The 201917-nt window shown below is 38.7% G+C and overlaps 5 protein-coding genes across 7 annotated transcripts in view; 2 read left to right on the top strand and 3 right to left on the bottom strand.

Moving 5' to 3' along the window:
- plekha3.L (pleckstrin homology domain containing A3 L homeolog) overlaps positions 1–9093 on the bottom strand; it is a 16036-nt gene extending 6943 nt beyond the window's left edge. Inside the window, exons 1-3 of one of the 2 annotated variants that reach the window (XM_018235948.2) lie at positions 8751–9093; positions 1150–1266; positions 797–952 (exon numbers count right to left, since the gene is read on the bottom strand). In XM_018235948.2, coding sequence (XP_018091437.1) covers positions 797–952; positions 1150–1266; positions 8751–8790 — 313 coding nt within the window. In that variant the 5' untranslated portion in view covers positions 8791–9093. The remainder of the gene's footprint in view (positions 1–796; positions 953–1149; positions 1267–8750) is intronic. The other variant, XM_018235949.2, reaches the window with a different exon arrangement.
- A 6089-nt stretch (positions 9094–15182) lies between these two features.
- Positions 15183–23557, top strand: fkbp7.L (FKBP prolyl isomerase 7 L homeolog). Its single transcript, NM_001142951.1, is given in 4 exon segments — positions 15183–15486; positions 19028–19179; positions 21161–21288; positions 22435–23557. Coding segments are annotated over 4 exon segments (657 nt in total). The 5' UTR covers positions 15183–15271; the 3' UTR covers positions 22597–23557.
- A 4275-nt stretch (positions 23558–27832) lies between these two features.
- Positions 27833–42195, bottom strand: pjvk.L (pejvakin L homeolog). Its single transcript, XM_018235947.2, has 6 exons — positions 40890–42195; positions 35047–35242; positions 31855–31996; positions 31617–31734; positions 30631–30741; positions 27833–29802 (listed from the first exon to the last, which is right to left on the bottom strand). Exons 1-6 carry the CDS (start codon positions 41098–41100, stop codon positions 29501–29503), a joined length of 1080 nt encoding a protein of 359 aa, XP_018091436.1. The 5' UTR covers positions 41101–42195; the 3' UTR covers positions 27833–29500.
- Positions 42196–45260: 3065 nt separating this feature from the next.
- On the top strand, positions 45261–55419 carry prkra.L (protein activator of interferon induced protein kinase EIF2AK2 L homeolog; the record flags this gene model as incomplete). Its single annotated transcript, NM_001086031.1, is given in 8 exon segments — positions 45261–45353; positions 47695–47864; positions 48121–48202; positions 49141–49219; positions 49847–49964; positions 50311–50402; positions 53533–53707; positions 54859–55419. Coding segments are annotated over 8 exon segments (930 nt in total). The 3' UTR covers positions 55017–55419.
- An 11954-nt stretch (positions 55420–67373) lies between these two features.
- On the bottom strand, positions 67374–190114 carry osbpl6.L (oxysterol binding protein like 6 L homeolog). Of its 2 annotated transcripts, XM_018235945.2 has the most exons (23): positions 189514–190114; positions 136694–136923; positions 119740–119862; positions 119426–119479; positions 118383–118496; positions 117025–117195; positions 110092–110224; positions 108968–109071; positions 106534–106626; positions 104294–104459; positions 103502–103632; positions 102000–102107; positions 101375–101512; positions 98187–98274; positions 95184–95437; positions 86237–86374; positions 85746–85809; positions 85137–85215; positions 83512–83656; positions 78578–78722; positions 77049–77175; positions 74333–74455; positions 67374–69309 (listed from the first exon to the last, which is right to left on the bottom strand). In XM_018235945.2, exons 2-23 carry the CDS (start codon positions 136793–136795, stop codon positions 69201–69203), a joined length of 2709 nt encoding a protein of 902 aa, XP_018091434.1. In that variant the 5' UTR covers positions 136796–136923; positions 189514–190114; the 3' UTR covers positions 67374–69200. The 2 variants fall into 2 exon arrangements, with proteins under 2 accessions (XP_018091434.1, XP_018091435.1); XM_018235946.2 differs by lacking the exon at positions 106534–106626 and having other exon boundaries at positions 189514–190112.
- Between the last annotated feature and the right edge of the window lie 11803 nt (positions 190115–201917).

Genomic DNA, 201917 nt, shown 5'->3' with positions numbered 1-201917 from the left:
TTCTTTACACGAAAAGGTGATACGCCCTGTTTCCATTTTTTACATTTATATTTTGTGGATGTTCTAGGTATGAGAAACGCTAAAACATATGTTAGCTTTTGTAATAATAAAAAAAAAAAAACCAACAAGATAGGTTATATCAGCTGTTTGCCGAAGGTCAAGCAGAGCTGTTTCAGAACCACAGCCAAGACCTCTGGAAAAATAGAAACACTTTCTACAATATCCACCCATGGAGCTCTTGATTTTAGGACAGGTGGCACTGGCAGGTTTATGCTCCTTTGTCAGATACAGAACACTACAGATGAGAGACAAATGGAACTCCAAGGGTCAGACCACACTGGGCGTTTCTGGGAGATTTGGTCGCCTGGCGACTAATCGACTCGTTTTTGAGCGACCAATCTCCCCAAACACCTTCCCTGACTTTGCACCAGCTGAAATAAAAATAACGCCGGCAATAATCACATGTGGCAGTTCGCTTTACGAAGTCGCCCTAAGCTGCGGTGATTAACGGCTGCGTTTTTTAGTTTTAGACTGCGCAGAGTTAGGGAAGGCATTTGGGGAGATTGGTCGCCTCAAAAACGAGGCGATTAGTCGACAGGCGACCAAATCTCCCCAAAACGCCCAGTGTGGACTTAGCCTTATGTGAACTCTTCTGTTTTTTTTTTTAAACTGATATATTTAAAACACACCTTTACACTATTGTGAGTTTTCTAGAACTAAAAGCCTAAGCCACACCTAAAGTTTATTTTTAAAAGAATATGCTCATCTGAGGCACAACAGGATAGTAACATATTACCTTTTTCTTTCCTTGTTCTGTTATCTGCCAGGCAAGCTTTGGAACTACCCAAGGCAACCAGCCATCTCTGCCTTTCAGCTGCATTAACTGCTTTCACATAGAAATGCTGCTCCCCTGGGATTATCAGCTCCATTCTTGTGCTGTCTGTCGAGTGAACTGTAAAGACAAATTGTTATGGGACAGCAAATAGTACTGGTAAAACGTAAGGTTGAGTTGCTCCCTTTTGTCACTTGCCAACAACAAGAAAAGGAAAGATAAATAAATCTAGTGCGTTCAACCCATGGATGTGGATATTTCAAAAATTTAAAAAAAAAAAAAACATGTTCTTGAGGCTTTCAATCATATAACCTTACCTTTAATTTCACAAACAGCCATTTTAATGCTGCCTTTGCTGCCCTTGCACACATCATCCTGTGAATCGTAGTAAGAGAGAATCCCATTGTCTAAAACAAACCAGCGAGGCTGCCAACCTGTCACACACACAGGAATTAGTTAGTATTCTATCAAACTTCATATTATTTATTTCATTTACAAAAGTATAACTCATTCTAGAGATTTAATACTCATAACAGGGGTTATAATCTAACAAAACAAAACTCAATGAAAGCACTGGTGCCACTGATTTGCACAACCTGGTTTGCTTAGTTATTAATTTTGTATGTTGTGGTTATTGTTTGACATTTTCTTTATGTTAGAACAGGAAAAATCAGGTTAAAAAGAAATCACAAATCCTTGTAGGTTTCAGTGCCTTGAAATGAATAAGAAGGTAAATATGCACGGCAGCTGTCATTCATTACTTACAGACATGCAGGGAGCTTAGTTACGTGGGAAATAGCACACACAGCAAATATTCTACTAAGCCTAGTTATCCTGTTATAGCAATAGCAAGGAATATAAAGCTTAGAATAGACAAATCAGTGCTAAATAGGTTAGTTCTTAAAACACATGACGTTTGCCATAAAATTATGCGATATTGACAGAGGTATTGTAACACAATTTTAAATTGGTCTCATTCTTTCTTTTTGTTATAGAAGTATTTTCCCTTCTGCTCTCCAGACTGGAATTAAAATGATGTAATTGCTAGTATCCCACTTTTGGCTATACTCATCTTGCTGGTGTGCAGGTGTATATGGTAGCGGCTTTTATTTAGTTCTTCCTGGACAAAAGATATGCGATACCTTACCTGGTATTGTGATCAGGGTTACCTTCCATTTGTTATTTGTTTCTATTATAGTCCCTTTTGTATTTTTGCACAGAAATGTTCCCACCCAGTACAGTTTTCCTATCCTAATTTAACAGAAACCTTATTTTATAGGCCAGTGATGCCCATAATGTGCCAACATAAGTTCAATATTTAGTGAAGTTATAGCATTGGGGTAGCTACCACCTTAAAATTGAACTGAAAAAAAAAAAAATCTTGTATTTAACTGAACAAAACCCATTGAGCCAATCAGGGCCGGAACTAGGGGTAGGCAGAGTAGGCACGTGCCTAGGGCGCAAAGCTGGGGGGGCGCCAGGCACGTACCTGCTCTGTCGCCTACCCCATGTCCGGTCCTCTCATTCCCCGTCTTCTTGCACGCGATTGATGCTTCTGCGCATGTGCGCACGCCGATTACCGCTTCTGCGCATGCACGCTGGCTTTAACACGCGCATGCGCGCCAGCGTCAATTTGCGCATGCGCACATTCAGCAGGCGCAGCGTCGGCCCAGGTTGCCTAGGGCGCCTGCGGAAGTGTGGCCCGGCTCTGGAGCCAATGTTTTTAAAAGTGAAAAGCAAGCATATGGTTGACCTAAAGGAGAACTAAACCCTAAAAATAAATATGGCTAAAAATGGAATGTTTTATATAGTGAACTTATTGCACCAGCCTAAAGTTTCAGCTTGTCAATAGGAGCAATGATCCAGGACTTCAAACTTGTCACAGGGGGTCACCATCTTGGAAAGTGTCTGGGACACTGACATGCTCAGTGGGCTCTGAGCAGCTGTTAAGCTAAATTATGCTAAATTTAGGGGTTGTCACAAATTATCAAGCAGAAAATGAGTTTGGTCTGTAATATAAGCTGATGCTACAAGGCTGGTTATTAAATTCTGATGCTAGTTGCACTGGTTTATGTGTTGCCATCTAGTAATCTCTATTAATTACTAATCCGTTTTATATTGTGACATTTATACTCTATGTGTACTGTATATTTTGGGTCAGCCCCTGAGCTTAGTAAGTGACAGCAGAATAGAACATGTGCAGTGAATAAGCAGAAAAGAAGATGGAGAGCTACTAGGGCATCTTTAGAGACACAAATCATTACTGCTGTGGTTGCCTTGGGCTGGTATAGAAGCAATGTACAACATTTCTAGCTACTTCTTTAGTTAAGCTTTGGTTTTCCATTAATGGGGTCATTTGTAGGCAATGTCAGGCTGCTGGGCACCACTGGTACCAACGCTAGTAGGCCTAGACATATATGAGCATTCATGGAGACCAGAATGTGGGGTCTTATGACTTGTGATTTAAATCAGGATAAGACAACTAGTTTAATCGTGCTTGGTCTTACTGGAATGGATAAAGGACAACTAAAGCCTTGAATAAATGGGCTACGTATATCTGTCAGTCTTAGGGCTACTGTGCAAAAAGGATTAATATTTCCAGATACTATGGGCTGGCTCAGTTACAAAGTTCCCAGGTACAATACAGGAGACCCAGGATGCTTGTTTACTGTGTGTATTTTACACCTTCTCATAGTAAATAAGCAGGCTAAAAGCAAATCATTGTTGCAGCGAATGCAGGCAATCTAACTAAGTAGTAATAAGCACTTAAAACATTTACTCATCTCATCAGAATGCAATATGCTTTTACATGCCATGTTTAATATACTGGTCATCTGCATAATAATGGCCTGATGCTTACGGACACTATTAAATGTGGATGTGCACTAATGCACTAGTTGTATGCTTCTAATCCAGGGCCTTCCTCATGAGTGAAGTTAGAGAGAGAGATGATGCAAAACGCATAGTCAAGGGCATTTAAAAATCAAATCCATATAATAACAGAATTCAGAATTGTATTTTTATGAACAGGACTGGTCAATGTAATTCAATTCTTACAACAGTATCATATTCCATATGCAGCTGTGGAAACACTAAGAGTGTATTAATTAACACAAGGTATTTATTAGCACTGGAGACAAACATCAACGATGATGTTGCTTATGGCAACCAATAAGATTTGGGCTTTTGTTTTTTTAACTTGTAGGTGACTGTTCATATCGAATTGCTGATTGGTTGATATGGGCTAAATCAGCAGTGATGTTAATAAATACACCCCCAAGTGTATAACAGACAGTGAGCCAAATAGGTAATAGGCCCAAGGCACTTGTGCTTACAGCCAAAGAGCAAGTTTTGTTAAATGACAAGTAAAGCCTTTAAAGTATCACCCATCCTAGCAGGAGAGAAGAATTTTCTGTCCATGTCACCATAACAACCATTTGAATCGGTTGCTATTGGTGCAAGATGAAGAGAGGCTTGGCATATGCTGGTTCGTTGAAGTACCTAGTAAGCATGCTCCTGGTCTTGGTCTTAGCACAGGAGCGCTTAATTATGGGAATCTTTTTTCATTAACTCTAAACACTAAAGGTATGACTGTCCAGTGAATTTAAGTGTATATGGCCCAATAAGCTGCCAATTTAGTCTGTCGGCAGCTTATATCAGCCTGTGTAAATGTATATAGGCGCTTTTAACCATAGAACAGGATTCATGGATATTTCAGTCATTCGATGGATTACTGCAGCAAACACAATTTCCTTGATCTATGTTTGTTTTAAGGTCAGCAAAGGCCAGCAATTCAGATTGGCTGGCAGCTGCTCAGTCTTACATACAAGCTCTAGTTTGCATATGCACAAATGTATATTGCACTATGCACACGCCGATACCTTAAAGGACAAGCGAGAGCTGCTGTTGAAGTTTGCCATTAAAATATGGTGTTCATGGAAGTTGATAACGTCTGCCTCTCTAATGCCATCAGTGATTTTGAAACCTTTCTACATTTCTTTACACAGTGAAAATAGAGTTTGCAAAACACTCAAAGGTAATAGTATATGGAGCAGTTTACAAATGTTCTAGTAGCTAAAACCCACTATCAATTGGAGCTACAGTGGGCAACAAATATCCCCAAAAAAGCTTCTCTACCAGCAATAATATAATATATCACCTGTAGCAAAACCTACACATTGCTTTGTTTTTCCAAAGTCGCCTGCAAGAAAACTTTGGGCAATGCGTAGGTTTTACTACCAGTAATTTCAATTATTGCCGATGGAGAAGCATTTTCAGGAGATATGTCGTAGTAGCACCAATTTATTGTGGGCAACAAATGACCCCATTGGCTATTACAGGTATGGGACCTGTTATCCAGAATGCTCGGGACCAGGGGGTTTCCGGATAACGGATCTCTCTAATTTGAATCTCCATACCTTAAGTCTACTAGAAAATCCTGTAAACATTAAATAAACCCAATAGGCTAGCTTTGCTTCCAATAAGGATTAAATATATCTTAGTTTGTATCAGGTACAAGGTATTGTTTTATTACTACAGAGAAAAAGGAAATCAATTTTAACAATTTGGATTGTTTGGATAAAATAGAGTCTATGGGAGACAGGCATTCCGTAATTCAGATCTTTCTGGATAACAGGTTTCCAGATAACAGATCCCATACTTTTACCCGTAATCATAGCTAAATAATAATAATAATAATAATTAAATAAACTGTTGTGTAGAACCATTCACCATGAAATTGGGTAAGAGGGCTCATTTTTACATAGAAGATAAGCTGTACGGAGCACAATTGGAACAGAACAAGAGCCAAGTGTTTTTCATAGTGTCACATAGGAATATGTGACAAATATTCCAGCCACTGAATGTAAAGTTTAATGGCACTGAATGACTAAACAGGGAACTCTATCCACTCTACTACATATTTTAAACTCTGAACCTTTTAAGTACTACAGTGTTTCACAATTTTTCTTAAAGGACTACACATGCAAGGGGTTAATATGTACAACAGGAAATTGAAGGCTGAAAATCTAAATTCCCTGAATGAAAAAAAAACATTTTGTTGCTTAAAGAGCTGTCACGTGCAACAACAACATTTAGCACTGTGAAGGTACAGAAACACTTTTTAAAAAAAAAGATAAATGCCCATATCAGCAGCTTTTATTATGGCTGCTCCTTTTAAGTCAGCTCTGCTTAAGGCTATACATGTCTAGCATAGGTAAGCGAATGAGCAAACCCTTAATATTGTATGTCCTTTGTAAACATTATAAAAGTCTCCAGTCATTTGCATTCTTTAGTTCTAAAACCACTTTTATAGTAGAGTAACATCAGAGTCGCGTCTCATTTTTATCAGTTGTATTTTACTGCAACTATACAGCAATATATGAAGGCCAGCTCGGAACTTTCTTTGCATCTGCAATTGTGCATGTAGTTCAGTGCTGGCATATTAAAAAAAACACATACAGGTATGGGACCTGATATCCAGAATGCTCAGATCTGCATAATGGATCTTTCCATAATTTGGATCTTCATACCTTAAGTCTACTAGAAAAACATTAAATAAACACAATAGGCTGGTTTTACTTCCAATGAGGATTAATTATATCTTAGTTTGGATCAAGTAAAAGGTACTGTTTTATTATTACATTGAAAGGGGAAATCAAAGTTTGGATTATTTGGATAAAATGGAGTCTACGGGAGACGGTCTTCTTGTAATTCTGAGCTTTCTGGATAATGGATTTCCGGATAAGGAATCTCATCTATTTATTCTTCATAGACATCAATTAAAGTGTGCATAATTTTTTGACCTCTAGATGGCAATAACCCATTGGGGTCAATAAAGAATGACTCACAGTTTGAAGTATAATACTTTTCACCCATATCTACAGGCAGTAGAAATACAAAGAAATGGTTTTCAAGCATAGTAATATGTTCTGTTGTGTTCATAGAAGGAAAAAATATAAATTTCAGTTAATGCATACCTGGCAAAATACAAAATCTCTCACTGGAGACATGGAGGGTGGTGCGCTCTCACAGCTGAGCCCATTATAAGAAGAAGAGATCACATTTAATCTCTTTATGCAACACTGAATTAGAGTCACTAACACCAATCTACAGTATTCACTTTCCATTCAAACAGAAGAAAGAAGCAGTAATCAGTAAACGTGACCCTGCTCAGCTGGAACTGATTCGGAGCAATAATAAATCATCTGTATATTTAATAGGCTAATGGAGTTACATAACTAAAGGACAGGTCGGGCCGTACAACTTATTATCTTATTATACATTAGTTGAAATTTGCAGGTCAGGTTTGCTGGAGGGCCACAGGTATGGCACTACTGGGTAGGAGCATTTGTAGAGTTTGAAGGGGTTCTAATAAAGGTTCATTTTAGCCTGTAAATTTGGAACAAGGTACAAGTGTCATCTTGGCCTACATAATTCTAAAAGGTATTTAAAAGACAATCCACAATGATAATTACAGGGCTGCACCTTGATGAGTACTTAATGTTTCTATGCATTTACTGCTGTATGGGTGGCACAGGATTGGAATAGACAGAATTCTGGGTCACTGACTCACAGAACTTTGCCAGCCTAAAATTCTGCAGCAGCTTTTTAGAGGGTCATTAAGTTTTAGTGTAAGAGAGAGTTTCAACTGAGGTGTAGTTTAGTAGAAGTGTCCATCATTTTCCCAAGGTAGCGGGAGCCTAAAAGGTTTGCAATGAACTCTATCATAGAATTACCCATTATTTAGTAGTCCTGTATATAGAACTCCGGACGTTGCTTTACCACCATTTTTTTACTGCATGCCTAAGCTAGGGGACACTGAAACTTGTAGTTCCACAGCAGATGGAGCCATATTCATAGCCCTGCTAAAGGCTTCAGTTACAAAGAAAGGGCAGCTTTGTTCCCAACAGACAGATGTGAAAAGGAACCAACGTAATCCAATGCACACACACTAAGGTAAGCCACATGGCTGAACAAGCTGCAACCGAATACAGTATTAAGCAATTTCATGTAAACTGAATCTATGTTACTGTGCTGGTACCAAATTAAGTGCTTATCAATAAGTCCCTTAGTTGGCTATCCCCAAGTTCATCTGCAATGATAGTGAAGTCTGCAGTCTGAACAAGCGTTAGGGCAGGACTCCACGTACGATTCCGGCGTGATCTGATTTGCTGCGCAAAAACACAGGCGTCATGTCTGATGCAATGGAAATAAGGTAAGTAATGCTATTGTCGGATTTTGTCGCATTGTTGAAGCGACACGATTGTCGGATGCAAACGCAGTGTGCAGCATTGCGCAGGGCCTCGGATTGCGACGGAATTGTCCGTGGAGTCCTGCCCTTATAGGGAAAGGGAAATCAGACTCTCGGGTGTGATGTCACACATTCCCATTTTGTGTCAGATATGACACTGTGCTGCTGATCAGAGAGCCGACAATCAGTGCAGCAGAGGCAGTACAGAACAGGGCATTTCTATCCTGTGCCCCTCCAGTTTAGATTATACAGCAACACCCAAAGAATCGGGCAAGTGATTCTGTTAGATGTAGTTCAGAGGCCATGGCTGGAAGAATACAGAACACATAGTGTGACATCACTAATAGAACTTGATGATGAACCAATTGATGGAGGATGCTGGGAGAGGTATTTGCCAATAACCTAACATTGGAGAAAAGGGGCCCCTGGCAATGCATCAAGAAGTCCACCCTCAATCAGAGGAGACATTCTATGAAACAGGGATGCCAAAACTCCAGTGCCTTCAGTAGTTGTTGCACTACACAATAGCTGGAAGGCAGACATCACTGGTGTATTTACTGACAATATCAAACAACTGCAAAACATTATGTTCTAGTCACTGAATGTACCGCCACTACAGGCTGGACCCTGGTGAAATGCCCCCTGCGCCCCATGGTGTGAATATACCTGTGATGTAGTTGGTCCATTTGTACAGAACCCCTTCCATAGCTCAGATCCGCCTCCGTCAGGAGGACGTGCATCCCCGGCTGGTGCTGTACTACACCTCGCTGCCAGACAATGGGCAGGATGGGACGCTCATGGCTCTACCGAGATGGGATGCTCCTGCTTTGCAGTGCCCGGACACAACTCTCCCTTCCCCATCCAGCCAACCGAGTTGAGAGTACACTGCCTCCGCCTCCCCCTGTCTACGTCTCCTGTAAGTTGTTCCCTGCCTGACGTGATGCCGTCTCATTCACTTCCGGGACAACATGGAGGTCACTTGTCTCCGTCACCGGCTACTGCTGGTCTCAGGGATTAGTGCCTCAGCGGCTGCTTAATATAGACACACTGCTAAACTGCAGCCTGAATGCATGGCAGCCATAACATGAGAGCTGCCAATTAACTACATCTCCTTAGGGTCTCAAATTCGCAATCATCACCTCTGTTCTGGTAGTTTGTCAGACCTTATATAGAGCAAAGAGAAGTAGTGGTGTCAAAAAAAGCCCAGGACAGGATCATTTTTTATTTTTCAAGTTTGAGTTATTTACATTTTCTGTACATCTCAGGCTTGGCCATTGGCCATAACATCGAAACAATAGGAATGTAAAAATCGTCATCACTATCAATATTTAGCCCAGTGCGTCACTGCTCTAAAATGGATTGGGTTGTAATTAGGTATTGTAAATGTAGAATCTCTAAGAATCATCCTATGAACATAAACACTGTAATTAAAATGTTGTAAATCAGCAATCCGGAAGGCAAAGAAAGGAAATGAAGAGTTAATTGCAGTGGAGGTGAAAACTAATCCTAAAAAGTTTTTTAAATATATTAATAATAAAAAGATGCAGGTTGAGAGTGTTGCTCCATTAAATAATGGTACCAGTATGGTTGTAATAGATACAGAAAAGGCAAATGTGCTAAATCAGTTCTTTTCTTCAGTGTATACAATAGAGAAGTCTGAATTCCTTTATAGCTGCACTAATAGCTCCGCTAAATCTAGTCAGTGGCTGACTCAGGATATGATTGATAAAGCTTTAATAAAAATTAATGTAAACAAGGCTCCAGGGCCTGATGGCATACACCCCCGGGTTCTAAGAGAGCTTAGTTTAGTTTTAGACCAGCCCCTTTTTCTGATTTTCTCAGATTCACTTTCATCTGGTATGGTGCCTATGGATTGGAGAAAAGCTGATATTTAAAAGGGATTACGATCTCAGCCTGGCAATTATTACTAAATGAACTTTAATGTAAAAAATGATTGAAGAGCATTACCTTGTGAAGATACTATTTGTGGTCTCTGATCATACATTTTGGGGGATGTATTAGGGGTTTGCACTTGTGGTGACCAAAAGACAGCCATACATGTATAAAGATACATTTTTATGTTAACGAATATCTGTGGAAAGTGCGCTGAAAGATTGTTCATATAGAGATATTATATAGCTGAATGACACCTTACACCTGATTCCACATTGGTTATTAAGCCTTAACTATATAAGGTTCCACTATTTAAATGAAGCAGTTTAGAAGACACACAGCTAGCAGGGTCGGACTGGGAGGCCCTGGGCCCACCGGGACTGCTGTCAAGGGGCCCTCCCCCGCCGGCCCCCGCCCCCCTACTAAAACCTGTTGGCCCAGCCGTGCGGCGCACATGCGCAACAACGCCGTGCGGCGCGCATGCGCAACAACGCCACACGGCGCGCATGCGCAACAACGCCACACGGCGCGCATGTGCAGGCGGCGCTGCGCATCGCCGGAAATAAAAAAAAAATTCGTGATTGGAAATATCGGGAGAAGGGTTCTGGCCCGGCGGGGGCCCACAAGGGTCGGGGCCCACCGGGTTTTTTCCCGGTATCCCGCCGGGCCAGTCCGACACTGACAGCTAGTATTTTTTTATTTTAGCAATGGAATTTAGGGAATTGTGGAATGAATACAAATACTTGTCAAGAGTGCTTGCAGTGCATCATCAGGTCTGGAACTAGGGATTGGCAAAAGAGGCAGCTGCCTAGGGAGCAACAGGGTTGGGGTGCAGCCTGGGGGTGATCAGTGTGGGGAAGGGAGGAGTTAAGCAAACAATCCGCAGCTTTGAGTTATGAGAGGATTGTGACAGAGTCACTGGCAGGGGCAGCAGAGGCAACGGGGAGGGAGCAGCATGGCTGAAATCATCCCTTTGGCTGGCACTGTACGAATTTTATTTAAATGACATCTTGGCAAACCGTTCTTCAAGTGCACTTTGAGAACAGTTACTTGATAGAAAGGTTGAGAGTGTTGCTCCATTAAATAATGGTACCAGTATGGTTGTAACAGATACAGAAAAAGGCAAATGTGCTAAATCAGTTCTATTCTTCAGTGTATACAATAGAGAAGTCTGAATTCCTTTATAGCTGCACTAATAGCTCCGCTCAATCTAGTCAGTGGCTGACTCAGGATATGATTGATAAAGCTTTAATAAAAATTAATGTAAACAAGGCTCCAGGGCCTGATGGCATACACCCCCGGGTTCTAAGAGAGCTTAGTTTAGTTTTAGACCAGCCCCTTTTTCTGATTTTCTCAGATTCACTTTCATCTGGTATGGTGCCTATGGATTGGAGAAAAGATGATATTTAAAAGGGATTACGATCTCAGCCTGGCAATTATAGGCCAGTAAATTTGACATCTGTGGTGGGCAAATTATTTGATCACATTCAAAATCTTGTCCTAGTCAATGGCATTATGAGCAGCAATCAGCATGGCTTTATGAAGGATAGGTCATGTCAGACAAATTTGATTGCTTTTTATGATGAGGTAAGTAAGATGCTGGACAGTGGGGGGGGGGCAGTAGATGTGATCTATTTGGATTTTGCCAAAGCGTTTGATACTGTGCCCCACAAACGACTGCTTTCTAAACTGAGGTCTGTTGGGCTTAATGAAGTCGTTTGCACATGGATAGGAAACTTGCTACAGGATCGGGTACAGAGGGTGGTTGTTAATGGTACATTCTCTTCTTGGAGTAAGGTTCTTAGTGGGGTCCCTCAGGGCTCGGTATTGGGCCCACTTTTATTTAACTTGTTCATTAATGACTTAGGGGAGGATATTGTAAGTAATGTATCAGTGTTTGCGGATGACACAAAACTATCCAGCCCAATTAATTCCATCCAGGATGTGGCATCCTTGCAACACGATCTTGACAAACTGGCATTCTGGGCAGCTAAGTGGCAAATGAGATTCAATGTTGATAAATGTAAAGTCATGCACCTGGGATGTAAGAATATCTAAGCCACTTATACCAATAATGGGACTGCACTAGGCAAATCCATTAAGGAAAAGCACCTTGGAGTCCTTGTAGATGATAAACTTGGCTGTAGCAAGCAATGCCAGTCAGCAGCATCAAGGGCAAATAAGGTCTTGAGCTAAATTAAAAGGGGCATAGAGTCACGGGAGGAAGGGGTCATTCTTCCACTTTATAGAGCACTTGTAAGGCCCCATCTAGAATATGCCATACAGTTTTGGTCTCCATCACTCAAACAGGACATTATTGTATTAGAGAGGGTACAGAGAAGGGCAACTAAGCTGGTAAAAGGTATGGAAAATCTTAGCTATGAGGAAAGACTGGCCAAATTGGGGATGTTCACACTGGAGAAGAGGCGCTTAAGGGGTGATATGATAACGATGTATAAATATATAAGGGGATCATATAATAATCTCTCTAATGCTTTATTTACCAGTAGGTCTTTCCAGCTGACACAAGGTCACCCATTCCGATTAGAAGAAAAGAGATTCCACCTAAATATTCGGAAGGGTTTTTTTTATAGTAAGAGCTGTGAAGATGTGGAATTCTCTCCCTGAATCAGTGGTACAGGCTGATACATTAGATAGCTTTAAGAAGGGGTTGGATAGCTTTTTAGCAAGTGAGGGAATACAGGGTTATGATAGCTCATAGTACAAGTCGATCCAGGGACTAGTCCGATTGCCATTTTGGAGTCAGGAAGGAATTTTTCCCCCTCTGAGGCAAATTAAAGAGGCTTCAGATGGGTTTTTTGCCTTCCTCTGGATCAACTAGCAGTTAGGCAGACTAAAAAAAAAAAAACTAAAAGGTTGAACTTGATGGACATGTGTCTTTTTTCAACCTTACTTACTATGTTACTATGTATTTGAAGATGGCAAGTACTAATGTATTTACTAAAGTAACAGGTGAAGGGGAAATGGAGTGACACCCAGTGGTGAGATCACATATCATTTCACTTATAGATTTATGTGAGTAGGACCTGTGCTGAGAATACAATGTTATGGTTGCCTTTCTATTGAGGAGCCTCTTTATGACTTGGCCACTACATACATGTAGCAATAATCATAGTAAACTATGTAACAGCACTTATTGCTGTTAGTGATGCCATTTCCTTGCACATTGACTAAGAAAATGTGATAACGCAAACTGTGCACAAATCACAAACATGGGTGCTTCATTACTCCTACATTGCTAAATTGCGCACAAGTTGTGTGTCCGTGATTGTAATGGAATTCTTGACAAACCATCACATTTTAGGTAAAAGCAATTTTGATGTATATTTGCACCTAGAGCCGTGCTTTTATTACTAAATGAACTTTAATGTAAAAAATGATTGAAGAGCATTACCTTGTGAAGATACTATTTGTGGTCTCTGATCATACATTTTGGGGGATATATTAGGGGTTTGCACTTGTGGTGACCAAAAGACAGCCATACATGTATAAAGATTAATTTTTATGATAACGAATATCTGTGGAAAGTGCGCTGAAAGATTGTTCATATAGAGATATTATATAGCTGAATGACACCTTACACCTGATTCCACATTGGTTATTAAGCCTTAACTATATAAGGTTCCACTATTTAAATGAAGCAGTTTAGAAGACACACAGCTAGTATTTTTTTATTTTAGCAATGGAATTTAGGGAATTGTGGAATGAATACAAATACTTGTCAAGAGTGCTTGCAGTGCAACATCAGGTCTGGAACTAGGGATTGGCAAAAGAGGCAGCTGCCTAGGGAGCAACAGGGTTGGGGTGCAACCTGGGGGTGATCAGTGTGGGGAAGGGAGGAGTTAAGCAAACAATCCGCAGCTTTGAGTTATGAGAGGATTGTGACAGAGTCACTGGCAGGGGCAGCAGAGGCAACGGGGAGGGAGCAGCATGGCTGAAATCATCCCTTTGGCTGGCACTGTACGAATTTTATTTTAATGACATCTTGGCAAACCGTTCTTCAAGTGCACTTTGAGAACAGTTACTTGATAGAAAGTGCATCTATATGCTTGGTCTTGCTATATTTCATTGATTCAAGTCCCTATAAGCTGCAGGGAATCCAGTGCAAGCACCTACCTTGAAGACATTCGTACACAGGTAACTATATAAAGGATGGAACAGCATAGTGGCACAGGGTACAGGCACTGGAGCCTTAGCTTCTGTTACAGCTAGGCTTGCCAACTGGCCGGTAAAAAAAATGCTTGATCCCAATGTTATTAATAGGAAAAAATGGCAAGAATATAGGAAGGCCGGTATTTCTTTCCAGAAAAGGTGGCACCCCTAGTTACAGCCAAGGCAGGTACATGTAGGCAGATTTAATTACTTAATAAAGCAGACCTTTAATGTTTTTGAGTAAGAAAGTCAATGTGACTTAGATTGCAAGTTCTACTCGGAATGATGTATCATCACTGTAACATGCTATAGGGTATATTAGTGCTATATAAATAAAGGTAATAATAGGGTGCCTCTATTTACAGGCTAATAAAGCTGGTCATACACAGGCTGATAAAAGCTGTCTACTTTGCCCCTCAAACAATGCAGATGTCCATGTGTATGGCCAGCTTTAGTTAGCAATCTAGAATAGCTAATACACATAAGTACAAAGCTACTATTGTTCTGCACCCAGAAGAAGAAGCAACTAATTAAAGTTATTTGTAAATGTAATTACTGTTGTCTGCACTGCTGATTCTGTCCACTGAAATAAAAAAGCAAAACCCAGCCAGTGTACAAGCCATTGTGGGAACTGAAGTCTTTCTGCTACAGAGAATAGCAGAGAATGGGCAGAGAATAGCTAAAGACAGAGACAGACAGAAAACAATACATTTTATGCCCATGGTAGTCATACTGTAGTATAATTGCAAGAACCTGGCCACTAGGATTAGCACTGCATTCCACCTAAGAAAGAAAAAATGCTGCCCCAGGCTTGTAATATGATCTAAAGTAAGGAAAGAATCTAGAGCCAGGTTTCTCAGAGAGTCTGCCTTTCCCATCACACTGTTTCTAACTGGAGGCAATGCATAACTGGAGGAGTAACTGAATGACATTATTCTGACAGCCAATCAGGCAGCTCCTTACATGATTCCCAGATTCAGCATTCTTGCGGCTGAAGTTAGAAGACAAAACTATTTTGGGTTTTTTTTGTCAAGACTGCCACGTGTATAGTGACTGTAGTCAGGGGATCAAGGAGTTTAGGCACATTCTGTTGTTTAGCTAGGAAAAACAAACCAGGAGCTATGCGTTTCTTCATAACATTCCTTTGCTTTATTCAAGCGTTTATCCTCCTTACTGTTTTCAGTGAAGAACAAAAGACAGAAAATGAAGAGGAACAAGTTAAAATCGAAGTGCTGCACCTACCCAGTGAATGCAGTCAAAAGAGCAAGAGAGGAGACCTTGTCAATGCGCATTATGATGCTTACCTAGCACAAAATATGACCAAATTATCCTGCAGGTAAGTGATTTGACACTATTTAATCAGCACTAGTTGCAATAATATTAGCATGTATATGTGTGTGCAGTGGCGTAACTAGTTGTTACTGGGCCCCATAGCAAATTCAATTTAGGGCCCCAAAATATTTATAAGTTGGCCTATTTTACCAAGATATATTAAAATTGCTAATTAATTAGGGTCTCACTGGGCCCCCTACACTCCTGGGCCCCCCTGCAACCGCAGGGTCTGCTTCCTCTATAGTTACGCCCCTGTGTGTGTGAGCACAATTAAATAAGTAGCCATATATATGGGAAGCTCTGTGTTTGCAGCCCTGAGTTTGATTCTGCACGTGAGTTAAGCTGGCCGTAGACGCAAGTTTACCTGCCATATCGGACGAACGAATGGACATTTCCCAACCTGCCACTAACCTTCTGATCAAATAAAGTAGTAACAGATCAGACTATGTTCTGCCTCTGACAGCAATCCTATGAAAGTTATGTCCGACAAAAGCTGGTGACAGTATCCCACTGATATCGTCAGATCGGCAATACATGCAGAGACAGAAATTTTCTAACCTGTTCAAACGTCTGAATGACCGATCGCCATGGCACGAAAAATGTCGGGACGCTTTACATACGGTCCGAAAATCGTATGAACCGAGGATTCGTATGATTATATCTGTACGTATATGGCCAGCTTAAGGACTGCGCAGACCCCGTATATTTTCCTAGAGTTTTCATGGGTTTCTGCCATACTCCAAAGTGGGTTCCCTGCTGAGCCAGATGCCTTTGTATACAGAGAGAAAGAAAAGGAATTCTTTTGAAATATTTTCTCTTTGAGATAGTGTGGATTGTAAGGCAAGAGCCTGCAGCTGGCAGCTGTTACTTAAAGGGACAGTTCACATTTAAAGCTGGCCATAGAGGTGCAGGCTATATTGGACGAACGAACATCCGTTCCAATCTTTCGACCTGCCACTAACCATTCAGATTAAAATAAAGTAGTAAACAGAACAAATCACACAATGCTTGGGCTATTAATTGACAGACAGCATTCTTACGAAAATTATCCAAGACAAATTGTAGTGACAGTCTCCTATTCAGGGCCGGAACAAGGGGTAGGCAGAAGAACCACCTGCCTAGAGTGCAACAACAGAGGGGTGCCAGGCACCTACCTCTAAAACCACCTTCTGCCTACCTCTAGTCCCTGTTCACTGCCCTGTGTAGCACTCTCCACTCTCCTCTCTGCGGGTCTCCCCGCCCATCAGATGCTCCCTTCCCATCAGACAATCTCCCCTCATTCCCCTCTGCTAATGCGCATGCACGTGCAGGTTGTAGTCAAGTGGGATCACGTTCAGACGAGCTCACATTTACGTGTGCGGAAGGGGAGCGTGCTTGCTGGCCAGTTGCCTAGGGCGCCCGGTTGGTCGGCCCGGCACTGCTCCAATTGATATCGTCAGATAGGCAATACATGAAGAGATCTTATCGGTAGCCGATGTAAATCTTTTAACCTGTCCGATCGACTGAACGACTGATCGCCATGGCACGAAAAATGTTGGGACAATCCACACACGGTCTGAAAATCATACGAATCCTCATTTCATACGATAGTATCTTTGCATCTATCGCCAGCTTTAACTCTTAGGGGCAGATTTATCAAAGGTTGAGTTGTGTTTTTCTGAAAAATTTTAGTTTTTCGAAGGTAGTTTCAGTAAAAACTCGAATTTTTCGAGTTGTGACTTTATTTGAGGTACAAAAAAACTCACAAACTCGACCTTTGATAAATAACCCCCTAAGTATATTATACGTAAATGTCCTATTCTTAACAATGTAAAATGCTGTCTGGTTTTTGAGGATTTCTGTGCCTGTCAGCAAAGAAAAGCTAATGATCTGTGAGGCTACAAAGTTATTTTGCTTTTTATTACTTACCTAATTATCTTTCAATCTCTCATTCAAACCAGTGACTGCCTGCAAGGGTAACTGGGACCCTAGCAACTAGATATCTACTAAAATTCTAGCCTAGGTTAATGAATAGGACACATGCTGAACATACGTCATGCCTGTACATGTATCTCTCAGTGGATACCCATTAACCCACCCCCATTCATACTTTTCCAGAAAAAACTATTTCACTAATTCCTAATGGAATATAGATTGGATAGAGGCATCCTTACATAAGGAAACATATACCAATGCATTTTTCTTCACTTGGGAATGTTATATTGACACATTACTGCTGGAACTTAAAACACAAATTCACAAGTGCTTCTGTGCCACTATATGGTGCTACATAACCCAACAATTTACCTGCAGACCAAAGGGGTGTGTGAGAAAAGGATATGTTAGATCCACAGTTTTCACTCTATATTTAGTTTAAAACATATATATCATATGGTACACTGTAAGAGAACCTATATCTCTGTGAATAACAAATAAGAGATCATAAGTGATGCACGCATTTACCATTGCCTATGACACTTCACAATGCTGCATGGACTATGTATGTTCCTTACTGTACTTAAAATAAAAAGAATTAAAAAAAAATCATTGGATTCTGTTATTTCTGGCACTAAACAAAAATATGAAGCCAGGTTCAATTTAGTACCTTCTGTCACTTCTGGTCCCAAAGAACTTCAAAGTCTCTGAAAACGAATTACCAGTCCACCAAAAATACCCTAATGTTAAAAGACTGCTACTTTCATAAGGGATAGGTTTGTTTGCCGGGTCGGACTGGGGGGGCCAGGGGCCCACCGGGGCTGCTGTCCTGCTCCACGCACTGCACCGCAGAGTGCTTGTTTTTCGGGAGGTTGCGGCAAGAAGCAGCCTGAAAGTCGCAGATTTGGGCCCACCGGCCCAGTCTGACCCTGTTTGTTTGTATAAAAGTAGATAGGGAGCTCTGAACAAAATTGTCTGTTTATAATGGAAGAAGAGGTGAGTTCAGTGAACAGAGCCCAACTTTTAAATTAGTGCTTTTTAATGGTAATAATGTTATTTTAAATTTTAATTAGTTATTTTTTTTAATTAAAATAGTAATGTAATTTCAATACAAGTCCTATAAGTGTGTCTGTATTTAGCAAATGTGTTTTAGGTGTATACTGTCCCTTTAAGCATCCAGTGTGTTTAACAATAAGTGGAGTGCAGAAGGTTGGTAGGTTATTTATTTTCCTTGATTCTATATCACCAACATACATTTATGCAGCTTTGAATTATATAACAGGGCCTTGCAGCAGCTCCATTCCTCAATGCCCCCACCAATATGCAATACCCTGGTGACTCTGTACTCTTGATACAGTAAATATTTTACATTTTTATTTATTTTGGCCTCTGTATGCAGTGCTAGTCTATAACTCAGGGCTGGGCAACCCTCGGCCTGCCAGATGTTGATCCACAACTTCCATTATCCCATTGAAAGCCAAAGCCTGTTGAGTTAGTGCTGACCCCTTTAGTTCAACAGTATCTGGAGACTGCAGGTCTCTTTTCCTTGTTCTGTCAAGGGTCATTTTTTACATCCTGCTTCTATGTCCTTCCAGTTTCTGCATCTGCATCATGTTTTGGTTTTTTTTTAGTCGTGCAACAAAAGATGGTCACCCAAAATGGTTTGTTCTTGGCGTTGGACAAGTTATTAAAGGCCTTGATATAGCGCTAATGGGCATGTGCAGTGGAGAAAAAAGAAAAGCAATCATACCCCCTTCACTGGCATATGGAGAAGCAGGACATGGTAAATAATTACTTCTACACTGCTAATATGTTAAAGCTAATATACAGTTTCATGTGTGTCATCTGCATGGTTGCCAGTGTTCTTATAACTAACTCCCACAATTCAATACTTTAGACTTATACACTATTGTATGCCTGACCTATATCTGGGTCTTCTTTCTGTATGGTTCAGGGTGGTCGGACTAGTTAATTAAACCTTTTGACATATAAGTAATGTAAGGTCCACAGCACATTTTATCGTCATGACCCTCTTCTAGAGAACCAAAATAATGAATACACTATGACTGAAGTCAGTCTCAGCCAAATGATTCCTGCCTTGCTGGCAAATTGTCTTCTGTGGATCGCATGTTTCCAATTTAAGTGGCTGCTGGTAGAGAAGGATGTTTAGCTGAAAAAAATCTGAGAGAATTATGGGGCACTTTTACTTAGGGTCGAATATCGAGGGTTAATTAATATCGAAGTCGAAGGATTTACCGCATTTCCTACGATCGTACGATTAAATACTTCGAATCGAACGATTCAAAGGATTAAAATTGTTAGGAAGCCTGTGGGGACCTTCCCCCTAGGCTAACATTGGTGCTCGGTAGGTTTTAGGTGGCGAAGTAGGGGGTCGAAGGTTTTTTTAAAGAGACAGTACTTCGACGGTCGAATAGTCGACTGATTTTTAGTTTGAATCGTTCGATTCAAAGTCGTAGTCGAATGTCGAAGTAGCCAATTCGATGGTCGAAGTAGCCAAAAAAATCATTCGAAATTCGAAGTTTTTTTTATTCTATTCCTTCACTCGAGCTAAGTAAATGTACCCCTATCTGTTTGCTATGAAGTGTAAATTTAGTTTTACCAATAAAAACATATACATTTTTCCCATAGGCTCCAAGGTCTTGAAAACAATATTTTTAGAATGAATACTTAACCAACAGATAATTTACATTATAATAAGAGAATTATTAAACAATCTTACAAATTCACATAAAAATATAATTAAATATTGCCCTTTTACACTATATTTTAATATTCTTGTTGTCACTCACTGATCACCTGAAAGTAAATAATGCAGGAAACAAATCTGTTTTTTTCTCTTTGCAGTATTTCCTTTTAACCATCTGTCACAGAATCTTTTCTGCATGGCTGGCTAGTGTTGCATGTGAATTAAAATGACTTTCTATCACCCTGGTATGAACCATACCGTATACCTGCATTTTTCATTTGTGAGACCCCAGTGTGTATTTGCTAATTGTTACACTGTTGAGGCCATGTAGGAATGCATGATGGCACAGTGCTTGACACGTCTAGTTTGCAGCATTGGGGCTCTGAGTGCTTTTCCCTCTGGGTCTGGCTGGCTGTAAGTTTGTATGTTCTCCTTGTGTCTGTGTTTGTTTAGGGTACTCCGGCTTCCACGGAACCCCACATGCATTTAGGTCCCAGAATTTCTAGGTAAGATGACTATGTGAGAGCTTAAATTAGGTTCCCACGAAAGTTGGGCAGTGCCTGCATTGTCGGACTGGCCCACCAGGATACCAGGAAAACTCCAGGTGGGCCCAGGTGTCAGTGGCCCTCATGCTGCTAAACATTTGGCCTATTTCATGGCCATTCCCTGTTTCTATGAGAACAAAGAGGCTAAATAGATGAAATAATAGGTTACAGTATTTATAACTAAAGAGACTAGGAGAATAGAGGTTGAGTGAGGAGAGTAAGAATAATATTACTGAGAGTAGGCCCTGGTCTAAATTCTTGGTGGGCCCCTGGTCTAAGGTTTTTGGGTGGGCCCTTGGTGTCCCAGTCCGGCAATGAGTGCCTGTGTCACTGGAGTAATAGCTTAGCTGGGATTTCAGGTACAGCTAGTGAAGGTGGAAACAGTAAATTTATTATGATTTGGTATTTAAAAAAGTGTGACTTCTGAAGATCACAATTTGTTTATAAAGTTCAAATAAGTGTGCAGTAACCTTCAAATCTAAACTCTTTTTTTTTCTCTTTCTGCATTCCAGATAAAATCCCACCTAATGCAACACTGATGTTTGAAATTGAACTTTATGGGATTAACAGAGGCCCACGAAGCGCGGAGGCATTTTATCAAATAGATCTGAACAATGACAAGCAGCTATCGAAAGACGAGGTATTTCGGAATTTCACTATAATGTTACTCATATGAGCTGATGAGTATAAACAATTTACTCTGTTGTCCCTAATACCAGGTTTAACCCTCTAAATGTGAAAGTAGTGCCATCCACTGTCTTTTTTTTACACCCACCTCAAATTCAGTATCTTTTCCTTTATTGTGCCTCTGACAAACTTGCCTTATTTCCCCTCCCTGCATAAATATTAGCTTTATTATTTAAATAGCAGCTACCAATGCTATACACCAAGCTCTCTCTGTGTCATTCTCTGCCTTCCATTTTTATATCTACAGTTTTAACATGCCATAACAGCCATTCCATTTATTTTATCACCTGTACATCACCACAACATTGTTGACACCTTAGTACACAGCTTGGAAATGAGCCATAAATGTAGATTCAGGGCAAATGCCAGAGGTGCTGCTGTAAGATGTCATAGACAGTCACTATTGATTGGCCATATGAGGGCTGTTTGGGCCTCTGTATACATGAAATGCCAGGGCCTTTTTTGAATCCCATATTATTGCATGAAACAAAGTTTCATACAATATTTGTTGCGTGTATAGTGAGAGATTAGGTGAACGATATCGGCAAAAGACATGGATACTGGTCGTTTTGTTAATCTACCAAGATAGTGCCTGAAAATCAGCAAGGGGATACTGCTGAATTGTCAAAATAAGGTAGAATGCTAGTGTTTCTACCTTTTAATCTGAAGATTCATCTCATAATGTTTGTAGTGAAAACAAATGACCAATGATCGCAGGAAAGATTGTAATTGCAATGTGAATGGCTGCTTTTAGCCTCGCTGTGCATGATTCAAAGTTGAAATTTGGATGCACATTATGATGCATTACCCACAATGCAACATTTTTTCCCTAAAACTTCAAGATAATTTCAGGTACACGTTAAATTGCATCAATTACAATATAGTAGGTTAGCGGTAATTCCAGGGTTCCCTAGTGTCAAGTACACTTGAACACTATTCATCAGAATAAAATTGGACTCCATTATTATTATTATTATTATTATATATGTAGGCTTAATAATCATATTCTTCAAATAACACACTATTGCATGCAATGCTTAATGTTTACTTTCAGCCTTGACAAATTAAAAATTCATTCAAATTTATTTTCCCAATGCAGATTAGCCACTATTTAACAGAAGAATTTAAGAAAGATGGGAAACAAAGAGACCCATCTGTCCATGGCACAATCTTAACAGATATATTCCACAAGAATGACCGTGATGAGGACGGCTTCATATCTGCAAAAGAATACAATGTGTACGGACATGATGAGCTATAGTGAATTGTTCTTTTATTTTTTGAAGCCCTACATGTCAGCATTTCTGAACCTGTGCACATTGTAGAAAGTATTTATCAGCAAGTGCCTTATGCCATGCTGGAAAATTATTATCTGCTACTTATACTGGGCTAGAAATAGCTTTCATTGTTTTCTTTGGAGCAGGTAGTTCACAGAAATCAGTGAGCCCCCTAGCTCTCCAGCCACAAATAGAAGTTACTTATCTCCATGTTTTAACATAAGGCTTAAAGGAGAAACATCAATAAGAATTAGGAATGATCCCAGTCAATTGAATTGGGAAATTTTTCACATTTTGTCTTGTGACCTCTGGTCATCAGTGGGTTTCAGAGAAGTGTATCAGTAACTTCATAGCAACCAAACTATAATTTCGGGAAAACTGACTTGCATTGCAAATGTTGCCATGGGAACTGCTGACATATCCAAGGCAAAGGTTTCTTTGTCATCATAGCAACCATCACAACACTCATCATTCTGATTTCTTATAGACTGTGTGCAGAAAAATTATATGTGGTTACCAGATGCACAGATGTCAAATGCTGAAATACAAAAAAACTGCATACAGAATGTTATGTAATCTACAATATTTGTTGTACCTTAATTGCCATCCAACTTCAAATAAAAAAAAAAGTTAACCAATAGTAACTAACCAATAGGATGTATGCTTCTAAACAGGTATCCCAGCACATGCTACCTGCTGATTGGTTGCTATAGGTTACGACCTGTAGCAAACTTTGCACCCTCTATTACATATCCCCCATAGGAATCTGTTTTTATGTCTTGCACTAAACAGGAAAAGAATTAAACTCAAACAAGCAATTATGGCAGGAGCAAGATTACCTATAGTCATGATGGGGTTATCACAAAAATAACTGACATACGTTTCCAGTCTGTGTGCTGCTGTGAAAAATAGAAAACCTAATAAAATTCATTTCCTTAACAAAAATAGTGGTAAAGAGCTGTTTTTACATGTATCATACTTACTGCAAATAAGCTGATATTGGATCACAGATTTTGGCATGGGACATTGTTTTAGATAATATTAAGGTTCTGCAAATTTTGCTGAAATACAAGCATCATCATTCTTAGCCCACCAGAGCTCTCTTTTTGTAAACAATTCCTCGTGTGATAACAACAGACTCATGATCTTCCCTGACTCCTCTGACACTGTCTGTTACATGAGTTACAAACCACACTGTAATAATATATTTAGTGTTGGTCTGGGACACCGGGGGCCCATCCTAAAACTTTAGACCAGGGGCCCACCAAGAACCATAGACCAGGGGCCCACTCTCAGTACTATTATTATTCTTCTCCTCACTCAACCTCTATTCTCCTAGTCTCTATTCTTTACATACTATAATCTATTATTCCATACATTTAGCCTCTTTGTTCTCAAAGAAATAGGAAATAGCCATGAAATAGGCCAAATCTTTAGCCGCTCAAGGGCCCACCGGGAGTTTTCCTGGTATCACGGTGGGCCAGTCCGACACTGAAAATATATAAGAACATGACAGCCTGTAAGTTTCCCCTATGCAAGCTGGAAATGTATCAGTTTATTGTAATTAATCTGTGAATGGTGACCTCACAATGATGCATCAAACCAAAAATATATGCCCTGTGGTATATATATATCAGGGGGGCTCTTCTATGCAGCAAACATCCAGTGAGGCTTCTCGGTGCCAAACTGCTGTAATAAAGGCACTTCACTATTCTTTGGCATGTTGTCACATGAATTATACTGATACTATAAGGGGGCCATTCACTAAGTTCGAGTGAAGGAATAGAGGAAAAAAAACTTCGAATTTCGAAGTGTTTTTTTGGCTACTTCGACCATCGAATGGGCTACTTCGACCTTCGAATCGAACGATTCGAACTAAAAATCGTTTGACTATTCGATAGTCGAAGTACTGTCTCTTTAAGAAAAAACTTCGACCCCCTAGTTCGCCACCTAAAAGCTACCGAAGTCCATGTCAGCCTATGGGGAAGGTCCCCATAGGCTTTCCAAGTTTTTTCTGATCGAAGGATAATCGTTCGATCGATGGATTAATATCCTTCGAAACGTTCGATTCGAAGGATTCAAACAAATTGCACAAAATCCTTCAACTTCGATATTCGAAGGATTTTAATTCACCAGTCGAATATCGAGGGTTAATTAACCCTCGATATTTGACCCTTAATGCATCTGCCCCCATGTGTTTTGGGACTCTGCTGAAAAATGCACTGCAAAACAGTTAAATAGGGGTGTGCTGTCGAACTATGGAAGTTTAAATATGAGCTTAATTGATATGATTAATGAATAGGGCTTATGTTAAACATATTTTTGCCTTTAGTTTTAATTAAGAAATATGTATGGTTTCTGATATTTCCGGCACTAAACAAGAATATAAAGCCATTTTCACTTTCCAAGGAGCTGATTACCAGTCCACTGCAAAGCTGATAATGAGCTGCTTTAGGGTTAGTTCACACGAAGAGATTTTTGGAGATTTTGTCGCCTGGCGACTATTCGACTCGTCTTCTGGGCGACAATCTCCCAGAACTGCCTCAGCGTGTTTTCCCAAGGTGTCAGTTTATTGGCCCATGTATGGGAACCTCCTGACAGCCTCCCTGATTGATTGATTTCTGGCAGCTTAGAAAATTCACTGGGCGATGACTACGATGGGTCTCTGTAGGTCCACAATATGATCTATTCATTGACCTTGGGGAGCCAAAACATCTAACATGTGGATGTCCAAATCCAGTTCATCTTGGGCAGGTCACAGGCATGGTCTAAATTATCCCTTTTTAGCATTGACTAAACATCTAAACAACTTAGATCACGATTTTCAAGACAGACACCAAATATATCAAGAACCCAAATGCAATTATTAAAAATCAAGACACACATTTAATGAGACTAGTATGCTGCAGGTTAATGTTGGATTACCTAAATATCTTTGAAAAAAAACCAGAACAAAATCAATCAAAAATACATTTTTAATAACATTTATTTTTCTGCACCATGGTTGAAATTAAAAAATCCCTTCAGCCCACTCACACAAAGCTATATTAAAGTGGACCTGTCACCTACACATAAAAAACTGCATAATGAAAGTCCTTTCCAAATTAAATATGGAACCCCAAAAACATGTTTCATTAAAACATCCATACCTGTTATAAAGGTGTTTAAATATCTAAACTGTCAATCAAATATTACCTGCCCCACCTCTATGCCCGTGGCATAGAGGAGGGGCAGTCAATTACTTTCACTTTCCATTCAGCACTTCCTAGATGTCACTGATCTCCTCACATTCCCCCTTCCCTCCTCAGGCTCTATATTTGTGTAGGGCACTGCACATGGACATTAGGTCCCTCATTCTGGTTCATACACAAGAGTTTGGGGTGATACACAATTTCCCTTAATAACCATGTCCACAAAATGGCAGCTGCCTGCTTGCTGTCATTGTATAATTCCAAAACAGAAGGAAACAAAATTTAAATAATAAATACAGTGTAAGTAAAGTTTATTTTGCTCAACTAACATGATAGAAAAGAATTTGAAATTATTTCTTAGGGTGACAGGTCCCCTTTAACTCTTTTATGAATTAATATGGCCATACATCAAATAAATGCTTGTAATAGATTTACAGGTTTACCTTGTTTGATTTACCATTTCTCTGTAATAAGACAGTGCCATGTACTTGAAGTTAAAGGACAAGCAACACAAGTTGTTATGACAGTTTGTTAAGTCCTTCTCTTACCCTGGCACTCCTCTTGAAAATCCACACTGGCCTGTGGCAGTTTCCTGCAGGACAGACTTCCAGCATCATTCCCCAGCTTCTCAGCCATCCCCCCTGTGCAAGGTCAGGCTTGGGGCATGGGCATTATGTACCAATTGAATGAAAGAAGGTCGACTCACAATAAAGGTTGGTGGATTCAGGAGCACATGCTCCAGACCTTCATCTCACACAATTTAAACTTCAGTAAACAGGCTGGTACAAAATGGACCACACTAGAAGAGGTATTGCTTAAAAAAAAGAAAATATTTTTTCTATCCTTAGTTGCAAAAACAAAAGCCTTATGGGTTTCACGCCACTAGGGGGCACTTAATCATAGGCTGAGCTAAAAAGGAGATCTGTGCACACTGGACATAATATGGCCTGAATTAGGGAGTGACGGTAAAGACAACATTTTGTACAATCTTTTTATTACTTTTAAATAAGCAATTTAAACTTGCCAAATACTGAAAAAAACTTCTACGAAACACATACAGTTTGCATTCTTGACAGTGTTATGTGATTCCAAGTAGATAATCCACTTGTACAGAATGTGACATTCTCTGCACTTGTACTTAGAGCTTGCTGCTAAGCTCCAACTATTCATTTTATGGATCCCAAATTAGCACCTTTTTATAATATGTTATTGTATAAATAATTGTAGGTCGTAATTATGTTAAAAAATTGCCACAATATGATACATATACAGATCTATAAGGGGGCTATTGTATTTAAGGCCTTCACTTGCAATAGATACATTTAAATCTTAGAATAAACCAATTTAACAATGAGCGATGTAGTACAGGCAGATTATACCCCCCTCCCTCAATCCCACCCACAAAAAGAATAGGGACATTTAGTGTTTTGATTACAACATTACTATTCACCCACTCAAGAAAAGCTGCTTTCCACTACAGCCATAAACAATTATATCGAAACAATTTAAAAAAAACAAGTAAATTATATACATTCTTTAGTTATATTGCAGTTATTACAAAAGAATGTATATAATTTACTAATACAGCTATCCATGCAATTTGCTGTACTACAAATAGCTGTATTAAGCTGGCTATATATATCCAATGTTCAGAAAGGTTAGCTTATTTCAACCATGTTACTGAACCATCTGGTAGAGTCCTGCACGGGTCCATTTTTTGGAACTCGTACCCGCAACCAGCAATCCGCAACCCGGACCCGCATTCTTACCCGCTAGGACCAGCTAACCGACCCGCAAGTACCTTATCCACAACCCGGACCCGCTGACCATCAAGAATCAGGAAGTGCTGTTGTTGTAAACCGGAAGTGACATAATCGGAAGTAGGCATGGTCAGTAAAAAAAGGAGTAAAACAGGTAGTGCTGTCATTGTAAACCGGAAGTGACATCATCGGAAGTAGACGTGATCAGAAAAAAAGGACTAAAAATCGCTATCGAGAAGACCCACGGCCCGACCCGCAGAACCGCCGACCCGCGTCTATACACGCACCCGGAACTTCTTCCCACAACCCACAGGGTACCGCAGATTTTTGGGGGTAACCTGCGGGTACCCGACCCGCTGCAGGAGTCTACCATCTGGCCATGTAAAGCTGGAGATAGACGCAAAGATACCGTCGGTTCGTACAGTTTTCGAACCGTGTGTGGAGTGTACCAACATTTTTCGTACCATGGCGATTGGTCGTTCAGTCGATCGGACAGGTTAAAAGATCTATATCAGCTACCGATAATATCTCTGCATGTATCCGACTATATCAATGGGTCACTACAATTTGTCAGAAGATGGAGTACCGCAGCACCGGACCACTTTAAAATCGAATATCTTTATTTGTTAGTGTTAAAAGACACACTGCATACTTGGCTTGACCCTTTTCGCAAGTATGCTGTGTGTCTTTTAACATACAAATAAAGATATTGGATGTGTTCTGGTGTTGCGGAACTACATCTTCTTTCTCCATATTTTGTATAGCACTGGAAGCCAAGGAACTCCTGCACCCAGACAACCTTTCTTTGGACGCAGCCAGCTTTTTCACCGATTGCGATGAGACGGAACGGTTGTTCAATTTGCTTACTACAATTTGTCAGACATAACTTTTGTACAATTGCTTCCTGTCAATTAATGGCCAGAACATTGTCTGATTTATTTTTCCAACTTATTTAAATCTGAATGGTTAATGGTAGATTGTTAGACTGAAATAACAAGCGTTCGTTGCACAAAGAATAAAATCTGCACATCTACGGCCAGCTTAAGTCTTCTTTTGACAAGCTATCTTCTGACCCTCTAGGATTGTCGTTGGCCTGTCCAAATTGAAAATTTCATGTGGCGATGTTCCTTCTCGGGCAGTGGATGGTGCACTGGCAGATAAGTAAATTAAAGGAGCTGCAGCTCTCACTTTCTGTCTGATCCATTTCTTAATATCATCAGCCCAAATGAAATGAACAATTCTAACAGACCATCGATATGGATCTGTGGCTAAATTGATCAGTACAGTCAGTGTTGTACTGGGGTGCCATGCGCCCACCAGAAATCATTAGACAGACAGCCCATTCTCAATACTAAATTTACTTCTTTCTTTCTTCACTCACTTTATTTATTCTCCTAGGAGTCTCTTCTCTATAGTCTCATCCTTCTTTGCTTTTATTGTTTCCTTTTGTTCTCATATTAGGGAATGGCCATGGGATAGCCATAAATAGTTAGTGCCTATTATGCCTGGTTGCTGCTAGGCCAGTCCGACCCAGAATACTGTCCATTCACCTAGGGCCAGATGGTAGAATAAATGTTGCCAGTAGTGCATGTAAGGCATTACTTTACGGTTAATATACTATATGCACCAACTTGTCAGCCAATTAGCTGTAGTACACGTGGTAAGGTAGAACAGCAATAGTGACACAACCCACTCTAGCAGGAAGATTAAGAGATTGTGCTAAGTGGCCAGAGCACCAGGTAAGTAACTGCCTTTCCCTATTAAAGTACTACCAGTTGACTGTCTCTGTTGGAGCTGGACCTTGAACAGGTTTGCTTTGGGGCACGTTGACAATTCAGATGCTCTCTAATATTATTATTAAGTAGAAAAAGGGACTTTATTTGTAGCAATTACACCTGAGATTATATGAGTAGGCACAACATGTCCATGGGAGTGTCTCACTTCATTCTTTTATGCCATAGATCAAAGCAAGGTACTGCATGCAATCTAACATACTTTTGGCCATTGAAAGAACATTCAAAGCACCCATAAACGGTTTCCCGTTTGGAATTTCCCATCCCACAGAGAGCACACGGCCCCTTGGGAATGTTATTGTTAAGAAGGTTAACACGGGTGTGAGCCCCCTCTCTCATGAAGTTTGTAGAAATATCGGTCATGCTGGCAGCCTTCTCGTAGTAATCTGAAAATATGTCATCCATGTAGGAGTCTGTGTTAGCGATAACATCCATTGTCCTTTTCCCTAAACAATTATAAGGAAAATATAATACGAATGATGTGAAAAATCGTTCTTGCTGTGATTTTATATTCTGTATCATACAACTGCATCATGACATGTATTGACTGTTACTCTGTGATGTATATATATTACCCATGCCCTCCCCCTACCAGATTTAGCCACAAGTGTCCAGGGAGGGTCACAGAACATTTGCAGATACACCGGTGGCAGAGATGAGGGGGAGGGGCTACTCATTTCTTTTACAATTGTCACATATGTAGTATTCAAACTGTACTGTGCATGAGCTAATCGAGTAGCAGGTGGTCAGGGATCTGATGCCTAGGGTGGAACCAGACAGAAATACAACCCTCAATGTAGATGTATTCAAATTGAGAAAAAACTGACCCCTCTGTCAGAACTATTTCATTTAATGGTCCAGGAGCTTAACTTATTAAACATAATCTGATCAGTAGTGCAAGGCTTCAAGTACAATAATACAAAAGAAGCATAATGCAACTACATTTATAGCCACCGTTTCTATACGCATTAAGCAGTGGGAAGCACATTCACTTATTTCAATGCATTAGCACAAATGCAATTCATATATGTAATACACTCCAACTACTTGGACCTATTATTTTTAAAGGGCCTGGGCCTCTATATGGTCCTTTGAACTGAAGCTTACATATTTGCCAGGGCTTTATATGCTTGGTAATGCTGCACTCACATATAATGAGTTCTCTGAGCAGACACACCTACAGTAGATTTTTCAATAAAGCTTCTTGTTCAAAGGACTATCTTGGCATATACACTTACAATTCACCAAAACTTACTATATTGGTTGCAACTCACCAGTGAAAAAGATGCCAGATCGATACAAATTGTTCCTTAGAGCATTTAATGAATGTGATCTGGTTGGTTCTTTTTCAAATCCTCCTTTTGAGGCAGTTGATACACAAAGTTCTGTAAAAGCAAAAAGGTAAAAAAAAAATCATGTATGAAAAATAATTGTATTTGTTGTTTACATTCTACAAAAATATACTGTGCAGAAGCTACTCTTAGAAGTACTTAGAGCTACTTGAAGCTACTCACATTAAATAAGGGTGACTATAACAGTAAGTTAGTAGAAGCTTGCTAAAGGGAAGACGTCAGAGAATGGGACCCTGTGAATAACGGCTTCTAGTTAGTGGCAGGCTAGCTCCTGTTATAGCACAATCCAGACAATGTGACTTAGAAAAAGCAGTTTTGTACTCCACAGAGGAGGCTGTAGTGTGGCCTAGTTCTGCCAGAATTTAGGCAACTTAGAGTAGTGTGAAAATGCTTTTTGGTATGGTGGGGGCAGGGCACTTGGTGGCATGAGTAATACCCAAGTGACTTATGTAAAGTTACTGTGATGTGATTATCTACCACAAACATTCAGTGTTTTAAGTAAAGAACCATTTCTCACTCGTTATTAAATCCACTGTTCCTGTTTAACTGGCATCACAGTGTTCTTTTAAAGTATGAGAGAGAGTTGTAGATAATCATAAAGACCCTTTTTATCCACTATTTTGCAAGGGCTCATCTGAGACAGGCATGTGTAGCAGTGTTCTGCTACATGTGCAGAAAGAGTTAACAACGTACCCATATGACCATAGTGCAGCATCAAGATATTAGAAGTAAATGAGGGGTTCCATAACAATATGCTATGTTATATACACACATACACAGACTGGGTGGAGACAGAGAGTGACTCATTTGTAAAATACATCTACATTTCAAAGGAATCAGTAATTGCCACTATTGATGCCATTATAAATATATATAAAATAAGATCCTATCCCAAGCTGGGCACTTACCAAAGTGGCCATCGAGATGAATGTACAGATCAAAAACACTAAATGCAATGGTTGTGTGAGCTGGGAAAACAATGGCTTTGTCACGACCTTTGTGATTTTGTTCGTCTATCAGATGAAACTAAAACGACAATACAAGATTCACATTAAAACTCTTATCTTGCAAGCTTCCTACAGAAATGGAAAGGTTTAATATATTCTAAAGTAAAGGATGGGTAAAACTTCTGTCTGTAATACATACTCTCATTGCTTCTCCCCTCATGCCAGCATGCACTGACAATGAACATTGACGAGTGGTCCGGATACTCTCCATAACCACACAGAGCACCTCTTTGCCACTTTCTTTTGCTTGACGAATTAAACATTGTTCTAGGTCAATCGTCCTAAAAAGAAAAAAATATTGAATAATACATTTTTCCAAACAATATTACTTTGCACTAACGGGTATAAGTGGATATCTTTTCAGTGAGTGCTTTAAATCGAACACAGGTATGGGATCTATTATACTATCTATATTTCATCTTAAACCTCCTTGCCCTGGGCGTGAGCATGCTCAGTTTGTTCCTCTCTCCCCCTCCCTCCTCGCCTCCCTGCTGTAATCTGAGCCCAGCGCTATAAGTGAGCAGAAAGAGACTCAGGCAGGAAGTGATGTCACGCCAAGCTAATATGGCAGCTGCTATCCCATGGTATGGTAAAGCATTCTGCAGAATAAATATAGTGTTATAGCTTGCACTATTGTGGCTAATCTATTGGCAATAAACTGTTTCAGCAACTTTTCTTCTTTCCTATTCTTTTATTTTTGCAGATAAATCATTTTAAAAAATTTGAATTATTTGGTTAAACTGGACTCTATTCATGTAGTACAGATCTTTTAAGATATCGACTTTCCAGATAAGAGATTCAATACCTAAATCTGGAAAATGGTCTTAATAATTGCACAGGCAAATGATATTTATACGTATCCGTTTATGTGGTGTATTTAATAAATGTGGAGTATAAGGACCTGGGGCTTCCTGATTAATACGGTGTTGTCATTCAGTGTCACTCAGGCACAAGCAGGTGGTAAGAATAGGGCTGCCTTGTACACAACAGTGCTGCACCCTGCCCTAGAAGTAAGTGGCAGCTAAATGAGCACAAATGGGTGCAACTTTGCTCTAGAACTTGTGTCTGGGGAAAAGAAGCCGTCTTTTAAATCCTCCAGTTAATTGTGAATACGTTATAATTGATAAAGAAAAGGATATCTTTTTTCTAATCAATAACATTGAAAAAGGTAGTGATATGGCCAGGATAGATGTGACAGATGTGAGCACTTTGATCAGTGCACCCTTTGCCCCCCAAAAACTTTAATTTCTAAGAGGCTTTCTGCCTACATTATATCTGATTTTGTTTATGGCTCAATGAATATGCTTCTTCCTATATTTTTCCTGCACAGGGAATGTGTTTCCTAGCTGTCTATAGTGCATAGGCATTGTATCAATGTACCTCCTTAGGCATATGGCTAGCATTGAGTCTCCACTCTTTCCTTTACATTTTTTATCTTTTAAAATATTTTTGACCCCACAGGAGTCATTTGCAAAATTGGAGGCTCTTTACTCAGGGTTTGCCCTCATCCAGAAAGCAACAAATGTAGTTCTCATTGAGTTCTAAAATAGAGCCATTCAAGTTATATATAGTGCATGTTAAGTAAAGTGCATGACCTACTTTTGATATGCAGGCTGCCTATGATACTGGGAATACAAAATTAATTCTGTGTTTTTCATATTGTTTCTTTTGCTCTGTTTCACTCATTACAGGGTGCTGCATAGACAGATAGCTAAATATCAAATAGTTGGGGTTCAAATTACTATTTACAATTCCTTTTATCATACCCTTTTCCTCACTTCTTTTGTGAGTATTCAAAAAGTAGTGATGGTGGATCCATCAGTGAATAGGAAATAGCACTGCAGATGAATTCTTTACAGTCAGGACAGTGAGGTTGTGGAATGCACTGCCGGGTGATGTTGTTATGGCTGATTCAGTTAATGCCTTTAAGAATAGCTTGGATGATTTTTTGGACAGACATAAATAATATCAAAGGCTATTGTGATACTAAACTCTATAGTTAATATAGGTATATGTGTATATGGATGCTGGGTTTTCATTTGGAGGGGTTGAACTTGCTGTACTTTGTCTTTTTTCAACCCAATTTAACTATGAATCTATGTAACTATGAATCCTGGGAAAAACCCAGAGATCCTATGCTTTATTTGCAAATATGGTGTAGTCCCCAAACAATTAAATATTAGGCATAGATTATAAATCCCTGGAGGTTACAGAGACACCACAGAGAGGCCAATGCACCTATTTTATATTAGGAATAGTTGTACAGTGTTCTTGGATGCCTTGGTATATCTGAACGAGTGTGAAATATTCATTAGAAGACATAATAAAATAGGTGTTATGTATCTGCAATGAAATGCCCTACACCTGACTTGCTGCAAAAAATGCATGCATCATTAATACAACACTTCCAGTGTTTAGAGGTGCTGTATAAGGAGAAGATGGAAGTAAATGGCAGCCCACCTCCTCTTCCTATGTCTATAACTTGTGCTTCATTCAGACGAACACCAGCAATCACAGACACAAAGGAGCTCTGTACTCACTGCCAGCCTACAGCAGGTGGTAAGGACAGGGCTGCCTTGGATCCAGCAGGGATGAGCTCTGCACCTACTGATGGATTTACAGTCTAGCATTAGGTGCAGAACACAGCTAGACCTTGGAGGCAAATACTTGGCACTAAGAAGTGTACTTTTGTGTTCCTTAGTGCTCTAACTCCTGAATCCATGCTCACAGTAATTTACCATTATGACATATTTGCAGTCTATAACAATCCAAAATATAAAGTATTTTTAACTTAATTTGAACTTAAACTCTCCTACTGGCATCCTGCTGCTAAGAATATATTTTTCATAGAACAGCCAAGACCCAGAGGCAATTGGCAATTTGGCATACAAAAATAGACCAAATATACAGACTTTTAGAACAGCACAAAGCAATGTTCTATTTTTAACAGGATTCCCAAAACATATGTTAACTTTCGATACATTTTTTAGGAAAAGATTTCATTGTTATTTCAAATGAGTCAAAAAAAAAGTCATGGGGCCTACTGCAAGACACAAGATTTGAAACCCTTGTATTATCTTCATACAAGTCAGGGACCTACCACTGTACATTATACTGTAACTAGTAAAGCATTATCCTGTAAATAGCTGTAGTTCTAACTGGACATCATTGTTCTGATGAATCCTGTAAAATACCAATACAACCTAATTATAAACCCAGAAATGTTAGCGCTGACCTAGTTTAAGTGAATACTGGAGCCCCGACACAGATCCTCCCAATACCTTGTAGTTCTAGGTTAATGTCAGGCTATATATATATATACACACAATACCTTGAAAGAAGTTCTTTCAGCAGTGCTGGAACCTCTACCTCGTGTTTGGTTACAATACCAAATGAAGCTTTAACTGCAACAGAATCTGACCCATAAATATTTATTCCAACATCATTCCTGATCTGATTTCCGTGTCTTCCATTCAATGATAAGTCAGATTTATCTTCATAGTTCAGCAACTGGTAAGAGCTGACACCTTGAGAAAAAAAGGCCAAGAGTTCATTACTTTACAAAACCAATTATGAACATAATTCCTTATAAAGACATTGAGTTATTTAAACTACAGTAGAGCTGAAGGGTGCCTCCTTTTTGTGAATAAAGCACAAAGTTTGTTCTGTGGCCCCCAAAAATATTTATAAATAGTTATCAAATGCTCCCTTAAAGCGGACCTCTCACCCATTCATAAAAAGCTGTATAATAAAAGTCCTTTTCAAATTGAATATGAAATCCAAATTCTTTTTTATATGAAATCATTCATAGCTGTTGTAAACTAATTTAAAAATCTCAGCTGTCAATCAAATATTGCCTGCCCCTCCTCTATGCCTTAGGCATAGAGGCAGGGCATGAAACTACTTTTACTTTCCATTCAGAACTTTCTAGATGTCACTGCTCTCCTCACAGTCCCCCTCTCTCTTCACCGTTTAATTTTGTAGCCAGTGCATGGGGATGGACATCAGGTCCCCTATTCTGGTGTACAAACAAGATTCTGAGATGATGCAAGGCTTACCTTAATAACAGTGTCCATAAATTGGCTCCTTCCTGTTTGCTATAATTATGAATTTCCAGAATGAAGGAAACAAGATTCAAATAATGTATATAGTGTAATTATGTTTGCTTAGAAGCTGTTACATGTAAAGTGCTTCCTCATCTACAGTATATACTTTTTAAAATGATCAGAAACACTGATAAAGTAAATTACCCATGTAGTTTATCCCTAACTAGACCATAGATTATAAACTGAAACTGTAGCAATGTTCCTAGTAAAATAAGTATATACTTTTTAAATGACCGGTACAATCCAAAACAAAAAAATATTTTTATTTGTATTACATTCTTTACTTTTATAGCACAGACATAGTTTGCAGAACTTTACAGAGCTTATCTATCAGCCACACCAGTCTCTGCTCCAGTGGACATTACAGCCTAAAGGGAAAGGCACATTGAGAGGACCATCTGCTTTCCTCAGTCTGTGCTTTGTATGCAGGAGGAAGAAAGCAGATCAACTGTCATTTGCTCTTTCCTGTAGTCCCATTGACAAGCACATTGTTGGATTTTGAGGAGATACACGTGGAAGATAACAGCACAATAATGCATATTTCTGTGTTTCTGCAGCAATATCCACTCAGTGTATCTCCACACAGCTCAACGGGTGCCATTGGGGCTATACAAAACGCAGGCTGAGGAAAGCAGATGATCCGCTCACTGCGCCCTTCACAAATGCACAGGAGTTCAGAGAGAAACACACACTTGTCTAGCAAAGAAAATGCCAGTGAAGAAAGCACATAGGGGCCTATTTACCATGCTGTGTGGAGAAAACATCACCTGTGATACTGCCCATAGCAGCAATTCACCTACAAGTTAGAAAACAAAAGCAAAGATTTGAACGGTTGCCATGGTCAACATCACCAGTGATGTTTTTCTCCAATGTTTTACACAACATAATAAATAGGACCCTTAGAGTGTCATAGGCCTATGTGGATGAAAAACTTCACCTTGATGATGAAACATGGTGGTGGAGAAAACCGTCCCATGCCCCAATTGCTGTAAATGTAGTTTACTATAAACAACACAGCCTGATTTAGCCCCAACAGCAATGGCACACTGAGTAATTTTGTCACATTTTCATTTGCTAAATGTGGTCTGTACAAACATTCAAATCACCCCATCATTCCTTTCTATAAGAACCAATTGAAAGAGCTGCTACAAGCAATTACCAGGCAGCCTCACCTTAAAAATTGCATTGTTGTCCTTTTTTTTCAGTGATAATCTTATAATCTTATTTAAAAATGAATGTCAAGGTGGGCAATGGAAGGCATTTTAAATAAGATAAACAAGTAAAATAATGAATGGAAATCAAATTAGGCTTAAAGCTGACCATACACGTGCGGATATAGTACGGATATAGTCGTGCGGCAACGAACGATCCGAGAACGATCGTTGGCTAAATACAATCGATCCACCATTAACACAAAAAGTATGATCTTAAAAGATATCATCGTTTGGCAGAGAATGGTTGGTCGAAAGTAACCATTAACATAAAGACGATAGTCGTTAGATTATGAAAATTTAAATTACGGAAGTGACATAACGTTGTGGGCTGGTTGGCGTCCATTTAAACGAAGGATCGTTGTTTCTTTGTCCGAACGAACGATCTTGGAGAACGAAGGTTCTCGGCAGAAGGGGAAAAATTAGTTCTTTCTATACTCCACGACACAGAGCAGCACTTGCAATTGCACTGGTCTGTTCTTTAAAAAAGAAAAATAGAAGGAAGAGGTCAGTGTGGAGCAAAGAATGGCTTTTAAAAAGAGAAATCCTTTCACACATGGCACTACTGCAAGAACTGAGGGAGCACAACCCTGAAGATTTTAAAAACTACTTGCGGATGTCTGATTCATGCTTTGAAGTTCTACTTGAGGCTGTGTCACCTCTGATCCAAAGACAAGACACTGTTATGTGAAAATGTATCTCTCCTGAACAAAGACCGATAGCTACACTAAGATTTTTGGCAAAAGGAAGGACATTTTAGGATCTAAAATTCTCTACGGGAATATCTGCACAAGTAGTTGGCCATATAATCCCAGATACATGTCGTGCTATTGTGGAAGCCCTCAAGCAAGAATATTTACAGGTAAATAACCATTTTTTTCTACACTAGTTTGCGGTCCTACAAAATGAGCAGCCAAAACAACAAATAAATAAAGTACAACAACAATATAATAATAAATATAATAATAAACTAATAATACAAGTGCAACAAAACTAGTTCTTCCTCCATAGGGCAGCAAAGAAGGAAACAAATGATCAAAAAGCAGTACGCACCTACCCCAAAGGATCAACATCATAAAGATGCCGGTGAAACCAGTGATAAATGGCCACCATCATCTCAGTCACAGCACCATCATGATGAAGCTAAAAATGCCACAGAAAGCAGTGACAAATGGCCACCATCATCTCAGCCACATCAGAACAGCCCTGAAACGGTGGATGATGAAACAGCAGAAGTGCCTCACAGTTCCTCACAAGATACAATGGGACAAATTCACTAAGATCATCATCATTTATTTATATAGCGCTGTCAAGATACGCAGCGCTTAAGATTCATAGTTGTGCCAGCGTCTGCTTCGCCGCACTTCGCCAGGCGTGTTTTTGCCAGCGCTACGCAAATTCTCTAAAATGCGAAGTTTCGCTCAGGGGAAGCGTAAGGTTGTGAAGTTGCACTAGTGTTAATTCGCTAAGCAAAGCGAAGTTACGCTAGCGATGCTTAGTTTGCATACGGCGCCAAATTGAAGTTACAATGGAGGTATATGTAGCATCAATACACAATGAAAGTCTTTGATCCACGGAGCACCAAGCCAGGTCGAGGATTGATAAATTTTCCTTTTATTGAAGATTAAATATTATACATAATAGTAAAACACCAACAGTGCATCAAACGCAGTCCATGCTTAAGCATGGACTGCGTTTGATGCACTGTTGGTGTTTTACTATTATGTATAATATTTAATCTTCAATAAAAGGAAAATTTATCAATCCTCGACCTGGCTTGGTGCTCCGTGGATCAAAGACTTTCATTGACACAATTTGTTACGCTCTATCCGGAGGCGTGTCGGCGTTGTTAGCACAGCCTAATCTGTTTGGTCGGAGCCTGTTCTTTGGAGTTCGGGTGAGTGCTCTCCTTATGTGCTACTTATTAGCATCAATACACAAGCCTGGGAAACCTTCAAAACAGCAAATAAAATCTTTATTTTTGCCCTACACATGTGCCCACTGTATAGTTAAGTTGCCATGAGTAAGAAATGTAGGGGGGAAGAAGGGTAGCCCCAAAAATGTTTTCGATCTTTTTCAGCCTATCACCCATAAAAAAAGAAAAAACGTCAGCGTTTTTTGGGACTTAGAAAATTTTTTAACTTTTTTTTGAAGCAATCCCTATCTACTCTATTGCACTTCGCCTGGTCTGAGGTGGCGAAGGAAGTCTGGCGTAAAAGGTAGCGTTAAGAAAAATGCGCGCGTCAGTGAATTTGCACAGTTACGTCAGTTGCGCAAATTCACCAGGCGTAAGGGTGCGAAGTAACACTAGCGCATTTATGCCAGTGTCCGTTAGTGAATCGGTGAATTAACGAAAATGCGCTACGCTAGCGAATTAACGCTAGCGTTAGACGCTTCATCCTTTAGTGAATTTGCCCCAATAGATATAACAGGTAGTTGCACATGCATGTGAGATAACTGGACTTGCTATAAAATATTCTGCTCACTTTTAATTATTATTACAGATTCGGAAATACCCAGAAGTCCAGCATCATTTGAAGCAAAAGATTTTCCTGGAGCCTCCAAAGCTGGAGCATACAAAGCAATAAAAAAATGCATTGCACAGTTGCAATTACTTAAGGAGGCAGTTTCGTCTTTGGAAGAACACCTTCATTCAGTGCTTCAGGAAATTTAAATATTAAAAAGTATTAAAAAATAACGTAAAAGTAAAAGTTTTGGCATATTTGCTTGAAGTTTTATATTTCTGTTTTTTAAAATCCTGTACGGTTTTATATCAAGTTTATCTTCACTATCCCTCTCTCAGCATCTGTTTCTCTCCATTCTGTCTTCATGCAGCAGTTGGATGTCAGGTGAATGATCCAATATATAGGGACTCCTTTCCTAGCAGAGGTATTAGCTCACTCCTGATTCTAGTTCAAACCAAATCTAACTGCCTTTTGCACAAATCCTGCATGTAGAGAGACATGATGTCTGGTGAGTTTAATACATCTTCCAGGCAAAAGGAGCCCCCCCCCTATATATTGGTTCATTAATCTGAATTTTGAGAAACATGCTGAGAGGAGCATAGTGCAGATTAAACTTGATTAATAAAAACTGTACACGATTTTGTCATTTCTTTTTTTTTTAAGATAAAATGTGTGGATACTGTGCTGTCATAACAATGTTATGACTGTCATATATGTTGCCTTGGTGGGGAAAAATACATTTTCCAAGATAAGCAGTATGGTGTCTGATGAAACCTTGAATTTAAAAATACTTTTTTTGGCATATTTGCCTAAAGCTTTATATTTCTTTATTATGATGAATGTGTGCTTAAAAAACACTGCTGTCATAGTAACGACAATGTTATGACTGTCTGTCTTATAATAATGTTATGTTATTATTGCCTAGATGATTACCTAGGTGTGGAAAATAGGGATACTATATACATATCTACGGAAATAATAAAAAAAATCAGTCTATTGGGTTAAATTTCTAGTAGTCTACATTAGAGACCATTTATATGAAATAGAACTAAAATAATAGTAACCAAACCATTCCACAGTACCGTCTATCTAGGCTATTATGATATACGAATTTTCGTATACGAACGAAAACATTTTTTCCACCATGCCATATCAATCACCATATATGGTGATTGTCGAACAATTTAGCAAACACGTTCAGATACTGTCGGACAATTGCGGGAAACCGACCAAAATTTTCCAACCTGTCCGATCGACTAAACGATCAATATGTGTTGTACGACGGATCGTGGAACTATCGGTCGTTCAACATACCGGACGAAAAGTCGTTTCGAATGATAATATTGGTGCGTCTATGGCCAGCTTAAGAGAAGAGTATAATTGGTAACTTACCTGCAGAAATCTCCTTGTCTCCATTTAGAATATCTTTCAATGTAAATGGGGTTGAGATGTATTTAGATTTTCTAGATAGGAAGCATTTCTTCTTTTTGATGACCACGCTGAGGGGTTGGTATTTGTCAGCCTCACTGAGACTAGGCACAGGAACCAGCCTTCCTCCATCGCCGACTTGTTTAACAAAGTTCTTGGTGGCAGCAGAAAACATAATCAGCTAGTAACTGCCTAACTCAGTCAGCCTTCAGCTACTTTCTAGTTGCAGTTCATTCTTTTAAAGGTTTTATTTGAAGTACAGAATAGAATGTTCTGCATCCTTGGCATTAAGCGTCTTCAGCTTTGTTTGTGAATTCTTGTTCTACCTTCAGATACTCCGGTTACCCAAACCAATCAATAATTCAACAGGTAAACTAATATGAGTCTTTGTTGTTGTCCCTAGGAACATACGCACTACAGGTTCGGAAGGTTCCCACCATTCAAATAAATTATTATAAGAAGTAACATTTTGTATATGAGTATATGTTTTTTACCCAATTTAATGTTTAGGTTTCTGTTGCATTTCAGGTATATTTCATTTTGCCAAGTTGGAAATATTTGAAAATAATGTGAAGGGACACTGTCACTGGGCATTTTCACCATATGAAAACTGCATGAAGGTTTAAAGTAGAGGGAAAGATATAATCATTGGGGAGGTGCCAAAATGTTAGTCACCCCCCAAGCAATTATAATCACTTACCTGAGTGTTAACATACACTTCCCACTAAATTCTCTGGAATCTCGACAGATTTTATGGGGCATATTACAGCCTGATTTTCCACAATCATTAGTTGTAAATCTGGCAAAATGTTATATTACAGCTTTTTTTCCTTTGAAGAAAGCATGCCATGTTTGTTTCAATTTATATGTTGGCAGGAATTTTAGGGGCAGTTAGTGAATACAGTACGTTTTGGTGTACAATCCAGGAAAATGTAAAATCGGGGTAAAGTATTATGCATAATATATAGGTGGGACCACAAAACAACAGTGTAAAATGAGGGAAAACTTAAAATCAGGGGATGTAAAATGGGGGTTCAACTGTATGTATTTTCTAAGGCTTTATGTGCCTAAATAAACTTTTTCACCATGCTCCAAATTTTCCGTAATTGCATCAACGTAGGGCCTGAGCAGACACCGAACTATCTGTACCTGTGAGTGGTTACCTTAAACCAGGGGTCCCCAACCTTTTTTTACTCGTAAGCCACATTTGAATGTAAAAAAGAGTTGGAGAGCAACACAAGAGTGAAAAAGTCCATGAGGATGTCAAATAAGGGCTGTTATTGGCTGTTTGGTAGCCCCTATATGAACTGGTAGCCTACAGGAGGCTCGATTTGGCAGAACACCTGGTTTTTATGCAACCAAAACTTGTCTCCAAGCCAGGAATTCAAAAATAAGCACCTGCTTTGAGGCCACTGGGAGCAAAATCCAAGGGGTTGGTGAGCAACATGTTGCTCGCGAGCTACTAGTTCGGGACCACTGCCTTAAACTGTTAGTTTGGGATGCCAGCAACTCCTCTATGCTTTATTATCTGCCAATGCAGTCTAGGGATGCACTGAATCCACTATTAAGGATTCAGCCGAACCCCCCGAATCCTCCTCAAAAGATTTGCCGAATACCGAACCAAATCCTAATTTGCATATGCATTTACTTGTTTTGTGACAAAGTCACGCAATTTCTCTCCCCGCACTTAATTTGCATATGCAAATTAGGATTTGCTTCAGCTGGGCAAAAGAATTCAGCCGAATCCTGCTGAAAAAGGCAGAATCCTGAACCAAATCCTGGATTCGGTGCATCGCTTCAATGCGCCATTCACCCACCAAACATGTGGCATCAGCAGATAACATTTTTAAACTGGACAGATCATCTGCTAACAGAAACATAGCACCATCTGTCGGAACACAGCCTTAATGTCCAGAGAGTCGGCTAAACTGCCTGGCCAAGTCTGTTCACTATGGCTATGAAGTCATACTAATAAGCGAAATTCATGGAGTTACAGCTAAACTATTTAAATGAAAACAAAGAAAATGTTGTTTATTAAAATACATGAATAACATTGTTTAAAAGTTCCAATGCTTTAGGTCCTGCATATAAACAAGGGCTTATTTAATAATGACAGACTCAGAAAATCAATGCATTCCATTTATGCATACGTTTAGTGGTGCTTATCTTCCCTGAATGCCAGGCATACCAGGAGTAGGCAAAAGATGCATGTGCCGAGGGTGCAATGGAGGTGGTGGGGCATTGGCTATGTACCTCCTCTCTCTGCATACCTCTATTAATGACCCCCCCCAACTGCTAGTTCCTCAGGTAACTCTCAGCAAGTGGCAAGCCATTTGATGGGGGGCAAACAAGAGCTATGCCATTTGGCGAAGGGGCAGACAAGTGCTATGCCGCTTTACGGAGGGCAAACAAGAGCTCAGCCGCTTGGTGGGGACATACAACAGCTATGCCAGTTTGTGGGGGGGGCAGACAAGAGGTATGCCATTTGACAAGTGCTAGACAGTTTGGTGCTGGGGCAGACCAGCGCTACGCTGTTTGGCAGGGGGCACACAATAGCTACGCGACTCGCCTGATGGCAGACAAAATCCACGCAGCTCTCCGGGTGGCAGACAAAAGCCATGCAACTCTCCAGATGGCAGACAAGATCAATGCTGTTTGCAGGTGGCAGACAACAGCTAAGCTGTTTGGCAGGGGACAGACTTTTGCTTGGTGAATAATCTACCTGTATGCCACCACCCTTAGACAGGCAGCAAAAATCAGGGCAATGTGTTACTCAAGATAGGTTACAGTCCAAGAAGCACTCGCACACCCTGGCCTCCACAAATAGAAGAGACCCCTGGTGACACATGCTTGACAAAGTGGGTAACCCTGAAACGTTGCATGCTGCAATAAATCTTCAGCAAGGTCTAACCTGCTTGTATTACCTGTGTGCCGGTCAATTCTTGTCGCTTCATGATAGGTTACCCCTCCCTTGTGGGCACCCAAGGCTCCAGTCCCACCCTGCATAAATGTGTATTTTATTCATGAACAGAATGCAGCCATTTTGCTGTAATAAAGGTAATATGATCCAATACTCCTGGTTGTTTGCAGCATGTAAAGTATTGCAATGACTGATTGATCCAATAACGTGTTTACAACATTGGACAGGAAGTATATAAAATAAAATAAAAGCATCAGCACCAAGTTGAATTGGTTGTAGCGCTAACCATGAACATGCCACCAAGTCAGCGCAATAATACCATTAGGGTTATGGGAAGAGAAAGGGGAATCGTGTCAGAATAAGAAGCAGTAACAAGACGAGACTACCCTGCTGCTGTCACATTACAAACCCCAGTAAGTAACCCATGGGAGGATTCCAGTTGTGAGGCGTTGGATAGCGACTTCACCAGCAGCTGGAGCTCTGCACAAGCCGGCGCGTCATACACAACGGTAGCCCCGTGACCACTTTGATGCTGGGGCCCAGTTCTTTCAAACTCAGCAACAGTGTGGCCTAGTTAAGCCCCTGAGCACACGTGCCTATTCCCGCGCACACATGTCGGGGGCCTCGCTGAACACGCGTATCCCACAACTAAGAGACAGCATGCCGAGCCTACGCACCAGCGCGCCCCCTTTTGTTCTCCCGACCCCCCAGACCCGGACTCTCCACTCCGCACCCGGGCTCCCAAGGGCTAACAGAGACGAACTCTTCGCGACAGCAGATGATGCCGACCGCGGCCCCATACGGACAGACCGGGGAGCGCCAGGTGCATTCGACGGAGAAAACCCGGGGCGCTAAGGCAAAGCGAGGAGCAGGTAGGGCTGTGCGAACGGAGGAGTCTCCCAGCTGACGTTTTTTAGTCCGCGCCTACACTTGCTCTCCGTGCCCGCTGAAAGTCAGCAAGTAAAACAACAGGCACCTCCGCGAAGAGCCATCGCCCTGAAGCCTGTGTATTAGGGTTAGCCTAGTAGACACCTCCGTTCTCACTGTCTGATAGAGACGCTTTCACTCTGGATAAAAAAAAAATCAGCCGCCTTTTCCAGCCAATGATTGTCCTACGTATAAACTACGCTCCCTGTAACCTTGGCAACAAGACCTGCCCAGTTGCGCTGCAGTTTTCTTTTTAAAAACTACAACTCCCAGTAAATCTTCACTACAATTTAATGGTGAGGGTTTCTCGGGAATTGTAGTTTAAATTAAGCATCCAAAGATTGCGCATGCGTACACTTTTCAGTTACACGGCCGTTGATGACTCCACCCTCATTTTCTGATTTGTGAGGTAGATGGAGGCCGGAAGCGGAATTGCGGTAGAAAGCTGCAGAAAACCGGCGTACAGAGAACCTTTTCTGAGTGGCTCTAATTCTCGGACAGGACGGCTCTCCCCATCCCTCTGCCATGTCCCAGGAGAGGTTTCCAGCCGCGCCCAAAATGAGCTCTGAGAAACCCACCAGGTGCTGGGAAGAGAATGGGCTTCTGCTGTGGGTGGGCAGGGGGAGAGGGATCCTGGGATATCTGCAACTCATATATTGTTCAGTCAGTGTCACTGAGGCGCAGTTTATACTTTCCGAATCTGCCTTGTGTCGTGCTGCCGTGTAACAGTGTGGGCTGTGCTTTTTACATTATATCAGAGTACTTATGTTTCACAGAGTTATGGGACAAACATTGCGTCACCGAGTACTGTTTATAGCTGATGACATCATGAATGACTGATTATAAGGTTATCTATTACAGGATATTCATAGCTCTTGTATAAAGAGAATATACATACAATGAATTATGCATCATATATATCACTGTACAATTTATAAAGAATAAAGTACCCCATATTGTAAAATATAAGGATATTATAAGTCATCTTTTATACAGGTCATGGAACTCCGAGGTTACTTCTAATATCCTCATGTTTGTCAACAAGGGGTACTTTATTTATTTATTATAATACACAAGTTTCAGCGAGTCATGTGACAGAAATGACATCACTACTCACTGTTTGTAACTAATGACATCACTCTTCACCATTTAGTAGGATAGAATTTACAAGATATTCATGGCTTTTGTGTATAATATAAAAGTACACACAGAGAGAACAAGTAACATAATAAATATTATACAGGTATGGGATCTGTTATACAGAAACCCGTTCTCCAGAAAGCTCCGAAATAACGGAATGGCCGTCTCCCATAGACTCCATTATAATGAAATAGTCCAAATGTTTAAAAATGATTTCCTTTTTATCTGTAATAATAAAACCGTACCTTGTACTTGATCCAAACTAAGATATAATTAATCCGTATTGGCAGCAAAACCAGCCTATTGGGTTTATTTAATGTTTACATGATTTTTCTAGTAAGTATCAATATCCAAATTACGGAAAGATCCGTTATACTAAAAAAAAAACACCAGGCCCCCATGCATTCTGGATAACTGGTCCCAATACCTGTAATTTAATAATAATAAAAAAATTATATCTCTCTATATACAAAAGCCATAAAAATCTTGCAAATTATATCCTTATAAATGGTGAGTACTGATGTCATTTCTGTAACAAGACTCACTGAAACTTGTGTATTATAATAAATAAAGTACCCCCAGTTGCAAAACATGGGGATATTAGAAGTTACCTCGGAGTTCCATGACCTGTATAAAATCACTCGGCCTTTGGCCTTGTGATTTTATATGGTCATGGAACTCTGAGGTAACTTATACTATCCTTATATTATATGAGAGGGGGTACTTTATACACTATATATAAATATATCTACAGAGATCTTCAGTGCGGTGGTATAAGAGACAGTAGGAAGAAGGTTCCTGCCCTGTAGAGCTTAAAATCTAACTGGGTAGATAACATACAGGCACAAATTGGAGGGGAAAAGTGCACAAGGGAAAGACACTGTCCCTTAAATACCAGGACTTGACTAATGTTCTAGTGCTCCAAAAGGTAGAATCTGAGGTTTTTCTTGAAGAGGTTGATGGAGTGCTCCTTGATGAGGAATTCAGGGATATAATTCTAAAGGTAAGGAGCAGCCAGATAGAAATGTTTAAGATGAGCGGTGGATGATGTGAAAAGAAGCTGGATCAGAGAGGAGCGGAGGAGCCCGCCAGGAACATAAAGTGAGACAAGTGAAGAAATGTAGTGAGGAGCAGAGGAATGAAGGGCTTTGAATGTTAGCAGAAGTATTTATATACTATTATTTGCTTAACAGGCAGCCATGCTAAGGATTTTACCTGGGGTTGAACAGGCTCCCTCTTAGGAGAGAGCAGGATGATCCTAGTATCAGATATTGACAGATTGCAGGGGAGAATGATGGGAGTCAGGAAAGACGGGTTAGTAGGAGATTACAATTGCCTAAACTGGATAGGGTAAGGGCATGGATGAGTGATGGCAAAATATATATTAATACAAAGGTCTTTATTTTCCCTTTAGGTCTGTGGTAAATGGATCTTTTAAATGTTGATACTTGAACTTCCAATTGACATTAATTAGAAAAGAGGTGGGTCACTCTGGACCCCCACTTAATGCCAAAATGTTGCTGGTGCCCAGTGAATCCAGTGCAGGGCTACTCATAGTGCTTTCCATTGTGCATTCTGCCTATTTCCAGCTTTCAGTTTGGTAATTTGGCACTGTGCTCAGTTTATGCTGCTTTCTAACCTTCCATTTGTATTACTGCCTCACATTCCTTTCTTTACTGACTTTTAACTGACTCAACAGGATGATTTTCTGTAAATGTTATTCATTGCCACCTTAAATGTATGTGCATAAAATCTTCTCTAACACCCTACTTTTTACCTCAGCTTAGATGCGATGCGTGCAACAAATCCATGCGAGACCCCCATTCAGCTGCTGCATGAATTTGGAACAAAGACTGGTAACCATCCCGTGTACACCTTAGAGAAAGCAGAAGGACAAGCACATAACCCTAGTTTCACATTTCGGTTGGTTATTGGTGACATAACTAGCTTAGGTATGTTCCTTAAGCCTTTTCATTCATGGGAAACTGTATCAAGTGTGAGGACAAGGGTTATTATGTATGAGCTGCCATATAGATTTCTTTATAGCCGGCAACAGAGCCAATCAGTATGTTTGAATGGGCTCACCTTATCTGGAAGCTTTGAGGTGTGTTTTAGGCTATTGTTCTGAAATGATGCAGTAGGAGTCCTCCAGAGCGTAACACAACTTAGATTTATCGGGTTTTAATGTTATTGTTTTTCCACATGTAGGAGAGGGACCTAGCAAGAAAACTGCAAAACAAAAAGCAGCTGAATTTGCACTGAACATATTACGAGGCGACACTAGCAAGTGGTGAGTAAGGAACATGTACATTTTATGTCCTTTTCAAGTTCATTGAGTATTACATAGGGAATCTTGTACCCTTTATTGTAAAATATAACTATGTTTGTAGTCCCTGGGGAGTTTCATGACAATATGAAGGCACAAGGCAGCAGGCTAAGTGCTTTTATATAAGTCATGGGGCTCTAAGGTGACACAGGTAACTGTGGCTGTATTATTTTTTAACAATATGCAAGTTTGTCGTGTGACACAAATGACATAACTAAGCTCTAATTATGACTGATGACATCACTAAGTACCATTTATAAGGTTATAAATTACAGGATATTCATGGCTGTTGTGTATTATATAGCGAATAAAGTACCCCCTATTGTAAAATATAAGTATATTATAAGTCACTCGGCCTTCAGCCTTCTACTTTTATATGGTCATGGAACTCCGAGGTTACTTCTAAAATCCTTCTATTTTCCAAAAAGGGGTACTTTATTATAATACACAAGTTTAAGTGAGTCATGTGACATCACTTAGTCACCGTTTATAAGGATATAATTTACAAGATGGTCATGGCTTTTGTGTATTATATAGTGAATCATGTCCCCTTATTGTAAAATATCAGGATATAATCATGTTTACTGCTCAGGCTCTGCATATCCGTTTTTTACATACACTGTGTGGTTCTTCTGGCTTATCACCAAAGGTCGTTTCTTGGTATTAGCTCTTTTAGGGTTTTGTAACAAAATTGTACTACATTTACAAATTTCTAATCTTCTATAGCATTTACTGGTCACCTGCACCTGGGTAAACTTTGTGCTTTTTATTATATATGGGGGTTTGACTTTAAAATGATTTTTTAATTACCATGTTTGGGACATATATCCTGGTGTGTGTGTTTTTATAAACTACTAGAAATAACCAGATCCTTTCTAATATTGTAATGTCTATATAAACAGTCTGCCTGTAACGGATACTTTAAGGGATCCCAAGAAACCACCAAATCAGATGCAGGAAAATCCTGTTGGCTCACTACAGGTATTGTTTCCCCCCCCCCTCTGTTTCATATATGATTCATTTGTTAGTACATGGCTGATGTTGGATTTCTACAGAATTCACAAAGAATGTTTATGTGCAAGGCCGCCATCACTAATCATGGGACCTCATACTACTAAGTTAGTAAAGTTACTAAGTTATTGGCCCATTGCTTCCCTATGCCCTCTAGGTTGTGGGCCCTACTAACAAGTAATCACACCCCTGATTTAGAGTGACGGATTAAAGATCACTATTCTGAAGTCTGTGTGTAGGGGAAAAAATGTACTGAGTGCCAGATTTCATAAAATGTGTTGAGCAGAACAGGAAGCTTGTTGAGTTTGAGAGAAACCCTGGTGGGAATTCTCTTTGGTATCAAAGTTTTGTTTTTTTTGTTTTCAAAGAAGCATAGAGCGTTATTCAATAAGTGTTCCAAAGTTTGTAACTGGCCTAGCAACCTATGGCAATTAATCAGCAGATAACATTTAGTGATCACCTGTTTAAAAGTAAATATTTGTATTGGTTGCTATGGTTTGCTATACCTTGGCAAATGTTGTGCCTTTTAGTAAATTCCCCCTTAGTTTTTTAGTATGATGCAAGTGAAAGACCAGAAAGCTTTGTATATTGTTGTAGGAATTAGCTGTGCAAAAAGGATGGCGCCTCCCAGAATATACCGTGGCACAAGAGTCTGGCCCTCCTCACAAGAGAGAATTCACCATAACTTGCCGTGTGGAAACCTTTGTAGAAACTGGTGAGTGTATTTCCTATAGCATGTTGTTAAAATACACATTATAACAAAGCTTTCAATTTCTAAAAAATCCTCCAGTAGCTCCTCATCTTTATTTTTGCTGACTCTCTGTATTAGCAGTTCATTTTACATTGAGCATTTGCAGTGTTACCAGCACCCAAAAGTTGTCCTAACAAAATAAGAAGATGGGATGCTGTTTTGGAAAATGTATCCAATGCTTTTATAGGGCTGCAGAACCTCTGCAAGGTGCAGTTTTTAGCAATTAAGTTTGTAAAACTGTAAATTAATATATTTTAAGGTAATATATACTTTTAATATTAAGCTCTTTACACTTTTTTTTTCTCAACAGGATCGGGAACCTCTAAACAAGTGGCTAAAAGGGTTGCTGCAGAGAAACTCCTTACCAAATTTAAGACCATTTCAACTGATAATATACCTCTGGTACGCATGTTAAATATAAAATAATAGACTGCAAGCTTTGCCCCTGACTAATAACCCAAAAACATATGTAAGATATGGGTTACTTGATCAGGCAAACTTTTTTTGCCCATGCTGCAAAATACCTTTGATGTAGGACACTTTGCCTGATTCGAGCATAATGTTCATTTAAAGCTGGTGGCGGTCTGTAGTGTTGGGCATGTGATGCATAGTAGATTGTGATCTTCATAGTGCCCTTAGGATAAACCACATTTATCATAATGTACATCTCTGCCAGCCACAACTTCCTTTTAACTTTAATGGGAAATGTGATTTGACAAACTCTTAGTCGGGTCGTCATGTAAGGGCAAAATAAGTTCTTAAGCAATTCCGCCCTGGCAGCACTTTTCCATTCAGGAGATCTCTAAGCAGTTACTGGCAGAAATGGATGTTGTGATTATATGTATATTTTAATTTATATAGCACTCTATACAGATACTTATATTGTAAGCTCTACTGAACAGGGAACTCTTTCCTACACAGTGTCTTATTACAGAGAAGCTTGTATGGTGCTACTGGTCGTGTTGATTTACACTTGCACACTTGTAAAATGAAAATCGCCTGCAGCAATTCACACGAGGTGCTTCGTTTTTCCTCATGAAGCGACTTCGGAAAACGAAGCGCCGCCTGTGAATTGGCGCAGGTGATTTTAATTTTAGCAGGAGGAGGGCAGGGTGGAGGCAGTTCAGGGAGATTGTCGCCCGAGGAAGAGGCGATTTGTAGCTGGGGCGACTAATCTCCCTGAATCTGCTTGTGTGGACTGACCTTAAAGGAGAAGGAAAGGTTAAATCTAAGTAAGCCTTATCAGAAAGGTCCATCTAAATATACCAGTAAACCCCCAAAGTAATGTTGCTCTGAGTCCCCTGTCAAAAGAAACACAGCATTTCTTTCCTTCTATTGTGTACACATTGGCTTCTGTATCAGACTTCCTGCCTTCACCTTAAACCTCATTGCCCTGGGCAAGAGCATGCTCAGTTTGCTCCTCTCCCCCCCCCTCCCTTTTCTACTGTAATCTGAGCCCAGAGCAGGGAGAGACTCAGGCAGGAAGTGATGTCACACCACATTAATACTGCAGCTCCTATCCTAAACAAACAGAGAGTTTCTAGAGCTTTTTACTCAGGTATGGTAAAATATTTTACAGAATAAATATAGCATTCTAGCTTGCACTATTGCAGCTAATATATTGGCAATAAAATGCCTCCGTAGCTTTCCTTCTCCTTTAAAACTGGCAGTGTGTTTATGAATTAGGCCGGGTAATTATAAGCCATCAAATAAGTGTGTTTTGGGGGCTTTACATGCCATGTACTTTGATAAACCTACGTACATTTAGCACCAAACTGTTCATCGGACACCGGGCATTCATATTTAGGATGTTTTTATCTCGGTATGTAATGATATGTAGGGGATAAGATGCTGCAAAGTGGAAGCTTTGAGGTGATTTTTAGAAATGTCCCCCAAATCACCAACTTTACGAAAGCTATGCCACTTGGTACTATGGAGTAAACAGACACATGTACCTATTTTGGGTTATGCGTACTTTCCAAAAATGTATGGCTTTCTGTGATAATCATACTTTTTTTTTTGTACTAAAATGCTGTAAATGTGTTGAACCTGAAATGACAGATCATATGGGTGTCTTTATTTTGGGGCCTGTATATGACAAATACTTGGGTAAATGTATGTATATGGGGCATTGAACTGTTCAGTGGACTTTCAGCATTCATGCTTAGGGTCTTTTATCTTGGTAGCCAATGGGATGTCTGAGATAAGACACTGCAAATCAAAGCTTTGAGGTGATTTTTGGAAATGTCGCAACAATCGCCAAATTTAGTAAAGCTTTGCAACTTGGTACTTTGGATTAGAAAGACTTGCATGCTCCATTTTAGATTCAAGCGAATGTGTACTTTCCAAAAAAATATGGTTCTCTGGGGTGAACGTACTTTTTTTTTTTTTTTTTTTTTTAATCTTTGTCAAAATGTAAATGTGTTGATTTTTGCAATAACTGGAAAAACAGAACAGCCCTTATGGGGTGCCTTAAATTTGTGGCCGCTATATGCCAAATACTTAGGTAAACCTATACATAACAGGCAAACAACTATTCAGCAGAGCCCATGCATTCATATTTAGGCTGTTTTATCTGGTTATCTAAGGATCTGTGGGAAATATGATGCTGTAGATGGGAAGCATTCACAAATTTTTATTAAAAAAAAATAATAAATTTAGGAAGGAATTGCAACTTGGTAGTTTGGAGTACATGGATCTATTTACCCTTTTAGATTCGTCAGAATCTGTTCCTTCCAATAATTTAGTTTTCTAGGGTAAACCTACTGTTTGGCCTTTGACCTTGAAATTAGACCTATACAGTTTTGTGGAACTGTGCTTTGGAAATTTGGTAGCATACTGCTTGGAGTTTTAGACCTATACAAGTGACAAATCTCTATAAAACTATATATATTTGCTATTAGCGTGTTCAGGAGACATAGAACATTTCAAATCTGCTATGTTCTCATGCATAAAATAAATTAAGTTTCTGATATGTGTTTTTGTATTATGGGAAACATGATTTTTTTTCTTTCATTTTTTAGACACTTAGAAGCCTATCTTTTTACAGAAGTGGAATTACACCACAATTCTGAAAAACCTGAAAAAAAAAAAGATATATTGGTTTTATGGGTAAACTAAAAGACCCCTCCAAGAAAGGCCCTTAAAGTGAAAGAGTGCAAAATGTTCAAAAATGGTCTGATACCATATACTGCACATACACTTTCCCATATTCTTTCCAGGTAGAGAACCAAAGGGCAAGGTGCTTTTATTGAACAGCATTTTTTACCATATTGTAAAATGGTAAATAGGTTATTAGTGGCTTTCTGCTATTTATGTTGGCGCTACTAACTAACTTTATTTGACATAGTCTGCTCAGCCTGTTAAAGTTCTCCAAATTGTCCAGCTTGATTATTCCATCATCTGACTGGTCTCTGTGATCAGATTTCAATCCAGCAGGGTGAATTTCAGCATCCATATTGGTTTGTTTGCATATGTAAATGAAGTGCAGTTATTTTGGGGAGAATGAATGTGATCTTTTTCTCTATTGTAGAACAAGCTGATTGGAAATAAAATGGGCTGCACCTGGGACAGCATGAGAAACTCATCTGGGGAAAAGATAAGCATGCTGAAAAGAAGCCCTCTCAGTATTCCCAACACTGATTATGTGAAAATGCTCAAAGATGTAGCCGAAGAACTAGACTTCAACCTCACCTATTTGGATATAGGTCAGTGATGCCAAACAGAATGTGAAACTTTTAGATAAAGCAAAATATACAATCCAGGTTTTATTTTCTCTCTGAGACCAAAATTGCAATGGTGGGCTAACAGTAAGAGTAACCATGCAAGTCTTTACTATACAAGATCTTACAGATCAGAACTGATTAAAATTGACCCAACAGTGTTGCTAGCCCACTATATTACGTATATTGTAGGCTAGAACCTAATTTCTCTCCCTTGTGCTCTTTCTGAAGATTTTGCTACACCTCCACTTTGGTTATGCAATATCTGTGGCACTGACAGACTTAGGAACAAGTCTTTAAAGGGGTTGTTCACTTTTGAGATAACTTTTAGTATGATGAAGAGAGTGAAAGTCTAAGATAATTTGCAATTTGTTTTCATTTTTTATTGAAGGTTTTTGAGTTACTCTTTATTCAGCTGCTCTTCAATTTGAATTCTAAGCAATCTGGTAACTAGGGCCCAAATTCCCCTTGCAACCATGCATTGATTTGAATAAGAGACTGGAATATGAATAGGAGAGAGTCTGAATAGAAGGATCAGTAATAAAAAGTAACAATACATTTGTAGCCTTACAGAGCATTTGTTTTTTAGAAGGGGACAGTGACACCCATTTGAAAGCTGCAACAAAAAAAAAACAGAAGAATAAGGCATATAATTATAAAACTAAAAAAAAAATAATGAAAATCAATTGAAAAGTTCCTTAGAATTGGTTGTTCTATAACACAATAAAAGTTAACTTAAAGGCTAACCACCCCTTTAAAACCACAGTAAGGGTGTGGGGGATGTGTTATGCTAAAATGCTAGGACCACACAATGGCAATTGAGTAATGTAAATGTATTTTGAGACTAGTAGGGATTTATCCCATTTTAGTAAAACATTAAGTGCAAGGTCCTAGCTTGTTAGTGTGGAAAAAAAAAACATTCAAATAATGACAGTTTGTAAGTTTAAATAAAACCCTGGGCAGTGCCGATATTATATTCAGAACACGATACATGTAATACAGAACTGAGTAAATAGCCTTGTATACCTTGGGCTTGCTCGTTCTGCCCTACATTCACTTGCCTCAAACACCTTTCAAGAATCAGAATTATATTTTGCCAGGAATACTCACATTTTCTCTCTCTCTTTGTATTTCAGATGAACTGAGTGTTAATGGACAGTACCAATGTCTTGCTGAACTGTCCACAAATCCCATAACTGTGTGCCACGGAACTGGGATCTCTTGTGGCAATGCACACAATGATGCTGCACACAATGCACTGCAGTATTTAAAAATCATGTGTATTAAAAAGTGACCTTTCAGGAGAGATTCCCAGCAAAACCTTCTCCTAGCAACATTTTCTCTCTTCCACCCCAAAAATTGAATTAAGTATTGTTACACAGAAATTTTTCTGGGGACATTATTGAAATGACTGCAGTTAAATTTACCTTGGGTTAGCGCCACTTTGCTGGTGCCCCATTGGCTAAATGTAATGGTTGTAGCTTCATGTTTGTTATGGATTTGATTTGTTTTTGCTTTGTACTTTTGTTCAAAATGAATTCCTTATTTAAAACTTTTTTGAATTTCACTGAAGGAACACTTTGCAGAATGGTCCTATCTATAAGCTTTAAAAAAAGGAGGGACTTTTTCTTTTAACGTGCATTTTTAAAAAAAGGAATGTATCTATTCATTGTTTAATAAATTTGTTTTGAAGAGAATTATTTAGTTATTGGCAGTTATTTGCTGATAATTAATAGCAAGGAATGGGGGGGGTTAAGCAATAATGCACTTGATAACAAATTCACAGAACTTTTTAAGTAGTTTATATTTAAATTGGATTACCTGCTTAAGGATGAGGGAGATCTTCTCTCCCACAGTTGAGAGCGCGCCCAAAAATACCTTGCTATCCATCGATTTTGCAATCAAGCATATGTTGGGGGGGGGGTTATGGGGGAAATGCATTGTGGGTAAAAATACATTTGCAAACTACATAATGTACTTGTTTTGGATCATAAATGTGCCCTCTTGCTTGATTTTACAAACAAACATGCTGTGATGTTGCACCTCATCTCTATTTCCTCACATTTTTTTTCCCTCTATTTTCCTTGTCTCAGAAGATATCCATCCCAATCCTGGGCATTCCTCTATCACAGTTTGCTGCCATCCATTCCCTACTCTACAAAACACTCAAATAAGGAATTCTAGCAATTTAGTGCACATTCCATGTCTCCCTCCCAATCCTCCCCCCCCCCTTCTGCTCTATGGAATGCCTGCTCCCTCTCAAACAAAATCACCATTGTCCATGACCTCTTTCTCTCCTACTGTCTACATCTATAGTTAGTTAAGTTTGGTTGAAAAAAAGTCCAAGTTCAAACCATTCCAAATGAAACCCACATACTCACATTGACCCCTCCGTACACTTGCATAAAGAGTGAGTGTGTGTCCTGTTATTCAGAATGCTTATTATTCTTTCTGTCATTTGGATCATTATACCTTAAGTCTCCTAGAAAATCATGTAAATATTTAATAAACCCAATAGACTGGTTTTGCTTCCAGTAAGGATTAATTATATTTTAGTTTGGATCAAGTACAAGTTACTGTTTTATTACCCCGAAAAAGGAAATCATTTGTAAAAATTTGGATTATTTGATAACGGATTCTATGGGAGACGGCCTTTCCATAATTCAGAGCTTTCTGGATAATGGGTTTCCAGATAACAGATCCCATACCTGTGTGTGTGTTGGACCTGCTGTTCCCTTTGTCACCTCCAAAAGCCCAAGAGGCTGAGCATAGGTGATAAATAGCACCTAAATAGAAATTCATAGTTACATGGTTAAATTGGGTTGAAAGTCCATCAAGTTCAACCCCTCCAAATAAAACCCAGCATCCATAAACACATCCTCCCTCTATATATACCTATATATATGCTAACTATAGATTTTAGTATCACTATAGCCTATGATATTATGTAAATATATGTTATGTAAACATCCAAGCCCCTATTAAAGGAACCGTTACACCAAAACCTGATAGTGTTTTAACAGTGACTATATAATGTACATAATTTTCTCCTTTTACAGCTTTGAGTGGCTGCCCTTATGGCTACACAGCAACTTGTTTAAACAAACTATGTAGAGTTTCTGAATTCAATACCAATCCAGTTACCAGTACAGATCTACTGCGCATGCGCCGAATGTTCACAAAGTTTTCCGATTTCACTTCGTGAACATTCAGCGCATGCGCAGTAGATCCGTACCGGTAACTGTTCCTACTGCGCATGCGCCAGAAGACGCCGGTCAAAGCAGGAAGAAGACGCGCGTAGGAGAAGATGGTGACTGGGAACTCCGTGGACAGGACCTGCGCAGAGGGGTGAGTAATAAGTTAGGGACATTTGCCCAGGGGGACAGGTAGGCCAGGGGGGAGGGGGGGCAACACAGGGGGGAGGGGTTTTGCACCCAGGGGGTTTCCTTCTCCTTTAATAGCAATCAGGGGACCTTATTTCCCATAAAGAGGATCACCGTACCAGAGGCCACTTCAGACTAGAGGAAAAGAACTTTCATTTGAAGCAACGTAGGGGGTTCTTCACAGTGAGGTTGTGGAATGCCCTGACGGATAATGTTGCGATGGCTGCCCTTTGAGTCATGCTTTGCTCGGTACCTGGAAGTATTAAGAGGAAGTGAGTGTGCTGCTCTGCTGGCTAGCGGTGAATCAAAAATCACGCTGGAACTCATGACACAAAACCGGAAGTTCGGGTTTTCAGATGCGCTGGCAGAGCATGAGTTTAGACGCTGCACTAAGCATTCCTGTGGTGCTGTGGCCCATGGAAATCGCTGACTAGCCCTACAGTAAGTGCCAGGAGCCTCTGTCCGCATAATTTATGTGGCAGACTCTGTTCTGTGTTGCACAGAAGGTCACGTTCCTAACACGGTGTGAGCTTTGCATATATATATATATATTTATTTATAATTTTTTTTTTTAAAGAAATTGGATTTCCTCCTGGCATTCATTTTCTGTAATTCTAAAGGTCCTCAGGAAGATTGGCCAGGACAATGCAGATGTTAACATTGTAGTACCGTGGTGGCTGAGGAGACCGTAGTTTCCTCAATTACTGATGGCCTCAGATCACCCAATCAAATTACCCTTGATTCCCAACCTGCTGTCTCAAGTACCTCTTGTGCTCCCCAACTTAGAATGAGTATCTTTAATGGCGTGGAGTTTAAAAGACAGATCATGAAAGGAAAGGATCTTTCTCTAGGAAAAGGTCTACTTCCAATACATACTATAGAATTTGGAGTGTATTCTTTGATTGGTGCAATACTCATGGAGGGGATTTTCTCCAACCTACCTCTGAATCTGAAGTAGAATTTCTACAACAGGGGCTTGATAGGGGACTCAGTCTAAATACACTGAAAAGTCACATATCAGCTTTGTCTGCTCTAACTTCAGTTCAACGGGCTTCCCATTCTTTAGTGATGTGATTCACTCAAGCCATTAAGCACCTTAAACCAAGCTGCAGAGACAAAGTACCGCCGTGGGATCTTCCTTTAGTCTTAAAAGCTTTAATGTCAGATCTTTTTGAACCTATTGAAGAAATACCTCTAAGCATTTTGACCTTAAAAATTGTTTTTACTGGCAATTGTATCAACTAACAGAGTAAGCAAACTGCGTGCACTCTCCATGTCTGAGAAAAATCTGATGTTTTTTGCGGATAAAGCGATGTTAAAGCTGTGTGACGAATTTCTACCTAACGTAGTATGAGATTTTCACCTTAATCAGCTGGTCGTACTGCCTACTTTTTTCTCAAACCCTCAAAATGAGGAGCAACTTTTATGGCATAACTTTGATGTGGTCAGGTGCCTCAAACGCTATCTGAGAAGAACAAAATTTCAGAAGTACCACAGCTCTTGTGTTTCCAAAAGGAATCCGAAAAGGGATAAAAGCTTCCAAAAACATATTAGCCAAATGGATTAAAGATTGCATCAGAAAAGCTTATTCTCTATGTGCTAAGGCTAGTCCCAAGGTTTTAAGGGCTCACTCTATAGTATAGACTAGAGCATTATCAGCGTCCTGGCCATTCAAGGCTCAGGTTTCTCTAGAAGAAATCTGCAAAGCAGCTGCTTGGTCTTCAGTCAACACCTTCATTTTACATTATAAAATGTATGTTTTTTTTCAGCAGCCCAGGCTAATTATGGGTAGAAAGTCCTGGAGGCTGTTTCAGCTATATAATAAAAATGTTGCATTAATCCCTCCCTTGGTTATTTAAGCTTTGGTATTTCCCATGAGTGACCACTGCCATGTGAGGATCAGGGAAACAACATTTAAAGCCATACTTACCGAAATTTTCCTTTCCTGATACGTAACATGGCAGTGGTCACGACCCCTCCCCAGGTTGTTCCTCCAACTTTATTTGTTTGCTATTTCCTGTCCTCGTGTTCCAGCGGGATATTAACCCATGAGTGACCACTGCCATGTTACGTGTATCAGGAAAGGAAAATTTCGGTAAGTATGGCTTTAAATTTTCTGTTATCTGTGCAGCTTCAGAGTAACTTTTTCTAACAGGACCTCCAAACCTGCTAACCTCTCTGTTGGTGTGTGCCAAGGATTAGGGCCGCTTCTCTTTATATTCTCTCTAGATGACCTCATCACATCCTTCGCTTTCTCCTATCACCTTTATGCAGAGCTTCCTCTGCTGCTCTAATATCAGCCCTGCTATTCAAGCTAAATGCACGCAATGCCTTACTACTGTAGCATTGTATATGGCTGCTCACTATCTCAATCCTAGCATGTCCTAGAATGAACTTCTTATATTCCCGCCTAAGCCTGGCTCTCTCCCTCAATACAACTGACAATGACACCCTTTAGCCAGTCTCCCAAGTTAGGTATCTGGGTGTTACTTTAGACCCTTCTCTTACTTTCTCAGCCCACATTGTATCCCTCACTAGAAAATAGAGGTAATGACAGCCTGAAGTCTTGAACTCATGGACATCACCAGATTCTGGGTTTCCTCCTTTTTAATACTCTGCCAGGCCTTTACTGCAGCGGCTTTCAGTTGCTGTTCGTTTGTGGGCCTTTCTGTCCGAAGTTTAGTCTTCAACAAGTGAAATGCAGCTCAATTGGGTTCAGATCAGGTGACCGACTTGGCCATTCAAGAATATTCCACTTCTTTTCTTTAATAAACTCCTGGGTTGCTTTGGCTGTATGTTTTGGGTCATTGTCCATCTGTATTATGAAACGCCTCCCAATCAATTTGACTGCATTTAGCTGGATTTGAGCAGACAATGTCAATATTGTAGCAATTTCTCGGATGGGTTTTTTCTGTTTTTGCAGCTTAAGGATGGCTTGTTTCACCTGCATGGAGAGCTCTTTTGACTACATGTTGTCTGTTCACAGCAAAATCTTCCACATACAAGCACTTCCCTCAAATCAACTCCAGGGCTTTTATCTGCTTTATTGATAATGACATAACAAAGAAATTGCCCACACCTGCCCATGAAATAGCCTATAGTGTTACTTTTGAGCCCCTGGTCCAATTATTTTTGAGTCCCTGAAATGAAGTGATTGTGTTAAAAAAGGGCTTTAGTTCCATTTTTATGCAATCTTTTTGTTCAACCCACTGAATTAAAGCTGAAAGTCTGCAGTTCAACTGCATCTGAGTTGTGTCATTTAAAATTCATTGTAATAATGTACAGAACCAAAATTAGAAAACAGTTGTCTCTGTCCAAAGATTTATGGGCCTAACTGTAAAGACACAGATTTCACCAGAAGACATACACGGTTATATTTGCCTATTACTAGGAGACAATAGGATGTGAGATGTGTAACAGCTTAACAGAAAATGCTACCTGCTGATTGGTTGCCATGAGTTTCTAAACAAGTAGCACATTTTAGTTTATTACTACTTTCCCCAGCACTGGCAGTCAGATATGAATGTCAGCACTGTAGGGTCTGTGGTCCAAGTGAGGTAAAAAGTGGATATATAAATGTATTTTTGGACACGTTAGTTTGGTTTAAGAACCCCTGTTGGCAAATGATGGGATTGTCTGCGTCTAATAGAACATGCTACTATTTTTGGAGCCATTGAACCATTCTTTAATATAGTAGTTTAGGACACTAATCTTTAAAATGAGTGTTGCATTAGAATTAAATAAATATTTCTGCCACCATGAAAGTGGTAGGGGTTGGCAGTGCATGCCTAGACTGCTTTCACTACGTTTCAGTATTTGGTGTTCAACTTCACATCACAGATCATTGGCAAGTAGTTGCTTTGTACAGATGGAGAGGCATCTAAATAAATGTTATTATCAGCCCCATAGAAAAAGGTACGACAGGATCCCTATGCCCACTCCTTCACTGGGACACAGCAAGCTTTACCTCTCACTAAGATTGATTTATAGGAGATATAATTGCCTATGAAATGTTATTTAGAGTTGCTCAATACAAGTGAACAAAGACACAGTGGAGTCTCGGTGAAACAATGCACATAGAGTTTTATTAGAACAAGCACTAACAGCAGCAGATTGATACAATATGACAGCGAGTTACATTTGCACTTCTCAGAGATGTTATCAAATCCCCTTATAGTAAACAGCATATCTTGCTATATTACCTGATGAATTGTAGGGGCAGGCTGGTCTGGGTGCTTATGTGCCAATGTACCTCTCTGCCTGTGCTGGTATAGCAAATATCTCAGCAATATAGTTTACGGGTCTGTCACACTGGGTGCTTCTTCGCCAGGGGGAAACTCCTCTCCCTCAGGCACTGATGTTTCTGACAATACCTGCCCCTTCACATTGGTTGGAATCATTGCATGTAAAGCACATTATATGCAACAATTCCAGCTAATTGCTTAAAAATGCCTCCTTACGCATTTTGGATGACCACCAAGGTTCCCCTGATACAGCCTTCTCAGCTAATGCAAGGGGGCAGCTATGGTTGGGCGTTTCATCGCCCGCAGGAGAGGAGATTTTTTTCTACAGGACCCTTAATAGTATTTAGTGCAGCTATTCACACTAACAACTGATACTTTAATAACATTGCAGGAAAGTCGCACCCAGTTGACTAATTGCAGCAATAATGTGTCATTACTTCCTGATCCATATGGCAGGGGATTTGGCAGCAAATGACAAGGAAACTCCAGAAAATTAAAGCTATTTAAAAGCTTAAGATTATACAAGATCTTTTTTCATTTACTTTTGCCATGGAGTTGCCGTACAAGCCTACAGTTACAGCAGCACTATGACATAAAAATTCTCTCCCCAAAGTTCCATTTGAGACTTAAACATCCCCTGACCCACCATATTTATTGGCACTTGTAATATTGCAGCTGTCAAACTATGGAAGCCCATTGGGGGGACACAATGCATGTGCGGGGCCACTAAATCATCCAGCATTTGAAATGTATTGGGTAAACTGGCTGACTATAGCTATAATGATGACATTGCTATGCTGTACTTACAGGAAGCATATTACAAGAGTATATTGAAGGGAAATGAGATCTTTAGTCCTTTCAAGGGGACACAGTCATAAATAGTTTGAAAACTTGTATCATGTGACCTCTCCTTTCTAATAAGTAAGCTTTATGCCTCATATTGTACAATGCATAAGCCACAGGAATCACATATTCTCTCGCGTGACAGTTGCATGTTCCTATCACACCACTGCACAACAGTTCCATTTTAAAATATTTCTTATTCGGACAATACAACTGGAATCTGTAAGTATTACACCTGTGTAGAAAATTAAGTGTCTATAATAAAAATGTTGCTTTGATGTTATACCTGCTGACTGGCAGTTCTGAGCATCAGGTGCACTTCTTTAGTCGTAGGGATACGTGTCCTTCATATGTGCCTCATAATAAAGCTAGAGAAAGTATCAAGATTATTTAGATTACCTAGAATTACTATTGTTTTCTAAAAACAAATTCCAGCCGGCCCCTGTATTTAGGAATTTACTTCAAATCAAATAACCCAGATCATTGTAAGGTGTCTGCAACATTCATTGGCAGGTTAATCAGGTTCATTATCCATGCAGTACTAATGTACATTACAATACAATTATCACCATTTGGCGTCAGGGGAATTTAGATCAGGACTCTCACACATTCTACTCCCCAGGCTCAGCCTGCCGGGAGCAAACAGTATTGGTCGGGCAGGTTTACACACATAAAACCACATCATACACAAGTTTCATCATGAAAATGTGAAGTATAGTTCAGCTATTAGTTAATTCACATTGAGTCCTGCACTGTGACTCCATGAGAAATAACATACATTGTAGTAACTTAAAAAAGTTTCCCATACATTCCCTATGAACTTTCCATCTATATAACCGCGTTCCAGCTCTTCCAGACATGTCAGTGTTGGGAATCTCCCTGATAAGCCCCTGTCTCCTTCAGTAACAGATCCCGCAGTCAGTCATTTTCTCTCAACACCCTCTATTAGTGTGGTGGCAGACAGGGAGATTAGTCGCCCATCGACAAATCTTTTCTACTGCGGGCGACGAATTTCCCCAAATGCCTTCCCGTTGGCAAGAATGCGAATCACCGGCAGGATGGAATATGTATCGCTTTGGAATTCTCAAGTTGCCTGAAGTTTCCTCACGTTTTTGCTGGTGGGATGCCATTTGGGTAGATTCGTCACCCGCAATAGAGAAGGTTTGTCTTTGGGCGACTAATCTCCCCATCTGCCACGACCCTTAATGGAGAACTAAAGGACCAATTGATGGGGGATGTCAAATGTTAGGACACAACCTCCCCAAGGATTGTAATCACTTATCTGACAACCCAGGCCTGTGCTCCTGTGAGCAGAAAGCTGCACCAGCCTGGTTCACTTGGTAGCGAGCGATCACCTTCCTTCTTTCTTCACGTGGGCACGCATGCACAGTAGAGTTATAAGCTGGACTTTAAGAAAAAAATGCTGCTATTTTCACTCTGCTGCACTTGTTTCATCCACATAATTTGTTATAGGAAGGCAGGTAGAGGGACGCTCACTCGCATCACACCAGTCTGGGATATCAGGTAAGTGGTTACAATCCTTGGGGGTGCCCTAACATTTGGCACCCTTCATCAATTGTGTGGTGTTTATACAAAGGGCCTGTAGGTGTCACTGTGCACAAGAGTTATACTATGTATACATAGGACTTTCTATTACTGTTGTGTAATGGCTGCATGAACCTGCTAATAAAGCACTGTTATACTCTACTCATCCTCGGCTACCAAAACATAACAAATTGGACCTTTCCTTCTACTTTAAAGAGATAACATCCTTTTTCCATGCTTTCAGTCTCCTTAAATGCATTGTTCACCTTAAAATTAACTTTTATGGGCTCATTTATTAAAAACCGAATTTGCCGAATTTGGACACCCCAGATGTAAGATGACACTACAAAATCAAACATCAGACCTACAGTACATGCCCTACACTGGTGTGGAACGAGAACAGAAGGTTAAGCAGATGACAACTATCTTGCTAGCTCAACAACAGTATTTTTCCTGTGCCCGAAAAACTCAAGAAAATGCCACAATAGCCAGCTATGAGGTGGCTCAACTCATTGCCCAGCAGGGGGAAGGCTTTTTCAGTTGGTGAATTCATAAACCAGGTGAGGCAATACGTACTTCACCTTGAGTGAGTGGCCCGGCTGTTTGTATATTTTACCGCATATGGCCCTTGGTGAAAAAGGTTTGGACACCCCTGGGTTAGTTTGTCTGTTTGATATTACAGTGTATATTTGTCTGCTTACTGTTTCATTCATATGCTGAACTGTATATAAAATAAAAAGGGGTTCGTATGGGACCCATATGCCATTCTCAATTCTCAAGTACTTTAAAAAAAAAAAAAAAAATCTTTTTAAAACATATATTCATTTTATAATTACTTTCCTCCCTTGCTATCATGTGATTTTTTTCTTTCTAAAAGAAATCCAGCCAGCACTGTGGAAAATGGAAGAAGGTAATAAAAGCACAAAGCTATGAGAGTTTGTTGCGTGTGCAGCTCGGCCTTCCCTGAGTCATGGTTTCTAACAGAGCCTTGAATGGGAATAAGAGAAACATTATTTAGAAAACCAAGTAAAGAAAGACAAGAAACTGAACAAAGGGGAAGTGAGAAAGAATATTGTCACGGCAAGGAAACTTCTGTAATAGAGTGTCCTTGTTCACTGCCTGCTTCATTATCTTCCCCTCCATTCATAAAACATACCTTTAACAATCTTAATTCCCACAGCCTATCAATGGAAATGCCAGGGGATATTCGGCAGGCAATGAGCAAGGTCATTATGTGGAATCCTATTCTAACGATTGAAATTGGCTCTTTAAGTCACACCTATTATGGCTGACACATCATACATTCTTGACAGTTCACAGCTTTCCAGTTTATGGCAACAGTTTGGGGAAGGCCCTTTTCTGTTTTAGAAGGCTAATAACCTCCTGCTAAATTAAGGCCCATGCAGAATGGGTTTGCAGAGATGGAAATGGAAGAACTGGACTGCCCTGCACAGAGCCCTGACCTCACCCCTACTGAAACCCCCATGGGAAGAACTGGAACGTCAATGAGAGCCAGGACTGACCCCTCGATATCAGTTTTCACCTTCCTTTTATATGGAAACAAATCCCACAAACAATGGCCCAAAATCTAGTGGATAACATTCAAAGAAGAGTTTAGCAGCAAAGAGAGGATCAAAGTCATATTAATAACCTTGGTACCCTTGAGATTTGGCAGGTGTCCACGCAGTTGTGGAACTACTGGGGTTGTGACTGCACCAGGGCCAGGTTCGCGAAGGAATCCGAAGTAAAAATTGCTTCTGGAGGGGCTGCGGGGGTTTTTTGTGTTACCGTGTCCACATACTTTTGGCCATATAGTTTACACAGTGGCATTCTCACTCACAGAGAAAAAGGAAGAGCTTCTGGGGGAATTTTTCTGCCTATTTATAAATGTGTTACTTTTGCCATTTTTGTAACATAGAGGGCTCATGTCTAAAGCCCTGCATTACTCCTTATGTAACAATTAACATTACAGAAAGTTAGTTGCACTGCTTATAAAAGTGTATTTTATGCCACCCAGAGGCCAAAAGTCACACCATTATTTTACACCACCTCATTTAACTTACACAATGCGAATGGGCAAGTTCAGGTGAAGAGGACATTTTGGCAATGGAAGAAGAAGCTGTGTAATAAGTGGTGATGATTGACATTCCTATTCTGCTAGTCATTTGCAAGACTTCATTACACTGCTTTATGAATACGGTGGATTTCATGCTGTGGTGCCTAGTATTAATGACTGTTTATAAACTGCTTCATAATTAGGCCCCTATGATTGGAGGGGGGGACATGAAACTGCAAATAGTGGCCCTTTGCGCAATAGCACCGCACAAAACTACTAGTAAACTAACAGCAAATAAACAGTTCAATGTAAAAACAAACATGAATGTAATATAAGAATACAAGCTAGCATGACCTATTATAAAGACTTGAGTAGGGTGTTATGTCAAGTGGAACTGATGTCTTGGCTGGAGGAGAACTGGTAGAACCAGCAGTGCAGAAATGGGCAAACACTGCTTGTAGAAGCAATGACATTAACTTTAAATTTATTTTAAATTAACGCATAGTGGAAAATTCATTCTATTTATGTTTTCTTTCATTATGCTCAAAAACAGGCATATTCTTCTTCAGGCTTAGCATGGAAAGTATTGATATTCTGTGATGGACAGAGCATTTCTACCCTCTAAGGAAAGTTTCAATATGGAGGTGCAAGTGCAAGAGCACTAAAGGGCTTGTGCTTATTTGGGAAGCACTCGTCCCCTGTTCTGCTGCTCTCTGCACTGAGCGACGGATGAAACAATGTCTTTACCTGGCCGACATGCCTCCCCCAATGACCTTTACTAATACCGTTCTGAATAACACAGTCACAGCTGTATTAGTGAAGGGAGATGCAGGTCTGTGTGATCCAAAACAGAGCACAGAGGCCCTGTGGCTAGTAGCACATAGTTCTAAAAAATGGCTGATTGCTGCTTTTTGTTGCACACCGCATGGGACATTGTAAATGAGCCCTAATATGTCTTTGGACAAGCCGACCAATCAGGGATTAATTAACCTCTGATTGCGATCCTGCTCTATGGAGAATACCCAATTGCATACATTTTATGCTTCATGACAAATCTGGCAACAGCTTCAGTTGGTTTGTGTGTAATTGTTTCTTGGGTCAGCAGTGCCACATACATTTTATGCAGTTGATACGATTAACAAAATAAATTTGTGTTCCCCACACATACATAAATGTATCTGCAATCAGAACGAGATATTACTGGGCCCCATGGCAAATTCTTTTTCAGGCCCCAAAAATGTCTAGGGGTTGACCCGTTTTATCAATATTTAAATGATATAAGAATTAAAGCCTAATGGGGCCCTATACCTCCTGGGGCCCCCTGCAGCTGCAGGGTCTGTAGTTCTGCCCCTGTCTGCAATTCATTTCGCTACTAAAAATGTTGCACCGTTTAAGAAATATCAGCTCAAGTGTCTCCTGCTTCCCCTGTGTGTCTTTAGAGTGGTTTATTACTATCTCCACTTCACTCCATGCCATATACAGTAGTTTAATCCAATGCCAATATGCTGCAGCCCTCATACACCAATAGCAAACTGTACTGTTTAGAGATTTTAGAATCAGTTTAATTTAAGGAAATGATCAATTTTTATTTATTTATTTATTCATTTATTAATGTAGCAGGCCATGCATTTTTGCACACAGTTTCTAATCTACCCAATTTATATCACATTATTCTGTCAACCATTGTATAGCGTCTGAGTGTTCAACAAAGGCTGTATAGTCCCTCGTTTGTTGTGTTTATGTTAATATATTTCCTAAATGGTAGAGAGCTAAGGATACGTCTGATAAAAGATGAATGCCAGTTTCTAATTCTTAGCACTAACATATTATGCAGTGATTAACACAGAAGATGTTTTCACTACCATCAGTCTCTGTTTAGTGAAACTTATTATATTTCCCTGCCACATGCACACCCTATGGTTGGTTTCATTAAAAGCCAATTAAAGCACCAGAATACTTTTGGACTATAGGGAGCGGGGAACTCGTGCAAACATTGGTAGAAAATACAGTCACCACATAAATAGTGCCCTGGTCAGAATAAAACCCAAGGCATTAAGGCAGTAATGCTCACCAATGTGCCACCTATTTTTATATACATATAGAAAAGGTCTTTCATAAACACACGTACACATATATTAAAGAATATGTTTTTAGAATTTTTGGGTTGAAGCCCTCCTTTTGGATACAGTATTTGGAGGGAGGACCCATTAGCCTATGTCAAGGTTAGGTCAGTAAATATGCATTTATCTTAAATTGTATTCCGATTGCCTTGTAGGCTGGGCCTGCTCTCTGCTCTGCTTTACCCCAGGGGTGGCAGCTACACATTATGGGAACCACTACATTATAGTGCTTGGGATATATACTAACATAACATGCCTATTTCTTATAAAATATGTCTAAAGCCAATTTAAAGCACCTACAAAATGCTGTGTAGACTAGAAGCAATCCACGTAGATTTTACTCTCTCTCTCTTCACTCTGTTAAGAATATCCCTTTCTTTTAACCCATTCATAGAAAAGTAATGGCTTTATTTTTCTATAAAAATGTTCATATCCTCTTAGTTTAACCCAGGGATCCCCAACATTTATACCCATGATATAAATGCAACATTCAATTGTAAAAAGAGTTGGGGAGCAACACAAGTATGAAAAAGTTCCTGGGGGGGGCCAAATAAAGTATATGGTTGGCAATTCAGTTGGTCTACATGAATTCACAGCACTCAGGGGGCTCTGTATAACCATAAACCTGATTTTTATGCAACCAAAACTTGCCTCCAAACCAGGAATTCAAAAATAAGCACCTGCTTTGAGGCCGCTGGGAGCAACATCCAAGAGGCTGGTGAGGAACATGTTGCTCAAGAACCACTGGTTGAGGATCACTGGTTTAATCTATGAGGCATTCAGCAGAACTGTACTCGAAAGAGGCTCATTGGGAAAGCAATTTGGGCACAGGTGACAACATTGGGCACCAGTAAAGTATCCAGCCTCTTGTGGGAGTTCATCTTGTATATATAGATAAAAAAATATTTGTGCAAACACTAGTAATGAATGTATTTTTTTTTCTATCTTCACATCCTTAATAAACATTGTTAGCATTGGTTACTCCATTATATGACTTTGGATTACATTCAGCAGCAGTATAGGCATACTGATATCAGTACACACACTTACTCTGAAGGTCTGTACAAATGCAGCAAATGTTCTTCATATAGGATTTAACATAATACATTAGCAAAAGTCCTTTTTTTTTTTTTTTGCTTTAAATGAATATGAAAGCAAATGGCATGTTTGTGCATCCAAACAAATAGAAACAGAAGAAAGAAGACATTTTAGTTGCAAATATGAAATCGACTTGTGCATAGATATTGATTTTTTTAGAGAGTGATATTTGAACTTCACATTCCAACATCACCAAAGCACGGGTAAATCCACTTTACTAAAGCCAGGGTCTTTCCTTAATTCCCAGTAAGTGTCACTGGAAATCCACATCTCTTTCTGATGGTTATCGATAACCTTCCTGGAACAGAACAAAAAGAGCAATGTTTACTTAAAGGGGACCTGTTACCCAGACATAAAAAGCTGCATAATAAAAGTCCTTTTCATATTAAACATGAAATCCAAATTCTTTTTTTTTTATTTAAGCATTCATAGCTGTTGTAAGCTCATTTAAAAATCTCAACTGTCAATCAAATATTGCCTACCCCTCCTCTATGCCTAGGCAAGCAATCACTTTCACTTTCCATTCAGCACTTCCTAGATGTCACTGCTCTCCCCACATTCCACCATTCTCTTCACTGTTTAATTGTGTAACCAGGACATGGGGATGGACACCAGGTACCCCATTCTGGTGCACAAACAAGATTCTGAGATGATACAAGGCTTGCCTTAATAACAGTGTCCACAAAATGGCTCCTGCCTGCTTGCTATAATTATGAATTCCCAGACTGATGGAAACAAGATTCAAATATTTTTTACAGTGTAATTAAAGTTCATTTTGCTTGACTAATGTGATAAAATAGGATTTGGGAATATTTTTTTTGGGTGATGGGTCCCCTTTAAAACATTTTAGCAGCATATCCTGAACCTCCAGACTAAACTTACTACCTGCCAAGCAAAACAGTTGTTGCAGGTTATTCTCAATTACGAGTGACAAAAAATTGACTTCCTCTGTGTTTAAAATGAGCAGTACGAAAATGTTTATATAGCTACTTTATTTGGATTTGAATTGACAGATTTTAATCAGTATTTAAACCCCAGGGGCTCCACTGCTGTATTTGATCTACGGTTCCCCTTGTCACCTTGGAAAGCCCAAGAGGCTGAACATAGGTGATAAATAGCACCTAAATAGAAATTTGTGTTTTGAATAGTCAACTACAAGATGAAAAACTGGTTGCTACTTGTGCAGAGACGTGCAACTAAGCTGGTAAAGGGGATGGAATATTTAAACTGTAAGGGGCAGATTTATCAAGGGTCGAAATGAAAATTCGAATGAAAAAAAATAAATGTCTAGCTATTTTTTGTGTACTTCAATTAGGGAGTAGTCCAAATTCGATTTGAATTTGAAAAAAAATCAAAATCAAAAATTTTAATATTAAAATTTATCATGTACTGTCTCTTTAAAAATTCGGCCGACCATTCGCCATCCAAAACCTGGCAAATTGCTATTTAAGCCTATGGGGGACCTCCTAGAACCTATTTGGAGACAATTGGTGGACTTCGAATCGAAAGATCGAATACGATGTTACTTTGATTCGTACGATTCGAATTCGAATAAAAACGGACTATTTACCTGAAAAAAAATGTTGATTTTTTTTTTTTTTTTTTTTAATTTTGATAGGTCTCTTTTCATTCGAATTTCAAAGTTTTTTTTATTCAAAATTCGACCCTTGATAAATCTGCCCCTAAGTGTATATTGTTAGGGTTAGGGCTGTTTTACATGATTATTTTTTACAGCAACATAAGAGGACATTCTAGAACACTGGGAACTTTTTTTCCCAATGAAATATCAAAGAACCAGAGGCCCACCTTTAGACTAGTGGAAAGAACTTTCATTTGAAGCAGTGTAGGGGGTTCTTCACAGTGAAGATAGTGAAATTGCGGAATGCCTTGTTGGCTGATTGCAGATTTTATTAACGATTTAAGGCTACAGCTACACATGTGGCATCAAGGCCAATGCAGTGCCTAATTTGGATCACCATACCTTAAGTCTACTAAATAATATTAGTTGAAACCAATAGGATTGTTTTTCCACCAATAAGGATTAATTATATCTTAGTTGGGATCAAGTACACGGTACTGTTTTATTATTACAGAGAAAAAGGAAATCATTAAAAAAATTAAAATAATTTGATTATAAAGGAGTCTATGGGAGACGACCTTCCTGTATTTTGCAGCTTTCTGGATAATGGGTTTCCAGATAATGGATCCTATGCCTGTATATGTATACCCTTTAAGTCAGGGTTTGGTAGACAACTGAAGAACATTACCTGCATGAATGTGTAATGGCAACTGTAAAGCTTCTTGTTGTAGAAACTAGGGCCTGGGACTATTTAGCATGGTTTGGGGTAGGGCACCTGGCTTCAGAAAAAGAGCAAGTCTTAATGCTACTGTGTACAGTTCTATGCTTCCTATTTTATGGAAAGAGTTTTGGAAAGGCCCTTTCTTATTTCAGCAGGAAAACATTAAAGTAATTTCTCCAGAATTTGTTTGATTGATGGGAGTTTAGAAATCTCAACCTAACTGAACAACTGTGAGATTTATATTTGTTATATCCATTTTCTTTCTGTAGGTGGCAGTACAGTGTCAGCATTGTCCATCTGTAACATGGCTCCTCGCCTCCACATTCTCTTCTTGCTTCCCTCTTCTTATGTCCAGGGCATATTATAATCTTGTTAGAGTTGACATTTTTTGCAGCAGCAAACAGGCTTTATAAATCAGCACTTTTGGTTCCGATAAGAAACAGGCTTTTTATTGCTGGGCACTGTGGAAATACATAGGCCTTACGCGTTTCGGAAACACCTTCCCTTAATCATAGGCTTGTGTGGACTTGAAAAATATTATTTAGAAGGCGTACACCCTCTATTAATGTGTGGGGTGCTTATCCAAAGAAGACCGCCCAAATGAAACCTCCTAAAAATGAATACAAATATATAATATAAGGATCGCACACCCAATTTTAAAAGGCAAAAATATATTCCATCAAAAAGTATCATAAAATATGTAAGTGTTTAACTTTTTGATGGAATACATTTTTGCCTTTTAAAATTGGGTGCGTGATCCTTATATTATATACCTGGTTGTGGACTTGACTTCTATGGCTGCTTGCCTCTGCTTTGCTTCTGTTAATCCTGCTCTGGCTATCAGTTTCCCATTTATGATTTTATACATACTGTTTGTCCCGAGAGGCCAGATGTCATAGACAGAAATGGAACACTGGGCCTGTTTGTCTGACACTGCCCAATATCATTTAAGTTCTTGTGGTTGCTAAGCTTGCCACCTGGCCAGTTAAATACTGGCCAGGTGGCAAGCTTAGCAACCACAAGAATTTAAATGATATTGGGCCTATCCGGTAAAACACTTGCCAAAGCCAGGGACAATATTACAAATTCACCAGCAATGTAATATCCTCTTGTTCTGCCTATAACCTGCCCATTTAAGTCCTGATGCCCCTAAATTCTTACCAACTCTCTGCCATCAGCAGAGAATCCATCATCAATACGCTCACTTATGTCATTGTCTACTTATACCAGTGCGCCACCCACTGAAATCACCAACCCACCCCCTACATTTGGAGCAACCCTCACCGCAGCTAAGTTGTTCTAAAAGGTGGCTTCATGGAAGCCCAACAATAACAAGCCTTCCAAGAAGAGCAAAGGCTGTTAGAGCAGCGAATGACAGACAAACATCATAATAATAACCTTGGTAAGAAACAGTTGTTTTAATAAAAACTTCGACCACCTACTTCGCCACCTAAAACCAACCGAGCACCAATGCTTTTCTAGCAATTTCTGATCGAAGAAAAATCGTTCGATGGATGGATTAAAATCCTTCGAACCGTTCGATTTGAAGGATTTATTTGTTCGATCAAACAATTTTTCCTTTGATTGTTCGATCGAACAAATTGAGGTAAATCCTTCGACTTCGATATTCGAAGTCGAAGGATTTAATTTCGATGGTCGAATATTGAGGGTTAATTAACCCTCGATATTCGACCCATAGTAAATGTGCCCCTACCTGTGCATAAAATAAATGCTCAATAGTGCCCTGATGTTTATGGCACGCAATGCAATCTCCCCAATCATGTACATGGATATACATGGTTAATAAGTGTGCATTATGGGGACAATGCATTTGTGGGAAAAAAATGCATGTTATATTATATCTAAATTATATCCACTTATTATACCTACTCTTTTTGATGTTTTTAGCATTGTTGAATGCAATTTGGCAAGAAGTCAATGTGACTTTATTTAAAACTACATGTAAGGATGTGACAGAAACGTAAGAAAGGAGACCAAAAATATTCATCTTACACACCCACTGTATTTCCTCAGTATCCCATTGTGTAATTTCTGTTACACTTGCTGGTCTATAATCCACCAGTAATTGAAATATATACATCAGATTAAATATAGAGCTGTTAACCACCCCTTACTGTATGAAGAAAGCTATATTTGTCCATTCTCCCTCTGTGATTTGTTTATTATTCATCAGTATCAATCTTCCCCTTCCTCCAATTGTTACAGATTATGTGCCGAGATGTTTGCATTTTCTCTTTGTAGTTTGCACACACACACACACACACACACACACACACACACACACACATATAGACCTCCTGCTGCTGATGATATTGTCTATGTTGGCAGTGTGAGTGACCAAACCCATAATCATGGGACATGGACTGTGTGAGATACTGACCTATTATTGCATGCTGAAGAAATGTTAGAACTACAAAATCCATCATTCTGTTGCAATCAGGCCAGCAAAGGGTTATGGGAATTGTAGTTCCACAACAGTCAGGGCACTGTACATCCCACAGTCGTGGGGTCAGCTGTATGGTAGTTACACCACTGAAAATACTAAAAAAATATTGGATACCATTTGAAAAGCTGTTTCCATAACATACTAAGGGGCTGAAATTATAGAGATGCTCACCACAGAAACATTTACCCACTTTCTATTCATTTTTAGACTTATATTTATCAATGGGTGAAAGTTACCGTGTTCACTGTGTGGTTAATATGCTTCCAATAGTAATGAATAGAAATGATGTGCATTTTTCTGTGGGGGGAGCTCTATTCTTACATTTTGACAAACCAGCCCCTAAAAGTTTATTTAGAGGTGAACTTCTCCTTCAACAAATAATACTACTTCTGGAGAAAAAGTGGGGGTTAGTGATGAAAAACTCATCAGAAAAACTCTACTTTAATCCCACCATAACACTGCCTATAGTAAGGAATAGGCCTGAATGCCACATTCATTTATGACCTTGTAAACAGGCCAGAACCACTGGCCACTTTCTTTACAGTCAAACTCACCGGAAATATTTTGGCGTGTATTCTACATGGTCTTCTTCCATGCACTTTCTTCGACTTCTCTGGAGTTCCTCAATTCTTTGCTTTTCCATAGCTGCTGCTTCTACATTCCCTTCTTCTAATAACCTAACACACAACAAGGAAGAATACATGGGCAAATTATGTTTGGGTTTACTATAACAACTTTCCTTGGGCAAATGACTGTTTCATCAGCAAACTGGAATATAGTAAAGGATTGTGTGTGCAACATTTTAACCTGTAACTTTTGTCCATCTACAGTCTGACAATGTAATTAGTTAGTAGCTCAGGTTAAAGATCCTTGTACAAATATCAAGAAGCATAGAGAAACATCTGTAAACGAGTGTACTCATCCATAGGGTACCTAGCTTTAGCCTCCTTAAGTGCCATGTGCAATTACATTGTGGTCTACAGTAGTTAGTAGTAGAGTAGCAGAGTATTGGCACTCAAGGTAATTCTACTTGGCTTGATACCTTAACTGTGCCCATTCAAACAATTGCCCTATTGGGTTCACAAGCTGTGGCTAAATTTTCAGATTGAGATTTATATCACTTTTGCTGCACGTTGTTAAACTGCCATGATCTGTAGTTCTTTTGCTACAAGTCTGATGTGACTGTTGATGCAACTTGCTATGGGAATAACCATCACATTCAAAGGGTGGTTCACCTTTTAAAGGAGAATGAAAGCTCCAAGACAGTTTATTGCCAACAGATTAGCCACAATAGTGCAAGATAGAACGCTATATTTATTCAGCAGAATGCTTTACCATACCTCTGTTTGTTTAGGATAGAAGCTGCCATATAAGCTTGGTGTGACATCACTTCCTGCCTGAGTCTCTCCCTCCTCACTTAGATTACAGCAGGGGTGGGAGGAGGGAGGGGGAGAGGAGCAAACTGAGCATGCTCAAGCCCTGCCCTGGAGGTTTATGCTGAAAACAGGAAGTCTGATACAGAAGCCCATGTATACACAATAAAAGGAAAGAAATGCTGTGTTTCTTTTGACAGAGGACTCAGAGCAGCATTACTTTGTGGGTTTACTGGTGTATTTATATAGACCTTTCTGATAAAGCTTACTTAATTTTAGCCGTTCCTTCTCCTTTAAGAAGACATATTGGATAAATGACAATTTTGTAGGCAATAATGTATAATACATGAACCCCTTTATTAGATCTCCCAATAGATGTTCTCTGATCCCTGTCTCTGTTTCAAATGAAGGGTGGGTGTGGGTGGGTGTGTCCTAACGGTCCCTACCAGAAGCATAGAAGGAGGGGCCTATTACAGCCCTGCAGTCACACAAGCAAAGACAGGCTTCAGTTCCCTATCAGGTCAAACTAGTTGCTGATTGGTTCCTATCCTTCAATGCAGTGTATTGAGTGCTGCCAGCTCCCCTGCACAGCCTGGGAAAGAAGGCAACAGAAAGTGGAACAGAAGGACTAGTAGGGTTTTTGCAGAAGTTTTCAGTAAAGTAACAAGAAACACAACTTTTTAAAGCACATTCATTCTATATCTAAAAGAGTTTAATGCACTGGTACATTCTTGTTTTTTACATAATATGTCTCCTTTAAGTTAAAGGAAAACTAAACCCCAACAATGAATACTTAAGCAACAGATAGTTTATATCAAATTAAGTGGCATATGAAAGAATCTTACCAAACTGGAAAATATATTTAAGTAAAAACTGCCCTTTTACATCTCTTGCTTTGAACCACCATTTCGTGATGGTCTCTGTGCTGCCTCAGAGATCACCTGACCAGAAATACTGCAGCTCTAACTGTAACAGGAAGAAGTGTGGAAGTAAAACACAGAACTCTGTCTGTTAATTGGCTCATGTGACCTAACATGTATAGTTTATTTGATGTGTTTGTGTGCACAGTGAATCATAAGATCCCAGGGGACGGCCTATATTTTTTAAAATGGCAATTTTCTATTTATGATTACCCAATGGCACATAAAAAGTATATTATTGTGAAAATGGTTTATTTACATGAAGCAGGATTTTACATATGAGCTGTTTTATTCAATATCTTTTTATAAAGACCTACATTGTTTGGGGGATATAGTTTTCCTTCAACTTTTAGCATGTTATAGTATGGCTAATTCTAAGCAACTTTCAATTGGCATTCATTTTTTCTTTTTTATAGTTTTTAAGAATTATTTGCTTTATTCTTCTGATTCTTTCCAGCTTTCAAATAGGGGTCACTGACCCCATCTAAAAAAAAAACAAATGCTTTGTAAGGCAACAAATAAATGTATTGATATTGCTAATTTTTATTACTCGTCTTTCTATTCAGGCCCTTTCCTATTCATATTGCAGTCTCTTATTCAAATCAATGCATCAATGCAGATTGCTGAAATTACAAACTGGACAGCTGCTACATAAAAAGCTAAATAACAAAAAAAAAACACAGAGAATACAAAATGAAAATCAATGGCAAATCATCTCAGAATATCATTCTCTACATCATACTAAAAGTTAAATTAAAGGTGAACAACCCCTTTCAGGGTGGAGGTAGCTCCAGAGTTCTCCAGCATTTCGGCAGGATGGACGCAGACACGTAGCACATTTATATAAATGTATAGGAGCGTCTTTGGATGCAAATAGCTCTAATGAGTGGTGCATCTGCATTTGTAAATGACCCCTTATGTCACACAGTCCTGCAGAATGACTTGCAGCTGAACATTGACTGCTTTTACTTGTTTACCTTTGATCTGGCCTGAATCTTGCATCAGTCCATGGAAGGAAGTCTTTCAGCACGGGATCCAGCTCATTCAACTCTATGGCGAATCTCGAGAAACCGTAATAGAGCTCATAGTTGATGGGCATGGAACCTGAGAGATTAAAGTGTTACAATAATCATTTTCTCTAGAACACCTGTACAGAAAGTCGGGTAAACTATGCAGTAAAACTAAATATACAAAAAGAAGGGAGGCTCATATTTAAATAAACATTTAGTATGTTATTGGTTTATTTATTCTATGAAATATTTTCAAATGGCCTCCAACTGAAAATACTCTCTGGTTTGTGAGAGAGAAACAGATAGTAATCCTGCCAGGGCTCCAGACAGACATGTTGTTCCAATTTCTGGGCTAAAATAGGGGCAGGGCTTACGTGGACACGGGGTACAACCAGAGTGCTGGGGTGATGCTACCCAACACATACATAGTTTCCTATACAGTGAGACCTCAATTTTACTTACTCAGATTTTAACTTTTCCCTAACACTGTTTTTATGTAGTCCCACAAAAATATAACGCATAATAAATTTTTCTGATTTTTGCATTTCCTTGATTTAAAATTTTCCTCGATTTTTTTCATATTTTTTTGGTCCCCTAAAACATAAAAAGGGGGGGGGGGTCTACTGTAATAGTAGAAAGGAGGGAATCATGTTGTACTGAAAACAAAAACTTATATGAATGTGGTATAGTATGCCCTTGGCTGCACATTTCCATTGTCATAGAATAGCGCCATATAGGCTCAAGCTCATCCACCCAGTTTTTAAGTACAGGTATGGGATCCATTATCCAGAAACCCGTTATCCAGAAAGCTCTAAATCAAGGAAAGGCCATCTCCCATAGACTCCATTTTATCCAAATAATCCAAATTTAAAAAAAAAAATGATTTCCTTTTTCTCTGTAATAATGAAACAGTACCTTGTACTTTTTCCAAACTAAGATATAATTAATCCTTACTGAGCATAAAACCAGCTTATTGGGTGTATTTCATGTTTACATGATTACCTAATAGACTTAAGGTATGAATTATGGAAAGATCCATTATCTGGAAAACCCCAGGTCACGAGCATTCTGGATAACAGGTCCCATACGTGTACAAACAGGCAGTTGCTTACACAGGATCAGAAGATTTCCTCATTTGGTCCTATGACCAGGCCAATTTGTTTAATATCACCTGAACCATTAGCACAATATTTGCTTATGTTTGGGAACTGTACAAAACCCTGTGCTGAGCTCATATTCCAATGCTTAACATATTGTAATTCCCAGTTTGAAATATAAATGCAGATATGCAGAGAAAGATAGTTTTGTATGCGCTAAAAACTCCATCATTTCAGTGCAAGGGCAATTAGGCATGACAAGTACATGTCTGCTTTAATGTCTGTTCATTCATGAACATCAGAGAGCAGAACTCGACAGTACCGTGTATATGAATGCTCCATAGACAACACACATTCTGTCAAAGGAATATTTTCTATTCCATAGTTGAGGGTCTCTACCTGGCCTCCATATGCATTTTGCTGCAGGTGCATCCCCACAATACAGGCCTTCATGCCACTTTCCAAAGAGCCGATGAACCACTTTTCCTTCCTGATCCATCACAACACCATGGATTTCATTAGCGCTGGCGTTCCAGTAGCTTCCCTGCAGATAAACAGACAGCAATAAATCATCTGGCGGCTTGTCCATCTCATGGCAGAAGACGACTGTTCTGAGTGAATCTGTACTCATGGAAATTCATGAATACAGATAAAACTGCAGAGTGCTAAAGGTGGCCACCCATACACAGGCAGATTTAAGTTGCTGATTTGGCACCTTCAAATTCTGCATCTTATCTGCCCATGTATGGGGGCCTTCAGTGTGCCCACCTCAGTGATATCTGGGTGTAAATCGGGCAGGTGTCAATCAGACGAGTTTGATTTTTCTCAAGTCTGCATCTGCTCATTGATTTAGCCCTGGATTCAACTGCTGGCAATTATGATCTGATCGGTGGCCTGAGGGCCAAAGGAATGGTTTAGCCTGATATTTCACACCTTAAAGGGGAACTATCGCGGAAATGAAAGTTTAATCTAAGCTTCCTCATACTGAAGTAAGAAACTTTCTAAATACAAACCGTTAAATATTCTGAATTATTTCGGAAATAATCACGTTTATATTCACTATCCCTCTTTCAGCATCTGTTTCTCTTCACGCTGTCTTCATGCAGCAGTTGGGTGTCAGATGAATGATCCAATATATCTCATAGGGGGGGCTCCCTTTCCTAGCAGATGTATTAGAGCTCACTCAAATAACTGATTCCAGTACAAACAAAATCTAACAAAATAACTGCCTTTTGCACAAATTCTGCATGTAGAGAGACATGATGTCTGGTGATTTTAATAGAGTGAGCTCCAATACATCTTCTAGGCAAAAGGAGCCACCCACCCCTATAAAATATATTGAATCATTCATCTGACACCCAACTGCTGCACGAAGACAGAATGAAGAGAAGCAGATGCTGAGAGAGGGATAGTGAATATAAACTTGAATATTTCAGAAACGGTACAGAATTTTTAACTGATTGTATTTAGAAAGTTTCAGTGTGCTGAAGCTAATATTACGTTTTCATTTTCGTGATAGTTCCCCTTTAAGGTGGGCATATCTGTGAAAAATCCACTGGTTTGGTGACCTCCCCAAACCAGCGCATCTTTTAATGTATGGCCAACTTTACTTGTGCTCCCATTAGTCAAGACTGACTGCACTGCAATGTCCACGAATCCACGAACCTGCAGGAATCCACAGGTACAAATGCCCTTAATGGAATCATGCAGTTTTCCTAGGTCAGACACATGAGTTAGTGATTGGAAACCCATCTTTTCTTGTTCTCATTAGCTGCTGCACACATGTACAGGCTTAAAATTACAGCATAATATTCTCGGCACTTCTCTCTCATTCATTAAACATTGGTTCATTAAGTTCAGCTATGCATAGCGCATGAAACCTGGGAGAAATGCAGCTTAGTACCATGTGGATTAATTTCTCTGACTGCAATGGGAATAAATTAAACCACTGTGAGTTTTACTACTGCAAATAGTGATCGGCTGACTGTAAATGAAATCAATAACTGCTGTTTAAGTTTTACTACTATCTCCTAACCATGCAGTCAATGGGTTTTTTTCTTAAAGTCAGCAAATGTTCAGTATAAGCAGGGCCTTTGTGTGAAGGTTTCCAGATCATGTGAATTTGTGGGATACATGTAAATAAACCCTACTGCAGTGATTGTATTCCATTAATATGCAATTAGTCAGTGGAGCCCAGCAATGTACATTTATTAGCAGATGCTCTGTACTACTGTATATGCCCTTTGTCACAGCATTGGATTTTTGTTGTATTATGGGAACCATGAAACCTTCTGATGACTGTACATTATGATTATTATTAACGCTCAATGTTTTGGCTTTGCTTCCTTGGTTCTGACATACAAATACAGTCCGACTATGCACATTTGCAATAAAATATTTTAATGTATAGGGACACACCTCTTTTTGCAAAGACTACTCTTTTTTTTAAATTCAGGACATAGCAACATATAATAGAGGAATGAAGAATCTTTAGCATTGGCTTTAACTGACAACTAATAGCAGATATGAAGCAGTCAAAGCCTATCTGCTCAGTTGGGATTTCCAGCAAGCTTTCACACAATGTTTGGAGTTTGCAGAGGAATCAAGAGGCAGCCTAAAATGTGTTTTTATGCATTTGAAGTGATACTCCAGCTGTCGGAAAGCACGGATTGCAAATTGCTATAATAAATGATAAAGCAGCGCAACCTTACATACAAATGATGATAATGATACCTTCTATTCTAGTGAGTCACAATGACTTGCCTCGAGAAATTATACATCAATTTGTAGCAAGGAAGCAGGCAGATGTTAACTATATCATTTCAAATAGGGACATTGGTGTGAAATACATGAAACCTAAAAGCAGCATAATGGACAAGTAACCACTGGCTGCTTCACAGGTTCATTTATTTCTTACTGATTATAAACCAATATACATCAGGGGAAGTAGAGTTTTTACAATAACAGACAATACAAACAAACTTTCTTATATTCAGTACTCCTTTTGAGGAGTACAGGTATAGAATCTGTTATCTGGAAACTCGGTATCCAGAAAGTTCTGAATTACGGAAAGGCCATCTCCCATAGACTCCATTATAGTCCTTTTTCTCTGTAATAATTAAACAGTACCTCGTCCTTGATTCAAACTAAGATATAATTAATCCTTATTGGAGGCAAACCAATCCTACTGGGTTTATTTAATGTTTAAATTATTTCTTAGTAGACAAAGTATGGAGATCCAAATTACAGAAAGATCCGTTATCTGAAAGACCTCAGATCCCGAGCATTCTGGATAACAGGTCCCATACCAGTACTGGGGCTGTAACCACTCCCAGAACCTCTTACTAGCTACTTCCCCACGAAGGCACTTATTTTGTAAACAATTTTAAAGTGACCCTGAAAAAAAAGTGTGTGCCATTAAAAAAAGCATAAAACCTATCTATAGGGGTAATCACCATATTTTTACCCACAATGCAGTGCACATAATTATGGATTCATCAATATGCCCTACATTGTGTTCATATTACAGCACAGTGTTTTTCTAAATGACCATAATATGTTGTCAACCATTTCCCTTGTCATTGGGAATTTGTTTTTTCGCTGTGCTTTTTGGCCTGTGGAATTCATGTATTGGGCCCCTTTTTTTTTAGGATGGACTATTTTTGGACCTTGTGCCTGTGTGATTTGCACATTATTATACCTAGGATACAAAAGCACTGACTTTGTTCTATCAATAAAAAAGTCAGCATAATATTTGTATTTTCTGCTGTTTGTGTACCTATTTCTTTCCAGCTGCCTGTACCCAGAAATTGGACAAACATCAGTATTATTTATCCATAACACCAGGGAATACTGAATTATAGGTCTATGTGTACAAGAAAATATTCAAGCAGAAAAGTGGTGACGTTTTCACAAATTAAAGTAAAACAAATCTTTCCAATGCCAACAAGATTATCTAAACAATGTTGGTATTTTTCCAAGCAAAAAAACAAACCCTTTATTTTGATGATACAGATCCCTGTAAACCTAGTTTAATAATAATGAAACTTGATGCAGCCTTTGTTAGCTAGTAAAGGTATGGGATTCATTATCCAGAAAGCTCCAAATTATGGGAAGGCCATAAACTCCATTTTAATAAAATAATTCAAATTTTTAAACATTATTTCCTTTTTCTCTGTAATAATAAAACAGAACCTTGTACATTGATTTCCACTAGGATATAATTCATTCTTATTGGTGACAAAACAATCCTATTGGGTTTATTTAATGATTGTTTGTAGACTTCCCTTATGTGGAAAAGTCCAGGTCCAGGTTCCAAAAAGTCTGGATAATAGGTCCCATACCTGTACTTTGTACCTGTAATTTATTTGGGCTTTTAAAAGACTTATCAGTCTACACTACTGCTGCAACGGGTAATGTAAAATTCAATATTTTAGTGAACTAGTTAATATCTTCATTGATATAAGAATTTCTACAAAATATAGGGTTATCTGCCATTCAAGAGGATAGTCAAAATTATATAACTTGTCGCCATAAAACATCCTAAATAAAAGAGCTACTGTCCCCAGATTTGAATACAGACTTTGGCTGACATCTAGGCTGAGTTTATTCAGTCTGTGTCATAAGATTCTTTCCATAAACTGGATGTGGAAATTAATTGTTTCCCATAATAAAAAGTGCTTCACACCAATGGAATCCATTCATCACATGGTTCATACATAATCCAGCAGAACCAAGTATCAAGGAGAATAATCTCTTTCAAATACTGCAGATAAAAAGCAACTCATTTTATGGAATCCCTGTTAATAAATTGATGGAACTTAGTCAAACCAACTGGGGGTGTCTCTCCTAGTCATCAAAAATATGGAAATACTTTTAGAAAACTCCATGAAACATAACAATGGAGATACAATGAACTAACTAATAATGCTGCGACTCGTGAGAATAGAACAAACGATTGTATTTCAAATCGTATATAATGGTTAAATAATACAAGAGATGCCACAGTAGAAAGTTTACAGTAAAAGAAAGGAAAAAATACATCTACTGTACACAGAACATCAAATCATAATATAAGTGTATATATACCGGTATTATAAATCTCTACATACAATATTAATGAACAGGTGTGAGGTTTCAAGCTCATGTTCTTTAATATGCTGTGCAGATAAAAGGTTTTCTATATAAAATCACATCATGTTAAAGAGAGGAGTTATTACACTAACCCAATATGGCTCGGTATCATTACTGATAAAGACGTAAAGGTTGTCTTTGTCAGCCGGCTTGTATCTGAAAATCAATAACACTTCAGCTGATCTTGCAGGATTTCTTACCTTGATAAATGTCATTTTACACGTTGAAACACAGTTCTTTGAGTTCCGGATGGTGATTTCACCGTAATGCTCTATCCATCTCCTCCCACTGAGGATGTTGTGTATGCATGTGGTGACTTTGTTCCAGACGTAACAATCTCCGTACCTGAAAAAAGCATCTGTCAGTTCTAAAAGTGCTGCTAGGATCCAAAAGTAACATCTCTGAACATTGTATACCTTCATAAGATTTTATTTTATTTCCATGCACAAAAAGTGCAACTCAATTCAATCTAGAGTGGTCTAGTGGTCCAGCATAAACCTTTCCGATTGGTGATCTGGGCTTATAGAAATGTCCCTGCTTTAGTGATACCAGTAAACCATACTAGACTGGATCTGTAGTACTTGTTCATTATTTTCTTACAATGGACTACTGCCTTCCATAAGCAGAAGGTTCCAGGGTTGTGCAACCAACCATACTGGCACACAGACTTGAACTGTACCTCTGTACTTTTTGTCTTTATGAACAGTTTTTCCACAATGAGATATAGAACCATGAAACTTATTTGTTAAACATGTATTCTGACTTGGTAAATTTTTATTTTTTTATTATACACCAATGCAAATACCAAAACAGAGCAATTCAGCCGAGGCTGCCTGAATTATATGTATATATATTAGACAGTGTAAGACTGGGCCTCCTAGGACCCATCAGAGAACCTGAACTCAAGGGCCCTCTCACAATAATTAGGTGCAGACAACCCTAAACGCAATAGGCGTTACATAGACAGAAAGGGATAATGGTAATTCACCTTGGAAGGGATCCACATAATACTCTGGCAGGCCAGATCAACTTTGATAACAGATGTAATGTATTAAAAAATACAACTAAAATACGAATACATTTAAATATAAACCTGTCCATGTCAGCCAACCCACCAACATCCACCACTCTTGCAGGCCCATTTCAGAGGTCATTTGTGAAGCTTAAAGGAACAGTAACAGCAAAAAGTGCAGGGTAACAGGGCATTATAGTTTCATTAATTTAAATAACTTGAATTTTTTGGTGTTACCGTTCCTTTTTTATGCCTTAGGCTTTGTGCAAATTGGCACAGAGACCTGCGGCTTTCCCCACAAATATTCCCCTTAGTGTTTACTTATATAAGCACTTGCGTCCCAGGGAATGCTGTTCTCTGCACAGAGTCAAAAATCTGGCAGTTGGAGCAGAAAGCAATATAAGGAGACACAGTAGACTTTCCCTACAAATACAACAACAACTGTGTAAGCCAGAGTAGTATTAGTAAGGGATGGGAAGGGGGAGGCCTGTATGTGTAACCCCTCTGCTTACTACTTTGCCTCCGACGTTGTTCTCTTTGCCAGACTTTTGATCTGGTGCTCGGTATAGAGAGCAGCATTGCCCAAGGAGCAAGTGCTTGATAGGTGAGCACTAAAGGGAATCAAAAATGATCCCTAGCATCTTTATTACATAATTGCTCTTCCTCCATTACACATGTCTTTATTCATGTCTAATTTTTTCTACAGCAATTATGCAAAGGGGAAATAAAAAGAAGGAATAGTGACAATTTAAATGTCATTATGAAACTACTTTTAACATTCAAAAAAGTAAAACAAAAATAAAGAAGTCTTACTTTGGTAATTTAACATTCACTGTTCCAAAAGGCAATATTTCCATTGATTTCCCCCAAAATTTATTTTTCCATCTGATATCTGCAAGTCAAAAGGGTGTTTATTGAGAAACAGCTTTCTATTCCACTACAAGAAAATTCAAGCAAATACCACAAGAAAACCCTAACAGAGAGAAACTATGAAATATATGAAATATGGTGAAAGTCGTGCACCTAGCCGTTCTCTGACCAGCCACGTCTCCAAGACCCCCAAAAGGAGACAAAAAAACTCAGCAAGTAAAAGCTGGAAAGGTTCTATAGAAGTCGTTGGAAATAATCTCAAGCAACTGTTTTATTTTAAAACATTTGAGTTTTTCAGCCTCAGTGAAAATGACTGGAACAATGTAATGTAATTTTCGATGGTGTACAACTTATTTCCTGCAAAAAATGTGAACTTGACTATTGTATTCCAGTACAGTAGTAGTGCTAAATTGTAAAGAGACAACAGAAAGGATGCCCCTGACACATCGGGTTTATAATCTATTCTAAGAGATGCATTCTAATACTATGCATTATCAGAAATAATACACCAAAATACTCATTACACAATATTTCATTGTTTTTTAAACATACCTTGCCAGAAGACAAAATTCTTCGATTCACAATGACAGGCTGAAATTGGGGGGTGATGACTAACCTGAAATATAATAATAATATTATTATTCAAAACCAGAGAAGATTAAAAGTTAAAACTAAATGAATTGCTGCCATACTGCCCCACAGTGAACAAAGGTTTTTATAGTAAAGCTTGAATGCATTTGTCTTGGGCACCCAGCCAGAAAGGCACCACCTTCACTTTAAAATGTAATTGTGAATGAACTATTAACATTGTTTAATACTTAATAATGTTATTCTTCAAAGAAAAGATGTCCAATCTATGGAGGCAATTCTCAAATCCCAATGGCAGACATAGACTGTGAGGGGTGGTAGTTTAGTTTAAAAGTTTTTTCCTAATGTTTGGCCCCTTCCATGCTTATCTGGCCAGGATGCAAATCCCATAAAAAAACACAGAAATATATATGGCACTAAGATGTATCATACCAAGGTTCCAATCTATAACTTACCTGCTCTGAAAAAAACCGAAATCCTTTGTCTTCTCTTATACATTCATAGGTCTCTCCGAGCACAGGGTTAAACGGTTTGCTTCCTGCTCGATAGTAAGTGGAAGCGTATCCTGAGACCGCAAATGCAGCAACTAGGGCCTACAAGAAAGTGTAAGTTGGATATATGTTATCTTAATAATGCAAACATATTTGCACACCTCTAAAAACAACAAAGGCCACATAGCTTGCTTAATATCATTAAACATTTTTACACGCCTAGCACTATATTGCTATGTTAAGATTTAAATAATAACTTATTAACAAGGGCTGCATTTAAGCCCAGAAGATGAATTTTGGGCAGTATACCAGTATTAACAGGCTGCACTAGAAAAATGTAGTTTACCGTTGACACTTAATGGGCCACAACACATTTCCTGTGATTGTATTTATTACTGGGAATAGTTTTCTGTAATATATTTATTATTTCTCTTTGCACAGAGAGATGTACACTAAATTGAAGAAGGGGTGGTGGTTAGTACAAAATTCTAAATAATTTTGTCCAATTCCTTTATGGTTGCTCTATGGTTGTTTTTTGGATTAGCAAAATCCAAAAAACAAAAAAAAGGAACAGGAACTGCTGGAGTTCCTGTTCCTTTTTGTGTTTTTTTGGATAGAGAGTTGTACACTATATGGAAAGTTCCTTTTACAACCCTGTGTGTTTAGCCACACCCTTACTGACGTCACATTACTGCCTCTTATGGCTTCTTTGATTATATCACAATGAAGGAATCTTTGGGTAGTGATAAGGAAGACTGTGACAAGGGAAAATTAAAAAATAGAGGAGGGTCTGATTGTTTGGATCATAAATGCCCAGGGAAACAATATGGTTGCTGAAAATATAACAATACTAAGGCGCACCACTTATCTCTAGCACACTGCTAAAAGTGTATTGTATTGTGCTATAGGGTGGACCTGGGAGAGGAACATACTACAAATATAAAATCTAAAGAATCACTAGCAGCTCAGAAGGAGCACGGGCTACTTAAATTGACTTGTGACTTTGACCAACAATTTGAGGCAAACTGGAGCTAACAGTAGAAGATTAAATGCAACTATGCAATTCCAAGTTTGCGAGTTAAAAGAAAAAGTAGATGATTTTGAGAAGTAGAGAAGAGAATTAGGATGGATGGCTTCTGCTTCACTGGTATTAAAGACAGCATCAAACAACATGAGCTATCTAGATACTTAAAAGTAGATTGGTATTAATTACTGGAACATCCAGTGTTTTCCTCCACATGTATAAAAGAGCAAATGGAATTTTCCAGATGGACAATAAAATGCAAGCAGGCCATGACCAGTTATAGTCTAATACCTAACTCATAAAGACAAAAATCATAGTCATCCTCTCCACCATAGGGGATAGTCCAACAGATTGGGAACCATTGGGGTTAGTTAGTGTGGGGAAGAAGAAAACTGAGACAAAAGCCTTTTCATAATAAAATAAATGTCTGTGAAAGCTTTCTTATAACAGTTAAAACTTCTTATCTATGATTTTAAATGAATACTACAGTGTGTAGCATGTGAACAGCTTAAGTTAGAGAATCTCTCTCAGTTAGGCATTCAAGGGAATGTGTGTAACATAAGACGCATATATATATATATATTCTGCTACCACTGCATTTATTTGCATAGTGAAATGGTGTTTTGGCTTTCTAGCCACATAATCCTATGATTCCTCCATTTGGTTGCTGTTTAAGTCCTTCTGCTCAATAGCCATGTCTTGCACTGATGGGCTCTAACAAGACTGAAGCAGGCTGTCTGCATATTGAGATTTATGGCTCTAAATCTTTATGATGTATCTGTACCAGTGTTTCTGTAGGCATATATGGCAACTGTGATAATAAGGCTTTTATTAGTAAGATAAGAAGGCTTTTACTGCATTCCAAGCATGTTGAACAGCTACAAGGTAGCACAGGCAGGGTTGGACTGGGCTGGCAGGACACCAGTGGGCCTAGACCTGCTCCCCTGATCGGCTGCCCCAAACAACAAATCTTGTGCCCAGATTGGGTTTAATTGATGTGTAAACGGTGTTGTTCACACACACGTGTGGCAGGGGCTTAGACGTCGGGAGGGGGCCCCCGGTGACTGCCTGTAGGGCCCTTTGTGTTGCAGCCCCCAATGCTCCAGTCCAACCCCGGCACAGCATATCAGTGCCCCGATGTTGGTCAAGTGCTCTTGTTTGAAAGGCCAGGGCTCATTTTGACCAAGGACATAGAGTGAATAAAGCAACAGAGTAGTTACCGAACTTCTTAAACTACAGAAGATTATTACCTTCCATTGAGACGAGTCTGTATCCTTAGGCAAATGATATTTGTATTTACAAAGAGTAGAAACCCATAACGGGAAATATAGTTCAGATTTCTTTGTTGATTCTCCTAATGTCACTCACAAGCATGTAATAGATCAAATAACTGCAGTTCTTATATGGTGGGATTGCTCTATTTCCTCTATTTCCTGCTCGCTGGGACAACAGCTCAAATGATGGAAGAAATCTGGTTACTGATTTACTCTAGTTTAACCACAGATCACTTCTCCTTATAACATCCTGGAATGAAGATGGAATAAACTGCTTCCAGAAACACAAAAAGTTCATATCCTGAATAAAATGAAACACAATACAGGTATGGGACCTGTTATCCAGAATGCTCGGGACTTTCCGTAATGTGGAACTCCATATCCTCGACTAAAAATCTTTTATACATCAAATTACCCAATAGTACTGTTTTGCCTTCAATAAGGATGAAAAGGGGATGTTCACTTTTAAATTAACTTTTAGTATGAAGTAGAGAGTTATATTCTGAGACAGTTTGCAATCGGTTTTTCATTTTTTGTTGTTTTTGAGTTATTTAAATTTTCATTCAGCAGCTCTCCAGTTGGCAATTTCAGCAATCCGGTTGCTATGGTCCACGTTACCCTAGCAACCATGCATTGATTTGAATAAGAGTCTGGAATATGAATAGGAGAGGTCTGAATAGAAAGACAAATAATTAAAAGTAGCAATAAAAATACATTTGTAGCCTACCAGAGCATTTGTTTTTAGAAGGGGTCAGTGACCTCCATTTGAAAGTTGGAAAAACTCAGAAAAAGAAGGCAAATCATTCAAAAACTATAAAGAAATAAATAATGAAGTCCAATTGAAAAGTTGCTTAGAATTGGCTATTCTATAACATACTAAACGTTAACTTAACGGTGAACTCCTTTAATGATATTTTAGCTGGGATCAAGTCTAAGTACTGTTTTATTATTACTAGAAAAAGGAAATTGTTTTTTTTTTTTAAACTTGACTATTTAATTATAATGGAGTCTATATGAAAGATGACCTTCCCGGAATTGGGAGCTCTCTGAATAACAGGTTTCCGAATAGCAGTTCCTATACCTGTATAGCCTTTTTCCAATGGGAAACAGAAACATCCATAGATACAGCTGAATACTAAACTAGAAAATGGCATTGAAGGAGTGGTTCACCTTTAAGGTAACTTTCAATTGGTTTTCATTATTTATTTTTTACAGTTTTAAAGTTATTTGTCATTTTCTTGATTCTTTGCAGCTTTCAAATGGGCGTCACTGTCCCCCCCCCCCTTCTAAAAAACAAATGCTATGTAAGGCTACAAATGTATTGCTACTTTCTATTACTGATCCTTCTATTCAGACTCTCTCCTATTCATATTTAAGACTCTTATTCAAATCAATGCATGGCTGCTAGGGTAATTTGGGCCCTAGTTACCAAAGAGCTGCTGAATAAAAAGCTAAATAACTCAAAAGCCTTCAATAATAAAAAATTAAAACAAATTGTAAATTATCTCAGACTATCACTCTCTACATCATACTAAAAGTTATCTCAGAGGTGAACAACCCCTTTAAACCAGATACCATTCTCTTAGACAAACCATTCCTAATAAGCAGCACTCTTTTCAAGAAGACCCAGACAGTAGATACTGGCAAATATGATATTAAGTTGGGCAGTTATTTCCATACTTAAAAATATACACATCTGTCAATTCTTTTACATTGCTGTATCTATTAATAGAACAAAATGTAGACAATTTTAGCACAGAAGTCCGACAACAGAAATAACCCCAGACTAGAAAGCACATTTAAGACTCTCACTCTATCTAGTATTAGTTACCTTTCTCCTATAACTCACTGATAGTCTGCTATATATTGCTGAATCCAACCTCAAGAGACTACTCTTTCTATTCACATGTACAGAAGACGTACTACCATATTGATTACATTTTAATGGTGGGAGGTTTGGCACACTGTAAACTGTCATCTAAGTTACATAGCATAATTATATTTGACTATAGTTCAATTAGATTAAAATGGGAAATAAATCATTTATTCAATACCTGTAATTGTAAATTCCCCTCCAACCTCAACACTAATGATTTATTCATTATATGCTTAAAAAGTTCTAGGGAAAATGATGTAGCCTGTAGCCTAAAGCACTATGATAACCCAAGGCATTCTAGGTTGTATCAAAAGCAGTAATTAGAGGCAAATCATGTCCTACAACCAAAAGAAAAAAAATAAACATTCCTATTTAGGGCAGAGACACACGCGAAGATTTAGGGGGAGATTTAGTCGCCCGGCGACACAGGCTGCTATTTCGGGAGATTAGTCTCTTATTCGGGGCGAAAAGCCCTCCCACCGGCTAGAATCTAAATCGCTGGCGGGATGGCACTTGGATTGCTTCATTTTTCAGAAGTCGCTCGAGGGTTTCCGGGTGACTTCGGAAAACGAAGCACTCCGAGTGCCATCGATTTACATTCTAACCATTGAGAAGGCTTTTCGGAGAGATTAGCCGTCTGAAGAAGAGGCATTTGTCGCCGGCAGACTAATCTCCCGAAATAGCAGCGTGTGTCTCTGCTCTTAAAGGCATATCAACCCGTGTATGAGCAAGTCTAATCAGTTTCAATGGGTTCCTGCATTAATGAGCATACAGAACAGCAATACAAAGAGGCACAGGAGGCATGTGACAGCCTTGTTACAGCCTGTTAGACTAGAAGAAAGGCAAACTTTGCTGACAGATGAATTGATGGCCAGGTTGACCAATCCGTGAAAAGATAATCAAATATAGGCAAAGGATTTTTTACAAATAATTTTAGTGACCCTTATTGAACTAAAAACAGACAAAAATATTGCTTAATAGAGCAAGAGTGCTACACCTCTCTGCAGAGCACAAGGAATAATTTAGAGATCATTCATGAAATGGGACAGGGGTAGAGGCCAGTGGCTGATTACACAATGTCCCATGCAGTGGGTAATGTACAAAAAATGTCCATTTGCATTTTGTACTTTGGGGCATTGTAAATGAGCCCTTTTAACTCATAATTATCACAATTTCAGTACCATCCCTAACATAAAAAATAAGACCAGACAGATGTTAAAGCAAGTATTAAAACATACAATATACATAGGCCACACAAATCCTTATACAATTCCTTATACAAAACTGACAGCGCATGAATCTACCTTGTATGACCCCTGTGTTAAAGTCTGGCTGCTGTGACTGCTTACCTTGTGTAAGCTTTAAAAGGTATCAGTACTGAGATGAAAGCTGGGTCGCTGTGCTCCCATGAGGGTGGCCCTGACTTGCGTTTTGAGTCAGGGGAGATGCACATGCACCCATGCTTAATCAAGCTTCACTTCCTTTGCTCTTACCATTAGGTGGGCGGGAGGTCTTTTCTTTTTCTGGCTGCCAACCAGAGTCTTGCAAAAGGCAACCAATGGCCTTGCACCGCCCACTCCAGCACCTTTTTTGTGTCTGGTTTGAGCACCCTGGATGGGGTCACGGTCTTTTGGCTGGACTCTCAGGCCATGACATGCCCTGGGGGAACCCAGGGTAGACGGGACTCCCCCTAGCTTCTGCGAAGGGGAGTCCAAACATCCCCAAACCCCTTCGGGGGGGCGGGGTGGTGGGCCCTCCCTAGCTTCGGCGAAGGGGGACCCACCCATTCGAGCTGTTCGCCGGCGGTAGCTGGGAACAGCTTGGGCAACGGAGCCCATGCCTTCGGGTAGGACTCGGAAGGATGATTCAATATCATCAGTACTGAGATTAACTGGCCCCTGCATTGTTCACATCTCAGATTCAGACAGTAAGCTCCCAAGGTATTTCAATAAGTGCAGGGGGTTGCAGGGCTATCCACAGGGAGGAGGAGGCATATGATTCGCACAGAGCTAAGGTCAATTGACACAGCATCGCTCAATTCGGAATGGAAGGCATTCCCTTTATAGTACCTTTATGTGGTTTTTGATGCAACGCACCCCAGAGAAGAGTGTAATTTGCCCACTGTGGATGTAAAAGATATCGCAGAAATGTTTTTTTTCCCTATAAAAGGCCTTAAAGTAGCAAGCTAAAGCTGCAACGGCCTAATGTGTAACGGTGGTCTAATTTTTCTTACATTAGACATATAATATGGCTGCAAAGAAAAGTAAAATAAAATAACAGTCTTGCAACATGGATTGGTACACTGAGATTCTGCAGAAAAATAAACAGGCAGCAACGTAGTGCTTGCAGACATCCAGCCAGAGGCTTGTGACACATACAGTAGTACTTTCCCCACTGTCTCTGCCTAAGCCACGATTTTAGTCCAAAATCTGCCTATACCATACTAGCAGTGTCAGGCAGACTTCTATTGCAGTCGATGACAGGAGGCTCAAAGAGTCTGAAAGTTTAAAACGCTGGTATAGAAAAGGCACGTGTGCTATGAGCCTAAAACTCAATGATCCACCAACTGATATTTGAGGTAAAGGGGAAATGGCTAATTCTATTAAACTATAAATGATGTGAAAGTATGACATGTGAAATGTAAAACAATCCACTGATTTCAATGTATCTGCAACAAGTACTGTATAAGATTTCTCATTTTGTTATGTTTTATTAAACTGTAGAGATTTAAAGGAGACATATGGCAAAACTGAAAATCCCACATATATTGTAGGTAGTAATGAATACTATGTTGAGCTGGTTTCACTCTGGGCTAAAATTTAGATAAAATTACAATTATCTTTAGAAATGTTGCCTTTATTGGAGCACCCAATAGATCTGTTATGGTCCCTATCTGGGTTTCAAATGAGGGGTGAGAGTGTTCCAACGATCCCTGTCAGAAGCACAGTGGGAGGGGGACAGCCAATCACAGCCTTGCAGGCACACAAGCAAAGACAGGCTTCAGTTCCCTATCAGGTCAGCCTTGCTGCTGATTGGTTCCTATCCTACAGTGCAGTGTGCTGAGTGTCGCCGGCTCCCCTGCACAGTTTGGTAAAAGAAGGTAGCAAAAAGTGGAACAGAATGGCGGAACTAGTAGGTTTTCCTGCTTTTTGCAGTAATTGTCAATAAACCAGCTTGAGAACACACTTTTTAAACCAGATTCTTTCTATATTTAAAAGAGAATATTGCACTGGCACATTCTTGCTTTTATACACCATCGGGGGAACGTAATAAAAGTTGCAAAGAGCAAAACAATTAACACCAATAAGAATAAAAATCCACATCTCGCAATGTAATATTGTTCCTTAAACTGTTATTACATTGCAAATTTTAAGTGCTTGAAGGTGTCGTAATCTTTTGGAGCAAACATAACGACTTTTTCAGTAAGACGTTTTATTACATTACCTGCACATTGGCGCAAACTATAAAATTCACAAACGGTCTTACACTGTCGGAAGTGGTCGTTAAACAGTTTCCGCGTTCGCAAAAGCTATATTAAATTCGCGCAAAGCAAAACTTTTTGCATTGCAAATAGTTTTTCCGTTACCGACTTTTGTTACATTCCCCCGCATATGTCCCTTTCACAATTTTGCAATTTGCCTTTAGGATGTCTGCAGCACCTTACAATTTTTTCTCTTGCAATTACATGTTGTTTTTCAGCGTGAAGCATTCCAGCAATTTTATTTAGAAGAAGCAACAACAATCTCCAGGCTAATAAGTCCCAGAGCAACCACTGGGCACAATGCTGGGTGTTCTGAAAATGTTTTATATAAATCATGAAGTGCTGAAGGATAATTCTCAAGAGATTGCTTGTACAGACAGAAAAATCAGAACACTGAGAGACCTTTCCTTTCGGCAGCCTCACACATATGAGAGATCCCCCAATTACTGCAGTCTGAATACGACCAGCCTTAATTAGCACTCACCCAGCATTCACATGGAAAACCTGCCCTGTTTCTTTTGATGAATAAATGTATCTGTCCTAGTTACAATTATGTAGGGTGCAAAAGTGGAGAAATTGCATTCTAATACATATAAGGAATCAAGCTGAAATTGGCTGAAGATTCCTTTGATTCTTTGCACAACTGCAACAACACAGGAAGGAAGCAACACTGACTGGATGCTCTCAAAAATCACTTGCTGACTTATTCTCTTGCCTGTAATCGTAATCTCTTGGGTACAACATCATTATTTTATTTATCATTGGTTATTTATATAGTGCAGACACATCTACGCAGTTCTCTACAGATATTTTGCATCTTTCACATGCCCCAGAAGAGTTGATGATCTAAGATCCCTATTACATTCACACAATTACATTTTAGCAGGAGCCAGTTAACCTGCCTGTATGTTTTGGATTATGGGAGGAAACCCACCTATACAAACTCAACGCAGATAGACCCAGGCTGGAATAGAACTCAAGGTCCTAGCACTGCATGGCTGTAATGCTTTCCCAAATTCTTTCCTAAGGAAAAAGTCTATAATCTCTAAATTGAACATAGGTGCACAAGTGCAGTTGCCAATAGTAGCCAACCAGCAATAACCTTTGAACAGTCTACTACAGGTTGCTATGTGTAGCTGCACTGGTGCACTTATAATACCTACATTTATAATTCAGCTCCATTGTGAATAGTAAGTATAAAACAGAACATGTTAAAATTGATATTATAGAGCATCTGCTCAGTAGCATATACTTACCATACGTTCATGAGGATCATCCGTTTCAGCAGCTTTATCTAACAGCTCGCTGTATTCAAGTTCTTCACACAGGTGTTGTAAAGTATTGAGGGGCTCATTTAATTCCACTGGCATGGAAACCTTGGACAAGTCTTTGCCAATGTTATTTCTCAAGATATTCCACAAGTTGATATTGCTGGTATCTGGCGATGGAGCAGGGAGGCAAGTTCGCCGGCCTGTCCTAAAGGCTCCACCTAATAGCTCTCCATTCAGAACTAAATGAGAACAGAAACAGAGCACAGTTATGTATATGTAACACAAGGATGAATTTCAATGTTAATATCGACAAAAAAAACATATAAATTACATAATAAATTATATATAAACATATAAATGTGAAATTTTGTTTCAAACTTGTCATCTTAATTTAAAGGCAATATACATTTTAGTATGATGTAGACATTAGTATTCTAAGACGTTTTATAATTGGTATTCATTTTACATTTCTGTTTTTTTTAAATTGTAACTGCTATTGTGTTGCCAGCAAGTTAATCTTTGCAAGCAAAACTATTAACAATTGATAGTTGTTATGAAAACATGAGTAGACTGCTGTGCTGGACACACATTCTGTGGGTTATTTATAAACACTGGGCAAATTTGCACCTGGGCAGTAACCCATGGCAACCAATCAGATGATTGCATTCATTGTTCAACCTATAGCTGGCTGTACTAAGCTAATTACTAATCATTACTATGGGTTACTGCCCATGTACAAAATTGTCCAGTGTTTATAAATAATCCCCATTATTGTGTTATCTTCAGTTTAGGAGATGTGCCAGTTAGACTGTGCTGCATTACAAGTAACTGTCTGAAAAGAAGAAAATAGAAGGTCCACTTATGGCCTGACTCAATGCTTCTCTAGACTAATAGGCTTACATTTCCACAGTCAGGGCTGAACTGACCTCATGGCATAGTTAACACTTCTATAATATTTAAAAAAAAAAATAGGATCATAGTCTCAAATAAAATGTGTTTATGGTTGTCCCTGCAAAGGGACACTATAATAGAAAGAAATATTTTGTATCATGCTTTGTAATGTGCCATAAAGACCCATTTGTTTGAGAAGGGGATCTTGTCAACCACCAATGGCTGTAAAAAGTATAAAAACCACAATTAAAAAAAGTATGCCTCGTACAACGCACCAATTTTGGCCAGCATCTCAACCGATAAAAATATTGCTTGTTAAATTTAGGGGAGATCTTTAACATGATTAGGGAGGAGCTTGTTTGTGCATTTTGAATAATTTCTAGAACAGTTGTAATTTCATTATGTAGAGTCTCTAAGCAATTTTTCTATTATCTATTCTGTTATATAATGTTTTCATTCAAGATTATTGACTGGCTGGGGGTTGATAGCTAGCTAGTTAGCTACAGGAACTTGAACTTCTGTTTTAAAGAACATATTTTGGCATAGTAGACCCAAATAATGCTCTAGTCAAAAATAATTGTGTTTTTTGCTGTTATTGGTGCTTTAGCAGTGAAGGTTATTTGAGGAGTGTAGCCCCACCAGTGTGCATGTGAGAATAAACAAAAGAACTTCCTGTACAAGTTGTTTTCAAGAAAAGAGCTGGAAATTAATGATATAATGGTATAAAGCCAAAAAAACACAGACTCACAGGATAGACATTTTCCAGATGCTATAGTAACAAAAATATAGTTTTAGTGAAGGTTTTGACTTTTGGTAGTTATTGTAATTCCAAATAAAAGAGAATAATTTGGGAATGTGTGCCATATTTATCAAAAATGATGATAATTTTAAATAGGACTAAACTAGATTCCGAGGTCATCACACTGCTGAGGCTGCTTAAAATTCCAGTTCAGTTCAAATGCAGGGGATGAAATGTTCAAAACAGAGGCTCTTTGCAGAATAGTGTAAGGATTTCCAACCCCACCCCCAGAGTGATACTCAGTACCTCTTTAAAGGTGAAAGTACATTTAAATTTAACAGTTTAATTAAATCTAATCTTGTTTAGGGTGTTCCCAAAGGGTTTTAAATTAAGGTTTTGCTGAAGGGTTTTTAAGGTGTTTCAGTGCTTTTAGGTATCATATAGAGTTTTTTCCCAAAGGTTTTAGTACCTATGGTTTAGTATCTATGGCTAAGAGGATACAAGTGTGTAGAGTTTTTATACCTAATTATTTTAGGGTTGTTTTTTAACACTGTTAGGAGGAAATATCTAGGGCTTTCCTGGAGGATTTTATGGTTAGCTTTGTTTGTCTCCATGGATGGTTTTAGGAGGCAGTGATGTTTGCAGTAAAGTATTGTTGATAACTTCCAATTTACAGGAAGAAAAGTCTTGGTTAAGGCACTTCAGATTCATAAAATGGAAAGTAGGTTTACCACATTTTATCTAGTTCTTGTTTCTAATTTATACTGAAGGGCATACAACAAAAAAACTATCTAATTATGTTCTCAAAGAACAACTAAAACCTCACACAGAAGATTTTCTTACTGCTTTAGCCCAACTCTGCAATACAGCAGCCCTCTCACAATAAAATGTACATTCCAAAATGCTGCATACAGTAGATTATTACGAGTGCTGAACATTGTCAGTTCTGGCATTTGGTGTTGGTGTTATGGCTCCTGCTCATTTTTATATGTGCTGATATGAAAAGAATGAGTGATCTGTCCGCACTATTCATAACTTATTTCCAGTTAAATTTTCATAAAAGCAAGATAAGCCTTACAGGTGAGATTTATCTTTCATTTAACTATTTTGACCACACTAGGAACAGACTTTCTTCAGAATGTACAATACACCGTATCACTATAATGCATGATATCCTGAACAGATTATCTCCCTCGTATGAATTCAGCAAATAGAGAGACACCTCATTTTCATTGTTTATGGATGACTTTCTGCTGTTGATAAGGAATCTTTGATTTAAGTGCGCACAGCCCACAATCATGCACACAAAGACATCTATCTCAATATTAAAATAATTCATAAATGTTTGTATACAGTACTTTGACGAGACACGTTGTCTGCAACACTAGTGTTGTCTTCTGAGATATTGTCACTGACATCGCTGATGTACGATTCATCATCTGAGGCCTGGAAGCAAGGAAATGAAGTAAAGACAAGGTATAAAGCAGAGGAGCCTGAGCAGACAGCAAGAGAATCAGTGCTTAGTGATAAATTGGCCCCTATTATTAAAATCACAGAGATAATTGCCTATTGGGTTTATTTAATGTTGAAATTATTTTCTAGTAGACAACATATGAAGATCCAAATTACAGAAAGATCCGTTATAGGGAAAGCCCCAGGTCCAGAGAATTCTGGATAACAGGTCCCATACCTGTATGCAATACATTTGAGAGGTCATGCTAGGAACTACTTTTGCACTTCCTCCATTAGAACTTCTTAAGGTCATGCTAAACCATAAGACATTTGCACAAAATAAAAAAAACAAATATACAAAAAATTATAATAGACATTTATAAGCCATCTGAGCGTGCTCCTCACAAGGGACCTCATTTGCATGAATGTATGTACAACTTTATTTATATATGCAGCGCTGTACAATTTTACAATATAGAAAAGTACACACAGGGAAGACAACATTATAATAAATATTAGTAAATAAATAATCAAGTTTTAATATATAGCAATTAAGTGGCGTGGTAAAGAAAAATTAGAAAGGAATTCCTACTCTGTAGAGCTTACAATCGATGTGTGTGGATAACATACAGAGAGCAAAGTTTCATTTAGAAATGACATGAGAAATATTCTTCATTTATGTTCACTGAACTAGAGTAGTCACATGGAAAAATATGATTAGTTGCATCTGAGTTTCATTAAAAAAAACAAGGAATGTAAGAACCTGTGTTACATATGAAGTTCAAAGCCACCTTTGGATACATTTTTTTAATAGTAGAAGACCTTTCTTTCTCACAGTCCATCACTAATAGGACCTACTGCATCAAACTGCATGAAATAAAAGGTGGTCTTATTAACTAGGCACTACATATGGATATTGGCAGATAATATAATATTATTGTGACTTTAAATATGTTTTAAGTACCTTAAATCACTCTAATCTGACCATTTGCCATTCTGCAGTTCTCGGCTGGTTAACATAGCCATGCCTAGACTAATACTTTGAAGTAGCACTTGACTGTAGTTCTTGTTATAGCCTCCCAAATAAACCAAACCTCTTGTACCTTGATAAATGAAGAACCATAATATATCTATTGGTATAGTGCTTTAGTGTCTCGTTATTTAGCATTCTACGTTTGTTATGTAAGCTGCATTTGGAATATCAACGCAGCCATCTACAAACCTTTAATGTGATTTACCACTTTCTCCAATCTATACATTCTGCTTGTTTTTTTTACCAACTAGAACAAACCCTGTAATGGATATATAAACCACTCATTTCTCCCCTCATATATTGCATAGTAAACAGCAATGATTGCTGTAAAAGCCTTAGATGAATGTCATCAATTTTATTGCAATACTATGCAGCAGTAAGTATATTAAAGCTGAATGGATCGACATTTATGCAGGAGCAATAGACCTTTCATAATAAATGCTATATGTCATTTTGTCAGCATTACACAATAAAGGCTGATACCAGTAGTATTTAATCTGAGTTCCTAACAGGGCATAAAGTGGAGCATTACATTGGTGGAGAAAAGTGGAGCAGTGGAGAAAGGAAGGAGTAGTTAAAGGCCTTGAAGAAAGAGGGGCTGGAGTGAGAACCTAAGAGGAAAGGAAATAAATCTATTGGCCGAAAAAGGGAGAAAAGGGAGAAGCTATTGTGCAATTGTAATAATGGCACACAGAAGAGAAGACATTAGGCAAAAGTATATTTGTAATGAAGAATATTCAGAGGACTCTAAAATAGACCATAATTTATGAGAGTATGCTATGGCCTTTTATGTGCAGGGAACATGTTTTTTTTCTGCACTGTAGTGGCTGTTCCTATATTATTAGTTGTACTCAGACAATCTCCATAGAACCTAACAGAATTCCTAGTTGTATAAGAATTGTAAGGTGTTATGTTTGCCTTTTTAAATGCAGAAAGTACCAGTGCAAGTATTGTGTTAACTATAATCTTCTGTAGTATAACAACTAAAATGTTTTTGAAAACGTATTTGGCAAAAATAATATAAATGCAAGTTATACACTAAATGGCAATGTGTTGGGAGTTTCCTTAAATGAAAAGGATCTAGGGGTCTTTGTAGATAACACGTTGTCTAATTCTGGGCAGTGTCATTCTGTGGCTACTAAAGCAAATAAAGTTCTGTCTTGCATAAAAAAGGGCATTAACTCAAGGGATGAAAACATAATTATGCCTCTTTATAGGTCCCTGGTAAGGCCTCATCTGGAGTATGCAGTTCAGTTTTGGACTCCAGTCCTTAAGAGGGATATAAATGAGCTGGAGAGAGTGCAGAGACGTGCAACTAAATTGGTTAGAGGGACGGAAGACTTAAATTATGAGGGTAGACTGTCAAGGTTGGGGTTGTTTTCTCTGGAAAAAAGGCGCTTGCGAGGGGACATGATTACACTTTACAAGTACATTAGAGGACATTATAGACAAATGGCAGGGGACCTTTTTACCCATAAAGTGGATCACCGTACCAGAGGCCACCCCTTTAGACTAGAAGAAAAGAACTTTCATTTGAAGCAACGTAGAGGGTTCTTCACAGTCAGGACAGTGAGGTTGTGGAATGCACTGCCGGGTGATGTTGTGATGGCTGATTCAGTTAATGCCTTTAAGAATGGCTTGGATGATTTTTTGGACAGACATAATATTAAAGGCTATTGTGATACTAAACTCTATAGTTAATATAGGTATGGGTATATAGAATTTTAATTAAAAGTAGGGAGGGGTGTGTGTATGGATGCTGGGTTTTCATTTGGAGGGGTTGAACTTGATGGACTTTGTCTTTTTTCAACCCAATTTAACTATGTAACTATGTAACTATGTAACTATGTATTCCATTTGACTCCTTTACTCCACCCCATCCCCCAATCATTTTGTATTCCATAATCTATTTCCTCCTCTCTTCTTCAGAACTGTCTTTTTATTTTCTATCCCTCCTCCTTTGCTTCCATTAGTATTAGGGATGCACCAAATCCAGGATTCAGTTTGGTATTTGGCCAGGATTTGGGTTGGGCAATGGCAATTGAATTTTAGTTTACTGACCTCATTTTCTGAAGAGCTTGCTGACAGAAGCACTTCTTGAGCATCAAAGAATTCAGACACAGATTCGGACATAGACAATCTGCCTTCATTGGACACCTGCTGTGATAAGGGCAGACTAACGTGCATTTGTTCACAAGACTGCAACCAAAACAAAAACTAGAATTATATTTCATAGAAAGATATGTCCGCACTACATAGACTATAGAAGTGAAACATGGCAAAAGAAAATAAATATTAATGTCATAATTCTGGGGCCATGATAATTCCTTGAAGATCCACATCCATTCTATGGACCCCTAGTTGCAGAATAGGCCCCTGAAGGTACTCTATACATTAATAAGAGAATTTGTCAAGGGGACAAGATGGATCAGTAGGGTAATTAAAAGGTTATAAAGTGCTTATTTTTTTTTATTCTCTAAGACAGATCAAGCACGTTCTTAGGAAGGAACAAGCAGGGAACTGAGATGTGCAGAACATCAGTCTTGGCTTGTGCTGGCCCAGTGCCTGCAAGCTACAACACCGCAGGAGAGGTATGTGCCTATGTTCACTGCACCCCCTTCCCCCAATGTTGCACCTAGGCATATACCTCTGCTGCCTACAACTAGCTCTCCACTCATTTCCTTACCTCATCTGGACTCGCAATAATGTTGACACTAACAACTTGATCAGATATAACTGACTCTGTATGTATTCTATTCAGTCTGCTCCTCAGTTCAGAATTGTGATTCAGTGCCTGCAAAAAAGAATTAGACAGTTATTAATAAAGAATGAAGGAAAATTAGGATTGTTATTGACTGACTAATCCTGGAATAAGTCAATCTTAATATAGACAATATCAATCATTTATTCAAACATAAAGTAAATATATCCTATTTAAAAAATATTTATCAGAACACAAGCTTTAGGCAAGCTCCAGCTTGTACATTGCCTGTTGGGTACGTTTGAGTTAATGATGATGTGTAACAAACTGTCCTTCTTTGCTTTATCCTGAAATTGACAAAATGTAAAAATTGGTGGAGTGGTGAAATTTCACCAAATGCATTGGAGTCAATGGGAGTTTTATTCTTGCACAAAATGCATTGGAGTCAGTTGACAGTTTTTCTCAACTGCAATTGTTTTCTAGCACAAAATTTATTTATTTTTTGCTACTCACAAAAAATTGCATCCAGCAAAATAATGTTGCTCATATTAGGAAGTTGCAGGTAGAATTGGGTAGCCTATCCAAGTGAGAAAAATTGCAAATTGTGGATCTGGGTTGAGGTCTTAGACCCACGCAGGCTCCACACTGTGGATTTGCAGACTGCATTGGAGCACTTTAAGTTTACTCCTTCTGTAGAGGGCCATAGAGAACATGGATGTTGAAACCCTATAAACCTTGCCCTGATATATCCAAAAAAAAAGTGAATATAAATTTCCTTGGTGTCAACCTAACACCCACCATGCAGATTTATACAAAATGCTGTATATGCAATGATCGAGAGGCTAATAATACAAATTATATTGTATGTTAAATCCTCTGCAGCTGCACTTCCTTACTCCTTAAAAATGATTTAAAATAAATAAGAGTGTACAGTTTCTCCTGTCTTGAATCCATCATTATCTGTTGTGGTCTAGTAATCTCACTCATCTAGTTAATGCAAAGTTCTGTGGGATTCTTAGACTTTCCACTTATTTAATATTGGTCAATCAAACATCATCTGAGCAACTGTGGCTTTTTCTTGGCAAGACAGTAAGCAACTTGTTACAATGTAGATATCACTAATATTAGCCGACACCTGCAACCCAAAGGTTCGGTCACTTAATCTATCTGTGTATAAGTAAAAGTAATCAAATAAGTACTTACTTTAACCACAAATACACAAACATTGCTAATTGTTTTCAAGAGCAAACTCTTGGCATTCTTGGCACTCTTGGTAGCCTCACTGATGTCTTTTCGCAGACTTAGATATATTTCTGCCATGCTGTGGCACCCCCAAAACTGCAGTAGCAAATCAAAACCATATCTCCATACTGTCAATAGAGGATCCCCCTTACAGTTGGGAAGTCTTATATATAATCTGGCTCTCATCAAACATCTGAGGTTTATTATCGCATGAAATCGTTTGTAAAATAAAAGAGCATCAGTACCTGAGAGAGTGACTGTCTGAGGCGAGCAATCTGTGTGTTCTGGCCACTGTAATCCTGATCGGAAACCATCTGCTTCATCTTCTCCTTCTCGATGGCAATAGTGTTATAGGCAGATTTTAAAAGAGAATGGACTGAAAAGAAATATTAGGAGATGTTCAACAATATGGCAACAACAACAAGATTTACCAAAACTGCATTATGAAGGTTTATGTTTTTTGGATTATTTAAAAAGGGTTAGGGGTCATTCTTGACTCTGGATCTGGAGGATCTTGCACTCTACACTAAGTGCTGGATGAAAAATCAGCATCAGGAAGTGCGGTCTTTACCGCCTGCATTAGGTGTTCGTTCCACAGTAACATGTAGGGGGCGGCCTGTTGCTTCACCAATTTGGACAGTGGGTAAAATCTGAGGAGCCAATGTATCTAACTATTTTTTTTTTAGTATGTGCCTTCTTAACTACTGGCTGTAGCGCTTCTACCTGGAGTCTTACTGCATGTAAATTCTACATCTGTATCACTGTTCTAATTTTACAAAGGAGCATCTACTTGGCCTGTTCTGTATATAGCATAGTATAAAGAATTAAGTATAAAGAATTTTTATTCTCATGAGCGTTCCCCTTTAAGCCTGACAGCAAAGGCTATATGGAATTGGCTCATTAAAAAGATCTCAGTCCTGGAGTTAGCTCCTTGTCTTTTCCTAGTCACTCTATATACCAAAATCACAAGTACTGTACAACAACAACACACAATGTACATCAACATTCCATTTGTTACAACGATCCTTTAACTGTACCTTTTTGAGCAATTAGGCAAAATTCTTCCTGCAGTTTTGTGTAATCAGATGCAAATTCCAGGGCATCAACTACATGACTTGGAGGATTTTGGAACTCTATATCTGCGTAGAGGTTTGGGTTGGAGGCATGCAGGCGTACAGGAGTCATTGAAGCACTGTGAGGAACCTAGTAAATACAAAGAGTAGCACATGACTCTTATGATTACAGACACATATTTTCATTGATTATGTTATTATGGTCTAACCATTAATTAGATATTGCATCACATGCAGTTCGCTGGTTATTAAAAGCCTTTACTATGCACTGAAGCAATTGCACCTAAATAGCATTCAAGTGGCCTGCTTTATGAACACAGGAGCTTAATAGCACAAGTACATAGGTAAAGCAGTATATGGAGGCATCCTATAACATTTATAGGAACATGGGAGCCAAACTGCCAAGAACATTTGTCAGTAACAACCAATCCGGTCTTTGCTTTCATTTCATAGACTATACATTGTAAAAACGAGTTGCTAATTGGTTGCAATTAGCAAGTGCACTATAGTCTTATGTTGCTGCTCTTTTTCTCTGTTTTAGGAATAATTAAGATTATAGCTTGTGTTTATATACAGTAGGAGGAGAGAGAGAGCAAGCATGCATCAGAAATTGGCAACATTGGGGGAGAGCACTTGTAAAACACAGTACAGTGTAACTTCAACAAAGACACAAGTAACAATGACAGGTACACATGGAAAAGCAATGGAAAAGTCTTTGAGTGCACAGTTATTTAGTTTTGTTAGCATATTTCAGTCTTTGTAGTAGGGCACATCCCTGAGTACCAATGACAAAACTAACTTACAGTGTTACAAAAATATTCTGCTGTAGAATTAGAGTAGAGTTACATGTTATTCCTCTGCAGAAACCTGAACAGTCCAGCAACCAATAGAACAGCTTCAAAGAAAACATCTGATTTGATGAAATGGTGTACTAGACAAATGGGGGATGAAATGGGTTACTAGACTTAAAATCTGTTTTCAAATGAACTGATTAAATCATTAGGTTTTCAGTTTCTTAATTTACATTATACAATAGTAGTTACTAGATGAGAAGGCCAAAACTTACAGGTAAAATGATCTACAAACAAAGACAAGAGGTCCCTTGCACTCACCCATAATCAATATGCTAAGGACATTAATACATTATTGGGGGAATGTAATAAAAGTCGGTAACGGAAAAAATATTCACAATGTGAAAAGTTATGCCTCTGTGTGAACAAATTTGCCTTTGTGCGAATTGAACCCGGAAAGTGTTTAGTGACCACTTCTGACAGTGGAAAAAGGTTTGAGAATTTTATAGTTAGCGCCAGTGTGCAGTGAATGTATTAAAACTTACTTAAAAAGTTATGTTTGCTCCAAAAGATTACGACAACCTTCAAGTACTTCTTAAAAATGGGCAATGCGCAATTAAAATGGGCAATGCGCAATTAAAATTTGCAATGTACAGTTTAAGGAAAAGTATTACATTGTGAAATGTACTTTTTATTCTTATTTGTGCTAATTGTTTTGCTCTTTGCGACTTTTATTACATTCCCCCATAAGTGCATTAAGCTACCAAAAAAAGATGAGCTTCCAATTTATATGGGGATTTGAACAATATTTGGTGTTACTGTGCTTGGCCTGTATTAGCCAGATGCATCCATTTCTTATTCTCCGCACACAATTACCAAATGCTAACTGCTAATTCATTACTATAAGTTACTGAATCAAGGGAAACCTTCGTCGTGTTACTACGCTGCATATAAATGGCAGTCTTTAAGGAAAACTGCGAGTGTTAAAGCCATTTTCCTAACCAATGCTAAAATTAAAGTTGCCATTGAAAAACAGATTCATGTGTATCCACACTGGAGCTAGTTTACATTGGAGGGGCAGAATTTATGTCTTGCAGATTGATACTTTACTACTGTTTTCCATGTATTACCATGTATTGCATTTGCCATGGGTATGCAAGGCATGGGTATGCAAGGCCATGGGTATGGAAGACAGCCACAAGGCATCGCCCTCCAAACTATGCCTAGCATAGTCTTTCTTTTAAACGTAGCTATCGTCCTGTCTTCTTCCCCTTGGAAGCTTTAATGAGGAAATATATCATTAACGTAACCGTGACACATCTAAATTGAAGTCACTATCCTGGCCAGGCCAAACTCATAGCTTACTTGATTGGTTACTCTTGGAAGGGGATTTACGAGAGATTATCAGTGTACCTGAAGTTGTATTTTTGCATCTTTGCTGACACTTTTTGTTCTCCATCTCCTCGTTGCTCGCTTGTCTTTCTTTGATATATCTACACAGTTAGCCTATATTGCACAAACAGTTAAGAGGAACAGAATGCTATTAAAGACACAAGAAAAGACAGGCCACACAGACAGTACATTAGTAAGCAGAGGATGTGAGTGACAGGGGCTGTGTGCTTAGCTCTCCAGACTAGATGGGAATACAGCCAATAAAGGTGTGACGTTAACAAGACATCCATGTGCATGAAAAGCATAGAAATAAATAACCTGCAGAGTGCAAGATAGTGGCACAAAGCTTTAATAGTCAGCTGTAAACTTTTCAACAGAACATAACCTAATTGAGCCAAAAAACTGGTCCTTTTTAAAAAAAAACAAGGAACACCTGATTTACTGGCGAAGCCAATACATTTGGCACCGCCTGCTAAATCCAATTGCTAAACATCGTTAAGGATCAATCAGCTCCTTCTAAATCAATCTAATTCAGATTGATCCCATCAGAAAACTTGTTCAAAATCGGTACTGATCAAATGGACAGGAAAAATACTTAAATGAATGTAAACACTGCCCATAGTCTACTATGGCATCTGAGATATTGAACCCTTAAAGGTTATGGACAATGGTTTTGATCAAATTGGTATATCAAATTTTTTTAAGTTAAATTGATTGACTGAATCAAAATCCCAGCAAAGTTTAAATGGATAGGAATTCTGCAGTAAATATGAGCTCAATGGCAGTTACTGGTCATAAAAAAATATAGGGGATTCGTAAATCTGCCCCTTTAAGCATTTTTGAGAATATAGAAGTGTCATTTATTATCCCCAAACACAAGTACACCTGCACCTTGCTCTGGATTACAAAATAAATAATATGCAAAGGGTAAAATAGCAGCAGTACAAAGATTTTAAGCCTGGAAAATAGATCGAGAACATTTGGGTTCACACCCACCTTTGAGTACAAAATGTGTCCACACTCCCCAAACTCATAACTTGAAAATATATTAAACAATAAATGCAAAGGAATTACGATAAGTACGATAAATAAACATTTATTGCATTTGGCCATCTGTCTGCTCAAGCCCCAACTGTTTTGATTCTTACAGATTGGAAATTCATGATGTAGCCTCTGTTTTCAGGGTATGTGGAATATTGGAGGAACCTAGCAGCATCACTAAACAATGTATGTCCATTGCAGGTGACATTGTAATTGGTCACACTCTCTTTCTTTATGGAGATTATATATCAGTAATGCTGATCAATTAGTGGTTTTTATTTTCTCAAAGAAGTAGTTCAGGCGGCACGCGGGAAAAATATAAAGAGGTTTATTGTATCATGGGTAACAATATCGCCTTACGATAGGGATCTATCACAGTTGGAACGGTGGTGGCTGAGCACACGGAGCTCATAGAGCTAATTGGAGAGATTGATGCAGTGGGGGTGAGTCTTGAGCGGTCACCATTTCATTGACGTCCTTTTTTATGTTCTACCTAAAAAAGTTGTAACATTATTTTTATAAGAAAATAAGAACGATGTAGCTCCGCCGTGCACTCGGTCCTCTGAAAGAAAGCTTTTAAGGAAAGGCAGACAAACCCGCAGGTCTCCAGGGAGCCATCTGTGCTAATAACCCAACAAAAGGATTCTACATTAAATAAAGATTATATAAAATCTAATTCATATAAAAAGGACACATTGCAGTACAAGGACAAGGCAACCCTCCTTGCTGGTTTCGGGCCATAACACTAGACCAGTTTCCATCTGGAAATGCATCTTTTTGTTTAAAAAAAGTAATTTAGCCCTTGTATTAGAGGCAGAGTATGCAGATATTGGCAGCACTAAGGGCAGCCATACGGAGCAATCCCTCCATTCTCTGCCTCTGGGGGCTGTTTTTTTCAAAGCAGAAAGAATGTAAATTGGGGGAATATAAAGGCTCATTTATTTTTTCAAATACATATTGTCTTTTTTTGGGGGGGGGGGGCAATGCTAAAATGCGCATACACAGGCCTGTGAAATAGAGTATTGTGTATGTTCCATGCAAAGAATGTTGAAGGGGGGCCTACAGAGAATAAGAAAACAGTAACTTGTACTTGATCAAAACTAGATATAATTAATCCTTGTTGGAAGCAAAACCAGCCTATTGTTTTTTTTTTAATGTTTACATGATTTTCGAGTAGACTTAAGGTATGAAGATCCAAATTACGGAAAGACCCATTATCCCGAACATAACAGGGGCCATACCTGTATATGAAAGCAATAGTATGTCAGGGATCATAGCTCAGAACATTATTTCACAACCATCATTTCTGTGAACATAGAAACATTCAATTTTGGCGAGAATGGAGATCCTTTTCCCCAAAAACTTTATAAAGACACAATATAATGCATTATTTGTCTATTAAGTTAGGTTTTACCTGCATGTCAATAAAATTTGGTGCTGATTGAGTTCTCTGCAGCAATTCCAGATTGTGGAGAAGTTTGCTGAGTTCTATTAAGCTGGACTGGCATTGGGCCAGGTCTAGAAAACAAACACAGAAAAGCTAAATAGTAAAACTGCCTTAACTCATTCAATTCTATTTCTTATAAGTAGACAATTTAAAATACACATATTTATGGAGATAACTGCAACTGTTCTGGGGGGCAAAGATATACAGATACTGTTTATGTGGTCTTTTACAAATATTTAGCTTTTGTCCCTCCCTGAATGCAGTGCTGGCCATGCTGGATCTTGCCAAATATTCTCCAAATATTCTCCATTCCATGAGGAAGATGTGAATTTGGCTTAAACACCCGAACATCTAAAAGGTGTTCTTCACTAGAAATGGTGTGGGCTACAGATACACCTATGATGTGCTTGTTCTTCAGGTGAGCAATTTGACCTTCCTAACATGGTTCTGTAAGAGACTAAATAAGTTGCTTCCTAAAGTCAAATGAATAATGGCTGCAAGAGCTGTTCAGATCTACTTTTAATGGTTTCCTTTCTAGTGGCATATCCAGCACTTGTTTGAATTATAATCCAGTGGGGAGCAATTATCTGATGTATTATTAAAATAATAATATAACATATAAAGCTTTAGCCAGAGTATTTTTATTTTAAAATGTACTACATAAGCTTTCCAGTATCCCTACTGTATGTTTTATAGAGACCAGACATACTGTCACTTCTACCTTTTCTCTTGAACCTTTTTCATTGTAAACAATTTTATAACAGTCTAGTGTGCTTGAGATAGTTAAGATAGTTCAAAATATCACCTTTAGCCGCAAAGGCTGACCTACAGAATCAGTAATCTACATAGAAAATCCCTGCTGTTAGATCCATAAAACTGGATGAAAGTACTTTAATCTGAATATAACCATTTACAGATGCTATAAAAAGATGAAGTATCCATCTGTATCGTAATAATGAGGTTCTTTTCAGCTCCAGTTCTCTGTCAACTTACATATTATCATATCATTTATTTCTTGGAAATTTACATTTTGGTAATGGAGGTATTAGCGAATTCTGCTAGATTCACTTGCCAGATCTAGAAATACATACCCTCTGCACATTTATCCATCTCTTCTGAATCCAGTAACCATGCGGCAACCTTGCTCTGACCTGTTGTACATGTTGCGGGTAGGCTGTTACTGGATGGGATGGGGGATTGCCACAAAAAGTTATTCTGTGGTGCCTGTGAAAGAATGGAAAGAAAATGTACTGTACATCTGTCCTATATATATATTCTACTGTGAAATAATAGGATTTAGAATATTATAAAAATCAAGAGGTTGGGGCCTTTTCTGTAAAAGAAAAATACCCACCTCAATGGTAAATGCTACACTAAAGTTTATATCCCTATATATTAAAAAAAAGCATAACATTTCACCCAGGTGCAATAACCAATAGCAACCAAAAAGATGTTTGTTTTTGAACAAGTGACCAGTAAATGCTACCTTCTGATTGAGAGGAGGTGATTGCACTTGTAGCAAAAGTTGCACCATTTATTACAATGTACAATAGTGTTTCCAAGGCAGCTTGGGTCTTAACATCAATTAAAGAGTTTTCATTTTTGGTTTAACTGGTCCTTTATATGCATGTGTAATGTGGAAGTACTTGGAATGACATGATGTTTGTAATGGGTCTCTTTATCAATTCTCCTCTAGGAAGAAAGGGTTTATCCACTCCCTAATGCAGCAATTATCAAACAATCCCCAACCTCCTTGGGGTGGCCTGAAGCAGCGGTAAGGGGAGCTAAGTCTAAGAGCTAATTAAGGTAATATTTTTGAAGAGAGACTATTATTTTCTCATGTAAACCTGGAAACTTAGCTTGACAGTTAATTATTTTGAGATCTGGGCTGAAAATGTATATCTTGTCCTATATTCTTGGCACAATGCTTTTATAAATCTATAGGAGATCTTGAATTGAAAAAGTTCAGCAACCACCCTAATAAATGGCCATCATTCCAGTGTGCCCTTTTAAGGTAGAGATCTGGATAATTGATTAATCTACCTAAGACATCAATTCAATTAATGATCATCTGATCATCACCATACAGACAGTAATGTTTATGTTCATTCAAAAATCATTAATGTCTCTGTAGCATTGTGCACCAAACCTGTAACGGGAATGTAGCATTGTGCACCTTTAAGACAACTTTAAGGAAAAGGGTGAATGTATTTGCCTTTTGTTTTAATCGTTAACTATGAAAATATAGAAAGAGGCGTTTTGATTGTGTGAAACCTTCTCAGAGGGTTTACAGTCCATTTAAAGGAACAGTTCAGTGTAAATATAACATCTGGGTAAATATATAGATTGCTCAAAATAAAAAATGTTTCTGATATAGTTAGTTATGACCCATGTGGCCCCCCTCAAGTCGCTGACTGGTTACATGACTGTATTTTTTGCACAGCCTATCTATTTACCCAGTTTTTATTTTAATACTGAACAATTCCTATTAGTATTCAAGCACTACAAACACAAAAGTAAAACAACCCCATTATCTCATATTGTGCACTTCATGTTTGGGCTGACAACCATCATTATTGGTTGTTAGTATCCAAATTGAAGTCACCACTGCAATCTAACCAATTAATTGACTGTACAAATAGGGGCTTGTTAAAGTAAGCAAAACCTTGCCCCTTAAGGTGCAGTTCATGTAGCAATTCATTTCCATCTTGTTGGCACCTCTGGAATTAGGTGCAGTGTTCACGACAATGGAAGTATGAACCTGTCACCTTCACAAATGGAAAGTACTGGACTTTTGATACTCCACATGTACTTTGTAATATGCACTGCCATCATGGTTCTTTACCAAACCCCATATGTGACCCACCATCGCTCTCTCCCGTACTCGTTGCACTTCTCTGTACCCTAAGGCACACATCTAACTGTGAGCATGCTGAGATATGCATTATATTACAGTGTACAGGTACATGCTGTTGAGTGCAGTTACAGGTTTCTCTGCATTAGTACTTCTGTAATTCATATGTTTGGTTACAGAACATTATTAGGAAGCAATTAATCATTCCTATGTAGGTGCACTTAGCCCTACTTTTTTGCCTTTGCCACAGGGCAGAAAAGCTTGTAACCAACTGTAAATGGCAAGAAGTAGTACATGGACAGGTATCAAAACATTATTTTGAGCAACTCATTCAACTTGGTCTAAAACTGCTTTCTTTGAACTGCAAGACACTTCTATTTAAATCTTATTGGAATGGAATTATACACTGAACCAAATATAAAAAGAGAACATGAACTTTAGCACTATTGTGTCGCTTGATTCTTATACACTGGTTTGGGAAGTGACTGCGTTGTTCTCCAAAAATATTACAACAGGCAAAATGATTTCTTTCTGTGGCTTTGTGCTCTATATCCAGGATTCCATGTCAGAGCTTTCTTGCAAGATGTGGTCTAATTCTGACTTTTGGAGGCTGATTTACTAAAACTAAACTCAGTTTTTATGAAAAGAAAGTCGACCAGAAACCCTTCCATGTATTGAACTCATTTATCAATATTTTTTCTGGAAAAAAGTTTTAATTCATACCGAAAACTCGATTTTATCGAATTTCTGCTGCAAATTATCGGGTGAAAACCCAGAATTTTTTGCATTATCCAGTGCAGATCACAATGTCAAGAAGCAACTTTAGGGACATCTGCCATTGACTTCTACATGACCTTGACAGGTTTGAGATAGAGTATTTTCGGATTTGGATTTTAAACAGCTTTTTCAGTATGATAAATGTCTAAAAATTTGAGTTTTTATTTTTCCACAAAAAATTTGAGCTGCCCCTAAAAAATTCAACCAGAAAAAAATCGAAGTTTAATAAATTGTCCCTCAAATGTGACTTTTAGACAGATCAAGGGACATAGAACTTGATACTGGTCATCCTCATGATCTGTAAGGAGTGGATCACTTTTCTGTGCCATTGTGTCCTCATCACATTGCTAATGAGCTCCATGCTCACACATTTGAGGTTTCATGTATGATGCAGTGATAACATTTGTGGTTTGCTTTTTGCTTTACTCCCAACAGCTGTATTGAGCACACTCATAACCTCTGTGCACTTCTGTCAAAGGGATTCATTTAATACCCTCAGATGTTAGCAATATGAAAATTATTTTTTATTTTTTAAAGACCATTGTGTCCCAAGAATCTGCAAGAAGGAACGAACAAAAGTTCAGCCTTATCTCAAATGAGAGCCATTTGTTTGAAGATTATACATTTGAACCACTTTGAAGAAAAGCACTGCATATACTTGGTTAGCGTCTTCTTTTCTGAAGCTCCATGTTAGGAAATGAAATTGAAGTGGTGGACTCAAGCTGCATTTTAATCTTGAAAGGAGTCTGGACTTTTTCTAGTAACCAATTTCCCAGAGAGAGCCTGTGACTCATATTAGTAATACATTTATAAATGATTAATTCTACTTTTCTTCTCCGTGATTTCTAGACTGTAATGTTTAAGTCTTGCTTGCAGGGGCTTAAAAGAAAAACGACACATATCACATAGATGTATTTGAATCATATAAGGAAAATATGTTCCCCTACTGTACTGTTTATATTTATAAGGTTAAAATTTACCAAGAAATTCTAGAACCATACGATGAGTTATATAGGGACTAATGTTCCTAATAAGAAGTTCACGTGTCTACAGGTGCTTTTATACAGGTCGTGGGACTTCTAATATCCTTATTTTACACAGGAGATTGTTTTATGTTATTATAATGCATTATTATAATTATTTTTTATAATGAACAAGTGACGTGATAAAACAACATCACTAAATACTAATTGCAGCTGATGACATCACTAAGCACGATTTTTAAGGATATATTTTATAGGTTATAAATGTACAAACTGTACATTGCAAGCTTCTAATGGTCTATTCTTTGCATATTGAGAAACATTACCAATGTGAATGTAGCAGGTTCCTGCTTAACCAGTTCAAAACAACATGTAGATTTAATAATCATCATGTCAATAATTCATGATTTATTGAGCTACTTCTTCATTTACCACACGCATCTTGCCACTTACGGCATGTGGGACTGAATCTTCCAAGATTTAATATGACTGTGGAGAAGCCAGGAGGTTGGATCACCAAAGATACCCCTGTAGGGACCTATAGGATCTGTTAGGCTCCTATAGAGTTAAATCCCTACCCTCTTTCTTTACTCTTTTGTTATTGGGTTAAGCCCCTGTAACTGTCATTTAGTACACCATTAGTTATTGGTCAAAGGGTGTAATACCATTTCCTGCCACACTGCTATATAGTGTGTGTAGGGAGTGGCCTCTTCCTCTTTGGCTCCTGGTGTCTGTGCTGCTAGGTGTTTCCCATTGAGCCTGGGATCACCAAGGCCCAGTAAAGCCATTCGCCCCAAAGGGACCTGCACCTTTGGTGATTGAGTCAGGGACCAGGTAACTCTGTGAACAAGATTAGCTATCATTAGGTAGATCTTTAATAGACTCTCCAGGAGTGAGAAAGTCAGCTTTATATAGCATGAGCAGCTGTGTGCTCCATCAAGGATAGTAGCAGGGAGTAGCTTCCCAAAGGCTTCTTGTTTGCCTTTAGTGCAGGGACTCAGTGGATAGGGTGTTAGGCTTTAGACTTTGTCTCTATCCAATATACAATAATTCAGAAGACTAGACTGAGATATGAATGTTGTGGTGCTCTATCCGGAAACCTTGCTGCATAAATAGGTTTCAATATTCCATGTAGAAGATAAAAAATTAGATGGCAAATAAAGTAGATGGTTTATTCAACAAATGCAAAGAATTTGTTGAATAAATCTCTGCACAACGTTTTGGAGGTACAACCTCCTTTCTCAAGCTCTTGAGAAAGGAGGTTGTACCTCCGAAACGTTGTGCAGAGATATCAAATAAACCACTGAATTTGTAGCACAATTGCTGAAGTGTGTGCCATCTGATTTTTTATTTTCTATTTAGATTTCGTCTGCCTAACTGCTCCACTGGTGATCCCGATCCCCACAGAGGTATATCTGTCTTCTAGGAATTGATGTACACTTGACTACTATGCCTTATGGAAGTGACAGTCTTCATTGTGCTGTATCATCTTCTGCTATCCTCCCTCCTCTGTGATATGCTATACCTACATCATCTCCTGGATGAGTAAACCTGTGGTCACTTGCATTTGCATTTGTTGAATAAACCATCTATTTTATTTGCACCAAAGAACCTCCTGGCGTCCAATCAATCTATTTTTGTATACAGTAGCCTGTGTTGTGTAGTTATACTACATCTTAAAGGGATAGCTTCCACTTGGCAAAGGCCCTGACCCTGTTGTGTAAGTCACATGTAGCCAATGCTTTATCATGCTAGTGGGTATTTGTCTAAATACAGCCAAAGAGGTGATACACCTCAATTAAAATATTCCACTGTGCCCCCTAGTAGATGTTCTAAAATAAAATGACAAAGGCAACAGAGACCACCACTTATCAGTAACACAATGTTTTACAGAGTATCTTTCTCCATACTAACATGTCGTGCCAGTCATAAACTGGAATCTCTATAGGGCAAGCACATTCTGCAGCCTCAGTAAGTAAAAATATGTTCTGTGCGGCAAAACATTCAGATGGGAACAACAGACACATTAGAGAGGGCAGTTCTATCATTAGACTGCGGTGCAGCTTTTTCCTCTGCAGAGAACATTTCTAAACCATCCCTGTGATGCAATGTGGCCACACATGACTGATTCTCATTGCTAGAGCCATGCTGGTGCCACTGCATGAACTGTAACACAGGACTGAGCTTCCATTCATTCACAAAGCACTCACTGATCTGTCATCATTTTTCTGACATTTCTTTATAAAAAGGTTTTACAACATCTCTGTCTGGCTCCAGGCACCAGTACAAATGGCATATATCCCAACTCTGTCTAATGCACTCCCAAATGGATCTGCCCTGATGCTACCAAAAATGCAAAACGTCATAACCTTTATCTTTAATGAACCTATCCCCTCACCAGCCTCTAAAGCTTACATTATATCTGAATCCTTTTTGACTGTCCAATGCAATGGCACAACTGCAACGTATTAAGCCACCCAGTATTGCAATATTTGACATCCCACGCTTAATATAAAATATATCACTCAAACCGAAAATGTTATGTTATACAGTACATCTCAAAATGGGGCTGTGATAAACAAACCCATGGACCAGGGCTTTTATCCCTGCACATCATTCTAATTATTTCTAGACATTGTCAGACTGGCTTGCCAAAGTATCAGAGGTTTTCTAGTAGGGAATCTCTATACTGGGGCACAAGTTTAGGACATTTCACACCAACCCTTTTTTTATAATTATATAAGCCTATATAACCTCTATGCCATCTGGCTCTGTCTCGCCCATCAAATTGTTGCTGATAGTGGGCCCAGGATGTGTTCTGATGCACACTTGGAGGCCCAGCCTGTCAATGTCTTAATGAAGACAAAAAACAGCACTGACCTAAGATAAGGGTGCAAACTACAAGGCACCCATTTTTACACCCCACCATTCCTAAATGAGTGCTTTAAAAGTCACAAATATAAGTTTTAAAGGCATCACTAATGAAAGTGGAAAATGCTAATGTAGCTATTTGTTCAGCATTTGTGGTTTGTTAAAAACAGAAAATAGATGCAACCACTGCATAACAAATTCCCTTGGAGATATGTTAATGAGGAAAGCTATGTTTACTACTTAATGGATGAAACCAGGCAGTGTTGGGCCAAGTTATAGCTGCTGCTTGATGAGCCCCCGGTGGTGCAGTTGGGGAGAGATACATGTGGAGGTGGCTTAGGTCAGTCTCAGAACTTTCGTTCTCTTTTAATGGCTATTACCTAGGCATGATATTACCTGTCACGTGAAAGAATATATATTAAACGAACATGAATTTCTCATTATAGATGTGTACATAAATATAAATGTAAAACTATGCAATAACTATGTATGTCGGCTCATATTTCTATAAAGTATCTGAAGCATAGTTCTATGGATACCTTTCCCTCAGGTACTGTGACATTTGCTGCTGGTGAGGACTCCGTAGTCGATGTTGATGGAAACATATGTAGACTGGCATCTCTAGGTGACCTCACTATTTCATTCTGACGGTAAAGTCTGTGATGGCGTAATTTTGATACCCAAGAATCAAAAGTATCCTGAGATTTTACCTAAAGAAAATAAATAAATTAAATAATACTGTAGACAAACTTTGCTTTAATTCCATGAGCATTTATTCTATTTCACTATCTTCTATCTTCTGAAATAGAATAATGTATAAAGTATACAAGCACAATTAAACAAAACCTCAACATTCTTTTAAATAATTAGTCACAATAAATATGCTGACTGACTGTTTCGTTCTTCCTGTGCACATGGTTGGTAATTGCCACCAGAAAGCCAAGGAAAGGAAGTGACTCAGTCAGACAGGGTAGCCACCAAATAAATCCCAAAAACCACACTGCTTATACAACTTGTATTAATTCCTTTCAAGAATATGCATTGGGAGAAGTAACACACACACACTCCTATACAGGCACTACAATTTGAAGAATTGTGCCTCTCTTTGCTATTCCATCTTCATGAAATTTGAATTGGAAAAAACGTATTTCATTGTACACTTTAAAATACCGGGACTGATATACAGATATGGGACCTGTTATTCCAAACCCTTGAGACCTGGGGCTTTCCAGATAATAGATCTTTCCATAATTTGGATATTCATACCTTAAGTCTACTAGAAAATCATTCAAACATTAAATAAACCCAATAGGCTGGCTTTGCTTCCAATAAGGATTAATATTATATTTTAGTTTGGATCAAGTACAAGGTACTATTTTATTATTTCAGAGAAAAGGGAAATTTGGATAAAATTGAGTCTATGGGAGATGGTCTCTCCGTAATTTGGAGCTTTCTGGATAACGGGTTTCTAGATAACAGATCCTCTACCTAACATCAGTGCTAAATTTCATCAGCATAGTAGCAACCAAGTTGCCTGTTTCATGTATAATACCCCAGAACACACAACAAGATAAATACAGTTTCATACATCCACCATCTACAGTATATATTCTTTTTTGAGTGGGTTTTCTTTTCTATGTATTCTTTTTTCCATTGGAAGTTATCACTTTTACAGTACTGTATTTTTTTAAAAGACGGAATGATATTGTTCGGTCAGTGATTCAAGCCAACATAATATTATTTGTTCAATTAAGCATTCTAGGTTGTCTGGTTTAAATAATTCACATATTTCAGCCAGGAAAGCTCCAGTCTCCAAAATGTAAGATGCATTTTTCATGACAAAAGTTTTATCCCAGATGACAACATGGAATATGTGTGTTGTATATGGGAAACTTACTTTAAGATGATAAATATTCTCCTCTGTGTCCAAATCTATTCTCCGAGCCTTCTTCTTGATTGACATCACAGACAGGCCAACATCTATACTTCCATGTAACTTACCCTTCTGTGTCTGAAAACAACATAACAAGGAAGAAAATGATTGACTGTAGCATGGACCCCTGATGAGATAAAATCTGTTTACAGGCAAGAATTTAAGTTTGCTCCAGTTCTAGTAACCCGTACTAGATATTTGCTTTCAAACAGCAGGATAGTAAATGTTACTTGCTTATTGGTTATTTTAGGTTACTAGAACTAAGGAAAATGTTGCACCTATTATTACACAGGGCCAGAATTAAAGGCAAGCATCAGCGGCACCTGCCTAGGGCACAACTATTTATGTAAAGGTGAGAAAATATGTTTTTTTTGTGATATAAACACCATTTGAGCAACTCATGGTTAGAAGAGCTCCTGGGTGTAGATATGCATTCTTGCATTGAGTACCAAAGATCCCTGGCCTAGATATGTTATTATATTATCCATTTAGGGCTATGGTATTTGAAGCAATAGAGAACAAAGAGCTGCTACCTTCCTGGAATCCCATTTAATTGAATGGGAACAACTGTGGGTCACCCAATTCCTGCGTTTTGTGTTGGACAACCATGACATTGACTTCATTGCTGCATGAGAAATAGCCCTTGCAGTCATTTAGCTTGTTTGAACTACCCAACATCGCATTCTCAGACGGTTCTTAAATGATATAGGTCAGGCTTGATTAAATCCCATGTCGGCCTTAATTTTCCATGAATTAATATTATATAATTTGTTTTGACACCCAGCTGTAAGAATATACATACTGTATACTGCAACAGTAAACTCTGAGTGTGCACATACAAATAACACAGTTTCCACCATATTGGTTTCATTACAGTTACAGACCATGCTCTGATTATGTGTAATAGCAGAACAGCCTTCAGTGCAGGGATACATTATATAAAGCTTTCTGAATGATGAATAAAAATCTAGATCACTCTTCTAAAAAGAAATGCAATCTGTACTTACATCGATTGGTGATTTGGAATACTTCAATATACCATTATCCAGGACAAAAAATCTCTAAAATATATAAAATAAATCACTCAATTAGGTTTTCGCAAGCAATAAAAACATTCATAACAATTAACTGGCCCACTGCAAAATCACTGATCTTTGTTTGTTGCTCAGATCACTAACCCAAATAACCAGATGTCAATTGTGTTTTACAACTTCTAGTAAAGCAAAGCAGAAAGGCAATAACTTACATCTGCAGAGCTTATTTTACAAGTAAATGTTCCCTTTATTCTGAGAGGCATGGAAGAATTTTGGAGCTACAATACCTTGTGCCAGCCTTTTAAAGGCCACTTTCTTTTCTTCAACATAAACCCTTCATGTTTCTCTGGTTTTTGGACACTTGACTGTCCAATCTTCAGTCCCTCTATGATTTCCCAACTGTCAGCTTCCTGGAAAAAAAATCCAAGCATCCATGAAGAGCAATGCAGCATGAAATGGTAAGAGGTAGTGATTACACTCAAACGAGGTCACACTTTTAGATCAGTGACCAGACTTCAGCTACAGCACTGTGATTCTTTACTGGGAGAAGATTACATGGAGGTCATAATGGAGGTTACTGAAAGAACTGCTAATAACAAGTAAGAGTAATGTACAGTCTACATATGTTAAAGCATATTTTGCTGGTAGAAGGGTCAAATTGAAAAGAACAAGTAACAATAGGACATGAAGTCTCCCATTACAAATATCATCATGTGAAGGGCCTCTGCATTACAGAAACAGCTTCTGTACTGTTACAGTGAATATACTGTATAACAAATTGATATTCTGGTGTGGTTAATACTACAATTCAATGACTACCTGTCTGTTTCGGGCTTACTAAGAGCATGCTCCATGAAGGAGCCTGGGCACTGGACTAGACCAACCCTGATGCTACCATCCCTGCTGTGCTCCTCTGCATAACAAAGAAATGTGTAACTGTTTAGACTGCAGAATCCCACTTACAGTACAAGAAACAATACTCTTTGTTTGACCCTTGTGATATTTCTATAATTATGCAAACATCTGATATTACCAATACATTTAGCAATGTTTTGAGTCCAAGAGATAATATATGTTCTATCTGGTTTTAAATTGAATACCAGTGGGCAAACTAGGGAGTCTCCAGACCCCCTCCAGAAAATGATGCAGTTACGCCATGCCACTCTTCAACATCACCCACTTCAATCTCAAAGAAAATGTTAATAGCTGTAAAATAGCACTAAATGGCATGGACAGGTGTGTTATGAACGAAATAAAGAAAGCAATGTAGCAAAACCTGTTGTTGACAGAAAATTTCTAGTACCAGTCTGCTAAATGCCATCTGGACTAGGTGTTTTGTTTAGCAAGAAAGAGTTAATAGACTTCTCAATATCTTCTTTTGTAATTACAAAGATTACATTTTGAATGATTTATACAGTGGAACAAAAAAAGACTGATTCATGGCTATTCTTTGTCTTTCTACTACATATGGTAATTGTAAATGCAGAGGTGTAATAATCCATTGTGATGCCTCCATTATTCCCCAAACCCCAGATGGACTGCAGCTGGGACTAGTAACATTTGACATTCAAGGTGCTGTTCTGCTCCCTGCACAAGCCTGACATTTAAGCTAACTGAGTGATGCTAAGAGTTTCAGTTCTGCAACAGCTGAAACATCAAAACTGTGTATGCTTACTGTTGTCCAGCTACAATATTCATCTCTCCAAGGGATATGTACTCATACAATATCTGTAAAGATACAATTTGGGCATTCCTGCTTTATACCTTTACAGAATCTCAGAATCTTAGCATTGTAGGATCATACGTACTGGAAGCCAACCCGCTGTCCTGGCCCAATGAGCATGCTTCTGCCTAGTGCCATGGAGCTTAGACCAGAAGTAATGTAAATCAATATGGTAGCTGCTGCTAACCCCACTATACTGCTCTGCAATTCAGAAGGTACAAATAACAAGTTGCTTTTAAGACAGAGTGAATGGGGAGAGGTCCGTGAAGGGGGACTAACAGATAGGGGAATACATATGGGACCTATTATTCAGAATGCTTTGAGCCTGGGTGTTTACAGAAAAGGAACTTACCATAATTTGAACCTCTATACATTAAAGTCTACTTAAAATTTAATTAAACACATAGGATTATTTTGCTCTAATAAGGATTAATTATATCTTAGTTTGAATCAAGGTATTGTTTCTTTGTTACAGAGAAAAAGGAAATCAATTTCAAAAATATTAATTATTTGATTAATATAGAGTCTATGGAAGACTGCCTTCCCTTAATTCAGAGCTTTCTGGATAACGGGTTTCCAATAACAGATAGCATACCTGTACCACCCATCAGCTACTGCAGGCAATCAAAAGCTTTCATTTTAATGTGTGTGAAAAAACAATGATTACAAGAAATGTTATTTGTCACAAAATGTAACAAAAGTATTTATGATTCCTTTGCTTGATTAAAGAAAGGGTTTATAATACGATTAATGCTTATTTACTTTATCTGTCAGTTCATTAAATGCTGTTGTACAACATTCCTGAGAATGGAATTGGTTTATCGATCGATGCCTTTCTGATTGATGGATTTCTGGCCTTACAAGCTGATCAATACATATAACTGTGCTCGTTGGGAAAACCACTTCAAATATTCCTGCCAACTGAAAGTGTAAATGTTTTATTAGCCAGAAAACTGAACCAGTCTGATCTGCTAGAGGTAGCAAGCACAATTCCTCACTAAGCAAATGCTTCTTCTAGAAATGTGCTTGCCAATTAAATAAGACTAAACCCCAAACTGTTACAACTTTCCCCCCCAATTTAATGTACTAATGGTGATAAAAATGTATCTATCTATAATCCATCTCTCTAATTATTTGTTTAAAAGGAGATGACCTTCACAAAATTCTACGTTTCCTGGAAAACATTGTCTATATATATATATATATATATATATATATATATATATATATATATATATATATATATATATATATATATATATATACACATATATACAGAGTATGTGCTAGTAGTGATTTGGAGTATTGTCATTTCATTTTTCAGCCCAAAATAACTTTGTGACTCTTACATGGCACTAAACTCCTTTTTCATTCTTTCATTTTGAATTGCTTGCTGTTTTGTCTGTTTTGACTGCATAAACTTAGAATTTATAGCAGGCAATAAGGTACTTTCTGAGAGTGGCAAGTAAAATGCAGCTATTTTCCTGCACCAAAAGGATTCAGTACAATGCTCTCTGGCTCATCACTAAGATTATTGACTTACCAAGTCAAGACACTATTTCATTCCTTGGCCATCAGTTCCACATTATCTAAATCACTGCTAGCTGTATTATATATCTGGCTGAGACTACAAAGAAAGGTTGATTACACATGCCAGTTTGGGAAACTAACTAGCAAACTGAAAAGACCTATACAGCATAGTGTAATTGAAGCCTCTGAAGAGCTAATACAGGAGCAGAAGGATGTTAGTAAAACCAGATGCCTTTGCTAACTAGACCAGAATATTATTTTCCTTTAAGCATTTTAACAGTAGCATAGCATCCCAGGGTGGAACTGTATCTCTGGTGCCAATACACTTCATTTCAAGTTAAACAAAAACCTGCACATTCTCCTCATATCCACAGAAATCCAATCCTTCTAACTGGAAAGGATGCTGCTTGTGATGGGAGAAAATTGATTGTTACAAAACATCTCCGATGCCAAAGCTACCACATTTGTATGCCAACACTAGGCACAATTTTCCAAGGCGAGAGACGGATTTTTCTGAATTACAATTGATTAGTATAATTGCAGTGCTTCTTTGTAGCACTGCAATTGCACTGCAATTTTGTAGCACTGCAAGTTGGCTGTCAATTTAACACTAACGTTTCAACTTGCAAGGCTGCCAGCCAAAGTGTTTTGTATTGTAAGAATTAAATTACCCACTCTCTTTATAGATATGAGAAGTATCCTCTGAAGTCCATGGCCTGTATAAGAGCTCTATGCCTTGTGCCTTATATGTTAATAGAACTCTCTGGTGTTTTCACAGTAGGTTGGTGCATTTTTACATTTACACAGACACACAAACACTCTTTTTACACATACAGTATACTGCAACCCAGTAGAGCAAAAATCCATTAACGCCCTAAATTGTCTTGTTTTGGAATTCCAATCCCAAATTTTGGCCTACTGGAAATGAAACAGAAATGAGGTCAGACCTGGCACTGGGGGTGACTGCATGGCCAAAATAATTCATTATTGTAGCAATTATAATGAATAACAGAGGAATGTTTAGTGTATTGTTTTTCTATAAAAACTCAGCACCTATACAAGTAGTTTCTACTGCATTGCATTAAATGGAAAGTAGGTGTTCCTTCACCCACTGGGAAATCATCACTAGAATACAGGGCAACTCCCCTGACCTTGATTAGATATGCAATCACAGTATTGGTGTTAGACATTTGCCTTAGTAGAGGAAGATACTGGACAAATTACTTCTAAGTGTGAAGGATGCATGAAAGGAATGTCTCCTAGACAAAATGACAGGGGGCAGGAAAATGTACAAAAAGGGCGACAACATTAATTAAGAGAAAATAATTAAATGGCAGTACAGACACAGATGGGTTAATTAAAATTTGGAAAGAATATTTTGAGCATACATTTGTGAATTATGTAACTAATTGTCATGATAAATTTGTGAACTATTTAACTAATTATCTTGTTTTGCCATCTCAATCCCCAAGTTGGCCTACCGGAAATTAAACAAATTTGGGGTAGATTTGGAACCCGTTGATCACTATATGGCCAAACATATGCAATTTGTTTCATGTTGTTACAGGTCACTGTTATAGATGGTCTTGGCCAGGTTTTTATATAAAAGCTCTGGTATCACCTATCAAATCTATCAAGAGAAAGAAGGAATGGACTAGCATTACAGACCCATACGGGTTTAATAACAATAGGAAATAGATGGTCAGTGTGAATCAAACAAAAAATGGATGCCATAAAATATATTAACATGTAAGGACAGTCATCAAGAATCACAATTTTGTCCCAGGGTAATGACAGAGGAAACACTAGTAAATGCATTCAAACTAGGTTTGTAATTACTAAAGGAAAAGTTTCTTTACAAGATAGGTAGAAAGCATGCACAATTCCCTGATACAGAAGACTCTGCTGAGTTTAGGTGCATTTAAGAAATAAATAATTTTGTACAAATAGGGAGTTCAAAACACTGAGTTTAATTTGAAATATGGTTATACCGTTCAGGGATAATAACTAAAAAATATTGTATTTGCCTTCATTTAGGATTTATGTCTTTTTACAACATAACTGTGTTATTATGTTAAATGCACTGTCATTCACACAGCATAAGGTGATAAACCATCATCACTGCAGCAGGGGAAGATCAACTGTGCAATCTATTTATGACTACGAGATGTGTACAGTTAGTAGATAAAAGAGATCATTTACTGTGACCCTGGACACAGCTACTTCTGTCTGGGGGCTAGCTGAACCCTAGCACTGGATTAGCTGGCACTCATCCCAAAAAAAGCTGTATTTATGGAGGAAACATGGAAATTATTGACGGCACCCAGAAAAGGGCTCATGTGAACGAGGCCTAATTTAAACATTGGATTTACTGCAATACAATATTTCCTGCATATGTAATGAAAGGAAAAAAAATGCCTGGGTATGCAGTCATGCAGTCCACTGATGCATCTGTTCCAGCCTACATAGTTTGTAACTATAATGTATATGCCTCAAATTTCCTAAGATTTCACAGCTAATGCCTAAATAATGTGGGCTCTGTCCTGCTACTGAATTACAGCTGTGCCAAGTAACCCCAGTGATTTATCTGCTCTGCAATCTGAAATATGTGATCTCAGCACTTCCATTGATCTGTAACATTCAGTGAGCTAAGCACAACTACAGGCACCATGTAGCCTTCTGAAACATTACCGTGTGCTCTACCCAGAGATTACTGTACACTTGTAGCTGAAAGGGAAGTTAATTCATCTTTCTTAGAGGATACTGTATTGTAAACTCCAGAGAATATTCATCCTCTTCTAGAACATGAGTGAGCAAAACCGGATCAAATGCCCCAAGGCAATGAACGGCCAATCATTCTTAAGAACTGGTTATTCTGTAATGCACTGTCATTCTGACCCTACAGAATGAAGAGCCATATTTAAATAAATGAGAACATGTCTTTTTTTGTTTCTAAAGTGAAAATTTATGGGTCAGATTCAATTTGAGAAGAAAATGTTTTTCTCTTCATTAATGTATTATTTTTATCGGTAACATACCAGCCAGGTAACAACCATACTTGTAACATTCAAGGGTTTGCCTATTGGCCAGCCCCTATCCAATTAGGGTTTAATGACTGGATAAGCTGACGTACTATATTTTTACACAGTAGAAATACCATAATACCAAATTTTGGAAATAATATATTTTTCATAACCATATAGGGCTGAGACACGTTCAAAAGTTTATCTTTCAAAATCAGCCAGTGTTGGGTGGTATTGAAAAGAGTGGTCTGTGATGCAAGGAGTGGGACATTAACACATGGGACACACTGATAATGGAAGGGGAAGAGCTATGATATGGTGGAAAGGTCGAGGGCTGATTATGGAGAGAGGAAGGGTATAATTGGATCAGACTGGAGGCTTAAGTGGGTGGACCAGGGGCTCAAGTGAAGGGTATTTCAAATTTACAGGCAACTAAATTGTTGGAAATTTGTACCACTAAACCCAGCCTTGGAAGGTTTTATTGGCTAGGCGAGTAAAATACTGGTTGGGGGGGGGGGTATGCTATAACCATATACTGTTTCTGCTTGTCAGTCAGTTTCACACTGGGCCCACCAGCAGTTACAGGGCCTGCTTTTTCTATAACCATGAACCTACATGGGGTGCCTTATCAGCAAACACTCAATTATTTGGCAACCTCATCAAATGCGGCACCTTGAAGAAATGGCCAGCTTTATTTCCATGTATTGCCATCTTTTGGCTGTGGAAGATCCAGACAATGGTGCCCCCCCCATCTGACTGGGTCAAATTTCATAAATCAGGGAAGCTTTCAGCCATCCAGCTGTTAAACTGTTGTTCAGTTGTGTCCTTTGAATTTTTATTTACACCCAACCTATGGGCCACTTTGGCATTAATCGGCTTAGGCATATGCACACTGAAAGCAGCCCTAAACCAGAGACTTCCTTTTATAAATTCAGTCGGATGGACTTTTTTTGTTTAATAGGCACTAGATCACTATTAAAAACAGTACGTGGATAGAAAATTAGATGTTACTACTCACAGTAGGGGCTGAAACAGCATGCTGATTTCGACCCTGTGTGGCCTTAGCCAATTGGAACAGTAACACCAAACAATTAAAATGTTTTAACGTTAATGCAAATATAATGACCTGTTTGCTTCAGAAACACAACTATAGTTTATATAAACAATCCATGGGGGCAGCCATTCAAAGCTGAAATAGGAGAAAAGGCACAGGATACACAGCAGATAACATACAAGCTCTGTAATATACAATGGGGTTCTACAGAACTTTGTCTCTTTGTATCCTGTGCTTGACTGGCTGCCTCCATGGCTACAGCAGCTTGTTTATATAAACTATAGTTGTATTTCTGAAGTAAACAAACCAGTTTTACTAGTGCAGGGCAACACTACATTATATTGTCATTCCTTTAAAACACTTTAATTTCTTGGTGTTTCTGTCCCTTTAAAACCATGTAATATATCAAATCAGTTACAGAGACTAGAAGGCTTAAATTCATTATGGAGATTTATAAAATGAATTATTTTATTGGGTCCTTATGTCCAAACTAAAAGCTCCTTGATTGGAGACAGAATATTGCAGAATATTATGACTTTTTTGCGGTACAGCAATAGTTTAAACTGCATGTCATGAAGTTCCCTCACGCTAGACGCTAACATTTTATTTTTATAGCCCACATATTCTCCTCTCTCTGTGTCCTCTGCTCAAATGATTCATGTCATCATTAGCTCTTTTGTCAACCAATATAATCCGTCACTGCTAGGCCCATTTCATATATTTCTCCTCCTACACTGCAGTAAAAACATGGACATCATTTTCCTACTGCCTTAGGATTAGTCTCTGCCTACTTATGCTTTTGTTGGTACATATTGATTGATTTGTAAGTGGAGAAAAGTAAAGTATTAAGAGTTTATATGCAAAATGCATCCCCTGCTATGATTTAAAAGGCTATTATAAGAGAACACAACTTTACCCGTTTGTCAAAAACTGCACCAGCCGGATTATTTCTGTAGAAGCTCATGCTCTGCCCGGGAGTTGCATACGTAGTAGAGTGAAAGCCCAATTTACACACAAAAAGGTAGCTTTTTCTCTCTACTGCACATTAGACTGCTCGGAGGACGAAGAAGATTTCGGCACATGAGGTTCTACAGAAATAGCCCGGGCTGCTGCAGTTTCCATTAACAAGAATATAGTTTGAGGGTATCAGGTAAGTTATTACAATTATTAGAGGGGTGTCTAAGATTTTGGCACCCAGTGATTATATTTTTCAATTATATCTTTTAAAACAGATCTGTATAAAAGCACAATGCTGCAAGCTCCAATGTTAGTAGGTGGCATAAAGTAATATCAAGCAACCAGCCCCACTTATTACCCTTTTATTGTATTCTTATATATACCTCATTTCTTGCAGGTCGTGATCACACGTTTGAATAAACAGGAATGTACTATTAGCATAGGAGTTTACTAAATATAAATTAAACAATTGGGGAACTATAATCACCTGGAACCAAAGGTTCAAAACAACAAAAATATCATAAAATCAATATTAATTTATAGGAATAGTACAGAGTGTACACTGCAAACACACTGTCAGCAAATTGATTCTTTTTATAAAATTTTTACTGAAAATTCAGAACTCAATTCTTGTATTTTTACATCGGGGATAGGCAGGACAGTATATTCAAGGAGTTGTATGGGCCCCAGCAGAAGTTAGTGCACTGCTACTATTGCTATGTAACTATTCTGTAAGCACATTTTATAAGGATATAATTAAATTAAAGGAGAACAAAAGTGTAAATCACTGACAGGTGCCAAACGTAAGCCACCTCCCAATGATCAAGTGATCTTCTTTCTTCTTCATTATCCTCCACTCCTTATTTTTTCAGTGCTGGGCTGGCCCGTGTACAACGAAGCGACAAGCAGTTGTTTTTTTTTTTTTTTAAAGTTAGTGTTTTCGCTCTAAGAAACTCTCAAAGAAAGAATATGAAGGAAGAGAATCACTCCTGGCACCCTGGGCTGGTGCAGTTTTCTACAGAGCACTGGCCTGGGGTAAAAAGGGTGCTCATACTGCAAATTATATTTATTGTGTTGAATCCAAACAAAGAGAATTGTGAGGAGTGTCAAGCATCAGAGCACTGCACTTCCCCAAAAAATACAGCATAAAGGAAGAACATAGAACTGACTCATTGTGTTTTTTTCATGTCAGGAAATGTGGAGATCACACAGACAGTGGTGAAGCCTGCCTAGCATTATAAAATTTGTACAGTTGTGATAATATCTCAGACACCTCTTAGAAAATGAATGTAAATTGCAAAAGTGCTCTAGGGCCCCTATGAATAAATCATTTTTTTGGGTTTGGTCCCCTTTACGGGGGAAGTATGGTAATAAGTTATAAGCAAATCAGAACCTGTGAAACATATAGGGTGATTGCACTGGTATCTGTCCTTGCCTGACAGGTAGGGATGTCCAGAGACATACATTTGCAGTGACTGTGAATTGCAACCATAGAAGCAATAGCAGTTGAAAATGAAAGGTAAGAAGACATAAGGCTATGGGCACACAGGCTGTTGTTAGTGGCTATTGTTGTCCTATGTATTTTTGCAGGCTGAAAGAAACAGATCTGCTCAGTGCCCCTACTCCATTTATTTGAATGTGGTTACACACAGCAGAGCTGAAGCTGAGGTCAGCCTGGAGATGCTTCCTTTTGCATATTTGGGCTGACCTCAGCTTCAGCTCCTCTGTGTGTGTGACCGCACACATGCTGATCACATTTAAATCAACAGAGTCGGGGAACTGAGCAGATCTGCTTCACTCAACCTACAAAAACACTCAGGCCAAAAACAGCCACTAACAACAGCCTTTGTGCCCATATCCTAAAGGTGAACAGATAGGCTAGTGCCACACTGGGATGCTTATACTTATACTGGGCTGCTTATATTTAAGTTAAGAAACAGCCCGCTTCTTTGCACTGACAGCCGGGCTGCAGATAAACCAAGCTGATTTTAGTGCAAAAATGCATACTCGTCTGCTCCACGTGTCTGCTCCCATGCTGACGCAGCACCTGTCAGTACAGAGACATGCATGAGTGGATGGGCTGTTTCTTGGCCTCTGATTATACACAGATAGAGAAACAGCCCATTGTGGCACTAGCCACAAGATACACTATTATTTGTCTATGTGGGAGTAAAATTGCTTTTGTATATATATATATATATATATCCATATAGAAAGCTGAAGCACACTGGGATTTATCAAAGTAAAACTTATTTTATTGGATCAACGTTTCGGTCCACACAGGGACCTTTATCAAGATGATAAATCCCAGTGTGCTTCAGCTTTCTATATGGATATACATTTTTTTCTGAATAGCACCTGGGTCTATGCTCCAGTAAGTGTGTGCCACAGCCTTTCTACATATATATATATATATATATATATATATATATATATATATATATATATATATATATATATATATATATATATAATATATATATATATATATATATATATATATATATATATATATATATATATATATATATATATATATATATACCGGTATGTCACTTTGAGCCATTTTTTCACTTTGAGAAAGGCTGTGGTATCACCGAAACGTCAGCAATTGTCCACCAATAAACAGACACTTATCGTTTCTAAGACCTGTGAGTGCAATCATTTTCTTCTCTACATTCAACTCCATTACGGACTGCACCCAGGCACAGTTGATTTCATTATCGTGAGTGCCGATTCTTTCTTCACTATATATATATATATATATATATACAATGTCCAAGGAGGGCCGGCACTACTCGTCTGTAGGGTATAAAGTGCCTGGGTGCTGCGCCAAAATAGTAGGATATACAAAGAAGAAGGTAAGCACTCACAGGTCTTAAAATGTTCAAAAAGTGAAAATTTATTGAAGAATTTTTTCTGACGTTTCGGCTAAACCTATAGCCTTTCTCAAAGTAACAAATGTGAATCTGACCAAACAATTTAAACACTCACATGGCGGGAAAGTGGTGTGATGACGTCATCACGTGTCAGGGGGGAGTGAATACATCAATACAGTGCGTCAAAAATATACAATTCTAAACAAGTATGTGTAAAACAACAAAAATGAGTATGGCATCTCACTGTGACACAAGATATCACAAAACAGGCATTTAGCAACAATGTATCAGCGGAATCAAAACATGATACTTCTGTAACGTATTTAGGAAAGCGATATTATGTATAAACTTAGTTACAGTGCAAAGCTTGTATAGCTTTAAAATTACAGTCCTTTATGTGGAAAAGCGCAGTTAGCGCTATCACCAAGCACGCCATACATAGACATTCCACATACCATCTAGTTCGATGTGCATGGATCCTCACTCAAGGGCTTGTCTGTCTATGGCAAATCGCTACACGGGTCCAGCATATAACCGGATGTCGGTTTTTGTAGTACTTATTAACAGTATCCATTATTCATCAGGCTGTGTAGTGTCACGATCAGTAGTAGATCTCACTCCGGCAGGTGTATGTGAGTTGCAGAACCGGATCAGGGGGCGGGACTCACCCGTATGTGAGTGGGCGTGTCTAAGGGTTCAAGAGTACGGTTGTCCACTGAAATGTCTCATAGCAACCGTATATACTTTCTCGATGTCACCTCAGTATGTGACGTGTCCAGGAGGGTAGATGGGCCGTGCAACTGACTCAGGTTGATCCTGATCGTACTATATGGGCATAATATACATAACATATAGTGCAAATGTCACCTGACACTGACCCAGTGTCGAAGAGGAGAGAAAAGGGGTACAGTGGGAACACGAATACAATCCCTTTGTGGGCCCATAGTGTCCAAACCAGCCTCATGAATAAATGTATATATAATCCCATCTAGGGTACAGTTCAGGGTGAAACACTACTCTTTGATGGAGTGTACTGTCTCCCTGGTATGCAACCCAAGAGGTACTAGTAGATATGTTTAAGGCTGCAAGCTGGTCACATTGGGAGCTGAGGTCGCACTCTGGGTACAGGTTAGAGTGGACCACCCAACGACACAGGGGGTACGTAACATCAGACCCATCCAAATTACTATGTACCTCTGTAGTCAGAAGTATATATGAGGGCCATATATTTATGTAATAAAAATACTCACACCCATAAGATGTTGTACATAATAGGTATATGGGAGGAAAAGAAGGTTAGGACCCACGTAGTGCCCAAGGTGGCAAAGGGATACAAACACAGTATGGAATAAGTTATTTAGAGGAGACCAACAAAGGCTGCGCTTGTCAAAATGACTGTATTACATAGTCCAGGGTGCCCGTTAGTAAAAGGCCGCATAAGATATTAGTTCATTGAGCCCTCTGGGGTTCAATGTGTCCAGTCTATGGATCCACCTGAGTTCTGATTGTAGAAGTAGTCTCTCACGGTCGCCCCCCCGTGTTGGTATTGGAGTATGGTCTATTATCATACTTCTGAGGGAGGCTAATGTGTGTCGGTGTTCAGCAAAATGGTGAGAGACTGGTGTGTCGCCTGTGCCCTTAATTCTACATACCGCACAGAGGTCCTAAGACAACTTGCTGATACGAACACCTACCAACCCTTGGACAGTGATCCGACTAACAATTATAAGAAAAGGGTTGATATCACACTCCAAACGGCTCTACTGCAGGGATTTATCTCTGAATCTACACTATCTTTCCTTACGCAAGCACATCCTGTCTGCCCAATCTTGTATACCCTGCCCAAGGTCCATAAGAGCTTAAAGGATCCACCTGGACGGCCGATAGTGAGTGCAAGAAACTCCATCCTACAGCCTCTTGCTGTTTTTGTGGACTATTATTTACAACCCTTGGTCCAGGCAACTTCCACCTACATTAAAGATACAGGGGATTTACTGATGAAGATCAATTCCTGTCTACCTATACCTGAACAGACACTACTGGCCACATTGGACGTAACTTCCTTGTATACAGTTATCCCCACAGATGAAGGGATAAAAGTAGTCTCCAGATCTCTACTACAACACCCGGACCCCATACGTCCTAACACAGAATTCCTTGTGGATCTCTTGGACCTATGCCTAAGATTGAACTACTTCAAATTCGAACAGTGTTATTACCTACAAACCAGCGGCACAAGTATGGGTTCTAACGTGGCTCCTTCATTTGCAAATCTCTACATGGCAAATTTTGAGGAACACAACATCCTCCCCAAATATGGCCTACATATACATAAACTGTGGCGCTTTATTGATGATCTCTTACTCCTGTGGACAGGGTCCAAACAACAATTCCTACAGATGGTAGCTGAACTGAACAATTTGCCAACTACCATCAAGTTCACAGCACATATCCATGAAACCGAAGTACCGTTCCTGGATATTCTACTGATCAAAGAAGGACAACATATCCACACTACGAATTACCGAAAAACCACAGATCGTAACACATTGTTACATCATACCTCATGTCATCCTCCACACTTACTACGAAGCATACCCTACTCCCAGATGCTACGAGTGGCTCGAAACAACACTAAACTTCATCGCCGGGATATGCAACTTGATGAACTTACAGATCGCTTTTTACAGAGAGGATACCCCCTACATGAACTCCTTGAGAGCAGAACGAGGGCTATCCAGACCCTACATACAGTCCAGAGCCCCATAAAGGACTCCTCTACATCAGTAACAGACGACCGTCTGACATTTCTTACCTCCTATTCGCCCAGTACCAAGTCTTTTGTCCAGACTATACGCAACCATTGGACTGTCATCCAAAATGACAGAACTTTACCATACTCCTTCAAAATACCACCACGGATTGCATACAAGAGAGGACCTAACCTTTTTGACCAACTAGTAAAGACTGATCCTCAACATTGCTACCTGTCTTCCACCACTAGGACATGGCTGTCAAAAGGCAAGAATGGCTGCTATAAGTGCACAGATTGCACAACATGCAGACAATTAATGACTGGTTCCACCTTTACCCATCCACATTCAGGCAAACCGATTCAGATAAAACACAGAGTCACCTGTACTTCAAAGTTTGTAATCTATATTCTGAAGTGCCCCTGTGGACTTGTTTATGTGGGTAAAACCATTACCACCTTTAGGGAAAGGATGGCCAACCATCGTTCAGCCATACGTGCAGCTCTCCTTAAGGGCACAGGCGACACACCAGTCTCTCACCATTTTGCTGAACACCGACACACATTAGCCTCCCTCAGAAGTATGATAATAGACCATACTCCAATACCAACACGGGGGGGCGACCGTGAGAGACTACTTCTACAATCAGAACTCAGGTGGATCCATAGACTGGACACATTGAACCCCAGAGGGCTCAATGAACTAATATCTTATGCGGCCTTTTACTAACGGGCACCCTGGACTATGTAATACAGTCATTTTGACAAGCGCAGCCTTTGTTGGTCTCCTCTAAATAACTTATTCCATACTGTGTTTGTATCCCTTTGCCACCTTGGGCACTACGTGGGTCCTAACCTTCTTTTCCTCCCATATACCTATTATGTACAACATCTTATGGGTGTGAGTATTTTTATTACATAAATATATGGCCCTCATATATACTTCTGACTACAGAGGTACATAGTAATTTGGATGGGTCTGATGTTACGTACCCCCTGTGTCGTTGGGTGGTCCACTCTAACCTGTACCCAGAGTGCGACCTCAGCTCCCAATGTGACCAGCTTGCAGCCTTAAACATATCTACTAGTACCTCTTGGGTTGCATACCAGGGAGACAGTACACTCCATCAAAGAGTAGTGTTTCACCCTGAACTGTACCCTAGATGGGATTATATATACATTTATTCATGAGGCTGGTTTGGACACTATGGGCCCACAAAGGGATTGTATTCGTGTTCCCACTGTACCCCTTTTCTCTCCTCTTCGACACTGGGTCAGTGTCAGGTGACATTTGCACTATATGTTATGTATATTATGCCCATATAGTACGATCAGGATCAACCTGAGTCAGTTGCACGGCCCATCTACCCTCCTGGACACGTCACATACTGAGGTGACATCGAGAAAGTATATACGGTTGCTATGAGACATTTCAGTGGACAACCGTACTCTTGAACCCTTAGACACGCCCACTCACATACGGGTGAGTCCCGCCCCCTGATCCGGTTCTGCAACTCACATACACCTGCCGGAGTGAGATCTACTACTGATCGTGACACTACACAGCCTGATGAATAATGGATACTGTTAATAAGTACTACAAAAACCGACATCCGGTTATATGCTGGACCCGTGTAGCGATCTGCCATAGACAGACAAGCCCTTGAGTGAGGATCCATGCACATCGAACTAGATGGTATGTGGAATGTCTATGTATGGCGTGCTTGGTGATAGCGCTAACTGCGCTTTTCCACATAAAGGACTGTAATTTTAAAGCTATACAAGCTTTGCACTGTAACTAAGTTTATACATAATATCTCTTTCCTAAATACGTTACAGAAGTATCATGTTTTGATTCCGCTGATACATTGTTGCTAAATGCCTGTTTTGTGATATCTTGTGTCACAGTGAGATGCCATACTCATTTTTGTTGTTTTACACATACTTGTTTAGAATTGTATATTTTTGACGCACTGTATTGATGTATTCACTCCCCCCTGACACGTGATGACGTCATCACACCACTTTCCCGCCATGTGAGTGTTTAAATTGTTTGGTCAGATTCACATTTGTTACTTTGAGAAAGGCTATAGGTTTAGCCGAAACGTCAGAAAAAATTCTTCAATAAATTTTCACTTTTTGAACATTTTAAGACCTGTGAGTGCTTACCTTCTTCTTTGTATATATATATATATATATATATATATATATATATATATATATATATATATATATATATATATATATATATATATAATATATTGGGGGGAATGCAGGAAGAATTTTAAATAACAAAACTTTATGCTTCTCCTCGCTATTGTGCTTTTATCTTCGGAGAAGTCATACATAATGCCCATGGTTCTTTGCATTACCCCCATTAGTTATGTAGGAGTTTCCAAATGTTAATCACCTGGGCCAGTCAGGACAACTGAGGTGCAATTTCAGGTGTTTTGACACTCACCCATCTAGCAGGAATTTGTGCAGTCAAAGAGGATGCTCTTTTGCCAATTTAATTAAAATTGAAATACATTAAATCATGTAATTAAGATAAAAGCATGCAGTACTATATACAGTACAGCACAGTCTATTCAGTGAATACAACAGCTGTAAGCTCATAAATACCAAATGCATTTCCCATTGCTCACTACATAAGGCATAAATTAATGTGTAGATGGCAGGCATATTTAAACAGTGGTTATACTAGATGTTAATTGGGCCCCACAGCAAAAATACTTTTTTGGCCCCCCAATATCCAGGGGTTGTCCTGTTTTACCAATATATACTGTATATACATGGGGCCCCCTATACCTTCTGGGTAGGGCTGCCACCTTTTACAATAATCTTCACCGGCAGATGGAGGGGGCGGGGTTAAAAGGGCGTGCCGTGGCGCTAAAGGGGACGGGGCCGTGACGCGCTATTGGCTGGCCGGGTCGTGACGTCAAAGGGGGCAGAGCCAAACGCGCGCATTTGGCAAGAAGCCCAGAAAAAAAGGTGAGTTTGGAGCAGGCTGGGGGCAGGACACGGGCTTATTTTAGGTGTATTACAAATTTACCGGCAGCTACATTGCCGGTAAATTTGTAATACCGGCCCCGGCCTTGGCTGGTGTTTTACCGGCTAGGTCGGTAAAATACCGGCCGGGTGGCAACACTTTTTCTGGGCCCCCTGCAGCCGCAGGGTCTGCTTCTTCTGTAGTTACGCCACTGTGTTCAAAGCTAAACCTTCACACTGTACTCATTCCTTGCGTTTCTACATCAAAAACAATTGTCAGTCCCACCACAATAATCTCTAAATGTGTTTCACAAAAAGAAGCTTTTGGTACCTACCTGTCTACTGTCCCTCTGGGACGAAGATGACGATGAGGCACTTTTGTGCGTAGGAGTGGATGTTTTGTGAGCCGGTGATATGCCCTTTTCTTCCAAACTCATTTTTGAATTGATTAGCAATAATTTTAAGGTGCCAAAAAGATCATAGCAAAAACCTCTTGTATATCAGGCAAGGGAGACGGCTCTTCCAGACAAATTAATCCATTTTATGTACGTTGTAAATGAAGATTCTAAAATCAAGAAAAATAATATTTTTATTAGAAGAATCATATACAATAGTTTTGACTACAAGAATATAAAAGGCTTAATGGATATAAAAGGCTTTCTTCCACTGTTTTTGGACCTTGCCCCATTCAAAACTGCTTGCAACTCTCTGAACTGCACAGGATGAGTGGGAGCTGGAAGGCACAGGGACTGCCCCTAGTTTAAATGTCATTTGGAATGTGCAAGCTAGGAAAAGTCAGGGAATGCAGAGTACTAGGAAGCAGTTTATTTAAATTGAAGTCTCCCTTGCCCTAGGTTGGATTTTTAATCGAGCACAAGATGCAGATTGACACGTGTAAGTGCATCCTTAGACTTACAAAAAACCATGAAACTGGCATGCCTATTACCCAATGTCCTGGGGAGCTGATTTTTCTGGGATATGCAATGCTTCATATCACATAAATTTTAAGGCTTATCTTAGCCATAGCAATGCTGTAAACAAGCAGCACTCTTGTGGGCACATTTACTAAAGAGCGAACTGTGTTTTTCTGAAGATTTTTCGCTATAAAGACAATTTGCGGCGACATCGCCTATTTACTAAAAATCTAGTAACACGCTTCACTAGAGAATTACCTTGTCGCTGGAGAACTCTCGCTGTGTTTCTCCAGGCAAATTTTCGCTTAAGCAAACGATCAGAAATCTGCTATATCAATTTGTTACCCTTTTCACCAAAATCTATTTTGCCAGGTTTTGATTGGTGAAATAATACAATGAAGAAGCTACATCCTCAACATTATTATATCAGTGACATCATATCCTGTATTCCACAAAAGTCATAAGAAAAACCCTGGCATTTTTTTATATTTAAAGTGGGATTATATTGTTGTTGTTGTCGTTGTAACAGTTAAAAAAAAATCTTATATACACTTTTTTTTTAACCATTTGAGGGGCATGCCACATTTGTTTTAGGGTAGGCTCATGTCTAGGACAATATAGAATCTCATTTGTCTTTATTTTCTTTGCTTGGACATTTTTAATCAAAAGTGGCCACTTCCAGAAATCTCACCAACATCACGAATAATTACATACATATGACCTTATACACCCACTTAATTTAAATTGACGTAAGCATAAGTTAACCAAGTTTCGATAGGAAGAAAGTAACGCTAGAGTAAATTCATTATGAAATTGTCGCACCAACACAAATTTGCACGTAAGTAAATGTGCCCCTTGATGTCTCGATCCCTTAAAGGACAAAGAAAGAAGATTTTTTTGGCAATCCCTGGTGAATCCAATCACAAAGCTTTCCCTTGTCTAGAGTAGATTGTATTTGTCTGTACATTTCTTGGACCGGTGGTATGGAAAAACATGCACTGGCCCAGCAAAAATAGAACTAGCCGGGAGGAAACTGGGGTCACTGGGGCTGTGGCCACCCCATTGAATCAGACTTTTCTTGTATGCATTTCTTGGATGCATTTATTAATCTCAGAAGTACTGATCTTTATTTGTGTTTTTTTTAGAAACTCAATTTCCCACAGCTTTAATTTTAAGGCGAAAACTTCTATACACTTATAAAAATATATGCGTAGTAGCAGATGAAGTTCCCAAAAATGGCTGTTTGTCCTCTGTGAATGCTATTATTAGTGAGAGGGTTATAAATACAACCAGATGCATATTTTTCTTGGTTAAGTCTCTGCACCTCATAGTCATGCACAAATCATTTAATGCTTTAGGTTGTACACCTGACTGTCAGAGAGGTCTTGCACATGCCCCCCTCCCCCCCCCCCCCACACACAGTATAACATTAATGCTGCACTGATTTACCCTTGTAAGTAACATATTGTATTTCAAAATGAAACAGACTCCTGCGTGTATATCCTTTGAATACTTAAAGGAGTGCTTCACCTTAAAGTGAACTTTTAGTATGTTACAGAATGGCTTATTCTAAGCAACTTTTCAACTGATCTTAATTTTTTATTTTTTAAAGGCTGTGATTTTTTGACTCTTTCCAACTTCCAAATGGGGGTCACTGATCCCATCTAAAAAAACAAATGCTCTGTAAGGCTACAAATGTATTGTTATTGCTACTTTTTATTATTTACTGTATCTTTCTATTCCCTATTCATACTTCAGTCTCTTATTCAAATAAATGCATGGTTACTATGGTAATTTGGACCCTAACAACCATATGGCTGCATTTGCAAACTGGAGAGCTGTTGAGTAAAAAAACACAAAAAATAAAAAATGGAAACCAATGACACTTTGTTTCAGAATATCACTCTCTACATCATACTAAAAGTTAATTGAAAGGCGAACAACCCATTTAAAGAATAAGTTGCATTTTTCCAGATTTTACACATTTTTTCCTAGTACCCTGAAAAGCGTGAAATGGGGGTTCTAATGGATTTGCACTGATGACTTTATATAAAGTTTGTGCTACAGGCTAGGAGTATGCATCTGAAGGAATCTCTTTGTTTCATTCACAGCATGTATGGACTGACATCAGGTGGGGGGCAGAACAAAACATAAGTCATAACTGAAGTCTAGGAAGTGGCATTACGGTGAGTTATTTAACATTGTGCTGTAGCTTAAATGAGAAGGAAAGGCATCATTTCTGGGAAGTGCCAATTTCTTAGGCTCCTTACATAATACCTAACCTGAGGCCCTGGGCCAGTGCTCCTTTTCATGCACTTGCCAGTGTATTTCTAGAGTACTATTTTGCCATCTTCTTCTTTCTTCCAGGGACCTCTTGCAGATGATGTGCGTTGTGTCTGCGTGCAAAGTAGGGTGAAAACTGAAAATCAGGGGTTTTGCTCTACTCAGTCTACTGTAAATGTACACCCACCAAGGGCAGTAGAGAAGATCCATTGAGAGATTGAAAGATGACAGCTGGGTGCTCCTACATTAGTGCTCTGGGCAGGTGGAGTTTTTAAGCTATGAGGTGCCCCGGCCTGGGAACTCAGGTTAGTCATTATAATCACTGGGGGTGCCCTCACGTAGTATTTAGTAAACAAGAGGCCTGCCTGTTCCATTTGAGGACAATTAATTGCTTACATAAATAAATGTACATGTAGCATTGCATGCCTTCTAGCCACAAAGTACAACATCTCTCGTATACAGGACCGCCATCAGAAATCGCAGGGCCCCATACAATAAAATTTCCTGGGCCCCCTGGGCTGCACCCACCACAAGCCCCACCTACAGGTCCGCCCTCCCCACCCCACTGGTCCGCCCCCCACCACACAGTAAAAAAACAAAAAAAATATTGGTGGCTAGGGTTCCCACATGTTAATAAAAAATAAAAAGATATTGGTGGTCAGGGCCCCCCATCAAAAAACATTTGTGGCCAGGGCCCTCCCATTAAAAAATATTGGTGGCTAGGACCCCACATGAGAAAAAAAAATTGGTGGCCAAAATTGGTGGCCAGGCCCCCCCCCCACATTATAAGAAAATTGGTGGCCAGGGCCCCTTAAACATTCATGCCTTTCTGAAGTCAACAGCTCTCATAAAGATGGGGGGCCTGGATAATCAAGTAAGTGTGGCATGGCAGGGGCCCCTTACCCTAGGGCCCCCTACAACTCTCCCCCCTGTCCCCCACCATGGCTGCCCTGCTCGTCTATATCAGACTAAGGAAACTACTAGTACAGTAGCCGCATTCTCCACCAATGTATTTCAGCCCACAGAGAATTGCCAGAAACTTCCAATGTAATCTCCTTTCACACTTGTATGGGAAGTGAATTGGACGGGAGGTGGCAGGAAAGGTTTGAACTCTTCTCAGCTGGCTAAAACACGCCATCATAGAATATGTCCCCGGCCCTTCTCCATAAAAGCTGTAGTCCTCCTGAGAAGATTCTGTGGCCAATTAAAATTTTTGTTCAAATATTGTCCAATAGTAGAGTCTGTTCAACTTCAAACTGCCCCCTAGGTTGTCCACAGATGTACAAATGGCCTGGCAGTGAGGTAGGCAGAAGCCAAATTACCCACCCATATTAGAGCATGTATGGTCATATCTTGGCTGTGTATTTTGGGTGAATAATTTCATGGAAACCAGTAGAAGATGTGAGAAAACACTGACATTTATTATTAGTGTCCATCCTTTCTGGGAATAAATGACTAATACATTGAGAAATGACATGAATAGAATATAAAAAATGTAATTGATATTCACCAAGTAAATTCCGTGGCAGTTACTTATCAAGAAATATAGTGCAAATTAGCAGATAGGTTATTAATCCTAACACATTTTCATAATTTCACGGTTTTGCAGTGATTTGCTTGATTAAAAAAACAATTATCATGTGTGCATATTCATTAAACTGAATTTAGCCATTAGAATTCACTCTATCTCATGGGGCCTTTCGTATTCCGAGGAAAAGAAAATGGTCTGTACATTTATTTAAAGTTGCAAAATTTCCCAACAAAGATAACACTGTTACATATGCAAAAGGAACATGGGTTATTAGTCTTAAAGGAGAACTAAAGCCTAACTAAAGGCTAGAAATGTTGTACATTATGTTTTGGGCTTCTGTATCAGCCAAAGGCAACCACAGTCCTTTAACAGGGATGATCTGTGCCTCTGAAGATGCCCCAGTATCTCTACATCTTCTTTTCTGCTTCTTTTCTTTTCACTGCACATGCTCTGTGCTGATGTCACAATATATATCTATTTTGTAATTAATACAGATAATTACTACATGGCAGCACAGAAACCAGTTCAACTAGCATCAGAATGTAATAATTAGCCCTGTAGCATCATCTTATATTACAGGCCAACCTCATTTTCTGCTTGTAAATTTGCAACAACCCCTAAGCTTAGCTTCTAAACAGCTGCTCAGAGCCCACTGAGCATGTGAATGTTGCAGACTTTCCAAGATGGTGACCCCCTGTGAAAAGTTTGAAGACTTTGATCATTGCTGCTATTTAGATGCTGAAACTTTAGGCTGGTACAATAAGTTCAGTATGTAAAATATGGCATTTTTAACCACATTCATTTTAATGGTTTAGTTCTACTTTAAAGGGATTTAACCCCCTTTTCTGAAAGTGACACTTTGGAACATCTAGCTCTATAAAATAGGCATGCATTAATTGTAATTAAAGATTACAGCAGCAATAATGAGAATCATCCCTACCAAAACTAGGTTAATCATCTCATTGTTAACTATAATTACAGTGCAATTTGTGTCAATACTGCATTTTATTCAAACTACAGAAGACTATAGGATATAGTGCTGTTTAGGTATTAAGAACTATAACAAATGTGTTCAATACCTTTGACAATAACTGCAGAGCAGGTTAGTTCCTTCTTATATACTCTTGCATTTACTGGGCAAGTTGTAAAGTTTAAATGAAGACTTTACAGACCAAGCAGATTAATATAACTAAGCATCAGCTAAAGGTTTACAATAGACGCCCCTACATAATAGTTAATGAAAATATGGCAGGGGTGCCCAGACCTTTATGATGTAGGGTCTATCACCTCCAAGTATTGCACTGCCAAACCTTAATTTCATATTTAAATGGACAACACCCATTCTCAAGTCATTTAATATGAGTACCTAAAAGAGTGACCCAATGGAACTGTTTGTGGACAATGCTGGGCTTCTGTGATCTACTGGTCACTTGATCCAGTTTTACAGGTTGACAGTGATCTTTTGGGCACCACTGAAATAAGGCATAAGTAAATTGGCTGAGCGATGAGTTGCTGACCTTCCTCTAATAATCTGCACTTTGTACAATTTCTACTTTGGCTGCAGTGTTCCTAGAAGACAGGGGAAGTAATCACTATGACTATGGGATGCAATAAGTCACACTGGGCCCAGTATGTCCTACTTTCATATGTCTCCAGTGAATCAAGTGGTTCCTGATGGCATACCTATATACATGAATCTAGGATCAAGCAGGATGTGATAATCTGGAATGTTTATTGCGTACTTTCCATAAGATGTTCCATGAGCAGCTGCCACACACCGATACCACAATTCCAGCATCTTTCAACATTTTGGGGCAGATTTAAGGGTGAAGTGACTAACGTTAGCGAAAATTCACCAGCGTGACGTCAGTTCGTTACTTCGCCGTTTACTAACGGGTGCAGACGTAACTTCGCTAGCGAAGGAGATAGACTGTAGCGGTAATTTGCTCCCTTAAGCCTGGGGAAGTTGAGCTCTGGCGAATGGACGTAACTACGCAAATTCACTAAGATGCAGATTTTACTGAAGGTTACCTCTTGCGCCAGACTTGCCTTCGCCACCTCAGACCAGGTGAAGTGCAATAGAGTAGATAGGAGTTCCTCAAAAAATAGTTGAAAGTTTTTATGTCCCGAAAAACGCTGGCGACTTTTCATTTTTCAGGGTGATAGGCTGCAAAAGATTGTAAATTTTTTCTGGGGTATCCGGCTTCACCCTACATTTCCTAACATATGGCACATAAACTATACACTGGGCTCATGTGTAGGGCAATATAACAACTTTATTTTATTTTATTAAGGTTTCCCAGGCTTGTGTAGTGTAATGTATTTGCTGCAACATATAGGTCCATTGAACTTTAACTTCCTGCCATATACAAATTATCCAAACACTAGCGCAACTTCGCTTTGCTTGCCGCAGTAACGCTAGCGCAACTTTGCCAGCGTTCGGTGCCATGGACACAATTTTGGATTTTAGTGAATTAGCGTTGTCCTGGCGAATTTAAGCCTGGCGAAGTGTTGCGATGTGAGCATAGCGGATGCTAGTGCAAATTCGGCGCTTAGTGAATCTGCCCCATAATCTACAATTAAAGCAGGCCTTGTTATCTAATACCTGTATAACAAACCATGTTTATACACCCTACTCTCTTCCTTACTGGTGCTTTATAAAAAGGAAGACTTATACATCTCCCTTGAATATTTTTACATTGCAAGACAGGAAAATGTAGCTGAGGTGCTTATTATATCCAAAACTCAGCTTTATAAAATGGTTTGCCTACAGCAGCCCCAGTATAAAACATCAATGTACCGGTATGTATTGAGGGAAGTTCACCTTTAAGTTAACTTTTAATATGTTATAGAAGGACTTATTCTTGGCAACTTTTCAATTTAGCAGGCCTGTGCCCTTGACATTGCTCACTGCACTGAGCGCTGACACTGAGCACTGCTTAGAATTATATTTTCTATCACTAGTCAATGTTTCACCTTAATCCAGGGGAAGATTAAATATACATATTACATCTTTCTGCCCTTTGAATCTGCACTTTCCTTTGGGCCAGAATGTCCCTTTTCCAACAGAGACACATATCATGCTGTTGATAAAGCACTTGTTAATCAGATCCAGTAGTAGCTCTGTGAAAGCGCTGGGCTGATTAGAGTGGTATTATGAAATTCACATACTACAATTACAGTGTGGGTGTGAAATGTGCTTTTTGCAGTTCACACAGATAGGGAACTAAATTAAGACTTGACTCAGACGGGGTACAAATGCTGTTTTTGCAAGGAGCTGGCAGATTTGAGAAATAACACTAGAAAAAGGAACAGAGGCATCTGGTGTTGAATTTCAGGAAGATGGGTTTAGGTAAGTTCCTAATTAACTGTAAATGTTTCACTAAAGGCAACTCTTCATCAGCCTGGGAGTTACAGAAACCCATACATACATTTAGGGGAAAATTTACTGGTCGGATATCGAGGGTTTCCACCATTGCTGAATAGCAATGGTGGAAACTGAAAAAAGTCTATATGGCACTGGATAAATAGTGGATAACAGATAATATCATTGTGTTCTACAGAGCTTAACTTCCATCTGCTGTGTAACCTGAGCCTTTTCTCCTTTGAATGGCTGCCCCCATTGCTAAACAGCATCTTATTTAAATAAACAATAGTAGTGTTTCTGAAGCAAACACAGTAGTTTTACTAGTGCAGGGCAACACTGCATTATATTTTTATTATTTTAAAACACTTTTATTTTTTGATACTGTTACTGTTCCTTGGTTCTTTAACACTATCCACTCCCTCCAACAAGCAGGTTCCAAAAGGACAGTACTACACAGTAACTCCCCTTTTGAAGTCAAAGGACACCCCTAGTCAATAGAAGAACTAGCAGAGAACGCTAACCTGGAAAACATTACCCTCCTAAATGAAAACAAGCCAAGCCCAACATTAACCTTATTAGGACTTTCTGAGCTGAAGGGTGCCTTAAATATATCACATTCCTAAATGAGTACTAAAGCAATACAGAAATATTTTATAGATCAATTAGGATTCATGCCTTGAACTTCTTTCCCCATCACAATGCACAATGAGTTCCTGTTTAGATGAATGGTTCATTGTCAGCCCTCACCTAGGTAACAATTTGGTATCAGAAAAAGAAAGGTCTGAGAATGATTTTAACAACTAGTGAAACACCAAATCAAATCCATCCAAGTGTTGCTAGTATTTGATTCAAAGTGTAAAGGTGTAATGGATAATATTGCAAAGGTGTGAGCTGTTGATTGCTGCAAACCACAAGGGTAGTTACAAGGCTAGCTAGTCCTCCCAGGTTTCCAGATTTTATATGTTCTAGATTGGGGCATTAGTGTGAATTAGTGCAGAATTTCACAGATTGGATGAAAAAACACTTAAAATTTTAGAAACTACTAGGATAATTGATCATATTCATAGGTTATTTACTAAGCTCCAAAATTACCCGAAATCTGAAAAATTCGTGATTTTTTGTGTTATAATAGGCTTAAAAAAATCACAAATTTTTCAGAATTTATTAAACCTCGAGGGCTAAAAAGCCCGAATATAAAACCACGGCATCTCAAACCTGTCGAGGTTGCATAAAAGTCAATGGAAACATTCCCATTGATTTTTGGTTGAAAAATTCGGAGTTTCTGGGGAAAACTCATGAAAAAATCGTGAAATTCAGAGCTTTTCCCGCAAAGGTAATTATCGGGAAAACGTAATAATAAATAAGCGTGGAAAACCCGAGCGGGTTAGATCGGAGTTTGTAGCAGCCGATACTGAGATAAATTCGGACCTTGATAAATAACCCCCCTAGTGTTACTTCTATGTGTAATACTTAGAACATCTTGACATATCTGCAATCCATCTAAGGGGTATTTTTATCAAAGAGTGGAGTTAGAGATCGCCACAGTCCTCTAGAGTGAAATTCCGCCACTATCCATTAATTTCTATGTTTTTTTAAAAGAGTATTTATCAATGGGCGAAAGTGAAAGTTCATCTTTTCATAAAAACGCCTTTCAAAATCCTATGCAAAAGGCAATATATTAATACATACCTCCCAACATTTTGGAAATAAAAAGAGGGACAAAAAAGTTGTTACACGTAGTGCGGCAAAATTATTCTGACAACATCCATTTTTGTGACCACACACGAAAATGTGACTTTCCAGTACAAACGAGGGACTGCAGTTTGAGCTGTCAAAAGAGGGACTGTCCCTCTAAAAACGGGACAGTTAGGAGGTATGATAATATAAATATAATACAAGTAGCATGGTACCACCAGTAAGCTGAAGCTCTTTGCAATAATAAAAGGAAGAGAAACTTTGTACAAAATTAATTTTCATTGCATCAGGTTTTTTCTTTTAGGCTTCAGTAATTAATTTAGGAAAGAAGAGATCAACTGGGTAAGTAAGTCCTTGTCACGACCTGCTAATTTGCACAGATGGGAAGGTGTATTACGTAATTAGTCAAATTAGTGCAAAACCAGAATGCCCTTGCCGAATGTAAGAGCATATCATCTGCCGCATCTTTTAGCTCTCATTAACAGATCCAAATGCCAGAGAAAATAAATCCAATTAATCTGTAATTTTATATCAATTTGATAGATCCTAACAAACACTTTTGTCATTCTTTAAAAGTCTGAAAATGTAAGTTTAGTGTGTTTTGTAATAGCTGCTGTATTGTACTATAGTCACTATACCACCGACATTAGCTAGATTACATTTACAGAATTAAAAATCCATGCCGAAGTCTTCAGACATTTGGGGTTTGGGTCTCCTTTTCCGTTCAACATAAGACTGAGCCCCCCCAATGGTATAACTATAGATTAATGGTCCCCACAGCAAATTATTTTTCAGGCACCAAAATGTCTAGAGGTTGACCTTTATACAAATATTGATTGAAACTGTATATGAAATAGGGCTTCCTGTGGCCCCTGCCCCCTGCAGCTGTTGTGTCGGTGTGTTCTGTGTCCTTTGTAGTTACACCCCTGGAGCCCCCTTAGCTCATAATAGTTAAATATATGAAAACATGATCTTTAATATTCGCTCTTTTATAGTTTACACAGAATGCAAGGATTCACCCTCAAATTCATTCTACATTGTCTTCATGGCTGGCATTAGACAAAGCGTTAATGTGGCAGCCATGTTGGAAAAGCCAAAGTGCAGCTATATACACACAATGAACCCACCATGGATGACCACGCATAAGTGGCAGTATTGCATTGTTTTTTTACAGTAGAAAATACTGTCTACTTTGCACCAATTCTAAAGCTGCCACACAGAAAAAGCACCATGGAACATATTCTGTATCACCTCCATTAACTACCCTTAGCCTACAGAAAATAGAAGCAGTCACTATAACTGAAACGATAAAAGTGAAACAAGCCGCTCACAGACAAAAGTACGAAAATATTCTCAGTTTGAAATGTGTTTAAATTGTATTATCTCATACCTACCAGTTTCTTTAAGAACCCTGTTAACACTCTACTAAAGAAGCTTCCTCTGAGATAAGTATCATCCCCAATTCAGTTAGAAGGTGTTACTTTTTGGCTTGCCCCCATGTTTCACATGTTGCTGGAAAGATTCCAACTCTTGAAGGGTTCTCATGAAAATTCATCCTGCTCTGAATCTGTACAATTCAATTTGCTTGTTGTGACTACGGTAAATACACACCGCTTTTTTACAACTGTTTTGTATGACAAGGACGGTATCTGATTTACTGATGATTCAAGGAAACTGGTTAAATAACTCCAAAGCCTTTCATTAGAAAGTGTTGTTGCTATGAAATTACATTTACACATACAGAAAAAACAATATGATTTTGTTATACAGGAATAGAATCTGTTATCCGGTAACCTGTTATCCAGAAAGCTCAGAATAATGGCCATATCTCAATTTTAATGAAATAATTCAATAATTAAAAATGATTTCCTTTATCTATGTAACAATAAAACAGTACTGTGTACTTAATCCCAAATTAGATATAATTAATCCTTATTGAAGGCAAAACAATCCTATTGGGTTTATTTAATGTTTACCTGATTTTTTAGTAGACTTAAGGCATGGTAAGCCTAAATACAGAAAGATCCCTTATCCAAAAAAACTTTTTTGTGCTCATCATTGTCGGATGCTAAAGAGGTACAAACTATAGAAACCCTAATTTTCAGCACTGACTGTTTGGATCCCCATTCCCTAACTAGAACCTTAGGTACACATTTATGAAAAATATATAAAGACCTTGCATAATCATGTCATCTCTGTTCTGCCCATTGCTAAACTGATCACGAATGTTCTTGAATCCGACTATTTAAGATATATTTTGAATGAGTCCGTTATATCATTAATTCTGAAAAATCTAAATTTACAGACTCTGAAACAAGTGTTTTATTATGTAAATTCTGAAATAATATACTGACTATTGTGCATATTAAGCAGGTGAATTAAAATCAAATAACCCATATACCCTGGCAATATCTACTTTGCTTAAATGTTAGCACTGTATTGCTTAGGCCTCTTACGGCAAAAGCCACATCAGTTATTGAAAAGTGAAATCTTCATAAACTGGCGGAATTGAGCCATACATTTGGGATATTATGCTTATTTGCACAGCTCGCTGAAATATTTTCTTAACATGCATTTCATGGGAGTATGAATATTAAATCAGCTGCAACTGCCTGTCATTAGATAAGCTGCTCGATTTGAAAAAAAGATAAACTAGAAGGAATATGGCCAAGGATGATCAGAATGAGAATCCGAACATTGGAAAAGATTTTACATTTCATCGTAAAAGAAGATACATGGTACAGGTATTACAAATTATGTATGAAAATTATATATATATATCTATATATATCTATATAGATATATATATATTTTTTTTTTATATACATGTATCGGATCCGTTATCTGGTAACCCGTTATCCAGAAAGCTCCGAATTACTGAAAGGCTGTCTCCCATAGACTCCATTTTATCTTTTTATCTGTAATAATAAAACAGTACCTTGTACTCGTTCTAAACTAAGATGTAATTCATCCTTATTGGAAGAAAAACCAGCCTATTGGGTTTATTTAATGTTTACATGATTTTCTCACAGATTTAACTTATGGAGATCCAAATTACGGAAAGATCTGTTATCCGGGAAAACCCCAGGTCCAGAGAGTTCTGAATAACAGGTCCCATACCTGTATACAGGTATACTAAAAAAATAATGTTTTCAAACTAGTGTGTTTTGGAACCCTGCTTACTTGTGCTTTAGAATGAAACTGCTTTTGAGCAATTAGCTGTCAAAAGTCTCTATAACCTGGTAACAAGGGCTATAAATAAGTATATTATATTATATGACTATATAATTAATAATCATGCTGTTCTGTTTATCCTTTTCTAATCTACAGTTGAGGGCTTAAAGATTTCAATGGGTAATACAGCTCACAGACATATTCTTCCTGTTGTGGTTGAAAAACAACCTGTCCTGACTGTCAGTAAGGGTTTAACATATTCTAACAACTTTCTAATATATCATAATAAAACATTTTCAGTGGTTTTAAAGTTGTTTGTAAATGTTATTGCAGTTAAAAATAGGATTTGTTTATCCCTTTTCCATTTTCTGGGCATGGATCTTAACACAATGTAACAAAGAGCCAGACATTTTTAATAGCAATTTCATTGGCAAACATTTTAAAAACCCTTGGATGTGTAATTGCTGTAAATTGGAAAGTCATGTGAAAACTTTAAAGATAAAAAGAAATACTGCAAACATTTTTGTCCATGACCATTTTGTGGCCACACCCCCTAAATACCACATCCATTTTACAAAATTTGGCATGTTATGGAAAGTTTGAACACATTTCTGGGAGTTTCGGGCCATATTTTATGTTAGAATTTTGCTAATTAAAGGGATACTGTCATCGGAAAAAACATTTTTTTCAAAATGAATCAGTTAATAGCGCTGCTCCAGCGGAATTCTGCACTGAAATCCATTTCTCAAAAGAGCAAACAGATTTTTTTATATTCAATTTTGAAATCTGACATGGGGCTAGACATTTTGTCAATTTCCCAGCTGCCCCTGGTCATGTGACTTGTGCCTGCACTTAAGGAGAGAAATGCTTTCTGGCAGGCTGCTGTTTTTCCTTCTCAATGTAACTGAAGGAGTCTCAGTGGGACATGGGTTTTTACTATTGAGTGTTGTTCTTAGATCTACCAGGCAGCTGTTATCTTGTGTTAGGGAGCTGCTATCTGGTTACCTTCCCATTGTTCTTTTGTTTGGCTGCTGGGGGGAAAAGGGAGGGGGTCGATATCACTCTAACTTGCAGTACAGCAGTAAAGAGTGATTGAAGTTTATCAGAGCACAAGTCACATGACTTGGGGCAGCTGGGAAATTGACAATATGTCTAGCCCCATGTCAGATTTCAAAATTGAATATAAAAAAATCTGTTTGCTCTTTTGAGAAATGGATTTCAGTGCAGAATTCTGCTGGAGCAGCACTATTAACTGATTCATTATGACAGTATCCCTTTAAGGTGAATTTGTCCAAGAGACCTGCTTATCTCAGTTGTTACCATTGTATCTAAGAGCAGGTGTTGAGTATTCTGGGCTCTCTTCCGAAAAGCCTGTTATTTAATTAAGTTTGAGAAATATTGTATCTATTTCTGGCAGGAGATTGAAGAGAAAATTGTGACGTTTCAGTAAGAAACCAAGACTACGAGCTGAGCTGTCAAAATCTGGACTGTCCCTCAGAAAACGGCACAGTCGAGAGGTATGGATTAGGTTCAGTTATTTGATTCTTTTGTTATGATTCAGTAATCACCCAAAATTATGGATCTGGTGCATCCCTGACTGAAAGTATTAATCAAATTTCATCCATAGTTCATTTCCGATTGTATGTTACAGTTGATTTAATAAATTAATTTAAATATTGTTTATGCAGATGTGAATGAAAATCTCTGATATAGCAAAATACCCTTGTACCCCAGGGCCATGATTCGCTGTAGTATTAGCATGAATATACAGAAGCAATTTGTCTCTTGAGCAGCAACTGCTTAAGAAGCTTATTTTAAAATCTGTATGGTGTCCATTTTCTGGAAATGCATGCTATTATTAGATTGTTGTGATGAGTGGTGTCAGGGAACTTACTTGCTCACAGATATTTTGACTTTACTGGGTTTCATCAGAATAAGGCTGGGAGACTTGGATGGATCACTCTAGTAAACATATCAGTTATAGGAGCTAAAAACCTGCTACAGCATATACTGTAGAACAGTACTCAGCAGAAAACCATGCAATTGCCTTTTGGAAATGTTTTGGTCTATTGAGAATATAGGCAGAGCATGCATTATTAATGCATCTGGTACACAATGTTTTTCAGAAAAGGGATCCCAGAAGAATCAATATGGCATTGCTGTGCTGCAGTTTAATATCCCATTTAGAAGGGCATTTTATTTTGACATAGTAGAAGTAATTGATTAATGTCCTGGATCCAAGGGGTGTTCATGTACCAGCATTTGTGTCCAGGGCATGTGCTCCTCTCTAAACTTAACTGGGTTAAAAACATGCAGTGCTGTTGGCTGCCCTGTACCTAGCATCTCTGGCTTGTGGCCTATGAAACTTCCTAGTCTGAAATTACACAACATACGGACTGTTACAGAAGATACCTATGTACCGCCCGCTACCCATAAAACCAACACAGCACTTTGACTCCATTCTAGATGCACTATGTACTTTGTCCCAACCTTTGTGAATAAGCCCCTGTATGTGGTGATATCCATTAACTATAAATATTTTAATCCACTCTGGTCATTCTCTGGTGACACTGAAAATCTAAACTGCCATGTGTTAACTTGCCCTTAAATTCTTAAATAATGCAGTGCACATACCTAACTGTTAATTTGAATACAGACTCATTAGTCTACAATCGGTGTCGCCTCTACTTGACCTTACAGTAGGACAGCAATTATATTAAAAAATATAACTAAGGAAGATGACTTTGAAAGCTATTAACAGCTCACAGGCTGGCAGATTAAATATTTATTTAGCTGTGAACGTAGGTATTTTTTACTTTGAAAATTAGGTCTATTATTCTAATTACCAGGTTAGGTGTCCTATAAATAAACGCACATAATAGCAGTGCAGTTGAAGACCTCAATTTCAAACCCCTTCAGTAACATTATACGTACATACAAAATGGTCTTTCATGTTTATGCTTTATAGAAGCACCGCCACTGTAGGTAGATTTAACTCAGAGTTATAATAATCCTTATTTACACTGGATTATATATATATAATTTCACAACTAGCCTCATGGAAGCAGTGCCCATTTTGATTTCCCTTCTGTTCCACTGTTTTAAGTGATACACACAATTTTGTCTGGCAACGTTTTGTATGATTTTCAATATGTGTATGTTGGCCAGATGATCTTAACCAATATGTACAACGGAAAATGGTTGGTTCATAGAATGGACAGATTTGAAAAAGTAAAAGCATGGTGACAATGAGAAAATGAAGAGAAGCCACAGCTCTTCTTGACATCTTGATGTTGCAGAACAAATTAAAGGCTTCTCCTACACTATCAGTCTGTCAGATACCGTGCCAGTATATTACCACCTCTTGAATTACATTACAAAAAAGGGTTGTTTTCTCCAGCACATTTCCACCAATAGAGAAACGCCCATTCCATGGGTAAATACATTCATTCGAGAAGTATCAGCATTGCTTTTTTTTTTTGTGTGTGAGATCGTTTTATTGAAAGCTCGGAAGAATTTACCAAGCCTTACGTGCTATTTTATTTATGTATTAATCAAATACAAACAGAATATAAAAAAGAAAAGTGACCCTAAGGAGCTCAAATCAGTGTTCTCATATGCTTTTTCCTCCAGGCAACCTGCTGATTGCTCACTCGCTGGTTAGATATCTCATCCTATCCTAAAGACCCTTGGTAAGTTCCCAGGTATGATAAAGAGGCAAGTTTAACATATCACTATAATATTATGGAAAAATGCATCCATACTTATCTAAATTACAGATCCATTCTATTCCTATAGTTTTTAGCAGTGTCGGACTGGGACACTAGGGGCCCACCAAAAAAGCTTAGACCAGGGGCCCACTCTCGTACTATTATTATTCTTCTCCTCACTCAACCTCTATTCTCATAATCTCTATTCTTTATATATTATAATATAGTATAGTATATTATAGAATTATATATTATTCCATCTATTTAGCCTCTTTGTTCTCAAAGAAATAGGAAATAGGCCAAATGTTTAGAACAAGGCCCCCCTGACCCTTGAGTTTTCCTGGTATCCCGGTGGGCCAGGCCGACACTGGTTTTTAGTTAAGACATGCAAATCAGGCACAAGCAAATGCAAAGAGTGGACCTTCAGGGAATTTAAATGAAAACATTGGCAGATGGATTAAAATTATTATTATGTAATCATGTGCAAAGTCCAAAGTTTCATTCACTACACTGTGACCTTACTCAAGGGCCTGTGTATCCACAAACATACACAAAAGTCTATATTTAATTTTTCTTGCACCCTGGCAGCTGTTTTTTTTTTTATATTGTGTAGTGTGCACATCTGTGTTGCTAATATATTTTTAAGGAAAATCACAGCTTGTGCTTGAAATGTTGGAATCTTTATTAGTAAAATACTTTTTTGTTTGAGCAGCTCGCATGAGTGCGATCATTTTCACTTTTATAGCTCTCATTACCTGCAACCGGGGCAGTGCAGGACTAAAGGGTACACTCCTATTACCCCTTAGCAGAGTTGCCATTTTTAATGCACTTTGTATGTCTCCCAAGGGAAGAGCTGAGCCTTGCGCTACCTACTTTCACCAGTGCTGAGGGGGCGGGTGGCACATGGGCATCCCTGTAAAGTCCTCCTAGTGAGACATCCAGAGGTACTCAGAGATACAAGAAGTGACATATATTATGAGATGTAAAGTTCCGTTGCAAAACAAACATGTAATATTTAAAGCGCTAATAACACACAAATAATTTAAAAAATAGTTTGAACTGACATACCAACTATTTCTAGGCTGTACAAGTTCTAATGTTTGCTTGGAAGAATATGCTGTCTGTAGACATCTTCTGTGTCTCTAAACACCAATAAGCCAATTTGCATATCTGGGCCTATCCTACATAACCTACATAACATTAGGGGTACATGTTTGAACATGTTTGTCTGACGTTCTGCCATATATTGTTGTTTGTGTCAGAATGAAATACTGTGATTACAACAGAAAATTACCAGTTGTGATTTTACCCAAAACTGTTAACACTAAGGAGGTTCTACATAAAACGGGAAAAACAATAATTCAGCAACAGCTGTCACCAAAACCCCTTCTCAGCGTCTTACCTAGCTCAAACACAGAGAAGCAATTTGCCATTGCAGACAGCCATGAAGATGAATCACTCGTCTTTTAGATCATCAACTGATGTGATTATGCACATGGTATGTGTTCCATTCATCTCCAGATTAAGACTCCAAGTCCCAGATGCAGGAGGGAGGATGAGTCAAAATTACATTTTGGAAATGACAAAATACTGTATTTATGTCTAAACCCTGAAATAAAATGTGTTATCATGCTGTAGCACTGTACAGCAGAAATAATTATATATCAATCACACAGATTGCACACACATACTAATTGATTAAGGAGGGAAATTTTCCAATCAATCACCATGTTTTTCTGATAATCCCAGTGTAATGGCGGGCATAAGGGAGAGTTGCACTTGAGTCTGATTCAAAATTTGCAAATGTGTGTGTATTTTTTGCCATATTGGACACAATTGCTCATATGACTTCTTTTCCAGCATTCATCTTCAAAATTATGTCTGCACCCAAATTTTTAGTTCCAATTTTGCTGAAACCCTGAAACTAGCACAACCTTTGCTCTGTGTGGCCACAATTTTATTGTTATTGTTATGTTTTATTCATCTTCAGTCCCTCTCATATTTCTCTTATTTCTTTCAATCACACCACTGCTGGGCTGCTCAGGTAAACTGGACAGCTGCTAAACAAAGAGCTAAATAATTAAAAAAACAAAATCATTTAAAAATGAAGACTAAAACTGCCAATATCTGTGTCTTAACAAAAGTTAATTTAAAGGTAAACTAACCCTTTAACAAATAAAGAGCTGTACTACTGAATACATTCATACAACAACAATACAACATACTATTGACTTGTGCTTTAAAGTGTACCTGTCACCTACACATAAAAAGCTGCCTAATGAAAGTCCTTTGCAAATTAAATATGAAACCCCAAAAATAGTTTTCATTAAAACATCCATACCTGTTTTAAAGGTGTTTAAATATCTAAACTGTCAATCAAATATTACCTGCCCTGCCTCTATGCCCGTGGCATAGAGGAGGGGCAATCAATTACTTTCACTTTCCGTTCAGCACTTCCTAGATGTCACAGCTCTCCTTACATTCCCCCTTCCCTCCTCAGGCTCTATAATTGTGTAGGGCACTGCACATGGACATCAGGTCCCCCATTCTGGTGCATACACAAGATTTTGGGGTGATTCACAATTTCCCTTAATAACTGTGTCCACAAAATGGCTGCTGCCTGCTTGCTGTGATTGTATAATTCCAAGACAGAAGGAAACAAAACGTAAAAAATAAATACCGTGTAAGTAAAGTTTATTTTGCTCAACTAACATGATAGAAAAAAATTTGAAATTATTTCTTAGGGTGACAGGTCCCCTTTAATGCATCATTCAGAAAAATCTGGGGTAGTAGACTCCTTTAAACTATAATTTAATGTCCCCTTAGAATAATCAATCTTCATATGTATAATGTGAAATAAAACAAATTAAACACTTCACTTTAAGCTTTGTGAAATATTTAGGTTAGCAAGTATTTAGACTAGTATTCCTAGAGCCCTGAATACAGGTTTCTGTATAGCCAAAAAAGGGATGTTTTCTTACAAAAGAGCAGCTGCTTCACCTCAGCCAGGGCCCATAATTCACTTGATAAAGCTTTCAGCAATTTATATTCTATCCAAGCTTGGGTGACTCATTATAAAAGAATCATAAACGGTAATACAAGCACAGTCATATTTCACACTTAGCAAATGGGTTGTTTAGAAAGAGACAAAAATTCAGACCCAGGCAAAAGGAGAAGGAATAAACATCAGTATTAAGTTAACTTCTTCAGAAACAATACTTGCAGTATCATTATAGAAAACCCTAGAGCCATGAATATCCTGTAGCATATACCCTTATAAATGGTGTTGCCATCAGTCACCACTTAATAGTTGCTTAGGGATGTAATTTATGTCACATGACTCACTGAATCGTGTGTATTATAAAAAGAATGTACACACTTTCTCCCAACTCAATGGGGGTTTTTACTAAAACACACATTTTTATGGTCTTGCTTTTTGGGGCAAAAACTCAAATCTTTGTTGAAAAATCCCCCCAACATTTTTTGAGATTTATTATACCCCAATGCTGCAAAAAGCCTGAACCCGAAAATCTGCAATCTCAGACCTGTCAAGGTCCTCTATAAGTCAATGGGAGAGGCACCTATCTCAATTTGAAGTTATCCTGGTCTGCACTGGGTTTAGAGCGAAAAAACTCAAAAGAAATTGAGCGATTCAGGAAAAAAGCCGGAAAAATTTGAGTCAGTTTACCAAATAACCCCCTGAATCTGTTTTTATAACCTAGGAAGTTCCCCTGAAGTCAAGATTGGTATTTTATTGGTAATGTTAAAAAAAAAATCTGATTTACTTAACAAAAGTTTTCCCACTTCTGCTTGAACACTTTGCATTATCTTCCCTTAATCCTCATTGTTTCCACCAAAAGACAACTGGTCCATGAACATGGCCATTTCTAAACTATCTGATTCATTTCCCATGGCTCATTCAACTGGACAATATGCCGTTTAGTCTGGCACACACATCGCCAGCGTAAACAGATGAATTACTTCTGCCACCAGGCAAGTCAAGCAGATGAGAAAGGAAGCAGGCATCTAGTGGAATTAGGCTAGCTCATACCTCCCAACTGTTCCATTTTTTCGGTGGGACAGTACCAATTTTGGCAGGTCAGATTTCAGTCAAATATTACATGTAATAACTAGTAAACAAGGGCCCGCTTGCGGTGGGGGCAGATGTACACGCGGACGGCGGGTACTAGGACCCAGAGGCCTCAGGGCGGCGAGTAGGGAAATCCCGCCCTGGGGGCGCCCAGTATGTAAATCTGGCCCTGTTGGTCAGTGCTTCTCTTCCGTATAAAAAATGCACTGGTCTGGTTCCCATTTCATCTAAGCACTACACTGCCATGTTTCTTTATTGTGTGCGCTAGCCACATGCATACATGCATGATACAGGTATGGGACTTATTATCCAGAATGCTTGGGACCTGGGGTTTTCTTGATAAGGGGTTTTTCTGTAGTCTCGAGCTTCATAACTTAAATCTAGTAGAAAATTATTTAAACATTAAATAAATACAACAGGCTTTTTTCCCTTCAATGAGGATTTATTATATTTTAGTTAGGATCGAGTACAAAGTACAGTTTTATTATTACAAAAAAAAAAATCATTTTTTGAAAATGTGAATTATTTGATTAAAATGGAGTCTCTGGGATTCGGCCATCCCATAATTCTGAGCTTTCTGGATAACAGATTTCCAGATAAAGGATCCCATACCTGTATTGTAAAGTCCGATTTCAGTCAAATTTTATTAAACTTTATAGTACAGGAACAGTGCAAATGATCATAGTAAAATACTATACTGCACAATAAAAAAGCATGCTTAGATGAAAAATACCCAAGATTTTTATTGAAGGGGACTGCTGTCCCAGGGTCTCCGGTTAGTGATTAGATTCACTGGGGGTGCCCCCATCAGCACACCCTGAAAATTAGGCATAATATAGTGTAACCCTCAACTTTATAGCATTAACATTATTATCATAGAACATTGGTGCTATTTTTACCAAAAGATTTCTCCAAGCTTAACGGATTCTCTGTATGTTATATCTACAGCCACATGGGAAATATCTACATTAAAGAATCAGTTCTCAATCCTAAACAATGCACCTTTCATTAAAATGGGAAGTCGGTTAAAATGAGCTCACCCAGAGCACTCCGTTCATGGGAATCCCAGAGCCTGATGAATGTTACTGTGCCCAAAACAAACTCTCTGACGCACTCCAGGGAGGGAAGAGAGGCAGCCAAGGGGTGGGTATGCATTCCACTTGCTGCTAGACTTGAACTTCCTTTGCCACCAGCTGCTTAGTCTGTGTGCTTACATGAAATAAGCATTATCTGACAATTATCTAACAACTGTAGTTTTTCAGATATATGTTCAGGTATATGTTGTGAAATAACATTTTATTTTCATAACGCTACCGTAACAATCTTGCACTGTAGTCAATGCATGCTTTCATTTTTACAGTGGAAATCTACCAACTAAATGTATTTTCTATGTTCACTATTTCGGGGTATTGCCACCAATTGATAGCTGTCATTAGCATTTCTCCTTGGTTTTCAAAATGGTTATGGTTTTATCTCTGGTCACACCAAGAGAAGAACTAATTTCTAATAAGTTGAGGTCAAAAGAGACAATAAACTGACCGAATGGCTGTTTTATGCCAGTTGCGGGTTCTGCAGTTTAACAATAAGCCCAAAAAAACAGCTTTGTTTACATGTGTTATCATTAGCAAACAAATTAAAGGGGAAATAAAGCTTCATTAAAAAATAAGTGCTAAGCCATTGTGGTGTAACCAGGTTGTATATCCGCTCTGTTGTATAAAACGTCATGTCTTTTGCACTTTCAGGGTCAGGCTGGGGCCCCTATGTGAATGACCTATTGCATGCCCCCTAGCTTTTGTGTCATTCAGATGGGCAAGCTAAAAAAGCACCAATGGGTGCAAGGCACAGAGGTTTCTGTATTGTGTTGATATTGTACAAAAGTGCTTGCAAACCAAACTCATTACAAGTATTGCAGTATCATATGCTCGGACATGTTATGATCAAAATTCAGTGATATTTTGCTCTAATTACATCTTCCCGTTTCCTTTACATCTTTTTTTTTAGTTACTACTTATTTGCACAACTGCACTTCAACTCAAGAATCTATTTTTAAATCCCCAAAAGTTGGAAGCAGTGTGTGTACAAGGTTTTGCTACATTATTTATTAAAGTACAGTACTTTAGGTAAAGTAAAGCATCATTTTACCAATAAGGATTTTTTTTCCAGTTATTGAGAAGTTTTTGAGATGAACACCTCTGCAAAAACTTCTAAGGAATGTTTTAAAACAAGTTTCTGGATTAAATCCAAGTGAAATTCTGAGAACAGAGTCAACCCACAATAAGTCAGACATTCGCCATATATTGCCTGCTGCTATATCAGGTTTCTGTAATTTAAGGAAATATGAAAAATATAGACCAAATATTGGGGTTCTGGACCCAATTCTAGACCCGAATGCTTTCTACATGCTTGGTTAACATGAGCTACAAAAGAAGTTTCTTCTGTTTTATCTAATTTGCAAACCAGATAAGTAATAGACCTTATACTATACTTTTCCTTAACATATCAGCATCAGCAGCCCAAACCACAACCATGGTAAGGTTTGATAAATAAAATCATTGGCAGCGTATACAGATGTTTAAAATAACTGAATCATTATTGTCATATGACTGCTATTCCTATGGTTACATTTTACTCAGTGCATATTTATGTTGATTTGTTTTGTAACTTGCTTACCATTATATGAAATAATTACTGTTCATCTACAAACATGGACACCAGCACAGAATTCACCAACACTGTTGCTAAAATTGTGTGCATGTTAATGAGATATAGAAGTAATGCTAAACACAGGCCAGAGCAGTTGAGTCAATGTGGACCATTTAGCGCAGCTTTAATACATCCCTGTTTGGGACATTTTTTAACTTGTTTCAACTGCTAAAGCAACAAATATCTCTTCAGTCCATCCCAAAAATGTACCGGGTGATGGAAAATATCTAATTATTGTTAGACTGAGCCCAACTAGGGTTGAATGTGCACCAATTCTGAATGCACTGGACCCAACAAGGAAACAACTGGACATCATAACATGATCCACATTACCCACATAATTACCAACCAGTATTCCACAGTAATTACAGGGAAATACTTTAAATCTGTTCAATACATAACAGCAATAAAGCAAAATATGTGATAGTTTCTGGGGAAAACAGGTCTTAAATGTGACAGAATGAAAGAAAAAGAGCTGCAAAGTGAATAAGTATCTAGCTATTCCTAGTAGAAAGCACAGCGCGGAACGGCAATTCCATTCGCTCTTTAAATATTCAGTTTGATTCAAAAATGGATTTTCATTTAACTACCATGGGACAGCAGCCACAGGAATTCACTTTATTCTACCAGCTGCCTCTCCTGTGGTCTAAGATTTGAAACCTAACTTAAAATGAGATTTTCTTTTACATTTGAGACCCACATATAAGTGAAATATAATAAGCCTGGTTCTTTCTTCATCACATCTTGGATACAGAAAATAGATATGTCAAGAAGTCAAAGGATTTATAAGATTTACTTTACAAATGCTAAAATACACCCAGCGAACATGCTGTAACGTTACGAGCTGAACAAAGTCCTTCAGAACACTATTGCATACTGGCATTTAACAGATAATTAGAAGTTGTTGTTTTTTTTAACTACAGCAACCAATTTGGTATGTACTTGTACTTATATACAAGCATTTCACCACGTTTGCCGGTGGATCAGAGCACTCTGATCTAAAAAAAAAAAAAAAACGCTGAATACATAAATATTAGCTGAAAAAAATTGATGAACATAAAGTGATTGTAAACCTCCTCAATCAATGTTTTGATCAGGGACATGAAAGGGCAAAAAGTAAATTTGCCCAGGGCCCAAATATTCTAGGAAGTATCACGATGAATTTAGCCCACCAATTTGATCTACCCTAATAAACAAACCAGAATTTGCTCAGTTAGATGAGAATTTTATTTGATGTAAGGTTATGGTGCACTTGGAGGCTCATTTACGCTAGGCATTGTGTTAGGTGAATAACGGTTGAAGAAATGTACCCAATAAAAAGTCATACACAAATCAGTCCTTGCACTCATCTTGCCCCCCCATCATAGCTCATCATAGCTCTGACATCATTGTGTCCGCCCCGATTATATCGACCTACCCCAAAATAAGCAAAAGACGTTCTCCGCACTGCCCTTTTAATTTGTCAAAGAATGCATCAAATCCTCGCTTGGGTACACCGCTATCCCAACATCCGGCAACAAATTAAAGAATGAGGAAAGCACTTCTCAATAGCAAAAAAACGCTGTGGTTGTGTTTATTTAGGGCTACTACACGACATGTTTTCGGGTCATTACATACCCTTTCTCAAGTATATCGACCTACCCCCTTTTGCCCAGTGCAACCCTACTTCACCATGACCACAATTAAAGTACACTAGCCTAGGGAACCTTCTTTGTATAGGATAATACCCCAGGCAAGTGTACTTTTTATAGAAGAGGAGCACCAGGTCTAGGCGGGAGGCAGACCTGGACTAGGATTCAAAATAGGCATAAGCATTTCAGGTACACAGAGGCCTACACAGCCCTCCAAAGGCAAATTAAATAGTGATTGTCTATGGCAGTGCTGTCCAACTTCTGTGGTGCCGAGGATAATGGAAGCCAGTGTTGACCACTCTGTTTTTAAACCACACCACACAAACCACACCCATGTTTGAAACCAACACCTACCAAGAGGCCCAAGATTAAAAAAGGAACTATTAATACCCTCTACTATTTCACCCATTCTCTCTGTGGAGGCATACAATAAAGTTCATGTGCACCACATCAGATCAAAAAGAGGCAAACACTATTATATATGACATGTTTAGCTCAGTTTGCACAGTTTACATGTACCCATGTGCAACTGGACATCTGCTCAAACAGACGGATTAAAGCTGTCCATAGATGCAAAGATCCGATCGTACGAATCAACGTACGATCGGACTTTCCCATCTCCCGACCCGCCACTAACCATTCAGATCAAAGTCTTACCAGTCAGATTAGTTAAAGAACAGCTCAGCAATGTTCTGCCCCTGACAGCAATCGTACGATATCTATGTCCAACCAAAGCTAGTCTCCCACTGAAAATCGTACGATCGGCAATACACGCAAAGATATTATCTGCAGCCGACAGAAATTTTCTAACCTGTCGGATCGACCAAACGACCGATCTCCGCCGGACGAAAAATGACGGGACTCTCCACACACAGTTCGAAAATCGTACGAATCCTCGATTCGTACGATCAGATCTTTGCGTCTATGGCCAGCTTAAGGCTTGTATTTGCCATTTGGCTACCTGTTTGTTAGACGACCATGTGCCCTTTGGTACCAGTTTAATACATTTGTGTTTGGAAAAGAAGTAAGCATGTTCTGAGGAGTCCAAATAAGGACAATAATCGTTGGGAAAAACAAGCAGCACAGATTTCCAGAAGCTTAACTTGTTTATATAACATCTACTTATTTTAGCTTTCAGAAAAGCTGATATTTTTATTAAATCTAATAACTTGATAATCTCCTTTAAATCTGATTTGCTTCTCAGCATAAGTATAGGTGACTCCAGTGCTTGCTGGGCAGTAAATTGCCATTACGCACTTGATTATTTAACTGTGTATTTTTGGCCTCTACAGAACAGGGATGTCTTTCCTTCTGTGTCACTTAACACTTTTCCTTAACTATATATATATATATATATATATATATATATATATATATATATATATATATATATATATATATATATATATATATATATATATATATATATATAAAATGTATTATTTATTGTATTGTTTGAAATGTACATTACTTTATATATGAGACCTGTTATCCAGAATGCTCAAGACCTGGGGTTTTCTGAATAAAGGGTCTTTCCGTCTACTAAAAAATCATTTAAACATTCATTAACCCCAATAGGATTGTTTTGCCTTCAATAAGGATTCATTTATTGTGTTTGGGATCAAGTCCAAGGTAATGTTTTATTTTTACAGTGCAAAAGGAAATCATAATAATTAAATTTTTTTGATTATAATAGAGTCTATGGGAGATGGTCTTTCTGTAATTCAGAGCTTTCTGGATAATGGGTTTTTCGGATAACAGATCCCATACCTGTATAACATTTTATAGCACTATATTCTGAACAATTTCTACAATGAATGAACATTAAAGAGTAGCAAGGTTATGCAGGTTTTGCAGCAAGGTTATGTAGCAAGGTTATGCAGTAGTTAACAGTACTGCCTTCCAGCTTTGGTGTCCTCAGTTGATTCTGACCATGGGAACTATCTCCTGTGCATTTGTATGTTTGCACCTTGTCTGCTTGGGTTTACCCCTGGTACTCTGGTTTTTTCTTCACTAAGAAAATATACAGGTTAACTGGCTTCTGATGAGATTGACCATAATGTATATGTGCATGGTAGTCTGTAGGGCAGAGAATGATATATAATCCCTTTAAAGCACTGTATAACATGTTGGCGCTATACTATAATTTTTTATACAGCTTCAACATAGTCCACATTACTATATTATTCACATCACACTACAGTCAATTTTAGCAGGAACCAGTTTAATTCACTATATTTTGGCATGTGGGATAAAACTCAAGCAAGTATGGCAGCATTTGGAAAATATACAAAGTTGTTGCATACATCGCACTGGTTGGAATCTAACCTAGGCCTGCAAAGCTGCAAGGCAGTAGAGCTAAACACGGAACCACCAACTACATAAACAAAGGTTAGTAATTACATGATAATAATATGTAAAGTAATGAATATAAACCATGCACACATGTAATGCTCTGTATGTGCTACGCAATATGTTGGCGCTATATAAATACATGTTAATATGACCTCCCATCAGCGGTACTAAATAATATACCTTCCAGTTTTTCCTTTTTAAAATAAAACTTTACATCTACTTACCCCCCAGCCCTACCATGAAACCCTGAACCCCCATCACCCTCTCTATGCAGGTCCTCATTACATCAATCAAATTCGACTGCAGCCTGCATAGTTATCCAGTAGACTAGAATAATGTTTACATTTGTACATGTTGTCATGTTGCTAAATAGTAAATGTGTTGCCACTAAATGACAAGTTCGCATATCTCTCCAAACCCATGGCAGAAACAGCATTCCGGCTCCTTTGTTTGCATGTGCGCTTGCCCTTAAAAAAATACATCAATAGAAAAAGTCATAACATCCCCCATCTCTTATGGAATTTGTAGAGTGGGCTCATCAACATTAAAATACTTCTTTGTGTTCTTTGAATAAAGCTATTGAGAATAGCAGCAACTTAGTTAGATGCCATTTCACACATTACTATGCCAAGCACTTGTGCTCAAAATCTCCATGCGGATAGCAAGTTCCGTTAAAAAAATAGCAGTCTGACTGGCATTGTGTGCAGAAAATGATTTCTGACTGCCCAAGGTCAATCTGTCCCCTGTCATCAAGCTGGATATTAATGGGAGATATGTTACTCAGCCGGTTGTGAATTGTTATGGGCCTCTGCAAAATACATTGTAAAATGTCCTGTGCACAATCTAGGGCAGTATATGTGTAGGCTTTCCAGGTTATCCCTGTGTTTGTGGTGGTTTTCTCACACACTCAAAACATATTAATGTGCTAGCTGGCTTGGAGTTGAGGGATATGGATGACTAAATGCATAAAGAAGAACTAGAGTGCAGCAAAGAATTAATCTAGATGTTACCCCATATTTTTGGCCCTCTATACCAGCCCCAGTAAGATATATGTAAGTCTGAAAATGCGCCCCCAGCATCACCCCATCTACTTTTCTTCTGATTCAAATCACATGTGATGGGCTGCTATTAGTTAACTAAGCGTAGGGACCGATATCATACTGTATACAGTTTAAAAAATCATGAAACAAGTCTGGTTAGCAATTAGTCCAGCTTCATATTTCTTGGCAGCATAGAAATCAGTCCATTCTTAATCAAAATGAATCACTAATCAGCCCTGTATTATCATCTACTATGACACAGGTAATAACACTTTCTGCTACTGTTCATTTTTTATGACTCTTTATCTTATCTTTACAGTAGACCAGAGCACAATGAGCATAGAAAATATGGCTTAAAGGGGCTGTTCACCTTCAAAACACTTTTTTCTTCAGTGAAGTAAATCACAGCGACTAATGGGTAATTAGCTTTCAGTTGTCTTTCATGTATAGAACAGAGCATCTGATAGGTTAATATGAACTAGTAGACCAGGCTAACCCTGGTCTAGCATTTATTTAAGGTACTTGTACCACATTAGCTGGAGCAACAAATATCCAATGAACAATTTATTTTTGTTTTTGCTTGAGGTTTCTTTAAATTCATTTATTTTCTTTCTGACAGGTAAATGAACAAAAAACCCAACATCTACTTCCACAGGTAATATGTGATTATGCACTTCAGCCTGAATATTAAAATAAATCAAGCCATTAGGTACTAATGGTTCATTCAACTGTAAATGGCTTTTCTGGACAAAATAGATTTTCTTAGACATCAAAGCAGATTTATTTTCCATCTAAATATTTATTAGCAGACAGCACAAGGACAGTATGAGACGTCTAGGTTATATAAAATCAGTGGTTTCCATTAAAAGTATAAAACAGGATGCAGAACTGCATGTGATTAAAGTTTAAAAGCAGCTAAAAGTTGCAATACTAACTTCCAGGCACACATGGTAATGATACTGGCCACCTACTTTCCCCTAGACTGAAATAGAATATATAAACATAGAGTCTATGCTAGTGACATTTTATAATTTTTCAGGGGATCAGAAAAATAGTGGAAGGTCAGGGAAATGTATATATATCTATATATATATATATATATATATCTATATATATATATATCTATATATATATATATATCTATATATATATCTATATATATATCTATATATATCTATATATATATATATATATATATATCTATATATCTATATATATTGGTGGGGCCACAAAAATGGTATTACATGTGGAAAACCTTACTATTAGGGTAAGTAAAATGGAGGCTTTACTGTATGTATCCAGCTGTAACTAGAACTCTTGAGGGAATAAAATTCTACAAACTGCTGGCTAGTAATTGTGCTAAGAAAGTAGAAAATATCAAGTGCTGTCCTGGCAAACAAGGAGTTTGTGTCACTAATAGAATGGCAATGCTATACATGTAAAACATTTACTACTTTATTTATAGAAAAGCTGTTGTTAAAGGAGAAGGAAAGCTACGGAGGCATTTTATTGCCAATAGATTAGCTGCAATAGTGCAAGCTAGAATGCTATATTTATTCTGTAGAATGTTTTACCATATCTGAGTAAAAAGCTCTAGAAACTCTCTGTTTGTTTAGAATAGGAGCTGCAGTATTAATGTGGTGTGACATCACTTCCTGCCTGAGTCTCTCCCTGCTCTGGGCTCAGTAGAGAAGGGAGGGATGGGGGGAGAGGAGCAAACTGAGCATGCTCTTGCCCAGGGCAATGAGGTTTAAGCTGAAGGCAGGAAGTCTGATACAGAAGCCCATGTGTACACAATAGAAGGAAAGAAATGCTGTGTTTCTTTTGACAGGGGACTCAGAGCAACATTACTTTGGGGGTTTACTGGTATATTTAGATGGACCTTTCTGATAAGGCTTACTTAGTTTTAACCTTTCCTTCTCCTTTAAGTTTGTGTGAAAATCAAAATATGGGTACTAATATAATTTGTGTAATATGTTTTCTTCCTTGCCCCCTCTGGAAAATTTTCTGCGGACGCCCATGTCTGCTTGAGCTATCATGCTATACAGCATTGCTCTACCCGCAGGGGCGATCCTGCCCAATTTGCCGCCCGAGGCGGCCTTTGTTTTTGCTGCCCCGCCCCTCCCCCACAGCATTCACCTTCAGTGCCGGACGGGGTTGGGGGGGGTCCATGTCGCTAGTGCAGAGATCGCAATTGCGCTGTCTGCACTAGAAGAGTCGAATTTCCGGGTTGAAAATCGGAAATTCGGCTCTTAGTTACCAGGAGCGGCATCTTTGCTGCCCCTGGCAACCAGGGGGCGCTGCCTCATTGGTGGAGCGCCTCTGTCTACCTGACTCAGTACAACAGCTAACAGTTGTCATTTAAACACAAATAAAAACTGATCCAAGCTTGATGTGACCTTTACTTCTGGTGAAGGTTTCTTGCTTTAGACATATCAGTTGTTAGCTTTAGACTGGCTTACTAGAACATCAGGAAAACTCCCGGAGGGGCCAGATATCATTGGACCTTCCTGTTGATCTTATCCAATTAACTTCACGCCTGTACCATGATCATCTCCCCAAACTGCAACAACGGTAGAAGGGAATAGGTTAACAGTAACAGAATGGTAAATAACATGAGTAGAAAAAAAACTGTCTGCACACATTCTGGAATGTATTTCCGAGGTCTTCGTGTTTTCAGTGGGCCATTAGTACCCCAGTCCAACACTGACAGTTGTTATTTGTGATGCCACTGATACATTTGTAATGTACGTTAAAATAACAGGATTCACCTTATAGGGCCAAACTCTAAGCCACAATCTCCTAAGAAGGTCTCTGACTTCCAGATGTTAACTTAAGGTGGCCATACATGGAGAGATCCGCTCGTTTGGCGATGTCGCCAAACGAGCGGATCTCCCTCCGATATGCCCACCTTGAGGTGGGCAATATCGGGCTGATCCGATCGTGGGCCCTAGGGCCCAACGATCGGATCCTAGCGTTCGCCAAACGGGCGGTCGGATCGCGGGACCGCATCAACTAACAGATGCGGCCGCGATCCGACGGGATTTTTAATCCCATCCGATCGAGATCTGGCCGACTTTCGGCCAGATCTCGATCGGGGAAGCCCGTCGGGGGCCCCCATACACGGGCCAATAAGCTGCCGACACGGTCTGTCGGCAGCTTTTATCGGCCCGTGTATGGCCACCTTAACACTCACTGGCTACATCATGGAACATGTTGGTTCCACCCAGAGCTAAAAACAACAATAGTGGGATCAGTACAGATTCTTACATATATATTTTAACTCATCTAATTTTAACCACATACATGTCTTTCAAGGCCACCATGATATTACATCACTTGATACCCTAATTCTCTACCATGGATTTCCACAGTTACTATCACATATCCTGGATTGCCAGGCCAATCCCACTTCTGGCTTCTTGCTAGGTGATTATAACACATTTGGAAAGCTGAGAAATTTATTAAGGATCGTATAGCATAGAGACAATTACATCCTGGACAAGGCTACAAATTCATTATGATGAATAATGATGATAATTGTAAAGGAAAGGAATTGTAAAGAAAAGGAATTGTAAAGGAAAAAGGAAAGAAAAAGAACCTTGTTTTGTGACTGTATCAATTCACCAGACCTCCTATATTTCAAACACTTCCCTTAATATTTGTCACAATGATAATGGTTACTCAGTTTCTATTCGTTGTGTAGTTTGAAAAGGATAACCTTATCTTCTTAAATTACCCGACTTGATACTTTGTTTCAAGTCTTTAAGATAAGCTGATAACACCAGGCTATATAAATAATAAAAACTACAATGCTGCTTATTGTTAAGATTAAGTAAGTTTAGCTTCACCCTGCTATATATTAATGAAAGTAACGTGCCACATGCAACATTCACCTTCAAAAACCCACAATAAAACGTTTTTAAATGAAAGGAAATTGTCAATTGATTTCGTTGTTATTTTATTCAGGTTAAACCCGCAGCGCCAACAACAACTGAAGGTAAACCAGGAATTAATCACTATTAATTCAATCAACTTAATTCATTTAAAGTGCCAATACTGTGTAAAACTCCAATTGATTCATAAATTAATTATATTCGCTCTTAACGTTTTATCAACCAACTTAACTAATAAATAGGTTATTGCTACAATTCATTAAAGTGCACAGTGTAAAGTGACCTGTGCGATCAATTGTGCTTTGATTTTTAGATTAATCGAATGTGTTCTAATTTATAAAGTGCCGTGTGCAATTAATTCACCAATTCATTTAATCTAAAGTACACAATTTCAAAGTGACTTATGCATAAATTAACTAAAATCAAAAAAAGTTAATTAATATTATCACAATCATGAACCCTTAGTTATCGACCTTTTAATTAAAAGTTAAGGAAAGTTGAAAATTTTATAGAGGGTGGAGTTACTCCCAAGATTCTAGCTAATCGTTTTTCTAAGTCCCTAGGAGCACCACAAACATATAGAACGGCAGGAACTGTAGGGCTGCGGTCTCAATTGTACCTTCCTATCAATATTGGAAGAGGCTAACTTAACCTAAAAAACCGCAAACCCCACAGTCCTTGGAATAGAAAATAGATAAGTAAAAGAGTCTGAGAAAATTAATAGTAAATTGAAAGTTTTTCAGTAGTCTCAATCCCACCCCACCATCCGGTGATTTTTAAGATAAAATCAAGGAGACCGTGACGTACCTTTATTTTATCTTAAAAATCAATGGATGGTGGGGTGGGATTGAGACTACTGGGATTGAGCTTTGTGCTCCATCAAGGATCTGTAGCAGGGAGTAGCTTCCTAAGGCTCCTAGATTGCCTTTAGTGAAGGGACCACAGTGGAAAGGGTGTCAGGCTTAGATTTCTTCTCCCTGACCACTCTGCTGGGTGGGATCCGGACCACTTCAAAGTATATCTGCCAGGGATTCCTATTGCTGCTTGACTTCAATGCCTTATGGGAGTCACATTCCTCAGATGTGTCATCCACCTGATCTAGCCTATGATTTTACATCTGCCTATACCTCTTGTGACTGTAGGTAAACCTGAGGACATCTGTCTTGTACAACTAAACTGTTGCTCTTTTGTTTCATCATAAGAATCTCCAGGCATCCATCTTTTCCTATTTCTATTGCAAAGTAGCCTGAGAGTTGTAGTTGCACTACACCCTTCTTGAAATCTTCCACTTAGCGAAGGCCCTAGCCAGAAATGTTGAGTCACATGTAACCCATGCTCCTCTCACTAGCTGGACATTAACCCATTTTTGGTCTGCCTAGCCAAATTAGCATTGCATGTCCTTGAAGAGTTGCCAGCCATCCTTGGTTGTTTCTTTTATTGTGACTGGCACTCTGGCAGAACTCCAGAACACCAGAATCATGCATGGTTGAAGATGGTCTGGTCCTGACTTCAAATGGTCATGGTCCCGGTCAGTGGTCAGCTTGGGACATTAAGTCAAGAGGCCATACATGGTGGTTTTCAACCATGCTGCACTATTTTGCATTTTATGAGGGTTGTATTCAGGAGTGTGAGTGGTGTGGTTTAGAAGGGGAATCTCCCCCCCCCCATCATGATGTATCAGTTATTTTGTCCATTACAGGTAATCACAGAATAGGACATTTCAAGTGTTCTGTAAGTCAGTGGGCAAGAAAAATAAATGCTCTAAACCACACTCCTCCCTATTAACTTCCAGAGCCTGTCACTTGACTACACCAGGGATCCCGTGTGCCTTTGGTTAAACATATATATTGTACATTTTTCTGACAATACTGTACAGTGTACTAGCCTTTCCTTGTCCTTTAAATTAAAAATGTGTTCTAGCTGCAATGGCTTCTAATACTATGTCGCCAGTAGTTGCCAAGAGTTTGCAGTGGTAAAATTTGCTGATATGCTAAAGAACTTTGCTTTGTTTTCACAAAGTCTATTATCTTATCTGCAAATGTTTCCTGCGGCACTTAATTTTGCACATGCAATTTCCTGAAGCGTGCCATTCAGCTTTTATTTCTCAGAATTAATTTAAAACCGCAACTTGTACTTTTTCCTTTTCAATTTAATTTAAACCTGTCCAGCAAAAACTGAGTTCTGTGTTTACAAGAACCAATCCTTTTAAAGTGCCATTTAGCAAGCGTCCTCTTTAAAAAGAGCATTATATTTTCTATTTGTGTGCTTTACAGCAAGAATTGTACTGGTCTTTACAGAAGGGACACATACAAGCAGGCACACAAACATGCTTCCGACCACAGCTGATAGTAATGTAGTCATAACTGATTATTTACTATTTAAAATGGAACTGCAGGCCTCATTTATGATTGCCAATAGTGCCCAAAATGAGCCCATAATCCCATACACTTACCTGCTGTGGCTGAAGCAATGACTCCTGCACTTTGCACTCTGCATCTTGTACCAGCTTAAAATTGTAGAGCAAGGTTCTGAGCACAGTGTTGTCAGGAGAAAAACAGCCTAGTAGTAATGCCAGGTGCAGGGAGCAAGCACATGGCTCTATACACTACATGCACATTGATGCTCCCTAACTAAGGGACATCCATGTATTGCTCACAACGTGCCAAATTCTAGCAGTGCTGTATTCATGGGAGAGGCAAAGGTTGGAGAGTAAAGACCTTTTGGTACTATGTCCATGGCAGGGAGCAAAATGCAACAAACATGGAATATGGACCCCGTCCTTCATAAATGAGCTCTTCCATCTCCTTTTACAGTTGTGGTGGATCAGCAGATGTCATGGTTTGAGCCACAACAGGGTTCAAGTTATTGTGTGCATTTAAACACTATCCACAAAGATACTTCTGTCTTCTGCAAAAACGCCTATTACTTTGCATGGATAGAAGGTGTTAAATACAGGGTTTAAATGTTCTTCCTAAACAAATAACTGAACGGCTCCTAATAAATGACAAACTAAAGCCATGCTCGAAAGGACACAACTACCACTGACACCATCAAAACACAAAGCCAACCTGAAGGTGATCTACCAAGACATATACAGGTATGGGACCTGTTATCCAGAATACTCGGGACCTGAGGTTTTCCGGATATTGGAACTTTCTGTAATTTGGATCTACATACTAAGTCTACTAGAAAATCATGTAAGCATTAAATAAACCCAATAGGCTGTTTTTGCTTCCAAATAAGGATTATTTGGTATCAAGTACAATGTACTGTTTTATTATTACAGAGAAAATAAAACATTAAAATGTTTAAACATTTAGATCATATGGATAAAATGGAGTCTATGGAAGATGGCCTTTCTGTAATTTTGAGATTTCTGCATAACAGGTTTCCAGATAACAGATCCCATACCTGGACTAACTAATTTGTAAAGTATATGCAACATGTGGTACATTTGTATCTAATGGCTCCTTTATGATCTCATGCTAGAATGCATATATATATATATATATATATATATATATATATATATATATATATATATATATATATATATATATGTATGTGTGTATTTGTCTGGGTGGCACACCGTATCGCATCGATTACCCGGGTGCACGGTAAAAAATCCATATAGTGTGCAAATGACCAGCAACTCCAGGGATTTCTGTGAAAAATTCTTTATATAATTAAATGTGCAGTACAGCCAACGTGACGTTTCGGTCCAATCTATATATATATATATAATCCAGTAAATGGACCCGCACTCGTTCATATTTAGTGAAATAAATGTGTCTTTATTCACAGGTTCATTTCCAACGTTTCGGTCCTCTCTGGGACCTTTTTCCTTGAAAAAGGTCCCAGAGAGGACCGAAACGTTGGAAATGAACCTGTGAATAAAGACACATTTATTTCACTTAATATGAACGAGTGCGGGTCCATTTACTGGATTGTATTATCAAACTTTGACCAACGCACCACCATCGACTGAATTATATCCGGAAGGAGTGCGTTCACTGTACCGACAAAATATATATATATATGTATATATATATATGTATATATATATATATATATATATATATATATATATATATATTTAAATATAGTTAAATATGATAAGTTAAATATGATAATATAAAAAAATACCAAATATAATCATATAAAAGTTATTTATGCAATAAAACTAAAAAAAATGAAATTTACAGCTAAAAACCAACACTAACAATTCTCAGCCTGGTTTTGTAGCCATGGTTATTTTCCAAAATATCTTGAATTGCTTTGGAAACTGTGACAACCAGAGAAAAATAAAAAATACATGAAGCACAAACTGTTTATCCATTGCACTAACTTCGGTTGGCTGAAAAGAGCCAAAAAGAAGTGCAATTTCTGTATGATGCAAATTGTGTGTCTGGAAGCTTCTCAAGTAAACAGACAATTTTACAATCTTTGAGAGTGAAGGTGACTTTGCTTACATTTAGTTTATGAGACTGGATGGAGCGACCATACATTACAGCTATTTGTTAGTTCCTATAACTGCTTTGGGCCCTTCCAACCAAACAGTCCTTGAACTAAACATTAACCTTGTGCTGATCTTGCATGTGTTTGTACACTTTTATTCATGTTTTATTCATGTTAAACATCTCATTTCTTATCTTTATCTTTGGCTACTGGTTCTGCTTGATTCCAGTAAAACACTCCTGATAAGACATTATACACACAGTGCATAAAAAGTGTGCCCTTAGTTAAGGACTCTGTATCCTTGTGGTAGGGGAGAACAAGGAGGCTCCGCATTTCTGGTGCATGCACCATTAGTATCCTACTCACTGGGTATAAGTCAGCAGCATCCATTAGTGCAACTGACAAGTGAAACACTGGTGTTACTATCAGGCGTAGATTGGCAGTAACTCCAGGCTCTGGTAGTGTCCATGTGCCCAACATGCAATTCAACAGCACAGGCTAGACAGGTGAGATGACACTCCTCATTAGTGGTGCTTGCGAAGCAAAGCATCACTACTGTTATCTTGCAAACTTATTAGTGGTGCTTGTGAAGCAAAGCATCCCAACTGTTATCTTGCAAACTTATTTTTATTCTTCTTCCGTATGAAAGTTTGGCGCGTAACTAGTCCCGCACCGTTTGTCCTAGACCAATGAATGAGGTGTCAAATCGTGCGGCTTAATCGGGAATGGGGTGGTATGACTTTTCTAAGGGGTGGGTGGTTAATTGCCCCTTGCGGGGGCAATTAACCACCCCGAAAAGTCCCATAGATTAACATTGAGGCCAACTTTTGACGGATTCTAGCGCAGAGAGGGAATCTTGTAGAAACGTTAAATTTACCACATTTGAAGAGGTTTGCGACCTGTGTCAGATGATACCCCACACGAGGGTATAAGTTTTACCCCCGGGGCAGGAGAGGTCCCCAAATTTGCCCCATTGACTTATAATGGGGAATTTATCGAATAATTAGTTTGTCGCAGACCCATGAATGAGGTGTCAAACCGTTCAGCTTATTCGGGAATGGGGCGTTGTGACTTTTCTGTCCTATTTTGGGGACCCAAAAAAGTGAGCGGAGCCGCAAACAACCAATCAGATTTTCCCTATTGACTTCAATGAGAAAATGTAAACAGCTGTAATTCTCACAGTAATAAAGCCAGAGCTCCCAAACTTGGCACCGTGGGTCACTGGGTGACTGCGGCCAAAATTTACAAAAAGTGGGCGGAGTCTACAACAGCCAATCAAATTTCAGCCATTCAATTAAATAGGAAAATTTTAAACTGCTGCCGCTCTTAGACGGTTAATGGCAGCCTCCTCAAAGTTGGCACAGTTGGTCACTGGGGGACTGGGATTAAAATTAAGAAAGTGGGTGGAGCCAAAACCAACCAATCAGATTTCTTTGATTGGTTTTAATGGGAAAAATTAAGAAGGCTGCCATTCTCTCAGTATTGATGTCAGGGACCTTGAATATCACAAATGTGGTCGCTGGGGGTTTCCACTTCAAGTTTAGAAAAAGTGGGCGGAGCCACCAACAACCAATCAAATTTCATTCATTGATTTTCAATAGAAAAAAATAGAAATGCTGCCATTTTTACACATTAAATGACAGCATTCCCAAACTTTGGTATGTTAGTCACTGAGTGACTGTGGTTCACAATTAGGAAAAAAAGGGGCGGGGCAACAACAGCCAATCAGATTTCAGCCTTTGACCTTAATGAAAAATGATAAACTGCTGCTATTATCACGGTTTAAATGCTAGGTGTACCAAACTTGGCTCAATTACTCACTGGGTGACTGCGGTCAAAATTTAGGAAAAGTGGGTGGAGCCATAAACAGCCAATCCGTTTTCACCTATTGACTTCAATGTAAAATTTTTGATTACCGCCGTTCTCACAGTTTTAAAACCGGAGGCCCCAAACTTGGCACTGACCATGACTAGGTAACTGGGGTTAAAATTCAGAAAAATGGGCGGAGCTTAAGACAGCCAATCAAATTTTACCTAACGCTATTCAATGGGAATATTTAAATTCCTGTCATTCTTACACTGTTAATGTAAGAGTGCTCAAACTTGGTCCATTTGGTGACTGGGTTGCAAATTTTTAAAAGTGGGCGGAGCCAAAAATAGCCAGTTTGTTTGGATTGATTTCAATGGTAAAATTTGGTTGGCTTTAAATTTCACCGGTTTAATCCGGATTCTACCGACTTTGTGTACTCTCTAGGCACCAGGGGCGACTGGGCAAGACACCCAACATATATGGAGGGCCTGAGTTTTGCCACGGCAAGCACCACTCACATTTTCTTCAGGAAATGTACCTCTCTAGTTAGTAGCTGCAAGGTGCTTGGAGGATGGATGTATATAAAGCACGTTTCAATTTTTAATTTATTTTAGTGGTAAAGCACTTGTACTTGCAAATATAATTGAGTCTTATAGCCATAGCAATGCCTTTCAAATCATTTCGGCCCCTGCTTTCACCTAGAAATGTTTTAGAAATGTTGTCGAGACTGCTGCTCACACACAGTAGTATGACTATCGAATCTCTTCTGGGACTGGTTAGCAATAAATGGTGGGAGGTAAAGGGAAAGCGTTTCAGCTTTCTAGAAAGTTGCAAATGGATCATAGCTGGTTAAAAAAAAGCAAAGGAGAGCCTCCTTTACTTCTAGTCTGTAGCCAGAAAATATTGCTGGAGCTGCCAATGCCAACTAATCATAAAACTTGTTTTGAATCTCTAAATCATGGTCGTTATCTGTGATAAAACAACCATAACTCAGTGACGGGTAAAATACTCCAGAGCAACAAGGAGTTAATTGCTTATCAATACAAGATGCACTTGAGTCATTGGATTTTTCTTCTGGAAATGACTTCTAGAACAATCAGAGTCTCTTACACAATGACAGTAATTGAGCACTTACCACTGCTAAAAAGGCATGCAAGAATCCTGGAAGTACAGAAAAAGACACGTTTTCATGCACAAGCAATAAAGAATATATATATATATATATATATATATATATATATATATATATATATATATATATATATATATATATATAATTTGTATGTAGATTGCAGGAAGCCGGGACAGCTAGTATGACGGTATACGTTGCCTGGGTGCAAAAAGCCCAAAAGGGTAAGTGTAGAGCAAAAAAGAGGCTCGCACTCACAGGTCTTACGAAGAAGGTAAAGGTGTTTACTAGTCAAAAAACAGCTAACGTTTTACTAGCACTCTAGCCTTTCTCAAAGTGAGAGAAAGGCTAGCAAACATATATATAATTGTTCAGAGAACTGCTTCATCTTGGCTTCATGATGTGCAGCCTTTTATTAGGTTTCTCGCTAACAGACCTGCATTGAACTGCCTAATCAGTAACTTTGAGATGTCCCAAAAATGTATCTGGGTGCAATACAGGGGCTGTAAACATCAAGAGCATGCCATTTAAATAATGAAACTAATGACCTTCCTGAAGATGTAGCAGGCCTGTAAAATATGTGTTTTACTATTTCTCAGAAAATATATGGAACAACAAATACATTTTCACCCCAAAGCAACTCAGTAATTTGGCAGCCAATTCCCTAAAGCATAGGGGAAAACAGTCTTGTTAGTGAGTCCCTCAGAGTGACCGCATCATTTTCTGCAGTGGTTAATAGGCAGGCCAATAGAAAAGGACCCTGGAATTGACTGCTGACATAAATGTATAAACCTTGAGTACAGACTTTTGCAGCTATGGACCCTGAACTATGTCCCTGCCATGGCGGCATAATTCACAAGAGACTGACACAGCTGATACATGTATGGGACCTGTTATCTAGAATGCTCAGGACCTGGGGTTTTCCTGGATAACAGATCTTTCCGTAATTTTGATTTTCATACCGTCAGTCTACTAGAAAATCATTTAAACACTAAATAAGCCCAATAGGCTATTTTTGCTTAAAATAACGATTAATTATAACTTAGTATGGATCAAGAACAAAGTACTGTTTTCTTATTACAGAGAAAAGGGAAATATTTTTTTAAAATGTGGATTATTTGGATAAAATTGGGTCTATGGGAGATGGTCATTCCTTAATTCTGAGCTTTCTGGATAACAGGTTTCAGGATAATGAATCCCATACCTGTACATGTTATAAAGCCTTTCTTTCCTATACTACATTACTGATTTTAATTTAACTACATTCCAGCAGCCAAAAGAAGATAAGGCTTTATAATGATCAAGAAAACTTTTCATTAATTATATTCTAGTTTATAGTAATAAGCTTATTTTGGGGAGTAAAAACCCCCTTAGCCTTTACTATTCTCTGCCTTTATCAACAGCAATTAAACTTACATTTCAATATGCTCTACATGTGAATAACATGTTCTGATCTCTATCTATTTCATGTTCTTCTTTTAAATTACCTTAGCTTTACATCTGTAAACAAAACCAATTAAAGAAAAAGGCAGGCACTGATATGACCTCTCCAATACCTGAAACCAATGTGCAATATTTATGAAAGTCTTACATTTCAAAGTAAAGATCATCCCCTGTTGCCTCTAATACTGCCTAGCAAACCTCAGCTCTTGCTGAAATTGTACACAGCTATTAATGCCAAAGACAGAGTGAAACTGTATTTGTTACTGGCTCTGGTATATTTTTTTTATAAATGTTTTCACTAACTGTGATAAGATTAACAGGCTGATGGAAGGACAAGGGAATACCGAATTCATTGGGGGGTGCCAATATGTTAGGCATCTCCCCAGGCCAGAGTTCATTTTAGGAAAAACTACTTTTAAAAGGGCAGTTCACCTTAAAATTGATGATAATGAATTAATAATGATGTATAAAGTGATATGTTAAGACAATATACAATTTTAAAAAATCTTTTTTTTTATTTGTGGTTTTTGAATGGTTTACTTATAAAAATTGCATTTAGAATTTTAAGATCAAATTGAAGACTCACAGTCACTGTTTTCTGTTGCAGTGACCATGACAACCAAATAGTATTTGCATTTGCAGGCTACTCAGAAGGCCCTGCATTACACCGATGAATCCAAACAAGGGCAAAACTGGTCTGTAACTGGAATCTGATCACAGACGCCCTGTGCTTTAAAAACAGTCCTTATTTTTAATACTTTTTGAATTGGACTTGCTCTTCTGCCTCTTTCCAGCCTTCAAACACAAAGTGACTGACCGGCAGCAAAAACACTGTGTCTCTGTGAGACTACAATTTTATAGTTATTGTTACTTTTTTTTTACTTATTATAAACTTCAGACCCTCTCCTATTAATATTCCAGTCTCTAAATCAAGCCAATGCCTGGTTGCTAAGGTACATTTAACTGCAGCAAATATAGTTGCTGAAACTCCAAACTGAGTAAAAAGCTAAATAATTTCTAGCGCTCAAACAAATTAAGTCCAACTGTAAATTGTCTCATTTACTTCTAAGCTTAGGGGTTGTCACAAATTATCAAGCAGAAAATGAGGTTTGTCTGTAATAGAAGCTGATGCTGTATCAGCCTTATATTGTGACACACACACACACATATATATATATATATATATATATATATATATATAGTATAAAGTGATGGCACTCACAGGTTTTGATAAGGCAACAAGTGGAGATAAAAAATAAAATAGTTTATTGATCCAACGTTTCGGTCCCACACAAGGACCTTTTTCAAGGTCTTTTGTGGGACCGAAATGTTGGATCAATAAACGTATTTCTTTTTTATCTCCACTTGTTGCCTTATCAAACCCTGTGAGTGCCATCACTTTATACCCTACATGAACTTTTGATGCATGTGCACCCAGGTTTCGTCCACTATTCGGGGTGTGCGGCCCTTATTTGCTGCTTTTTATATATATATATATATATATATATATATATATATATATATATATATATATATATATATATATATATATATATATATATATATATATATATATATATATATATATATATATATATTCAATATACTGTGCATCAGTCCCTAAGCTCAGTAATGGACATCAGTACAGAGCATGTGCAGCATCAGCAGAAAAGAAGAGGGGGAGCTACTGAGACATTTTTTGATATACAGATATTCCCTGCTAAAGGGCTGTGGTTGCCTCAGACTGGTATAGAAGCCCAAAACATAATATACAACATTTCTGCCCCACTTCTTTAATTAAGCTTTAATTCTCCTTTAAACGTAAATGACCCCTTTTAATTTTAAGATTCCTTCTGCTTTGTGTTAAGTATAGGGTGTGTTAGAGATAATTATAACTCCAAGCAAATGTGCTACCATCTTTCATGATAACGTTGATACTGTGTTCATAATATGGCAGGTTTTGCTCATTAAAAATTGCAAACAGGGCCTTACAGTAAACCACACCCCTAAACAGTATATACTATGGCACTCCACTTGGTCATGAGGGTTCATAAGCATATGGGAGTACCCAAGGTTGCACAATGAATCATCCATACAGCCTGCATAAAAATACCACACCTTCAGAATATACTGCATGCTATACAGCTGTAAAACTTGTTTATTGAGAAACCTTTCAAAATAAGGACATAAGTATCTTTCCAGACATTAGCATTACATAGTTACTTGTTAGTACTGCTCAAAGGCCAATGATAAGTATTTCTCAAAAGCTGGTGCTGGGCTGCTCAGTCTATAAATACAATAATATCGACTGCTTAGAATATGCCATATTTATTGTACATACAAGAAACATAAAGAATTGGGTAAATGAAGCCCTACTTTCCTCAGCTATCAAAGTTCTAACTTTTTACCCTGCACATTTATTACATGACTAATGCAGCACAAGAAACAATAAGTCTTACTGGATAACCCTATTAAATTTAAGGCAGCATGAGATGACTGCGCTATTCTGCATTTTTTATTCAGGTACAGAGATAGGTGCAGTTGTGACCCATGATAGTGCAGTTCAGGAGGGAGATGGGAGGCCATAGAAGTCAATAGGCATTTCATGTATATCAGAAATGGGCAGAAACAAGAAGGTTATAAAAATAAATGTTATTAATAATAATAATGGTTGTGATTCCCTTTGTTTTTTAAATTTATCATCTTTTATGAGAGGTATGGCAAAGTAGCACTAGGATATTGAGGGACCCCACTGCTCAGAAGTGCAGGTGCGTGAGGTTGCCGGTCTTTAAAAGGCATGAGAAGAACACAAACACTAGACTAAATAACATAAGCTCTGAAAAGTTCATTCAGGGGTAGAAAGGCACTTTATTTGAAGTTCCTAAACCTGATTGTTTTGCCAACCTGACTGTCCCTTCTCAACTTGTCAGTTATAGTTTCTAATGCTAACGGACTACTTGTCATAGAAAACTTGGGGGATCTGATAGGTAATTGGGCAAATACTTTTATGGTAAAATTTTAAATGGCATGCAAAGACTATGTTATGATAGATGTAAAAAAAAATGGTGTCAGTATCTCTTTAAAACTAACAATATGAACTAACCTGACTGAAATGAGCCCTGCGACTTAAGCTTTATGGTAGAATAATGTTAGGTGCAACAATCTGTATGTGAAAAGTCACTTTGTAACATTGGTATGTATATTGATAAGAATCCATTATTAGATAAATGCTGGCATATATAATATGATGCTGACCAAGTATCCATTGTTAAGTGGAAGCTGTGATATACAATATAAAGTAAACCAAATATGCATTACTAGGTAGACGTATACAGTATGTTCCTGACTAAATATTCTATATTAGCCCAAAATCAGGATATACAGTATGATGCTTCCACGTATTCCTTATTAATTAGAAACTGGTACAGTTGTGGGACCTGTTACCTCGAATTTTTGGGACCTGGGTTTTCTGGATGACTGATCTGTCCATAATTTGGATTTTCATACCTTAAGTCTACTAGAAAATTATTTAAACATTAATTAAAACCAATAGGTTGGTTTTGCTTCCAATAAGGATTAATTATATCTTAGTTTGGATCAAGTACAAGGTACTATTTTATTATTACAGTAAAAAATGGATTATTTGGATAAAATGGTGTCTATGGGAAACAGCCTTTCCATAATTCGGAGCTTTCTATTTTTATTTATTTATTTTATATAGGCCGACACATTTCCATACCAATTTACCGAGATTATACACCATTTACATCTATCTTTGTCCCAATGGAGTTTACAATCTTTCTATTACAGTCACACACACTAGGGCTGCATGTTTTTGGTGGGTGTGGGAGGAAACTGGAGTACCCAGAGGAAACCAATGCAGACCGAGGGAACATACAAAACCCTTGCAGATAGTGCCCTGGCTGGAATGGAACTGAGGCCCAACTGATAAAAGGCAGCAGTGCTACTTTTTGTGATATGCTGACCAGTATCCATCAATAGGTGGAAGGTGTATATACAGTATCACACTGACTGTTAGATATAGATGATATATTCCTTCTTGTCTCGCAGCCAACATTGTAAATGGGTCCTACATGTATGTGTATCCATGTGTCCCTATAGGCTATGCTGTATTTTGACAGCTGCAGACCTCTCTCCCATGCCCATAACATGAATCTGTGAGGGACATGGTACTAACACTAAAGGCTAATGTGAAAAGTACTTTTTTGGGAATTTGATTTTTTCAAGTACGGCTTCATTATACGGAAACCTGTCATCCAGAAAACTCTTGAGTTTAAAGATTTCACTTTTCCCTCTATTAATAAAATGGTGCTTTGATGGTATCTAAATCAGCATACATTCATATTAATGACAATACAATCCTACTGTAGTTGTAAATGTTTTTAGCTGATTTAATGTATAATTGCTGAAAGACCTCAGGCCCCAAACCTTCCAAATAAAAGCTCCCACGGCTGTATATGTCAGCTAAGCCTCCCTTATTGTCTTTAGTTTTCTTCCTAACAACAAACAAGACATCGCCCAATCAGCTGTATACTACACTTATTATTCCCTATTTACATGTCTCAAGCAAGCCAAGCAATGTGGCAGTTACGACTGACCTTTATAAATGCCAGCATAAAGCCAAGCAATGTGTAGAGCACACAGCCATATCTACCTTCATTATCATCTATATAAAGGGGATGTCAACCGATCTCTTGCTTACCTACTCCTGTGAAAGTTGTTAGCTCACACTGCCTCTCCACGTGTGCCCCCAACCCCATTGTGCCCTAGGCAGCACCTCTGTTGCCTACTCCTAGTTAAATAAAGCTATTCTGTAAATGATAAATCAGTCCAAACTCAGATGCTGCTCTTATATAATCTTCAACCATACTATATACTGTAAGGGAAAAATATAAACATGAACAATCATGATAACAGTTTCCTTTTCCCCACTGTACCTTTTTCCTCCTCTAACAAATCCCATAATGTGAAGCAGCCCTAGACCTTACTCATCACCCAGGACATTTGAGCCAGTAGTAAAAACACTTCAGCTATACACTTGGGATTACTTGCATGACTAAATCAATGGTCTGTGTAGAACACAAAGCATGAGTAATTTCCATGCATTTTAGACGATTGATTTCTTTACAGTTTGTTAGAATTACTACAGAAATAAAGTGTAGGGTGTATGTAGGTTCTTTATAATTTAATCAGTACAGTACAACTAGCAGCTCTGAACACAATGATGAATGCCAAAGTGGTTTATATTTGGAAACCTTATATACTGAGGAAACACCATGAGTCTCAGCAACCTTAAAGGCAGTCCATTTAGTTATAAATGGGTTGTTCACCTTTAAATTTACTTTTTAGTATGATGTAGATAGTGATATTCTGAGACAATTTGCAATTGGTTTTTAATTTTTCTTATTTGTGGAGTAATTTGACTTTCTATTCAGCAGCTCTCCAGTTTGCAATTTCAGCAATCTGGTTTCTAGGGTTCACCTAATTGTTGCACCCCTTCCTGCTACCAAACCCTCATTATTACAGAACAAAAACAGATTTCATTTACTTAAGGATATATGGCAACAATGATCATAGGCAATACATATACAATTTTAAATAGTGCATTAATTTCATCGCATGGAGACTGGATAATCTGGAAAGTTTCCTCTGACACTCACCAAAGTGGATCCTAGAGAGACTTGAATAAATAATGATCCAATTTTATGATTTGACTACATGTACAGATGAGTCTAATCCTGTATTCAGACACATCCTAAGATTGTTGGACTTTTACAGTTCACGCATCTCCTTGAAAATCTAGTCATTTGGTCAGGCACCACTTTAGCTCATAATAAGGTCACCGATTCATGAAAACATTGGTGTATTAGTCATTCACAGATACAGGAATATCCAATAACAATCCATTGGTAAAGAAAAATCCAATATTGGTAGTGCAGACTGCAACTGACATTAAAAGCAACTGCCTGTTACTGCACACATGGGCCTTAAATGCACGCCTGAGCATTTTCAGATAAAGGCAGCCCCATATGTATAGTGATAGTTTCCATGTCAATCCCATGTTTGTGCTTGCGCTGCGGTATTGGTAACTTAGTGCTAAAAAAATACAAATATGGCCCTTTTTAATGCATACAATATACCATAAAATTGGTCAGTGGATCACAGGTGAAGTTAAGCGCTAAACTTACAGAAGCCCATGAGATAGCCCACTTGGATGTGCACCATGGCTACCAAACTAACCAATATGTAGCCACCCAAACACCTCCATAAAGAGAAGAGTTTACACTGAACGTTTGGTAGGGTTTTCCTTCAGTTGGCAGTGAACTAAAGGTTTAGGCAATTCACAATCTGTCTATCCCACAATTCTGGCTTGATTACTTTGTTTTTTTTTTAATATATTCATTTAGATGTGATTATATACTGTAGTATGTTCTTTGTTCTACAGTGAATAGGACTGTACTGTATTGATTGTTTAGATATGGCTGTCAAAGCATTTCTTTTGAAAGGTTGTCTGCATTGTCAGGGCTAAGATGGTGAGTTAGGTTGGGGGTTGGGTGGCCACAAGGACAGTACTTTACTAGCCCAGGTGGTAAATATGATAACTGATAGCAATGATATTAACAACATAGAAGGATAACAGATAAATCAATAATGGTGGTGTTTGTACAAAAAAAGCTGCCAAACCTAGTCATGTGAATTTTACTGCTAGCATAATATCTTAAAGGTTGTTGAATTATGAAATATTGTTGTTTAATTAAAAGCTATGGCCTTTATCAACTCTGCAAGTTATTGTGTATTTGTCCTTATTTCTATAAGCCAAGTCACTAAAGTAACAATGTAGTTTCTAGAAGCCAAGCTTTTGTTCTGTTATATGTATGTAATGTTTTGTTAGGCTTGTCTAGTAGCATGACTGTGACACCTATGCCCAAACAGCAACAGACGGATAGCTTCCCTAGGCTTGGACTCACTGCCTGAACACTTATTTCTATTGTAACTGCATTTATATGAGTATAGAGATGTTAATGAGATGAAAATATTCAGTTGCACAATATTTCATGCTTTCAGTTCCTGTTACAATGTTTCCTGCATGGAATGTGTCCAGTTCTACACCAAATATCTTCCTCTGTGCACAGAGACTCACGCGAAAAACAACAGAACATGTCTTTTTTACATTTAAAAACATTGGGTTTAATATAATTATTCCTATATACAACTAGCACTTTTGTCCAAGGCTCAGGATATAACAGCACACGCCATGTCTTGTCCCATTACAGATAGCTTCCCACTTTAAAGGGATTGTTCACCTTTATATTGACTTTTAGTATGATGTAGAGAAGATATTCTGAGACAATTTTCAATTGTTTTTCATTTTTTATTATTTATGGTTTTTGAGTTATTTAGTTTAACAGTTCTCCAGTTTTCAATTTCAGCAATCTGGTTGCTAGGGTCCAAATTACCATAGTAACCATACATTGATTTAAATAAAAGACTGGAATATGAATAGGAGAGGCCTGAATAGAAAGATGCGTAATAAAAAGTAGAAATAACAATACATTTGTAGCCTTACAGAGCATTTTTAGAAGCTGGAAAGAGTCAGAAGAAGTAAATAAATATAATTCAAAAACTATAAAAATAATAATGAAGGCCAAATGAAAAGTTGCTTAGAATTGGCCATTCTGTATTATATTAAAATTTAACGTAAAGGTGGACCACTCCTTTAAGTAGGCCAAATGGTCAACACAAGGCCCAACACAAGGAGCTGCATCAGTCATTTCAGCAAATTATATTTTCTCCTTTAAAGCTTTTAGCTAGAGCAATAAGTGAACGTAATATTAGAATTTACACAAGATCTTTCTTAACAGCCAGCATAGAGGTTTTTATGGTTTCCTCAGTGTCAAGGAGAAATCTGCTCAGGACACACATTAAGTCACTATCACAGCCGTCCTTGGTGTTGGTGGGACACTTGCCTATGCATAATTGACATTATTCATGACCAAAACTGCATCCCGTGACACTCCCGCCTTAGCTTTTTGTGTCTCATTACAGATCATATACACAGGATACCTTCATTTTGGCTGTTTGAGGGATTCTGATAGTGGTAGTTAATCATTAAAGTAACGCAGAAACAACACAAAAATGGTCAAAACATGAAAGAAGTTGGGCAACTGTGCTATACAGTCTTACACTTATGATGCACTAAACATCACAATACAGAATTAAATGAGTCATTTCTAGAGTGAAAATTCCCTGCGTCAATATATAGAGCAGCGTGCATCATATCCTGCGTGCACTCTATCAAGGTCACTCTGCAGAATGTTGTGCATTATTCCCAGAGCTCCTGCTTATGCTACCCCAGCCTGCGCACACATAGCAATCATCCTTGAGTGGCACATACCATCATTCTTGCTCTCTCTCACTCTTGTATGGGACAATGTGCACTCAGCATAGTCTGATAGTCAGTAAATTCAGTAAAATAAAAATATACATGCATACTCACTCAAATTATTTATTAAATGCAGTTTACCAAGTGGTTGGGGAGATTATAATAAAGGATAGCATGAGATACTGCTGGCTACAGTGGTGTCTGCAATCACTTCTTCTTGCTTCAGCAATAGCATCTATTTATTAGTGAAGTTCAGTAACATAATGGCTGCCCAATGGCTACATGATACTGTAATATGGTCTCCATCCCCGTTATCCAAAGGAAGTTCTGCAGTAAGAACAGCAACTTTCATTTTCACATTCACTAAAAGGGGTTGTTCACCTTCCAACACTTTTTTTCAGTTCAATTGGTTTCAGATAGTTCACCAAAAATAAAGACTTTTTTCAATTACTTTTTTATTTTCTGTGTGACTGTTTTTCTAATATTGAAGTGCAATGTTTCGTTTATCACCTTCTAAAGCTGCTCTGGGAGGGAGGGAGGGGTCACCCACCTTCTAAAGCTGGTCTGGGAGGGAGGGTGGGTCGCCGTCACCCACCCTTTAAACTATACTAAATTGCTAAATGTATTTGATACATTTCTTATCTTCGCCCTGCTGAGGAGAATCCCCGAATTTCATTAAAGGCAGCTATTAGAATTGATACAATAGTTGCTAATACTCCAGAGAGGCTGCTGATAAATGTATCAACTAAATGTTACAAAATTGTAACCGTTCAGAATCTGCACCTGAATTAGTGAGGTGCCAGACAGGAACATTAAACTTTAAATTTAGATTTTGGAAAAACAGTAAAAAAAAATAAAAAAATGGAAAGCAATTGTCTGGGGAACAATATGAAAACAATTGAACTAAAAAATTGTTTGGAAGGTGAACAACCCCTTTAAGGACAGTTCTTGTTAGGCTGATGGCACACAGGTGTAACCTCACTCGGCAGATAAGTATCCAGATCCACCACTGCTGCTTTAATTTTAATGGGAAACATGTAACTGTACCGAAACTGGCACCTTTCAGGCTGAAAACCACACCAATAAATAAATCCTTTGTTTCATACCGCTTAGCAGCTACAGATTATTGTTGGAAACAACAGTGCTCCCTCTGGTTTCAAGATAGGACTACACTGACGCACTGAGACAAAACGCCTTTGATCCGATGCAACGCGACTGTCGGACGCAGACGCTGCGACTTCATCCGACATTTCTATCTCTTACCTTATTTCTGTTGCATGCGACTTGTTGCAGGAGTTTTGTCGCATCGCATCTGATCATGCCGAAAACGTCTGTGTAGTCCTACCCCTATAGGACCAGGTTAAGTCTCTTGATAAATGAAAGTGATGCACCCTCTTTACAACATTAATGCTGTCCTGTGTTTCAAGCAGGCAGTACAATATATCAAAAGAGGACAAATAATGTGGCATGTGATAAAATTCACCCTAATGTGCTTATGCATATCTCTGCCTGACTGAAACACAAACATGTAGATGGGACAAAGCCTCATGTGACTTTACATATGTTTATTTTCTAATTTCATTCAATCAAACAGAGCTACATTGCAATGATGCACAGTAACCAACCTGTGCATCTTCTGCTGTTCAACCTTATAAGTCAAAGTTCCTTCCTTGGTGCCAGCACTTGCATGTGCCGTAATCCTACCCAATCATATGGCTCATTCTTATACACTGAAAAAAGATTTAGTAAATAGGCCAGACATTTTTGGCTTTGACCCAAACCTTAAAAAGATAGTTAACCTTAAAATAAACGTTTAGTGGGCTGTGGGCAGTGGCATTCTAAGGCAGCTGGTCTTCAATCATTATTTTTTAAATTACTTGCATTTGTGTACAGCTATCTATCATTCTTTGAATTTCAAAAGCTATCTGGTTACCATGGGCTGAATTACCCCAACAACTAGACAACAGTTTGGAAGAATGGGGGATGAAGGGCCAAAGTAAAGGGCCTGAATTAAAAGTATAAATACATACAATAATAACAATACATTTAAAGTCTAGCTAAGCACAACTTGGTTGCTGGGGTCAGTAATCCCCAACAGCTAGAGAATATTTTCAGTTAGAGGCCAGAAAGAGAAAGAAAAGGAAATCTAATAATTTGTAAAAACATAAACAAAAAATAAAAATCTAAAGTTGCTTAGAATGGATCTATCTAGAACACACTTACTGTGTATATAACAGTTTTACTACCTGTATAACAATCTAAAGATTCTATAATCCAAAAGGGTGTTCATAGAAAGGGTCAAATCAGTGGCAGAACTCTAATGACTCTGTTTATATACACAAGCATTTTCTACCCAACACCCCCTTCCTTAGGAATGTTCTTATTCTAATTTAGAGTACAGCTCATATGTGTATATATAACAGCAAGTGTTTCTCTTTCCCCAATAAAAAAAAGGAGACATGCAAGGCTTTACCATTGAATCAGCATGACATCAGCTTCGACTCAACAATTTACTTGCAGTGATGGAGGGGGGAGGTATAAAAGACTATGACATCATCTGCACAGCTCTGCCAATGTAGCTTAGAAATGCCATTTCCTATGGTTTCACTTAATGCCAGCATTGTCCTTCAGCGGGGACTAGGCATCTTACACAGCACGCACACTCATATTAGGTATTCAAAGTATGCACTACCCCAGCTGTAAAGGAACTCTAACTCCCAGCACCCCAAGATTGCTTCCAGCATACTGAGAGTTGTACTTGAGCAGACAGAGGCCTGCAGGCTGTACAGCTCTGATCTATACAAAGAAGTGACCTTCTGAATACTGAAATAAACTGGACACTGACCATAACAACTGGTCCTATTACAAAATGGAAGAGTCAAGGATGAGCAGGGGGGCTGCAGGTCAGTGATAAAACTAGCACTCATCAGATGCAATCATCTCCAGATCAGTGCATAGGACTAGTATGATGTTCTTCTACACTGCATCCCAGTAGGCTTTTTCCCCTTTTACAATGACTGATTCTGCACAAAACAGGAAGGGTCTGGGGGGCTTGAGTAACAGGTGCTTGAAATCGACTTCAGGCCTGTTATAATAGTCAGTTATGCACATCTGCTACTATTGTATTATCAGCCAGCTGTTATTAATGTTTAGCTGTCCCATCTGCTGCACTCATTAGGCCAGTTCGTTGTGGGCAAGTAAGTAAGTAAGTACATACTGATGAAGCATTGTCAGTCACTCAGTGTTTCAGCTACTGTCCCTGGAGCTGGACCTAGAGCCATGTGCATTTTGCTGCATATGTTGAACATGCGCTGTGTGGAAGGACAGACGGTCAGACAGACAGACGGAGTAGTAAAGTTACATGCACACAAGGCATAAAGGTTACATTGCTACTGAGAGCGGAGATGTCAACCCATAAAGCCCAGCGAAACTGCTTGACTCTTGTCGGCTAATTGCAGCGACTGGGATTGCAGCAAACAGCTCGGTTGCAACAGACTGGATACACGGTGACAATTGCACTTACCAGCAGTGAGCAGCAATGCAGCAGTGAGCCAGGGGGATGCGGCCAGCAGACAGATGTCACCTGCACTAGAGCCTCACCCGACGAGAGGGACAAGGATCACCGCTTCCTGTAGCATCTCCAGCAGCACTGCAGCAGCCTGGCACATTCTGGGATTCTCCGGGCTCTCCTCCTGCCAGTACTTCCTCAGTCTCCTCTGCGCCTCTCCGCAGTTCCAGCCGGGGTTACCGGTGCCCCTCCCTGCAGTGAGAGGCATGTGCAGTCCTACAGGGACAGGCGGCTGCACAGAAGAGATGGAGCCTGGAGTAGGCGCGGAATGGGCTGGGTCAAATCAGCATGGGAACGTCCTAGTGCTGCGGACTGGCTAATGCCGCTTGTCAGTGGGGGAAATCTGCGGGACGTTCTGTTTATGGCGTTGTCATTCCATGTGCGGCTTGTGACTAAACTGATCCCTGATTAGCGACACGTCTGTGCCCGAGCGCTAAGATTAATTGACGAACATCTCTATATGTGTCGGGGAATCCTGTCAGAATCTCCTCATTTGCGGGCGGCTGTCAGCTCTGCGTGTGGGACGCGCTCTCTTTTACACCTTCACATGTCTTGTACCCAACACACTTGCTAAATAAACATGTATATGTGTGTGTGTATAGGTATAAATATGTGTGTGTATATGTATAAAGTGGCCAAACTAGAAGCTAATGGGCGCTCCACAGCAACATCATTTTAGGTGTAGAAGAAATCTTTCATCTACTGGGCCCCATAAAACCTGGTGGACCACAGGCATTTGCAGATGATATTAACACAAAGGTGCTCCTCAGGCAAATTGAGAAACTTGTGTGAGGCGCCAGGGGTGAAACAAGATTGCGCCAGCCCCCCCCCCTCAAAAAAATAAATTGGAGGGGCCCAGTGCACATTACCTCTCAGCTCTGCTGCTCCCACTGTGGAGGGATTTTGATACTACAGAGCAGGGGTCCCCAACCTTTTTTTTACTCGTGAGCCACATTTAAATGTAAAAAAAGAGTTGGAGAGCAACACAACCATGAAAAAGTCCATGTGCATGTCAAATAAATGCTGTTATTGACTGTTTGTTAGCCCCTATTTGGACTGTTAACCTACAAGAGGCTTATTTTGATAGTACACCTGTTTATTTACACAAACAAAACTTGCCTCCAAACCAGGAATTCAAAAATAAGCACCTGCTTTGATACGGCTGGGAGCAACAGCCAAGGGGTTGGTGAGCAACATGTTGCTTGTGAGCTGCTGGTTGGGGATCACTCAAGGCCGGATTCCTTTCTGCGGCACCCCGATGCCGCATCACACCGAAGGGTCCTAGCCCCGCCAATTTTCACGCGCAACCCCCTGCCTTCCCGCTGCAGTGTGTACATGCATGCGCCGGAGGACAGTGGCGATTAGCGATTTTTAGAATGCGGCTGGGCGGCATGCCGCCCCCACAGCCTTGCCTCCCTAGGCAGGGACCTTTGTGGCCTCGCCACAAATCCGGGCCTGAGATCACTGCTATAGAGGAAGCCGACCCTATTCCCCCTTCACCCTCAGCAGGGTAAAGTAAAAATATAAAAAAAATCTGAAGAGAATTAACCCTTTAAGTGCCACAGAACGTAGAATCTACATTCTGTGGAAAAGTAACTTGAAATGCCACAGAACGTAGATTCTACGTTCTGCAGCACTTCCGGGTTCTGGAGCGGAGGAGCGGCTGTTAGAGCCGCTCGCTCCGTTCCGCTTCAATCCCCTGCCCCTAGGCAACGAGCAGAGCAGGGGATCGAGTGGCCCCTGGGGCACGATCGCCCAGGGGCCCAAAAACAGCAGCAGGCACGTGTTCCTTACGTGTCCTGCTGCTGCAGCCTGCACTGCGCCATCCAGCTCCGCCCCCACAGCACAGAGACACGCAGATCGTCGCAGATGTCTTCCTGGGACCCCTCCACATTGTGTGCAACAGTCTTCAGCGACTTTTTCAGGTTAGTGCAACAATTACACACACAAACACACCAACACACACTTATTACAGTAATACACACTTAGATTCACACTTACACACACTTACACATACATTTTTGGGGATTGGGGGGGTCACTTACACTCACTGCACTTACACACACGTGCACACGCACACACGCACACATAACATGTAATTTACCATTTGTACACACGCACATACATGGCATTGTGGCTTTTTTTTTTTTTTTTCTTATCGCATCGTCTCTTTTTTTTGCTGAAAAAAAATGTTTTATTGCCATTACGAATAGCGTATTCGCTAACCGTACTGTGCAATATCTTTTGTATGTTATTTCGGTGATTATATTGCAATTTTGGGTATTTTGGTGCATTTTTAGCCATTTTATTGAATTTTTAGCCATTTTATTGCATTTTCAGCTCTGCATATGTTGTGTTCACTTGTTTCTAGCCGTATAACCTGTTTGGCCCAGCTAAAATATTCAAACTGTGATTCTGATGGCCGATAACACTATTCTGGAAAAAAAACATTGATTTTTGTGGTTTTATTGGATTTTTTTTCATTTCACTCTTTACTGCCTTATTTTGTTTTGCCTTGTAAATTTTATATACTATATATCCATTTGGGGGTCTCTGTGCGCCACATAGTTTGGTATATCTATGCATATTGGGCATCAAAGTGTTCAGTAGACCCCTGACGTTCACATTTAGGATGTTTTATGCTGATACGTTACGAAATGTGGGGCATATAATGGGGTAAAATTCAAGCTTTGTGACGATTTTCAGAAATTTGATAAAAACCGTTATGTTCAGCATTGCTTTGCAGTTTGGCAGTTTGTAGTAGAAACACTTATTTACCCATATTGGATTCGTCAGAATGTGTACTTTCTGAAAATATATGGTTTTCTGGGGTCTCTGTACTGTTAGGGGGGTCTAATGTCGCATAATACACACACCAGGTGCTCATATTGCAGCAGCCAGCGCGTCAGCTGTGAAAATGTATATACACTATTGTCATTTGGTGGTCTCTGTGCGCCACATAGTTTGGTATATCTATGCATATTGAGCATCAAAGTGTTCAGTAGACCCCTGGCGTTCATATTTAGGATGTTTTATGCTGATACGTTACGAAATGTGGGGCATATAATGGGGTAAAATTCAAGCTTTCTGACGATTTTCAGAAATTTGATAAAAAACCGTTATGTTCAGCATTGCTTTGCAGTTTGGCAGTTTGTAGTAGAAACACTTATTTACCCATATTGGATTCGTCAGAATGTGTACTTTCTGAAAATATATGGTTTTCTGGGGTCTCTGTACTGTTAGGGGGGTCTAATGTCGCATAATACACACACCAGGCGCTTATATTGCAGCAGCCAGCGCGTCAGCTGTGAAAATGTATATACACTATTGTCATTTGGTGGTCTCTGTGCGCCACATAGTTTGGTATATCTATGCATATTGAGCATCAAAGTGTTCAGTAGACCTCTGGCGTTCATATTTAGGATGTTTTATGCTGATACGTTATGAAACGTGGAGCATATAATGGGGTAAAATTCAAGCTTTGTGACGATTTTCAGAAATTTGATAAAAACCGTTATGTTCAGCATTGCTTTGCAGTTTGGCAGTTTGTAGTAGAAACACTTATTTACCCATATTGGATTCGTCAGAATGTGTACTTTCTGAAAATATATGGTTTTCTGGGGTCTCTGTACTGTTAGGGGGGTCTAATATCGCATAATACACACACCAGGTGCTTATATTGCAGCAGCCAGCGCGTCAGCCGTGAAAATGTATATACACTATTGTCATTTGGGGGTCTCTGTGCGCCACATAGTTTGGTATATCTATGCACATTGGGCATCAAACTATTTAGTAGACCCCTGGCGTTCATATTTAGGATGTTTTATGCTGATAAATTACGAAACGTGGAGCATATAATGGGGTAAAATTCAAGCTTTGTGACGATTTTCAGAAATTTGATAAAAACCGTTATGTTCAGCATTGCTTTGCAGTTTGGCAGTTTGTAGTAGAAACACTTATTTACCCATATTGGATTCGTCAGAATGTGTACTTTCTGAAAATATATGGTTTTCTGGGGTCTCTGTACTGTTAGGGGGGTCTAATGTCGCATAATACACACACCAGGTGCTTATATTGCAGCAGCCAGCGCGTCAGCCGTGAAAATGTATATACACTATTGTCATTTGGGGGTCTCTGTGCGCCACATAGTTTGGTATATCTATGCATATTGGGCATCAAAGTGTTCAGTAGACCCCTGGCGTTCATATTTAGGATGTTTTATGCTGATACGTTATGAAACGTGGAGCATATAATGGGGTAAAATTCAAGCTTTGTGACGATTTTCAGAAATTTGATAAAAACCGTTATGTTCAGCATTGCTTTGCAGTTTGGCAGTTTGTAGTAGAAACACTTATTTACCCATATTGGATTCGTCAGAATGTGTACTTTCTGAAAATATATGGTTTTCTGGGGTCTCTGTACTGTTAGGGGGGTCTAATATCGCATAATACACACACCAGGTGCTTATATTGCAGCAGCCAGCGCGTCAGCCGTGAAAATGTATATACACTATTGTCATTTGGGGGTCTCTGTGCGCCACATAGTTTGGTATATCTATGCACATTGGGGCATCAAACTATTTAGTAGACCCCTGGCGTTCATATTTAGGATGTTTTATGCTGATAAATTACGAAACGTGGAGCATATAATGGGGTAAAATTCAAGCTTTGTGACGATTTTCAGAAATTTGATAAAAACCGTTATGTTCAGCATTGCTTTGCAGTTTGGCAGTTTGTAGTAGAAACACTTATTTACCCATATTGGATTCGTCAGAATGTGTACTTTCTGAAAATATATGGTTTTCTGGGGTCTCTGTACTGTTAGGGGGGTCTAATGTCGCATAATACACACACCAGGTGCTTATATTGCAGCAGCCAGCGCGTCAGCCGTGAAAATGTATATACACTATTGTCATTTGGGGGTCTCTGTGCGCCACATAGTTTGGTATATCTATGCATATTGGGCATCAAAGTGTTCAGTAGACCCCTGGCGTTCATATTTAGGATGTTTTATGCTGATACGTTACGAAACGTGGAGCATATAATGGGGTAAAATTCAAGCTTTGTGACGATTTTCAGAAATTTGATAAAAACCGTTATGTTCAGCATTGCTTTGCAGTTTGGCAGTTTGTAGTAGAAACACTTATTTACCCATATTGGATTCGTCAGAATGTGTACTTTCTGAAAATATCTGGTTTTCTGGGGTCTCTGTACTGTTAGGGGGGTCTAATGTCGCATAATACACACACCAGGTGCTTATATTGCAGCAGCCAGCGCGTCAGCCGTGAAAATGTATATACACTATTGTCATTTGGGGGTCTCTGTGCGCCACATAGTTTGGTATATCTATGCATATTGGGCATCAAAGTGTTCAGTAGACCCCTGGCGTTCATATTTAGGATGTTTTATGCTGATACGTTACGAAACGTGGAGCATATAATGGGGTAAAATTCAAGCTTTGTGACGATTTTCAGAAATTTGATAAAAACCGTTATGTTCAGCATTGCTTTGCAGTTTGGCAGTTTGTAGTAGAAACACTTATTTACCCATATTGGATTCGTCAGAATGTGTACTTTCTGAAAATATCTGGTTTTCTGGGGTCTCTGTACTGTTAGGGGGGTCTAATGTCGCATAATACACACACCAGGTGCTTATATTGCAGCAGCCAGCGCGTCAGCCGTGAAAATGTATATACACTATTGTCATTTGGGGGTCTCTGTGCGCCACATAGTTTGGTATATCTATGCATATTGGGCATCAAAGTGTTCAGTAGACCCCTGGCGTTCATATTTAGGATGTTTTATGCTGATACGTTACGAAACGTGGAGCATATAATGGGGTAAAATTCAAGCTTTGTGACGATTTTCAGAAATTTGATAAAAACCGTTATGTTCAGCATTGCTTTGCAGTTTGGCAGTTTGTAGTAGAAACACTTATTTACCCATATTGGATTCGTCAGAATGTGTACTTTCTGAAAATATCTGGTTTTCTGGGGTCTCTGTACTGTTAGGGGGGTCTAATGTCGCATAATACACACACCAGGTGCTTATATTGCAGCAGCCAGCGCGTCAGCCGTGAAAATGTATATACACTATTGTCATTTGGGGGTCTCTATGCGCCACATAGTTTGGTATATCTATGCATATTGGGCATCAAAGTGTTCAGTAGACCTCTGGCGTTCATATTTAGGATGTTTTATGCTGATACGTTATGAAACGTGGAGCATATAATGGGGTAAAATTCAAGCTTTGTGACGATTTTCAGAAATTTGATAAAAACCGTTATGTTCAGCATTGCTTTGCAGTTTGGCAGTTTGTAGTAGAAACACTTATTTACCCATATTGGATTCGTCAGAATGTGTACTTTCTGAAAATATATGGTTTTCTGGGGTCTCTGTACTGTTAGGGGGGTCTAATATCGCATAATACACACACCACGTGCTTATATTGCAGCAGCCAGCGCGTCAGCCGTGAAAATGTATATACACTATTGTCATTTGGGGGTCTCTGTGCGCCACATAGTTTGGTATATCTATGCACATTGGGCATCAAACTATTTAGTAGACCCCTGGCGTTCATATTTAGGATGTTTTATGCTGATACGTTACGAAACGTGGAGCATATAATGGGGTAAAATTCAAGCTTTGTGACGATTTTCAGAAATTTGATAAAAACCGTTATGTTCAGCATTGCTTTGCAGTTTGGCAGTTTGTAGTAGAAACACTTATTTACCCATATTGGATTCGTCAGAATGTGTACTTTCTGAAAATATATGGTTTTCTGGGGTCTCTGTACTGTTAGGGGGGTCTAATGTCGCATAATACACACACCAGGTGCTTATATTGCAGCAGCCAGCGCGTCAGCCGTGAAAATGTATATACACTATTGTCATTTGGGGGTCTCTGTGCGCCACATAGTTTGGTATATCTATGCATATTGGGCATCAAAGTGTTCAGTAGACCCCTGGCGTTCATATTTAGGATGTTTTATGCTGATACGTTACGAAACGTGGAGCATATAATGGGGTAAAATTCAAGCTTTGTGACGATTTTCAGAAATTTGATAAAAACCGTTATGTTCAGCATTGCTTTGCAGTTTGGCAGTTTGTAGTAGAAACACTTATTTACCCATATTGGATTCGTCAGAATGTGTACTTTCTGAAAATATCTGGTTTTCTGGGGTCTCTGTACTGTTAGGGGGGTCTAATGTCGCATAATACACACACCAGGTGCTTATATTGCAGCAGCCAGCGCGTCAGCCGTGAAAATGTATATACACTATTGTCATTTGGGGGTCTCTATGCGCCACATAGTTTGGTTTATCTATGCATATTGGGCATCAAAGTGTTCAGTAGACCTCTGGCGTTCATATTTAGGATGTTTTATGCTGATACGTTACGAAACGTGGAGCATATAATGGGGTAAAATTCAAGCTTTGTGACGATTTTCAGAAATTTGATAAAAACCGTTATGTTCAGCATTGCTTTGCAGTTTGGCAGTTTGTAGTAGAAACACTTATTTACCCATATTGGATTCGTCAGAATGTGTACTTTCTGAAAATATATGGTTTTCTGGGGTCTCTGTACTGTTAGGGGGGTCTAATATCGCATAATACACACACCAGGTGCTTATATTGCAGCAGCCAGCGCGTCAGCCGTGAAAATGTATATACACTATTGTCATTTGGGGGTCTCTGTGCGCCACATAGTTTGGTATATCTATGCACATTGGGCATCAAACTATTTAGTAGACCCCTGGCGTTCATATTTAGGATGTTTTATGCTGATACGTTACGAAACGTGGAGCATATAATGGGGTAAAATTCAAGCTTTGTGACGATTTTCAGAAATTTGATAAAAACCGTTATGTTCAGCATTGCTTTGCAGTTTGGCAGTTTGTAGTAGAAACACTTATTTACCCATATTGGATTCGTCAGAATGTGTACTTTCTGAAAATATATGGTTTTCTGGGGTCTCTGTACTGTTAGGGGGGTCTAATGTCGCATAATACACACACCAGGTGCTTATATTGCAGCAGCCAGCGCGTCAGCCGTGAAAATGTATATACACTATTGTCATTTGGGGGTCTCTGTGCGCCACATAGTTTGGTATATCTATGCATATTGGGCATCAAAGTGTTCAGTAGACCCCTGGCGTTCATATTTAGGATGTTTTATGCTGATACGTTACGAAACGTGGAGCATATAATGGGGTAAAATTCAAGCTTTGTGACGATTTTCAGAAATTTGATAAAAACCGTTATGTTCAGCATTGCTTTGCAGTTTGGCAGTTTGTAGTAGAAACACTTATTTACCCATATTGGATTCGTCAGAATGTGTACTTTCTGAAAATATCTGGTTTTCTGGGGTCTCTGTACTGTTAGGGGGTCTAATGTCGCATAATACACACACCAGGTGCTTATATTGCAGCAGCCAGCGCGTCAGCCGTGAAAATGTATATACACTATTGTCATTTGGGGGTCTCTATGCGCCACATAGTTTGGTATATCTATGCATATTGGGCATCAAAGTGTTCAGTAGACCCCTGGCGTTCATATTTAGGATGTTTTATGCTGATACGTTACGAAACGTGGAGCATATAATGGGGTAAAATTCAAGCTTTGTGACGATTTTCAGAAATTTGATAAAAACCGTTATGTTCAGCATTGCTTTGCAGTTTGGCAGTTTGTAGTAGAAACACTTATTTACCCATATTGGATTCGTCAGAATGTGTACTTTCTGAAAATATATGGTTTTCTGGGGTCTCTGTACTGTTAGGGGGGTCTAATGTCGCATAATACACACACCAGGTGCTTATATTGCAGCAGCCAGCGCGTCAGCTGTGAAAATGTATATACACTATTGTCATTTGGGGGTCTCTATGCGCCACATAGTTTGGTATATCTATGCATATTGGGCATCAAAGTGTTCAGTAGACCACTGGCGTTCATATTTAGGATGTTTTATGCTGATACGTTACGAAACGTGGAGCATATAATGGGGTAAAATTCAAGCTTTGTGACGATTTTCAGAAATTTGATAAAAACCGTTATGTTCAGCATTGCTTTGCAGTTTGGCAGTTTGTAGTAGAAACACTTATTTACCCATATTGGATTCGTCAGAATGTGTACTTTCTGAAAATATCTGGTTTTCTGGGGTCTCTGTACTGTTAGGGGGGTCTAATGTCGCATAATACACACACCAGGTGCTTATATTGCAGCAGCCAGCACGTCAGCCGTGAAAATGTATATACACTATTGTCATTTGGGGGTCTCTGTGCGCCACATAGTTTGGTATATCTATGCATATTGGGCATCAAAGTGTTCAGTAGACCCCTGGCGTTCATATTTAGGATGTTTTATGCTGATACGTTACGAAACGTGGAGCATATAATGGAGTAAAATTCAAGCTTTGTGACGATTTTCAGAAATTTGATAAAAACCGTTATGTTCAGCATTGCTTTTCAGTTTGGCAGTTTGTAGTAGAAACACTTATTTACCCATATTGGATTCGTCAGAATGTGTACTTTCTGAAAATATATGGTTTTCTGTGGTCTCTGTACTGTTAGGGGGGTCTAATGTCGCATAATACACACACCAGGTGCTTATATTGCAGCAGCCAGCGCGTCAGCCGTGAAAATGTATATACACTATTGTCATTTGGGGGTCTCTGTGCGCCACATAGTTTGGTATATCTATGCACATTGGGCATCAAACTATTTAGTAGACCCCTGGCGTTCATATTTAGGATGTTTTATGCTGATACGTTACGAAACGTGGAGCATATAATGGGGTAAAATTCAAGCTTTGTGACGATTTTCAGAAATTTGATAAAAACCGTTATGTTCAGCATTGCTTTGCAGTTTGGCAGTTTGTAGTAGAAACACTTATTTACCCATATTGGATTTGTCAGAATGTGTACTTTCTGAAAATATATGGTTTTCTGGGGTCTCTGTACTGTTAGGTGGTCTAATGTCGCATAATACACACACCGGGTGGTTAAGTTGCAGCAGCCAGCGCGTCAGCCGTGAAAATGTCTATACATATTGTCATTTGGGGGTCTCTGTGCGCCACATAGTTTGGTATATCTATGCACATTGGGCATCAAACTATTTAGTAGTCCCGTATGTTTATATTTAGGATGCTTTATGCTGGTAATGATACATGGACAATACGATGCTGGAAAGTTGAAGCTTTGAGGCAATTTTCAGATATTTCACCAAAACCGCCAAATTTGGCAAAGCCTTGCGACTCAGTAGTTTGGAGCAGAAAAGCATGGGTACCCATTTTAGATTCTGTAGAATGTGTACTTTCCAAAAATGTATGGGTTTGGGGGGTAAACATATATTTCTGTGTTTTTACCCCACAAAAATGCAGACAATGTGCTGATTTTTCATTTACCCACAGGACAATTTGTATGTGCTAACTTCATTTTGGGGCCTCTAAATGCCATATACTTTGGTAAACCTATGCACAGTGGGCACCAAACTGTTTGGAGGACCCCTGGCAATCACAATTTGGGTGCTTTTTTGTGATACGTAATGATACATGGGCGATATGATGCTGGAAAGTTGAAGCATTGAGGCAATTTTCAGATATTTCACCAAAACCGACAACTTTGGGAAAGCCTTGCGACTCAGTAGTTTGGAGCAATAAGGCATGGGTACCCATTTTAGATTCTGTAGAATGTGTACTTTCCAAAAATGTATGGGTTTGGGGGGTAAACATATATTTCTGTGTTTTTACCCCACAAAAATGCAGTTAATGTGTTGATCTTTCATTAGCTGAAGTTACCCACAGGACTATTTGTATGCACTAACTTCATTTTGAGGCCTCTAAATGCCAGATACTTTGGTAAACCTATGAACAATGGCCACCAAACTGTTCGGAGGAACCCTGGCAATCATATTTAGGGTGCTTTTTCTTGGTGCATAACGATACATGGGTGATATGGTGCTGAGAAGTTGAAGCTTTGAGGCAATTTTCAGATATTTCACCAAAACCGACAATTGTGGGAAAGCCTTGCGACTCAGTAGTTTGGAGCAGAAAGGCATGGGTACCCATTTTAGATTCGGTAGAATGTGTACTTTCCAAAACTATATGGGTTTTGGGGGGCAAACATATATTTCTGTGTTTTTACCCCACAAAAATGCAGTCAATGTGTTGATTTTCATTAGCTGAAGTTACCCACGGAACTGTTTGTATGCGCTAACTTCATTTTGGGGCCTCTAAATGCCAGATACTTTGGTAAACTTATGAACAATGGCCACCAAAATGTTCAGAGGAACCCTGGCAATCATATTTAGGGTGCTTTTTCTTAGTACGTAATGATACATGGGTGATATAGGGCTGGGAAGTTGAAGCTTTGAGGCAATTTTCAGATATTTCACCAAAACCGACAACTTTGGGAAAGCCTTGCGACTCAGTAGTTTGGAGCAGAAAGGCATGGGTACCCATTTTAGATTCAGTAGAATGTGTACTTTCCAAAAATATATGGGTTTGGGGGGTAAACATATATTTCTGTGTTTTTACCCCACAAAAATGCAGTCAATGTGTTGATTTCTCATTAGATGAAGTTACCTACAGGACTATTTGTCTGCGCTAACTTCATTTTGAGGCCTCTAAATGCCAGATACTTTGGTAAACCTATGAACAATGGCCACCAAACTGTTTGGAGGAACCCTGGCAATCATATTTAGGGTGCTTTTTCTTGGTGCGTAACGATACATGGGTGATATGGTGCTGAGAAGTTGAAGCTTTGAGGTAATTTTCAGATATTTCACCAAAACCGACAATTGTGGGAAAGCCTTGCGACTCAGTAGTTTGGAGCAGAAAGGCATGGGTACCCATTTTAGATTCGGTAGAATGTGTACTTTCCAAAAATATATGGGTTTGGGGGGTAAACATATATTTCTGTGTTTTTACCCCACAAAAATGCAGTCAATGTGTTGATTTTTAATTAGCTGAAGTTACCCACGGGACTGTTTGTATGCGCTAACTTCATTTTGGGGCCTCTAAATGCCAGATACTTTGATAAACCTATGAACAATGGCCACCAAACTGTTTGGAGGAACCCTGGCAATCATATTTAGGGTGCTTTTTCTTGGTGCGTAACGATACATGGGTTATATGGTACTGAGAAGTTGAAGCTTTGAGGCAATTTTCAGATATTTCACCAAAACTGACAATTGTGGGAAAGCCTTGCGACTCAGTAGTTTGGAGCAGAAAGGCATGGGTACCCATTTCAGATTCGGTAGAATGTGTACTTTCCAAAAATATATGGGTTTTGGGGGTAAACATATATTTCTGTGTTTTTACCCCACAAAAATGCAGTCAATGTGTTGATTTTTCATTAGCTGAAGTTA

This window comes from Xenopus laevis, chromosome 9_10L (assembly GCF_017654675.1).
Source record: "Xenopus laevis strain J_2021 chromosome 9_10L, Xenopus_laevis_v10.1, whole genome shotgun sequence".
NCBI lineage: Eukaryota > Metazoa > Chordata > Amphibia > Anura > Pipidae > Xenopus > Xenopus laevis.
Note: the sequence above shows the minus strand (reverse complement) of the source record. Positions and strands in the feature narration are given on the sequence as shown.

What these genes read in the sequence shown, in the direction of transcription:
- osbpl6.L (XM_018235945.2), bottom strand. Translation starts at nt 136,795, where the DNA reads ATGAGTTTGGAAGAAAAGGGCATATCACCGGCTCACAAAACATCCACT. An exon ending in CAAGCTCTTCAGAAAATGAG is followed by an intron (nt 98,275 to 101,374) that starts GTCAGTAAACTA and finishes CCTTGCTTCCAG; the next exon opens with GCCTCAGATGATGAATCGTA. An exon ending in AAAATGCATATGGAGGCCAG is followed by an intron (nt 77,176 to 78,577) that starts GTAGAGACCCTC and finishes TTAATCTCTCAG; the next exon opens with GTTCCATGCCCATCAACTAT.
- pjvk.L (XM_018235947.2), bottom strand. Translation starts at nt 41,100, where the DNA reads ATGTTTTCTGCTGCCACCAAGAACTTTGTTAAACAAGTCGGCGATGGA. An exon ending in AGACAAGGAGATTTCTGCAG is followed by an intron (nt 35,243 to 40,889) that starts GTAAGTTACCAA and finishes TTTTTTCTCAAG; the next exon opens with GTGTCAGCTCTTACCAGTTG. An exon ending in TCATCTCGATGGCCACTTTG is followed by an intron (nt 30,742 to 31,616) that starts GTAAGTGCCCAG and finishes TTGCTTTTACAG; the next exon opens with AACTTTGTGTATCAACTGCC.